This window comes from Bos taurus, chromosome 23 (genome assembly GCF_002263795.3).
Source record: "Bos taurus isolate L1 Dominette 01449 registration number 42190680 breed Hereford chromosome 23, ARS-UCD2.0, whole genome shotgun sequence".
Lineage (NCBI taxonomy): Eukaryota > Metazoa > Chordata > Mammalia > Artiodactyla > Bovidae > Bos > Bos taurus.
The window spans coordinates 40,838,312-41,126,669 of NC_037350.1; the positions used below are offsets into that span (position 1 = coordinate 40,838,312).

At 43.5% G+C, this 288,358-nt stretch overlaps 2 protein-coding genes and 2 long non-coding RNA genes across 9 annotated transcripts in view; 2 read left to right on the forward strand and 2 right to left on the reverse strand.

Annotated features, from left to right (window-relative positions):
- Positions 1 to 241: 241 nt before the first annotated feature.
- Positions 242 to 61,071, reverse strand: GMPR (guanosine monophosphate reductase). Of its 4 annotated transcripts, XR_009492475.1 has the most exons (10): positions 60,906 to 61,071; positions 51,969 to 52,088; positions 48,101 to 48,184; positions 42,699 to 42,872; positions 27,603 to 27,684; positions 24,017 to 24,123; positions 9,391 to 9,433; positions 6,732 to 6,891; positions 6,106 to 6,255; positions 633 to 722 (listed from the first exon to the last, which is right to left on the reverse strand). XR_009492475.1 is itself a non-coding variant. In XM_010818484.4 (9 exons), the coding sequence occupies exons 1-9, from the start codon at positions 60,950 to 60,952 to the stop codon at positions 542 to 544; spliced, it is 1,023 nt and encodes a 340-aa protein (XP_010816786.1). In that variant the 5' UTR covers positions 60,953 to 61,071; the 3' UTR covers positions 242 to 541. The 4 variants fall into 4 exon arrangements, 3 of the variants coding, with proteins under 3 accessions (XP_010816786.1, NP_001069445.1, XP_010816787.1); XM_010818484.4 differs by lacking the exon at positions 6,106 to 6,255 and having other exon boundaries at positions 242 to 722; positions 60,881 to 61,071; NM_001075977.1 differs by lacking the exon at positions 6,106 to 6,255 and having other exon boundaries at positions 242 to 722; positions 60,906 to 61,061.
- LOC132343646 (uncharacterized) lies at positions 60,463 to 113,740 on the forward strand. The gene is made up of 4 exons (XR_009492578.1): positions 60,463 to 61,452; positions 83,397 to 83,494; positions 112,966 to 113,004; positions 113,577 to 113,740. It is a non-coding gene; the product is annotated as an uncharacterized lncRNA (long non-coding RNA).
- A 40,029-nt stretch (positions 113,741 to 153,769) lies between these two features.
- MYLIP (myosin regulatory light chain interacting protein) lies at positions 153,770 to 174,541 on the reverse strand. 2 transcript variants are annotated; one of them, XM_005223783.4, is made up of 7 exons: positions 174,227 to 174,541; positions 172,979 to 173,169; positions 161,277 to 161,462; positions 159,798 to 159,995; positions 159,163 to 159,327; positions 157,815 to 158,235; positions 153,770 to 155,353 (listed from the first exon to the last, which is right to left on the reverse strand). In XM_005223783.4, exons 1-7 carry the CDS (start codon positions 174,311 to 174,313, stop codon positions 155,264 to 155,266), a joined length of 1,338 nt encoding a protein of 445 aa, XP_005223840.1. In that variant the 5' UTR covers positions 174,314 to 174,541; the 3' UTR covers positions 153,770 to 155,263. The 2 variants fall into 2 exon arrangements, with proteins under 2 accessions (XP_005223840.1, NP_001095723.1); NM_001102253.1 differs by having other exon boundaries at positions 172,979 to 173,161; positions 174,227 to 174,430.
- Positions 174,542 to 225,610: 51,069 nt separating this feature from the next.
- LOC132343647 (uncharacterized) overlaps positions 225,611 to 288,358 on the forward strand; it is a 241,506-nt gene continuing 178,758 nt past the window's right edge. Inside the window, exons 1-4 of one of the 2 annotated variants that reach the window (XR_009492580.1) lie at positions 225,613 to 225,817; positions 230,734 to 230,884; positions 231,249 to 231,364; positions 231,623 to 232,106. This is a non-coding gene — a long non-coding RNA (uncharacterized lncRNA). Of the gene's footprint in view, positions 225,818 to 230,733; positions 230,885 to 231,248; positions 231,365 to 231,622; positions 232,107 to 288,358 lie in introns of those variants that run through there. The other variant, XR_009492579.1, reaches the window with a different exon arrangement.

Genomic DNA, 288,358 nt, shown 5'->3' on the forward strand with positions numbered 1-288,358 from the left:
TGTGTCCCCGCACCTTGGGGACACCTAGAGGAAACCAAGTTCAGCTGTCCGGTTGATTGCTCTCATTCTTCTGCAGCATCTGTGAGCTGGATGGAGCGGGGGCTGGCTCCCCTGGCTGCGGCCCCACCCTTCCCACCCAGGTACCTTGACCACCAACAGCCAATCATGGGAAGGAAGCAGAAAACCCCCAGCTCCCCCAACAATGTGGTCCTGTAAATGCAAACTCCAGCACGCAAGCAAGTCTTCATAGCATTATATTAAAGTCAAACTTTTCTTTAAAAAAAAAAAAGGCATGAGTACTCGTTTTAACAATGAGGTTACACATTTCGGGCAGGTAAGCTCTAACCGCTGACCCACTGAGTGCCTGACTTCTGGGCCCCTCAACCTAGGGGAGCCCCGCAGCCTCCAGGTGACGGGAGAAGAGGGGGCGGCCCCCACACCCCAGGACCTGCTGGAACCTCTGCCCTAACACGAGGAGGGAGATGGAAAAGCAGGCGTGTGTGGATGCCTCCGCTGGCCGGAGGTGGCCTCGTCCTCAGGGTTAGCTGAACACGGTGTTGTGTTGCTGGGTCACTCGGATGAACGTCGCCCTCCTGCTGAGCTCTTTGAGTTTGGCGGCCCCCACGTAGGTGCAGGTAGACCTCAGTCCCCCGAGAATATCCAGAATCGTGTTCTCGACATCCCCTTTGTAAGGCACTTCCACAGTCTTGCCCTCAGGGGCTCTGGAAGAAAAAGGAAGCGTTTCTTTCAGTCTGGTTCTTTTCCCTGAACTACCCAGCCAGGATCCCCAGCTTTGGCACTTGAACCCACCCCAAGGCACTCGGGCAGCTGCATGCCACTCTCTGTTCCAACCCACCCTGGGAGGACCTCAGCCTTGCTGCACACGCCACGTGGGTCAGGCCAGCATCGCGGGTGAACGCACTCCTCCCACCCAAGACGCACAACCTGGCTGCTGACTGCCCAGAGTGCTGGGAACACAAAGTCTCCATCAGCACTCCTGGAAGAGTTGCAGACCTGGCCCGCACCCCACCACCTCCTACAGGTACGCCACACCTTCCATCGGAAACCAGCCCCCTCTTTCCATCCTCTGCTAATCTGTACACGGGCCTCCAGCTGACCCAGAGTCCAGAACACCGATGGGGTGGGGGAACAGACCTCACGGCCACCTCCCACCAAGGCCTCTCCTGCTGGCCCACCCTAACCAATAACAGAACAAGCCCAGAGTGTGCCCTTCCCCCGTACCCCTGCCAGCCCTCCAAATGGCATCAGACAGAGCATCTTCACAAGAGACGATCAAGAGAGGAAGAAGGGACAGAGAAAATGGACAAGTGGGCACTGTGAGGTTGCATGGAGACCTCCACGAGTGAGGTAAGTGATTCCACTCACACGGCCTCTGTTGGGCACCCCTCAGCTTACCTCCCTGCATCTGCACAAATCACCATGCCTGGACGTGGTGTGGGGCCTCTGCAAGGTGGACCCAGAGCAGAACTAAGGACCTCCTCAACACCCAAGGCTTTGGTAAGCATCCTTCATGTTTTCTGGGTGACACTTAGAAATTCAGGTCTGGCTCATGGCACAAACGTTAAACCACATCTGACTGTCCTGCTGAGTGCCTGTCCCACTCTTCCCAAGGCCACCAAGCAACACTGCCGGATTCCGCGTCACACCCCTTACTGCAGGTTCTGAAGATACCATCTAGACTTGTGTTAGAAGGGACATTACAAGAAGGGAATCTCCAGTCCACACAAAACTAGCCCCCATCCAAGGGTCAGGAAATCTGGAAATTCTAACAATTTACCAAATACCGGAACTTTAGCTGGTCTCTTCACATGAAAAAACAGCATCTCTTGATCAAAAAGTCATTACCTAGAATTTCAAAAGGGTATTAACTCTTGTGCATTGAAATCTACACATGTAAGACTACCCTCAGGTAAGATCTAGTAGTTTAAACCATTGACCAGAACAAGACAAGGATGTCCATTCTCACCACTGTTATTCAACATAGTTTTTGAAGTCCTAGCCTCTGCAATCAGAGAAGAAATAAAAGGAATCCAAACTGGAAAAGAAGTAAAACTGTTTGCAGATGATGAGACTATACACAGAAAATCCTAAAGAGGCCACCAGAAAACTACCGGTGCTAATCAAGGAATTTGGTAGAGCTGCAGGATACAAAATTAATGCACAGAAATCTCTTGCATTCCTATACACTAACAATGAAAGATCAGAAAGAGAAATTAAGGAAATACCATTTTACCATTGCAACAAAAAATAAAAATACCTTGGAATAAGCCTACCTGAAGCAAAGACCTTTCCTTGGTTAAAGAAGAACAGTATGGAGGTTCCTTAAAGAACTAAAAATAGAGCTACCCTATGACCCAGCAATCCCACTCCTGGGCATATACCAGAGAAAACCCTGAATTCAAAAAAGATACAGGCACCTCAATGTTTACTGCAGCACTATTTACAATAGCCCAGACATGGAAGCAACCTAAATGTCCATCAACAGGAATGGCTACTGATGTGGTACACATACAGAATGGACTACTACTCAGCCATAAAAAGGAATGAAATTGTACCATATGCAAAAACATGGATAGACCTACAGACAGTCATACACAGTGAAGTCAAGTCAGAGAAAAACAAATATGCAATAACACGTATATGTGGAATCTAGAAAAATGGTAGAAAGGAACTTATCTACAAAGCAGAAATGGGAGGGAAATGCAAATAAAGAGGGGATATAGGTATACATATGGCTGATTTACTTTGCTGTAAAGCAGAAACTAACACAACATTGTAAACAAACAACTAGAGTCCAAAAAAAATTAAGGAAAAACAAAAACACAACCATTGACCAGACCAAGGGCTGGCCTAGTGGCTAGTTTACAGCAAGTTTATGAAGCCAGTCACTGGTCACACCCAAGATGACTGGTATTGCTGTATTCTCTGACCACAGACCAACAAGTGCCAGAAATGATAACCATTTCATTTTTTAACAAACATTTCCATGGCCTCCCCAGGCTTACAGACACCCTCCAGATCCTCAGCATCACTTCTTCTCTAAGTGGCGATGGTACCTTTTGCAAGTCATTTATCATCGATGCCCAAGTCTTCTCATCTGTAAAATGAAGGGCTTTGATGTGTCTCCCAAGGACAGTGTGAGAACTAAATGGGTAATGACTGGGAAGGAACTAGCAAAGCATAAATAACTCTGCCTTAATTAAATACAACGTCAAAGTAAGAGAACCAGTCTTAGGAGGAGATTAGATGATGGGGGGGCGGGGGTGGTGCAGAGACAGAACACAGATGCAGCCTAGAGGGCTCACGCTGCCTCTGGATTACGCTTCTCACTCCTTCAGCACTTTCCTTCCGTGTCTAAGATTTGATTGAATCCACTTCCGGAACTGAGTCTTGGTACTCCCAAATCTTCTATTTTCTGTTTTGTCTAAACCCTGCTGGAATCACAGAAGATGGTTTTTTGTTCAGCTCCTTGGTTTCTGTTCGTGCTCTAGCCTGGTCCGGCCTTCCCTACCTGCTTTTCTTAGAAACCCAAAACAGATGCAGTGGCTAGAGGGCAAAAAAAGTCCTCCAGGCAAAGCATCTGGCTGTCATGCAATCGCCATGGCTCCTCTCCCAGACCAGCACAGGCCCTTGAACAGTGGTACTGGTAAAGCATTAAGCTGCTTGGCAGAGGTTCAGGTTGAAGGGGAGGCAGTAAACCCCTTTCTCTCTCTCCCCCGACACTATCCAGCCTCCTCCACCAGTCATCACACAGGAGAAAGAGGCCTTTGGAGGCCGCGTGGGACGGGGGTGTCCCTCTTGTCCTAAACTGTCTGCAGCTTCCAGGATGAAGGTATGAATGTAGCCCCCAGCTCCTTGTTCCCACCCCGCTGTCCCCATAACTACAACATCTTTTTCTTATTGCGATTCCCCCCAAGAGAGAAAAAGACTGCAGAGAAAGAGGAGTGAAGTTAGACTACCAGTACCGAGGAACAGAGCTCTGGGGGGGGGACCCCACCCCTCCCACCAGCCTGCCCACCTGAAATATCTCAGTGACTGAACTGTGTACCTTGAGCTTGGCTCAGAAATTACATAATGCATCCAAATCCCACGTCCTCATGGTAAGCTTTTGGGTGTGGAATAAGTGGTAGGAAATGGAGGGTATCGGCCCATGGCAGGGGGCCAGAATTCCCGAGCTCCTGTCCCATCCACATGGTGCAGCCTGTCATCACTGCCAACTCTGATGAGACGCAACGGCAGGCTCTACAGAGCAGGGCGAGGTGGTGAGTAAATTCTGCCACAGCGTTCTTCAAACACACGTACACACAATTAAAACGGAAGTGGAGCAGATAAGCAGATGTGAGCATCCCTTCCACAGACTGATAGGATTAGATGCCTACAAATGCTGCCTGTGTCAGCTGTCTAAACTTGCAGGCGGGGCGAGTCCGGTGGGAGCTGCTGCAGGTGACACCGGGCATTCTTCCCAAAGGTCTGACCTCCGGGAGGGGGTCTCACCCACCCCATCTCACATGCGGTGGGAGACCCTTCAGCCTGACTCACGCCAGGCTCCACAGGGGCTCTCTCAGGACGAGGCTGGGATATTCTGCCCTAGCCCCCTGGAAGCCTAATGGGTCCCCTCCAGGGCTGGCAACAAAAGTCATAACTACTCACGCATACCCCTAATTCCATTTCCAACTCGACCCCAAACACTGCCAGTGCTAGTTGGATAAAAATTATGGCTGTTTTGAGAGAGGCCAGGATGGGTTTTCTAATCAAAGATGACATAAATAGATGGAAAGAAACCGTGTTCTTGGATTGGAGGAATCAATATTGTCAACTTGCTTATACTACCCAATGCAATCTACACATTCAACGCAATCTCTATCAAATTAGCAATGACATTTTTCACAGAACAACAACAAAAAATTCTTACAATTTGTATGTAGACACAAAAGACCCCAAATAGCCAAAGTGATCTTGAGAAAGAAAAATGAAGCTAGAGGAATCAGGCCCCCCTGACTTCAGACTATACTATATACAAAGCTACAGTTATCTAAAGAATATGGTACTGGCACAAACACAGATGTAGGTAAATGGAACAGGACAGCAAGCTCAGAAATAAATCCACTCACCTATGGTCAATTACATAACGTCATACACAAAAAGAAACTCCAAATGGATTTAAGACCTAAATGTAAGACCTGATACTATGAAACTCAGAGGAAAACATAAGTAAAACTCTTTGACATAAATCACAACAATATCTTTTGACCCATTTCCTAGAGTAACAGGAATAAAAATAAACTGCTGGATGGCATCACTGACTCGACGGACCTGAGTCTGAGTGAACTCCGGGAGCTGGTGATGGACAGGGAGGCCTGGCATGCTGCGATTTATGGGGTCACAAAGAGTCGGACACGACTGAGTGACTGAATTGAACCGAACTGAATTAAACTCAAAAAAGTTTCTGCACAGCAAAGGAAACCATAATCAAAATGAAAAGACAACCCACAGAATGGAAGAAAATATTTGCAAATGATGGCAACTAGCAAGGGATTACTTTCCAAAATTTACAAATAGCTCATGTGGCTCAATATTAGAGATCACCTCTCACACCAGTCACAATGGCCATGATCACAAAGTCTACAAAGAGTAAATGCTAGAAAGGGTGTGGAGAAAAGAGAACCCTCCTACACCGTTGGTGGGAATGCAAACTGGTACACCCACTATGGAAACAGTATGGAGACTCCTTAGGAGACTAAAAGTGGAGCTGCCATATGATCCAGCCCCACTCCTGGACATGTATCTGGGGAAAACATGGTTCTAAAGGATACATGTACCCCAGCATTCACTGCAGCTCTGTCTACAATAGACGGGACATGGAAGCATCCTAAATGTCCATCGACAGATAAATGGATAAAGAATATGTGGTACATATAACATGTACACGATGGAATATTACTCAGCAATTAAAAATGAAATAATGCCATTTGCAGCAACATGAATAGACCTACTAAGAAGTCAGAAAAAGACAAATATCATATGACACGGCTTCTATGCACAATCTGAAAAGAATGATACAAATGAATTTATGAATAAACTTACGGTTACCAGGAAGGAAGATGGGGACAGACTCAGAGTCTGGCACTGACATGTACACACTGCTGTGTTTACAGCAGATAACCAACAAGGACCTACTGTATAGCACAGGGAACTCTATTCAGTATTTTGCAGTAACCTATAAGGAAAAAGAATCTGAAAAAAAAATGTATACGTATGTACAACTGAATCACTTTGCCACACACCTGAAACTAACAATGCTGTAAATCAACTATACTTCAATTAAAAAAAGGTAAGCCATACAGTTATTTAAATATCTTAATTTTAAAAGTGTTTCCCAGGTCTTTCCCCTGGTACCATAATATAGAGAGACTCGTATTCTTTGAGACCTACTTCCATCCCCCAGGTCTCCCACATTGCAGGTGGATTCTTTTACCAGCTGAGCCACCAGGGAAGCCCAAGAATCCTGGGGGATCTTCCCAACCCAGGGATTGAACCAGGGTCTCCTGCATTGCAGGCGGACTCTTTACCAGCTGAGCTACAAGGGAAGTCACCATAATATAAACTTGTACTCTCTGAGACCTATTTCCATCCCATTCCTGTAAGAAGCAAGGGAATGTAACCTCACCAGTGATGGCGCTGTGCCCACTCCCCTTCCCACCCCTACATACCTATACTCCGCGACCCCTCCGGAGTGTTTCTTCATCGCCGTCTCTGAGCTCATCCCATAGAAGAGCTTGAGCTTCTGTCCGTTCCTCTCGATCACCTCTCCGGCACACTCAGTATGGCCCGAAAACATTCCTCCCAGCATAACAAAATCTGCTCCAGCCCCTGTACCCCAAAGTGGGGACAAAAAGAAGCAGCAGAGAAAAGAGTCAGGGAAAAATCAGCTCCAGAAAGATGCAAGGACTACCAACTCCCACTCCCTCTCCTGGCTATAGTGAGAAAAAGCTCGACTTCCCTACTCAGGGAAAAAAGTTAAGGGCAGACGGGCACCAGACAGTCCGAGCAACACAGCCTACTGAAGCTTGGTGACTGGTACACGTGGCAATCCTCAATGGTTATTGTTGACTTCCTATGACCATCTTCCACAGGTCTCTCTTAAAATCAGAGCAGCTTTAGAAGTGAGCAGCATCTCAGCATGTTGTCCCATCTCATACTTAATACAATAAATCCTCTGCCATGTCCCCATTGGGCATCTGGTCAACCTAAAGGTCTCTGCACTCTCACACTCTGTAGAGATGGGAAGGGACCTCAGAACAGACAGAACTTCCTGCCCTAGAGCTTGGGCATGAAGGAGAGATATCTGTACATATGTATATAGGTGTGTGTTTGTGTGTACACATGTGTATGTCTGTGTACATCAAACATATACACACATCTGTCTAAAGATATCTCCTGTAAAACTCGACTCACACCTCTGTTGTGATAAACATTTGACTTCCAGTGTAAACAACACCCCATATAAACCACCAAATGACATGAAACTTCCAGGACAGGTACAGAGGAGACTGGATTGTTGCAGTGGCCTTTGGAGGTTATGTTGGATCCGAACCAGGAGTGGTAGGACCAGGGCCGGCTCACTGCTCTGTCCTCAGTGTTTATCACAGCACATGGCAGAGGTGGCATGACTAGCTGTCAGGAAAGTAGAAGGCATACACGGAAGAAAGAGAAACAGTCACCGTTCACCATCCTGACCATCCTACTGAGGGTTTACGTTCAGAATTGGGGGATACCAGGGTACAGAAGTGTTACACAGTCAGGATGAAGGGTCAGAAGGAGCAAGCACAGACTCCCCTAAAAACTGGCCTTGACCACTTCCAGCTGGTCGCTTAAATATTTGTAAGAGGACTTCGAGGTGTGCCTCGGGTGTCCCAGGCCCTTCCGTCCAGCATCACAGAAGGCCGGCTCTGCAGGGCTGGACCCTGGGCCTGGGAATCAGGCAAGCAAGGGCCTCTCGACTTGGCAGCAAGCTTTGACGACTTCCCCGCAGGGTCCCCAACACAAATGCCAGCTCCTCGGTCCCCCGGCCATGATGATACGGGGGCAGGGACAACTGGTGTCCGGTCAGGCCTCCTGAAGACCACAACTCAGGAAGCAGTGCTTTTAAGAGGCTTCCAATCACTTCCCTTTCCGAACGCTCTTGTGTCCTTTCCCAACCAGCATTTTTTCCCAAAGTGGTTCCTCTCCATCCGAAGGCATGGCTACACTTCCTGGAATGGGGGTGGAGACAAGCCTTCAGAGCCCGAGTCCAGAGACCACTCTGCACAGGGTGCCTGTGTGCCCTATTAGAGGGGAGCCCGAGACAGACACCCCTCAGTGTTCAGTACTTCCAGCTGAAAACCCCACAGTGTTCAGTACATCCAGCTGAAAACCCCACAGGAGAAACGTCCCTGGCGGCTGATCGTTATTATAAGAGGTGAGTGAAAGACCAGTGGAGCAGGAATCCCGACTCTGCCCTCGAGTGCGGGACCCTTACTTTGTCACTCGCCTCTGGGGGCCTCTGTCCCCTGCACGTTCTCCAGGGTTGCTACGAAACCTAGCTGCTAAGAACACTGCCCTGCATAATGAACCTAAGACGATTTACGGACTGAACCAAAACAGTGATAAAGAAGGACAAGAGGGGATATCACCTCTTAAGGTGAGAGGAGGGGCCAGCGGCATCTCTGAGGGGTGCCCAAGGCAGAAAATTCCCTCCAGCGAAAAAGAAAAAAATAAACCAGCAGCAAACCCGGTCCTGGCATCAGGAAAGGAAGGAAGGGCTGCCTCCGGCTGGTACACCTCACAGCTGTGGACTGCAGCTGGCAAAGGTTCAGTGGCGGGCACGGGGCACAGCCTGCAGAGATGCTGCATGGCCCAGTGCCTTCCCAAGGAAACACCTGGCCAGCCGGCCCGTGGTCCAGCCCCACCAGACCACAGCCGGACGCTGCTGCCCCCAGTGGGAAACAGGCTCCTCAGCATCTGGTAAGTGAAACTGCGGCTGGGATCTCAGTCCCTCCCTGGGGATATTAACCCCAGGTTAGGCTCCAAACACCCCCTCGCTGAAGTTTCGGGGGGCATCAGACCTGGTACAGTCCCCTTCCAACGGGTCCCCTGAGCCCTCTCAGTGGTGACTTCTGGACTCTGCCCACTATCTATCCCTGGGCACTGGGCTAGAACCAAAGGATGCCAGGATGTGGCCCAATCAGAGGCTGAGATCCAAGGAGAGGAAACTCAGGATTGGCCCCGATCCTCTCCGAACGTGTCTGCCCCCTCCCTCCAGCAACCCCACACGGAGCTCACCCTTCCCCCCCAACCCCTGCACGCTCCCGCCCCTCCACGGCCTCTTACCAAAGGCTTTGGCGACATCTCCTGGACACGTGCAGCCTCCGTCCTTCAAAAAGGGGAAGAGCAGAGAGAGGAGGTCAGTGGGAGCTGGGCCAGGCCATTGCCTGCCCCCTCCATCTCCCCCCAGGGGAATGAGATGGTATCTGCTGGCCTGGCCCCCTCCGGCCACACCCAGCAGAGTCCAGGCCCAGCACTCCCCTTGTGACCAAGCCGGACCGTGTGGGTAGCTCTGTCAAGTTTACGATTAACCTCCTTCTCTGAACTTTTATTCCTTTTCTTGTTCAAAACCTTGTTCTCCTCAAGAATGAGGAGTATCAGGAAAAAAGAGAGGAACTGCAACCCAGCAGGACCCCATGGGGCCCTTCCTGGGAGACAGGCCAGCCCCCGTATTGTCTGCTCAAGCTCCTCTCTGAAGTACCTAGATAATAGTATTTGATGCACAGTTCCTGAGTTGCTTTGCAGATATGAAAGTGAAAAGTGAAAGTGTTAGTTGCTCAGTCGTGTCCAACTCTTTGTGACCCTGTGGACTGTAGCCTGCCAGGCTCCTCTTGGCCATGGAATTCTCCAGGCAAGAATACTGGAGTGGGCTGCCATTCCCTTCTTCAGGGGATCTTCCTGACCCAGGGATTGACCCTAGGTCCCTTGCATTGCAGGCAGATTCTTTACCATCTGAGCCACCAGAGAAGCCCCTATTTGATGCACAGTTCTTGAGTCGCTTTGCAGGTATGAAAACCCACCACCAAACAGAAGATGTTAACTACTCTACTAATATTTGATGACCATGAGCACATAGCCCCAGGCCTCCTGGAACCTAAGGACCAATAACATGAACCCCTGTGACATCACCCTGTTCCCTCACCGTCAACCAATCAGATAATTGTGCACAAGCTGATCACGTGACCCTGCAATCTGCCCCCCACACTCCAACCTGGCTTTTAAAAGTGCTTTGCCAAAACCCTTCCAGGAGCTTAGGGTTTTTTAGGGCACGAGCCACTGTCTCTTGCATGGCCCTGCAATTAACCTTTCTCTGCTCCAAACTCCAATGTTTCCGTTTGTTTGGCCTCGCTGCATCGGGCACTCCAACTTGTGCTAATACCCTCCCTCACCACTGCACCTGCTATTCCCAGGCCCCGTCAGTCATGTTTCAGGCCAGTACACCCCCGCCCCCCAACCCCGCCGCCCCCACCACCCGCCCACGCTCCCCCACTGGGCATCAGTACTCCACTTAGGATGCAGGAACCACTGAGCAGGCAGGATCGGGGGGCTGGACCTCATCTCCACCAGCCCTCGTACAACATGCCTGGCCACTGGCCATCCCCACATAACTAGCATTCAGTCATCCCCTCTCCCCGCTGCTCGACATGAAGTGAAACTTATTTAGCACAAGAGCACTAGTATTTTATGAGCCTCAAAGGACACTGAGTTTGCTCCTTTGTATTTCAAGCCTTGTGTCTCCTTGTCACTGTCTTGTAAGGTCCCCAGTTTCCTTCAAGTCAAACACAGGCTCCCGGCACCCCCTTGACCCACAGAGCGCCCTGCACTGGCTCACTGCCCATCACTGTGGGCTGCTGGCACAGTTTGGCCACGGGGGTTATGTTTCAACACCAGGGACCCAGTACAAAACCACAGGACACAGACCTACTGGGTTTTCTTACAAGCACGAGAAGCACAAAATAACCAGGCTGCTACCTGCTGTTGGCAGTGTGGCCTGTGTGAGGTCCGAGGAGGAAAAGGCCAGCCACGTGGCCTGGGGTAGCTGCCCACCCAACAGAGAAAAGCAAGGAAGCAGAGGCCCTGGGAAGCCAGGTCAGTGCTCAGGTGCTGCCTGTCCCCAGGAGAGGGGACACACTTTGGGAAGGATGCAGAAGACCCAGGCCACCCGAGCTACCCATGTGGTGATGGCAGGAAGGTAGAGGGCATCTCCGTGGAACTGAGAGGAACCACCTTACAAACAGCATCTCTGACTGAGGACGTGGGTCCCTACGACTCAATCCTCCTTTTCTGGTCTGCTTTTAAGCCTGTCCTTCCAGGAGCTAGACCTCAAACACTCAGTTCAGTTGCTCAGTCGTGTCCAGCTCTTTGCAACCCCATGGACTGCAGCACGCCAGGCCTCCCTGTTCATCACCAACTCCCAGAGCCTACTCAAACTCATGTCCACCACGTCAGTGATGCCATCCAACCATCTCATCCTCTGTCATCCACTTCTCCTCCCGCCTTCCATCTTTCCCAGCATCAGGGTTTTTTCCAATGAGTCAGTTACACATCAGATGGCCAAAGTATTGAAGTTTCAGCTTCAGCATCAGTCCTTCCAATGAATATTCAGGACTGATTTTCTTTAGGATTGGCTGGTTGAATCTCAAACACTGCTTCATTGCAATTCTGATCAAAAGGCAGGGGTGGGGGTTCAATTTCTTGTTTTTATGAATATTTACTGACTGCAATTACCTCCTCCATCAAGTGCATCATTCATGTCTGGCTTTCCTGACCCGGGAGGACCATGGGGTCACAGGCAAGGATTTATTTCAGAAGCAGGCTCTCCATAAAGGGCACGTGGCCAAAGCTCTTCATGTGAATACAGTCACACACATGGCCGTGTGTCTTGTTGGTGCTTCAAATTTACCGCATATTTTTACTTTCTCTTTCAAAGGTGCAACCCCTCTATGCCCTTCACTTGACTTGCCAATTATTTTTAAATTGCTTTATCTTTTTATCAAAACCAGTTCTCCACAATAGGGTTTCAAACTTATAACCTCAAAAGAGTAAATAGGGACTGGCCCTGGCAGTCTGTGGTTAAGATGCCCAAGCGTCCACTGCAGGGAGCATGGGTTCGATCCCTGGCAGGGAACTAATATCCCATACGCCATGCAGTATGGCCAGAAACAAAGAAGATTAAATACACTCATGCTCCCAATAAGAAGGTCCCTAGCATGGCCTGACTTAAAATATGTGTGCACACCTACACACACACACACACACACAAGCGTGTTCTTAAGTCTTGATCTCACTTGTGAATAGTTCGTGACTGCTCGTGCGGGCTTCTGCAAATGTCACACCTGTGTGGTCAGTGATGAGGCCTGACTCAGAAAGCCTGCGCTCTAGGGACCCCCAGAAAACAAGCTCTTCTCCTCCCAGGATGTCCACAGATGTCAAGATGTCCACAGTTAACAGGACTGCATGATGTGCTTGGGAGAGGAAACCATACATAGCACCCCATCTACTCACTGTGCCAGGGTGGGATTTATGAAACAGACAACGCGTGGCCAGCAGGCAGGGCTACAGTGCAACCAGTGCAACCCAACGTCACACAACACCTTAGGGCAAAGGAGTGTGCCCCCGACTACATTTACAGGTAATCTCCAAAGGAGGTTCAAAGCATCCTTTCATGTTCTCAGGAGGCAGAGACATGCATGTAACTTTCATTCATGAACAGGCACAGCTGCAGGGAGGTTGTTTTTTTTTTTTTTTTTAAACATGCAAATATTTCAAGGGTTCCTTGTTTTGTTTTCCAAGAGTGTTGAAGTCTTTTAGTAGAAGAGGTATCACATGACATGAGTGATGATTCGATCTGTGAACTGTCAGCATGACCTCTTCTTAAAAACAGCTGCCCAGCCCTAAAGGAAGGGGCAGTGAAAACAAGCATGTAGTGGACAGAGGGGACTAATCGAGCACCAACTATGAACAAGGGGTTCTTACAAATTTCATTTTTCTATTCAAGCACCACAAGTACCAGAAGTTGATACTTTGTAGGTGGGGAAAAACAAAGAGGGAGGCTCAGAAAGGTGGAATGACTTGTTCAAGGTCACACAGCTGTAATAATGGATGAATGAGATTAGAACCCTAGTTAAGAGTCAACTCTAAAAATGTCTAGAAGCATACATATCAAAACATTAGCAGTGGTTATCTTAAGATGGCATTTCTATAGAAGCAAAAACAGAAATGGGACCTAATCAAGCTTCTAAGCTTTTGCTCAGCAAAGGAAACATAATCATAACAAAAAGACAACCTATGGACTGGGAGAAACTATTTGCAAATGATACAACTGACAAGACCTTAATTTTCTAAATATACAAACAGTTCATACGACTCAAAAACAAACAAACAACCCCATCAAAAAATAGGCCAAAGGCCTAAATAGACATTTCTCCAAAGAAGACATACTGATAGTCAATAGGGACATGAAAAGATGCTCATCATCCCTAGTTATTAGAGAAATGCAATCAAAATTACAATGAGGTACCCCTCACACCAGTCAGAATGGACATCATTAAAAAGTCTACAAATGACAAATGATAGGGTGTGAAGAAAAGAACTCTCCCACACTGTTGGTGAGAATCTAAATTGGTGCAGCCACTATGGAAGAGGATGGGGTATGGAGGTTCCTCAAAAAACTAAAAATAGAGTTGCCATGTGATCCAGCTATCCCACTCCTGGGCATACATCCAGACCAAACTCTAATTTAAAGAGAAACACGCACCCTTCTGTTCATAGTGGCACTATTCACAATACCCAAGACACGGAGAGAACCTAGCCTGTCCGTCGACATATGAATGGATAAAGCTCTCTCCACACACACAGAGCAATAGTACACAGCCTTAAAAAGAAGGAAATCATGCCATCTCAGCAACATGGACGGACCTACAGATGATCATACCAAATGACGCAAGTCAAAACGAGAAAGACAGGGGCTTCCCTGGTGGCTCAGTGGTAAAGAAGCCACTTGCCACTGCAGGTGCGTAGGGTCAATCCCAGATCCAGGAAGATCCCACGTGCTGTGGAGCAACTAAGCCCATGCACCACAAGTATTGCGCCTGCGTGCCAGAGCCCAGGAGCCACAACCACTGAGCCTGCACACCCTGGAGCCCACGCTCGGCAACAAGAGAAGTCACTGCAATGAGAAGCCTGCGCACCGCAGCTGGAGACTAGCCCCTGCTCGCCACAGCCAGAGAAAAGCCCACGCAGCACCAAAGACCCAGCACAGCCAAAAATAGATTATTTTTTCAAAGACAAATACAGTACCACTTATATATGGAATCTAAAATATGACACAAATGACCTTATCTACAAACAGAGACAGACCCACAGACCCAGAGAACCAGGCATCTTGTGCCTGCCAAGAGGGAGGGGTTGGAGGGAGGCTAGACTGGGAGTTTGGGATTAGCAGATGCTAACTATTACACATAAAATGGGTAAACAACAGTGTCCTACTATATGGCACAGGGAACTATATTCAATATTCTACAATACATCATAATGGAAAAGTATATATATGTGTGTGTAACTGAATCACTTTGCAGCGCAGCAGAAATTAACACACTGTAAATCACCATGCTTTAATAATTTTTTTAAAAGATGGCATTTCTTGTAATCTTTATTTCCTCTATATTTCTACCTTTTACTAGGCTAAATGTATTTGGTGGAGGGATTTTTCAAGCCTCAAAAAAGTGCAATTTTTTGAATGACTTTGTTTAGGTCTTTTCAAATAATGGTCTGACCATTCCTAAACTAACCATTCCTAAGCTAATGCATTAAAGCAACAAAATAAATCTGCGGATCAATGGATCCCTCTTTGCGGAGGGTCAGTGAAGTGGATGAGAGCTCTACTGACTGGGTGGAGACAAACAGGGGGTTGGGGGTTACTCTGAATCAGCCCCACCTCTATCATTCTCTCCTCAAACTGGAGAAGTATGCTCTCTTGGTCTTTATCAATTACAACGGTTAAAACTTTGGCCCTGAGTAAAGAGATAACAGTGATTCCAGCCAACCTCACCACAGGACTTTTTTGTTTTTAGGTCCTGCCTGGGAAGCACTACAGAGTCCAGACTATTTTGGGTATGGACAGTGAACTCATCTGGTTCTTCAAATCCCTCCCCTTCCTCAGGGTTCATCAGGTACTGACTCTGATCTCTTCACTGGAACACAAGCTTGGGAGCCCTGAGGGAAAGGCCAAGCTATAAGCACAGATTAAGCTGAAGCTCCCCCCAAGGCACTGGGGTGGGAAAGGGGCGGACCAGGAATGCTGGGCCAACCCTGCATTCTTGGTGACTTCAGCGAGCCCTCACCCTCTGAGTCTCCACATTTTCTAAATGAGGGTGATCAAGGGAAGGCGTGGAACACAGGAGGTCAACAGGCCTTGGTTTCAGAGCTGGCTTTGCCCGCCACCAGCAGTGTGATGCTGAGCAAATCACTAAGGTCTCAAAGCTTCAGTCTCCTCACAGGTGTGATAATGTTATATGTCAACTTGACTGGGCTGTGGAGTGGCCTTTGGTCAAAAATTGTCCTGGGTGTTTCTGAGAGGGTATTTTGGTTATAAGAGTGTGTGTGTGTTAAATCACTTCAGACGTGTCCAACTCTAGGCAATCCTATGGACTGTAGCCCACCAGGCTCCTCTGTCCATGGGGTTCTCCAGGTAAGAATACTAGAGTGGGTTGCCATACGCTCCTCCAGGGGAGCTTCCCAATCCAGGGACTGAACCCATGTCTCTTAAACTGGCAGGCAGATTCTTTACCACTGGTACTACCTGGGAAGCCCTTTGTGGATGAGATTAATATGCAAATCAGAGTAAAGCAGATTGCTCTCCCACATGTGGATGGGCCTCACCTAATCACTTGAAGGCTTGAGTAGCACAAAAAGGCTGAGACTTCCCCAAGGGAGAGGATTCTTCCTCAGTGACTGCCTTAGAACTGTGATACTGACTCCAACTGAAACACTGGCTCTCCCTGGCTCTCAGGTCTTCGAACTCAAGCCTGGAACCACACAATCAGCTCTCCTAGGCCTCCAGCTTGCCAATTCACCCGACACATCTTGCAATTTTTTTCAGTCCCATCATCACATGAACCAATTTATTTCCTTATAATAAATCTGCTGCTGCTGCTGCTAAGTCGCTTCAGACGTGTCCGACTCTGTGTGACCCTATAGACGGCAGCCCACCAGGCTCCCCCGTCCTTGGGATTCTCCAGGCAAGAACACTGGAGTGGGTTGCCATTTCCCTCTCCAATGCATGAAAGTGAAAAGTGAAAGTGAAGTCGCTCAGTCGTGTCTGACTCCTAGCGACCCATGGACTGCTGCCTACCAGGCTCCTCCGTCCATGGGATTTGCCAGGCAAGAGTACTGGAGTGGGGTGCCATTGCCTTCTCCGTATAATAAATCTACTTCTATCTAAACACACATGTGCACACACACACACACACACACACCCTACTGGTTCTGTTTCTCTGGAGAATTCTGACTAACACACCTGTCCAAAGAAGATAACAGCTACTTAATACCTAGACCATTCCAGGGATTAGATATTACAGATATACCATGCCCAGAAGATAAATGTTCAATACCTGACAGCCTCTAAAGCTGTTTCTACCTTTAAAATGCTTTGTGTCACGTCCCCAGCAGATGACAAGACAAAATGAACTGGTCACACCTTACTCTTCACCTATCCCAGGGAGTGTCTTGGATTTCTCAGCCCTCTGCCTCTCGGAAGCCCACATGGATCACAATAAATAGAAACCCAGCTCAAGTCCAGCCTCTTGGCGGTGGCCAACACCCTGCTGTGGCTTCTTTCCGAACTTCAGTAGCAAAGATGTGCAAATTCAGCGATTAAACCGTAAAATGAGGCAGCTGGAAGGAAACCAGACAAAGTGGCAGGATCCAAACAACTGACAGGTTTCCACTGGGTTTAGGACTCTAGGCAAGCGGGAAAAACCTGTTTGTGAAACTCCATTAGACAGATAGCAAAGAAAACAGCTGCTCTGAACCACAAGATGCTTAGCTGATCAGAGGAATGAGCTGAAGTCAGGGGTGCAGAACCTATGTAAGTCTGTGAACTTCATGGGGTCTCTGCTGGCTATAAATTGAACTTCTAGCCTTACCTACAAAAGCTCTGGCCATCAATGGAAAAATAAGAACCTCAGAGCATCAGGACCACCAGCCTGGGCTGTCACTGTCCCTGACAAACTCAGAGAAGCTGTTTTGTGGGTGTCAAAAGATGGCTCTGGCACATGGACCCAGCCTGTGTGTGCTGAGCCTCGACTCTAGAAGCCAGTGCCTCTCAAGCTTGAGAACAGACCCAGGTTACTCGGAGGGCTTGTTAATTTCACCTTCAGGGCTTCCCATTCACTAGGTCCGAGATGAGGCCTGAGAACTTCTCACAAGTTCTCAGCTGATACTGGCACTGCTGGTCTGGACACACACTTAGAGAATGGCTGACAGAAGCTATACATTAGAGGGTGCTGGGTAAGGAGATCCCAGGTTGATGTTCAGAGTGACTTGTGGTGTAAGTCACCACAAGCCTACCACCCCTACTCCCCCCAAAGTCCTATAAACTAAGCAAGTATGAAATTTCCAGAAAGACACAAGTATGCAATCTCAGAGTAAGTCCACAGTAAAACGTCATTAATTTGAAGTTTAGAAATGGTAGCCATTGAAGGAATATATATAAGGTCTAAACTGTTATTAAGACTCCTGATGGTGAATGGAGACTTATGACTAATTACATATGGTGCTCTAGGGGCCAAACTGTGAAGAGTCTAATTCGACAGGATTGTGGGAATGTAAATTGATACATGCATTATGGAGAACAGTATGGGAATTGCTCAAAAATCTAAAAATAGAACTACCATATGACCCAGCAATCCCATTCCGGACATATAACCAGAGAAAACCATAATTCAAAAAGATACATGCACCCCAGTGTTCATTTCAGCACTATTTACAATACCAGGACATGGAAGCAACCTAAATGTCCATTGACACATGAACGGATAAAGAAGACGTGGTACACACGCACAATCACACACAATGGAACATTACTCAGCCATAAAATGGACTGAAACTGAGCCATTTGCAGAGACACAGATGGACCTGTGTCAGAAGGGAAAATCAAATATCATATCTTAACACATATACGTGGAATCAAGAAAAATGGTACAGACGAACTTATTTGCAAAGCAGAAATAGTCACAGACGTAGAGAACAAATGTAGGGATACCAAGGGGGAAAGGAGAGGATGGAATGGATTGGGAGATTGGGATTGACGTTTATACACTATTATGCATAAAACAAATAACTAGTGAGAACCGACTGCATAGCACAGGAACCCCACTCAATGCTCTGTGTGACCTATGTGGGAAAGAAGAGGGGATATGTGTATCCATGTGGCTATGCTGTACAATAGAAACACAGCACTGTAAAGCAACTATACTTCAATAAAAACTTTTTTTTAATTAAACAGAATGGGGGCCAGGAATGTGTATGGTGAAAAGCTTCCCTGCTGTCATACAACCAGCCCAAGAGGCGGCTATGGTGAGCATTCAAGAACCACCCTGGAGGACAGCCCTGTTTGGTAACTCCAATGATGTCACTCCATAAATCAACTCACTCCGTAAATGTAGGATGCTGGCTCTATGTCAGCCTTTTATGCACAAATTGTTCAACAAATGGGTCTTAATTTGTTCACTGAGGCAAAAGATAAAAGAATGATATTGAGTGGAAGAACTTAGAACTGTCGTGCATGCACGTTAAGTCACTTCAGTCATGTCTGACTCTGCGTGACCCTGTGGACGATAGCCCACCAGGCAAGAATACTGGAGTGGGTTGCCATGCCCTTCTCCAAGGGATCTTCCCAACCGAGGGATCGAAGCTGCATCTCATGCCTCCTGCACTGGCAGGCAGGTTCTTTACCACTAGCACCACCTGGGAAAGGACTCTATCAGCACCCGATAAATCTTCGGTCATTTATTCCAGCCCCGAGCACACAGTAGATGCTCAATGAGTACGAACTAACTGAATGGATGGATGGACGGAAAGCCTGGATGAGAAACCAGAAGGAGCACAGGAAGTGAGCGTGGGACCACGAATCAAAGACCTAGATCTTCATTTCGGTTTATCAAGTCATGTGGGGGAAGCACTGGCGGCAAGGCTCAGATGCTGTAGTAAAATCTGAAAGAGACTGTGTGCTCATAGGGATTTTTAAAGTATATTATATACCCTCAATACTGAAATCAGGTTGATTATATTCTTTGCAGCCGAAAATGGAGAGGCTCTATACAGTCAGCAAAAACAAGACTGGGAGCTGACTGTGGCTCATATCACAAATTTCCTATTGCAAAATTCAGACTTAAATTGAAGACAGTAGAGAAAACCACTATTCTGGTATGACCTAAATCAAATCCCTTATGATTATACAGTGGAAGTGACAAAGAGATTCAAGGGATTAGATCTGATAGAGTGCCTGAAGAACTACGGATGGAAGTTCCTAACACTGTATGGGAGGCGGTGATCAAAAATATCCCTAAGAAAAAGAAATGCAAAAAGGCAAAATGGTTGTCTGAGGAGGCCTTACAAATAGCTGAGAAAAGAAGAGAAGGGAAAGGCAAAGGAGAAAAGGGAAGATACACCCATTTGAATGAAGAGTTCCAAAGAATAGCAAGGAGAGATAAGAAAGCCTTAAGTGAACAATGCAAAGAAATAGAGGGAAACAACAGAACGGGAAAGACTAGAGATCTCTTCAGGAAAATTAGAGATACCAAGGGAACATTCCATGCAAAGATGGGCTCAATAAAGGACAAAAACAGTATGCACCTAACAGAAGCAGAAGATATTAAGAAGAGGTGGCAAGAATACACAGAAGAACTATACAAAAAAGGTCTTCATGACACAGATAACCATGGTGGTGTGATCACTCACCTAGAGCCAGACATCCTGGAGTGCGAAGTCAAGTGGGTCTTTGGGGGCATTACTATGAACAAAGCTAACAGAGATGACGGAATTCCAGCTGAACTATTTCAAAGCCTAAAAGACGATGCTGTGAAAGGGCTTCACTCAATATGCCAGCAAATTTGGAAAACTCAGCAGTGGCCACAGGACTGGAAAAGGTCAGTTTTCATTCCAATCCCAAAGAAAGGCAATGCCAAAGAATGCTCAAACTTCCACACAATTGCATTCATCTCACACTCTAGCAAAGTAATGCTCAAAATTCTCCAAGCTAGGCTCCTTCAACAGTCTGTGACTTGAGAACTTCCAGATGTGCAAGCTGGATTTAGAAAAGGCAGAGGAACCAGAAATCAAATTGCTAACATCCGCTGGACCATGGAAAAACCAAGAGAATTACAGAAAAACACCTGCTTCATTGACTACACTAAAGTCTTTGACTGTGTGGATCACAACAAACTGTAGAAAATTCTTCAAGAGATGGGACTACCAGGTCACCTTACCTACCTCCTGAGAAATCTGTATGCAGGTCAAGAAGCAACAGTTAGAACCAGACATGCAACAACAGACTGTTCCAAATGGGGAAAGGAGTACGTCAAGAGTGTACATTGTCACCCTGCTTATTTAACTTATATGTAGAGTAAGTCATGCAAAATGCCAGGCTGGATGAAGCACTAGCTTGAATCAAGATTGCTGACAGAAATATCAATAACCTCAGATATGCAGATGACACCACGCATACGGCAGAAATCGAAGAGGGACTCAAGAACCTCTTGTTGAAAGTGAAAGAGGAGAGTAAAAAAGCTGGTTTAAAAATCAACATTCAAAAGACAAAGATTATGGCATCCAGTCCCATCACTTCATGGCAAATAGTTGGGGAAACAATGGAAACAGTGACAGACTTTATTTTTGGGGCTCCAAAATCACTGCAGATGGTGATTCCAGCCATGAAATTAAAAGACACTTGCTCCTTGGAAGAAAAGTTATGACCAACCTAGACAGTGTATTAAAAAGCAGAGACATTACTTTGCCAACAAAGGTCCATCTAGTCAAAGCTACAGTTTTTCCAGTAGTCATGTGTGGATGTGAGAGTTGGACTATAAAGAAAGCTGAGTGCCAAAGAATTGATGCTTTTGAACTGTGGTGTTGGAGAAGACTCTTGAAAATCTCTTGGACTGCAAGGAGATCCAACCAGTCCATCCTAAAGGAAATCAGTCCTGAATATTCATTGGAAGGACTGAAGCTGAAACTCCAATACTTTGGCCACCTGATGCAAAGAGCCAACTCACTGGAAAAGTCCCTGATGCTGGGAAAGATTGAGGGCAGGAAGAGAAAGAGGCAACAGAGGATGAGATGAATGGATGGCATCATTGGCTCAATGAACATGAGTTTCCGCAACGCCAGGGGACAGTGAAGGACAGGGAAGCCTGGCGTGCTGTAGCCCATGGGGTAGCAAAGAGTCGGACATGACTAAGCGATTGAACAACAACAAATTATGTCCTCAAAGCAGGTCCAGAAATCAAATCTCACTAGTTTCAATGCTGAACCAAAACCAATAACAGATCATTCCACCAGAATATGTTAATTTACTATACCCACTTTTTTTTTTAACCAAAATATCCTGTCAATTATTTAATGTGAGAGCTTGGCTTAGCAACTGAACAAGTGAAAAGTACTGAAGATTTAATTTACTATATTTGAGTCCATTGTTATAGCACTGCTAAAAACATGCCAAAAGTTCAGAATTTAGATATATATTATTAAATATATATAATTCAAATGTTTATAGGATATATATACGGGCTTCCTTTATGGCTCAGCTGGTAAAGAATCTGCCTGCAATGTGGGAGACCTGGGTTCAATCCCTGAGTTGGGAAGATACCCTGGAGAAGGCAAAGGCTACCCACTCCACTATTCTGGCCTGGAGAATTCCATGGACTGTACAGACCATGGGGTTGCGAAGAGTAGGACATGACTGAGAGACTTTCACTTTCAGGATATACATGTATAACTCACATAAACTGAAGCCATAGCTCTGTCCAAGTCCATCCAACTGTATCTGACAAGTTCTGCCCTGTTCTGAGCATCTCACCTAGAAGGAGACAGATGTGATGACTACTTGAATGATGGACATGTCAATAAAGGTAGAGGAGAATGATGGATAAAATGAGGGTTAAATTGACACAGATTCAATCTGTAACATGTAGTCGCTGAGTACTGGGGTGTTTTCCCTCGAGGAGCTCCATAACAGTGTTGTTAGATCACTGATTCTCTTCACCTCCATCCATATACCCCTCCACCTGCATAATCTAACTTCTGCCCCCAGCATCGCACCAAATCGCGCTCACTACAGAAACCGGTGACCGGCCGGAGCACTGACAGCACTGCAGATGTGAATAGCTAAGATGAGGTCACCTTGGAGGAAGGTGGGCTCTAGTCCCATACGACTGATGTTCTTATAAAAAGGAGAAATCTGGACACAAAGGCAGCCGTGCATGCGGGGAGGATGCCCTGTGAAAACCAGAGCTCTGGTGCCCTTAGCTGAGCAACTACCAGAAACTCTGGAGGCTGGAACGGGGGTTTCCCTGGAGGCTTCATGGCCCTGCTGACACCTTGATCTTGGACCTCTGACCTCCAGAAGAGTGAGACAATATACTTCTCTTATTTGTTCAGTTCAGTCACTCAGTCATGTCCAACTCTTTGCGACCCCCTGGACTGCAGCACACCAGGCCTCCCTGTCCATCAGCAACTCCCAGAGTTTACTCAAACTCATGTCCATTGCGTCGGTGATGCCATCCAACCATCTCATCCTCTGCCTTCTCCTCCTCCCGCCTTCAGTCTTTCCCAGCATCAGGGTTTTGTCCAATGAGTCAGTTCTTTGCCTCAGGTGGCCAAACTATTGGAGTTTCAGCTTCAGCAACAGTCCTTCCAATGAATATTCAGGACTGATTTCCTTTAGGATGGACTGATTGGATCTCCTTGCAGTCCAAGGGACTCTCAGGAGTCTTCTCCAACACCACAGTTCAAAAGCATCAATTCTTCAGTGCTCAGCTTTCTTTATAGTCCAACTCTCACATCCATACATGACTAGTAGAAATGTATACCTGTGATGGATTCATTTTGATATTTGGCAAAACTAATACAATTATGTAAAGTTTAAAAATAAAATAAAAAAAATAATAATACACTTTACTTTTAGAGAAAAAAAAAAAAACATAGCTTTGACTAGACAGACCTTTGTTGGCAAAGTAAGTCTCTGCTTTTTAATATGCTGTCTAGGTTTGTCATAACTCTTCTTCCAAGGAGCAAGCATCTTTTAATTTATGGCTGCAGTCACCACCTGTAGTGATTTTGGAGCCCCAAAAAATAAAGTCTGTCACTGTTTCCCCATCTATTTGCCATGAAGTGATGGAACCAGATGCCATGATCTCTTGTTTTCTGAATGTTGAGTTTTAAGCCAACTTTTTCACTCTTCTCTTTCACCTTCATCAAGAGGCTCTTTGGTTCTTCTTCACTTCCGGCCATAAAGGTGGTGTCATCTGCATATCTGAGGTTATTGATACTTCCACCGGCAGTCTTGATTCCAGCTTGTGCTTCCTCTGGTAAGGGGCACTTTGTTACAGCGAGCCCTAGCAAGCAAATACGTGACCCTCTCATTTTCTCAAAGCTCCCCATGTATCCCGTCATGATACGCACCACCTCCAGCTATTACTGACTACAGAGTAGTTGCTGACCAAGGAGCCACCCCCGTCTCCACAGTCCCTAGGCAGTAGGGCCTGTACCTCTGTTGAGTGTCACCATCACCGAACACTGCGAGCATGGTCCCCAGCTGGCTCCCGAGACTGCAGGGTCACCAACGAGGTGAAGGGTGGCCGGGGAGCAAGGGCCTCCCGGAAACGTCCCCTCCCAGCCCCGCCGGGACACTTACCGAGATGATGTGCCCCTTCAGGCCGTGGGCCGAATCTGCGCACTCGATCACAGCACTCAGCTGGGGGTAGCCCACCCCTGTCTTGGTGCGGGTGGTGCACACGGAACCTGGATGGAGGAGGAGGGGGACCCCAGAGAGAGATGGTTAGGGCTGAGCAGGACTCGAGACAATGAGCCTCCTCTGCCATCACACAGCCCTACCCCCATTTCCTGGGGGCGGAGTAGGGGGGAGGTGGGGCGCGGGGCAGAGCAGCCCCCCGCAGCTCAGCAGAGGTGGGTATAACCGCTGTCCTGGCCACTCATCCCTTCTGGGCCATATCACCCTCATCTGCTCAAGTCCAGGACACACCCCACTACACCGGTCACAATCACTCTCCACGACATCAGCTCCCTCTTACTGACTTCCCAGCCTCCAACTCCACTCCTTCCCACCTTCCCTCACTTCCCACACAACCACAAGGGACCTTCAGATGCCTCCCATGGCCTTGAGCCTCCTTGACCTTCAACTTCTGTCAAATGACTCACTTCTCTAAGCCTCAGTGTGTTGCTTAAAAGGTTGAAATGAAAGCATTGACCTCATGGGGCTGTGATGGAGATGAAATGGCATGAGTAATGAAGACTGCCCAGCCTCCAGTAATCCGCTGAGCAAAGGAGGCCAATGCTCAGGGCATGCTAGCAGCCACCCTCTGCCTCGGCTCTGGCCTCTACACACGCCAGCCTCCCAGTCCAGCCTCCCTCTGACCTGGCTCTGGCCTCTACACACACCAGCCTCCCGGTCCAGCCTCCCTCTGACCTGGCTCTGGCCTCTACACACACCAGCCTCCCGGTCCAGCCTCCCTCTGACCCGGCTCTGGCCTCTACACATGCCAGCCTCCCGGTCCAGCCTCCCTCTGCCTCGGCTCTGGCCTCTACACACGGCAGCCTCCCGGTCCTCACCCTCTCCTGGTCCATCTCTCACCCTGTCCAGCCCGGCCTCTGAGGTGAGCTTCCACTGCAGAACTCAAACCAGCCACCTTGATGCCTTCATCCCCCCTGACCTCTGCCCTCCCCATGGTCAACTCCAGTTCTAGTTCACTGTCTGCAGTGCATTAGCCCAGTTAGGTCCAGGCCAAATTAGACGGGCCTCTCCAGCACATCTCCGTGCTCAAACCTCCCCTTCCCTCCCAGCAGACCAGCGCCCGCTCCGAGGCCACCCAGCTCACACTCTGTACTGTCTACCCGCCTGTCCCCTCTTCTCTCTGCGCGCCCCGCTCGGCACCCCCCAGCCTTGCAGACCTTTCCATTCCTCCCACCTCAGGGATCCCCTGTACGTGATGTTCTGTCCCCCGAGCGCTCCCCTCTGCACCAACCCCCTGGTCTGGCCAACCCTTTCTCATCTTCCAGGCTTCAACTTCAATGTCACTGCCTCAGGCACGTTGTTCGTCACAGCGTCATTTCAAAAAGAGCATTTAAGTCATTATTTGTGTAAGAACTGAGGATCTGTTTTCTCCGCTGGAGGGTAAGCTCCGTGGATATTCATTGTTGTGGATCCAGCACTGAGAACATAGCTTTGTGTATAATAAGGCCTCTATAAATAGTCACTGAAAGAATGCGTGAACTCAAGAATGAATGAGTCACGTCCCTGTCTCCACCGCTTCACCACTCACTCACTCACTCCGTCCCTCCTGCCTGTCTGGGGGTGTTGCCTTTGGGCCCGTGTAAAAGCTGGGCATGAACTCCTCCACTCCCACCAGACTCGTGCAAAGCCTCTGCCTCCTCTCCTTTTCCCCCACCATCACCAGTGGCTTCCCAGCTGCCCACAAACCTCTCCCGACAGGTCAAGAGCCAAGGCTATATATATATACTCTGAGGCCTGGCTCCAGCAGAGACACCGGGACCAGGGGAGCCGCCTTCCCCCACATCCAGTTGCAGGGAGGAGCCGTCTCCTTCTGTCCATCCTTACAACACAGCCACTCGCTCCCTGGGGGCTGTGGCACTTCCCTCCCGACCAAGGCACCCCTGCCCCAGACACGCACTGTGCGAGGCACAACTGGAGCTTTACAACCTCTGGTTCTGGTTCAGAATCGGCCTTTCTCCTTTCCCACTCCACTGCGAGATCCTGGCGGGCAGGGACTCAGCTGCAGTGGCCTGGAGCTCTGCATGGGTGGGGGACAAGGCGGGGGAGTGGTCCTGATGAACCCCCAGGTTAAAAGGAGAAACTGGGTGCCCACTTCCTCCCAGCCCCGGTGGCCGTGGGGCACATTTTTAATGCTTTTCTCCCCCAGGTCCCAGGAGTTGTTCTATGATGAACCTTATTTAATGCTGTCACATGCGCTTCCCTGGTGGAGCTCAGTAGTAAGGAGCTGAGCCAAGGCAGGAGACACAAGTTTGACCCCCGGTCCAGGAAGATCCCACGTGCCGGGGAGCAACTAGGCCCGTGTGGCACAACTACTGAGCCTGTGCTCTACAGCCCGGGAGCCCTTACTACTGAGCCCACGTGCCTGGAGCCTGCGCTCCGAAACAAAAGCCCCCACAATGAGAAGCCCCTGCAGCACGACTAGAGAGTAGCCTCCGTCTACCAAAACTTGAGAAGAGCCTGCACAGCAACAAACACCCAGCACAGCCAAAAATAAAGATAAAATTATTTAAAGAAAAAAAAAATGCTTAGGGCCTTTTACAAGCCTACAGGGCTCTCCTTCCCGAAGAGTCTCTTCCTGCCCATCCAGGTCCCTCAAGGCTGACGACTGTGCCAGGTCACAACACAACCAAGTTTTCTGCCTCCCTCGCAGATTATGGTTTGCTTCCTTTTTTGGTAGTGTCTTCTGAGAGCATGGTATTTGTTAAAAAAAAAAAAAAACTTTGCTGTTTTTTTTTATTCCCAAGTGAAAATGTATATCTCTTTTCCTTCTCTCCCATTTTAGTGTTTGGTTAGTCATGGATGTGCGAGGAGGAATTTTTAATATGAAGAAATTAAAAATAAGGAAGTTCATGCACCTGTCTGGCCGAAAGGGAAGGTCAGCATCAAGTGGCCCTGAGAGAAACATATCTACCCAGAAGAGGGTAGAAAGGCGTCACCTTACTCCTCCACTCAGAATGCCACTGCTGGCCCTGGGAGAGAAGGCCTGGGAGGATGCAGCAAAATCTGAGCTGGATATGTATCAGCTGAAGAGCCAAAGGTGATAACTGCCTGGGCCATGAGTCAAGTTCAAATGTGGCCTCAGCTGCATGCTTATTTGTAATGTTTGGGGTCCCTCAAACATTCACATAAACTGGAGTCATTCACATCCATTAACTGTCCCTGTGAGCTCTTCATCCCTCACCTTCCTCTTCGAGGTGAATGGGATCATTCATGACTCTCATTCTTTTCTTCCACAGGAATGTTCTGAAACCAAGACCTTATTTGAATCGAACCACATTCAAGTTCATTCAGAAATTCCCAGAGGCATCAGAAAGCAGCTCAGTGATATTTCTATTCAGGAGCCTCTTCCGATCAGAAGCTCAACAATACTTCCAAAAGAAATGTGCTTTAAACCTGTGGCTGGATCATTCCTGAGGTCCCTTCTGGGCATCTCCCAGTGTTAGACCCCAATCCTCCCAGCAAGTCTTACCTGGTCCAACTCCCACTTTGATGATATCTGCTCCAGAAAGAATAAGCTCTTCTACCATCTCTCCCGTCACCACGTTCCCTGCCTGGGATAGAAAGAATATAGCTCATGATCATGAACTACTCCAGAAGGAACAAAGGTGAGTGATGGAGGAGCCCCACACCTGAACACGAGGAGGAGCGGGTTCTGAGGCCACCAGGCAGCCAAGGGGACAAAAGTAAAAAACAGGAGAAGACAAGGGCCCAACCCCTGAATCAACTTTCAGCCAGTTGGTGGCTTAGGGTTTTCTCCAGGTTTCCTTTCTTCTCAATTAACTGTGATGGTGTGATCACTCACAGAGAGCCAGACGTCCTGGAGTGTGACGTCAGCTGGGCCTTAGGAAGCATCACCACCAACCAAGCAAGTGGAGGTGATGGAATTCCAGCTGAGCTATTTTAAATCCTAAAAGATGCTGCTGCTAAAGTGCTGCACTCAGTATACCAGCAAATTTGGAAACAACCCTAAATAACAACAATTATCAAGAACACAGAATTGGACACCCCAGGCTACCTCTGGGTGAGCTGACAGCATGAGGAATTTACAGAACTACATGACTTTGGAACTCCAAGAGACCTTGGTCTTTCCAGGTCAGGCAAGACAAACTCTTACGGAGAACCCAAACATATAAAATAAGCAATGAAACGCTCTCTCAGCTGATTAAAATGTTAATTGTGGTTCACAGTTTGTAAAACCCCTGAAGAACTTCTATGGAACCAATAGAACCCAGAATTAGGGACTACTGGTCACCTCACAGTTGGGAAAATGCCTAGGTATCCCAACCTAAAGGAAATCAGTCCTGAATATTCATTGGAAGGACTGATGCTGAAGCTGAAACTCCAATACTTTGGCTACCTGATGCCAAGAACTGACTCTTTCGAAAAAACCCTGATGCTGGGAAAGACTGAAGGCAGGAGAAGAAGGGACAACAGAGGATGAGATGCTTGGATGGCATCACTGACTTGATGGACATGAGTCTGAGCAAGCTCCAGGAGTTGGTGATGGACAGGGAAGCCTGGCATGCTGCAGTCCACGGGGTTGCAAAGAGTCGGACACGACTGAGCAACTGGGGTGAACTAAACCCATCCTAGGGTCAGTGGTTCCCACTGAGATATGAAAAGGCAGATGAACCCCAAACCCCAAAGGCACCTTGGGGACTGGTACATACTTCATTTTCAGAACAACATGAAACTGTGGTCCTAAGAATAAACCCATAAGCCAGGAAGTGGTAGAAACTAAAAACCAGACGGATGCATCTGGTTTGAAAACAGTGCATGTTCTTTCACTGCAGGAGCCTGGGAACATGAAAATAGCCCTTTTTATTACAACTCACTGGCCTGTGGATTCTTCAGTTGGTGCATAGAATACTTGGCAGGATGCCTGTCTGAATGTTCACAACTGTGCACAGTCTTATTTTGGGCAGTGCATCCCTAACTCATACAACTTGTTTTTTGTCACTGAAGCCCCAAAAGTGTCTTTTCACTGAATTGATTCCAAGGGGAATTTTTCTTTCTCCACCTGGAAAACATGACTTTTAACTTTGTATAGAAGCATCTTCAAAAGGGGTGATGAGGATGGCTCAAAGTTACTTTAATCCCAACAGCATTTGACAATGGAAAATGCTAGCCCAGAGAAAGGATAGGAACATATGAGAATACAGTATATGATACAGATGGCATTTCATGTCACAGAGGAAAGGAACAATATTTCAATAGAAATATTGAAATTTGGGGGGAAAGGGATCTTTTGGAAACAGATATGGATTATCACTCATACCTTGCACCAAAATAAGCTTCAGATAAATTAAAAGTTGTCTCCTCCCAGATTTAGAGGAAAACTGAATACTCGTAATACACATACAAGTGAAAAAACATAAAGACAGATCTGTCTACATGAAAGTTAAAAACCTGCATAAACACACACTCATACATATAATCAACAAAATTAATAACCTGCTGGAGAAAAAGATTTACAATTACGAAGACGACTAACATTATGAGAGCTTTTCCAAATCTACAAGAAAAATGCAAGCACCGCACAGAATAACTTCCGAAGAACATGAACTAACGAGAGAAATAACAGTGGCCAGTAAACACAGGGAATATGTTTAACCTTCACAGCAATCAAATCTCAATGAAGACATCAGCAAGCTACCACTTTTCACTTAACAAATTGTCAGTGATTATAAAAACTAAATGCTGAAAACAGACACTCATTCTCTGCCAGTGGAATGCCTACTCCAGTACAAGTTTTCCTAGAAAATAATTTGCCCATATACAGAAATGAAAAGTATGTATATCCTTTGATCCAATAACTTCCAGGATTTTCTCTCCAGGCAATCATTATGGATGAGGTCAAAGATTTAACTACAAACATGTATTACTGTTAACAGTGCAAAACTGCAAATATATTCCCCCAAAGGGGAATGGTTCAACAATCTCTGGCCAACCCGTGTGATGTTTATAAGACTGGTTTGATGCCATGGGAAAATGCTTAAATGCTTTCAGTATAATGTTAGGAGAAACAGAAGGAAATAGTAAGATCTCAGTTTTGTTAAACAAGTATACGTATGCTACTGCTGCTGCTGCTAAGTCGCTTCAGTCGTGTCCGACTCTGTGCGACCCCAGAGACGGCAGCCCACCAGGCTCCTCCGTCCGTGGGATTCTCCAGGCAAGAACACTGGGGTGGGCTGCCATTGCCTTCTCCAAAGTATACGTATAGATGGAAATATACACCAAAATGCTGATAAAACATGTCCTGGTGAGGGAATATTCTGACTTTTATCAATAATTCCTTACAATTTCTTGGGTTTGACAGTAGAAACTGCATTACTTTTACAATTGAAAGTTATAGTTTCTGTTTTCTTAGGGTTTTTTTTTTTTCTCCTAAGCATACAACTCTGAACCTAGAAAAAAACTTAGTAGGAATCCAAGAAGGGCTTCCCTGGTGGCTCAGCATAAAGAATCTGCGGGCAGTGAAGGAGCTGCAGAAGACACAGGTTCGATCCCTCGGTCGGGAAGATTGCCCTGGAAGAGGGCAGAGGAACCCATTGCAGTACTCTTCCCTGGAGAATCCCATGGACAAAGGAGCCTGGCAGATACAGTGCATAGGGTCGCAGAGAGTCAGACACAACTGAAGTGACTTAGCACGCATACAGGAACCCAAGAAACAGCAGGCCAAGCTCTCATTCTTCCTCCCTGGTTGACTTGCTAAAAATTCAAAATAAATTTTACCAATAAAATCAATTAGAAGTTAAAAATAAAACACCTAAAGAAGCCACTCGAAGCTCCCTACAGGGTTTCACTTTCACTGTGGATTTTTCTCTCCATTCTGATGCTGCCTACAGGCCAGTTTAAAAGGGTTTACTTTATACCAAAGAAGTCAATTCAAATCACCTCAGATGGACATAGCAAGTATAACCATGTGAGGTCAAGGTAGGTTTAAAAGTGTGGAGGGAGCTGATGCCATTAAGAGCCCAGGGGCTTCTCAAGGTGTCCCCATGTCCCCTGAGCTGCCTTCAGGGCTCCTGAACCAGAGGCGGGCACCACAAAGAGGATTGAGCATGGAAAAACCCAGAGTGATGACAAAAAGCCTCCAGCCCGAGGACCACACGACAAGAATGCCGATGACCAGGAGAGGACGGTGAGTGTCCCCTTGCAGAACAAAAACCTATCCAAGTTTGAAACCAAGATGGGCAAACACAAAAGCTGAAAGGAGAAGTCACGTTCAGAAACACGAGAGGCCCCGGGAGTGTGGTTAGGCTCTGGGGGAAGCCCAGCCCACAGCACAGGCAGCCGGCGGGCTGGGGTGGGATGCGCTGGGGTGGGGGTGGGTAGTTGGCCGGGGATGATTAGCGAGCAGTCGGCTTATCTTGGCCAGAAACAGCTTCTGTGGGGAGTGGATACCAGAGGCTCAGAAGGTAGCAGCACGTCCAGCTCGGTCATGACAGGGGCAGCCAGGACAAATAGAAGCCGCAGACCCTAGCTGGGTCCCAGTGCAGACAGGCGGAGATTTCTGTTAGGGCCCCTCTCCCCAGGGAGGCCAAGCACTGTCCGGACACCACCTCCTGCGCCTGTGTCCAGGGCAGGTGGGAGGGCCCAAAGAACACATAAAAGGAACAAAACGAACATTTCACGTACTTCTGTACCATTTAAAAAAGGCCTCTAGGGGCCTCCCTGGTGGCTCAGTGGTTAAGAATCCCCCTGCCAAGGCAGGAGACGTGGCTTCCAATCCTGGTCCAGGAAGATCCCACAGGCCGAGAAGTGACTAAGCCTCTGTGCCACAAGTACTGAAGCCTGAGCACCCTAGAGCTCAGCTCTGCAACGAGAGAAGCCACCATATGAGATGTCCGCCAGCCGCAACTAGAGAAAAGCCCGCGCAGCAACGAAGACCCAGCACAGCCAAAAATTAAATAAATTTTTTTTTTAATTAAAACTTTTAAAAATAAACTAAAAAGTCTTCTGGGAAAAATCCAACCCCAATTCTTCCAGTTCTCCTTTGGACCCAGACATCCATGGCAAGATAACTTCAGAAAGCTGGGGCTGACTGAACGCCCTCCCACTCACTGGGTAATTTTAAGAAAATCATATCCACTCCAAGTCTCCATTTATCCTGCTATAAAGCAGGGCTGATCTGACCCACCTGTCCTTGTCACTGGAGGGTTTACAAAGGAGTTTCACCAATATCCATCTCCAGAACTTTTTCATCATCCCAAACTGAAATTTTATACCCATTAAACAATAAGTTTTCTACCCACTTTTTACTGCCTCTTCAGAAGTCTTTTGCCAAGAAAAATCCTTTCTGTAGAATGAGAAAATTTGGAAAACTCAGCAGCAGCCACAGGACTGGGAAAGGTCAGTTTTCATTCCAATCCCAAAGAAGGGCAATGCCAAGGAATGTTCAAACTACTGTACAACTGCACTCATCTCACATGCTAGCAAGGTAATGCTTAAAATCCTTCAAGTTAGGTTTCAACAGCATGTGAACTGAAAACTTCCAGATGTACGAGCTGGATTTAGAAAAGGCAGAGGAACCAGAGATCAAATTGCCAACATCCGCTGGACAGAAAAAGCAAGAGAATTCTAGAAAAAGATCTACTTCTGCTTCATCAACTATGCTAAAGCCTTTGTGTGGATCACAACAAACTGTGGAAAATTCTTAAAAGAGATGGGAATACCAGACCACCTTACCTGTCTCCTGTGAAACCTGCATGCAGGTCAAGAAGCAACAGTTAGAACCAGACATGGAACAACAGACTGGTTCCAAACTGGGGAAGGAGTAGGTCAAGGCTATATGTTGTCACCCTGCTTATTTAACTCACATGCAGAGTACATCATGAGAAACACTGGGCTGGATGAAGCACAAGCTGGAATCAAGATTGCCAGGAGAAATATCAATAACCTCAGATATGCAGATGACACCACACTAATGGTAGAAAGTGAAGAGGAACTAAAGAGTCTCTTGATGAAAGTGAAAGAGAGTGAAAAAGTTGGCTTAAAGCTCAACATTCAGAAAACTAAGATCATGGCATCTGGTTCCATCACTTCATGGCAAATAGATGGGGAAACAATGGAAACAGTGACAGACTTTATTTTCTTGGGCTCCAAAATCACTGCAGATGGTGACTGCAGTCTTGCAATTAAAAGACGCTCACTCCTGGGAAGAAAAGCTATGGCAAACCCAGACAGCACATTAAAAAGCAGAGACATCATTTTGCCTACAAAGGTCCATATAGTCAAAGCTACGGTTTTTCCAGTAGTCATGTACGGATGTGAGAGTTGGACCATAAAGAAGACTGAGTGCAGAAGAAATGATGCTTTTGAACTGTGGTGCTGGAGAAGACTCTTGAGAGTCCCTTGGACTGCAAGGAGATCAGACAAGTCAATTCTAAAGGAAATCAACCCTGAATATTCATTGGAAGGACTGATGCTGATACTGAAGCTTCAATACTTTGGCCACCTGATGCAAACAGCTGACTCATTGGAAAAGACCCTGATGCTGGGAAAGGCTGAGGGCAGGAGGAGAAGGCGATGACAGAGGATGAGATGGTTGGATGGCATCACCAACTCGATGAACATGAGTTTGAGTAAACTCCAAGAGACAGCAAAGGACAGGGAAGCCTGGCATGCTGCAGTCCATGGGGTCACAAAGAGTCAGACAGGACTGAGCAACTGAGCAAGCAGCCAACAGCAGCAGACTGAATCCGGCCTGAGGGCCAACTCCTGACAGAAAGTGCTGGAACATCAATGCCAGAGTCTTCCCCCATGCACCCGAGGATCTCTCTCTATTTACCTGGGCATCCCAGGGAGTAGGAGATGCCACCAAGGCAATAACCACCTTTCACATGAAAAACACAAGCAACCAAATTTACTGCGTGACTCTCGAAGACACACATGAGCTGAATCTTGGGGGCCCTTCCTAGCTCCTACCGCAGTTTCAGTTTACATCAGTTCCAGAGAGGATGAGCCAGAAAATCTAGGCTAACTTGGCCTGAGAGGGCATCTGGGAGGTAAATTCCGGCGCCCACGGCCGCCACCTTTGAGAACACTGAAGAGCATCACCCGCCCCACCCTCCTGCCTCCCCAGGAAGAGGCATAGAGCAGGCAGGGCCCCCGTGTGACTCAGAACCTTGTGTGACCATGAAATGCTGGAGAAAAGGATCCAGACAGGTGTCTGAGCCACTGGCCACACAGAGAAAGGCCAAGGACGTGCCCACAGCTTCCCAGGGGTCTGCCAACCGTGGCTGACTTGACATTACCCAGCGGAGCAGAGCTAGTCTCCTCTGAACAGATTAGGTGTCACAAGCCTGTGTCCTCAGGGCCAGATCAGAAAGAGCCACCAGCACAAAAGCACCTCCCAGACCCAACCTGGGTTTTGCAGGTGGCTCTCGTGGTAAAGAATCTGCCTGCCAACGCAGGAGACACAGGACACCGTGGGTTTAATCTCTAGGTTGGAAAGAGCCCCTGGAGGAGAAAACGGCAACCCACTCCAGTATTCTTGCCTGGAAAATTGAATGGACAGAGAAGCCTGGTGGGCTACAGTCCATAGGGTCGGACACGATTGAACCCACAAAAGAGACCCAACATAGGAACCTCTCCGTCACAAGGAGCCTGAGCTGGGAGGGGGTCTGGCTGCAGCAGGGTGCAATGGGGGGGCCTGGAAAGGGGGATTCCAGACCCTGGGGACACACCATCTAGCTCAGTCCCACCTCTCACTGGCTGTGTGAACATCGAAAAGTTTCTTGACCCCTCTAAGCTGAAGCCTCCCACCAACTAAAGTAGGTGCTCTTAGCCCTACTCGAGCACGAGTTATCACAAAAGACAAGTGCCTGGTCCTTGCTAGTGCCTCTTTCCACAGTCCCTGGAATCCACCCAAGAACACACCATTCCCATTCCTCTCGGAAAGCCACCAGGCAGAGGCCCAGAGGACTTGTCACACTCTAACACTCAGCACCTTCACAAGCCCCTTTTCTGCCAGTGACATTCTCTAAACATCCCCGCTTCCTCCCTCCTGACCTGCAGCGGTGCTTTCCTTAGGTGAAAGGTAAGAAGCAAAGGGTCCACGTGAATCCCAGATGTGCTGGGCAATGGGAGCAGCAAGCCTGGAACTGGGGCTCTGCCAAGACGCTTCTGAGCCGCCCTTCCGTTCACTGCAGAGTAACCATCAGGACAGCACTCAGCATCCCCTAAGTTATCTACCTTTCATTTCCTCATCAGTGGACAAGTGCATCCTCACAACACCTCCAAATGCCACGAGAAAAATTATCTTCCTAAAGACCAAGGGTGTTAAGAGTATTGGAGGTTTCCACGTGAACCTGAGGGGTCAGTGTAGGTAAAGCAGCCAGGGGAGAAAGGCTAGAGCCTCCTGCTCATCACTGGGGAGACCAATCCCAACACTGGGAACATGCCCCCTGGGCAGTCGGCAGGTGCTGCAGAGGAACACTGGAAAATGTCACCCCGAACCCCCCTGACACTGCCTCGCCAGGGAAGAGGCACAGAGCAGGCGGGGCCTCCGTGTGGCTCAGCACCCCTGGGTGCCCAGGGGGCGTGGGAACTCAGTGTCACTCTCCCCCTCCCCACCTCACCCCCACCCCAGCAGCCCCCAGGCACTGCACTAGGCCCTTTCCCTGCCCTGCCAGCCCACCTCCTTCCTGCATCGCCCGTCTCCCCTGCTCCTCTCCCTGGAGCTGGAAGCCAGGCTCCACAACAGGCAGCCTGCTCAGCCCTGGGTACAGCCAGCTGTGAGCTAAACTCACCAGCAACCGTGTGCAGGGTGCACTGGGAGCTCTGGGGCGCTGGGGCATTTCTGCTCTCACTGTCCTTATTTCAAAAAGTGGCTCATGTTTTCTCCTTCTTCTTAAAACTAATATACACCCCCTCATCCCACCCCCATTTCTCTTCTCCATCAGCCTCCCGCCTCTGGTTCAGATCCCAGAGCACGTGCCCTCAATGGTACTTGCCCACTTGCCACTGGGTGACTACTGCACCCTTACCATCAGCCCATCTGATCCCCATGATGACGCTCCAACCATTTTTATCTCGACCAGCTTTTCACAAGGAGAAGAATGAGCTTCGGGAGGTAGGCAATGTCCCCAACGTGGTTCAGCTGAACCATGGTGCTCATATGGCCACACCGACATCAGGGACCCTCAGCGATGTTAATGCTGGTACAACCAGCATGCAGGTAGAGCAAGAGGTCAAGGGCAAGGGAGGCACCTTGGAAACAGGCTTAAGATTCACCCCAGGAACAGTATATGACCCCACAGCTTCCACAAAACGATGTGGGCCATCGCAATGGACGACAGAGGCAAAGGCCCAGAAGATATGCAGTAGAATCACCATTTATACGAGGTTCAAAAATAGGCAAATTAAGTGCTGTCCTTTAGGAACGCATTGGTAGATGGCAAAACCAGGGACACTCGAGGAAGGAAAAGAGCACCAAGAAGGGTGGGGCTTTTGTCCAAGGTGGGAGGAGGGGCTGCAGAGTACAGGTGCGCTGAAGGGCCCCTGCTTTTATGACTGTTTATTAAACACCCGTGGATGTTTAACGGCTTTGGATGGAGGCAACGCAAAAACAATACCCAGTTGTGGATGTGACTGGTGATAGAAGCAAGGTCCGATGCTGTAAAGAGCAATATTGTATAGGAACCTGGAATGTCAAGTCCATGAATCAAGGCAAACTGGAAGTGGTCAAACAGGAGATGGCAAGAGTGAACGTCGACATTCTAGGAATCAGCGAACTAAAATGGACTGGAATGGGTGAATTTAACTCAGATGACCATTATATCTACTACTGCAGGCAGGAATCCCTTAGAAGAAATGGAGTAGCCATCATGGTCAACAAAAGAGTCCGAAATGCAGTACTTGGATGCAATCTCAAAAATGACAGAATGATCTCTGTTCGTTTCCAAGGCAAACCATTCAATATTACCGTAATCCAAGTCTATGCCCCAACCAGTAACACTGAAGAAGCTGAAGTTGAATGGTGCTATGAAGATCTACAAGACCTTTTAGAACTAACACCCAAAAAAGATGTCCTTTTCATTATAGAGGACTGGAATGCGAAAGTAGGAAGTCAAGAAGCACCTGGGGTAACAGGCAAATTTGGCCTTGGAATACAGAATGAAGCAGGGCAAAGGCTAATAGAGTTTTGCCGAGAGAACGCACTGGTCATAGCAAGTACCCTCTTCTAAAAACACAGGAGAAGACTCTACACATGGACATCACTAGATGGTCAACACCGAAATCAGATTGATTATATTCTTTGCAGCCAAAGATGGAGAAGCTCTATACAGTCAGCAAAAACAAGACTGGGAACTGACTGGCTCAGATCATGAACTCCTTATTGCTAAATTCAGACTGAAATTGAAGAAAGTAGGGAAAACCACTAGACCATTCAGGTACGACCTAAACCAAATTCCTTATGATTATACAGTGGAAGTGAGAAATAGATTTAAGGGACCAGATCTGATAGAGTGCCTGATGAACTATGGAATGAGGTTCGTGACATTGTACAGGAGACAGGGAGCAAGACCATCCCCATGGAAAAGAAATGCAAAAAAGCAAAATGGCTGTCTGGGGAGGTCTTACAAATATCTGTGAAAAGAAGAGAAGCGAAAAGCAAAGGAGAAAAGGAAAGATATAAGCCTCCAAATGCAGAATTCCAAAGAATAGCAAGAAGAGATAAGAAAGCCTTCCTCAGCAATCAATGAAAAGAAATAGAGGAAAACAACAGAATGGGAAAGACTAGAGATCTCTTCAAGAAAATTAGAGATACCAAGGGAACATTTCATGCAAAGATGGGCTCGATAAAGGACAGAAATGGTATGGACTTAACAGAAGCAGAAGATATTAAGAAGAGGTGGCAAGAATACACAGAAGAACTGTACAAAAAAGATCTTCACAACCAAGATAATCACGATGGTGTGATCACTCACCTAGAGCCAGACATCTGGAATGTGAAGTCAGGTGGGCCTTAGAAAGCACCACTACGAACAGAGCTAGTGGAGGTGATGGAATTCCAGTAGAGCTATTCCAAATCCTGAAAGATGATGCAGTGAAAGTGCTGCACTCAATACGCCAGCAAATTTGGAAAAGTCAGCAGCGGCCACAGGACTGGAAAAGGTCCGTTTTCATTCCAATCCCAAAGAAAGGCAATGCCAAAGAATGCTCAAACTACCGCACAATTGCACTCATCTCACATGCTAGTAAAGTCATGCTCAAAATTCTCCAAGCCAGGCTTCAGCAATACGTGAACCATGAACTTCCAGATGTTCAAGCTGGTTTTAGAAAAGGCAGAGGAACCAGAGATCAAATTGCCAACATCCTCTGGATCATGGAAAAAGCAAGAGAGTTCCAGAAAAACATCTATTTCTGCTTTATTGACTATGCCAAAGCCTTTGACTGTGTGGATCACAACAAACTGTGGAAAATTCTGAAAAAGATGGGAATACCAGACCACCTGACCTGCCTCTTGAGAAACCTATATGCAGGTCAGAAAGCAACAGTTAGAACTGGACATGGAACAACAGACTGGTTCCAAATAGGAAAAGGAGTATGTCAAGGCTGTATACTGTCACCCTGCTTATTTAACTTCTATGCAGAGTACATCATGAGAAACACTGGGCTGGATGAAGCACAAGCTGGAATCAAGATTGCTGGGAGAAATCTCAATAACCTCAGATATGCAGATGACACCACCCTTATGGCAGAAAGTGAAGAGGAACTCAAAAGCCTCTTGATGAAAGTGAAAGAGGAGAGTGAAAAAGTTGGCTTAAAGCTCAACATTCAGAAAACAAAGATCATGGCATCTAGTCCCATCACTTCATGGGAAATAGATAGGGAAACAGTGGAAACAGTGTCAGAGTTTATATTTTTGGGCTCCAAAATCACTGCAGATGGTGACTGCAGCCATGAAATTAAAAGATGCTTACTCCTTGGAAGGAAAGTTATGACCAACCTAGATAGCATATTCAAAAGCAGAGACATTACTTTGCCAAGAAAGGTCCATCTAGTCAAGGCTATGGTTTTTCCAGTGGTTGTGTATGGATGTGAGAGTTGGACTGTGAAGAAAGCTGTGCGCTGAAGAATTGATGCTTTTGAACTGTGGTGTTGGAGAAGACTCTTGAGAGTCCCTTGGACTGCAAGGAGATCCAACCAGTCCATTCTAAAGGAGATCAGCCCTGGGATTTCTTTGGAAGGAATGATGCTGAAGCTGAAACTCCAGTACTTTGGCCACCTCATGCGAAGAGTTGATTCATTGGAAAAGACTCTGATGCTAGGAGGGATTGGGGGCAGGAGGAGAAGAGGACAACAGAAGATGAGATGGCTGGATGGCATCACCAACTCGATGGACATGAGTTTGAGTGAACTCCAGGAGTTGGTGATGGACAGGGAGGCCTGGCATGCTGCGATTCATGGGGTCACAAAGAGTCAGACACAACTGAGCGACTGAACTGATTAAACACCTCTGTTTTATGCCCTTGTTTGTATGTATGTCATATTTCACAACTGAATACTTCAATTATCTAAGACAAAAAAGTAGAGCCACTAGATTGCTTCGTTCAAAGAGCGTAATTTCTGGTCACTAACTACTGGAGGTTCACTGGAATGATCTGGAAAGATCTAGATCCCACTACCAGAGAGCAGGGGTAATGTCAACAGCAACCCAGAAGTACTCACCAGAAGGAATCAACAAAGGACCTCTCCTGCTCAAATATTTGTCCTACTTCTACCATCCCAGTCATCACTGCACAGAGTTTGTGTTTAACACCAAATGTTTGCAGGGCTCCCAGGTCCCAGCAGAGGGGAGGGGGTGTCTGCCCTCCCGGGAGGCCAGCTTTCTCATTCCTCCGTTGCCACAGATGACTAGGGGCAGAGGAGCCAGCTGGGGCCTCAGGACTAGATACATATCCTTGCTGGGTCATGACAGGAGCCTGAGGAAGCTGCCCAGATCAGGACTGAGAAACAGGAGACTGGTCACGTGTATGGCCCAGTGGAAGGAGGGAGCTTCAGCATTAAAGTTAACAAGGATGGGGCATGTTTACAGGTCTCCAGGGGCAGAGTCTGGACTCTGAATTCTGACCACCCTGACCTCAAACCCCAGCTCTGCCACTCCACAAGGTGTGCCACACTCACAAGGGTGTGCCCTTGTGAAAATCCCAAAGTCAAAGGATCAGGAATAAGGCTTTCTCGTCTGCAGTAAACTTGGGACAACAGTTCCTACTCTTTACAGAGATGCTGTAAAGAGAAAGTACAGAAGGAAGCCTCCTGAAATGGAGGAGTGAAGAGTGTCAGTCACTCAGTCGTGTCTGACTCTTTGCAACCCCATGGCCCATGGTCTGCCGGGCTTCTCTGCCCATGGGATTCTCCAGGCAAGGATGCTGGAGTTCACTGCCCTTCCCTTCTCCAGGGTACGTTCCCAACCCAGGGGTCGAACTTCGGTCTCCTGCATTGCAGGTGAATTCTCTACCTTCTGAGAAACATGCTGGTAAGTCTGGTAAGTCGCTTCAGTCGTGTCCGACTCTGCGACCCCATAGACGGCAGCGTACCAGGCTCCCCTGTCCCTGGGATTCTCCAGGCAAGAACACTGGAGTGGGTTGCCATTTCCTTCTCCAATGTATGAAAGTGAAAAGTGAAAGTGAAGTCGCTCAGTCGTGTCCGACTCTGCGACCCCATAGACGGCAGCGTACCAGGCTCCCCTGTCCCTGGGATTCTCCAGGCAAGAACACTGGAGTGGGTTGCCATTTCCTTCTCCAATGTATGAAAGTGAAAAGTGAAAGTGAAGTCGCTCAGTCGTGTCCGACTCTTCGCGACCCCATGGACTGCAGCCCACCAGGCTCCTCCATCCATGGGATTTTCCAGGCAAGAGTACTGGAGTGGGGTGCCATCACCTTCTCCAGGAACTCAATAAATGGTGTTTCTTTATCAAAACCCAACAATGCTGGCAGCACTCTTATGGAGGTGAAATGAATCTTGCTGTTTCCCCCCCAACTTCAAACATGGTACAGCTGGTTGACCTCAGGACAATACTTGATGCTTTCTTCTCACTTGATTGGAAAGCATAAAAATACTTATCTCAAAAATTTGGGGGGGAGGGGCTGCCCTGGTGGCTCAGTGGTAAAGAATCCACCTGGCAGTACAGGAGACAAGGGTTCAATCCCTGGTCCAGGAAGATCCCACATGCTATGGAGCGACTAAGCCCGAGCACCACAACTACTGAGCCTGTGCTCTAGAGCCCGGGAGCTGCGACCACTGAGCCCACGTTCCCTAGAGCCCTCGCTCCACAAGAAAAGAAGCCTCTGAAAGGAGAAGCTCGTGCAACGCAATGAGAGAGTAGCTCCCGCTGGCCGCAACCCTACAGAAAAGTTTGAGCAGCAACAAAGACCCAGCACACCCAGAAATAAATAAAAATATATTTTTAAAATGTTCTGGAAATCCTTCACAGGTGATTTAACTTTGTCAACAGAAATACCAATTCCTGTCTCCCAACTTCCTTAAAATGATGAAATGTGAAGATAAATTAAAAATTTGTAAAAGGAAGACACAGAGAACAGACTTGTGCTTGTCAGGGTGGAAGGGGGACTGGGGAAAGGATGGTTTGGGAGTTTGGGATTAGCAGATGCAAACTATTATGTACAGAGTGGATAAACAACAAGCTCCCATGGTATAGTGCAGGGAACTATATTCAACATCTTGTGATATACCATAACAAGAAAGACTATGAAAAAACGTATCTGTGCACATATGTATAACTAAAGCACTTTGCTGTACAGCAGAAATTAACACGACATTGTAAATCCACTAAACAATAAAATAAATTGTAAAAAAGAAAAGAACTGGGTTCGAAAAAACTTATAAAAAGAGAGGTAAATTATCTAGTGGTCAGTCAGTAAGCACCATGTTAATTAAGACCAATAAAGACACATAATTACCATATAGATTTTCCAAAAGCCCAAATTTAACCCTAAAGCTTCTAGTTCTTTTTTCTATACATCTATGTTTCCCAACGATAACAGACACACATTCTCATCAGTAAAGGTGTAAAAAATTAGTAAAATACCCTCCTCAAAAGGTAGGGAAGTTCAAAAATAAAGATCCTAGATAAAGCAATACACCAACTGATTTGCAAATAATAGCTGACTATGGCGAAATGTTCATATTGTGGATTTCAACTCTCACAGCAGTTTTCTCCTAGCAAGGAGAGTAGGGCAGAGATGACAAATATGATAAAGAGAAAACCAACTGTGTTGTTTTTATTTTTTTTAAATAGACTCTGTTAAGCAGTGACATACACCTTGGTTTAAAGGTCTCATATGGTATGAGACACTTGATGATATTTAGCAGAGACAAGGAGCCGACACCCTATGGCGTTGATCTGGATTTTACTTTGTATAGCGGAGCCACTTCTCAGAACTTCGCAGCTGCTGCTGTGCTTTTCCCACTGATTCTCAACTATTCTTCTAGAAAGAAGGCACCAAAAGCTCCCAAGAGAACACAGCTCTCCCAACACACCATGTAACTCTTTTCTGCTTCCCCATCTAGAGGGTCATCCCATTACACTTACCATAATGGTGTGTTCTGGAAATCTGGACCGGACCAGCTTCACGAACTCCACAAAATGCTCCGAGTACCCATTGGCCACATCCAGGCAAATAAACTTAACCTGTGGCACAGCTTCCAGGATGTTGCTCATCTTTTCCAGATCATCCTTCCCACTGCCCGAACTCACGGCTACATGCTGTACCGAATAAACCAAGAGGTATAAGACAGGAATGGTAAGTGGCGTTCAGAGGCCAGACCCTGCCTCCATCCACCCTCCAGTTCTGGGGACAGTACCGTGCCCGTCTGAGGTTCACCCTGATCACACACACAGCGGACCGGCTCAAGAAACGTGCAGCAGCAGAGGCAAAGGAGATTCTCACGGTCAGTTATCTAAACTGACCATTGTCTTTTCCAACACTAAACGGCATATAAATGCTAAACTGAGCCCTGCACCTCAGCCACACAATCTCATCCATGGCTTTTGTTTAATTTCCTCAAGCTTTCCACGTGGCCATCAAACCAGTCAATCTTAAAGGAAATCAACCTTGAATACTCATTGGAAGGACTGATGCTGAAGCTTCACTACTTTGGCCACCTGATACGAAGAGCCAGTCTTAGAAAACACCCTGATGCTGGGAAAGACTGAAGGCAGAAGAAGGGGATGGCAGAGGATGAGATAGTTGGATAGCATCATCAATTCAATGGGGAGATGGTGAGGGACAGGGATGGCTGGCATGCTGTAGTCCATGGGGTTGCAAAGAGTCGGACACGATTTGGCAACTGAACAACATCGCCACGTGGAAAGCAGAACCACGTGGAGTGGCTGGTGCAAATTCTCCGCTTGGAGCAGAGGAGAGGCAAGGAGAACCAGGTGACCAGTCTGCTCGGGTTCCTCACGCCCAAGCCGTGGCCTTACCCTGAGCATCCCACTGAGATGGGGGTGGGGGAAGAGAGAGGGAAAGATGTCTAAAACCTCTCTGATAAAACTCCTTCCTGTTTTCATTTTTACTCCCAATACCACATTATCACAACATGCAAACTGTGCTCTCCCAGTGCAGGAGGTCCAAGTTCAACCCCTGGTCAGGGGAACTAGATCCCACGTGATACAACTAAGATCCAGTGCAGCCAAATAAGTATTTTTTAAAAAGAGAGAAGAAAAATGACATACAAGTCTTAATGTCTCCAATAAAAAAGACAAAATGTCCCAAAGCACAAGAATGAACGAGACTGAAAGGATCCTTCCTGTCTGTGCTGGGACGTGTTTCCATCTGATGCCGCCACCTCCTCCTCCGTGATACCCTCTCCCCCAACCTTCCTCAGCATCGGTGCCTCAACCCACCCCTGTGCGGCTCTCAAAATCTGCTCTGTGGGTTTTAGTAGTTTATGCCTCATTAAAACTAGCCTGTGGGACTGTGCCCAGAGTTCGCGTCTCACGTTCTATGATGTATTTATTTTTTATAAATTTAAAATTTGTAAATTCAATATTTTTGCTCACACCTCTAAACTATAAACTGCCAGTGAGCAGCACATCTTACTCTCCTTTGTTAGTCCCCCCAAACCACAAATCACAACTCAACCCCACAGGCTGAGTGTAAAGCGACTGATAATGTGACACACACCGACGCCCACCTTCCCTCCCATGACAGTCTGACCGGTCCCCAAGTCCACAGGTTCTGTCCCTCCCACTCAGCTCTGCTCTCTTTTTAATCTTTCATTTCTGTTACAGTTTGGCAGCTGGGACTGGAGACTGGTTACTTTCTCTCAGTGCCACTGGGTTTGCCATGCGTTCCCTTTTTAATGAGCTTTGACTTCGGCGGCAGTGGGGTAGTAAGTGGAATGATCGCCCTTGGTAATGAAAGCCCCGGTTCTGATTCTCAGTGCGCTGCTGGAAACTCACGCTCCCCAAACTTCCTCCAGAGAAGACGGGGAGAAGGTGAAACAGAGATAATCCATTAGAATAAAGTATGCCAAAAAGAAAAGACGCGAGTGTGAGCCAGAACTATTTTATCTCTGAAACCACCTCCTCACCATTCAAAATCCACACACGGTCATGGCACAGCAAAGAAAAATAGCCAGAAACTAGTGTAACTTCAAAAGCAGTACAATACGAAGTCCTTTTCCAATCCAGATGATCTGACCATGGAGGAAACCATTGCCAGTGTAGAGATGTCTCTTCGGTATGGATGCAGGACCACCCAAGCGTGCCAGGATCAAGATGCAGGACCACCCAAAGGTGCCAGGATCAAAGACTGGCATGTTCTACTGGGGCCTTTATTATTTTCAAATCGCCTTTATTTTTTCTCAGTAACAGCTTTATTGAGATCTAGTCACACACACTTCATCTATTTAAAGTGCACAGTTTAGTGGGTTTTAGTATATTCAGAGTTGTGCAACCGTCACCACAATCAATTCTAGAACATTTCATCGACCTGCAAGAGAAATCTCCACACCCTTTAGCCCTCACTCTCAACTAATCCACTTCTGTCTCTACAGGTTTCCCTTGTCTCAACATTTCATGTAAATAGAATCATATATGGGGCTTTTTGTGTCTGGCTTTTTCACTTAGCAAAATGTTTTTGAAACAAGAGTGAAGCGGACCTTTAAAAGAATGACACAGACCAAGGACACAACACAAACAGTTGTTGTTGTTGCTCAGTCACTAACTCGACTTAGCACGCCGCGGCGACGGTGAGTAAAAGGACGTGTGCTTATCTTCTCCTGCGAGAGCATCAACATCACAACTAGCTGCTAAGCCGCCATGGGCAGGAGGACGTTGGAACCCTCAACAAAAGCTGATCAGAACCAAATACGCTCAAGATGGAGAACAAGCAGACTTCCACTAGAAACTGAGCCTGAGCACATGCTCACTGTAACACATCAGCAAGCTAAACGACACACCACAGGCACCGTGACAGTTCCAAGGCCGCCCGTCAAGGACCAAAGAGTTGGCAGTGGCCCAGTTCCTGGAAATCTCCACCCCCTCACTAAAATAGATGGAATAATCCTCCTACTCATTATCCTATGAAATTACCCAGGCCATAGAAGCTAGTGAAAGTGACAAGTTGAAAGTATTAAGTCACTCAGCTCGTTGTGTATAATTCTTTGCGACCCCATGGACTGTAGCCCGCCAGGATCCTCTGCCCATGGAATTCTCCAGGGAAGAATACGGGAGTGGGTTGCCATGCCCCTCTCCAGGGGATCTTCCCAACCCAGAGATCAAACTTGGGTCTCCCACACTGCAGGCAGATTCTTTACTGACTGAGACACCAGGAAAGCACCCCATAAAAGCTGCTGCTGCTACTGCTAAGTCGCTTCAGTCGTGTCCAACTCTGTGCGACCCTACAGACGGCAGCCCACCAGGCTCCCCCGTCTCTGGGATTCTCAAGGCAAGAATACTGGAGTGGGTTGCCATTTCCTTCTCCAATGCATGAAAATGAAAAGTGAAAGTGAAGTCGTTCAGTTGTGTCCGACTCTTCGAGACCCCATGGACTGCAGCCTACCAGCCTCCTCCGTCCATGGGATTTTCCAGGCAAGAGTACTGGAGTGGGCTGCCATTGCCTTCTCCACCATAAAAGCTAACCACACATTTCAAACTTCCCAGGTGACACTAGTGGTAAAAGAAACTGCCTGCCAGTGCAGGAGATGTAAGAGGTGTGGGTTCAATGTCTACATCGGGAAGATCCCCTTGAGAAAGGCATGACAACCCACTCCCGAGTCCTTCCCTGGAGAATCCTATGGACACAGGAGCCTGTCAGGCTACAGTCCAGAGACTCGCAAAGAGTCAGACAAAACTGAGGCAACTGAGCACTAGCACCACATTTCAAGGCCACTGCTGCCTTCTGAGATGGCCCACACTCTGTGGTATGTGTTCCTTCCAGATAAATCTGCTTCTTACCTATCTCTTTGGGCTTCCCAGGTGGCATGAGTGGTAAAGGACCTGCCTGCCTGCCAATGCAGGAGACATAAAAAATGTGGGTTTGATCCCTGGATCAGGAAGATCCCCTGGAGGAGGGCATGGCAACTCACTTCAGTATTCTTGCCTGGAGAATCCCTATGGACAGAAGAGCCTGGTGGGCTACAGTCCATGGGGTCAAAGAGTTGGACACGACTGAAGCCACTTAGCATGCAGCACACCCATCACTTTGTCTCTCATGAATTCTTTCTGCGATGAAACATCAAGAACTCGAGCTTCATTAGGTCCTGAAACCCCAGGGTGTGAGATCAGTTGAAAGACCGTGGGTTTGGTTGGGTTTGAGTCCCAGCTATGTGGGTCCAAGTCCCAGTCTGAGGTGAACAGTTTCATTTCCAAGGTTCCTTCATGTTGTAGCATGAATCAATACTGTATTGCCCTTCTTAGCTGAATATTCCGCCCTATGGGTATACTAGGTTTTGTTTGTTTGGTCATCAGCTGATGGGCACTTGGGTTGTCTCCACCATTTGGCTACTGTGAATAGTGCTACTGTGAACATCTGTGTGGGCTTCTCTGGTGGTTCAGATGGTAAAGAATCTGCCTGCAATGCGGGAGACATGAGAGACCTGGGTTCAAGCCTTGGGTTGGGATGATCCCCTGGAGGAGGGCACGGCAATCCACTCCAGTATTCTTGCCTGGAGAATACCCAGGGACAGAGGACCCTGGTGGTCTGTAGTCCATGGGGTTGTAAAGAGTCAGACATGACTGAGTGACTAAGCATGCCTCAATATCTGTGTATAAGGTTTTGTGTGAACATGTATTTTTACACCTGTTGGGTCTATTCTAGGAATAGAATTGTTAGGTGACATGGTAACTCCTATGCTGAACCTTCTGAGAAATGGCCGGACTGTTTTCCAAAGCAGTTGCACCATGATACAATCCCACCAGCCATGTCGAGGGTTCCCATTGCTGCACACCTACACCAATACTTTGTGCTATCTGCCTTTCTCACTGAAGTCATCCTGGAGAGCATATTGTTTATTCTGCTCCATCATATTTAGCTGCAATTATAACTTATTATAATTAGATGTGTTTTTTTTTTCTAGATAAAAGGCATGTTTGGAATAGACTCAATCCCTGGCAGGATTGACCTTGCTGGTACCTCCACAAGCTCTCATGACAAAACACTTCACTTTCCAAGGGAAAAAAATATGCTCCTTATAGGTAAATCATCATATTTTTTAAAAGGAGTACAGAACAGGTTTCCTTGGCAAATTCCTAGCACCAATCAAGGGCTGGGGACTCACTATCGCCTTCCCCAGTTTCTCTTTGGGACTGTGTCTGTTATTATTGCTCAGTTGCTAAGTTGACTACAGAGCACCAGGCTTCCCTGTCTTTCACTATCTCCTGGGAGTCTGTGTGTCTATCTGCTGCCAACTCAAATCCTTTTGACTACCCTGATGATTTCCTTTCCAGGGCAACAAAGGCCATTTATAACCAGCGTAGAGTCTTACCTGCAGGCATTCTGGGTGATTAGCTGCAAAGAGCTTCCAGTCATCCAGGGTATAATGCTTGTGAATCGCTGTAAACATGGAGTGCTAGGAAACAAAACGGAAAGGCACCGTTAGGACGAGAAGTCAAGGAAGCCCTGCCCCGCCTTCCTCCATATGGCGAGGTTAAACCAGCAACACAAAACCATCCAGTGTTCCAGCCATTCACGCTTCGCTTGCTTTGAATATGCTCCGAGGAGCCCCTAACAGAGGAAGGTGTAACCACGGAAATCACAGGACCGTGTTCCATTCTAATCTCATCAGCCAACACAGCATTCAAGATGTAGGAGGCAATGCCAAGAAGCAGGGGTGGGAGAGGATGGGGGAGGGTTCTGAGAGCCCTGGTCCAGCCCAAACGTGACAGGCCAAGAACAGCACAGAGGGCTGGTCTCCTGCTGGTCAGCAGCACAGCCCGAAGGCAAAGTGATGCTGCTTCTTCTTGTTCAGTGGCTATGTCACGTCTGACTCTTTGCAACCCCATGGACTGCATCATGCCAGGCATTCCTGTCCACTCTCTCCCAAAGTTCACTCAAACTCACGTCCATTGAGTTGGTGATGCCATCCAACCATCTCATCCTCCTCTGTTGCCCACTTCTGCCCTCAATCTTTTCCAGCATCAGGGTCTTTTCCAATGAGTCAGCTCTTCACATCAGGTAGCCAAAGTATTGGAGCTTAGTGATCCTTGCTGCTGCTGCTGCTAAGTCGCTTCAGTCATGTCCAACTCTGTGTGACCCTATAGACGGCAGCCCACTAGGCTCCTCTGTCCCTGGGATTCTCCAGGCAAGAACACTGGAGTGGGCTGCCATTTCCTTCTCCAATGCATGAAAGTGAAAAGTGAAAGTAAAGTCGCTCAGTCGTGCCCGACTCTTTGCGACCCCATGGACCGCAGCCTACCAGGCTCCTCCGTCCATGTGATTTTCCAGGCAAGAGTACTGGAGTGATGCTTAGTCAACCCAAAAGAACCTCAGCTTCTATGCGAAAGCTTCTCTTTGTGTTCACGATCTAAACATTTCCTGATAAAAGCTAAACCCATCCATCAGGCAGCTGGTATTCTTGAGGGAAGGAAGTACATAAATCCTAATTCTAAAACTATGACCATCAACCCAGTAAGGGTTTACTGAACATCTATTTTGCGCAAGAACTTCACATATGTTATTTCATGTACTTCTCAGAACAACTTTGTACAACAGCAGTAACTTCGTGGGCAAAGACAGGACTTAAGAAACTGACATTTAAGAAACTTAACAACTGCTTGGCCAAAAGTGGGGCAAAGGACAGAATCAAACTCAAATCTGAATCCAGAACCCAGGCTCCTCCACCTCCTCCTGTATAGGGGCCTCACTCCTAACTTCTCTCAGTCTATCTCCCCCATTAAAAAATTCTCTGACTTTACTGATGCACGGAACTAACTCAGCATTCTAGAAATGGAAAATTCATAGGACCCACACATGATTAGCTATTTCAATGAACACTGTTTCATTTATGGAAAGTCTTTCCTGTGCAAATGGGAAGAGCCTACCAAGTTCTCTGTTTCTCATGAAACAGTAATCTGATATGTGAATTAATCAGGGCCATTAACCGCTCCCTGATTCCATGCACTTTTACACAAATACAGAATTCATGAAGAGCAATGGCTGATCACAGCAGAGTGAGGGAAAGATAGGGAGAAAAAAAACCACAAATTCCTTTTCCAATTAATTTGTTAGCCTCCGGCCCAAAGCTCAATGGGGGCTGAGGGCGGACAGATGCAACTGATCCTGGACTCAGACCTCAGGCAGACCACCCCCTACACTATTTGGTGAGTTCATAATTTGTTTGAAAATCTTCCTTCTAATCACTGGCTAATAATGAATCCCAGTACCTCCTGAGGTTAGTCATGCTGCCCACAGCAAGAAGCTCTTTCAACTAATTGGATTTATCTTTTCACTTGGCAGGCATTGTCTACGGAAATAGATGCACAGACTCTGAGCATCAGAAGCGCACATTTCACATCGATGATGAGTTAAGATGCACTGAACCTTGAATCCAATGCAGAGGCAGATGCATGAGATGAAGGTTCTGCCCACAGTAACTTTGCCTTTATTTTCCCAAGCCCAGGATACTAGTCCCTTTACAGGCAGAAAGACAGCAGCCGGCTCCAGGGACCTTGAGCTTATATCAGTACTATTATCTGCCAGTGTAAGTTGGGAGGCAGGTCCCTGATGCTGGAGCCAGTCTGGGTTTGCATCTCGGCTCTATGAGATTTCGGCTTTGCTGAAATGCCTTGGGCCAAGTGACCTCTCCTCTCTGTCTCTGGTGGAGTTGCGACCACCTCCTCCACATTCCATCCAGTTCTTGGCACCTAAGGTTTCTATATTGTGATATAATAAATGCTACAGAGCAAAGTGATTCTGTCTTTTTAAAGGTGCCGTCACTCTTCTACTAAATACGACACTTATCTAACATTATAATATGGCATGACATCCGACTTCGTTTTGTATCTCTAATTTCCAAAACTATCACAGGCATTTTCAAGGAAGAAATGGATGCCGGTCTGAAACTGAGCGAGGTCTTGTGAGGCTTCTGGGCACAGCTTTTCAGTGTCCCCCATTGCTTTGATTATAGCAAACAGCCTTCCTCAGCCTCCATGACCTTCCCTGAGCTCCAATGGGCAGATTCAGTTACTGATCAGGCAAGAGAGGGGAGACCAGGGAGCAACAAACAGGGAAGAGCAGCCTGGGAGCAAGGTCCTGTTTCCCCATCAAAGGATACACATGACTATATCTTTGAGCTATTTTTCGGATACTGAAACACCTACCAGGTGGGAGAAGTTAATGATTAAGGATGGTATGCTGCCCACACTCCTGGTGGCTCAAACAGTAAAGAATCCGCCTGCCAGTGCAGGAGACACAGGTTCGATCCCTGGGTCAGGAAGACCCCTAGAGAAGGGAATGGCAACCCACTCCAGTATTCTTGCCTTGAGAATTTCATGGACAGAGGAGCCTGGTGGCCTACCGCCCAGGGGCCGCAAGAGTCAGACACGACTGAGTGACTAACACTACTTCTCACGCTGCCCACAAGCCTGTAGACCGCAGACAATTGGACCTGAAGGTTGAAAACATTGACTCCTATGTACCTCGCCACCAACCCATCAGAAGAATGTCTGAGCGCTGATCACATCCTCTTTGAACAATTACTACAAAACCTGTCACTATCTTCCCCAAGTGCAGACACACAGTTTTGAAGACATTAGTCCACTGTGTCCCCCTTTGCCTGGCAAAGCAACAAGTGTGTTAGTTGCTCAGTCAGTGACACCATGAACTATAGCCCCCAGGCTCCTCTGTCCATGGAATTCTCCAGGCAAAAATACTGGAGTGGGTTGCCATTTCCTTCTCCAGGGGATCTTCCTGACCCAGGGATCGAACCCAAGTCTCCTGCACTGCAGGTAGATTCAATGGCAAAGCAATAAAGCTATCCTTTTCTACTTCACCCAAAACTCCCCATCATGGGATACATACGACAATATCTTTGAGCTATTTTGCAGATACTTGAAACACCCTCCAGGTGGGAGAAGTTAATGATTAAGAACGGTCTCCAAGATTTGATTGGCACCAATGTAAAAAGAAGCTGAGCTTTGGGCATCAGATCTAGACCATCTCAATGAATACAAAGTCCAGACTCCACCTACCTTCTGATGGAAGAGAGAAAAAGAAGGGCCTCCAGCAACAATCAGACTCAGAACCAATTAGTTTGGCCAAAGTGAATGACCTGAAATGTCTCGCTTTTCTCCTCTCCCCTATGTATGACAACCTGTCCAGTGTGAGCGCCAGAGGGAAAAAGCCCACCTTCCTACCTGTGACATCACCACTGCCATCTCAAACGTCCCCACGGTGTCCATGTTGGCCACAATGATGGGAATCCCCGAGTAGGTCTGCTTCGAGTTCCGAAATGTGAAGGTTCGCTCAAGGTCCACCTATTGCAAGAGGAAAAAGAAGTCTTTGGTTCTTTATGTGATTGGGGCAGAATTTCTAGAGTTTGGAGCGAATGAAAAGACACAAAGGAAGTGTATGTCCCTGGGTCCTCTTAGGGGTTGGGCCAGGGGCTCCAAACACAAGCGAGTCCCTAAGGAAATGGAATCATGGGTTGTTATCCAGGTGCAAAAACTGAACCCAGCTCCTTACAATCCTCAAGAAACCAGGACAAGGCACCGCATGTTCTGCCATCAAGCCCAGCCTCCAAACTGGAAGCTCTCTCCTTCAATAGCCTCTCCCATCCCCCGCCACCTTCTGTCCCCAGCCTGCTTCATGCCAGCCCCAAACATCCACACACAAGTCACTGTTCTCCACTTCTGGAGGGACGGTTCCCCTTCTGGGAAAATCCACTCCAGTCTCCCCTGCCATTCAAGACCCTCCCTTTAATTCCCACCTTCAGAGAGAACTAGGCCTTCACCCTGCAGTCAGCTGCAACCCCCATTAATCCCTTTGCCCTTCAACCTTCTCCACTGTTTCATGACTACCAGCATCTTTCAAAGATAGCCATGTCTGTGCACATAACCACTGGTTTCTGATTTGCAAATACAGCTCCAATTCTACCCTAATTCCAGCTTCAGGGTATTTATGACTAACTCAAGTGATCGGGAATCCAGAATGAGAGCTAAGCCAGGAAGGCGGGCTCAGCAAAAGCAGTGAGTAGGGCCAGGTGTTCGCCAAGAGCTGCTGCTGCTAAGTCACTTCAGTTGTGTCCGACTCTGTGCGACCCCATAGACAGCAGCCCACCAGGCTCTGCCGTCCCTGGGATTCTCCAGGCAAGAACACTGGAGTGGGTTGCCATTTCCTTCTCCAATGCATGAAAGTGAAAAATGAAAGGGAAGTCACTCAGTTGTGTCCGACTCTTCGTGACCCCATGGACTGCAGCCTACCAGGCTCCTCCGTCCACGGGATTTTCCAGGCAAGAGTACTGGAGTGGGGTGCCATTGCCTTCTCCACGCCAAGAGCTAGCAGAATTGAAATCATGGCCTCAACCTGGGCCAGATCTCCGGCTGCCATACAAAAGCAGCCATGTATGTGCCCAGATGCAGTGCTCATCCTACGCCTGCTCTTATCTAAGTGCTCTGCTCTTATCTAAGGACCGCCCCCCCACCCCCCACCACACACACCACCCCCCCCACACACACACACCACCATAGGCTCCACTTCCCAGGCTGGTTTCTGGCTGGGTTTGGCCAACGGGGTCACTGGTGGGGCAAGGGAGGAGACAGGCCTGGGTCCAAGAAGAGTAGTTCTGCAGACCCCCTCGGCCCTGGCCTGCCGGGTCATGGTTCTAGCTCACAGAGTGATCCCAGGCCTTGGGACCCTCCCCTTTGGAAGTGGTTTCTCTGCAGCCAATCTCTGGGGTCCCTCGTATCCCCTCTGGCATCTCCACTGAGCCATGCTGCCTCGCATTAAATTTCCTGTTTTAAATATTCACTCCTGTCTGTTTCTTTAGTCAGACCCTGCGGGACACGGCCTGCACAGAAGCAAGGGGACGCTTTCCCAAGGAGAACTGGCAGCACAAACCCAGGTGTGAATCCTAAGCTGCCGCAAGAATCTGGACCTACATTAATCCCAGCTGACTAAAGACCACGGCAATAATCATTTCCTACCAGTGTTTATCTAGAGCCTTTTATTTTTCGTTGGAAGTAACTTTCACTTCTTTTAAATTTATTTTTTAATAAAAATTGCTTTACCCTGTTGTGTTGGCTTCGGCCATACACCGTGAATTGGTCATAATTATATTCTCCCACCCCTCGTCCATCCCATCCTTCTAGGTCATCACAGAGCCAGGCTTAGCTCCATGTAATATAGCAATTTCCCATTAGCTATCTGTTTTACACATGACAGTGTACACATGGCTTCCTTGATGGCTCAGTTGGTAAAGAATCCGCCTGCAGTGCAGGAGACTCTGGTTTGATTCCTGGGTTGGGGAAATCTGCTGGAGAAGGGATAGGCTACCCACTCCAGTATTCTTGGGCTTCTCTTGTGGCTCAGCTGGTAGAGAATCTACCTGCAATGCAGGAGACCTGGGTTCAATCCCTGGGTTGGGAAGATCCCCTGGAGAAGGAAATGGCAACCTGCTCCAGTATTCTTGCCTGGAGAATCCCATGGGCAGAGGAGCCCAGTGGGCTACAATCTATGGGGTCGCAAGAGTTGGACATGACTTAGTGACTAAACCACCACTACCACCACCAGTGCATACACGTCAATGCTACTTTCTCAGTTTGCCCCACCCTCTCCTTCAGCCGCTATGTCCACAAGTCCCTTCTCTACATCTGTGTCTCCATTCCTGTCCTGCAAATAGGTTCCTCAGTACCTGAGTCAGTTGTAGTGAGGTGGATAAACCTAGAGCCTGTTACAGAGTTAAGTGAGTCAGAAAGAGAAAAACAAATACCGCATAGTAACACGCATACACAGAATCTGGAAAAAACAGTACCGATGAACCTATATGTAGGAAGTAACTCTCGCTTTGCCATCAGCGTGTCAAGACACCAGGAGACACCTATTTGTAGGAAGTAACCCTCACTTTGCCATCAGCATGTCAAGACACCAGGGGACACCTAGGTCTTTTGGCCTTTTCGCATCTCCTGTTCCTCCACACACAGAAGGCTTCCTGAGCCAATGAGGTCATCAACATGACGACATCGGCCTTAAACAGCATCAGCGAGGGGAAAAGAGATGCTTGACTGTGGGGGCACTGGTGGGAGGCGGCACATCCCTTTCCCCCACTTCCTTTATTACCATGCTTGGTTCTACTTCAGTAAAGCAAGTTCGATCTGCATCCTGAAAGATAACTGATGGGAACTATTAATGGCACCCTTCTGGGCTGCTAATGGCCCTCTAACATTTTGGCTTCGCAGGCTCACGACAATCAGGATTTCTTGGTCTCGAATTACTAATACTCCTTCCAAGAAGCATGGGAATAGCAGCTACACTCTGCACCTGGCTGAGCTCACAATGGTATTTTTTTCTCCTTGGCACTCCAAAAACCTATAGGCAGTAGGCAAAAAGCTGTTCTCCGTGGAAGAGGTCAGCCTTGACAATGAACCCTTCCCCTCATGTCTAGTCTCTTCCACATTGCAGAGTCTATGCAATCCTTAATTCTGGGAATGAGAAATAAAATATCTGCTCCGACCTTATGTACACAGACAGAAAGACACACACACACACCCTAAAACAGACCAGTTGTTTGCTGAGAGAAATATTTTAAATATCCTAGCCACTAGAAACTAAACTTGGCATTTAATCTGCCACAGCTGGTCAAGGCACCAAATATAGCACCTCCAAACCCCCTCTCTGCCAAGCCTGATTTGAAAGGGCACATAAAGTAATAAGCCACCCCTCCTCCACCTCAAAAATACATGTTTCTACTGCCCTTGCTTCCCTGGTGTCTCAGACGGTAAAGAATCTGCCTGCAAGGCAGGAGACCCAGGTTCAATCCCTGGGTCAGGAAGATCCCCTGGAGAAGGGAATGGCAACCCACTCCAGTATTCTGGAGAAGCCCACAGACAGTGGGCTATAGCCCATGCAGTTGCAAAGAGTCAGACACGACTGGGCAAACACACTTTCACTTTTATCACAGTCAGCCCTACAGCCCATTGTTTGAGGACCCAAAAGTACAACCAGAAAGCCCATCTACCACATTTCTAAATATCTCAATGCCAGGAGCAATGTGTAAGAAGCTGCTGCACAAATTTTTCTCTGTCCTCCTTCCTGGACAACAGTTTCATTCAGGGCCTAGAAAGTACTAGAACATGGCATCATGGGAGCCAGTCCTGGCCATCTCCTCTCGCACACATCCTTTTGTGCACGCAGGGACACTTCAGTCTACATGCTAACCTCCACGTCCACACGCCTATCCCTCAAACAGCAGTGACCTGGCCACTCTCTGAGATAGAGAGGCGAGCATCTGAGCAGCATGGCTGGCCCTTAGAAAGCACACCCCGGGAAGACTCCCCACCCCCACCCCCCTGCCCTCTTGCCCTGTGCAGGCCCTGGAATCAGTTCAAAGTCATCTGGGCAGGAAATCCAGGGTTCTGAGTATCTAGAGCACGGCCCAGAGGGAAAGGCCCAGCCTTCAGCTCTGTCCAGTGAGGAGGGGACAAAAATGGGGTCTGGGGCAGGGGCCTCTCTGGCCTAAATCTATGGATGGTGCCAATTAAAGCAATTCTCTGACTGCGTTACTTGGTACCTATAAGGTTACTTGCTTACCTTGGACTATAAGCGCAGGGCAATGCCTTTCCCCTCTGTGGTCCGAGTGGCTCAAAAGGGTGCAAATAATTCATGTCTGGCTAAGGGTAAGGATGGGATTGTGTTTTGGCTCCCAGTCTCTCAGGGCACTGTGTGGTGGGCCCCAGCCCGGCCCTCTGAACGTGCCTGGCCCCCTGGATGTTTCACCATCACGTGTCAGGATTCAGGGAAGCACGTGTAGTCGCATACCACCACCAAACCACAGTGCTCCACTGTGGAAAGGCTCCAGCGGCCAGCCCCGGCGCCTGTGTGCGCATCAGAATCACGCACGATGATTCCCAAAATACACATGCTCAATCCGCCCCAACCTCCTAAATCAGAACCTTTGTGATGGAGACACTGTGTGTACCTAGGAATGTCTTCCTAGGTGATTCTGATGCATTCATGAAAAGCAAGCCTAGTCAAACCCTCCAATGTTACACAGCCACATTTACAGAGGCTGTTACAGCTGGACTCTCTCTTCCAAAAGGCACTGAAATACCAACCAGTTCAGTACCTGTGAACATGACCTTTTTGGAGATAAGCTCTTTGTGGGTAATCAAGGTAAGATGAGATCATTAAGGTAGGTCCCACTCCAGTATGACTGGTGTTCTTATAAAAAGGGGGAATTTGGACAGAGACACAGCAAGGGAGAATGTTGATTGACGGGGAAGGCAGAGACTGAACAATGCTTGCAGCCAAGGAATAACCAGGCTGTGCGGCAACAACATGAAGGCAGGGGAGAGGCAAGGAAGATTCTCCATCACAGCTCTCAGCAGGAACCCACCCTGCTGACATCTTGACCTGGGGCTTCCAGAACTGAGAGACAATAAACCCCTGTTGTATGAGTCAGCCAGTCTGTGGTTCTTTGTTACAGCAGCCCCAGAAAAAACAGAGCCCAGGTAATAACACAATTGGCTCAGAGCCTGGAAGAACCCAGGTCTCCTTTCTTCCAGCCAATATCCTCTCTACTCTGCCATGGTCTTGTTCCTCTCAGGCCAGCCTGCTGTCCATGGAAGCTGGACCAGAACTCACCAGAGCTGGTTCATTTCTCACTGGACCTCTGGTGAGAAAAAGACTATGGAGCATTTAGGAGACTGATCACTCATTGGGTTATGTCTTGTCTGTCCCAGCCCAAGTGACCGGTTTTCCACTGCAAACTCCTCACTGTCCGACTTCCAACATTATGGTTGTGCTGTTAGGTTTGTGGTTTTCTTTAAACATCTTACTAGCTTAAGGACAAGGATGGGACACTGGAGCAAGGAATGGGTCCCAAAGAAGAAAATTCTCAGGCAGTCAGGGAGGAGGTCACCCCCTCAGTGTGGCAGAGGTCCTGCTCAACCAACATGTCACTTCCTCTGAAAACACTACCTAAATGCAGCCCCATGGCCCTCTATTCCTGTGGCCCAAGGACTTATGAAGACAGGAGAATGGACAATGGAGGGACAGCTGACGATGACTGTTGATGTGGTACAACCACAGGAAGGCCACCTAGGCTGTCTCCACCTTTACCTTAGCCTCCAGGAGCTGATCTCAAGTTCATTTCATGTGACACTTGTGGCAATGCCCTGGAAGGAGCACTAAACTTGAGTGGGAGGGCACCCTGCCTTTCTCCCCATTTCCTGCTCACTTGTCTGGTGGATCCAGCAGCTGGTCCAGCTCTGAGCAAAACTGCTGCAGAGATGAATCTTGTCAACAGTCACCAGGCTCCCTTCCCAGCCAGACTGCTATCATGGGGGCTGTTTGCTCTCCTGGCTCCACTCACATCTGCTCTCGTGAGCCCGGCCATTTACCATTTAGTTTCAAATTTACATTCAGGTATCCCTGTGCCTGCGGGCATGCACTTCAGGATTATACCTGGTCGTACAATGCAAAGTTTTCATCTGCCTATGGGAAACTTCAGGCATCCACAGCCGACTGAGCACAACTTGAGAGGAGGTTAGAGGTCCTCCTAGATCCCTCAATATCAATGAAGCAGGCAGTCAGGTGATGGGGGTGGCCAACAGGTAGCTAAACCATGATGGTATCCAAATGGGCTTCCCAGGTGGCTCAGATGGTAAAGAGTCTGCCTGCAATGCAGAAAACCCGGGTTTGATCCCTGGGTTAGGAAGATCCCTTGGAGAAAAAAATGGTAACCCACCCCAGTATTCTTGCCTGGAGAATCCCATGGACAGAGGAGCCTGGCAGGCTACAGTCCATGGGATTGCAAAGAGTAAGGCACAACTGAGCAAATTTACTTCCTGCTACTGCTAAGTCACTTCAGTCGTGTCCAACTCTGTATGACCCCATAGACGGCAACCCACCAGGCTTCACCGTCCCTGGGATTCTCCAGGCAAGAACACTGGAGTGGGTTGCCATTTTCTTCTCCAATGCGTGAAAGTGAAAAGTGAAAGTGAAGTCACTCAGTTGTGTCCTTCTCTGACTGCAGCCTACCAGGCTCCTCCGTCCATGGAGTTTTCCAGGCAAGAGTACTGGAGTGGGGTGCCATTCACTTCCTAGATCCCACAATATCAATGAAACAGGCAGTCAGGTGATGGGGGTGGCCAGCAGGCAGCTAAGCCATGATAGGAACCAAATGGAAAGGCAACACCAGTTAATTCAGGTTTCCAGGAAGGGAGCTGGTAAACTCCCACAAACATGGAAATATGAAAACACTTCTCAAGGGCACCGAGATCACACTGCTGTGTGTGCATGTAGATTGCAGTGTATCATGGGAAGCTGGGACATTCACAGCTTCAGTCAGCCCAAATTACGAAACCAAATGACTCAAGACAACATCATACTATTCCCTGGAAAAGAGTAATTCATTCTAGTGCAGAAGAAGAAGGGGGTGACAGAGGATGAGATGGTTGGATGGCATCACCGACTCAAGGGACATGAGTTTGAGCAAACTCTGGGAGATAGTGAAGGACAGAGAAGCTTGGTGTATTGCAGTCCATGGGGTTGCAAAGAGTCAGACACGACTAAGCGACTGAACAACAACAACAAACATAAAATCTGAATGTTTTACCTTTACAAGAGGTTTCCTGCTTCAGAAAATACACATAATACATCCTTGCTTTAAATATATGATTTTTCTCAAAATAACTTTTTCTTTACTAAGTGAATTGTGACCCAATATTTAGATTATTGCGGCCACCAAATCATTAGTCTGCCCCAAATCCCCACATCTCGTCTCAGTGTGGACTCAGGTACCAGCTACTGCTGGGACTTCAGGAGTCTGGGCCTGCCATCCAAGCTGTTCATTGTTCTTCTAAGTGAAGGGGCAGGAAGAGAGCTGACCAATCCAGAGTGAAAAGTGTTACTCATTCCCCACCTCTTCCAGTCTGGGCTCCAGCTGCCAGCCCTCCAGCTTGAGAAGGTGAGTTGATTAGTTCTGATTATTGGCTAAAGCAGGAGGCTTCCAGTTAATTCAAACAAGCCCTCAGCTGGCAGCACCAGGCACTGCAGTTAGGAGTCCCAGCCGGCGCAGGCAGGCAGGCAGCCCAGATCCTCGCAAGGGGATTTATTTATGGTCCTGGAAGGGGGGGTGGGGGGAGAAACCTATGCTGGCTCAGCCTCCCCCTGTTTACTTGTGCAACCCCTGCCTCCGGACACAGCAGTTTCCTCACCTTCCTCTCCAGCTCGAAGCCCCAAGCAAAGCCATCATCACCCATATACACATCTCCAGGGGATTCTGCCTATCTGTGCAACTAGTTTATCCTTCAAGACTTGACCTTCCTCCTGCCCCCACCCTCTAGCTCTTTCCAGTCTGGTCTCCACATGTTCCTCGGGCTTTGCTCTCATTATTAAGGCAGAATGGGCAAAACTGCCCCCACCCCTGCCCCTCAGCGGTCCCATTAGCCCCCACACCCGCACCCCAGTGTTTCCAGCTTCTGGAAGACTGGGTTGGACTCCAGCTGTCCAGTAAGGGGGTGCCGCCAGGCACAGGTCCCCAGCCTCTCTCCCAGAAGTCACTGGAACGAAGAAGGTATACCCTGAACTTTTGCCCCGGAGTTTCCCTGAGTTTCAGACCTCCTAAAATAAATTCCATGGCTGGACCTGATACTAAAGCAGTCAGAGTTCTCCGCAGAGAGACGCTGCCCAAAAAATCCCCGTCCCTGTACACCTGGGCTCCGCTGCGTCCTTTTCACCCTATATACACCCCTCAACCGGCCCCTGCCCTCGCCGTCACTCTTTCTGAATCAGCTGACCACTTGGTCTTCGCTCCTCTGGGGTTTAGTTCCGTGGTGCCTTTCCCCTCGCCGCCCCAACCGGACGCCTTGAGGATTTTAGGCCGGAGTCGGACCCCTTAAGGACAACTCGGACCTCTTACAGACACCTCCTGTCCTGGCAGGGGACCAGCTGGCTTTCCCTCTCTACGGTGGTGAGAAGAGCAGAAGGGGTCGGCGTCCCACCCACCCCCAGACACACAAAAAAGCAGGTGAGGTGGGCGCACAGTACAGCGCCTCTCACCCACCTCCCCCGCGCCACCCCGGAAAAAAAAAAAAAAACAATCCCGCACCAATGCGGCTTTCGAAGGGCCCCACCTCGGCTCTACTCTTGAGGCTGCTTCGTTTGGGTCGGAGCAGGACATCCTTGAAGTCTAGCTTGAGGTCCGCATCTATGCGGGGCATGGTGCGGGCAGCGCGCTCGGGCCAGCGCGGCTGGAGCCCGCAGCTCCTTCCTGCAGTACAGGCGGCGCGGGACGCTAGCAGCTGGGTTTGCGGGGAGCCGGGAAGGTTAGGACGGGCGGGGCGGGGCTCCGGCGGGTAGGGCGGGGCCTCCGTTGGGAGGGGCGGGGCTCCGGCGGGCGGGGGCGGTGCCGCGGGAGCGTGAGGGTGGGAGACTGTGCCGCGGCGGGTGCTCTGCCCGCGCGCACGCGGCCCCCTTAAGGCCTCGGGCCGCCCCCAGCCGCTCTCGGCCTTGCCCCGCGCTCCGGAGGCTCCGCCCCCAACGGCGGCGGCCGAGGTAAAGAGCGGATCCGGGGACTGACGCGGTGCGGACAGACCAGATGGACGCTAGGAAGTCCGCTCGTGTGACACTTCTAGCCGCTGCCCGCCCCTGTTTACGGGCGTGCTCACTGCGGTGACCAAAGTATGTGTGTGGGGGGAGGAGGAGTGCACACCGTCTCGTCTGTCACCGAGGTCCCCTGTAGGGAGGAGACTTGGCCTGTGACCCCCTCACCCACGGAAAAGTCCACTCCTTGAAAGGCTTCCCTTCTTTCCTTTCAAGCCCCGTGTGCCCGTCAGGTGCTGAGTCACACCTCTCACATGCCAAAACCGAAGAAACCCCTGGGAAGGTGGAGAGAATTGGGAAAAGAGAGTGGGCAGGTGACTCTGGCCGTGGTGGGCTTGTTGAGGCAATCTTTGTGTTCCCTTTGGATTTCACGAGTTTGTATTAATCTAAAAGCGTGACGTCTGTAGTCGGCGGAGATCCTGAGATTCTAGGGACCTTAGTCCTCCTGAGAATGAGTGATGTCAGTTTATTTTTAGTCCACTTGTTGACCACGCTGAGCTGTCATTATGCATTAGGAATGTGCTTAAGTGCCCGCCCTGCACCTGCTCATTCGCTTGCACAACAGCCCAAGGAAGAAGGAGCCGGTTTGCAGATACGGAACTTGAGGACATATAAAGGAAATGACTTGCCCAAGGTTATAGTAAAGTTAAATAGAAATCTCTCAGTCCTTAAAACTTATTACAACCTTAGCTAAAGCTGCTTTTGTCTTGGAACCTCTCTCTGCCTGGGTTCAAAACCTGACCCCGCCACATGCTAGCTGGATGACCATGGGGAAGCCACTTAATTTATCTAAACCTGTTTTCTCATAAGTTAGATGAAAAACATTTAACACTATCCTCTCCCACGTTTGGGAGAGAATTAAATTGTTTGTTCTTGTGGGTTTCCCATAATTAATACATGGGAACTGTTTATTTAGGGTCACATGTAGCATTATGTGCTTTTTGCTTTGCATCCTCAAACTAGATTGCTAACTGCGCAAAAGCAACTTTCATTTTCTTTCACTTGTCTGCAGGCTTGACCTGTTCTCAGGGAACTCATATTTGGTACAACTGACCATAAAGAAACATCACAATGTTCATTTAACACAAATGTCTGCAAATGATAAAGTTCTCAGCCCATCACATTTGCAGCATAGGAAGTTCCTGAACTTTCATGAAAGGAAATGAAAGTTACCAGGGAGAGAGTGAAAATCACCACAATTAGCTGGACAGGCTAAATATTTATGACCCTTATGGAATCATTTGTTGGGAGCCAGCCAGATGGGCTGCTTATTTTCAAAGTCTTAAGTTAATTCTGATCTTAATTCTGATCTTAAGTTCCTAACTAAAAACAAGGTAAAATGTAATTATTTATGGTATGGTTATTTGAAAATGATACTCCCAGCAGGGAAGAGAAACTAAGCTTATGAAGGATCTGCCTGGGGTTACAGTAACAGGGGTGAATGTGTGCTTTATAGTTGTTATTACCTACCACATCTTACTCAGACGGTAAAGCGTCTGCCTACAATGCAGGAGGCCTGGGTTTGATCCCTGGGTTTGATCCCTGGGTCGGGATGATCCCAGGGAGAAGGAAATGGCAGCCCACTCCAATATTCTTGCCTGGAAAATCCTATGGACGGAGGAGCCTGGTAGGCTACAGTCCATGGGGTCGCAAAGAGTAGGGCACAAATGAGCAACTTTACTTTGACATCTTAAAGGAAAAGCCTCCTTTGGATGACCTTGCTGATTAACTAGGAAGGTACCTCTCCTCTTGGTCTCTTGCCCACTCCCTTTCTATAGGATAGAGACAGAAGCCCACTTTGTGCATTCCATTTCCTTTCCTTCTGGAATGTTCCATCATACCTTTCCTCTTCCCAGGCACAAAATCATATTCCAGGGGTCTTAGCTAAGAACTCAGAAGGGCAGAGGAACAATTGTTTCTTCTCTAAAATTTGTTATTTTAAGTTACAGTCTAACCAAGTCTGTATGCAGAGTTGAAATAGGAGAACATAAGGTTCAATCTATTTATGATTTAAATGTAATAGATTTACAAGGTATTTAAATACAGGGGAAGATTTGACTTAATTGAAGCACTAAAAGGAAAAGGAATATATTAAATATTCGGTATAACATGTTTATAGAAATTTAATTACATTTATGAAAAGGACTAAATACTTTCAAAGGCTTCTTGATGGTAAAATCTCCTAACTTTATAAAAAGATGATTAGGAACCTAACTTTGAAAAGTTAAAGAATTTGAGGTTTTAAAAGTGCAATTTCGGGGGGCGGGGGTAGGTTTAGCAGTTGTCTTCATTTCTATTGGTGTATAACAAATTATCAAAAAAAAATATAGCAGTTTTAAAAACACGATTTCTATAGGTCAGAAGTTTGTGTCTGGCTTAGTCAGTTCCTTTACTTCAAGCTTTTATCAGACTACAATCCAGGTGTTAGCCAGAACTGTGATCTTATAAGAACCTCAACTGGGGAAAGACCTGCTTTCAAACTTTCTCAGATTGTTGTGAGAATGCATTTCCTGCAGCTCCGAAACTGAGGATTTCTGTCTTTCAGAGGTCTTTCTCTGTTCCTGCTCATACTCATTCACTCAGTCATGTCCAACTCTTTGTGACCCCATGGACTGTAGCCTGCCAGGCTCCTGTCCGTGGGATTCTCCAGGCAAGAATACTGGAGTAGAGTGCCATTTCCTCTTCCATGGGATTTTCCCTACCCAGGGATGGAACCCACATCTCTTGTGTCTCTTGCACTGGCAAGTGGATTCTTTACCAGTAGCTCCACTTGGGAAGCCCCTCTGCTCCTAGCGGCTGCTTGCAGATCCTTGCCATATAGGTTTCTCCAACATGCCCGCGTATTTCCTAAAAGCGTGCTTCCTCAAAGCTGGCAATAGAATTTGAGTTTACTAGCCAGATGAGTCCTGTCTGTGTGTGTGTGCGTGTGTGCTAAGCTGCTTCAGTTGTGTCCAACTCTTTGCAACCCTATGGACTATAGACCACCGTGAGAGCTCCTCTGTCCATGGGATTCTCCAGGCAAGAATACTGGAATGGGTTGCCATGCCCTCCTCCAGGGGATCTTCCTGACCAAGGGATTGAACCCATGTCTCTTATGTCTCCTGCATTGGCAGGTTGGTTCTTTACCGCTAGAGCCACCTGGGAAGACCAGAGTCCTCTTCAACAAAGTGTAATCACTAATGTCTCATTACTTTGCTATATTCTGTTAGAAAGAAGCTCAGGTCCTGTCCACACTCAACAAAGAGAATATTAAAAGGGCATGAGCTCCGGGAGGTGGGGAGCATGGAGGAAACTCTAGGGCCTGTCATAGCTGTTTTTCTACTTTTTTTTCCCCCATCCCGGGATTCAAACCAGAATTTTGAACTGTATTTCATTTAGTTCTCGGCACCAAGAGCATCCTTAGTCTCCTCCAATCTGAGACAGTTTCTCAGGTTTTCCTTATCATTCATGACCTTGACACTTCTGAAGACAATTGGTCATAGATTTTCTCCCTCAGTTTGGGTTTACCTGATGTTTTCTTAATATAAGACTTGGGTTAGGATGTGTATGCGTGTGTGAAGAATACCACAGACGTGAAGCACTCATCTCATTGTATTATGTCGGGGGCTCATGGTATTAATGTGATTTGTTACTGGTGATGTGGAAGTCGATGACTTTGATAAGGTCGTGTCTGCCAGGTTTCTGTTCTGTAAAGTGATCCTTTTCCATTCTCCACGTTCTTTTCGAAGCGAGTTACTAAGCCAGTCTACGCTCAGGCAGAGGGGATTTAGCTCCACCTCTTGGAGGGAAGGGTTACCCTGGGTCGGGAAGATCCCTTGGAGAAGGAAATGGTAACCCACTCCAGTATTCTTGCCTGGAGAATCCCATGGACAGAGGAAGCCTGGTAGGCTACAGTCCACGGGGTTGCAAAGAGTCAGACACGACTGAGCGACTTCACTTCACTTGGAGGGAACAGTGTCAAAAAATTCATGATGTATGTTAATGTGCTATGCTCACTCATGTCTGACTCTTTGCGACCCCATGGACTGGGACCCATCAGGCTCCTCTGTCCATGGGATTTCCCAGGTGTGAATACTGGAATGAGTTGCCATTTCCTTCTCCAGAGAATCTTCCTGACCCAGGGATCAAACTCGTGTCTCTTGCATCTCCTGCGTTCTTTACCACTAGTACCACCTGGGAAGTCCTTAATACTGCTCAGTAATTAGTAAATAAATTTGGGGAGATATTTTGAGGCTGTACAACTATCCTATTTCTCATTGAAGCTTCTATTAATTTTAGCATTCATGATTGAAAATTTTTTACTATTTGCTTTTCTTCTGCTCTACTAATATGAAAGTTATATTCTCTATTTCTGTTATGTTTTTAAAAAGTCTTTATTAAATGTGTTTGGAACCCACACCCCCTGCACTGGAAGTCAAAGTCTTAACCACGGGACCACCAGGAAGTCTCTGTTTCTATTTTTTTATTCAGTTCCTAGAAACTATAACATGTGTCATATCTTTTTGCCTTTTCATACTGTCTTAAAACTCAACATTCAAAAAACTAAGACATGGCATCCAGTCCCATCACTTCATGGCAAATAGATGGGGAAACAATGGAAACAGTAACAGGCATTATTTTCTTGGGCTCCAAAATCACTGCAAATGATGAATGTAGTCATGAAATCAAAAGACGTTTGCTCCTTGAAGGAAAAGGTATGACCAACCTAGACAGCATATTAAAAAGCAGAGACTTTACTTTGCTGACAAAGGTCTGTCTAGTCAAAGCTATGGTTTTTCCAGTAGTCATGATGTGAGAGTTGGACTGTACACAAAGCTGAGTGCCTAAGAACTGATGCTTTTGAACTGTGGTGTTGGAGAAGACGCTTCACAGTCCCTTGGACTGCAAGGAGCTCAAACCATTTAATCCTAAAGGAAATCAGTCCTGAATATTCATTGGAAGGACTGATGTTGAAGCTGAAACTCCAATATTTTGGCCATCTGTTGCGAAGAACTGACTCATTGGAAAAGACCTTGACGCTGAAAAAGAGGGCAGGAAGAGAAGGGGATGACAGAGGATGAGATGGTTGGATGGCACTACTGACTCGACAGACATGAGTTTGACAAGCTCTGAGAGTTGGTGATGGACAGAGAATCCTGTCGTGCTGCAGTCCATGGGGTCACAAAAAGTCGGACACGACTGAGTGACTGAACTGAACTGAATAACGTGTATTTGGCTTATTAAGTTCTTAAATTATTAAAATCTTTACCCCATCCCCAAATAGTACAAAGATTGCAAAACACTCCAAGTCCATTCATCACATTCCTGACTTACATGCTATTTTTAGCACAATATTTTGAGTCTCTTTGTTATTAATATTTATTTATTTTACCCCAGTAGATAATGTCATTTTTAAATCACTAATTAGTTTCACCCATGTTACCACTTTAATCTTTTTGATCTCAGGTCTGCTAGCTGGGATGGATGTCTAATTCTGAAGACTATTCTTTAGGATTCTTTTATTTTTTTAGTGAAGTTTTCCTTGTGATGAACTCTCAGTTTTTGTTTGTCTGCACATGTCTTTATTTTGTCCTCATTTTTGAATAATATTTTTTGCAGCTATAGAATTCCAGATTGCTAGTTACTTTCATCAGCACACTGATAATCTTTCTCTGAGAAGTGCCTTTTGGTGTCCATTATTGCTGTGAAGGAGTCAGTTGTAAATCTACCTGTACATCCTTTAACGGAGGCGGTACTGTATTGAAGCTATAATGGCTCAGGCATTTCCCCCCTTTGCTTTGTTGTTTTTTCTATTCTGCTCAACAGTCAAACAGCCCTCTTTTCACTCAGCTGGGCAGTGGGGAGAAGCTGGGAGCTGAATGTAGATCCCCTTCATCCTAACACTGAAGATTTAGGGTTCCCCTTTGGGGGGTCCCCATTTTGTGTGGGCAGGGTCTACTATCAGACCCTCTTCCTTGCATGAGACCTGAGCTCTGACAGTTCACTTTCCCCTGACACAGATACTGAACCGAAGCAGAGGTGAGGGGTGTCAGCAGATGCTCCAATAATGTGTTTACCTCTACAGATACTGATGTCTGGCTGAACACTAGCCCGTGAGCTTCCCAGTGTCTTCAGTTCTACAATGCTGAACAGGCTTCAAGTTGTTGTGAAGTCTGATATTTTCCACTATTTTTAGAGGGAGGGTTGATCTGTATGACCTAGTCCATCGTTAACCAGCAATTAGAACCTGACAATGGTCGCTCAATCACTAAAGTTTAGGGTTTCCCTCATGGCTCAGTGGTAAAGAATCTGCCTGCCAATACAGGAGACACAGGTTCAATCCCTGGTCTGGGAAGATCCCACATACTGCCACAACTTCTGAGCTGGTGCTCTAGCGCCTGGGAGCCGCGACTTCTGAAGCTGCATGCCCTGTAGCCTGTGCTCGTCGATAAGAGAAGGCCCTGCAAGGAGAAGCCTGCACACTACAAACAGCAGCCCCCGCTGCAGCTAGAAGAAGCCCACTGCAGCGACAAAGACTCAGCACATCCAAAAATAAATCATTTTTAAAAAGCACTAAGGCTTATGGATTAACAGTGACTGGGCCAGCTGTCATTTGTCAGACACAAGTTTGAAGGAATCACGTTTGGTAAAGTATGGCCACAGTCCTTTCCATTTCTAAAGTGATTACTTTCCACCTGCCCTTCTGCTAAACCCTTGCGGTGCATTGTCTCCGTGGATTATGGAAACAAAGATATGAAATACAGTCTGTTTTTATTCCCATTTAAAGGTTGAAGAAACAGGGCAAAATAGAGCTGTTTAAACTAGGACCTGCCTGACTTCAGACTTCTGCTAGGCAAACAGTCTTACCTATAAAAAAACAAAAATCCTTGTTGAATTGGATAGAGTTCAGTTCAGTTCAGTCACTCAGTCGTGTCTGACTCTTTGCGGCCCCATGAACCACAGCACGCCAGGCCTCCCTGTCTATCACCAACTTCCGGAGCCCACCCAAACTCATGTTCATTGAGTTGGTGATGCCATCTAACCATCTCATCCTCTGTTGTCCCCTTCTCCTCCTGCCCTCAATCTTTCCCAGCATCAGGGTCTTTTCCAGTGAGTCAGCTCTTCACATCAGGTGGCCAAAGTATTGGAGTTTCAGCTTCAACATCAGTCCTTCTAATGAACACCCAGGACTGATCTCCTTTAGGATGGACTGGTTGGATCTCTTTGCAGTCCAAGGGACTCTCAAGAGTCTTCTCCAACACCACAGTTCAAAAGCATCAATTCTTCGGTGCTCAGCTTTCTTCACAGTCCAACTCTTACAGCCATACATGACCACTGGAAAAACCATAGCCTTGACTAGACGGACCTTTGTTGGCAAAGTAATATCTCTGCTTTTGAATATGCTGTCTAGGTTGGTCATAACTTTCCTTCCAAGGAGTAAGCGTCTTTTAATTTCATGGCTGCAGTCACCATCTGCTGTGATTTTGGAGCCCCAAAAAGTAAAGTCTGACACTGTTTCCACTGTTTCCCCATCTATTTCCCATGAAGTGATGGGACCGGGTGCCATGATCTTCGTTTTCTGAATGTTGAGCTTTAAGCCAACTTTTTCACTCTCCACTTTCACTTTCATCAAGAGGGTCTTTAGTTCTTCTTCACTTTCTGCCATAAGGGTGGTGTCATCTGCATATCTGAGGTTATTGATATTTCTCCCAGCAATATTGATTCCAGCTTGTGCTTCATCCAGCGTTTCTCATGATGTACTCTGCATATAAGTTAAATAAGCAGGGTGGCAATATACAGCCTTGACATACTCCTTTTCCTATTTGGAACCAGTCTGTTGTTCCATGTCCAGTTCTAACTGTTGCTTTCTGATCTGAATACAGGTTTCTCAAGAGAGACTCCATTAATTAAAAATATATCTTAGAGACATTCAGTTGAGTTCAGTTCAGTTCAGTCGCTCAGTCATGTCCAACTCTTTTCGACCCCATGAATCGCAGCACGCCAGGCCTCCCTGTCCATCATCAACTCCCAGAGTTCACTCAGACTCACGTCCATCAAATCAGTGATGCCATCCAGCCATCTCATCCTCTGTCGTCCCCTTCTCCTCCTGTTCCCAATCCCTCCCAGCATCAGTCTTTTCCAGCGAGTCAACTCTTTGCATGAGGTGGCCAAAGTACTGGAGTTTCAGCTTTAGCATCATTCCTTCCAAAGAAATCCCAGGGCTGATCTCCTTCAGAATGGACTGGTTGGATCTCTTTGCAGTCCAAGGGACTCTCAAGAGTCTTCTCCAACACCACAGTTCAAAAGCATCAATTCTTTGACGCTCAGCCTTCTTCACAGTCCAACATTCACATCCATACATGACCACAGGAAAAACCATAGCTTTGACTAGACGGACCTTTGTTGGCAAAGTAATGTCTCTGCTTTTGAATATGCTATCTAGGTTGGTCATAACTTTCCTTCCAAGGAGTAAGCGTCTTTTAATTTCATGGCTGCAGTCACCATCTGCAGTGATTTTGGAGCCCAAAAAAATAAAGTCTGACGCTGTTTCCACTGTTTCCCCATCTATTTCCCATGAAGTGATGGGACCGGATGCCGTGATCTTCGTTTTCTGAATGTTGAGCTTTAAGCCAACTTTTTCACTCTCCACTTTCACTTTCATCAAGAGGCCTTTTAGTTCCTCTTCACTTTCTGCCATAATGGTGGTGTCATCTGCATATCTGAGATTACTGATATTTCTCCCGGCAATCTTGATTCCAGCTTGTGTTTCTTCCAGTCCAGCATTTCTCATGATGTACTCTGCATATAAGTTAAATAAACAGAGTGACAATATACAGCCTTGACATACTCCTTTTCCTATTTGGAAGCAGTCTGTTGTTCCTTCCCACCTATTAGGATGGATATTATTTTAAAAATATAAAGTGTTGACAAAGGTGTAGAGAAATTGGAACACTTAGTTCTTGCTGGTGGGAATGTAAAATGGTGAGGGTGCAGTGGGAAACAATTGGGCAGTTCCTCAAAAAGCTAAACACAGAATTACCATACGATCCAGCAATTCCAGCTCTGGGTATATACACCAAGCACTGAAAGTAGGGACTCAAACAGACACTTGAACATCAGTGTTCATAGTAGCATTATTCACAGTAGCCAAAAGATGAAAATATGTAACTTGTCCATGGATGAGTGAATAAACAAAATGTGGTATATTCATACAATGAAATAGTATCCAACGTTTAAAAAAGAATGGAATTCTGATACATTCTTTAACATAAATGAACCTTGACTATATTATGCTAAGTGAAATAAGCCCATCTCAAAAGGAAAAATCTTGTAAGATTCCACTTATAGGAGGAATCTACACAAACTCACAGACACAGAAAGTAGAAGGGAGGTTACCAGGGGCTGGGAGGAGGGGAATTAGGGTTTGATGGGTACATACAGAGTTTCTGCTTGGGTGATGAAAATTTCCTGGAGATAGTAGTGATGGTTGCATGACATTATAAATGTTCATAATGTTACCAAACTGCACATTTTAACATGGTTAAAATGGTAAATTTTGTGTTATGTGTATTTTACCACAGTAAAAAGTCACCAAAATGTAAATGCAGTAAATCATGTTTTATTTTTTTTAAGTAGTTTGTTGATATAAAATATTTCATTCCCCCCACCCCACCATATTTTACCTTAATTCAGTACTTCTAAAGCAATGTCATTTGGGGTTATGGAAAAACATGGTCCCAATCCTAAAACCATTTACTGAGAAATGGTCTATGTAGGTTTTCCAAATTCCGATTGGAACTCAAAGTATACTCAATTCTCAGTGGATTTGAAATGGCACACCAAAAAAAAAAAAAAATCTACTCAAAAGGATATATAGATCAGGGTATTAAGGAGAGAGGAAAATTGTATTAAGAGAATAATAAAAGCCAGTGTAAATTCATCACACAGAAATGCATTACATGGTCCTAAAGCTAAAAAAAGTTCTCCAAATATGGCATTCCGATTTCTAGGATCAAAATGTAGCTACAGTATTCAATGTCCATAAATATGAAAACAAAGTCCCAGATTCTTCCTGTTCCTGAACTGAGATTTAAAAGGCATTTTTCTCATGGGTCTCTGCTAAGAGAACTTTGCGTGATGGAAATGTGAGAATGTCCCATGATTTTTTTCTTATGACATTTGCCTGTATAGGTAAACCCATAGCAATAATTCAAGGGAAGAAATTCTGTAGGTAAAAGATTATATTATATAGCTCAACAAATATTTCTTGACTCACTAAGCTGTTTGCATAAATATGACAAATTCTCAACCTATCCTCAAAGATTTCATCCAGGAACCAGGGTAGAATCCAGTGACTAAGAAAGAGCCAGTGCTATTTACAGGGCTTGCAAACTTCTGCCTCACCTAAACTTCACCTGTCTGGTTTAACCAGCACAGTGTTTTGGGGTTTTTTTGTTTGTTTGTTTTGCTTTTATTTATTTTCTTTCTTTCAATTGAAAGTGCCTGTTGTTAGCAGATGATACATTTTCTGACTCAGAGCAGATCCCACCAATTTCCACCATATGACCCCCAGCCTGATTTATGTATTTATTTTACTTGCCTGACCTTTGCAGACATTTATTTGCAATGTTCGAATGACTTCACACCTGTTAATTATTGCTGTAAAAAAAATACACCCTGGCTTTTACTGTTATTACTCAGCTGATTAGGGTTATTCTGCTTCATCACGTTGAGGATCTCACTGGGGTTTGTGTGATACAAAGCGAACGGTCAGTGACCTTTCAGCATCACGTTTGGCTTGAGATTTTTTTTATTTCAGTGTTCCAGACCTTAGGGTCTTCTCATAGGAGATAATGCTTTTCTCTTTCTCATTGACCATTACTATAAGAAGCTGGGCTTAAATAAAAGTGTCCAACTTCCCCCCTCTCCCATGGCCTTTGTCCTCATTAGCTACGCGTTTGTGATGATAATGACAATCTCATTCCACAGCTACTGATTCATTGAATTTACAGGACACCATTCTCCAATGCTGCTAAGAAACTTTAAACAAAAGGCTATCTAATTTGATTTCTACTTCTAGAATGTGTCTCTGGGGTTTGTAACAGAACCCAGGAGCACCAGAGAGCTATTTTAGGCAGAACCGTGCCTTGGAGGGAGAGCAAACAGAATGACAAAGGTTCTAAGTGTGTAACACAAGTATGTGACACATCTTTGGTACACCGTGTAAAACATTTTAGGATCTCTTCAAATAAAAGGTGCTGTTAAGTCTCTTGGTGAGGAGGACTTTCAGCTGAGTTGCATGGAGACTGGATGATTGTATTAGCTCAGTTTTTTTCAATGCTGTGTCCTAGGTGAATACCCAGGCTCTCCTCATTTTTAAAACGTTGTTTAGTGTTCTTCCCAGCTTTGACGAAAGGAGAACATCACCTAATTTCTAACATCTGCTATCAGCTGGCTACCAAGATGGCTACATTCTTGTCTCCAGGACTAGGTGACCTGGGACATCAGTAAGAAGAATTAAGCTTCTCCTACAGCTGAGAAGCTGGTAACTAATTTGCTTTTTTTTTCCCTTTTGTTGTTGTTCAGACACTCAATCGTGTCCAACTTTTTGCACCTCTGTGGACTGCATCATGCCAGACTTCCCTGTCCTTTACTATCTCCTGGAGATTGCTCAAGCTCATGTCCATGGAGTTGATGATGCCATCCAACCATCTCATCCTCTGTTGCCCCCTTCTCCTCCTGTTCTCAATCTTTCTAAGCATCAGGGTCTTTTCCAATGAGTCAGTTCTTCGCATTCAGTTCAGTTCAGTTCAATCGCTCAGTCGTGTCTGACCCGGTGACCCCATGAATCGCAGCACGCCAGGCCTCCCTGTCCATCACCAACTCCCGGAGTTCACTCAAACTCATGTCCATCGAGTCAGTGATGCCATCCAGCCATCTCATCCTCTGTCGTCCCCTTCTCCTCCTGCCCCCAATCCCTCCCAGCATCAGAGTCTTTTCCAATGAGTCAACTCTTCGCATGAGGTGGCCAAAGTACTGGAGTTTCAGCTTCAGCATCATCCCTTCCAAAGAAATCCCAGGGCTGATCTCCTTCAGAATGGACTGGTTGGATCTCCTTGCAGTCCAAGGGACTCTCAAGAGTCTTCTCCAACACCACAGTTCAAAAACATCAATTCTTCAGCACTCAGCTTTCTTCACAGTCCAACTCTCACATCCATACGTGACCACTGGAAAACCATAGCCTTGAGCAGATGGACCTTTGTTGGCAAAGGAATGTCTCTGCTTTTGAATATGCTATCTAGGTTGGTCATAACTTTCCTTCCAAGGAGTAAGCGTCTTTTAATTTCATGGCTGCAGTCACCATCTGCCGTGATTTTGGAGCCCCCCAAAATAAAGTCTGACACTGTTTCCACTGTTTCCCCATGTCAGCAGTGGCCACAGGACTAGAATGAGAGAGTCATTTCCTAGGCAGGTTGATAGGGAGTCTAGGGGTCCCCAAGAAGAGAGGGGTCTGGAATTCTCAAGGAGGAAGAAAGGACAAACTTTTTTTCTTTCTCCACATTCCTTAGGATTATATACCAATAATGTATCCTGCCTAAGGACAGTCTTTGGATTCAACCTTCTGTTATCTTAAAATGTTAATTATGGGAGTAGACCTGGTCTTTACAAGGATGTATCTTGCCTGAGGACAGTGTTATCTTAAAATGTAAATTATGGGAGTAGGTCTGATGAGGTCTTTACAACCTCCAGATATTCTTTGGATTATATAACTTCATTGTTAACACTAGCAAGCGGGTACTCTTTCTGCCCCCTTCTGATGCCTATGTCAGAAGCTTTCTCTATCTCCTTTATACTTTAATAAAACTTTATTACACAAAAGCTCCGAGCGATCAAGCCTCGTCTCTGGCCCCGGATTGAATTCTTCTCCTCCGGGGGCCAAGAATCCTGGTGTGTATGCGTGATTCAACTACAACCTTTCAAGAAAAGGTCAGTTTTCATTCCAATCCCAAAGAGAGGCAATGCCAAAGAATGCTCAAACTACCACACAATTGAACACATCTCACACGCTAGTAAAGTAATGCTCAAAATGCTCCAAGCCAGGCTTCAGTAATATGTGAACCGTGAACTTCCAGATGTTCAAGCTGGTTTTAGAAAAGGCAGAGGAATCAGAGATCAAATTGCCAACATCCGCTGGATCATCGAAAAAGCAAGAGAGTTCCAGAAAAACATCTATTTCTGCTTTATTGACTATGCCAAAGCCTTTGATTTGTGGATCACAATAAACTGTGGAAAATTCTGAAAGAGATGGGAATACCAGACCACCTGACCTGCCTCTTGAGAAACCTATATGCAGGTCAGGAAGCAACAGTTAGAACTGGACATGGACAACAGACTGGTTCCAAATAGGAAAAGGAGTACGTCAAGGCTGTATACTGTCACCCTGCTTATTTAACTTCTATGCAGAGTACATCATGAGAAACGCTGGGCTGGAAGAAGCACAAGCTGGAATCAAGATTGCTGGGAGAAATTTCAATAACCTCAGATATGCAGATGATACCACCCTTATGGCAGAAAGTGAAGAGGAACTCAAAAGCCTCTTGATGAAAGTGAAAGAGGAGAGTGAAAAAGTTGGCTGAAAGCTCAACGTTCAAAAAACTCAGTTCTTCACATTAGGTGGTCAAAATATTGGAGCTTCAGCTTCAGCATCATCTTTCCGATGAATATTCAGGGTTGATTTCCTTTAGGATTAACTGGTTTGATCTCCTTGCTGTCCTAGGGATTTTTTTATTCCCTTGAAGTTATGAAAATTTGTAGAAAAACAATGGAGGGAAAGCAATCAAGGGGGAGCATTTCAGCACTCTTCTCATAGCACCCCCCCATCATACTTTTGATTTATTATAATTTTTATCTTTTTTTTTTTGGTCATGCCAAGTGGCATGTGGGATCTCAGCTCCCTGACCAGGAATTGAACCTGTACCTCCTGCATTAGATGCACTGAATTTTCACCACTGAACCACTATGGGAGTCCCATTATACTTTTTAAAGGGAAGGGGTCCTCTTTGAGAACAGAGAGCAGTAAGAAACCAAGCACTGAACTATTCTGGGCACCCTAAGCAGCAAAATTTTGTTTCTTCCAGTACCAGAGGGAGCAAACTCAAATCAAATCTGTTCTTCTGGCTCTTCCCATAACCTTTTTGGGTATCTAAATAATTAGGTTCTCTGGACTTTCCAAAACCAAGAGCTGACTTTCTTCCCTGTGTTTCTCTTGTCCTTGCAGGGCAGCAAGTTAAATAGGGTGGCAAGAAAAACAACCCCACACTCAGACCACAAAAAGCTAACTATCCACACAGCATCTGGCTTCTGCAGACGTTTAATGAGACCACGATGTTCCCTCCTCCTGTGTTAATGAATGAAGACCTCAGCTCTCAGCTTCAGGCTGGTTTACATGCAGAATATACAAAATGAGGTGACGGCCACTCTTTTCTTCTACTTGGCTTCTGACCCTTAGCCCATTTTCTTCCTGAACTGAGCTGCCTTTATTTTGCTTCTACTGATTCATAAAATCTCTTTCCCCCTACCTATTATTCCTCAAGAGCTAAAAAGATCCCATTTTCAAGAATCAGTAAGATCTCCAAAAAATCAGAGTCTCTCTTCTCCTGTGTGTGTTCATATAGCTAACATAATATTGGACATAATGTAGTTTGGCATGGAACAGCCCAGAGCAGTGCTAACTCAAGTTTCTCATTCTTCATCCAAACTGAATTCAGTTTATACCAGGGGTCACACACACGTGTGTGGCAGGGGCAGGCAGGAAATATAAATAAGTTACTGGTCCTGGTGTAACTCGTCATTTCCCGGCCACTTCTCATAAGCCTGGACAAGAATATAAATAAGGTTGAGGGGATTCTAGGGTGACTGTCAGTGTTTTTGGAAAACCGCTGGTAAAGAATCCGCCTGCAATGTGGGAGACCTGGGTTCGATCCCTGGGTTGGGAAGATCCCCTGGAGAAGGGAAAGGCTACCCACTTCAGTATTCTGGCCTGAAGAATTCCATGGACTATACATGGGGTTGCAGAGTCGGACACGACTGAGCAACTTTCACTTTCACTTTTCAATGCTTTTGAAGAGAGTGGAAATGAGAAGACAAAAGAGCGTTTATCCACAGATCAAGTGGTTCTCCTGTGGGAACAATTTTACTTTCCCAGGGGATATTTGGCAATGTCTAGAGACCTTTGAAAGTGAAGTCGCTCAGTCGCGACCGACTTGTAGCGACCCCATGGAATGCAACCCACCAGGCTTCTCCAGAATCCCAGGGATGGCGGAGCCAGGTGGGCTGCTGTCTATGGGGTCGCACAGAGGCGGACACGACTGAAGCGACTTAGCAGCAGCAGCAGCAGCAGCAGCAGCAGCAGAGACCTTTGTGGTTGTCACAGCTGGGAAGGTGGGATGCTAGTGGCATGTAGTAGGTAGAGGCCCAGGGTGCTGCTTAATACTCTTCAACGTATAGGACAACCCCCATCACAGAGAATCCCCCGACCTAAAATTTCATTAGTGCTGAGGTTTAGACACCCTGCCCTACATGGATACAGATTGTGGCCTTCAATTTCTTTTCCCACGTGTCCCTCCAAAACTATTCTCTATCATGTGTTTTAAATATTTATCTATTTGGCTGAACCAGGTCTTATTTGCAGCTCGTGGGATCTTCAGTCTTCATTGCAGTACATGGAATCTTTAGTTGTGGCGTGTAGTATCTAATCCCCTGACCAGAGATTGAACCTGGCCCTCCCCTGCCTGTATTAGGAACTCGGAGTCTTAGCAACTGGACCACCAGGGAAGTCCCTCTCTTGCATATTTTAACTGAAATCTAAAACTTTTCATCGTAAGTTTAGTTGAAAAAGATGTAGCTCCTAGCGTATTTCAAGTGTAAACATTATATTATTTTAAAACATATCAAATGAAAACAACACCGGGACTACTCAGGGTTTATCCTTATTCACTTGCAAAATACATGAAAAAACTCTGCTTTTAGAGTTGAAAATTCATATCGTTCCTTTTTGTCCTTGACTTCCTATTTCCATTCCATGTTCCCGACAGGAATTTATCCTAGTATAACCCATTTCAAGCTTCATGAAATGAATCGAATTGGGATAAAAGGCTTCTCTCGATCACCCCATTATGCTTCTCCATCAGAAAAATCTATATCTGCCACCACAATTTATATTTTATTCTTTCCTGTGATTGTAATGATTTAATCACCTGTGTTTTCTTATGGGTTGAGTTATAACCTTTATTTGACACCACTGATCAGTTCAGTTCAGTTCAGTCGCTCAGTCATGTCCGACTCTTTTCCACCCCATGAACCACAGCACACCAGGCCTCCCTGTCCATTACCAACTCCGGGGTGGATTCCATGTCCATTGAGTCGATGATGCCACCCAACCATCTCATCCTCTGTCGTCCCCTTCTCCTCCTGCCCTCAATCTTTCCCAGCATCAGGGTCTTTTCCAGTGAGTCAGCTCTTCACATCAGGTGGCCAGAGTATTGGAGTTTCACCTTCAGCATCAGTCCTTCCAATGAACACCCAGGACTGATCTCCTTTAGGATGGACTGGTTGGATCTTCTTGCAGTCCAAGGGACCCCCAAGAGTCTTCTCCAACACCACAGTTCAAAAGCAACAATTCTTCGGCGCTCAGCTTTAGAGTCCAACTCTCGCATCCACACATGACCACTGGAAAAACCATAGCCTTGACTAGACGAACCTTTGTTGGCAAAATAATATCTCTGCTTTTGAATATGCTGTCTAGGTTGGTCATAACTTTCCTCCCAAGGAGTAAGCGTCTTTTAATTTCATGGCTGCAATCACCATCTGCAGTGATTTTGGAACCCAGAAAAATAAAGTCAGCCACTGTTTCCACTGTTTCCCCATCTATTTCCCATGAAGTGATGGGACCGGATGCCATGATCTTAGTTTTCTGAATGTTGAACTTTCAGCCAACTTTTTCACTCTCCTCTTTTACTTTCATCAAGAGGCTCTTTAGTTCTTCTTCACTTTCTGCCATAAGAGTGGTGTCATCTGCATATCTGAGGTTATCGATATTTCTCCCAGCAATCATGATTCCAGCTTGTGCTTCCTCCAGCCCAGCGTTTCTCATGATGTACTCACCACTGATCAAAACTACCTAAATAAATTATGTATATAAGTAATTTTAAGCATCAAAAGTAAAATAACATTAAGATGTACTTTTTATTAAAACCATCAGTCTGGACATTTCTCCAAAGGAGATATATAGATGGTGAACAGGCACAGGAAAAAATGTTCAACATTGCTGATTATTAGAGACATGTAAATCAAAACTACAACAAGATACCACCTCACACCAGTCAGAATGGCCGTCATCAAAAAACCAGCAAACAAATGACTTCCCTAGTGATCTAGTAGTTAAGACTCTGCACTTCCAGTTGAGAGGCTTGATCCCTGGGTCAGGAACTAAGATCCTCCCAAAAGACACATTGAAGTCCCAACTCCCAGAATTTATGACTGTGACCTTTATTCCCTTGGTTATAGGACCATTGCTGATATAATCAGGTTAAACTGAGGTCATTAGGCCCTAATCCATTGGAGTTGGTGAACTTAGAAGAAGAGAGACAGGGAAAATGCAGGGTGAGGATGGCTGCAGAGACTTTAGTGATACATCTCCAAGCCCAAGAATGCTGAGCGCTGATGCTGTCCTCAGACACGGAGAGTGAAGCTTGAGACACTGGAGGAGGCCAAGGCAACCCACTCCAGTATTCTTGCCTGGAGAATCCCATGGACAGAGGAGCCTGGAAGGCTATAGTCCAGAGAGTTTCGAAGAGTTGGACAGGACTGAAGCAACTTAGCACCAGCCTCCAGGACTCTGAGAGAATACATTCCTGCTGTGTTTAGCCACCCTGTGTGTGGCACTTTGCCACGGCAACCCTAGCAAATGAATACAGAGAGTCTTGAAGACAACACACATGGAGAGGAGGGGGGAAGGAGGATGGGGTCAGCATACGGGGCCCTGAGCCCAAGAGCCTCCTTCACGTCTGCACTGGAGGTGGCTTGCTGGCCTCACCCTGGCCCCAGGAACACATTATGAAGTGAAGATGATAAGAATCCTAGCTCACATTAGCTCCTGGCAGGAGTAACTGTGTCGGGGCACCCACAGCACTCTTTAAAATCCCTGGAGGACAAGTGACCTATGGTCATGACCACAGGGTGTCCTCCAAGTGCTAGAGGAACCGGTGGACTATGGCTCCTCTCATGTTATCTCCATGCATTTTGAGTCATTTGAGCAGTTGAATTGTGGCTCCCTGTTCAACAGGATCATTGGAAGGGTGATTGAAAACAAATTTACTTAACCTTTGCTTTCAGGTTTCAGTTTTTTCCTTTCTTCCTTGCCAGGGCTCTGAGGGTGGTACAGGTTACATGGTTGACATTTGCATGCATGTTGGAAAACCTGTCTATTTAGAATGAGAACCTTGGGCTGAGCCTACGTTAAGAGAAATTCCCTAGCAAGGAAATTGCCTAGTGAGACTATTTCTGGAGCAATTTTTTGCTATAATAATAGCATTTCCTTCCTGCAGGGGAGAGCCTCGGGCCATGCAGACTGAAGTGTTGTATTACAACTAAGACATGGGAATATCACATTGACCAAGGAAGTTTAAAAAAGTCAGTTGCCAGGTTGGGTGGGCAGGTATGATAATGTCACAGTTGGGTGCTATGCTGGGTGGGACTGGGTTCCCTGAATGACACTGGGCACAAATAGGCCAAAGCACATGATAAGTAATAACTGGAAAAATCAGACACAAACAAGTGTTTTTAGTCTGTTCCTTTGCCCTCTCTGTGCCCAAACATGCTGCTGAGTGTTATGCATTGTCTCAGGCAGGGAGGAGGACCTGGGGCTATGGAAAATCCATCTGGTCATAGTCAGAATTTATGACCAGATGTAGGAAGACGCCCACTGAAGCGGAGGCACCCTTCTAGGGCCTGGAGGTAGGCAAAGGTAGGCAAAGGTGGCAAGGTGGAGGGCTGATCCTTTGTGGGGGAAGTGCCTTTAGCAGCTGCATCAACCCAAGTTTTTCCTTCTTAAGTCATCAGTGATCCATACACAGCTTTCCTGAACACTAAGGAATTGTTATTCACAAAAATCCTTTAACTAAAGTAAACAAAGTTCTCTTCCCTAGGAAATCCCATGGACAGAAGCAGCCTGGTGGGCTACAGTCTGCGTGTGCCAAAGGCGCTCGTGTGCTTAGTCACTCAGTCGTGTCCAGCTCTTGTCAACCCCGTGGACTGCCGTCTGCCAAGTTCTTCTGCCCGTGGAATTCTCCAGGCAAGAATACTGCAGTGGGTGCCATTCCCTTCCCCAGGGGATCTTCCCAGGGATCGAGCCCTTGTTTCCTGCATTGCAGGCAATTCTTTACTATCTGAGCCACCAGGGAAGTCTGGGCCACAGTCCCTGGGGTGGCAAAAGAGTCAGACACAACTTAGCAACTGAATAACAACAACAAAGTTATCTTAGATGTTTCACTACTGAAGATGACTTTGGAAGATTTCACCTTAAAACCACATATTGAAATCAGTTGCACAAACACACATTTCAAATTACAGTCAAAAGGCAAAATACCAAATACGCAGACACCTTCTTAACATAAGGGTGTTGACACTAGCGTTCCAATTCCTTAAGCATTTCCATATTTAACTCTGAATCTCCCCAGGTTGCAAAACACTTATTTGTTCAAGGAAGATGGTTTTGCTACCAGTTAACTCAAGTTCTATACTTCGAGACATACAGCTGAAGGTCCCGGATTCTCATCTGGGACCCTGACAAAATGGGCATGGTTCTTGCTATTCCTATATGATTCCATAACAAGACAGCAGTGGTCACTCACCTGCTTCCTTGGGTTTAAATTATGCACCTGACCTAATTCTTTTGAGGAGTAGGCAGGAGGCCCCAGCTCCACCTCACGGGTAAACTTTTAGATAAGTGAACTTTTTTTTTTTTCCTATAACCCTGGAAACCTTGAACATGATGGGACCCTACCATGTTTAAAGATCTCCAGGCCTCACAGAACCTTCTAGTCTTCCGTATTTAAAAACGAGATGATATAACCCTTTCAGACATTGAAACATTATCAATTAAATTTTGTATTTTTAGGTGTTTTTCACTCACTGGAAGTTATTACTTATGAAGCTAACTAACTGATATTCTCAGCAGTGGCCACAGGACTAGAAAAGGTCAGTTTTCATTCCAATCCCAAAGAAAGGCAATGCCAAAGAATGCTCAAACTACCGCACAATTGCACTCATCTCACATGCTAGTAAAGTCATGCTCAAAATTATCCAAGCCAGGCTTCAGCAATACGTGAACCATGAACTTCCAGATGTTCAAGCTGGTTTTAGAAAAGGCAGAGGAACCAGAGATCAAATTGCCAACAACCGCTGTATCATGGAAAAAGCAAGAGAGTTCCAGAAAAACATCTATTTCTGCTGTATTGACTATGCCAAAGCCTTTGACTGTGTGGATCACAATTAAATGGAAAATTCTGAAAGAGATGGGAATACCAGACCACCTGATCTGCCTCTTGAGAAATTTGTATGCAGGTCAGGAAGCAACAGTTAGAACTGGACATGGAACAACAGACTGGTTCCAAATAGGAAAAGGAGTACATCAAGGCTGTATATTGTCACCCTGCTTATTTAACTTCTATGCAGAGTACATCATGAGAAATGCTGGGCTGGAAGAAGCACAAGCTGGAATCAAGATTGCTGGGAGAAATATCAATAACCTCAGATATGCAGATGACACCACCCTTATGGCAGAAAGTGAAGAGGAACTCAAAAGCCTCTTGATGAAAGTGAAAGTGGAGAGTGAAAAAGTTGGCTTAAAGCTCAACATTCAGAAAACGAAGATCATGGCATCCGGTCCCATCACTTCATGGGAAATAGATGGGGAAACAGTGGAAACAGTGTCAGACTTTATTTTTTGGGGCTCCAAAATCACTGCAGATGGTGACTGCAGCCATGAAATTAAAAGACGCTTACTCCTTGGAAGGAAAGTTATGACTAACCTAGATAGCATATTGAAAAGCATAGACATTACTTTGCCAACAAAGGTCCGTCTAGTCAAGGCTATGGTTTTTCCAGTGGCCATGTATGGATGTGAGAGTTGGACTATGAAGAAAGCTGAGTGCTGAAGAATTGATGCTTTTGAACTGTGGTGTTGGAGAAGACTCTTGAGAGTCCCTTGGACTGCAAGGAGATCCAACCAGTCCATTCTGAAGGAGATCAGCCCTGGGATTTCTGTGGAAGGAAAGATGCTAAAGCTGAAACTCCAGTACTTTGGCCACCTCATGGGAAGAGTTGACTCATTGGAAAAGACTCTGATGCTGGGAGGGATTGGGGGCAGGAGGGGAAGGGGACAACAGAGGATGAGATGGCTGGATGGCATCACTGACTCGATGGATGTGAGTCTGAGTGAACTCCAGGAGTTGGTGATGGACAGAGAGGCCTGGTGTGCTGCGATTCATGGAGTCGCAAAGAGTGGGACACGACTGAGCGACTGAACTGAACTGAACTGATATTCTCTATTAGCCAGACGATGCTTTTTAATGTTCAATTTTCCACATTCTGTATTCTTCATTGATTTAATAAATGAGCCAATAACAGCAACAAGGCTTAATAAAAATGCATCTATTCACCTGCTTATACAAATTTTTAAAATCCTGTTAATTCTCACTTTTTGCATCTCACTCTGGACCCCATGGCTTTCCAAATTTTAATGTATATCAGAGGGCACAGTCATTATTCTCTTTTTGAAGCTTAAATCATGTCAGCTTTGGCAAGTGAGGCCTTTTCAACATGTTTTGTTGTCTAACAAATGATCTCTATTCTGGCCAACTTTTAAAATCTTTGAACTTGATGGAATCCTGAAATGTTTTTATAAACTTCCTGCCTCTTAAGGTCAGGCCACTCTTACAGATATTACCAATGGTAGCAAGCTGACTTTTGGATTTCTCTCACAGCTTTATCTGATTGATGAATTCCAGCTTTCAAGGTCACTCTGCTGACAGGACACACCTAGGTTTGAAACCCAGCATTGCCACTTGTTAACTGTTCCTGGGTAAGTTTTTCATGTTCTGAGCCTGTTTGCTCATGTAAATGCTCAGATAATACTGATACCCAGTTCAATGAGAGAATTAAGTAAGATAATGTATATATATTCTTTATCACTGTGCTTGGAACATATGATTTAATAAATAGTAGCCGTAATAATGTTATTTTTAATATTATTTTATGTAGACGTGAACTCAGACTAATTAATGAGTAATGTGGATTTGTGTGTACATGTTAAAGACTAAACATATGTTGCAACCTAAGAGTCCATCAACAGATGAATGGATAAAGAAGATGTGGTATACATATGTACAATGGAATACTACTCAGCCATTAAAAATAATGAAATAATGCCATCTGCAGCAAAATGGATGGATCAAGAGATTATCATACTAAGTAAGCCAGACAAAGACGAATGTGGATTCTAAAAAAATGACACAGATGACTTCTTTACAAAACAGAAGTAGACTCAGAAACGTAGAAAACAAACTTATGGTTACCTCAGGGCAGGAGGGGAGGGATGAATTAGGAATTCGGAATTAAAATATACATACTACTATATATATAATAGATAACCATCAAAGACCTACTATATACGTACAGCACAGGAACTATACTCAATATCTTATAATAACGTATAATGGAACAGAATATAAAAAAAGAATACACATACACACACACACATATATATATAGGAATCACTTGGCTGTACACCTGAAACTAACACATTGCCAATCAACTATATATCAATAACATTTTTTAAAATAAATTGGAATAAAAAAATGACTGACCAGAGACTTTCACGTACATTTCACTCTTCCCTAGTCTTGGGTGTTGCCACCCCGGCTCCTGAGAACTGATTGCCATCCTTGAAGAAACTCTAGCAGGAGATCTTACCTCACGTTGAAACTCCACAGCCTCTGCAAGAAGTTGAGAGTTTCCGTGTGTCTGGTCTCTTTCTGTAGTGAAGTTTCCCCGGAGGGAGAAGAGCCACGGAAGCCTGAGAGGCCTGTGGGCTGGGAGGGGAGCTGGGCGCTGGGAGCTGGGGGAGGGCGGTTTGGGGCGCTCAACAGAGAAGCGGCAGAGGCTCGAGTCACGGTCTCTTATTCTCCGTTTGGCCCCGAGTCTGATCTCTGTTTTCTCTCACTTCTTTCTTTGCATTAGTCAAATGCTGTCTCCTTCAAATCCATAACATATCATCCTCCCTTGTTGCCCTGGAAACAGCTCCTCTTTTCCAGCCAAGAGGGTTTTATTGATCTCTCTGCCTTATTTCAACCTCTTTTTAAAAATAAAAATGGTATCAAATGAAAATCCTGCGTCCTAAGAAGTCTTCCTTGAAAAATGCAAACACATACAAATATGCCCATTTACTTTCTCTTTAGGAATGAATCAAACTCTCCCTTTTTTATCTTTTTTGTTGGTGCATTGTTTTCTCTGTTTCTGATCAAATTCAAGGCCACCTGTAATTTCTGTTTGTGGTACCTAGTGTATTGATAGAATGTATTTTTTCAGGTGTTATGTTGTTGGTGTTGTTTAGTCGCTAAGTCGTGTCCAACTCCTTACAACCCCATGGACTGTAGCCCACCAGGCTCCTCTGTCCATGGGATTTCCCAGGCAAGAGTACTGGAGTGGGTTGCCATTTCCTTCTCCAGAGGATCTTCCCAACCCAGGGATCGAACCCATGTCTCCCTTATTGGCAGGTGGGTTTTTTTTTTTTTTTTTAAATAACCACTGAGCCACCTGGGAAACCCATTCTTTAGTACATTTATACTAATGTTTAAATTAATTTGGGGCATGTGCTCCATCTCTTACCAACAACTTCATATAGATACTTAATACATAAACCAGACCACACACAACTCTGCCATATAATATAAAGAATTCCACATTTCAGGTGGTGAGTGACCCATCTTAAGTAATATCTCATATAGTAAAATTCTGGTACGAGTAAGCCTATTTTAAAGCCCAACATATAACAACCTAAGCTTTGAGAAGACCTAGAACACTTCTATTTCACATGTGAAAGTGTTATCAGAGATCACCAAAGCCTTAGTTTCTTACGGGACAATTCATTCAATTGGGAAAGGAAATCAACTCTATAGCCAAAGCTGCTTCCCATTTTAAAAAGGAAAAAGAAAATTCCTCTCAAACAGGACAGATGGTAAAAACTGATAAGCACACGTCTCCACGTCCCTCACTGGTGTTGCCAAGGACACCTGCACAAACCTGTGGGCTCTGTCGTGGGCTCTGTCGTGGGTCAGCGGCAGTGGACCGGGGTCCCTCTCGTGGACATCTGCCCGACTTGTCCTCTTCAGCGTTTCTGCGGGGGGGGAGGGGGGAAGGAAGTGCTCCCTTTATGCCGTGACCCCACATGTAGCATCCGCACCCCACCTCTGTTCAGGAACAACCGAGTCCAGGATGGGGTTCTCTGCGGGTGGTGAGTCTGTGGGTTCACACACCGGAGGCTGATCCTTCCTGCTGTCCCTTTCTGCTGGGTCCTGACCCTAATGCTGAAAAGTTCCAGCTCTTCTTTCCTATCTCCTAGCTCCACCCATCCCGGCTTTTTGTTCTCACTTGACTAACTCATCACGGTCTTTCTTCCTTCCCCTTTCCCCAGCCCTTGTGTTTTCTAGGTTCAGGAATAGGAAAGCTCTGGCATCCTACTCTTTGTCTCCCTCTTAGTTCAGCTGCTTCTTTGAATCTTGGTTTCTGCTGAGGAGCAAGCTAGGAGAGGGCTCCTGAAATCAATGAAGGAAAAATACACACCCAAGACAAACACAGTACTTCAAAATGTGTGTGTACTTGCTCAGTCGCTTCAGTCGTGTCCATCTTTGCGACTTTATGGACTGTAGCCCGCCAGGCTCCTCTGTCCATGTAATTTTCCAGGCAAGAATACTGGAGTGGGTTGTCATGCCCTCCTCCAGGGGATCTTTCCAACCCAGGGATTGAACCAGTGTCTCCTGCACTGCAGGAAGATCCTTTACTGTCTGAGCCACCGGGGAAGTTCTCATGCTTCAAAATACCACCTGCCAAATGATTTTTATAAATTCTACTACTTTAGAGCTGAAAAGGGTAACCAATTATTAGTCTAGTTCTCGCATTTATTTATGGGAAAACTGAGGCCCTGAGATGTTAAAGGATTTGCTCAAAGTCACCTCGTTAGTGGTAGAGGCAATGCCATGGTCCATATCTCCTTGTCTTCAGGCCAGTATTGCTTCCAGAAGACTGTCTTGCCCCTTAGGTAAGAACTCAATTACTATATTAAACCCTAGATTAGGATTTCTAATCAACCCTAGATCATTTGTACTGGATTTAAGTTTTAATGAAAATGGTACAATCTTGTTACCTGTACCAGAAGAACTTGAATAACTGAAATTAAGGATTCTTCTCAAAGAATTCAGAAAGGAATACTTCTTGGTTCAGTTCAGTTCAGTTCAGTCACTCAGTCGTGTCCGACTCTTTGTGACCCCATGAATCGCAGCACGCCAGGCCTCTCTGTCCATCACCAACTCCCGGAGTTCACTCAGACTCACGTCCATTGAGTCAGTGATGCCATCCAGCCATCTCATCCTCTGTCGTCCCCTTCCCCTCCTGCCCCCAATCCCTCCCAGCATCAGAGTCTTTTCCAATGAGTCAACTCTTCCCATGAGGTGGCCAAAGTACTGGAGTTTCAGCTTTAGCATCATTCCTTCCAAAGAAATCCCAGGGCTGATCTCCTTCAGAATGGACTAGTTGGATCTCCTTGCAGTCCAAGGGACTCTCAAGAGTCTTCTCCAACACCACAGTTCAAAAGCATCAATTCTTCGGTGCTCAGCTTTCTTCACAGTCCAACTCTCACATCCATACATGACCACTGGAAAAACCATAGCCTTGACTAGACGGACCTTTGTTGGCAAAGTAATGTCTCTGCTTTTCAATATGCTATCTAGGTTGGTCATAACTTTCCTTCCAAGGAGTAAGCGTCTTTAATTTCATGGCTACAGTCACCATCTGCAGTGATTTTGGTTATTTATCATCAAACTGAAAAAATGGCCTAGAGGAGGTGCTCCCTCTAAGTCAACGTGTAATGAAGCAATGCATCATTAACCAATCAAAGAGTGTCGCTCCTGGATGAAAAACTGCTAACCAGAACTCAATTTTTCTGAAAAGACTGCAAGAGATACTGAGAAGGCTTATCCTTAGGGTGCAATGAGTGTTTTCTGCCGCGTTTCGGTATTCATTATTTCTTCCTGGTCTTGGGTACTGGAAGTCTCTTCCAGTTAACTTAAATCTTTGTGTGTCACATCTTGTCTGAACCTCAGGGTTTCTGGAAGAAAATAGGATTCAAGAAGCCAGGCATCCAATCGTCCTGTATCATTTACAACCTATGTCTCTGCTCTGGAGAGAAAGGCATTGTGTCAGTACGCTGTATTTACCACTAGAGGGCACTTTGACACTTGTTTTTGACTACAGTTTTTCAGACTCCCGAATTGCAAACACCGGTACCTGTTGTGTTTACACATAGTAGTATTTCGTAGCAGCTCTAAAGAAATGCTCTCCCTGTCCAAGATAACAGTCTGTGATTCTTAACAAATATTGGTTGATGATGGGGACAGTTGCAAGGGATTCTAGTTAATTAAGAGGAAATTGATAAGCGTTACCCTCTAGTGTGGGCAGAATTCTAAATGCAGGAATTAGGGGGGAAAAGCTCAGAAGAGATGGTGCCTGTGCTTTGGTTGTCTGCCTTAGTAGGAAAGCACCCGGAATAATACTATGATTTACCAAACAGTGCAGACTGAAGTGTAAGCTCTGTCTGACACAGGCATACAGCTGGCAGTCATCAGAGTTCAATTTTCTCATATTGTTCTCCCAAGGTCTTTTAAGCTCAGTATATTATACTATCCCATGATATATTAAATCTTCATTTGCCCTTCTTTTGTGTTTCCTGGGAGATTTAATCATTATGCCATTAACATGTTTTCTAGTTCCGACTTTATACTGTATCTACTTACCCCCACATGATTTCTGCTTGGATGGGGAGAAACAAAAGACAGTTCCTGAGAATGTATCGCTATTCCCCTTCAACGGAAAGGTCAACCAACTGTACTTTTTATGAGATGGTAACTGTTTTGGCAGGAACCGGCTTTTGAATGTAAGAAAGTCCAGGAACTTCCAAATGAAGACAGTCAAAGAGCTGAAAACCCCTGATAGAAAGATACCCTTTGGCCAGAAGCATGGGTTTTATTCACTAAAGATGTTTCTTATGACATTAAAATGCAAATTCAAACACTGCCTGTAAAATCTGACACCAGCATATGTTTTCAGAATTCTTCATCATTCCATTTGCAAGCTCATGTCCCATAAAAGATTGTTTAGTCTTGGAAATTGGCTCCATTGGCATGCACAGCAGTGTTAGAACTTGTTCAAATGTTAATGCAAGTGATTGCTGTTAATTTCCTGTTTACTCTAATACAAAAATGTGAAACTATTCATTCAGCCAGCATTTATTCTCCTTCCAGATTGGTCTCCCACCCAGCTCTCTCATTCCTACAGAAATGCCTTCCATTCCCTTCATTTCTCCCATGCTTCCACTATTTTTGTTTAATTATTTACCACTGGGTTTTAAAAATTAAAACAAATATCATAAAACTTTATATTGATTATCTAACATCAACATTCAATCTAAACAGAATAATAATTATTCTGTACTTCAACCTGTTTCTTAGTTGCATTTTTATAGGAAAGATTTTTTTAAATTACTTATTTATTTGGCTGTGTTCAGTTCAGTTCAGTCACTCAGTCGTGTCCGACTCTTTGCGACCCTATGAATTGCAGCACGCCAGGCCTCCCTGTCCATCCTCCCTGTCTAACTCCCGGAGTTCACGAAAACCCACATCCATTGAGTCGGTGATGCCATCCAGCCATCTCATCCTCTGGCGTCCCCTTTTCCTCCTGCCCCCAATCCCTTCCAGCATCAGAGTCTTTTCCAATGAGTCAACTCTTCGCATGAGGTGGCCAAAGTACTGGAGTTTCAGCTTTAGCATCATTCCTTCCAAAGAAATCCCAGGGCTGATCTCCTTCAGAATGGACTGGTTGGATCTCCTTGCAGTCCAAGGGACTCTCAAGAGTCTTCTCCAACTCCACAGGTCAAAAGCATCAGTTCTTCGGCGCTCAGCTTTCTTCACAGTCGTTATAGTATACGGAATCTTTAGTTGTGGCATGTGGGATCTAGTTCCCTAACCAGCAATCAAACCCTGGCTCCCTGCATTGGAAGCAAGGAGTCTCAGTCACTGTGGCTCCTGCATTGGCAGGTGGTTTCTTTACCACTGAGCCACCTGGGAAGCCTATAGTCTAACTTTAATATGCCATAAAATGCACCATTTTGAAGTGCACAATTCAATGGTCTTTAGTATACTCACAGGTGGTGTGAAGTCCATGAAGGTACTCAGGGGGTGATGGATGAAGGGCATGCAGGGTGGAGTTTGGGAGAGTGGGCAGCCATATGATGCTGTCCTAAAGGATAAGAAATAAAGGAGAGTGTGCAAAGGTGAAAAGGAAAGCTGTGGGAGTGTGTGATCCCTCCATACTAAGACGGACATGCAGACAGCAGAAGGTCCAGCAGGTGGAAGAAGTCAGTCAAGGGCTCTTTAGCCTCATAAGAGTTTAAATCCAATTGCAGAGCAAAGCACATTCATGCACAAAGCAACTGGGGGTCCTTCTGCGTAAATGTGTTGGTGAATCTCAGGGTAGAGACAGCCCACCACTTAGCTGATCAGGTTTACCTTATGCCTACTCACAGTTGGCACAGTCATGGCCTCTCCTCCTTGGAGCCATGGGTCATGCTCTCCTTCCATCCTAAATGCCACCCCTAGAACTCTCCCACCTTTCGTTGCTCACCTCCATCCTCTATGAAATATTCCGCAGTGATCCTGCCCACAGTGAGTGCTCTCTTCTTATCGCATCTTTAAGGAAATCTCCCCATACAGAAGTCATTGCATATCTGCTGGCAGTCTGATCACCAGCTGCCAGGGTCATCTTGGTCTTGCAGCCTACCTCATAACCCTGCCTCACCTGTAACTGTTGCCAGCTTGCATTATCAACGTATCTTTCCAAGTGATCATTTAAAGGATCATCACCATGTCTATTGGTTTGCTAGGGCTACTAAGACCAAATACCACAGACTGAGTGGCTTAAACAATAGATATGTATTTTTCTCCCAGTTCTGGAGGCTGAATGTCCTAGATCGAGGTGCTGTCGGAGTTGGGTTTTGGTAAGGTCTCTCTTCCGGCCTTGCAGGTGGCTGCCTTATGGCCGTGTTCTCACATGGCCTTTCCTCTGAATGTGTGTGGGGAGAGACAGAGAAAGCAGAAAGATCTCTGGTATCTCTTTCTCATCTTACAAGGACATTAATCCAATCAGGTTAGGACTCCATCCTTGTGACCTCATTTAAGCTTAACTGCCTCCCTAAAAGCCCTGTCTCCAAATACTATCACACTGGGGTGTAGGGCTTCAACATACACATTTGTTGAGGATACAATTCATTCATAACACCAGGAGAAGACTGGGGAGCCCTGAAACAGGAGAAAAAAGATCTAGAAAGTAATACTTGACTTCTATGCAGAGTATATCATGTTAAATTTCAGGCTGGATGAAATACAAGCTGGAATGAAGATTGCCGGGAGAAATATCAATAACTTCAGATACGCAGATGACACCACACTAATGGCAGAAAGTGAAGAAGAACTAAAGAGCCTCTTGATGAAAGTGGAAGAGGAGAGTGAGAAAGTTGGCTGAAAGTGCAACATTCAGAAAACTAAGATCATGGCATCCGGTCTCATCACTTCATGGCAAATAGATGGGGAAACAGTGGAAACAGTGGCTGATTTTATTTTTAGGGACTCCAAAATCACTGCAGATGGTGATTGCAGCCATGAAATTAAAAGACTCTTGCTCCTTGGAAGGAAGGTTATGACCAACTTAGACAGCATATTAAAAAGCAGAGAGATTACTTTGTCAACAAAGGTCCATTTAGTCAAAGCAATGGTTTTTCCAGTAGTCATGTATGGATGTGAGAGTTGAACTATAAAGAAAGCTGAGCACCGAAGAATTTTCGGTGATGCTTTTGAACTGTGGTGTTGGAGAAGACTCTTGAGAATCCCTTGGACTGCAAGGAGATCCAACCAGTCCATCCTGAAGGAGATCGATCAGTCCTAGGTGTTCATTGGAAGGATTGATGTTGAAGCTGAAACTCCAATACTTTGGCCACCTGATGCAAAGAGCTGACTCATTAGAAAAGACCCTGATGTTGGGAAAGATTGAAGGCAGGAGAAAAAGGGGGCGACAGAGGATGGAATGGTTGGATGGCATCACTGACTTGATGGACATGAGTTTGAGCAAGCTCTGGGAGTTGGTGATGGACAGGGAGTCCTGGCTTGCTGCAGTCCATGGGGTCACAAAGAGTCAGACATGGCTGAGTGACTCAACTGAACTGTTATTTCCATGGACAGTGGTAAATAATCGCCTGCAATGAAGGAGACATAAGAGACGTAGGTTCAATCCCTGGGTCAGGAAGATCCCCTCGAGGAGGAAGTGGCAACCCACTCCAGCATTCTTGCCTGGAGAATAACAGACATAGGAGCCTGGTAGGTTACAGTACATAGCATCGCAAAGAGTCAGACATGACTGAAGTGACTGTGAACGCAAGGAAGGTAAAAACTGTCTCAAGGAAATAATTACATGCACATGCACACATAGAATAGGTCTTCTTCAGACATTTTTCACACATACCATAGTAATTTTGATAGTAATAGTAATGCTATCCAATTCCTTGCATTTTTAGACTGTCATTTAAAAGGTTTTAAGTTGTTGCCAAAGATTAAACGTCTGGTGTGATGTATTGGGAACACTGAAATTTTAAAGTAAAAGTAAGAACATTGCTCATTTACTATTTAAAAAATACAAGTTCTTTTTTAATGAACACAAATTGTAAATCGCTCCTTTTTCTCCTTGACATTGTATCTCAATTTCACTTCCCCAAATAATTACATCCTATTGTAATAATACATTTTATACTTCAGAGTCATTTACTGATCACCCTATTATATTTTTCTTCAACAAAACAAATGAAATTAGTTTTTAAAAAATTTCTGTGAATAATGGTTAAAGTGTTAAACAGTAATCTGGATTGAGTTATTATTAATTTATTGTTCTTACACAACTGATCAAAACAATCTACAAATTTAGTACATTTTGAAAAGGATAACTACATGTAGAAAGTAAAATTTTATTAGAAATTCATCTATTAATGAGATGTGTGTTTCCTCCACTTAGTTCATATATCAACGAACGAATATTACTTACTTTTAGAGCTCTCAGACACAGTTAAACATTAATTCTATTCCTATTCTTTTATAACTAAGTGTAAATACTGAATAACTAGCTCATAAAAATAGTTGAATGAGAATTGGTATACTTCTGTTACAGCAAATGGCTTGTTCTTTGAAAACAGAATTATATGCTAAGAATCATATGACGTTCTCTTTCCTTCCTCCTCCTCCTCCTCCTCTCTCTCTCTCTCATATGCTAGGTTCTCTCCAAAGCATGTTACATGAGTTATTTTATGTAGTCTCCTAGCAACTCTATGAAGTATGGCCCTTTATTATTCCCATTTTACAAATGAAGAAATTGAGGAGATTGACTCTCTAAGTCACAAGGTTAATAGGTGGCAGAACATGAATTCAAAGCCAGGCAGCATGACCCTGGAGCCTGCCCTCCCAGCCACGACCCCTCACAGCAGGTGGCACCGTGAAGTCCAGTTCTGTCCCAGCACTTGAAGCACGGATTTGCCGGCTGGTTCTCTAATGAAGGCAAAAACCCCAGAAAAAGGAAAGCTCCATAAACGTTGTTTAAAAGTTCATTCAACCCATCTTCAATTTCCTGGAGATCTGCTACCCAGCAGCTCCTGAACAAAAGACCTAGCTGCCTGGCCAGTGATCTTCAGACTGCTAGCTAGCTGGAGGGATTGCCGTGATGTAAGAGCCTTTCACAGTATTTTCAGGGATTGTCAGGCAGTGTTTTTCACCCTTTCTGTCCCAGCAAAGTACAGACTTGCTCTGACTCTCCATCCTGTACAGCCTTCTTCCTAAGTCCAGGGCTTCAAATGCCCAAAGAGTTGGTCTAACGCAGCCTTGTTTCCTCCTGCTGAGGTCGCCAGGTTTCAGTTTCTCTGCCAGGCCCCATTGAATGCTGTCGATTAAGTCAACCTTGTGTTAGGATCTCGAGGTATTGGATGGAGGTCAGCTGCATATTTCTCTATTTATTTTCACTGGATTCTAGTAGTTACCCCATGGGCAGTGTGGATGTACTGGGGCTGCAGTTGCCTACTGTTCAAGAAAATGGGGATTGGAGCTGTTGGCAGAGGTCCTGTGGGCATTAGGGAGGGAGAGGATGAAGGGTGGGCGGAGTCATGTTTGGAAGGAAGAAGAACCAATGGAAAAGCTGTTTTTTTATTTTTTTGTTTTTTACTGTGCCCAACTGGCCAATGAAATGATCCCAACTGGGTAGCTGGCTATGTAGGCCTGGAGTCTGGCTAGCAACAGCCCTGGACATCTGGCCACACTGCAGCCTGTCTCTAGGGCAGCTGATTTTGGGCTTCACGGCTATTACCCAGAGTCAGGAGTAATGTCTTTCATTCTGAGACGTCTAAACCCCACAACCACAGGCCTGTGTTCCTCCAGGGCAGAGGGCAAATGCAATTACATCTGTGACCAATTTACACAGCTGGGAGCTCAGTCTCCTGACAGAAACATTTATTTGAGATTCAAGTCTCCAGGGAGCTGGGGAACCAGACAGGAAGTGAGGTCCAGCAAGCCTTTGTTGCTTGCTAGTCTGAGCCTTGAAAACAAAACACAACAGAAAGCATCAACTTTGCCTTTTACAAGCCAAAAGTGAGACCACTCTCTCTACAAACCAGGAGGATTTTTGAGACATAGCGGGGAAAAAGAAGAATCAAATAAGGCCTGGCTTCCATTGAGTAAAGAAGGCTTATCCACACGAGTGCGGGCAGGCATCGTTGAATCCACTGAAGGGCCAAACAGAACAAAGAGTCAAAGGAAGGACACAATTTTTTTTCTTTCTTCTGGGCTAAGATGTACATCCTCTCCTGCCCTTGACCTCAAGCTTTGGGTTCTCAAGCCTTCAGGCTCTGGGAGTTATGCCAGTGGCCCCCTTGTTTTCAGGGCTTCCTGGCCCCAGGGTGAATTAACTACCAGCTTTCCTGTTTCTCCAGCCTGCAGATGGCAGATTCTAGGACTTGTGGCCTCCATAACTAAGTGAGCCAATTCCTATAATAAATTTCATCTTACATATATGCTGCTGCTAAGTCGCGTCAGTCGTGTCCAACTCTGTGCGACCCCATAGACAGCAGCCCACCAGGCTCCCCCGTCCCTGGGATTCTCCAGGCAAGAACACTGGAGTGGGTTGCCATTTCTGTCTCCAATGCATGAAAGTGAAAAGTGAAAGTGAAGTCGCTCAGTCGTGTCCGACTCTTAGCGACCCCATGGACTGCAGCCCACCAGGCTCCTCCGTCCCTGGGATTTTCCAGCAAGAGTACTGGAGTGGGACCTTTATATATTCCATTGTTTCTGTTCTCTTCAGAACCTTTCCTAATACATCTAGCAATGGACGTTTGGGTTGTTTTCACTTTTAATTGTTATGAACAATGTAGCTTTGAATATTAGTGTATAAATGTTTATGTGGACTTACCTTTTTTTTTTGCATACACTGTGTCTACCTGACGTTCTTCTTACTCCTCAAGCTGCTCTTTCTAAGGTCTTGGGAGAGTTGAGCCTCCTGTATTTGGCTATTTTATTTATTTTTTAAAAAAATATTAATTTTTTATGTATTTATGTATGTATTTGGCTGCACAGGGAAATGGCAACCTACTCCAGTGTTCTTGCGTGGAGAATCCTAGGGACGGGGAAGCCTGGTGGGCGGCTGTCTATGGGGTCGCACAGAGTCAGACACGACTGAAGCGACTAAGCAGCAGCAGCAGCACAGGGCCTCAGTTTGCGGCATGCAGGCTCTTTAGTTGTGGAATGTGGAATCTAGTTTCCTGACCAGGGATTGAACCTGTGCCCCCTGCATTGGGAGCCCACAGAGTCTTATCCACTGGACCACCAGGGAAGTCCCTGGACATATATTCTCATTTTTCCTGAGGATATATATGGGAGTGGAGTTGCTGGGTCATGTGATAACTCTGTTTAACTATTTGAGGACCTGACTGTTTCCCAAAGCAGGTGTCCCATTTTATGTTCCGATGACCAGTAGTATATGAGGGTTCCAATTTTTTCTACATTCTCAACAACACTTGTTATTTTCTGTTTTTTTTTTTTTTTCTTAAATTGCAGCCATCTTAGTGGGTGCTAATTGGTATCTAACTATAGTTTTGATTTGCATTTCCTGATTGCTAATTATGTAGAGCATCATCTGCTTGTTGGATATTTTTATATCTTCTTTGGAGAAATGTCTATTCAGATATTTTGTCCATTTTTCAAATGAGTTGTCATTTTGTTGTTGAGTTGCAATGGTTCTTTGTATATTATAGATACGAGTCCCTTATCATATATACTATCTGCAAAAACTTTCTCTCATTCTGTGGGTTTGTTTTCACCTTCTTGATGATATCCTCTGGAATACAAAAGTTTCAAAATTTAATTATGCCCTGTTAATCTTTTCTTTAATGGCTTATGCTTTTAGTATCATATCCAAGAATCCACTGCCTACACCAAGACCACAAAAATTTACACCCGTGTTTTCCTCTAAAAGTTTTAGTTTTAGCTATTGCATAGGTTCTGATCCATTCTGGTGCGTATATGGTGTTTGAAAGAGTCCAAATTCTGGTTTTAAATTTATTTTCGTGTATGTCTATCCACTATCCCCACAGCATATGTTGACAAATTCTTCTTTCCCCATTAAATGGTCTTGTATGTTGGTTGAAAGTCAGCCGACTGTAAATGTGAGAGTCATCATTCATTTCTTGTACCTGTTTTATTGATCTATGCATCTGTCCTAATACCAGTGCCACACTGTACTGATTACTGCAGCTTTGTGATAAGTCTTGAATTGGGAAGTATGATTCCTTCAACTTTGTTCTATTTTTCAGGACGATTTTGGTTGCTCTGGATACCTACAATTTCGATTTAAATATGAATTTTCTGGTTAGCTTGTCAATTTCTGAAAACAAGTCAGCTGGGATTTTGGTAGAAATTGCACTGAATCTACAGATCAATTTGGGTAGTATGACCATCTTGACAACACTAAGGCTTTTGACCCACAAACATAGGGTATCTTTTTACATCTTATTTGTTTCAACTATGTTTGTAGTTTTCAGAGTATACTGGTTCTATCCTTTTTGGCAGGTTAAATTTACTCCTAAGTATTTTACTACTTTAAGGCTATAAATGAAATCAATTTCTTCATTTTATTTTTGGTTTACTCATTGCTCCTGCATAAAGATACAAATGATTTTTGCATAACCTTGATGTACTCATTTATTCATCCTAATGGTTCTTTAGCAGATTCCTTAGGATTTTCTATCACCAGGATTAGGTCATCTGAAAATATAGTTTAACATCGTCCTCTCCAATCTGGATTTCTTTGTTTCATTCTTACCTAATTGCCCTGGCCAACGTCTTTTGTATCTCAGCTGTCCAAGGAGCTGGATTTCTGTTATCAGCCATCACAGAGGATGAATTAAATGCTCCAGCTCCTTCAACCAGGCAGTTAATGCTTAATATTTAGCCTACCACCCAAATCGAAAGATACACACTCCTCAGGGTATATTTCAGTAGAGAAAAACCAGCCTCTTGCACTAATCAGACACATGCTTGGTCAGTTCACTCCGTGTTCCTAGGTGGGATGTTGAGACACCAGAAAAGAAAGAGAAGAGGGACAGCTTTAGACACGGAGCCCTCTTTGGAGGGCCGGTTGGACCAAAAGGAAGGCTGAGTGCCAAAGAACTGATGCTTTCAAAATGTGGTGCTGGAGAATAAGACTCTTAAAGAGTTCCTTGGATAGCAGGGAGATCAAACCAGTCCATCCTGAAGGAAATCAACCCTGAATATTCATTGGAAGGACTGATGCTGAAGCTGAAGCTCCAGTATTTTGGTCACCTGATGGGAAGAGCTGACTCACTGGAAAAGACCCTGATGCTGGGACAGATTGAGGGCAGGAGGAGAAGGGGACGACAGAGGATGAGATGGTTGGATGGCATCACTGACTCAATGGACATTAGTTTGAGCAAACTTTTGGAGATAGTGAAGGACAGGGAATCCTAGCGTGCTGCGGTCCACGAAGTAGCAAAGAGTCTCAGACATGACTGAGTGGCTGAACAATAACATGTGGAGCTCACAGAGGAAGAGACTGGGATTCACACACATACAAAGAACTGCAGCCATGGCCTGGACAAACCTCCCAGCTTTAGCCATCTGTACTGCCCACTGCAGGTCAAAACAGAAAATAAAATCACTGCTTTTTCAGGCTACTAACCAAGTAGGCTCTTTTCTTCTCAGACTTGGAGTCAACAAACTCTGTAAGCCATCCTAATTAATGAAGAAAGCGCCAAGCCAGGCATGTTTTTCTATTGCTTTCAAGCATTCTGTGCTCCTAACACTTCCCTGATTGGCTGGGCTCAGGAAAATAGCCAAAGAGAGCTGAGATTGTATATCTTTGCCGGGGGGCTGTTTGCTATGAGGTGGTCACAGATCCTTCTCCCTCACTGGAGGCAACATCTTGTCCCCCACAACTTCAGCAACAAGATGAAATCAGCGTTCCGTGGGCAGACTGTGCAGAGCAGGCTCTGTGGGGGAGCCTGCAAAGGTGGAAGAGCTATTCAAAGGTTGCCAGAGCCCGAGAATAAACTGGCTTTGATGCAGCTTATGGACACAATCCAGTTTTTAGCAAAATCCATGCCCAACCTCCCTGAAGTGCCCCATTGAGAAAACGGCTTGAAAATAGGTTGAATGACATGGGGAGCAACATCGGTAGAATAGCTTTAATGAGCCAAAAAATGTGGTTTCAAATGCCCCTCTGAGTACCGCTGCCCGGCTTTGCCAGCAGATGTAAAATCTGTGCACTGGGGCGAACTCAGAGAGCCACGACGCGGTGCTTATGCAAACTCTAAGCCAGTCAATTGCATTCCTGTTCAAGTCCAGAAAATTTACTCATGTGGAGAAAGATATGTCTGAGCTGAAGGGGAATTGTTTATGGTCCTGAATGCACTGTAGGGGTGGGGGCAGGGTGCACGCCGAAGGAAATCTCTTGGATCTCCTGCAGAGAGAGTTTTTGGCTGTGCTTTGCCTTTGGCTCCCAGAAAGGGGGGCGAGGAGTTGTTTACGGTACAGTCAGATCCTGATTATTCAGGGGCTGATTATCCATTTCATGGATTCACTGGCCTTGGGCTTCTCCTCCTTTTAAAGGGTTTTCTGACTTTTAGGGATGTTGCTGTTCAGCTGAGGCCAAAGAGTAGAAAGAATGAAAAAGAGACTAAAAATATTTTTACCATATGTGAGCAATTCCTGTAAGCGATCTGATCAGGAAAAGGGAGCAAACTGTGTGGCTAAAATAGAATCTGGGGCTTGCTGGTGGGGGATTTCCTTTCCTGTTCTCTGTATGTGGCGTCTTGGGCCCCTACCGCTGTTGAGACTCCATAGCAGATTTGCTGGGGAAAGCTCTGGTAGGCAGTGCTCATGAAGTGAGGATGGGAGAGAGCAGCCAGCCAGGCTCAGAGTAAGGAATGTTGACTGCAGAGTCAAGCAAGGCAACGGACCCTGATGAAACATCTGGGTTCTGACCATGCTTGGCCGACGGCTGCTTATGTGTCTTCAAGTACGCGTGTGCTCAGTCGTGTCTGACTCTCTGCGATGCTGTGGACTGTAGCCCGCCAGGCTCCTCTGTTGATGAGATTTTCCAGGCAAGAATCCTGGAGTGGGTTGCCATTCCCTCCTCCAGGGGATCTTCTTGACCCAGGATTGAACGCGTGTCTCCTGTATCTCCTGCACTGCTGTAGGATCCAGGCTCCATCCAATTCCTTGACACCAAATGATGAGACACTTGGTAACGATGACTTGAGGGGGGTCAGTAACCAAGGCCCAGAGGCCAGAAGTAGAATTACAGATCTGTGAGGATATCTGGTGAACCCAAACACCAAGAAAGTCAAGGAAATGGAAAATGAAGATATTACTCCACAGGAGCCTTAACCACTGGGGAGGAAAGTAGGTTGACCTTTCAATAGAATTAATAGCAGAAGAGTCTTATGACTTAAGAAATACCTTCCTTTAATAAAGGTTTCTTAGAAGGAACTTTTATGTTAATATACTGAAGGCTTATTACATTGGACTGTAATCTCTTCATTAACCTCTCTCACTTTCCTTTATGAGTGACCATTTATATTTTTAATGTATACGATACATGTAATGAAATGATTGCAATTATACTTTAAATTTGTAATTAGGATTTTTAAATAATTCAAACTGAGCTTTTCAAAGACTTCTTCCCTGCTCTGTCACTCTTGCCCCTTCTAATCTCACCACTTAATTCAAAACACAAGAGTTTTTATTGCAATTGAAACAGAACAGGGATTATCTTTCAGTCTTAAGTCTTTGACATTGATCTTGGTTTTTTTCCCCTTGTTAAGCAAACTTAACTTCCCCAAACTTAAGCAAGCTCAAGACTTTTGGTTCAAATGTCTATTATTTTTACTGGTGAGGTTGACAGAAGAACCCACCAAAGACAAGGTGTATTGTAAACTAGAATAACTGGTCCTAAGAGCTTTCTCCACCTCTCACTACTAGGATGCGGCAGGAAAAAGCTAGTTTGACAACAATAATAGTCCTTAAGTTTCTTTAGTCCTAGTTGACTTTGAAATTCTAATAAAATTTATGGACCTTCTTCCCAGAAAATTCTACATGAACACAAAAACACAGATTCCCTAAAGCTATTCTACGGAAATAGAACAGATTGGTTGAAGTCTCCTGATGCAAAACCGTTGTACAGCTGCATCTTTGAGATGAGCTTTAATTTAAGTGGGTGCATACTCAGTTGCTCAGTCATGTCTGACTATTTGTGAACCCATGGACTGAAGCCCGCCAGGCTCCTCTGTCAATGGGATTGTCCGGGCAAGAATACTGGAGCAGGTTGCCATGTCCTACTCCAGGGAATCTTCCTGACCCAAGGATCAGACCCACATCTTCTGCATCTCCGGCATTGGCAGGTGGATTCTTGACTGCTAAGCCACCAAGGAAGCTCTGAACTTTGAGGAGGATTTAGAAATTTTTTTTCTTTATAATTGAAATAAAGAAATGAAGGCTTGCCAAAAAAATTAGGAAAGGAAGATAGTTGGGGAACTCAAAGGAAACCAAGGTGCCAAAGATGAAAATAAGCAAACATAGGAAAAAATGCAAAGAGAAGATTATGGGAAACCTCCTGTGGCAACATTACCTGGGAGTTCATTCTGTCCTGACCTCAACAGTACCCAGGGAAGGGAAGACCCCGGGTAAAATGATCTGCAAAATCGCTTTTTGGAAGCTGACAATTTGAAGCAAGCATGTGAGAGGGCAGCTGGGAGAGAAAAGTCTGAATTCAAAAGACCCCAGCAGGAGATGCCCTGTGACAGAATCAGACTTGACAGGCAGAGGCATTTACTTCTGCTGTCATCTCTAAACAGAAATCTCAGACGACATATTTAGTATGCTCTTGAGATGCCACCGTTTGTCAAAGGAAGAGAAGGCATATGGTCAAGCCACAAGGGAGAACCTGCCATGAGTGGTCGAGATGACTCAGACTTCTTTGCTATTCCTAATGAAACAAGGGCAGCTCTCTCCTGCCATGGTTGATTGAAGATGCATTGCGAGTGCCTACTGCCTTCAGACAAACTGTACTTTGAGGTCTTTGCACAGAGCTAGCCAATGGTCTTGCAATAACCTATATTAAAGGGGTTTGGCAAAAACATGTCTAGTCAAGCAGTTTAAAACTGATAGGTTTGTGTTGAGGAGTCTGTTACTGGATGCTTCCTCAAATAGCAGCAAATGAATCAAGAGCTCCTAACAGTTATGCTTTGCTTCAAGTACTGCTGCTGCTGCTGCTAAGTCGCTTCAGTCATGTCCGACGCTGTGCGACCCCATAGACGGCAGCCCACCAGGCTCTGCCATCCCTGGGATTCTCCAGCAAGAACACTGGAGTGGGTTGCCATTTCCTTCTCCAAGTACAGTGTGTTGCTATAGTGGTAGAGATAAAATTCACAGAAACAATGTTATGAGTTTTCAATGACAATACCATTTCATATTTCTATGCAGTTAATACTTGTTTTGATCAGGAATAGAAAATGTTATGCCTGGAATACTCAGAGAGATAAGGAAATTATATCCATGAACTAGAACAGGAGATCATATTTCTAAAAATTAGCCAAATATAAACTGGGAAGGTATGAAAAAGAATCAATTAAAAATTTTATATAAATAGATATTAATTTAAACAAAATTATCAGTGAACATTTTTAAATACTGGGAGTTTTTTAAAAAGTGAAATGACTGCATCTTAAGGACTGAGGATGTAATTTAAGTGGTAGGCACAAATATACTAAGTAAAAACAAGAAAGACTGAAAATAAGATTTAACTCTCGAGGCTAGGAAAACAATAATAGGATAAACCTGAAGTTGGTTATTGCTTTCCTAGTAGAATAAAGAAATAATGAAGGGGAGTATATGAAGGGAAATGTTTTTACCACCATGTGATGCCATTTAAACAAAAGGAGTGTATTTCATTCTTTTTGCTGGCTAGAATGTTGAGGTGAACAATGAGACCTGGATACAGTATCTGGCTAATGAAAGTGAAAGTCGCTCAGTCATGTTTGACTCTTTGCAACCCCTTGGATACATGGCCAGAATACTGGAGTGGGTAGCCTTTCTCTTCTCTAGGGAATCTTCCCAACCTAGGACTTGAACCTGGATCTCCTGCATTGCAGGTGGATTCTTTATCAACTGAGCTATCAGGCAAACCCTGGATACAGTATCTGAGAGCCTGGGATAGAAGCCACAAATTAAGGATGGTAGAAAGCACAGAGTCCATCTTATCCTGACACCATGAAGCCTTGAGGTTTAGCTGGAATGCTGAAACTGTTAGGAGAGAGAAAATACATTTCTATCACTGTTAAACCACTGTTCTTTTAGGCTTTGTACATTTCATATGCATAAAGGTATATACAAAATAATAAAAATATGAAGATTCAAGTCAACAATACATAAATCTTAGGAAAAACGGGTGCACTGTTTTTTTCCTTTTTAAAATTTTATTTTTTGGCACTGCAGCATGCTGGATCTTAATTCCCCAACCAGGAATTGAGAGGAATTCCCTGTGCCCTCTGCAGTGGAAGCATGGAATTGTAACCACTGGACCACCAGGGAAGTCCCCATTTTATTTTTATTCTTTAAACTGTACCATTGATGTGAATTTTTAGTGTCCTCAAGGATGGCTTTTGTATGCCAGCAGAATGGCTTTGACAGATACTCAAATGTATATAGAAAAGTAAGAGATCAAGATACAGATGCTCAGTGTGAAAGTGAAAGTTGCTCAGTCGTGTCCAAATCTTTGAATACTGGAGTGGGTGGCCTTTCCCTTCTCCAGGGTAACTTCCCAACCCAGGGATCAAACCCAGGTTTCTCGCATTGCAGGCAGATTCTTTACCAGCTGAGCCACAAGGGAAGCCCAAGAATAGTGGAGTGGTTAGCCTATCCCTGCTCTAGCGGATCTTCCCAACCCAGGAATCAAACCAGGATCTCCGACATTGCAGGTGGATTCTTTACCAACTGAGCTATCAGGGAAGCCATGATATTTAATTATGATTGTGTAACACAGGTATAGGTATACACAAATAGTTCAATGAAACAGAATAGAAACCTAGAAACGAAAGACAACCCTATGTGGAAAATGTATTTGTCAGAGTTAATGTTACATACATGGGGAAAATGATTGCCTATTGAATAAACAGCTGAAGCTGAAGCTCCAATTCTTTGGCCACCTGATGCAGAGGACAGATGGTTGGATAGCATCACCGACTCAATGGACATGACTTTGAGCAAACTCTGGGACTCAGTGAAGGACAGGGAAGCTTGGCATGTGTGCTGCAGTCCAATGGGTCTCGAAGAGTCAGACATGACTTAGCAACTGAACAACAAATTAAATAAATGGTTGTGGAAAAATGGGTAATCTATGTAGAAAAAAACTTGGGACTCCATCCAACATTAAATATAAAATAGATCCCTGGTACAATAAATATATAATGGTAAACAAGCAAAAGTTTATTTTTATTAAGAAAATAGGGAATTCCCTGGCAGTCCAGTGGTTAGGACTCCAAGCTTTCATTGCTAGGGTTCAATCCCTGGTTGAGGAGCTAAGATCCTGTAAGCCTCAAGGTACAGCCAAAAGGGAAAAAAAAAGAAAGAAAAAGAGCATCTTTATGTTCTGTAAATACAAAGTGATTTCTTAAAGCAATGTATCAGACAAGCACAAACTACAGAGAAAAAGATATGTTCAAATACATTAAAATTAAAAATTTCTACACAGTAAAAGACCAAGAGCAAAGGTCAAAACAAACTTAGAATGGGAGAGGGTATTTGCAATAAATACAAATAAATAACAAGAATTATATAAATAACATATAACTTTAAAATCAACATGGGAAAGAAGAATTATCCAGTGGAAACATAGGCAAAGGATATAATTAAGCAGCTCACTGAAGAGGAAATCCAATTGGCTAATACACATACAGAAAGGAATTTCAGCCTCCCTAGTAATCAGGGAAATGTAAATTAGAGGAGATGGGAAAAAAATGAAAACTTCTTATAATTCTATGTGATGGCGAGGATATAATTCCTTCACCTAATTATCAAGAGTATCTCAGAAGAAGAATAGTTTGCCAACTGCAGTTTGCAAACTCAACTCTTATCTTTCACCACTTTAAAGTATGAGGAGGCTTTTGGATCCATCTGACAAACAATTGGTGTTTAAAAGGATCTTATTACCGGCCTCTGTTCTTAACGCTGTTCGAGAGTCAGCTTTGCCCTATGGCTGGGCACCTTTCGAGGAGGGCTGTCAGCAGTATTTGAGGCTCAAGGTTCATAATTCACATTCATAGGGGGAAAAGGAGGCTCTTTGTCATCATGGAATAAAGGGTCTTCCTTGAAATCTGATAAAGCCAACGTGGATCACTTGCCATCACTGGATCCTGTAACCATCCCAGACTTGAAGATAGGAAATGGGTTTCCTAAAATTAACTTAGATGTCTGGAAAATGAAAGTGTTAGTCATTCAGTCGTGTCTGACTCTTTTGCGACCCCCTGGATGGTAGTCTGCCAGGCTCCTCTGTCCATGGAATTCTTAAGGCAAGAATACTGGAGTGGGTAGCCATTTCTTTCTTCAGGGGATCTTTCTGACCTGGAGATCAAACCCATGTCTCCTGCACTGCGGGCAGATTCTTTACTGTCTGAGTCATCAGGGAAGCCCTAGATGTTTGGAGTTGGGTCAGTTCCCAAGAACGTTGCTGTGGATGAGGAGTGGATGGGGTTATATGAAATCCATTGCACCTCCTGTGAGTACAGGACTCCCAAATACTAAAGATACAGACCCACCAACCCTCAGAAACCGCCACAAAAGGTGACATCAATTTCAAATACAATTACATGACACTTTACATGAGGTTTCATTAAACTGTTTTAGTCATTCCTGAAGGCAGTACAGTGAGGAATCTCTGAGGAGAGTGAGAAGTTGAGCTTTGCAAGCATCTCGCCTTGAGAGGCAAAACCTTGGCGTGGTCAAAGTTCCCAGCGCCAAACAGCACTCAGGGCTGCCATTTTTCCTTTCACAGGTGATATTGACAGGAGAAACAAAGCTTGTACTGCAAGCTTTGTTCATTTTTATGCACTGCTGGAATTTAAGATCCTTAAATTGCCTGGAGTGGGACCACAACCATAATTGCCAGCAAAAATATCATTGCAGTAATTGGAAGCTCATAACTACTCTGACTCTAAACTTGACCTCTGTCTTATGCTCATTCCAGAACTCTTGTGCTCAGTCTATACCTAACAGCTCAACTTCAGAGTTCTGAATGATTCCTCATCCATGGCTCAATCCACCACACTAGAGTTTACTAAAATATGTTGTGTGGAACACAATCCTATAAAAGGATATAAAAAGCGTATATGGACCAAGTTAAGTTAGGAAACTTTACATATTATATCCTCTTGAAGAATTACATTCACATCTTTAAGATTCTGAGCAGTGAAGAAATCTGTGTAATTTGGTATTTTCTAATCTAATTGCTCACTTGGTAAAGAATCTGACTGCAATGCAAGAGACCTGGGTTTGATCCCTGGGTCGAGAAGATCCCCTGGAGTAGGCAATGACAACCCACTCCAAAATTCTTGCCTGGTGAATCCCATGCACAGAGGAGCCTGCTGGGCTATAGTCCACGGGGTCACAAAGAGTTGGACATGACTGAGTGACTAACACACATGCACACAATCTAACAGCAGAATCTATTACATGAAGGACATTTATTAACATCTTCAGAACTAATGTTACAAAGAATGTACTCTAAGAATCATGGCATCATATCATGCTCGTGGTGTTACTGTTCAGTTGCTAAGTTTTGTCCAACTCTTTGTGACCCCAGGGACTGCAGCATGCCAAGCTCCTCTGTCTTCCACTGCTGCTGCTGCTGTAAGTCGCTTCAGTCATGCCCGACTCTGTGCGACCCCATAGATGGAAGTCCACCAGGCTCCCCCGTCCCTGGGATTCTCCAGGCAAGAACACTGGAGTGGGTTGCCATTTCCTTCTCCAATGCATGAAAGTGAAAAGTGAAAGTGAAGTTGCTCAGTTGTGTCCGACTCTTAGCGACCTCATGGACTGCAGCCTACCAGGCTCCTTTGCCCATGGGATTTTCCAGGCAAGAGTACTGGAGTGGGGTGCCATTGCCTTCTCCTACCTCCTGGAATTTGCTCAAATTCATGTCCATTAGGTTGGTGATGCTATCCAACCATCTCATCTTCTGCCGCCCCTTTCTCCTTTTGCCTTCAATCTTTCCCAGCATCTGGGTCTTCTTCTTCAGTGAGTCAGCTCTTTGAATCAAGTGGCCAAAGTATTGAAGTTTCAGCCTCAGTATCAGTCCTTCCAGTGAATATTCAGGGTTGATTCTTTTAGAATTGACTGGTTTGATCACCTTGCAGTCCACGGAACTCTTAAGAATCTTCTCCATCACTACAGTTTGAAAGCACAAATTCTTTAGCGCTCGGCCTTCTTTATGGTCCAGCTTTCACACCTGGACATGACTACTGGAAAAACCACACCTTTGACTATACAGACCTTTGTCAGCAAAGTAATGTCTCTGCTTTTTAATACGTTGTCTAGGTTTGTCATAACTTTCCTTCCAAGGAGCAAGCATCTCTCAATTTCATGGCTGCATTTTATCATATAACAAAATAAACAACAAACTTTAAATTTTAGATGTATGAGGCAACTCAGAAACATGTTTTTGACATGGAGTTGCCCAACTGTATGCAAAAGCAGAGAGGCTAGTATAATAAATTCCATGTGCATATCACCTAACTCAGCACTTGTCATTAGCTTCTTCATACCACCACTCATTTCCCCAACCACTCATGATTATTTTGAAGCAAATCCTAGACACATGATTTCATCTGAGAACACTTCAGTATGTATCTCTGAAGACAAGGAATCTCTTTTTTAAACACAATTTCAATTATTAGCACACCCTGAAAACGGCAAGTCTAATCCTTAATTTCACTGCTATCTTCCTGACTGTCTATAAATGTTCTAACACTTCTGTGTTTAGCATGTTTTGTTGTGTTTTGTTTTACAGTTTGTTTGAAATAAGATCCAAAAAGGTCCATATGTTACTATTGGTTAATAATTGTTTAAGTCTATTTTAGTAAAGATTCTCCCTCTTTACACTTCATGCGTGCGTGCTAAGTCACTTCAGTCATGTCCCACTCTTTGTGACCACATGGACTGTAGTCGCCAGGCTCCTCTGTTCATGGGACCCTCCAGACAAGAGTACTGGAGTGGGTAGCCGTGCCCTCCTCCAGATGATCTTCCCAACCCAGGGATCGAATCCAAGTCTCTTACATCCCCTGCATTGGGAGACAGGTTCTTTACCACTAGAACCCTCTCCAGTGTTCTTGCCTGGAGAATCCCAGGGATGGGGAGCCTGGTGGGCTGCCGTCTATGGGGTCGCACGGAGTCGGACACGACTGAGCGACTCAGCAGCAGCAGTGCCACCTTTATACTTCTTCTTTTGTTATTGTTTAAAAAACAGAAACAAAACTGGCCCCTGTGTCTTCAGCTTTCCCTAGTCCAGATGACATCCTCATGGTGTCTCTTGGTATATTCCTCTGTCCTCTGTATTTCCTATAAGGCACAGCAGCTCACACAGATTCTGGTTTGATTTCTTTGGCAACACTCTTATACAGGTGAGTGGAATACTCCCGCTGAGAGACACGCAATGTTCCTTTTTTGATGTTCTCAGCCATGGTTGATGATTGACTAAAAACACTAACTCATTAGGTGTTTCAATTCGTGATGTTTCTATCATCTCTTCTTCATTTATTATCTAGATTACTTCTGCAAAAATAAACACCCTCTTGTTAAATGGTTACATTGGGATACAACTTCTATAGACAGGGCAAGAAAAAAAATCCGATTCTTTCTACTTTAAAATTTTCAAAATATAGTATTGGCTCCCATGAGCCATTAAAGAATTATCAGTGTGTTACCATTTTCTTATTATTGTGGGCCACTATATACCCTGGAGAAGGGAATGGCTACCCACTCCAGTATTCTTACCTGGAGAATTCCATGGACAGAGGAGCCTGGTGGGCTATAGTCTGTGGGATCATAGAGTTGGATACAGCTGAGTGACTAACACTTATGTATTTATATAAACATATTCTATGTGTTAAATTTTTTTAAATTATCACACTTACTGATGCTAAAATTTGTCCCTTTTTGCACAAAGTTCCCGAGTCTTTTTCACACAATCCACATAGCTTTTGATCTGTTTCTGGTATTTTGGTATGACAAGATATACCAGGTTCTTGCATTTCCAGCACCAGGCCCGGAATGAATCATTTTTTTCAAGGTGCCCTGGTTTTGTTTTGTTTCTGTTTTTTTAACTGGGAAATGTATTTACAAAACAGTATAAATATGATTTTTTTTAGCTTAATATAGATAAAATTATATCAATAGTATCAATTTTAAAAACATAGGGCTTCCCAGGTGGCACTAGTGGTAAAGAACCCGCCTGCCAAAGCAGGAGACGTAAGAGAATTCGATTCCCGGGCGAGGAAAATCCCCTGGAGGAGGGCATGGCAACCCACTCCAGTATTCTTGCCTGGAGAATCCCGGAGAGGACGTGGTGGGCTACAGTCCATAGGGTTGGAGTTGGAGACAGCTGAAGCCACTTAGCACACGTGCACATACGTCTCTTGGTCCTTCAATGGAGTATTTCATATGACAAAAGAGAAAAGCATTTATTTTGAACTTGACCGATGTACTCTCCAAATCTGTTTTTTTCATTTGTCAAATGCAGACTATGATAATCCTTACTCATAGGTTTACAGATTAAACAAGTCAGTACACGTGTAGTTGTTAGAGCGGTGCCAGTGGTAGTGAGTGCTTAATAAACATTAATTATGATCTGACACTTAGCCTTAGTTTTGTACTCAGATCTCAACATAGAGTGATTTAAGTTCAAATTATTATTCTTTGACAACTCACAGTTCCCTTTGACTATCCAACACCCCAAATTCCCCTGACCTACTTTGAGGAGTTACATTCCCAGGCAGCAGGGTTCAATTAAGGAAGCCGGGAGAAAAAGCAACCAACTCCAAAGTTATTTTTTGCTTCTTCGAAGGCCATCTGCTGCTATGACCCATTTCACAACATGGAAATTCATCAGCTGAGTGCAATTTCCCTTCAATCAGTGGCCCACTAAATGGAATTATGTTGCTATCTTTAAATTTGAAATGATCAGACATGGGTTAAAAAATGCCCATTCATCAGTCAAGATTCTGCAGTTAATTGTGAAAACAGAGGGTTCACCACATACCAGGATTTTGGCAGAGAAGTGGAAAACGGGTTTGTTTTCTTTCACCCCTTGGCCCTCGGGCAAATAGCAAACAGATAGTTTGAAATCTTTCCCTCTGAATTTTTTATTTATTTATTTTTGCCTTGATGCTTCAGTGAATGGGTAAACGAATTTATCTTCACAAACCTGGTCCTTTCGAGACTGGACTGATCTCTTTAAGGGGAATCGGTCAGTTGATCTTTGAAGAAACTTTATGGAAATCCGACATTAAAAATAAATTCACGACAACAAAATGTTTTCAAAATAATGTACAGATGTCTTAGTTATTCTAAAAAGTATCAGTGTGTTATTGGACAGGATAATGTACCCAAAATTGCTTTGCAGGATATTATTAGGACAATGGATGAAATTCACATAACATGGTAGATTAAAGTATTATATCAGTATTAAATTTCCTGAATTCGATAGCTGCTTTGGTCTCAGAAAATACACAATGAACTAGTAAAGGGGCATGATGTCTGCAGAGTTCTCTCAAATGGTTCAGAGAAGATTAATGTATGTCTGTGTGCAGAGAGGGAGGGAGGGAGCGTGCAGGACACAGAGCACTCAGATGTGGCGCACGCTGAAAACCGGTAAAAACTCAAGAAACTGGATGAAGGGTATAGGAGAGCTCTTGATACGATTCTTGACACTCTTCTGTAAATTTAAAATTATTTCAGAATAAAATATTTAAAATTAATTCATTAAAAAGTGAGATAATGTATATCAAGTACATAGCTCAATGTCTACTACACAGTAGTATTAATATCAAATCTGCAGAACTTGGATATGCATCTTTGTGCTGCAAAGTTATACTACAATAGGTTTCAAAATTAAACAAAATGGTACTTTTTCCATCAAGATGAACTTTAAAACAAAAAAATAGAGCTACCATATGATCCAGCAATCCCACTCCTGGCATATATCTAGAGAAAACCATGGTTCAAAAGGATACATGCACCCAAGTGTTCATTGTAATGCTGTTTACAATAGCCAAGCCATGGAAGCAACCTAAATGTCCATCGACAGATGAATGGATAAAGAAGATGTGGTGTGTGTGTGTATATACATACATATATATATATATATATATATATATATATATATACACAATGGAATATTACTCAGCCATTAACAAGAATGAAATAATGCCATTTACAGCAACATGGATGTACCTGGAGATTTTCACACTAAGTGAAGTAGGTCAGATAGAGAAAGACAAATATCATATATCACTTATATGCAGAATGAAAAAGTGATAAATGAACTTATTTACTAAATAGAAATAGAGTCAGAGGTATAGAAAACAAATTTATGTTTACCTAAGGGGAAAGGTAAGAGACACCTGTATGAGAGTCATGAAGCGACAGTGAGAACCTGGTATGGAACAACTGATTGGTTCAAGATGGAGAAAGGAGTTGTATGCTGTCACCATGCTTGTTTAACCTATATGCTGAGCACATCATTAGAAATGCCAGACTGGATGAGTTACAAGTCAGAATCAAGATAGGCGGGAGAAACATCAACAACCTCAGATGTGCAGATGATACCACTCTAATGGCAGAAAGTGAAGAGGAGCTAAAGAACCTCTTGATGAGGGTGAAGGAGGAGAGTGAAAGAGCCAGCTTAAGACTAAATATTAAAAAAAAATAAGATCATGGCATCCGGCCCCATTACTGCATGGCAAACAGAAGGGAAAAATGAGAAAGTAGCAACAGATTTCCTCTTTTTGAGCTCCAAAATCACTGTGGACAGTGACTGCAGCCATGAAATCAGAAGACAATTGCTTCTTGGCAGGAAAGCAATGACAAACCTAGACAGTGTGATGAAAAGCAGAGACATTACTCTGCTGACAAAGTCTGTGGTCAAGGCTGTGGTCTTCCCAGTGGTCAATAATGGTTGTGAGAACCGGACCATAAACAAGGCAGAATGCCAAAGAATTGATGCCTTCAAACTATGGTGCTGGAGAAGACTCCTGAGAGTCCCTTGGACAGCAAGGAGATCAAACCAGTCAATCTAAATGGAGGTCAACCCTGAATATTCACTGGAAGGACTGATGCTGAAGCTCCAGTATTTTGGTCATCTGGTGTACACAGATGACTCATTGGAAAAGTTTCTGATGCTGGGAAAAATTGAGGGCAGAAGGAGAAGAGGGCGTCAGAGGATGAGATAGCTAGACAGCATCACTGATGCAATGAACACAAACTTGGGCAAACTTCAGGAGAAGGTGAAGAACAGGGAGGCTTGGAGTGCTGCAGTCCATGGGGTCACAAAGAGTCAGACACGACTGGGTGACTGAACAACAAGTGGAATGGTGTGTGCATGCTCAGTCGCTCAGTTGTGTCTGACTCTTTGTGAGTCTCTTCATGGACTGTAGCCTGCCAGGCTCCTCTGTCCTTGGAATTTTCCAGGCAAGAATACTGGGGTGGGTTGCCATTTCTTACTCCAAGGGGAAAGGTGGGGGGAAAAAACAGGAGCTTAGGATTAACAAACTATTGTATATAAAATAGATAATCAACAAGGACCTACTATATAGCACAGGGAACTCACTCAGTATTCTGTAATAACTAAACGGGAAAAGAATTTGATAAAGAATACATATGTGTATAGCCGAATCTCTTTTCTGTACACCTGAAACTAACACAACATTGTAAATCAACTACAGTCTAATATAAAACAGTTTTTTAAAAATCGGGGGTGGAGTGTGGCAATGGAAGGGTATTCCATGTTCCAAATGACATCAGCTTTTAGAGAGCCTTCTTCAGTGTGCCAGCTGGTGAGCTCCTAATTCTTACTCCTCAGCTTATCAGTTCCTAACAGCTCCATGAAGGTCTTGTTATAGAATTTTACATGGAAGCTGAATAACGTGTTCAAGGTCCCACAGCTAGTAAAAACCTGGGACTTCACCCAGACCCAGATCACCAACTTCAGAGCATATGAGATTTCCATGAAGTCACAGGAAAGAGCATGCGCTAGAGAAGACAAGGCCCGGAATTTGTTGCTGATCGGCAGGACGCAGACGATCAGCAGTACTTGCTCGTGTGTGGTTGGGTTGCTTAATGAAAAGGTAGGTAAAGGGCTCAGACCTGTGGCTGACTCCTGGTCAGTTAGCGCTCCACAAATATTAACTTATTATTAGTCTTGTGAAAAGACATTTAAACACTGGATGGTAACATTGTCAGATGGCTTTGCGCCTTATAGAACATTCATTTCCAAAGAGTTTGGGTTTGTGACTAAATATCGATAGAGAGTTCTCTGTGTGGTTCTCACTACTGTCCCTGAAATTTTCTATTTTGCTTTTTCTAGCTTCAGAAGTTCCACCATATGCCAGCATTGTGACTTTGGGTGAGTCACTTAATCTTTCTTGCCTCCGTTTCTTCATCTGTAAATGGGAATAATAACCCTACGATATCACAGGGTTTTTATGACTCTCTCATACCTAGCTTCCTTTGTGAGATTCACCCACACTGATGTTTGGTGTTATAATGTGTTCATTCTTATTCCTGTACCGTGTATCAGTACATGGATATGACAATTCATTTGTCCATCCTACTCTTCGTGACTGTTTGTGTAGCTTCCAGTATGCACAGTGCTGTGGTCAACATTCCTCTACACTTCTTCCGATGAACATATGTAAACATTTCCGGTGGGCATATAGCAAGGGTGGTACGAATGCATCACAAGGCATACATATGTTCAGATTTAGAAGACAGGGACAAACAGGTATTCAGGCGGCGGTATCAGTTTACACTTCTACCAGGAGTGTACCATAGTTTTGCTTGTTCCCTGCTTTTGCCAAAACTTGACATTTTTCTTGTACATAAGTTTTTGGGTTTTTTTTCTTTAATTTCTGTGGGATAGGTTGTCAGAAGTGAGATTACTAAGTCAAAGTGTGTATGTGTTTTTAACTTTAACAGATGTGGCCAGACGGTTTTCCAAAAGGTCTGCATAACTGCACATTTTCACCAAGAATACAAAAGAATACTCTTCTCCCTACATCTCTACCAACAATAAACACTATTCCTCTTTTTAATTTTTGCCATTCTGATGGGTATAAAATAAAATGTTATTTTAACTTATACTCCATACTATTAATGTTTATATATTTGTGGCCTCTGGATTTGTCCTTCTATTGAAGGATAGAAGGATATTGGGAAGGATATTGAATTTGTGACTGGTCAGAAAGATTAAGGGCTTCCCAGGTGGAGCTAGTGGTAAAGAATTTGTCTGCCAATGCAGGAGACATAAGAGATTCAGGTTCGATTCCTAGGTGGGAAAGATCTCCTGAAAGAGGACGTGGCAACCCACTCCAGCATTCTTGCCTAGAGAATTCCATGGACAGAGGAGCCTGTCCTGCCCCTGGGGTTGCACAGAGTTGGACACAACTGAAGCAACTTAGCATGCAAGAAACTAATAGTGTTATCCCATTAAAAAAACAAAAACCCACGCACAAAAAAATCCTCTCTGTGAAGTTGTAAATTCTCTATCTCTGCATGTGTCCAGGATGAGGCTGCTTGTTTACATCTCAGAAATGTGTTGGGTGGATTCTTCTGTTGAGTTGGAGACAGCCTTGGAAATGTGGTTCCAAAAGCAGGCCATGAGGAGAATCAAATTAGAAATTTTAACATGCAGATTCCCAGTATCCTGCCTTGAAGACTTTGCTGAAGAAGACCTGGGAGAGGCCCAGGAATCTTTATTTTGCAACATGGACCAAGTGATTCTGATTAACCTGTGTACAGACCACTTTTGAGAAATACTGGACTAGAAGATGTCTGTCTTTGAATTTCAAAATGATCGATTTTACCAGCTGCTATTGGCAGCTCAGTGGTAAAGAATCCACCTGCCAATGCAGGGGATGCAGTTTTGAACCTTGATCTGGGAAGATACCCTGGAGATGGAAATGGCAACTCACTCCAGTGTTCTTGCCCAGAGAGCCCCACGGCACATAGTAGAGTCTCAGTAAATCTATCTCAGATAGATAAATGAATGAAAGAAATCAGAACTAGGAGCTAAGAATTGGAAATAAGGAATACTGAAGTGAAAGAGAAAAAAAGCACACAAGACTGACTGATCTGGTTCTTAGAGTATGGAAAACCGGAAGACCTCAAACAGGCTCCTTATATCATAGTTCTATGGTTAGATGGCATCACCGACTCAATGGACATGAGTCTGGGTAAACTCTGGGAGTTGGTGATGGACAGGGAGGCCTGGCGTCACGGGATCACAAATAGTCGGACCTGAACTGAAACAATGGCATATAGGTAGGCAATGAATGGAGAGAATATTCTCCAGAATTCTTCATATAAAACCACTGTATAGGTCTGGAAAAAATACTTTAATAAGCCCTTTGAGATAGTAGGTGAGAGCCCCAAGGAATCTGGGATGGGCCTGGTGGCCAGTGTAGGAGGAGGGATTTATTGATAACTCCAGGATGGTGAGGGGAGGAGAAAAGGAAGTGTGGAGAGTGTAGAGGAGCCCAGACTTGCCTGAATGCCCCTGTGCTGCGACTGAAGGAGGTCTGCAAAACAACCAGGGCTGCTTGCTGTGGTTGAACTTCTTGCTGAAATGAGAAGAGAGAGCTGGGCAAGCTGTTTAGGAGTCAGCAGGCCTGGAGGTAGCTCTAGTGGTAAAGAATCCACCTACCAATGTAGGATATACAGGAGACACAGGTTCCATCCCTGGGTCGGGAAGATTCCTTGGAGAAAGGCATGGCAACTCACCCCAGTATTCTTGCCTGGAGAATCCCATAGCCAGGGAAGCCTAGGGGGCTACGGTCCATGGGGTGGCAGAGAGTCAGACATGACTGAAGCAACTTAGCACGCACACACAGGCCTGGAGGTGGTGAGACTGTTGAGGCTGAGAGACAGAAGGGAACAGGATGCAAGTATTTGCAGACATTATGAGGTGGGTTTTGTGTTATATCGGGCCATAAAAGTAGGCGTTTGATGAGGTTATCAGACCTCAGGGGGCAGGGAGACTGCTGACATCTTGATTACACGAGTGGGTCTAAGAAATTACATTCTTAGAGGAAAGTTGAACGAGCCTGTCGATAGCTGGGTCTTTCCCTGTGCCAGGCATGGGGCTTATTTCTTTTTTTTTTTTTTTAGGGTTTTGTCTTTATCTTTTTAACTTTTTATTTTCTATTATTTAAATGAATTTTAAGAATTAGGGTATAATTGCTTTACAGTCTTGGGTTAATTTCTTCCATATAACAAAGTGAATCAGCTTTGCATATACACATACCAAAAAAAAGCATGAGTAGAATTTCAACAGGTAGAGGGTTTAAGTGAGGGCATTTCAAGTCTGGAACGGTGAGAGTAAAGAGATGGGGATGGGAAGTGGCATGTGGTCTGAGGAGCAAGCAGAGCAGATCTGTTGGGTGGAGCAGAGGACCATAACTTCCTTCCTTCTTCTGTGTCTTGACTCTAGGAGTCTAACCATCAACTTATCCCTACTTCTCAGAAGAGCCCAACCACAATGGTTGCCAAGCTCTGGCCAACACATATCGGTGGCTGCACTGATTATTCACTTTGTGCCTGACCTAGACCTGTGCCTTTATTTTCAGTTCATTTCACCCGTGTCCTTCAAGCTAAGCTTAAGTTCTTGGATTTGTTACCTCTGGAGCTTCAGGAGGAGAATGGATCAAAACACTCCCTGGAACACCCACCGAGGACTTATAATAATTGACTGGCTTCTACCACATAAACTTCACCATTCCTTCATTCATCAAATATTTACTGACCTTATTTATTGAGTCTGAATATTCTTAATTTATATAGAGGGCAGTGTATTAACTGTGGCTCACGGTTTACATGAAGAGCCAGAGAGATTGCCATACCCTAACTAAATGCCCCAGGCCTTTGAGGCTTCACTGGTTTCTGTTCTTGAGTTTCCTGATATTCTAAGACTATTAGTTCAGGGACACCCTTCCCTCTTCTCATATTGTACAAGTATCTCAAGCCCGCAGACTCTGACATTGCTTCTACCAAGCAAAGGGAAAGCACGTTGTCTTAAGTGCTGTGGAAATTCTACTGGAGACAATGAGCAAAGTATCAGAGTGGGTCTCCTATCTGAGCTTTGAGCTTTCTTTCTGCCATCTGCACTAAATAAGCAATTATTCCTTTGGGCTTCTTGATGATGCCAGGATCCAGTAAGTGCTGCCAAAGTCCCAAATCAAGCTGGCGGGTTGAGGTTAAAGGAATAGCTCATTCCTCTGCAGGGAGAGGTCACAGCATGCTTCATACTTCAGGCTGGAGAACTCCATTTCCCTATCCTAGATCTCTGAGCACCACTGGCTGTCTTTGGAAAGCTTGAAGTTGGGCCTTGAGCCTTGCTTGTTTGCTTGCAATTTTATGTGAACTGAGTAGTGAAATCTGCTCAAAGTCCATACTGCTGGAACACAAGATTTTGTTTTATGAACTCAGATGGTCCATGTTTCTGAAAATGATTTCACCCAAAAGCAAAACGAATAGCTGATTCTGTAACACGTACTTTGCTTTCAAAAGCCTCATTATTTTAAAGCATTTCCCCAAGATTTCTCTGATGCAGCTCTATTTTGAAATTCTTTGGTTGTGTAGAAATATGCATAAATAAAATTGAAAAAATTTTCAAATTACTAAATTTTAGATGTAATTTTTCATTTTTTCCAATATAGTTCCCTCTCCATTGCTATAATAAGGAAGACTGTCATTCTTACTTGGAAGTTTGGGCTCTACATTTTTGGATTTTTCAGTGCTTTCTCCATCCTCATTGTAACCTTGGGCATATTTTTTTCTGAGAGACATTTGCTTGGCTGTGAGCTTCACAATGGCAGAATTTTGTTGCATGAATAAATGAATGAATACATGTTTTTCCCCCAAGTATGAATCTGCCATCATTCTAAACATTTCAATTCATTTCTATTCAACTCAGTTCCAATTTAATTTTTATAAACCAGTTAAAGAATGGGAAACTGGACAGAGTGACCATACTTTAACACCACAGGTATCCAGACCTGGTTTGGGAAGATTTTGCCAGAAGAGCAGCCTAGGGGTCACTATTACTAGTCAAGCATGTAGACTTTGAGCTACAGGAAGAATGGGACAGGCTTCAAGTTGAGAATGTTTGTTGTTGTTGTTCAGTCACTCTGTCGTGTCCAACTTTTTATGATCCCATGGACTGCAGCACACCAGTCTTCCCTGTTCTTCACCATCTTCCAAAACTTGCTCAAACTCCTGTCCATTGAGTCAGTGATGCCATCCAACCATCTCACCATCTATCATCCCCTTCTCCTCCTAACTTCACCCTGTCCCAGCATCAGGGTATTTTCTAATGAGTCAGCTTTTCAAATTCAGGTGGCCAAAGTATTGGAGTTTCAGCTTCTGCATCAGTCCTTCCAATGACTATTCAGGATTGATTTCCTTTAGGATTGACTGGTTTGATCTCTTTGCAGTGCAAGGGACTCTCAAGAGTCTTCTCCAACACCACAGTCCAAAAGCATCAATTCTTCAGCGCTCAGCCTTCTTTTTGGTCCAACTCTCACATCCATACTTGACTACTGGAAAAACCAATTGTCCTTTTGTGCCGGGAGCCAGCGTGAGGAACTCCACCCCTGGCAAAGGTCATGAGGAAGGAGGCTCGGCATACGCAAAGGCAGGATCGAGCCTCAGGAGTTCCCCCTGGAAATTCTCAAGCATCTACCCCCAAAACCAGAGTCTGCCTACTTTACTGCTTTGGGCTCTCACCTACACCTCTGACTTTATGGGGGGCTGTCCTGGGTGTGACAAGAGTGTTTTAGTTCACAATTGTGAGAGGCATGAGATGTTCTAAACTGTCTGAATACAGATTCCTTTGAGCAGTTAAAAGATTGATTAGAAATTGTATTGGTGAAGGGTTTTTCACTTGTTGGGCCAATGTTTACTGCTAAGTTTCCATATCCCTTACCTGCTGTGTCCCTGGCAGTGTATTGATTAATATAATTGGTGTAAGAAGTAGCTTTAATGTTTGTAACCTTGGACCCTTGAGTTAATTCTTTTTCTTGTTATAGCCACCACACCTTTGCCCTATAGGAATGCAACTTTATCTAATGCTTTTGGAGGGTGGCGCCTGACTAATCACCTTTAGAGAAAAATAAGTTTTCTGAAGAAAGGGTCTTAAAATGTTAACAGGCCTCTGGGCCAGAAGATGATGCAAATCACCTAAACTTTTGCATATGATAAGTTTGCAGGAAGAAAGCCTGGCTTACTGCATGACTCTACCCCTTCCCCCATTATCCTCTATGCATAACTTAAGGTATAAAAACTATTTTGGAAAATAAAGTGTGGGCCTTGTTCACCGAAGCTTGGTCTCCCCATGTTGTTCTTTCTCTCACCTTCTGGCTGAATTATTCAGCCTCTTTTCTCCACTAAATTGTCTCACTGAGCTATCCTTATTCTATTACTCTTTATATCCTTAATTAACGTTTAATTAAGCAATTGTTTCCTGATCCTCGCTTCGAATTCCCTGGATCCACCGGGGCTGGACCCTGGCACTTTTGTATCAATTTTTTAACTTAAAGAATTTATAACTCATGGTATCTGTGGTGTGGAAGTGAAAAGAGAGACTGGTCTTCTAGAAAGGACAGTTAGATGCTAAAATGGAAAACCCATCAGCGAATCCACTCTTTCAGTGGTGCAGGAACATGTGAGCATAGCACATCCAAGCACACCCCCCACCAAGTGGCATTAGCCTTTTATATGTTCAAGACCAGGCCATCGCACAAACAGGAGGTTAGCATAGGCTCAAATAAGCATAATTAAAATTCCACAGGAAAGCTAGACCTCACTGACCCAGAACCATAGGCAGGGAGAGGATCGGGAGAGAGCTGTATTCTGCAGTCGGTATAACAGGACAAGAGTCAGGGCAATGTCCACAGAAAGAGGACACCCTGGATTCCCCTGAATCTCTGCATTAACAATGCGCATCTTTGTCTCTGCATGTGTAAACAGTGTTTCTGATTGCACATTCTCAAGGGATGTCTGGGGACTGGTTCAGTTTAAAGTGCTAGGAAAGCAAAAGATGAAAACACCAAATTCCTTAAGCTGGGTGTACCACAGAGCCCATGAACCCAATACTTCAAGTCATACCTAGCAATCCCCCAAAATGTTATAATTAGCTATAATAATCCTGACCACCAATCACCATCAAGATAGAAGAGCAAACACTCCATTTGAAACCCTAGAGGAATGTGAGAGCTCCGTATAGTAAAGTCCCGGGTACTTTTAATTTAAGAGTTCTTATTTCTGCTTCCTCCTACTCTCAAGCCTTCCAAAAAAAAAATAATCAAAATTTTCAGGCATTTCTGTTTGGAACCACTTTACTAGACGTAAGCCTCTGTAAGTTTTAGTTCAAGGGCCTCAACTTTCACAGTGTAATTTAAATAGATTCTGAGTCATACTTTTCTTACCGTAAAACAGAGCCTGGAGAGCTCTTAGAGGGTGAAAAGGAGTTATTCTAGTCAGGGTGTATCCACCAGGACAGTGGATGCTTTGGGCCCCAACTCTCTCCTAGTTTTCCCCTTCTAACTTCCCCTAAAGGTTGCAAAGTTTCCCTTCCAACAAAACAACCTACCCTCGGTCCAGCTCCTTGACTTATTCATGGTTGAGGAGACCTCTCTGAGAATCTCTCTTTGCATAACACTGGTCTTTCTGTCATTGCTCTGCTGCTGCTGCTGCTAAGTCGCTTCAGTCATGTCCAACTCTGTGCGACCCCATAGACGGCCTCCCACCAGGCTCCCCGATCCCTGGGATTCTCCAGGCAAGAACACCGGAGTGGGTTGCCATTTCCTTCTCCAATGCATGAAAGTGAGAAGTGAAAGTGAAGTCGCTCAGTCATGTCCAACTCTTAGCGACCCCATGGAGTGCAGCCTACCAGGCTCCTCCATCCATGGGATTTTCCAGGCGAGAGTACTGGAGTGGGGTGCCGTTGCATTGCTCTAGTCTGCACATAAGTGAAGTTGCTCAGTCACGTCCGACTCTTTGTGACCCCATGGACTGTAGCCTACCAGGCTCCTCCATCCATGGGATTTTCCAGGCAACAGTGGGTTGCCATTTCCTTCTCCAGGGGATCTTCCCGACCCAGGGATCGAATCCAGGTCTCCCGCATTGTAGGCAGACGCTTTACCGTCTGAGCCACCAGGAACGTTCTACACTTAGAACCACCACATTCTAACTCAAGAGACTCCCACCTTCGCAGGATTCCAACTTAGTCCAACGCCATTCTCACCCAACTGAGATTTCACTGACACCATCTGACATCTATGTGACACTTTTTTTCCCCCCTGTTGCCCTGTATTTGTCACAAATATATAACATGCCCAAACTCTTCCCATGGCATTTTCCTTACCATTCCCATTTGAATTACTTTTAAAGGGATGCCTCAAACCTGCTGTCTTTTGTTTTTCTAAATTGCTTATTTCTAAAGTACACTAATTGTTTTCATGGCCAACTCTGGTTGCTTTCATCTAAGGAGGTCTGAATGGTTTCCCTGTAAATGAAAGAAGGATGCTGAGCTCCCATCTGAGAATCCTGGGCCCCAAGGCAGTTAATTACTAGCAGAGCATCTCAGGGAACTGTATTGTTCTTGTGTTTCGAAGGAGCACATTGGGTGGAAGGCAATTTCTTGAGTGGAGAGATGAAGGCTTTGAGAGCCCTGGAGCCAAGTGTGCCTCCAGCATGACCATAAAAGGAGAGGGCGTCTAACCACAGAGGACCGTTCATCCCCCACTACAGTCCCAGATGCGAACTGGGCAAACCTGGCAAAAGCACGCACTTTCCAGCTACGTGCAATGAAAACCGTCTGCAGGCAGTTCATTTTGACGTCATCCAATTGGGAAGTAAACTCCTTTTTGAAGTCTAACTTATTAATTTTGCTCACTGACCTCATGGCATCCGGTCCCATCACTTCACGGCAAATAGATGGGGAAAGAGTGGAAACAGTGTCAGACTTTATTTTTTTGGGCTCCAAAATCACTGCAGATGGTGATTACAGCCATGAAATTAAAAAATGCTTACTCCTTGGAAGGAAAGTTTTGACCAACCTAGACAGCATATTAAAAAGCAGAGACAACAAAGGTCTTCGTCAACAAAGGTCTGTCTAGCCAAGGCTATGGTTTTTCCAGTGGTCATCTATGGATGTGAGAGTTGGACTATAAAGAAAGCTGAACACAGAAAAATTGATGCTTTTGAACTGTGGTGTTGGAGAAGACTCTTGAGAGTCCCTTGGACTGCAAGGAGATCCAACCAGTCCATCCTAAAGAAGATCAGTCCTGGGTGTTCATTGGAAGGACTGATATTGAAGCTGAAACTCCAATGTTTTGGCCACCTGATGCCAAGAGCTGATTCATTGGAAAGGACCCTGATGCTGGGAAAGGTTGAGGGCAGGCGGAGAAGGGGACGACAGAAGAGATGGTTGGATGGTATCACCGACTCAATAGACGTGAATTCAGGTGGACTCTGGGAGTTGGTGATGGACAGGGAGGCCTGGCGTGCTGCAGTTGATGGGGTTGCAAAGAGTCGGACACGACTGAGGGACTGAACTAAACTGAACCTCAAGTCACTTTGGATGTTGAACAGTTATTCATTATACCACACACGGCACCCAGAAGACATGAGGGATTCTGTGTGCTCTCCCCTACTTCACACTCTAAGTAGCCTATCCATAGGCATAGATTCAATCAGCTCCACTTACAGTAGGATGCTCTGGGCAAGAGGCTGGACCACTAGGTGGTACTCTAATGATGTGGCCTGCTGATGGGCATGTTTTTTTATTGTATTTTTAAAATAAAACATCTTATATTAATAAGTCTATTTAAGCGGATAACAACCTAATTTTGAACAAAATTTGACATTTAGACACTAACCCCCATTTTATGATTTTGATGTCACAATTTACAACTTTAAAAAATTGTATTTCCATTAACCAATTGTATTATAGTTTAGGTTATTTTTAATACTTTTGTCCTTTAACTTTCATTCTAGTGTTATAAATGATCTATTCACCACCATTATGACATTAGCATATTCAGGACTTTATATATTTACCTTTACAAATGAGTTATAACTTTGTTTTGTTTTCCTGCTAGTAACTAGTATCTTTGTTTCAGCTTGAAGAACTCCCTTTAACAATTTCTTGAAGGCTAGTCGAAGGGTGATGAACTTGTCTTCACCTTTTGTTTGTCTAGAAAACTCTTTATCTCTCCTTCAGTTATGAAGCAAAACCTTGTCTGATAATGTATTCTTGATTGGCAAGTTTATTTCTTTCTTTCAGGATTTTGAATATATCATACCACTCCATTCTGGCCTGTAAAATTGCTGATGAAAAATCTGCTGATAGTCTTAAGAGGATTCCCACGTATGTGAATAAGTGGCTTTTTTCTTGCTACTTTTAAAAGGCTTTCCCTGGCTTTAGCTTTTGACAATTTAATTATAAAATGTATAGGTGTGAGGCTGCTGCTGCTGCTGCTAAGTCACTTCAGTCGTGTCCGACTCTGTGTGACCCCAGAGACGGCAGCCCACCGGGCTCCCCCGTCCCTGGGATTCTCCAGGCAAGAACACTGGAGTGGGTTGCCATTTCCTTCTCCAATGCATGAAAGTGAAAAGTGAAAGTGAAGTCGCTCAGTCGTGTCTGACTCTTAGCGACCCCATGGACTGCAGCCCACCAGGCTCCTCCGTCCATGGGATTTTCCAGGCAAGAGTACTGGAGTGGGGTGCCCTTGCCTTCTCCAGAAGGAGTCAATTCCATAACCTCCACCAGAAGGTCTGTTTGGTTGTGTGAAGGGTCTTGGTATGCAATGACTCATAACCAAACTTTCCGCTCATGTGCCATAGAGAAGAAGTCAACCCAAACCCAGAGTATCAGATCTAAGGTGGTTTCACAGTCACCAGCACACTGGCTGTGTAAATACAAAATGGACTGAGACCCTTCAGTTCAGTCGATCAGTCGTGTCCAACCCTTTGCGACCCCATGAATCACAACTCGCCAGGCCTCCCTGTCCATCACCAACTCCCAGAGTTCACTCAGACTCACGTCCATCGAGTCAGTGATGCCATCCAGCCATCTCATCCTCTGTCATCTCCTTCTCCTCCTGCCCCCAATCCCTCCCAGCATCAGAGTCTTTTCCAATGAGTCAACTCTTCGCATGAGGTGGCCAAAGTACTGGAGTTTCAGCTTTAGCATCATTCCTTCCAAAGAAATCCCAGGGCTGATTTCCTTCAGAATGGACTGGTTGGATCTCTTTGCAGTCCAAGGGACTCTCAAGAGTCTTCTCCAACACCACAGTTCAAAAGCATCAATTCTTTGACGCTCAGCCTTCTTCACAGTCCAACTCTCACATCCGTACATGACCACTGGAAAAACCATAGCCTTGACTAGACAAACCTTTGTTGGCAAAGTAATGTCTCTGCTTTGAGAGGCAAAGTCTGAATCATAGAAGACATATTTCTTTTAAAGCAGTATGAGACCCTTCCTTTTCCTTTTCCTTTTCTTTCTCTCGAGTGTCTCAGATGGGAGATTTGTGATCTGTTCCACAAATATTAAAATAAAAATGATTATTTTTTCAAGGAAATAAAATCATGGACTACATATTAAATTTGCTTCTTCTGATCTTGCCCAAATACATCAAGAATGAACCAGGAGTCCAGGTTCAAGAATGTGAAAGGTTGGATTCTTACGTATTCCTTTCTCGTTGCCCCTTACATCATCCTTCCCAGGAAGAAGATGATGGTATTAATGGCTGCCTCTCTGGAGCACGTGTGGAACATATGTTCTTCAAAATGTAGTTGCTGGTACAGGAAGTGGCAACTTAACTAAGGCAGGAATATTCTTGGAACAACCTCTTTCTCCAGATGGTCTTCCCCACTCCTTGACCTACTTGATGTTCAGGAGGCTGGAAACTCTCTCTTTTCTGAGGATCATCTGTTTCTCCCAGGGATCTAATATTATGTCAGTTCAACATGGTAATGAAAAAACCATAATATGTACAGCCACTTCAATAACATTTTCCCTTTTTTTTTTTGCAGTTCAGCCCAATGACCTCTAGGTGGTGGTAAAGGTTCCAACCAGTTTTTATGACCAGATTGAATGGCTGTCCTCATATTGCTCTACAGGGTCTTAAAAAGTTAATTGACAGCACTTGGGGGAAGTGGACTGCTCTCTCGTGGTTTCAGTATGACCTTTATTCCCCCTGATTCTCAGTGGGATGTGTTTTTACTGCATATTTACATTTACTAAATGCCTACTAACAGTTTTCTGGTGTGTTATTCATTTGTGTCACTGCAACAAAACGAGCATGGACTTTGGAACTGGCATGCTGGGGTTGGACTCCTGGTTAAGCTGCCTACTAACCTACTGACCTCAGGCAAGTTGCTCTTGGACATAGGATTCCTTGGCTGAAAAATGGGATTCTTAACCACAGTCTAATTCCATACTGTTGTATGAAGAATCGAGTGCTTAACAGGCATTCAATTTTGTTTTATTTCCTTTTGCTGAAGAGGAAATAGAGGATGTGTTATAGGTTCCATATGTATGTTTTATACAACCAATCTACAGCTCTAATGAGACGACATAAACTACATGGTAGATTGCAACCATTACAGTAAACTCGATCCCAACATATTTCTACTTTCATGGAAATAAACTTGGGTTAGTTCCCTTCTCCCCTATTTGCTTGAAGGGTGCAACTCTACATATCCTCAGGTTTGGACTGGCTCCTTCTCAAAATGGGTCCTTTGGAGAGTTAACTTCCCCGCTCCCCCCACCCCTCACCCCCCACCGGAGAAAACCAGGTATAGCTATTCCAATTCAAGCCATAAGATTTTGCTATTGCCATTTGTTATATGAAAGATTCATTTGCCTAGGAAACTTAGCTGAAAGCTTTAAACATCTATTTTAAGTTGTTTTTATGGCAATATGTCAATTAGAGTATTTTTTCTTTCTGGCTCATGTATAATTTTTAAAGACTCCAAAAAGTAGGCATGAGGTATGAATTCAACTTTTGAGAGGTAAAGGTGCCCAAAGTAGGAAGGGTCATACATAGCAGAGGTAGAATTTGATCTCAGGTTTTTAAGATTCCAGATCACATACAGCATTCACCGTTAAAAGTAGTCAGGGCTTTGATCACAAAGGTCTTGGAATCCCCAGCACAACAGCGCAAGCTAGAGTGGGGATCACACCCCTCACTGAATCAATTGCCCTGAACTAGCAGATCTTAGCAGAAACCCGTTTCTTTTATCTCCCCTATTCTAATTCAAGAGATGCTGTTTTAGAAGAAACACCATGAGGGCAGATTCTTTGACCAGCTACTATTTTCCTTCAACTAACCAAGAATCTTTCAACCCAAGTGCGGCCCAGTGGGGAGGGAGAGAAGAGACAATGGGTGTTGAGAAAGGTGGGGAGGAAGAGTAAAGTCCCCTGGGGTGGGGGGGGGGGGGGTGGGCACAGAAGCCCCAGGTGGGGCTCCTTGGAGAGGATGTAGTTAAGCCTGCTTTGCAGTGAGCATAACTAAAGGCTATGCCAAGTGCTCTAGAAAAGCTCCTCTTCCAGCCAGACTCTGCTTTAGAAGGAAGTTTTAGAGAACTGAACTGATGATAATCAATCTGTAATGGAAGGGAAACCTCGGGTGTTTGGACAGACATCCTAATTTTTTGAGGTCAGTGTTCTATCAGGTCAGGGAGTGTAGACCAGGTATCTGAATCAAACCTCAAGTTGGGAAAGAGCTCGGCATTTCCTTCTCAACAGTGCTGGTCCACAGCTTTTCCATGAAACCATTTGCGGATTGGGGTCAGATGGGACAGGAAGGGAAAGGAAGAGAGAGGCATGAAGTCTTGAAGGAGCCTGTTGTGCTGTTTTAAGACCAAGATCGTAGGTTGTTTGTGTTAAGTTTGTGTGATGTAACTAAAATGGACTCAGGTGGCAACATATTAAATATTTCAACTTTTCTTCTTTTTTTTCCCCTTGTGGCTGGATGGACGGCAAGCAGGAGAGGGGTGGAGTGAGTTAAAACAGATTATTTTAAAAAACCAAATGCTGCCATAAATAAGAGTACACTTTGTCTATACAAATGCTGATTGCTTAAAACTCAGGACCTGGGTGCTTCTATTTAAACCTCTGGAAAATAAGTAGATTTGCTTGTGTTCTGGGATTTACTGCTCTCCTTTCAACCCTCCAGACAAATTACAGGGTGACCTGGTAGACCAGTGGGGTCTGTGGGAAAAAAGTGAAACACCTTTTCAAAACTGAAAGTGGCTCAGTTGTGTCTCTTTGCGACCCCATGGACTGTATACTACATGGAATTCTCCAGGGCAGAACACTGGAGTGGGTAGCCTTTCCCTTCTCCAGGGGATCTTCCCAACCCAGGAATCAAACTGGGGTCTTCTGCATTGTAGGCAGATTTTTCACCAGCTGAGCTACCAAGGAAGTCCTGCCTTTTTCAAAAGGAGAACGTATTCAGTGCAATCTGTTGTCCTTGAGTTTAAGCTCAAAACCTTTACTTTACTGAATCCAAGTTAAAAAAGAAAACAGGTATGGGGGGTGAGGGTGGGGGGTAAGGGTGGGGAGTCTACAAAGGGAAGGAGTAAAACATTAAACAATGTCAGGATGTAGACAGCAAAATCTAGACTGTAGAAAAATTCCAGCTAGTCCAGACTGTGAAGAAATGATCAGGTTTCTCTTAGGAAAAAAAAAAAGTTGTGCCCAATGCAAGAGAGGTACAAAGAGAGAATTTTGTACATCAAAGGGACTGGAGACATGTCAAACAATTGCAAAGTATAGATCTTATTCTGATCCGGATTAAAATAAATGAGTTAAATAACTCAAAAAATACTTATGAGGCAATGGGCAAAAGTGAGCACTGACTGGATATGAGATCGTATTAAGGAATTACTGTCCATGTGTGAGATGTGATAGCAGAATAGTGGTTATGCTTTGAAAAAGAGCCCTGCTCTTTCTAGAGGAGATTACAGTCTTGGATTTGCTTCAGAATACTGGGGCAGGTGGAGACGCAGGGAGGCATCCAGGGAGTGATTGAAAGTATATGTTCAATGCAATTGGCCTTAAGGGCATAACTGTTGAGGTTGGGGGTTCTTTATAGGTACGACTTCCAAAAGGACAAGAAAGCTTTATCTCTATGTTGGGCAGGATAACAGCACAATCAAAACATACATATTTTTGTATGTATTTGAAATATTCCGTAATAAAATGTTAATGGCAAAAACTCGTTATATCATGCTGTGATCTTTTGAACACTAGAGCCATCCTCTCTAAAAGCCTGATGGTATTGGGTAGGTATCCCCAAAGACTAAGAGAACATTCCCCTTCTAATGTCATTTTTGTGTTAACTCAAACAAATTCCCTGTCTCGCTCTGGATCCAAACCACAAACAGTCCTTTTTAAAATTCTACTCACAGAAAATATGATAAAAAAGGAACTGAATGGAATCTGAATGCAAAGGAAAGGGAACCAAACTACAGTAGGGACATTCTAGGGCCAAGGTTAAGATCCCCAGGGGACTGAAATGTACGGCTGGCCTGGGCAGCTGGCTATGCCCCAGGCCCCGCAGCTGTCTGGACAACAGCCGTCATGGGTGATGTCTAGGCCCAGCTTGTATTTGTATCTTTTCCCTTGTGTACTTTGACATGTCACAAAACTCAGGATAGTTTTGCTTCCTAGTTAAAATAATGAACTTCGCAATGGATTTTTTCCCAGGTTTCCTGACCAAGCACCATATACTTAAATGGCTCTTAGGGCTAAAGTGGCTTGAGTGTCTTTGAAATGCTTTTGAGAAACTGAGCCTGGTTCCTCTTTATGGACATCTTGAGGAAGACGCAGTTACATCCTCTGGGTAGTGACTCCAGCTGCTTCCAAAAGAACAAGAGAGCTTTATCTCTATGTTGGGCAGGATAGAAGGACAATCAAAACTAAGGGTCTTGGAAAATACTAACTCAGAGATCACGGTTAAGGACTGACTGTTTTCTAGGACAGACTGTGGAAAACAAGAGCCAATGATAAACAGAAACGCGAAAAGTGTGTCATGACCTGAAGCCACCAGACTGGCCTCAAGGCAGGCTCCCACATTCTCATGACCATGAGCTAGCAAGGCCTGGAGGGGGACTGTTTCTGTTTCACTTTGCAGGTTTGACCCAACAAGTTCCCAGAATGAAAAAAGACAGGAGCAGCAGAAAAGGATCAGAGGAAAGAAAAGAGGGCTGTTGATCAGCAAATTCTTGTAAAAGGAAGGCAGTGAATCTGTCCCTCCTGAGACTCTGATTCTGCATCTTGATTTTCTTCCAAACAAACCACTTCCCCATTTCACTCCACCCACCATTTGTCTTCACCATAACAAGCCTAAATATACTTCTGAGTGAAAAAGCAAACTGCAAATTGAGCTGACACTAGTAGGTACTTTGAAAAGTCTGATAGAGAGTTGGAGAATATGATTCTACATTTTTCCAGGTTTTTTTGAGATATAATGTACATATAAAATTGTATCTGTTTAAGGCATACCACTAATGATTTGATACCTGTGTATATTGCAAAGTAATCACCACAGGAAGGCTAGTTAACATCCATTGCTTCACATGGTGGCCAATTTTCTTTTCTTGTGATGAGAACTTTTAAGATGTATCCTCTAAATAACTTTCAAAAATACAAAACAGTGTTATTAATTGTAGTCAACAAACTGTACTTTACATCCCTAGAACTTATTTACTTTATGATTGGAAGTTTGTACCTTGTGACAATCTGCATCCATTTCTCTCACCCCAGTCTCCTGCCTCTGCAATCACTAACCTGTTATCTGCTTTGATTAGTTTTTTGCCTTTTTTTTTTTTTTAAGATTCCATATGCAATCAATGCCATTTATTTTGCTTTTCTCTGTCTGGCTTATTTCACTTAGCACATTGCTCTCAAAGTCCATCCATGTTTGTTGCAAATGGTAGCAGTTCTTTCTCTGTCATGGCTGAATAATAGTCCACACACACACACACACGCACACACACGCACGCACACACATGCACACACACACACAATGGAATATTGCTGCAATGAATATGGAAGTGCAGATACTGCTTTGAGATTTTGTTTTAATTTCCTTTAAATATATAACCAGAAGTGGAATTGCTGTATCATATGGTAGTTCTGTCTTGTCTTTAATTTTTAGAGGAACTTCCTACTGTTACCCATAGTAGCTACACTAATTTGCATTCCTTTTCTCTACATCCTTATCAACATTATCATTTGTCTTTCTAGTGATAGCTATTCCAAGAGGTGTCAGGTGACATCTCATTGTGGCCTTGATTTGCATTTCCCCGATGATTAGTGATGAGTACCTCTGCATGTACCTGTTGATCTAATTCTGTATTTTTTTTGGCAGCAGGAGAAAAGGCACACCTATATTATATTTTCAGAGAAGGCAATGGCAACCCACTCCAGTACTCTCGCCTGGAAAATCCCATGGATGGAGAAGCCTGGTAGGCTGCAGTCCATGGGGTCGCTAAGAGTCGGACACAACTGAGCAACTTCACTTTCACTTTTCACTTTCATGCATTGGAGAAGGAAATGGCAACCCACTCCAGTGTTCTTGCCTGGAGAATCCCAGGGACAGGGGAGCCTAGTGGACTGCTGTCTATGGGGTCGCACAGAGTCAGACACAACTGAAGCGACTTAGCAGCAGCATATTATATTTTAAGCTCCTTTAACCTTAAAAAAATACACTTTTAACTTTAGAATAGTTTTAGCTTTACAGAAAAATTGTGATGATGGTACAGAAAGTTGCCTTGTACATCACACTCATTTTCTTCTATTATTAACACCTTACATTTTTATAGCACATTTGCCACAATTAGTGAAGCAATAATATTGTTATTGAATAGAGCCCATAATTTACATGTTTTCTCAGTTTTTACCTAATGTCTTTTTTCTGTTCCAATAACCCATCTAGGTCACATTTAGTCTTCAGTACTCCTTAAGTATCTCTTTCTATGTTTCTGATGACTTTGACAGTTTTGAGGAGTGTTGGTCAGGAATTTTGTAGACTGTCCCACAATTAGGATTCAACTGATGCTTTACTTATGTTTAGACTGGGGTTATGGGTTTGGGGGAGGCAGCTCTTTAACTTTCTCATCTTAACTTCTGAACATCAGATGGTTGTTTCTTTAACTCTCTTCAAAACCAAACTGTTTTACACAGCAAGAAACTTACCCTGAGCAGCTGCTGATCTGTGTCCTGAACATTTATTATTATTTGCCTTCCAGCACTTTTTGCTATTTACTCAGCTAAAGAATAAAAGCATTTTTAGAAATTGGGGATGTGCTTGGCGGTAGCTGCTAAAAAAAAAAAGGGTGTGTATAGAACTCATTTCTAATTATAGTTGCTGTGCAGGGAGAGTTAAAAACTTAAAGTAGCACTGGATTATTTTAGTCACAAACATGAATGGTATATAAATTCTCTTTCCTTGTCAAATATCGGATGTGGATTTTTTCTGAAATAATTTGTGTCATTTTCCATTTTTAATTTTAATTGCTACAGGAATCAGGTTTTATCTTTAACACTGTTTCCCAGTGCTGTTTTTGTATCTTCCAGATTTGGAAAGACTATACTAATAAGTACACTAGATTGCATCAAAAAGAAAACTCCAGACCAATATCATTTATGAATATCATAGGAAATAATCTTAAATGAAATATTAAAACACACAATATATCAGCTCATTAAAAATATATAACAAGCACCTGGGATTTATTCTGAGAAGCAGGGGTGATTCATTATTAGAAAATTCAATAATATAATTCTTTATCTTAAGAGACCTAAAAAGAAAGATTATATATAATCATCTCCACAGAGGTAGATAAGGCATCTGATTATGTGAAATTTCACTCCTGTTAAAAGTATTCAATAGAATAGAAATTGATGACTACTTCCTTTTTATGATCGAAAGCCAAAATTTTAGTAGCATGGTAACACTAAAAACTTTTCAATAACATGATTAACAAGACAAGGATGCATTATCTTTACTACTATTTTACACTGGGATGGAGGTACTAGCCTATACAATCAGATAAGAAAAAGCAATTAGAAAGGTTAAAAAATGGAAAGGAAGGGGCAAAACTCTCTGCAGGTGATAGGGTTTTACATATGTGCAAATTCCAAAGATCCAGTGAAAAACTACCCTAAGCAATAAAAATAGAGTTTCAGGTTATAAAATTAACATATAAAACCAATAACCACCTCATATGGTAATTGAAATCCAATACAAGACACAATGGAAGACAGAACACTAGTTTTGACAGTAAAAAGACAAAAAGAGCTAGGGATGAACCTACACTTTGGACTTATGTGAGGTCATCTCTAAAACACTGCTCAGTATATAAAAGAAGACCTGAAAAAGTGGAAAGGCACGCTGTGGTCGTGGGTGGGAAGACCCAACAGCATAAACATGCTAGTTTTCACTAAGTTAGTTTATAAGTTTAATGTAATCCCAATAAAGTTAACATTAGGGCTTTCCCCTAGAATAAGACAACTTGATTATAAATTCATCTAGAAGGGGAAAAAAAAAAACAAAAACAAGAATAGTAGGCAAACCTCATAATGCAGAGCATGAGGCTAGCCCTTCCAGAAATAACATATTATGAAGCTTCTGTCTTAAAGCAATGTGATATTGCACAAGAATGGACAGATAGACCAGTGGAAGAGAATAGAAAATATAGAAATAGACATCATTACATACACAAATGTAGGATGTAATGAGGGTGGCCTCTCAAATCAGAGAAAAGTTGGATTTTTTATTGGTGGTACTGGGATAATTGAATGACTATTTAGAAAAAGTTAATGACTTTTTCACACCACATATCTGGATATATTCCAACTGAATCAAAGATCCAAATGTAAAAAGTGAAACCATACAGATACTAGAAGCAAAAATGAATAAATTCCTTTATAGCTTCAGTTCAGTTCAGTTCAGTTCAGTCGCTCAGTCATGTCCAACTCTTTGCGACTCCATGAACCGCACCATGCCAGGCCTCCCTGTCCATCACCAACTCCCAGAGTTTACCCAAACTCATGTCCATTGAGTTGGTGATGCCATCTAACTATCTCACCCTCTGTCGTCCCCTTCTCCTCCTGCCCTCAATCTTTCCCAACATCAGGGTCTTTTCAAATGAGTCAGCTCTTCGTATCAGGTGGCCAAAATATTGGAGTTTCAGCTTTAACATCAGTCCTTCCAATGAACACTCAGGACTGATTTCCTTTAGGATGGACTGGTTGGATCTCTCTGCAGTCCAAGGGACTCTCAACAGTCTTTTCCAACACCACAGTTCAAAAGCATCGATTCTTCTGTGCTCAGCTTTCTTTTTGGTCCATCTCTCACATCCATACATGACCACTGGAAAAACCATAGCCTTGACTAGATGGACCTTTGTTGACAAAGTAATGTCTTTGCTTTTTAATATGCTGTCTAGGTTGGTCATAACTTTCCTTCTAAGGAGTAAGCGTCTTTTAATTTCATGGCTGCAATCACCATCTGCAGTGATTTTGGAGCCCAGAAAAATAAAGTCTGACACTGTTTCCACTGTTTCCCCATCTATTTGCCATGAAATGATGGGACCACATGCCATGATCTTAGTTTTCTGAATGTTGAGCTCTCAGCCAACTTTTTCACTCTCCTCTTTCACTTTCATCAAGAGGCTCTTTAGTTCTTCACTTTCTGCCATAAGGGTGCTGTCATCTGCATATCTGTTATTGATATTTTTCCCGGCAATCTTGAGTCCAGCTTGTGCTTCTTCCAGCCCAGCGTTTCTCATGATGTACTCTGCATATAAGTTAAATAAGCACGGTGATAATATACAGCCTTGATGTACTCCTTTTCCTATTTGGAACCAGTCTATTGTTCCATATCCAGTTCTAACTGTTGCTTCCTGACCTGCATACAGGTTTCTCAAGAGGCAGGTCAGGTGGTCTGGTATTCCCATCTCTTTCAGAATTTTCCACAGTTTATTGTGATCCACACAGTCAAAGGCTTTGGCATAGTCAATAAAGCAGAAATAGATGTTTTTCTGGAACTCTCTTGCTTTTTCCATGATCCAGTGGATGTTGGCAATTTGATATCTGATTCCTTTGCCTTTTCTAAAACCAGCTTGAACATCTGGAAGTTCACAGTTCACGTATTGCTGAAGCCTGGCTTGGAGAATGATGAGCATTACTTTACTAGTGTGTGAGATGAGTGCAATTGTGTGGTAGTTTGAGCATTCTTTGGCATTGCCTTTCTTTGGGATTGGAATGAAAACTGACCTTTTCCAGTCCTGTGGCCACTGCTGAGTTTTCCTAATTTGCTGACATTGGGGATTGGGGAAATTTTCCTTTGCTATGATTCAGAATCCAGAGCAATTAAAATTATTTTTTACTTCTTAAAAAATACAAACTTGCATAGTGAAAAAGATGACTTTGGTAAAGTAAAATGGAAAATGACAAACTGGGGAAAATATCAGCAACTGAAATCACAAAATGTAATCAATACCTTCCAGCCAGAGACCACCAAGCACACACCTGCGGATGAATGAGTTAGGATTTAAGCCCCTTATAACAATGGAGACTGTATGCCAGGGGCCACCACAGTGGGATTCAGGAAGACTGTCTTGAAAGTGACTTTTTGTAGGAGTTGGGCTTTGGTTAGGCATCATTGGCAAACATTCAAGAAAGTGGAGCTTTGCTCTGCATTGGATCCTGTCAGGAAACAGTAGCAAATCTATTATTGAATACCTTATTAAACTTTATCTCTAGGGCAGGAGAAATTAATCAAGGCTAAAGCCATAATTGGTAGAGAAGCAGCAGTTACTCATGTTAGCTAGTATAGGAAGATGACCATGTTTGTTTTGTTTTCTGTGGTTTACACAGGAATCGTGTTTTTGTCTGTGCTTAGACAAGATTCTCAAATGGTGTTTGTTTTGGTTTGCTTTGTCTATCATGGTTGCAAAGTGACCCTATCTGATGCTAGTGTTCTTTGTGATTTTTATATCCAATGGGGGGACGCCCATCTAGCCATCAGTACCAGGCAAACTCCTGGTAGCTCTGAGGTCCAGCTGTGGCAGGCCACTTCTCAAATGTCAGGGACTGCTTCTCTTTCTTACAGAACTTATACCCCCAAAGTCTTCTCTGTATTGTTACAATTTTAGTATATGTGCTGCCTAGGCGAGCACGCTTGCCTCTTGGAAGAAAAGCTATGACAAATCTAGATAGCATATTAAAAAGCAGAGACATCACTTTGCCGACAAAGGTCTGTATAGTCAAAGCTATAGCTTTTCTAGTAGTCATGTACGGATGTTAGAGTTGGACCATAAAGAAGGCTGAGCACTGAAGAATTGATGCTTTCAAAATGTGATGCTGGTATTATTGGTATATTGGTATACCAATACCAATAATACCAAGACTCTCAATTTCAAATTGAGAGTCCCTTGGACAGCAAGGAGATCAAGCCAGTCAATTCTAAAGGAAGTCAACCCTGAATATTCATTGGAAGGACTGATGCTGAAGCTGATGCTCCAATACCTTGGCCATCTGATGCAAACAGCTGACTCATTGGAAAAGACCCTGATGCTGGGCAAGATTGAGGGCAAGGGAAGAAGGGGGCGATAGAAGATGAGATGGTTGGAAGGCATCACTGACTCAAATGGACATGAGTTTGAGCAAACTCCGGGAGACAGTAAAGGACAGGGAAGCCTGGTTTGGTGCAGTCCAAGGGGTCAGAAACAGTTGGACACAACTGAGCAACTGAACAACAAAAATCTCTGGAGAGTCATATCACATGAATTTATGTGGAAGGGTGCAGCAAGCAGCATTAAAGAAGGCATACTGTATGTTACTTTCAGTTGTTAATTATTCTTCAATATTCATATGCTTTTGAGGTAAACACTTAAAAAAGTGATGACTAAAAGGCCAAATTTCTAAAGGGAAGATAAGGGTGTTTTAGAATCAGACCAGGCACATTTATTAAGCATTCATTCATATATTCATTTAAAAAAAAAATATATATATATGTATTTAAAGCACCTACTATGTTTCTAATTGTGCTACCAGGTTCTATCCTAAGGTTACCCAAAGGACAAGGTAGCCACTTACATGGAGAGGCATTGTGTTAGAGTGTGCTCAGTTTTGCCTTCATTAAATTAAATTAAAAACCCATTGTCATTTAAACATTTATATAATTACAGGCAGTCATTATCCTGGTTGTTTTCCAAAGGCCAAGTCTGACTCAGTGTGCCTTTGATTACTGACAGAAGGCACTGCAGCAATATGAAACATCTCTGCAGAACAAAGCACACTGAAGAAGCTATTACACAGGAGGTTTAGCTCAGGAGAAAGGAACAGAGAAGCAGCTCGCAGTACAAAGCTCTTTATCTCGGTTTCCAAAGTGCAGTGGTTTAACATTTAAAAAGGCTGCTTTGGGGAACATCTTCTCCTGAAGGTTTCTTTCACATATTTACAGTCAGGAAGTACAATAGAACCATGAACCTCTTCCACTCTCTGGCGAGGATTTTCCTGCTTTTACTTATGTGTTAGATTAAAATAGGGTTTTACTTCCCTTCAAGCCTGAAGACAGAATTACATTTGAGTCTAGGTCGTCTGTTTCAAAATGTGAATTGTTAACCAGGAGATAATGAGACCTGACTTTTAACCAGGCAGTCATGACTGTCGTTGAGTATTGGCATCTGCTGTCCATCAAGTTCCCCGCGGTAAAATGAGCACGAGAGGTCTGTAAATCGCAACACTGTTCCCTCCTCCCCACACCCCCGCGGACCCCTGCACTGACAGTCATTTAGTGCTGGTTTTTCCTGGTCAGAAACAGCTGCCTTAAGAGATTTGAATATTTATTTCTTCACTTATTTTTCTCCTGAGTGTTCTGAACTTTTTATCCCTTAAAAGAATAGAGCGAGCAGAAGTAGACAAGTTCAGAACCCCTTTAGACATGTTTCTGGTTTAGTTAGTTGACAATCCAAACCCCAAAGGAAGACATGTCCCCAGTATTGGGTATCTTGCCAACATGTCTGAATCCTGCTTCCTATTTCATGAAAATGCTAGGGTTGTACCAACTTGTCGTTACACGGTTTACAAAACAAAGTGATCCCAGAGATAAAGTCATTAAAAGAGTATTGGCCTCGATTTCTGATACTGAAAAAGTAATGAGATGGATTTCTTGCGTGTGTTCTGTGGGAACAAAGTGTTATTATTTCAGAGCTGCAAAGAGGCTCTGGATGATCCAGGCGCCTTATTTTGCTGTCATGGGACCAGAGAATATCACATCACTAGACTTCAGTCTTTCTATTCCTTGATGCAAGATACTTCTAATAGAGACAAAAGAAGGGATTATCGAAAGTGTCCGAAAAACAAGAAATCTCTTAAAATCAGGCCTTAGTTCAAATGGCACCTCTTTAGAGAGGCCATGGCTCCATCCCTTACTCAGCCCTCATTTACCTGAAAAGAACTGGGTTCATGAGCTTATGGTTGTGTTACATTCTACTGTCTCCAAAACTAGAATGTAAGCTCCAGTGGCGCTGGGGTTCTGTCTGTTCTCTTCATTGTTATATACTCAGCACCCAGGACTGTGGTTGGTCCCCCAGGTGATGCACAAAAATAATTGTTGAATGAATGGAAAAAAATGAATTAATGAAATGAAATCCAGCTGCCATCAGAGGTAAGAAGGAATAAAAACCAAGAGATGAAAAGGCTGTAAGATATCATACTGCAATAACAAAATATAATAAACTGAGTCGACATTTTGAGAATCTTCATACAAATTTCATCCTGTCTCCTTCCACATGAAGGCTAAGATCCTAGGTATTGTAATTCCAACATTCCCAAATCTTTACATTAGGGTCAGACTCCTGGCATCTAACTAATTAATCTATACATTCTAGATATTTTATAATAATTTTAAAAAGTAATAATTTTTATTACTTTTTGACTGTACCACATGGCATGTGGGATCTTCGTTTTCCGACCAGGGCTCAAACCTGTGACCCCTGTAGTGGAAGCACGAAGTCTTAACCAGTGGACCACCAGGGAAGCCTGGATGACATTTTAAATATTGGAATAAAATGTGCTAGAGGTGTCAGCAAGCAGACGGTGAAGTAACTAGATAATTCACATCATAAACATTCAGACCCTGATGGTCCTGAATTGCTTGAATTATACTGGGGTCTCAAGATGCTGCCAGTGTTGAGGTCCTTTACTATGTGTTCCAAAACAGCCAAAATTCACACGTGTCATTTGTCATCTAGTAGTGACTATAAACATTCAACTTTGTTTTATTAAAAAAATGTGTTATTGAACCTCTACTCAACAAATTATTACACTAGGCATTTTATGGAGAGATATATGAAATAGTTCTGATGAAATAGTTCTGAGTTCTGATGAAAAATGTTGGCTGCCTGATGTATTGTTTGCTTGGCACACTGCCTGAAAGATGTCAGCAGCAGATAATTTTTTATCTTGCAATTGTGGAAGGATAGGGGAGGAGCCTTTTCTGTCGGATTAATAAGGCAATCATCAAATCTGAGTTAATAAAGGACAAAGGTGTCGAATCTGGAAGAGTTCAATAGGGATAAAAAGGCTTCCTGGATGATAAACATTTTCAACCAAGAGAAGAATATGAAAAACAAAAATAATAAGGCGATGAATAAAGTGGTTTAAAAAAAAAGACATCAAAGATTTAAAGATTGCTTTCTTCACATTATTTCTTAAACATTACTTTCAGTGGACCACTTTGATTTTATGTAAAGTTGAGAAAAGAGGGAAAGGAAGAATATAGAATTTTTAGATAAAAATAAATGCTAAAGAATGATGAAGCTTTAGACAGAAGACAACAAAAAGTCCTCAGAAAGCCTAAGAGCAGACTCAGTCAGAAACTGTGCATGTGAAGGGCTGAAAATGCTCTATCCAGCAGGAAAGAGCCTAGAAAAAGAAGAAAAAGATCATCATAGAAATAAAGACAAATTTCGACAGCTTTGAAGGCACGATTGGCTTTAGTTTCTAGCATTTGTCATTGGTTGAATTAGGTTACAAGTGGCTCCCAGGTAACAAAAGCCAACTTGTAATCAAAGAGACAATTCTGCAACAAAACAAACAAGGTATCTTGGCGATGGTGTAACAGACACCTGACGTGTGTTTATTGTTGGATACAATGCACAGGAGAACTCCTGACCCATTTCTAGCAGCATGGCACCAGTGTGTTAATCATGATGTATTTGGCTGTAGGTAATTGGAAAACTGAATAAAGCAGCTTTAACAATAAGAAAAAAAAATGTATTACTTTCCATAGTGGTTAAGTCAGGGGGTGGTAGGGGTGGGCTGGGTCTTCAGGAGCAGTGAACTCAGCTGCTCGGTGCTGTCAGGTTGACCGAGGTTCTTTCCATCTGTCTGATTTGCCATCCTTTGCCCGTGTGCTAGTCCTCCTCATCTTCACGAGCTTGCAGTAGCAGCTCCAGGCATCATATCCGCACACAACTGAAAGTCACAAAAGAAGAGGGTACAGGAGCACCCTAAACCCCTTTTTAAAGAAAAGGCAGAACTCAAGCAGAAGCTTACAGAGCTTCACATAGTAGATTGCTAAGAGTTATGTCAAATGCCACAGTATTCTCCTTTCTCTATCTGGTTTATTTCACTTAGCATATTGCTCTCAAGGTCCATCCATGGTGTCACAAATAGCAGGATATTCTTCTTTTTTATGGCCAAACTCATCTTCTTCATCCATTCATCTGTTGCTGGACACTTAGGCTGCTCCCATGTCTAGGCCATCGTAAATAATGCAGTGAATGTGGAGATTCAAATATCTCTTTGACATAGCGTTTTCATTCTCAAAGGTCATTCTTAAACCAACCAATGACAAGAGGAATTAGATTACCAGTTGTTTTAGATTAATCAAAATTTATCTCCAAGAGAGGTTGGGCGGGTCCAGCCACCTCTAAATCCAATAGATACCTGAACAAAATCAGGGTTTATTAGTAAGGGAAGCCTGGCGTGCTGCAGTCTGTGGGGCCTCAAAGAGTCAGACACGACTGAGCGACTGAACAACAAAATTAGTAAGGAAGCAGGGCGTGGGAGAAAGGTCACTGGGTAGGCAGCAACGGTGTCTGTCATCACCTCTCCTCATTTACACACAGTAACAGTCATTCTTTGTGATGTCATGTTCAGTGGGTTTTCACAAATGCATCGAGTTGTGTAACCAGCACCATGACAATCAAGGTAGAGAAAAGCGTATTACAAAAGTGGGTTGATCAACCAGCATGTACTTGCTATCATGACAGCAGCAAGGAGAGGAAGCAGTTATGGTTCTTCCCACCTTTGTCCTTTATGAACACACTTCCAAGAAGATGACCAGGCAATGTACAAGTCTAACGTGAAGTGAAGTGAAGTCGCTTAGCTGTGTCCGACTCTTTGCAACCCCATGGACTGTAGCCTACCAGGTTCCTCCATCCCTGGGATTCTCCAGGCAGGAATACAGGAGTGGGTTGCCATTTCCTTCTCCAGGAGATCTTCTCAACCCAGGGATTGAACGTGGGTCTCCCATATTGCAGGCAGACGCTTTACCATCTGAGCCACCAGGAAGTCAAATAGCATGTTATGGGGGCTTAAAGAAGGGAGACTCCTGGTTCTGGAGCTATAGCCTGTTCTGTCCTTGTGACTATTTCTGATTCCCAGGACACCTTGCTCAGGTAGCCACTCAGAAGGCCATCTCTGGTTGCTGCCCTGTGCTTGTCCTGATGGTTAACTTTGCTTCCCAGAACTCACAACCCTTGCTTAATTTTGCCCATCCTTCTTGTCATGTATGGATGTGAGAGTTGGACTATAAAGAAAGCTGAACACAGAAAAATTGATGCTTTTGAACTGTGGTGTTGGAGAAGACTCTTGGGAGTCCCTTGGACTGCAAGGAGATCCAACCAGTCCATCCTAAAGGAAATCAGTCCTGGGTGTTCATTGGAAGGACTGATGTTGAAGCTGAAACTCCAATACTCTGACCACCTGATGCAAAGAGCTGACTCACTTGAAAAGACCCTGATGCTGGGAAAGATTGAGGGCAGGAGGAGAAGGGGACGACAGAGGATGAGATGGTTGGATGGCATCACCGACTCAATGGACATGGGTTTGGGCGGACTCCGGGAGTTGGTGATGGACAGGGAGGCCTGGCATGCTGCGGTCCACGGGGTTGCAAAGAGTCGGACACGACTGAGTGACTAAACTGAACTTGTCGTCAACCAGTTAGGCAGCTGGGGGTAGTTCAAGTACTCTGTCCAGACTCAGGACCTGTTTTCAGTTCAAAGAGGGAAGTGGATCTGCAGAGGGTCTAATTCCAGGGAGGAATGGCTGGTTTCAGGACAATATGATGCTGACTTGGGTTTGCCTTTGAACTTCAATATGGCAGATAGATGATGCTGGCAGACTATTTTAGAAGAGAAGCATAGCCTCTGTGATGAATTTGAACATAATAAATCATACAGTAAGATGAAATGATGATTATAATAAGGACAGCAAACACATTAGCTAACATTTACAAACCAAATGACTGTCCAGCAAGAGCAGCTTTTCAGCTCTACTCAACAATACTTACAGTGTTTAGAGTCCTGTGAATGAGCCCAACTGTGGCTAAAACCAGTCATCCAACCCGGCTTGCTTTCATCCCGGGAGCTGGCGCCACTGCTTGTCTCACTATCCGGGGCCAGCCCTTGTCCATATAGTGCTTTGTGCAAAGTAGAAAAGGTCTCCTCTTCCTCACAATACTTTCCCATCTATTAGAAAAGCACTGTAATATTCAGTAAATGTCAACAGTCAATATACAAATCCTTGGGATATGAACTTTGAGTGGTGTCCCTTAAGTTACAAGTAGCACAGCTGTAAAGAGAAGCCTTGGGATCTACTTGTTTGGGGCATGAGAATAAGTCTTCTTTCAGAAACATAGCCGGTCTGGATCAGTGGTTTGAAGGATATCTAGAGGTTTATTAATTTATTCATTCAGCTCTAATGGACTGGTTACTATATTCCAGGTGTGCTGCTCAGTGCCATATGAGTGTCATCTCATTTAATCTTTGCAGAACTGTGAACAGGATTATTTTTATCCCTGCTTTACATATGACAAACGTCAGGGTTATTGCTTGCCCTAATTCACACCATTAGTGATAAAGGTGATATTTTGATGGAGCCGATACTAAGGTTATCACTCTGCTTCTGATTACATATATTTATATAAAATAATTCTGTTGGAATTGATGTTGGTAATTCTTATATTCATCTTATGTCTCTTTATTTTAATATATTTCCATTGGATTTATTAGGAAAAAAAGGAATAGACTCTGTGATTCTTAAGGTGCTGCAGAAGATGAGGATATAAACACTTTATACTTGCAAATATTAAGGGGGAAAAAAAGCTGTCTTTTCAGACCAATGACTGAAGAAGACAAGTAACTGTTTCAGCAATAGAGGTGAATTGCATGGGGCCTCTGTGTTGCTTGCTTCACTGGGGATGGGTGTGATTGTGACCAATTAGGAGGATTAGTTCTTCAAATTGGAAGCATGCTGGCAGAGACTCAAGCATGAGAGCCTGGGCTTTCACAGTGATAATCCTTTCGATCTTAAGCGAGGCGACATGGCAGCTTCCTCCTGACACATGCCAAAGAGGAATCTGGTGACCAAAGGCCAGGTTTTCTTTTCTTCTTGGTTTCTGTAGTCATGAGAGTCTAGTTTTTGGGCCAATAAAATCCTCTTACGGAAGTCCTGCTGTCTTGCCATCTTCTCTGAGGAAGCTGATTGAAGTGAATGAGGAATGAAAAATTTTGCCCAACAGCTTATTTGGTTCTCTTACATGAAGGATTCTTAATTTAACTGATTTCCTCTTCCTAATTAGATTTTGCAATTAGGGTTGCCCATTAACCTAGAATTTTCCTATAAAAGACTCATCCTCCATCGTGTTTGCCTGCTTCATGGCACCACAGCTGTATAATTGCAGTTAAATCCACATCCTCTCTTCAAAGCAGAAGAGATATACATAGCCAGATCCAGGTGGCTGGCTCTTGAATGCAGTTGGATTTGAGAAGCATGTGCAAAGCAGTTTGCCAGCTACTCTGAGGTGATGGAAAGATGGGGGCAATCTGGGACCTCTAGGCTCCTATGATTCATTCACTTATTAACTTAATAAATGTTTATTGAGCACCTACTATCTGTTAGGCACTGTTCAGGCAATGGGGATACAGCATTTTAAAAAGCCAATAAAAAAGATGATAAAGTCCCAGGACTTTCTGGTGGTACAGACAGTGAAGAAATAAATAAGTAAACATCTAGCATGCTAGATAATGATAAGTACAAAGGAGGAACTATTATAACGCAGGCATTTATACTGGAAAGCAACGAAAACCCCCTGATGCTGTGTGCTGGTGCATAGTGCTCTCAATTACAATGGAAGAAGACATTCACTTTAACAGAGGAGGGGAGATTTGTGGAAGATTTTGTGCAAGTGAGGAGATCTAAGCTGGACCCGGAAGAAAGTTTAGGTCAAGTGAATACAGCCACAATGCAAAGAGGCAAGAAGAAAACACTTTCAGACATTATGAAACATTTCAGCAAAGGTCCAGGTGTGAGAAGACAGGGGATGCAAACCACATTCAGAAGAGCTGAATAGTTTAGTCTAGTCTCAGCACCAGTGGGATAACAGGTGGGACAGGAACGCAGCCTGGAAAAGTGTGTAGAGGCCAAGTGATGAAGCATTTTGACTTTCAGGGAGTGTAGGTTGAGCTCTGCTGGCAGGGGAGAGAACCCTGAGCTAATGCGTTTACAGACAGCAATGTGTCAGACGGTGATATATCAGCTAGATGCACTGACCAGGTGCAGGAGATATCTGGGCTGGTGCCTGCCGGGTGGCTGATACCCAGTAACATTGAGATGGTGTCTGATTCTTTGTAGCTCCATGGACTGTAGACCACCAGGCTCCTCTGATAGGATTTCCCAGGCAAGAATACTGGAGTGGGTTGATATTTTCTTCTCCAGGGTATCTTCCCCACCCAGGGATCGAACCCATGTCTCCTGCATTGGCAAGCAGATTCTTTACCACTGAACCACTAGGGAAGCACAAGCTGTCTTTGGTTTTCCTTAAAAAACAGGCGACATTATCTTATGACTCAGATGGTTCAAGATAACAAGTTGACATTTACATTCAAACATGATCTCTCCTTCACTCCTAAGCCATTGATATTCAAGTTTAAGGGCAGTACACCGAGGCCCTGACAGATTCACAGCTTCTTCCTTTTACAGTGTAGTTGAGCAACTAGGGAGCTGAAAAGCTGAGATCAACTGATAACATAATGATTTCTTACACCAAGCCTCTGAGATGGCCTGCAACAAAGGGTGTGGCTTGTACCTTCTCTTGACAAACTGCATATACAGTCAGTTCTCCATATCTGTGGGTTCCATATTCGTAAGATTCAACCAACTGTGAATCAAAAATATTTATGTGGCAGCCTGGATGGGAAGGGAGTGTGGGGGAAAATGGATATATGTATATGAATGGCTGAGTCCCTTTGCTGTCCACCTGAAACTAACATTGTTAATTGGCTATACTCCAATATAAAATAGAAAGTTTAAAATTTTTGAAAAAAAAATTCCAGAAAACTCCAAAAAGTAAAATTGAAATTTGTTGTATGCTGACAACTATTTACATGGCATTTACATCATATTAGGTACCATAAGTATCTAGAGAGGATTTAAAGCACACAGGAAGGTGTGCTTAAAAGTGAAGGTGGCTCAGTTGCATCCGACTCTTTGCAACCCCATGGACTGTAGCCTGCCGGGCTCCTCTGTCCATGGAATTCTCCAGGCAAGAGTACTGGGATGAGTAGCCATTCCCTCCTCCAGGGGATCTTCCCTACCCAGGGATCGAACCTGGGTCTCCTGCAGTGCAGGCAGATTCTTTACCATCTGAGTCACCATAACAAACATGAGTTCATGTGCAGATTTTGGAATCTGTGGAGGGTCCTGGAACCAATTCCTGTGGATACTGAGGGATGGCTGTCGATGGTCACAGACATATGATGAGGAATGAATTCTACCATCTTCACTCTCCTGACATTGCCCTTGACCCTCATGGTTCATAAGTAATAGGGGGCCTTAAGAGAAGAGAGGGCTTCCCAGGTGGCGCTAGTGGTAAAGGACCTGCCTGCCAATGCAGGAGCCGTACCAGAGGCAGACGTGACTGAAGTGACTTAGCACGCGCGCAAACAGAAGGAACCCGTACTTCTATCTCATCAGCTTATGTCTCTATCACCCACCCCCCAGCTGACTCTTCTTTGCTAACTCAGACAAACATATTTGGTTCACCTGAGTTTAAAGAAAAATATTTTTCACATCTTTGTTCTTCTTCCACAGTTTCCTTCCCTACGTTTATGAGGACCATTTACTTGCCTCCTCTCTTTGTTGCTGTTTATGGTGTAACGAACGCATGAGGGTTTGTAGACGTTTTTCCCACACTGTGTATGTGATGAGAGTCTTTTTCCACTTTTCCTCAGTCTTGAGGGACGCATCCATCTCTCAGGAATGCTTTGTGGAGCTGACTCTAGTATGCTGGCTTTTTTCCCCTGGTGGGTGTGGATTTGGAATAGGGGTGACCCTCCGGGGGTCCACTGTGCTGGTTACAGAAAGAGGATGCAATGCACACATTCTCCCCTCCAACTGGAAGGGCTAATATGCCCAGGCTCTTGTTCTTTCCTCGGGATTAGTGGTGGTAACATGAAGCCAGTAGAGAGGAGGGCTGGCAAAGAAATGGGTATTAACACTGATATTTTGAAAGGGAAAAAGCGAGTCAAGATTTAAGTCCTTCAGTTGTTTTCAACAATCCTTTCGGTTGGTCAAAAAACACAGTGCTGGAAATCCCAGACTCCTAATCCCATTTAATTCTACCTGTATACTTTCAAAAAGTTTTTTATTTCCTAGAAAACACAGGATTGTTAAAAAAAAAAAAAAAAAAAAACCGTTTCTGTTATGTGGCAGCGTAGATGGGAGTGGGGTTTGGGGGAGAATGGATACATGTATATGTATGGTTGAGTCCCTTCACTATTCACCTCAAAGTATTACAACATTGCTAATTGGCTATACCCCAATACAAAATAAGTTCAAAAGAAAAAAACCATTGCTTCATGGGGTGGAACTAGGCTGCTTCAAAGCATAAGAACCGTTAATAGTGAGGATTCTTGGAATCAACAGCTGTACCCTCAAACTTAAGGGGGCGGGCAGAATTTGGACTGTTAGTCATGCTCATTAAAAAACAAAAACAGAGACACGAAACCATTTATTTGCCCATTAAGCCCCTTCAGATGTTCTGGGAGAGAGCATCCGAGGCCCTGTGTGCCTTTGCAGCAGTGTTGGGTGGCGCTTCAGACCTCCCCTGGCCTGCATCTGTGCACGAATTCCAGTGTGGGTGTTGGGGATGGAGGAAAGCTTCCCACACCGCATCAAGAAATTCTCAGATACCAGCAAGAGTGTCCAAGAATCCAACTCAGTTCTCACATTATCTACCCTGAGACAGCGTCAGATCCCACAAGGTAAGGCTTCAGTCCCACGAGACTGCTCTCCCCAACTTGAGATGCAAATTGAAAGCCCAGGTTGGGCTCCCATAACCTCCTCCTCAGGTTTGGTTAATTTGCTAGAGCAGCTCATACACCACTGAGAAACACTTCACTTATTGGAGAAGGCAATGGCACCCCACTCCAGTACTCTTGCCTGGAAAATCCCATGGACGGAGGAGCCTGGTAGGCGGCAGTCCATGGGGTCGCACAGAGTCGGACACGACTGAGCGACTTCACTTTCACTTTACCAGATCACCAGTTTATTATAAAAAAAGAATACATAGCTCAGGAAAAAGACAATGGAAGGGGTGCATAGGGCCAGGTGTGTGCGAAGGGGTGCCAAGCTTCCATGCCCTCTCTAGGCACTGTGAATCTCTCTTATCTCCACATTCACCACCAGAAGCTCTCCTTTTGGCATTACATCAGCAAGATTGATCAATTCATTGGCTACTGGTAATTGATACCAGCTCCAGTCTCTCTCCCCTCCCCAGAGGCTGGAGGATGGGACTGAAAGTTCTGACCCTCTAATCTCAAGGTTGGGGCCCCTGGCAAGGTGCGGTTCCAATGTTACCTCATTAACATAACCAAAGACATCTTTATTGCTTTCATCACTGAAGAAATCCCAAGCAAGGGCTTTGGGGGCTTTGTGTCAGAAATGGTGACAAAGACCAAATATATACTTTTATTATGAATCACAACATCACACTTTGACTCCTGGCTCTCTGTCTTTCTAGCTCTGTGAACTTGAGAAGTCACTTCCTTTTTCTGGGCCTAAGGTTCTCATCTATAAATTAGGCCAAAACCAGTACCTACTCACAGGCACGTTGTGAGGATGAAACAAGTCGATTCCCCTAAAGCCGTTAGTATGTCTAGCACTGGACACTGGACTGCTGCTGACACCTGTGCTAAGACCCTCCGAACAGTCTTAGGTGATACTGTACATAAAGTGAGGTTAAACACCAGCAGGGAGACGGGAAGCTTGGTGGTTGCTCCAAAGGATAAACACCTTTCAAACATCAGGGTGATATGAAGAGGGAAAAGCTTTCCCACAGACTGGAGTGCAGGGTGTACCTTACACTTACCCCTGCGAAGATGCAGAGGGCAGAAGCGGGGCGAGGGCACTGAGAAACATCTGTAACGCTGCTTTAAGTTTCCTTTTCCAGCATAATGGATTATTTGTATACACTTACTCCTGACGTGCTGCGATTCACGGGGTCACAAAGAGTCAGACACGACTGAGCGACTGAACTGACTCTTGGCAGAACTTACATAATATCTAAACCCAGGAAAGTCATGGTTATACCTTAGTAGAGATTTGGGCTTGAACAGATAGCCTGAGGGTCATTCAGAAGACACTGCCTGACCCTAGAGGTGTCATACACGCCCCCCTATAAGCATCTTAGAAATGCTGACTCCCCTAACTAGAACTAGGTAGTACCCTCAACTCTCTCCCACATGCTCCCTCCTGGCCCGTATCAGCGGCAGCATCCGGTTTTGAACACAAAGGACATTTGTTCCATGCAATCATCGTATAAAGCTGGTCTCTTTCTATTATGAATAATCATGAAATTGAGGGTGAAGGAGAAAGGCAACTCCACATTTGAAGCTACAAAAAAGGCTGTGATTCGTTTTTAGTCTCTTTATTAAGCAGCCTAGTCTCAGTTAGATAATTTGCAGCAAGGTTCTACCCTGGAGCAAGTTTCCTCAGTCATGTTAAATTCATGGAGGAAATCCTCCCAGGATTTAGAACTGAAATATAGACAGCTTTAGTAACAGGAACGTTGATGTAAAGAGCGGGTTAAGGCAGTATGTTCTAACCATTTAGGGAAAAAATGGGTAAGATGTTACTAATAAGCTCTGCTATATTTTTATCCTACCATTTTCTTCATCTGAAGGAATATTGAGATGAGCTTTTAAATTCTGAATGATTATCTGACAGATTCCATCTTTAGGGCAAATTATTAGCAAGGGTTTTACTTCTCTATTACTTTTACTCAAAACTCAGAGGACACACGCTTACCGGAGCCCAGATGAGGAAATAAAATCTGCAGACAAGAGTGCCGTGGAGAGAACCGTGGAACCCAGCACCTTCTAGGCTACCTTACGTGGCCTTGGTGGACGCGGGGGAGAGAGGCGTAGGGCCTGGAGCACCCTCCTGCATGCGGTCCCAACCTCACTGCCCAGCCCCATCCCTCACCATCACCTCCAACTACACACCTTGTATTCCAGTTACGCCACACCAGCCACTGGTCCCAGATGTGCCGCGTGTTTGAACACTCTCCTTCCACCCCCGCTTCCTACCTTCCAAACTTCCTGGTAAGTTTCAACTTATCTTTTAAGACTGATCTCCAATGTGACTCTCTTCCAGAAATCGTTTCAACCCCAAGCACAGTCAGTGACATCTGATTCTGCTCTTCCATAGCACCCAGCACCCACTTCACTGTGGCGCTTAGGACAGCAGGATTATCATGAATATTTTACAGTGTCGGCTCTCCCTGTGATCCTGAAAGGGCGAGGACTTGCCCTGGGATATCTGAACTCTCCAGCCCAGTGTTTCCCAACAGCAGCGATACTGACATTTCAGGCCAGAAAACGCCTTGGAGTGGGGGCTGTCCTGCGCACTGCAGGATGTGTAGCATCATCCCTGGTCTCCACCCACTAAATGCCAGTAGCACGTCATCCTCAGTGTGGTGACAAAAACCATCTCTAGACTTCTCAACACCCCCTGGGGGAGAAGGTCAGCCTGGATGAGAACCACAGCTCTGGCCCTAACAGAGAGCCTGATGTCTACCAAGTGCTTAATACATATTTGTCGAGTTAATAAATCAATGTCCAAATTAATGAATAGAAACCGAGTGAACCACAGATAAGGAAGAATCTTACAGTATCTTTGACACACTCACCAAATCAAACTTAAGATCTTTGTTCCCAAAGTCTCTGTATGAACTGGTTCTACGTTCTTCCTATTTCGTCTCTCACATCCTCTGTCCCTCACCTGCAGGCACTTCCAGATCCTCACGCTTTGCTTTCCTTCCCGCCAGTACAAATTCTGTACTGACTGCAAGACAGAGAACAACTTACCTACTTCAAAAAGCCTCCCCAAATGCACCCAATCCACAGTGACTCATTTCACCCATGAAAAATTACACGCATATGCACATATGTGCATACGTATACATACATACTTCTGCGTGCAGTATTTTTGGTCTTAGAACGATTATCAACTTTTTGTTTCACACACACGTACAGGAATATTTCTCTCAACTAGAAGAATGGCTCGCTTGCTTCTGCCTTTGAGATTTTCCTTCCCCTTAGCATTAGTACAAGTTTATGAGCAACAGATGCTTAGCTTGTGCTTGAAGTGAATTTTTTTTTCATAAACCTCTGGCAGGTGTGTTAACTCTGTGTAATGGGTGTGGTCTTGACATAGCTTTGCTTTTAAAAGGCATAGGGCTCCGTCTTTAACATCTTGTTTTAAAACTCATTTCAAGGAGATTCTGCAAATATGAATAAAAGTAATTTGCAATGCTGTAGGATTTCTGTGAGAAGGCACTAAATACGATAAAGCAATGAGAAAGGCAACAATGGCTGCATTTGGACTTAAATTCTGACTGTGCTCAGACTCCATCTGGGCTTCGTTTCCCATTGCTTGATAAAACTACCTTTAAAATGTTGACTTCCTGGTTTATTCTGGGCTCTCTCAACACCCGAGTATCTTCTGCACCATCCTGCTTTAGGCATACTTGCAGCAACTTATATACACACTTTCCCCATGCTTGAGTTTGGAAATTGCTCCAACTTCCGGTCTATGGGGCATTTCCTTCTCACATTTTTCTTGAAATATAGTTCATGCCTTGCCCAGCAGTAGGAACCTGTGGGGCTTCTGACCCTTAGTGTCCAATGGCAGGGTTAAGGGGACAACCCCAGAATGTACCCGCCTTGCATCTGAGCTCCACATCTGCAACAGGATCTGTGCAGACCCACCGGAATGGGGTCAGGCGGGGTCTAGCTTCTTTGTAGCCCTTAATAAAAAGATGAAAGAATGCTTTTTTCCCAATGCCTCATAAACCATGACTTTTGGCAGAACAGCCACAGCTTCTCCAGAGTTCCAAAGTTGATTCCGCTCTGTTGCACCTTCTGACTCACCCTATCCAGGGCCCCCTCCTCTATGCCTTCCACACCCTCCCATTTAAAATGCAAAACCCAAATGCTTCTCTTGAGCCTGCCTCCTCCTATGGTAACATCTTTTTCTTTTTTTAATGTCAAGAACTGCACAGTTCATTATTTTGGGAAAACTGTTCTAGACATAAATATTTAAAATTTTCTAAGAAGGTGTTTTAACAATAAAAAAATTTACAGTTGGAAAGAGCCAGTAACTTTGTTCTTAGCTCACACAGAATTCCAAATTAAAGTGGACCCTTCCTAGATTTTGTAAAAAGTGCTTTCTATATGCGTTATAACACTAAAGGAAATAGCATGCTGAAACTTTTTTTAAAGCACACAACCCAGTGAAGCGTGAATGGTATGCTGCTTTTACGTTACTGGGAGTGTCAAATAGCAGTGAAAGGGTAGTGAAGTAAGCCAGAAAGAAAAACACCAGTACAGTATAGTAACGCATATATATGGAATTTAGAAAGATGGTAACAATAACCCTGAGTACGAGACAGCAAAAGAGACACTGATGTATAGATCAGTCTTATGGACTCTGTGGGAGAGGGAGAGGGTGGGGAGATTTGGGAGAATGGCATTGAAACATGTATAATATCATGTATGAAACGAGTCGCCAGTCCAGGTTCGATGCACGATACTGGATGCTTGGGGCTGGTGCACTGGGACGACCCAGAGGGAGAGTATGGGGAGGGAGGAGGGAGGAGGGTTCAGGATGGGGAACACAGGTATACCTGTGGTGGATTCATTTCGGTATTTGGCAAAACTAATACAATATTGCAAAGTTTAAAAAAAAAAAAAAGAAACCTATGGAACAACCATCCTCTCATGTGGCATCGCTGAATCACGCTCCCTTATAAAGTTCTGTTTATGTCCTATGGCACCACCTTGACTGACTCCACCTCTCCACCAATGCATGTCGGCCCCGCTGTATTGCTGCCATGTCTCTATCTCACATTTGTACTCAGCTCACCACAATTTGGCAACCTTGGAGTATCCCCTCAGTCTCACAATGCACCAATTCTTTCTTGGATCCTGGGACCACCTAACATTGCCACATCTGTATGGACCTTTCTCGGTCCCCCAGCTCCTTGACTCTGCTGGCCTGTTTGGATGTAGCAGTCTTGACTGTTTGAAGTTGTCTCCAGGTGTGGCTTTCAATCTCTTGATTTTTCCTCATCCCTTTGTCTTTCTCAGACTCCTTCCTAGTCTCACCGTCCACCTTAGATCTGGGTCATTTCAGGGTCCTCTTCAGCTTTATTCTTTCCTCCTTTTAAGGCTCTCCTATGCATGACTTCTAAAACTGTCACATCTTCAAATATCAATTAAATGCAATGGCCATCAAATGCTTCTCTTTACCATTTCCATCCTCTGGAAGTTCCAACCCAGGTTTTTACACAAATTAGAATTGGTGTATGACTTGTCTGTCCCACTAAATACTGATCATAGTTCTGAAGTCTCTTGATCTGTCTCATTTTCATGTCAACTGTTGTTCAGCCGCTAGTCATGTCCAACTCTTTGTGACCCCATGGACTGCACCATGTCAGGCTTCCCTGTCTTTCACCATCTCCTGGAGCTTGTTTAAACTCATGTCCATCAAGTTGGTGATGCCATCCAACCATCTCGTCCTCTGTCATCCCCTTCTCCTCCTGCCTTTAATCTAATGAGTCGGCTCTTCGCATCAGGTGGCCAAAGTATTGGAGTTTCAGCTTCAGCATGAGTCCTTCCAATGAATATTCAGGACTGATTTCCTTTAGGATTGACCGGTTGATCTTGCAGTCCAAGGGACTCTCAAGAGTCTTCTCTACCACCACAGTTCAAAAGCATCAATTCTTCAATGCTCAGTCTTCTATACGGTCCAACTCTCACATCCATACATGACTACTGAAAAAACCTTAGCTTTGACTATAGGGACCTTTGTCAGCAAAGTAATGTCAACAGGTGATCAAAACTGAGTTTTCTGTTCTCTTCCTGCTCTTGTGCATCCTTTCCTCTGAGGCAGGAGTTCCCTGTGCAAGAACCAGATCTGACTGCCACCCTCTCATCCCCAAAAGTTCTTGGTTCTGAACGCAGTGGAGAACCAAGTCCAAGTGAAGCCTAGAATTCAAGGTCGTCCACTACTGTAACTCTAACCACATGCCCTTCTGAGCTTCATTTCTTACCACGTCACTGACAACAGCGGATGGTCCAGACCCCCAAACTGCACTCTAACCCTGTGTGCACCATATACTTTCTTTACCACCTAGTAAACTTCCACTATAATGTTGAGGCTCAGCTTACAGGGTTTTTGGCTCCTAAGGAGAATTAACCATCAACTTCTGTGCCTCCATGGCACTTTTCTTAAAGCTCTATTAAGTCACCTTGTAATATTGTAGTTTTTATGTTAGTCATTAAACTTTAGGAGTCCATGGTCTAGAAGAATGAACAGTATCTCATCATTTGTTGGCCTGTCATCCATCCATCCATTATTCTGGCCAGCATTTTGAGACCATCACTCTTAGGATTCCCTCCAGTGTTAATATTCTATGATTCTGAATATTATTTAATTTCTATATATAGAGAAAACAGTGTAAATTACAGGTTAAGTCCTATATCATTCATGTCATGGTCATTCTTAAATTTCCAGTGCTGCAAAATAACCTAGCAGGTGCTCCATAAATGTACTGATTGGACAAATGAGTTAATTCCTAGAAATTGATGGTGGGCTGACTTGTGGAAAACAAATCTTGCTTTTCTTGACTTTTAGAAAATTATTTACTTAAAGTCACTGCACTTGTACTGAACTTCTGCAGCAGCTGAAAGTACTCAACTGCCACACAGAGTTCTGAGTTCTTTCTATTACGTGTGCTGTTCTCTGCTCCACAACGTACTTCGTGAGCACACACTGGCACACGCAGGGCAGCGAGGTACTGGCAGAAGCAGGCAAGCCGTCCTACGGAAGCCGTCGTGTCTGCAGCCTGGGGCTGTCTGTGCTGGGACCCAGGACGACACTCACCTGTCCTGACTAGGCCACGTACTAGTGGTACCACCCGGGTTTACATTTTTAACTTCCAACTTTGCCACTTCCTTCCTTCTCCAATACTTCATAGTCCTTTTCCCAACTTCTCTTCTGCCTGTGCATATGACCCCGCTGTCACCTACATTCCAATCCTATAAACCAGAAAACACAGATGAACGAGTAACTGGTAAACAGTCTCCTCAGTTAGAGCCAATACCCTGAACATTTTCAAACTTTCCATGAAGGACCACAGTAGATACCAACCAGGATGTTATCCATGTTCTTTTTAAATGATTAAAAACCAGCTTAAATGACAATCACTATGACAATACTATAAACACCCATGTTTGCTTTAAAGTCTTTATTATCCTGAATATAAAAGACAGAAGTCCTCTAGGATATAACAGAGTTCTTTATGTGGAAACATTATTTTTTTACAAGTGAAAAAATAAATACCTCTTGGAATAAAGGCTTATATGCTAATATGTGCCATAAAAAAGTAGAGTTTTAATATTTGACAAAATGTCTGTGCAAAGAAACAAATGCATAAACACATTACTGCTACATTAAGGCAATATGGAAAGTATACTCAGAAATCTCAGTAAAGTGACAGTGTAGGTTTCTAGCTTTAACATAGCTAGTATTGCACCCAGTAAGGTCATCTAGGTTTCCCAACATCCTAGAAAACCCACAAGCTGACCAGCGTCCAAAATTCCCAAGTGGGAGTGGAAAAACATGATTAAGAATACAGAAACAAACAAACAAACAAACCCGAAACCCCTCTATAACATAGAGGGACAACAAAAAGTTAATACTTAAGCATTTACTACCAAAAAAGAAGAAAAGCATCCAATATCTAGGACATCTATGACAAGGCTGTAAAAGGCTGGATGGATCAAGCAAAAGCAGCCCCACTGGGTGAAGCTGGAGCAGGGTGCATGGGAGAACTCACGAACCGCCCCCTTTGTATGCCACGAAGCTTCGTCTCGGCGAGCAATGCTCTCCCTTCCAAGGAACATGCGCTCCCTTTTCAATCTTAAAATAAAACGTTCCCCCAACTCAAGAGGCCCAAGGAGTGCCAACTACTACATAGAAATCGTCTAACTAAACTGGTAGCATTTTATCACTGAAAGGCTCGGGGACGTGGTAAGAAGAAGGAGGAGGAAGGGATAGGAAACCATCCATGTGGAGTGATCTCTTTTCCACTGGCCAGACTGGTTTAAATCTGACAACTTTGTTGCCCACTTTAAAAAAAAAAAGTCCCCGAATCAATTTTTAAATCTGCTTGCCTCCCAATCATTTTGAACAAGTTAGAAAAAACAGAAATGACATTAAAACGATGACTATCTCTTTAAGAAAAATTTCCCTATTAAAAATGTCCGGAGTTCCGTGACCCGTACAAAAAGAACCAAGTAAATCCTTAAAACAAATTCTTACAAAATTGGCTGCAGGTAGGAAACTTACCTTGGGATACGTTAAGGAGATTTAAAACATCATTTTCTAAAAGGTACCCACTTTAGGGTTAGGCTGCCACTTAACAGATGTCAAAGATTTTTCCTGATTCCTTACTTGACCATAAAAAGAAGGAAGTCCAAGGAATGTGTCTGGGTCCCAGAGCTCCTCCTGGTCGCCACCCAGCAGGTGCTGATTCTACACATGGTACATTTTGGCGGTGAGGAGTAGTTATATTCTTTCTATTCTTCCTTGTTGGTTTTTTTTTCCCTATACATTGCATGGCAGATGGGTGTTGGAGTATTTTTTCTCTCCACAATCTATCTTTTTTTAGCTTATACTAGTGCAGTTCATGGAGACACGGCATGTCCTGTAAGTGCACAGCAGATCAGATCACAGTCAGGTTGAGAAGACTGGTGTGCGTTGGCAGGTAGACGTGCTGGATGTGGTCCACCCGTGATCTGCAGACGGGACACGACTGGAAAAGAAGCCGGCACTACAGGTTAGGACACCTTCACGGATCTGTGTCTTCAGTGTTTACCTGTGGTACCTGTTACAGTGCGTTTTCTAAATACGCTGTGGTTACAATTATTTCTAGCTCTTCCCTGGGAGAGATCTTTGCTTTCTGACCAGTTTGTAAGTTTGCACTTGACAAAGGATTAAAAATAAAGATGATAATACACATATACATGGAATATTACCCAGCCATTAAAAAGAATGAAATAATGCCATATGCAGCAACACGCTGGAGAAGGCAATGGCACCCGACTCCAGTACTCTTGCCTGGAAAATCCCATGGACAGAGGAGCCTGGTGGGCTGCAGTCCACGGGGTCGCTAAGAGTCAGACATGACTGAGCGATTTCCCTTTCACTTTTCACTTTCATGCATTGGAGAAGGAAATGGCAACCCACTCCAGTGTTCTTGCCTGGAGAATCCCAGGGATGGGGGAGCCTGGTGGGCTTCCGTCTATGGGGTCGCACAGAGTCGGACATGACTGAAGCGACTTAGCAGCAGCAGGAGCAGCAGCAGCAACATGCATGGGCCTAGAGACTGTTATATAAAGTAAGTCAAGCAGAGAAGGAGAAATATTGTATGACACCACCTATGAAAGTGAAAGTGTGGTTGCTCAGTCATGTCCGACTCTTTGCAACCCATGGACTGTAGCTCACCAGGGCTCTTCTGTCCATGGAATTCTCTAGGCAAGAATACTGGAGTGGGTTGCCATTCCCTTCTCCAGGGGATCTTCCTGGCTCAGGGATCGAACCTGGGTCTCCTGCATTGCAGATGGATTCTTTACCATCTGAGCCACAAGGGAAGCCTGACATCTTTTACAGGTAAAATCTTAAAAGAAATGATACAAATGAACTTACTTATAAAACAGAAAGAGACAGACTTAGACAATGAACTTATGACTGCCAGGGGGAAAAATGGGGAGCAGGGATAGTCAGGGAATTTCAGACGGACATGTACACACTGTTATATTTTAAATGGATAGCCAACAAGGACCTCCTGTATAGCACAGCGAACTCAGTTCAATGTTGTGCAGCAGCCTGCATGGGAGGCGAGTTTGGGGGAAAAGGATACATGTCTATGTATAGCTGAGTCCCTACACTGTTCACCTCAAACGATCACATTATTAATTAGCTATACCCCAACACAAAATAAAAAGTTTTAAAAGTAAATAAAACTAAAGATTATGAAAAAGTATAAACTGAAGGAAATTAATCAGGTTTTCAGTCAGACCCTAAACATGGCACAGTGAGTAAAGTGATTACTCACAGTCTTTTGCTGTGAGATGAGGCTGTAGTCCCCATGTGGGGTGACTATGAAGCCTCGGGCAGGGATGCAGGAGACCCAGACACCATTCCAGAGACTGTGTCCTTGGCTAGTTGGCTTGGGCCACATCACTGGGCAGATGCCACGTGGCCAGGGAGCATGGTTGCTCCAGTCACAGGACAGTCACACCCCCCCACCCCTGCCCCCACCCCGGGGCTGGCCTTTCAGCAAGCAGATCCCTTGCTCAATCACAGGGGGAGCCTTGGGTGTGAGGGTCAGACTATGTGGACAGCAAAAGGCAAATTCATGACCACTCCTGGGGAAAGAGTGTGTTGTACAGTCTAAGGAAGAATGCAGGCATCCTCTTGGCTCATGTGTAGCCCTAAAAGCAGCTTCTTAAGGACCAGAAGTTATTTAGGACTAATTTTACATAAAACCACAGCAACATGTAGCTAACAGTTCTGGGGGATGAAAACAAACTGAAAAAATTATTGTAAAAGGAAATGCAAGGTGCAAGAAAGGAAAACCTACTATGTAAGCGGTACTTTTATTTTGAGTACAAACTTTAAAAGTAGTTTGACTTGGTAACTGAGAGCCAATCCAAGGGGACCTGACAGGCACAGTTGGTAATAAAAGGAAATGAATCATAAATAATCAGGCAACAGCCTACTGTGAGTTAACTATCACCCAAAACTCTAAGAATTCTTCCACAAATAAGAAGTAAAAGACACAATCCTCCTAAGTGTCAGGAAGCAGAGAAAACATGAAACAGAAAAGGAGGAGTTCAGTCTTATTTTGGGAGATCTTGTTGGGAGATCCAGCCCAGCAGGCCTGGATCCCAGTACCCAGCTCAGCCAACCAACTAGATGTCTTACCATGTAAATCTGATCCTCATTTCCAGGACTGGAAAGAAGCCTGTGGTTCAGTAATTACATTGTCGAGAAGAGTGTGCTGATCTATACTGTTTCCTAAGGGCCACACCTTCCTAGTCACCAAGCACCAAGACCTTCCCCAGGTAGACATGGACATTCTCCATCAGTGCCTCCACAAGTCAGCACCTGGGCTGTGGCAGCCAGCTAAGCAGCAGCCCCTCACCCGGAGCCATGTGGACCCTCACCTGGAACCAGGCAGCCCCCTCACCTGTAACCAGGTAGACCCTCACCTGGAGCTGGGCGGCGCAGCCCTCGCAGCACACAGTGTGGCCACAGGGGCAGAAGGCCGAGTTGATCTCGCCCTCACAGCAGAGCACGCACAGCATGGCCTCCTTGAGTTTACGCAGCTTCTCCTGGAGGGCGCGGGTCTGCTGGCAGCCGAGGCCCTCACAGCTGCTGCAGCTGGTGCTGCTCTCTGAGGACTTCAGGGGAGAGTTCGGGGGGCTGGGGTCGCTTCTGGGCAGGAGGTCCACCACACCCGCGTTATATAGAGCCCGCCTGGCGTGGTCATACGCCTCCTTGGAGGTTCTTTTAATATCGAAGACATACTTCTTGCCCAGGTTGATGTTTTCATTCAGAAAGAGAGAAGCCAAGTGGCCCTTCAGGTCTCGGCTGTACTGCATCATGACGGCACTGGTCACCGTGTCACACCTACGGACAGAGACGCACACCCACCTCAGTGCTGACAGGCCTGGGTGGCCCCATGAGCCGGACCTTAAATGCTGCAGTGAACAGGGAGGCTCATGTTGGCAGATATTTAACATTCTTGTCTGCATGCTTGAAAATAAATCCTTCCAGTCTCATATGTGTTAAGCATCTCAATGATGCCACCTCTATGCTTCTCAAATGTCTCCTGAGTAAGGATCTCTGGTCGGGCAGCGGTGAAAACAGAGGGTACCTCTACCTCCAGGGACAGTAGCTACAGTGGAAAGCAGCTTATGGCGAGAAAAGGGACGTTTTTCTTTGTAACCTTGGATTTATGCTAAAAATTTCTACAAATGTTCCATTCTGCTTCACAATGTGTCTATTTTAACAAAAAATAGTTCGGTTGCCCGCCAATTACATTTTGTAGCTTTTGATTTTCCAAATATTTGAGTCAAATCACAATGCTAAAGCACCCTCAGAAATGAGGGAATCAATATGGTTACCCAGGGATCCTCATTACACACTGAGGACTCAGGGCAGCTACTCTCCCAGGGAGGAAAAACAACTTGGGTCATCCTGCAGGGTAAGGGCAAAAACAGTGGCTGAACAAGCCCTCACTCAGTTACCCCGGTCGGGGGGTGGGGGTGGTGGGGGTGGTGAGGAAATGGGCTAAGAGATGAGCAGTGGAGCGAGTCCGTGCAAATCACACTCACACCCTCCACGCCACATGCACACGTGCTGAAGGAAAAGCAGGACAACGTTGAGAAGGACTCCTGCTAGGGCAGAAATGAAGGGCTCACAAATAGCCAATTTCTTAAACTCTGTACATGGTTCACTGACACAATGATCCCAGGAACTGTAGGAGGCTTGCTGTCACCTGGAAACCTCAACCCTGAGGCAGACACGGGGGTCATGGAGCAGGGGGGTACATGCCTGTAAAACGCGTGTGTCTCTGTGATGGCCCGGTAGAGCCCACTGGCTGCCCTGGTGCTGATCATCTTGAACAAGAGCACGATGCTGTTCCCAGACTCCTTGGTGACGGTCAGGTACACGTTCTTCCCTGACTGGGTGGCCATCTGCACCACGGGGTAAGCAATCCTGAAAGGGGGAGGAAAAGCGTGGGCTCAGGGGAGCTCCACCACTGCGCAGGCACCTAGTCAGGTTCCCATGTGCCGTGGCCCAGCTGCAAAACCAGATGCTCAAATAAGACCATCAGATAAGCACTCTGCTCGCAAGTTATAAAGGTCCGTTGAAAAGCGCTTGGGGTACGTGAAGAGGAGCACTGGAGTGAGTTTTGGGGAACTGTGTGTAGGTGAAATGAGATTTTTATAGCCGTGAGTGACATTTGAGAAATATTAACTCTGCCACATGAGTACACTTAAGCCTGCATTTAAAAAAATGGAATGCTTATCAAGGCCTGAATAAAATTAACGTACCTACCCCAAATGAAACATGTTATCCTTAAAGGATGACTGTCTAGTAAAGCCCTCTCCACTTCCTATTTTCATGATCAGAGCTACAAGAGTATATACACACTTAGGTCTAAACAAATTTAAGACTTGGGATACCTATTAATTGGGCTGAAGTCATCTTTACAAATGGAGATTCCTTCAGGTCCAACCCCGATGAGGAGCTTCTGCCCCTCGCTGTCCCTCACAGAATGCCATTCAATGCCGTAGTTTTCCATTGCCGACACAATCTGCAACACTTGGTATTCGGCCGAAGCCTGGCTGGTCCCCTCCAACTCCTTATGCTTTGCCACAATGCTGTAAGACACCAAAAGGCCAGAGTGTACAAAGAGGTTAACTGATGCAGTTTTCAGAGAGAAATCTATTATTTCCACTAGTGAATTAGACTGACACTGTCATTTATGAATCATAAAAACTTAAAGCTATATATTATTGATGTTTCATCTATTTAGCAAACTTATTGTAAAATACTTTTAAGACACTGTTCAAGATCTCAACTATTAAATATTTAGTAGAAAAAAACTACTGGGGATGCCAGATGAGAATGAATTAAAAAAACAACAGAAAATCTCTAAAAATATATGTAAGAAATTTATACCTAGGAATGTCTCATGCGTTTGTCTAGGTTTACTTTCTACGTTTCATTATAATATAGCATTATATGGGATTGATTAGGTCATTTGTAACTGAAATATGCAAGATTTATTTTATCTATTGAGGTGGAACAGCCTCCAATATAGTCCTTAAAGAACCCCACCCCCTGGTATCCATGCCCCTGTATAACTTCCTTGAGTATAGGCTGGATTAATGACCTGCTTCTAATGAACAGATTATGGCAGAAGGGATGGGCTGTCACTCAATATTGAGATTAATTTATAAAGACTCCATCTTGGGTGTTCGCTCTTGCTCTGGCCAGATTGCCTGTCCTGGGGGAAGCTAGTCACCATGTTATCAAACAGCCTCTGGAAAGAGGCCTATGTGGTGAGGGCACAGGCCAGGCAACAACAAGCCACCTGAGCCCAGCTGGAAGCGGATCCTTCCCTCAGCTGAGCCCTCAGATGAGGCTGAACCCCACGGGCAGCTTGACTGCAGCCTCCTGAGAGATCTGAAGCCAGAGAACCCAGGCAGGCCATGGCCGGTACTCCTGACCCAGAGAACTGTGAGATGTTTCCTGTTTGAAGCCACTAAGTTTTGGAGGTCAACTCATTAGCCATGAATAGATAATTAAAACACCTATGTTAGGTCTCTTGATTTAATCCTTTCTGGAATGAAGGAAAGGTCAACATATCTGATAGACTTTCTAAGAGACTTACATTCTTAAAAGGCCAGAGACTTTATAATTTCCGTTATACAGCATTTTGTATAAGGGCATTTATTTGTGTGGATTATATCTTATGTTTATAAATTTCTCAAAGAAAAGGATAAGAATCTTTTGAAAACAGTTGGTTAGAGTGGGCAATGGTTTAGTCTCAACCTCACAAATTACCTGTATCTATCATAGTTTGATGTTTCTCCTGGAGATGCTTATAAATCTGCTAGATCCATGACAACACACAGGAGCCTGAAGTGAGGCCTCACCTGTTCAAGGTGGCACTAGAGAGCTCCTTGGCACACAGCTCCTCATAGCTGTACTTGGCTGTGTTCTGGTTGTAGTCCCCAAACTTGGTCTGGGCCAGGAGGGCACTGAGTTCCACTGCCTGCTCTGGGGAACACTGGAGGTGGCCTGCCAGGAGGGCTTCCTTGATATGCAAGAAAAAGATATGTCTGCAAAGCAATGGGAGAATGAGGTTATGCCGGGGGACTAACATGGTTATCAGACCCACTGCATGGCAATTCCATAATCCCTTTTAAGTAAGGAAAACAGAGCAGGGTAGAAAGCTACCTGGGAAATGCTTACACTTACAGACCTTTTATTAAAATCATGAGGAGTAAGAAAAAATAAGTCTAAGGATTACATACACACATAATAATTATATACACGTTTCTGCATTATACATTTCAAAAGAAATGATCTTAATCAGAAAAACTTTATCTTGATGTGTAATTGATATCTGATTCAAATGACACTCAAATCTCTCGTTTTCACCCTAACTTCTCTGCTAAGGATCATACTCAAATGTGCAAGAGCTTAGAGATTTCTCCGCTAGATGTTCTTCAGTATCCCAATTTCACCTTGTTTGGAGCCAAACTATCTTCCTCCCCAAACCCACTTTTCTCCCAGTGGAAACCAGCGACTGATTTGCTATTTTTACGGCACACTCAATTTTGATTCTTCATTTTCTTTCTGTCTAATTTCTGTCCCTGAAAGTTCTTTTAAATCCAGTTCCGTTTTCCCTGCTTTCACTTCCTCTGTCCTGCTGTAGCTCTCAGCCGTCAGAGAATTCACAATGTCCCCTAAGATGATCTCTCTTCTAGACTCTGCGTGAATCCACCTTCCAAGCTGCTTGCTTCTGATACAGACTTGCCATTCCTCTGCTCAGAATCCTTCAAGACATCCCCATTGTTTGCCAAGGAAGCACACTGTCAGCATGAACCCAGACTTCTCAACGTCTTGCCCCAGATTTCCAGCCATATCAGGTGGCACTAGTGATAAAGAACACACTTGCCAACGCAGGAGACATCAAAGACGTGGGTTCGATTCCTGGGTCGGGAAGATCCCATGGAGGAGGGCATGGCAATCCACTCCCGTATTCTTGCCTGGGGAGTCCACGGACAGAGGAGCCTGGCAGGCTACAGTCCGTAGGGTCGCAGAGAGTCAGACAGAATTGAAGCGACTGAGCAAACACACGTGCACTCCTGTCATTCCCTCCAGCCACTCTGCCCCAGGAAAGAGACAAGTTTTTTTTTCTGGAAAAACCAAGCACATTCACACTCCCACGTCTCTGGTCTTGCTGTTCCCTCTGTCCTGAAGGCCACTCTTCCTATCCCCTCATCGGATACCCTTTTGTCTAATTCACACACAGACCATTTAGCTGCATGTGAACTGACTCTCTAAGTGTGTCTAACATCAGAGAGTTCTGTAAATGTACATAAAACTACACACTGCCTGCCCATCCTAGTTTCATTCCATCTGACCCTGTCCTAATTGTACACAACACTGCATTCCACATTTACCAAAAAGTAAGTGAAATTTAGAATCCTTGAAAACTTCAGATGTTGTTACCTGATAATTTGTATTGCCTAAGACTCTGAACAGAGTGCTTAAACTGTCACAGACAGATTGGCCAGGGTTATGAAATTTGCCTCTGGCAAATGCAGAAGTATAACTTTCCCTGATGATTCAATACATCCTCTCAAACATGCTGAAATGCCACACTACTCCCTCAATTAACAAATGAATTGTGATCATCATTGTAAAGCTCTGAACAGGGCTCCTAAACTCAGTTTCCCCCTTCAGCTGGATACCCTTATTCGAGTCCTCAAGTCACTTTTATTTATGTTAGTCTTGTGTCTGACATCCAGGTAGAAGGGATAATGAGAACAATGCAAGAAAAGGAGGTAGGAGAACCTGAGGCTAGAAAAAACAAGAAGGGGCACTGCTAAGTGTCTCAAAACTTTGGGCTGACAAGAGCCATTAATCCTCCTTTAAAAAAAATGCTTAAATTCAACATTTTGTGCCTTCTGACAACGATAAAGAAATGTTTAAAATTATCAGACTCTGCCAAACACTGCAGTGTTTTTTTTTTTTTTTTCATTCAAAGCCCCTTACTGTGATGAAGAAATCACAATAAGAATGCATAATAATAGCACTGAGAGACGATAAGCATGGTTTTTATTAAACCAAACATCTGCTTGTCTTTAAAGTATTTCTGACATACTGCTAAACTGAGAAGGGGGTCCCTACTGGGGGAAAGAAATGACTACAAAAATAACTTGTTCTAAAATATCCAAAGACTGAGATCTAGCAGCCCCATAAAACCTTGGTGTTGCAACACTGCTTCAGTCCCCAGAAGGCTTTTTAGACAACCATTCGGTAAACTTCATCTTGGTTTATGTACCCCTGTCTCTGCAGTCATCAGAGGACATGCTAGCAGCAAACAAAAATCTCAGTATATGCTTACATTAAACAAGAAAGCATGTGCTGAAAGATTTTCAAGGGTATCACCCAAACTAAGTCTTCTCGATTTAATCACTGCTTATGGAGAAGGCAATGGCACCCCACTCCAGTACTCTTGCCTGGAAAATCCCATGGACAGAGGAGCCTGGTAGGACACAGTCCATGGGTTCGAGAGGAGTCGGCCACGACTGAGCGACTTCACTTTCACTTTTCACTTTCATGCATTGGAGAAGGAAATGGCAACCCACTCCAGTGTTCTTGCCTGGAGAATCCCAGGGACGGCAGAGCCTGGTGGGCTGCCATCTATGGGGTTGCACAGAGTTGGACACGACTGAAGTGACTTAGCAGTATGTGAAAGTGTCTTTTAACTGATTTCCTAGGTATTAAGTTAGAGACTAGTATAGCTGGCAAAAGAGGTTCAAAATCAATCCAATTTCTTTTTCTAAACTATCCATGCCAACTCCTAGACAGACAGCTGCCAAAATCAAAGGCAGAGAAGCAATAACAAAATATTAACAGGTGGCCAGCGGCCTGAGAGTAACGCTGATCCTTTCTCGGCATGTGAGTTGGAATTTTTAAAAAGGGGGTGCAGGCCAATAGCCTTTTCTATATACTCCACATTCTAGGCTGTACTGCGACTGCTACCCTCTTAAGTACAAAAATCCCCCTCTTTACAGAAACTTTCTGGTAGGGCGCTTCCTGCATTTTGCCATTTCATGGCTATCAAGCAACCTTTTCAAGTCAACAAGTCTGTCATGCATTGTCTCTGTGCCAAGCCCTATGCTGGAGTTCTGGGGTTCCAGGGTGAACATATGTGATAGTTCCTCTTTTGATGGAACTTACAGCCTTTTGGTGTGAAGGAAAGTATCCTATCAAAATAACCGGCTGCAAATTGGCACTTAGGTGACAAGTTTATGCCTTCCAGAAGAGCACGTGAAGCAGTGATAGCAAAGGTCACAGCGGCGGCAGGCTGTCAGCAGACTTTCTTTAATGTGCTCTTCCCAGACGGAGGATGACAGGGCGTGCAGAACCATTGCCAGCAAGGAATCCAGGGATGGCTCAATAGTTAGGGGTGGTTCTGAGTCAAGTATTTTCTTCTATTTTCCCTTGAACTATTTGGCCTGTAACTGACTGGCTCATGGATTTCACCCTCTCCCTTTTTGTAGGCTGGGTTAACTGTTACCAATAGTATCAAAATAAGTAGATGTGTTCAAAGAAGTCAGACCTGCAGTGAATTGCTTTTTTTTTTTTTAACTAAAGATCAAAAGTGATTGGCATATCTAATTCAATTTAGGCTACATGCTAGAAGCATAAACAGAAAGAAAGCCTTTGAAAAAACTCATGTCTTAAGCAAATGTCTATGAATATATCTTAACAGACAAGCTCATTTTCTAAACATTCCTTTGGCTGCACCTTGAAATTCTTGATTTTTCCAGTTTTACTCAGTTACTAAGAAATTGGATACTTTCAGCATAGGATGGGGCTTGGAAGCCCAAAGTGAAAAGTTACTAGCTAACTCATATCTCTGTATTCATGAATTCACACTTACTGCAGCATTAGAGAAGATTAAAAAAAAAAAAAGAAAATAGGAATAAATATGAGGATATATATTTTAATTTAAAAAAAGAGCCACACATCCTTAATACGTTTTGTTTAGAAATATGTACTTGGAATTTCCTCTATTTTTAAAATGAATTCCTTTCCACAATTTTAAGCCATAAAATTAGGTCTTTTATCTTTTAAGAACTGTAATCAGAATGCTCTCCTCTAAACCCTGCCTTGTCTCATAAAGAAATCATCTAATAATCAAAGCAGAATTTTCTGCAAACCAATCGGGAGTTGTGGATCTGCTCATCACGGACAGTTACTCTCTATTACTGCCCTCCAGTTATCTTGCCAGTTATGTAATTTTGAAAAGCTTTTCACGACACAAATATAAGACAACTATATCCACACTCACTATTAAACTCCAAATGAAGTAACCAACTAAAACATCTCTCAAATGGCTCAAAGTGAAAGTGTTAGTTGCTCAGTCATATCCGACTCTCTGCAGATATGGACTGTAGCCCACCAGGCTCCTCTGTCCATAGAATTCTCCAGGCAAGAATACTGGAGTGGGTTGCCATTCCCTTCTCCAGTGGATATTCCAGACCCAGAGACCGAACTCAGGTCTCCTGCACTGCATGCAAATTACTAAATAGTTATTTTTTAAAACTCTCCGGTCCCAATAACTGAAGTGAATTTCTCCCCAAGAGACTGACTGAACCTGGCTCTCCATTTTAACAGCTGGTTAGTCCCTCGCAGAGTGAGACACCCACTGAGGTCACCTGAACGCGTGCCTCAGTTCAATGAGTCATTAAACCACAAGCTCTAACTGCCAGGTTATATTTAAAAATTATCAAACCACAACAGAACTGCTATACGTTTGTTTTGTATCTTAAACTCCAGAGCAACAAAAATCAGTTCAAGATGGATCCAGGCCTAAATATAAAAGCCAAAACGGTAATAGTTTTAGAACAAAACACAGGAGAGTATCTTCATGACTTGGAGACAGGCAAAGGTTTTTCAGGATGCAGTCAGCAAAAATCATAAAAGAAAAAAGTGCGTAAGTGAAACTTAACCAAAATTAAAAACTTCTTCCAGTCAAAATGCATTAAAAAAAAAAAAAGACCAGGCAAATCACAGGAAAAAAGTACACTTATAAAACAAATATCTGACAAAAAACTGGTATATACAAAGAATGTGTGCAGCTCAAAATAAAGGCAACAACTAAAGTAAAAATGGGCAAATGACCCGAACAGGTATTTCACAAAAGATGTTTGAAAGGCCAATAAGCCGATGAGAAAGCGTTATTAATCAATAGAGATGTAGAAATTAAAACCACAATGTGCTAGCACTGCAAACCCAGCAGAAGGCTGGCAGGAATGTGGAGGAACTGGCCCCCTGTACACTGCTGACAGGAGCACAGAATGGTACAAGCATTTCTGGAAAAGGTCTGGCAGTTACTTATAAGTTAAACAATTACCTCCTCTATGACCCAGCTATTTCAATCTTATTTACTCAAGAGAAATGAAAACACATGTCTACAAAAAAAGACTTGTGCTTGAATGTTTATAGCAGCTTTCTTCATGACAGCTGGAAAACAGATATTCATCAATGGAGCATGGATAAACAAACAGCAGTACATAATACAATGGAATACTATTCAGCAATAAACAGCAACAAGTCACTAATGTATACAACAAGACGATGGGTCTCAAAAAATTTATGATGAACAAAAGGAGCCAGACACAAAAGAATACCTGTGTGATTCCACCGACAAGAGGTAGAACAGGTTGTAACTAATTTATGTTGGAAAAACATACAACCTGGTTGTGGAGTGGGGTGGGTGGAGGTAGGGAAGGAGAGTAGAGAATGACTGCAGAAGGTCATGAGGGAACTTTCTGGAGTGATGGTAATAGTCTAAATCTTAATAAGGGTTTTAAACAGGTACATCTATTTGCCAAAACTAAGTGAAATATTACAATTTATGCATTTCATCATATGTAAATTTTATATCAAAAGAAAAAAAGAACTGTAGGCAAAGACTGAGTTCTAGTTAATGATATGCATAGTGAAGTATTTAGGGGGATATGTACTTACAACTTACTTTGAAAGGCATAAAAAAAGATACACTGATAGATGGGTAGAGGGGCCAATAAGTGGATAAATATGCAATCAAACAAGAATGTTAAACTGTTAATAGCAGAATCTAGGTGTTTTTGGTGTTCAATCTAAAAATCTTCAACTTATCTGTACATTTGAAAATCTTTATAGTAAGAGATTGAGAACATAATACTAGTAAAAACCCCTTAGGGTCAAGGTTCAGAATTCAAATGAGGAGCCATAACTAAAATGAACCATCAAATCTAACACATTTCATGGAAAGTTTGCAACTGAGAAACCTGTCACAGCCAGTAATTACCAAGTCAGGTCTCTATTCAGGCTTAAGGAAATCTTTCTCAAAGCCCAAAATGTAAAATGGGAATCCCTGATAAATTTGTTTCCTCCTCAGGCTCCAAAGCAGTTAAATGGTAAGGAGGGTACAGGTGTGAGAAATTCGTAACTTCAAATTGATTACAACTCACTCCAGAAAAATACTTGAAAGCATAAAATCTCACTTCTAAAAGGTATGATTACTCACTCACTGGAGATAGCTGTCCCTGGGCAAATAACAATCCAGGCAATCGCAGAGTTTAAGAGTGTCAACTACAATCTCTTTCTCAGCAATCTAGATTAGAGGCCTGGAATCAGGGACACAACTCAGAATAAATATACCTGGAACCTAATCCCACACTGGTCACCCTGGTCTCACTCTCAATGCCCTCTAAATAGTCAGAGTTTATTTATAATGACATTCAAAATGAAAAGTTCATTTGGGCTACAAATCAATTTCTCAATGTTCTCTGATATTTTATATGTATATATAAATATCAGAAGTTCAAAAAAGACTGAAGGTGCCCGGGTGGGCATCCTGTGGCTAAAATAAACATAAAACCACACAAACATCCCATATTCTGAGCAGAAAGACTTAATAAATTAGAATTCAGAAATGTAATTAATACTTTCTTTGAAATAATATACATGTCTGTTTTTAACCTTTTTTACTTTCCTGGGGCCTATGTTATATTTGGGCATATCAAAAAAAAAAAAAAAGAATGTGTTGTTCCACTCTTAGACATGTAGTTGATATAAAAAACATAATATTCCTGCAATGCATCCTATGGAATTTACCCATCCTGAATCACACAAAGGTAAGTTCTGTAATCAACATTTACCCTCGTGACAATGTTTTATAAGATTCTCAACATGATTACAGGCATGGGCTAGGGTCAACCTGATTCAGCTGTGGACTGATTTGAGATTATCACCTCATCTCTGCCTCTAGTTTACATGTGGTATTTGCTTTGTGGGTTTCAGTGATGCCATCGTTCCTGAACTTTCACATGTCTAAATGATTTTTGTTGGGAGACGGGGAAAAACTGAATTTAATAAGTACCAAGGACCTACAAATTGGCTGAAATTAGATAAAGCCGGCCTGCAGCTTGAAAACTATCTGAACGTCATAAAAGGCCCAGGTGGGCGGTAGTTCATCCTTGATAAGAACAAATAGCCACAATGAACAAACGGCTCTGAATGGAGTAGAGGGGGCGAAGGAAGGCAGCCAGCAAACAGAAGAATGCCAAGCACCGAGCAAACTATTAACCAAGAAGAACCGCTAGAAAACGTTTTTTTAATGGTGAGATTTCTTTTAGATTATCTCAAACGTTTCAGGTTATAGAAGCAAACTGGCAAAACATGTCAACATCTACAAGAAAATCTGTATTATCAGTATCAGTTAACCCCATTTTTACTGACTTCCAAGTTCTTAATTCATTGATTCAGCAAATATTTACACACCAGGTACTTGTTAGACTCTGGGGATACATGGTTGATCAGCTCCTTCTTAATGGAATTTAGATAATTAGAGTAGCTGATGATAAGCAAACGGTCACAAAAGTAAATGAGTGCTACACATTCGTTAAATGTTGTAAAGGAAAGCGGCATGATACATTCGGAGAGTTCAGTCTCCTAAGTGGGCCTGCTGCTGCTAAGTCACTTCAGTCGTGTCCGACTCTCTGCGACCCCATAGACAGCAGCCCACCAGGCTTCCCGTCCCTGGGATTCTCCAGGCAAGAACACTGGAGTGGGTTGCCATTTCCTTCTCCAATGCATGAAAGTGAAAAGTGAAAGTGAAGTCGCTCAGTTGTGTCCGACTCTGTGCGACCCCATGGACTGTGTCCTACCAGGCTCCTCCGTCCATGGGATTTTCCAGGCAAGAGTACTGGAGTGGGGTGCCATTGCCTTCTCCAAAGCGGGCCTAGAGAAGGCTTTTCCAAGGAGTGATGAATGAGCTGGGGCCTGCAATCACACTCATCACTGCTCACAACTTTAAGACCCTAATGGGATGCGACATTCAGGATTACAGCATTTCCAGGAACATGTACTTCAGTACTCACAGAGTGCTTGTATTAGGATTGTTCTCTGGGATAAAGGATTCAGGTGTTGGTGAATCCTAACTAATAAAGGGTGCCCTCTAGCAAAGAACACAGAGCTCTGCTAAAATGTGGCAAAATCAGGAGAAACAGAAAGCTTTTATTGGCAGTAGATGGTATAAATACCTACGATCCCTGAAGATGTAGCATATAATTCTCTAACCTCTGGTTTTGAAAATGTTGACAAAATCTGGTCTGAATTGCTGTGAATAACCAAGAGCCTCTGAAACGTAAGAATTTCAAAGATCACTGGGATTTCAGATCCACTTTCAGAATATATTAGTCTCACGTTTTGTTTTAATCCACAGCATGGCAAACATCTGCTGAAAATACCTGCTGTCTTCCTCTCTGAAATGTTCCAGCTGAATCTAAACAAACCTCTCCGGTTACTTTCCAGAATTCCTCATTCAAGAGCAAACAAAATAGTCTGGGTAAAGAATCAAATCTAAAATTAGGCCACATCAGAAACCAGACTAACTCTATCTCCCTATCTAAGCAGACACTGGAAATGTTTTTTCTATCTTCAGAGAAATGTTATCTAGAAAAAAAGCATTAGAAAAGTGATATGAAGAGAAACAGAAGCCAAGAAAAAAAAAAATCGGCTAGAAGGGATCTTAAAGAAACTCTTTTCAGGGTTTTCAGCAGGGCTCAAGTCTTAGAAGGCTGTTTACACTGGTGGTTGGTGGCTGAGCTGAACCTAGAACGCAGGGCTTCCGTGTGGCCCCTAGGACTCTGCTATTAGACAGGCCTTCCCGCCTGTCATTCTCTAGCAGCCTCCCTAATTTGATGCAAACTAATGTATGAAGTGCCCCCAGTTAGGCCAGCTCTACTGTAAGCAGGCTGCTTTAATTGTCCACGGAGGACAGCTTGGCCAGGATATTTCAGCACCATTTAATAAACTGTCCAGACACTTTCAGTATACTAAGTGTACCCTCATGACTTGACTGGGAGATGCTAAAATATCACCTCTCATAACTGGACTGGCAGAGCTGAGCTTACTCACTATGTAAATAGATCTATTTTACTTCCATGGCATTTTATATCAATATTTTATAACAAATGATTGAACATCAAAAACATTAATCACCAGCTTTATCATGTTAACATTAAGGGAAATAAGTGTTCCTGTTCTGTAGTATCTGGCATATAAACACAATGCTAATTGTAGCAAAACTGGGCCCAGCACAACTTATGTTCCTAATGAAAAGATATAAAGCTAATTATAAATCACTTTATCTATTTATTAAAGCTGAATGCTATATACACTTTAGGTGGCATTTTCTTAAAATTCTGTTACTTCAGACAACCCCACAGAAAAGTAAAACACCAATATTTTAAAAATCAAAAGTTTAGATCACCTGAATTTTTTGGTATGATTTCAAATGGAATGAAAATCAATTAAAATTACCGAGTCTAACCAGGTATGTGCATTCTTTGAGTGCTGTTAGGCTTGAATCTCAAGAGTCAAAGTCACTGAGTCAATAAAGTAGGAAATTTGATTCCAATTCTAACTCATAAAATGTATTTCTTGCATGAATAAAATGGATTTGATAACAGTTATTAACTGTATTATAAGAAAGCACAGGTAAAGAATGTCTGGTAGCAAACTGTAAAATCTGTAAGCATTTATAATACAAATGCACATGTTATACTGTTATGACTGCTACCATTTAATGATGTATTTAGTCCTCCAAGCTTCTGCAGATTAAAAAAATTAATTTGTCATCAAAATAGATTTGTAAATGGAGACCCTGAAATAACTGCAAAATCAGGATAAAACTAAACAATGAAAATTCCAAGAGGTTGTGTTTTATATATACACACATATTTTTTTCTTACTCAATTGCAAGTTATCAAACTGAACTGCAAAGTAGAAGCATTCACAAATCAGCTTTAAGTTAAAAAAGCAATAACGCAACCTATCCTGATGTCATACAGACATCTAAGACATTCTTAAACATGGAATTACTTGAATATTTTGCAAGACATTTTTAGAAGCACTAAGAATTCAATATACTAGCTTCTCTCAGATACAAAATTGAACATTTCCCTCACCCTTTAAAGCTCCATAACAAGGCAAAGCAGAGATTACAAACTCAAATAAACAGTATTTCAAAATATGTGTCTAGCCATCCTCTGGTAAACGACCAAAAAAATAAAATGACATGCTAAAAAATGCTGAAGAATATGGCTCACTCATCATTACTCAAAACTGTCACACTCACATTTTTTATGGTCGTGGCAAATTTCTAAGCCAAAGTAGGAAAACACTAAAACTAAGATCCAAAGATCCAAAGTTTGCTGTGTTTAAAAGTAGTCATTTTCCTTTTTTTTAAATAAATACACCACTATATAAGATTTAGGTCTCTTGCATTTCAGCAATAAATATTAAACACCAGTTTCCTAGCTTAGTTCATCCTTGAGAAAAGTATTACGTCTAGTCCAGGGGAGAATCCATTTTCTGTTTGAAAAAGGAAACCGCACACTCTGATTGTCTCGCACTACTGGTAGCTTTCTAGAAGTAGAGAGAGAAATTTAGCAGTCTAAACTCAACAATCACGTGTAATGTATTTGTGGGGTAGCATGTTACTACTGGCGTTAGACGAGTTTTCTTAACTGCATTTGTAAGAAACTGAACTACTCAAAAAATTCGGAAAGAGCTCTTTGCTACAGACTGTAATCTGACACTAGGCTGAAGAAGTTGACCAAGTTTAAGTAACCCAAGAGGAACTGTTTCCTGCTTTCTGTTAGAACAGTCTGCAATGACCTATAGTAACACTGCTGAGGCAGAGGTTACTATCGGGCAGTAGATGCTGTTATCAGGAAGTCAGTTGGGTCTTTCTTCTTTCTTTTTAAAAGTTTTTTGAGCTGTGGTGCTGATCTCAAATGTTTGTAAGAATTCATCCCTGCTCTCCCACTGTTTACAATGACAAGAAAAATACCGCAAGCGCTGGAAAATGTACCCCTGGCCAACTATGCTGCTCTCTTTTCACCTCAACAAAATAACTGTGCTATGGAAAACTTGTAAGTTATGAACCACCTCTGTATCAAAACAAACGTGCCTTGAGCATCTCCAGGAATGTGCAGTGGTTCTCCCTAAAGGGAATCAAAGGTCTATTTGACACTGGTTTATTTTAGCATCATTTTACCTAGTCTGCTCCTGTAAGATGAGGTGAGGCTCCACGAAGAACTTGACTCTCAGTTTAAGCCGGTAAGGGGCAAGCCCATCCATCTGCTGGGAGATCCGGTTTCTCAGATTTAGCCATAAACTTTCACCTTTGCTACCCGTAAACTGCAGTCCAAAATAATCAACTTCTATAATTCCCAATCTCCTGCACACCTAAAACAAAAATGAATGCAGCATAGATAAGCAAGCGGTCCATGTGGTCAAAGCAAACCAAGACTCCATCTAAGATTCTTGCATATGTTTTTTTAAAAAAACACAAAGTTCAACAACGGTCTTACAATTCCCGTTGTAGGCTATAAGAACAAAGTTCTAAGGCTCCAGTGATGCTAAACCACTAGTCGTGGTATAGAGGCAGGCACAAAAGGAGTTCTCAAAATGCAGCCTTCCAGAAAGCCTGAGGAGGGGAATCCACGGGGTATTTTCCTTCTTATTCCAATCACTGGAATTCCCTCCACCAGCACAATCTGCACAGCTGATTTGGCAGCTTATTATCTGGACAATTTTAACCATCTGGGTTCCAAAAAAATAAACACACTGAGGAAACACGCCACAAGTGTCTACTAAGCTTTACAGAAGGCTTTCCAAACATCTCAGGTCGAGGGGGGTTGAAGGCACAGCGTTTCACTTGAGAGCAAATCCTGCCGTCTGCCACACCACTAGGCGCTGTTTGGAACGGTTTTTCACTCCCGAGGAAACGCGCGTGCTGACAGACAACCAAGGAGTTTATGACCCAAACCCACCGTCCCCAGCGAATCGGGAGAGGCAGGGCGGTGAACCGTCCGCTTGAGAAGCTGTGAGAGGCAAGGGGCCCGGCTTGTCTGCCCAGCAACCTGAGGGACCTGCGACCGCCTCCGGCCACCTCATCCCGGGACGCAGGTGGCGCCGCCGGGCCCCGCGGGGACGACAGGCAGCCTCGTGCACACACCACCTGCAGCAGGTGTGCCGGGCCGCTTTCTTCCGGCAAAGTGCCGGGCTGGGGGACCGGGTGGCAGGCCCGGGCCCGTCTTCCGCGCCCCCGCCCCACCCCCACCAACGGGCCACCCCCGCGCGCGCCAGGAAGGGGGCCGCGCGCCCCTACGGCCTCGGGAAGGAGGGGGCGCAGGCCGGGCGCCCGAGGCGCACTCCCCACCGCCGCCGTCGCCGCCCGCACCACCGCGAGGCACCCCCTGACCCCGGCCTCAGGGGGCCGGCAGGGGCCCCCGGTCCTCACCTGGTTGAGGCAGTCCTCGCCGTTGGCTTTTGCCTCCACCTCCACCTCCATCAGCACTGCGTCCGGCCTCGTCACATAGCACAGCATGGCTGGGGCCGCCGCTGCTGCCACAGCCGCCTCGTCTTTGGTGTGCGCGGGGTTCAGACCCAGCTCCGGGATCGGCGAGGCTGGCTCCCGGGAGACGGCAGCCCTGCAGACCCCTGCCCTACGCCCCGCAGCCGCCGCGCCCCGCGCACCAACCCCCCCCGCCGCCTCGCCAGCCCGCGCGTCAGCCGGGTTCCCGGGTCCCGCGGCGGCGCCGCACTCCAGCAGCCCGACTGCCTGCGCCGCGACCGGGACTCCTCAGATATAACGGCCCCGCCCCACTCAGCTGGGCCCCCCCCGCCAATCACGGCGGCCCCGCCCCTCCGCCGCCGCCCGGCCAGCCAATAGCGGCGCCCGCTCGACCGCCGCCCGCCCTCCCAGCGCCGGCGGAGTGTCCCCCCGGCCCCGACGCCGGCCGCCCCGGAGGTGGCAGCTCACAGGCGCCGGAACGCTGTGGAGAGGAGGGAGGCCTCGGAGCGCAGCCGCTGCGTCTGCCCGCTGGGCGACGCTGCTCCGAGTCCGCGACCGTCTGCAGCTCCTAAGCCTTTCTGACGGGCTTGAATTTACAGTGATTAATCGTCTGCAGGCTGCTGCTATTCTTTAGAAGCCTTGGGTCGCTCCAATAGCACGTTTCTGGGGTGAAGGCAGAGCAGCTCCAAAGCTTGAAAAAACTCTTGTCTCTGGGGTTTGCCACAGTGACTGGTTGGAAGGCAGAATTCTTGTTCATTATTTTAGATCTCGTCGTTGAAAAAAAAAACAAACCCAAAATCTGAGTATAAAAGTTTGTGCAGTTGTTCTTCAATAGGCAGGGAGTTTCTCCTCTAGTGCTTTCTCTATGAACCCTCTCCGAAGGCTTCTGTTTACCCGTTGTGCTGAATCAAAACACTGGTAGGGCACTAAGGCCCTCTCTCAGGTTGCCCATCCTTGTCTCATGCCCTGTCTCATTTGTTGAGCACCTGCTCCAGTGCCAGCCTTTTCTCTCAGACAACCAGGTGTTATCCTCAACTTCAGGGTAAGGGACTCATCTCAGAACCTCCATGGAAGCTATTAATAATTAAAAGTCTCCAACTCTTCCCTCATTTGCCACTTGTTTCTCTTAGCCAACACATTACTCAGCCTGTATCTTTGGTTTCTTTATAGGAGAAGCCAGAGATGTGGCTTTCAGCTTTGGACCCTTGAAAACTGACTTCTCTCTGCGGTTCAGTGTTTCATCAGGCAAATGGAGACTATAGTGTCTGTCCTGCCTTTCCCCAGGGTTGCTGGGAAGAGCAGCAGAGGTAGTTTTCAAGAAAGCATTTGGATGACCTGGTTTATGGTATATGTAAGGAGATCTATATAGCCAGCTCTGTCACCACCTGCTGATGACTTCCGTCATTATCCCTTTCCCAGAATTCGGATTGTTTCTGTCCCGCTAACATTTATTTACAAAGAAGTAAGAATATCAGAGGAAAAGACTACTAGTCAGGATCCTACCACAGTCTTTCACTAAAGCCCACGATGGCTAAAACTAAACCACGTCCCAACCTCCAGTGCTGCAGAAGGGCATGCACACACATATCTTTCCTTGTGTCTTTTAAGAATACACCTCACAAGACTTCCCTGGTGGTCCAATGGTTAAGAATCTGCTTTGCAATGCAGGGGACATGGGTTCCATCCCTGGTGGGGGAACTAAGATCCCACATGCTGGGGAGCTAAGAAGCCAGTGCACCTCAACTGCCTAGCCCTGTAAGTACTGAGCCCTAGCACTAAAACTAGAGAGTCCCTGCTCCACAAGGAAAGATCCCACATGATGCAAGGAAGATTCCCTGTGCCGTGACTAAGACCAAACACAGCCATGTGTGTATATATATATATATATATATATATATATATATATAAAATACATCTCAAGATATGCTGCTGAAACAGTCCTGTCTTGTATCAACTCTTGTTCCTGATTCACTTAATTTCAGTTACTGATCTAGGAAATTTATCTAGGAGATAACATTTGTGTAATTGTCATCTAATCTGTGCTTAATCTATAGAAATTTTAGAACTGGGAGAAGAGGTGAGGGGCAAGACAGAGGCCAAGTGTATCAGTAAACATTTTTGCTTATTGAGTGACCACGCTGGCTAAACCAGTGCCAGTGAACCAAAAGTTGTCTAATTAAAGCAAAAGAGAATTTGGTGCACAAAATTTGGGGGTGCTCACAGAATCAGTGGGGACGAGGCTTGAAAATGAATGGAAAGGGAGACATATCAATTGGCCAAGAACAAAAATTAAAAAATGAAACGTAAACCCAAAACAACCAAACACCGAAACCAAAAACTCATGCTCTGGAGAAACTACTTTAAAAATAGCATATTTTTGGCTTGCCAGGGATATTTCTTAATACAAACCCAGACCATGCTTTGACTGTGGGACGGTTGGTAAAGATGTCAGTGGGTTTTGAAATTGAATCATCAGATAAGACTGAAAAGGAGAAGGGTTTCTTAAAACAAAGCTAAAAATAGGAAAAGCAGCACTTGGGGTGAGGGTAGAAATCATGATGACCAAGAAGAAAAAGAATACTGGCTTCTATTAGCATGTCCAGGAAATAGGAGACCTTAATCTTTCCCTCTCTTCCTCTCTCTCTCCCTGGTTTTTCTCTTTCCTCATTTCTTCCTTGGGTAGAGATATAGAGAGCAGATTAGTTAGGAATGAGAAGGCTGAGTTTGCTGGTGCCTGGGTGAGAAAGCAGATTATGTTCAAAGACCTGGTTAGGGAGTAAAAATCCCACAGTAGAACTGCTTCCTAGAGGATCCCACCATCTGGCAATGCTATGAAACGTCTGGAGCCGGTTTCAAGCCCCAGCTGGGTCTAACTCCAAAATAAGCCTGCACACCCAGGCCTGGGGGTGGTAACTGTATTGGATTGAGCTGTGACTGGCAGTTCCGGATTAGCCAGAGAAGTGCTACATTTTACTTGTGTCTGCTCTCTTATGCTCTCCATTAGCTATAACCTCCTAAAGATGGTGTTAAAATTAACCAGCAAAGTAAAAGGATTGGTTGCAGGAAGGTAGATTTTAAAAATATTAATAGAAACCATAGCTTAAATGGCTATTCAAGTACACCCACATCCACACCTTTTTTTTCTGTCACAGGTATGAAGGCTAAAGACGGACCACTAGATAAGATTTGTAAGATGCGATACGATGGTAGTCTGGCTTCAAAATGTTGCTTCTGGCTGAGCACGAGGTTTGATCTGGCTAGCTGGCTACCTCTCTGTGTGCATTCCTTTCTAAACACTGCACACTGCTGCAGAGATCCTGTGCTGGGTCAAAGGAAAGGCACTTCTCTCTCTTTACCTCTTACACATTCGTTTGTAAGGGCACAGAGGGAAGGACGGTGAGCAACTGCCTAAAAAGCTGTCTTTACCCTCTCACACATTATTCAAGCTAATTATTCTATCAGCAATGCTTCATCAAGCACAAGTGTGTTAAACTGTGTGGAGTGAGCTGAAATCTCTCATTTGAAATGTTAGACTTGTGAAATTCAGGAGTAGTTTAATTTGGTGTTGGCCTGCCATCAAAGTAAAGCATCTCATCTCCAAATCTGGCTGTCTGAAGAGTGGAAGAAGGAGAGGAGAAGCAACACCTGTATTAGACTCTGGAACATATAAAATGGCATTGTCTTAACTAGCAGGCGGTTTAAATGGTTTTTTCCCCTAGTTGTAGTTTATGGTGTTCTCCTTAGAAAAGACTGAAAAGTACAAGGGAAGAACGAAGTACCTGTATTTTATCAGGTGTTTCCAGTTAGTGTTGATGTTTTACTTTTGTACTTTGCATGCAATGCGCTCTAAATTTTGATTGTTGTATAATCAAATACTGCATATGAAATTCTGGAGAAGGATCAAGAGACACTTGCGGTGGGGAATTCCAAATCTAAACCTAGTATTATGAATATTAGGAAAATTATAAACAATTATAAGTGGCTCGAATGGTAAAGAATCTGCCTGAAATGTGGGAGACCTGGGTTTGATCCCTGGGTGGGAAAGATCCCCTGGAGAAGGGCATGGCTACCCACTCCAGTATTCTTGCCTGGGAAATCCCATGGACAGAGGAGCCCGGCGGGCTATAGTCCATGGGGTCGCAAAGAGTTAGATACAGTTGAGCAACTGATACTTTCATTTTCATAAACAGAAAGAATAACCTCCATGAAAAATTCCAATTATTACTCTTTCTCAGCTTTCTCCTTTTAAAAAATCTTCTGAAATATTACCCTTTCTTCTGTTTCCCTTCTTAGTATACCCTGAAATGCATGTATCATTTAGTTGAGAGATGCTTAGAACTGGGAGATAGTTTCTAATTTGGCAAGTGTTGTGTAACAACAAAAATAATTTTTTCATTCTTTGGATACATGTCTTTTATTTATGGAGATGATAGATGATTAGGCAACTACTTCTCAAGTCTGGTGATATGCAAAGGCTGATCCACCCACAACAAGGTATATAGTCGTTCTGATCTTGATTGAATTTGTGTAGGTAGATGCCAGGGATGTAGTTGGGAGCCGTGGAACAGAGAACAGATCCATTGTGCCTGAGGCTCATACTCACAAACCTGCCCTAACTGGTAGGTGTTCCAACCAACTGATCTGTAATGACACCCCTCTTCCCAGCCCTTCATACCGTGTCTGGACATGCCCTTCTGTGAAAAAAAAAAAGGAGCTAACATGATATATTGTATGGATGGGTGTGACACAGAACTTGGTGAGGGTGAAGGTGAAAGTTTAAGTCGCTCAGTCGTGCCCAACTCTTTGCAACCCAATGGACTATAGCCCACCAGGCTCCTCTGTCCATGGGGATTTTCCAGGCAAGAATACCGGAGAGGGTCGCCATGCCCTCCTCCAGGGGATCTTCCCACCCCAGGGAGCGAACCCAGGTCTCCCACTTTGCAAGCAGATTCTTTACTGTCTGAGCCACCAGGGAAGCCCATTCTTTTCATGACTAAAAATTATTTATCATAGACAGACTGCCCAGAGCAAGTGCTGGATTTCAGCATTGTGATATAGACTGACAATAAGCAACATCAAATTTCCAGGAGTTTTGAGAATAATAAAATCCCCTTCTTCCTTTTCTAGCTCCAGTCAATAAGAGGTCTTTCTCAGATTATAGATGTTTTTAACCAGCTTCAAATATACATAGATTTTTTAAAAATCCCATCTAGCTGTGAAAATGGCCACTTGAAAAACGGCAAGTTTTAAATATAAGGCAGGGTATACAATGAGATAATATGGGCAAAAATACTTATAAAAAAAAAGAAAAGTGATATTCAAATGTACAGTGGTAAAAATGATAGTATTCCTTTAAACTGCTCACCAATATTCTGTGCCTTTATCATCTATTTGATGTCCTGCTGTGTAAATCAGCTCTCTTAGGGGACAATTCTTGCTGTTGGATGACGGGCAGGATTTGCTGCTCCTGGTGATATATATATATATATATATATATATATATAATAGTAAGACTAGTTAGCTCATTTCTTACTATAAATGCAAAATCAGGTTTCATCATTAGGATTTTAGTGTATGTCATGAAAAGGAAAACACATATTATCAGTAATTAAATGAATGATTTACAAAACAGAAACAGACTGACAGAGAATGAACTTCTGGTTGCTGAGGCGGGGATGGTGGTGGGGAAGATGGAGGGAAGGGATAGTGAGGGGGTTTGGGATGGACATGTACACACTGTTATATTTAAAATGGTTAACCGCCAAGGACCTACTGTATAGCACATGGAACTCGGCTCAATGCTATATGGCAGCCTGTATGGGAGGGGTGTTTGAGGGAGAATGCAGACATGACTGTGTATGCTAAGTCCCTTCACTGTTTACCTGAAACTATGACAACATTGTTAATTAGATTTACCCCAATACAAAATAAAAAGCTTTGGGAAAAGCACTATCCTAAGTGTTTATGGTGGTGCCTTGCAATATTTATATAATGTTAATAAGACCATGTTAAACATGTTTTAAGATTTAAAAGCTATCTTTCATTACTTCAGTTTTGTACTTGACATAATTTTCAACTTACAGGAAAGAATAATACAATGATTTCCAAACAGCTTCACACCAGATCCTCAGATATGGATCACACTGCTTTATTCTTCTCTCTCTTTGTATGTGTAATCTTTTCCTGAACTATCGGAGGGTGAGTTGCATACACAATGCTACCTTTAACCCTAAATACTTCAAGGATAAGTATTAATTGAAATGAATATCTACATAGTCCCAAATTAGGATATTATCTTACAGAATCACACACAATTATCATAATTAGCAAATTAATATTGATGTGAGACTGTTATCTAATATCCAGGCCTTATTCATATCTCACCACTTTTTCCATTAGTGTCTTTTATAGCGAAAAAAAAAAACCCGGGGTTGTTTTTTGCATTTATTTGTCACTCTACCCATTTTTGACCTGAAACACTTCATCAGCTTTTATTTGTCTTTCATGACATTGATATTTTGAAGAGCATAGATCTTGTAGATTATGCCTCAAGTTGAGAATAATCATTTTAAAAGTAAAAGCAAAGATAACACGAAGTAACACACTTATTCCAAAGAAGGGTAAAAGGTTTACTGAAGGCCAGACCTTCTTTTTAATGCCCCTCACACAATTTTCTGTTTTCTAAACCAATTGTCTGTATATCTGAGGTTATTGATATTTCTCCCGGCAACCTTGATTCCAGCTTGTGCTTCTTCCAGCCCAGCGTTTCTCATGATGTACTCTGCATATAAGTTCAATAAGCAGGTTGACAATATACAGTCTTGACGTACTCCTTTTCCTATTTGGAACCAGTCCATGTCCAGTTCTAACTGTTGCTTCCTGACCTGCATATAGGTTTCTCAAGAGTCAGGTCAGGTGGTCTGGTATTCCTATCTCTTTCAGAATTTTCCACAATTTATTGTGATCCACACAGTCAAAGGCTTTGGAATAGTCAATAAAGCAGAAATAGATGTTTTTCTGGAACTCTCTTGCTTTTTCGATGATCCAGCAGATGTTGGCAATTTGATCTTTGGTTCCTCTGCCTTTTCTAAAACCAGCTTGAACATCTGGAAGTTCACGGTTCACGTATTGCTAAAGCCTGGCTTGGAGAATTTTGAGCATTACTTTACTAGTGTGTGAGATGAGTGCAATTGTGTGGTAGTTTGAGCATTCTTTGGCATTGCCTTGGCAGAAAGTGAAGAGGAACTAAAAAGCCTCTTGATGAAAGTGAAAGAGGAGAGTGAAAAAATTGGCTTAAAGCTCAACATTCAGAAAACGAAGATCATGGCATCTGGCCCCATCACTTCATGGGAAATAGATGGGGAAACAGTGGAAACAGTGTCAGACTTATTTTTTTTTTGGGCTCCAAAATCACTGCAGATGGTGACTGCAGCCATGAAATTAAAAGACGCTTACTCCTGGGAAGGAAAGTTATGACCAACCTAGATAACATATTCAAAAGCAGAGACATTACTTTGCCAACAAAGGTCCGTCTAGTCAAGGCTATGGTTTCTCCAGTGGTCATGTATGGATGTGAGAGTTGGACTGTGAAGAAAGCTGAGCACCGAAGAAGTGATGCTTTTAAACTGTGGTGTTGGAGAAGACTCTTGAGAGTCCATGGACTGCAAGGAGATCCAACCAGTCCATTCTGAAGGAAATTAGTCCTGGGATTTCTTTGGAAGGAATGATGCTAAAGCTGGAACTCCAGTACTTTGGCCACCTCATGGGAAGAGTTGACTCATTGGAAAAGACCCTTATGCTGGGAGGGGTTGGGGGCAGAAGGAGAAGGGGGCGACAGAGGATGAGATGGCTGGATGGCATCACCGACTCAATGGACATGAGTCTGAGTGAACTCTGGGAACTGGTGATGGACAGTGAGGCCTGGCATGCTGCGATTCATGGGGTCACAAAGAGTCGGACACGACTGAGCGACTGAAATGAACTGAAATCAATTGTCGTCATAGACAGGGCTTTCAGACGTAGATCTTATTTGAAGGTCATAAAAAGAAAAGACTGACATGTGCCTTTAATTGTCATGATCAAATTCCAATTAGATGGGTTAATAGCTTTGTGAGGGGTTGGCCATCCCTTGCCAGACTAACCTTCATTTTGAGGTTTTTAAAAACTATAAAGCCTTCACTGGATGCTGTCATCAAAAGAAATCAAACTATGAAAAAGGGTTCAGTGTTCACCAATGCCTCCCTCATCCCTGGGAGTATTCAGTTCCTGTGGCCTGCTTACCAGTTTCAGTAACCTTTCCACATTTCCTAATAACGAGACTCCAGTCACTTGATGGCATTGCGTCCTGCCCTGCAGCTCTCCCGCCGGCACTCCTGGTTTCAGCTTTCCTTCCTGTCGCTGTGGCAATGGAAAATGAACATCAGGTCCACCTGGGAGAAGGAAAAGTATGCAAGCATCAACTGGCACATAGCAGGCAAGTCCTGTGTGAATGGCTTGTCACATACCTCAGTCCAGTCTCGCCCTTAGGTGCTTAACCTTCAAGGTACTCTCAACTTCTGTCTGCATATTTCACCCCAGGGGAAGATTCTCCTGCAGGCCTCTGAGGATGACCAAAAACTGGGGGCTCAGCATCCACCATACCCAGCAAAAATTAATAGAAGAACAAAGGGCAGACAGAATCTGTCCGGGTAGCAGAGCCTTTACCCTCCCTCCTTACTTCACTGCTGAGTGAAGTGAAAGAAGCACTAGGGAGGGACTTCCCTGGTGGTCCAGTGGTTAAGAATCTGCATGCCAATGTAGGGGACATGGGTTCGATCCCTGGTCCGGGAGGATTCATGTGCCTCAAGGCAACTCAGCCCATAAGTCACAACCACTGAGGCCTGAATTCTCCAGAGCCCATTCCCCGCAAGAGAAGCCATCTCAATGAGAAGCCGCTGCTCTCTGCAACTAGAGAAAAGCCCCCGTGCAGCCATGAAGACCTAGCACTGCCCAAAACATAAATACATAAATAAAGAACCCAGGGGGTAATATAACTAGAATGTAAAACACACACCAAATCTATGAATTGAAATAACCTGGAAGGAAATATACCAAAGTGTTGGCTGCGATTGTTTCAGTTAGCAAGAATTTTATAAAAAGAGATGTAAAAGAACCAATTTTCTTTAGTTTAGAACTTTATATAAGTGAGTCGCCACTGTTTTTGTTATCTAAAAATAGTATTAGAAATAGTCTTGTAGTTCCTCAGCATTACTCAAAATATTAATGAGGTATTTTAAACTAACCAAAGAAATGGAACTTTGATATGGAGCTCCACTATGAATACACTGAAGCTCCATTAGTTACACTTCAAAGGATAAATATTTATATTATTCTACCCACTCTGTCAATTCAAGGTACTCATTAACTATTCAGGCTATTTCCCCAAATACTGTTTAGCGGATATGTATGCTTGGACAAGTAGGTTACTGGAAAAGAAGTAGGGAGTTTTTGCAGTCTTTAAATTCTATTAAGCCCATGTTTCTTATTTTTAAAAACACTGTACATTCTCATTACCTGAAAGTCCTTTGAACCTTGTTAATTATAATAATATTATCTCATTGCTCCACGACAACTATTAAGGCAGACCTTTTTGATGGTGCTTCCTGTAACACCAACATGTAGCTTCAGATACAAAGGAAGCAGCCAATTTAACTTGAGAAACAAGCTGTACCACACCAAAGAGATTTTCACATGGAAGGAAGTGTCTTTATGTGTATATATATACCAAGTACATATTTTAATATGATAATGTCTGAGATACTTCCAGAGAGAAATAAAGCGATGCCGTCTCTAAAAACTTATGAGCTAAGTTAAACAGTAGGTCATTCGTTACCAACTTCTAATATTTCCTCTTCCTCCCTGTAAGATCATTCTGCTCTAAGTTCTCATTCAGAGTCCTTTATGCAATATCCACACAGGCAAAATGGAAACATGGTCAGTGAAGATCGCCAGCCTTCAGACTGATAGGCTAGAAAATGAAACTCATGCGAATTTTAATGCTGACCTTGTAAATCACATCAAAGCCATGTCCCGAGGCTCAGTGTTCAGAGCGGTAAAGTTGGGGTAAGACCTGTAATTGGCCACAGTGGGTTGTTATATGATTTAAATGAGATCAGTTACATAAAAGTATTATCAAAATATGAGGCAAGATATATTTTCCTTTACGCACAATCGGAGAGATACTTAATTTTCTGTTTCTTAAAGTTCAAAGGATTAAAGTACATAACATAATGTAAGTAAAATTATAAAAACACTGTGCTATGCAATGATATCACAAGCCACATGTGTTTTCTTTTAAGAGTCATGTAGAATATGGGATCCTGCCAGATCTCTGTGTGATGACCATCGAAGCAGCGGTGGCTTTTGAAGGAAGCTCTGCCATCTCCCTTGCTGGTCTGCACAAAAGAGAAATGAAAATTTCCTTTTGGAGGAGAGAATTACATCTCTGATTTGGATCTACAACTACATTTGCCAAACCCGCTCCTTCCTCGGTTTTCCCACCTCAATACACAGTAACTTCACCAACTGAAGCCCGAGAATCATGGTTTCCTCTTTTTCACACACTCTGCATCTAAGTCATCCACAAATTCTGGCAGTAATCTACAGTGTATCCTCCATAAAGAGCCACAGTGATGTTTTAAAATCAAATCATTCCTCTGCTCATAACCCTCTGATGGGTTCCTGTCTGACTCAGAATAAAAGCCAGAAAGCTGGTAATGGCCCACCTGGTCTGGTCTCCACGTTCCCCAGCCCATCTCCTACCACTCCTGGGGGTTGCTCACTGCCCTGCCGCCACACTGCCCTTCTTGCTATTCCTGAACTGAACATGCTCGTGCCTCAGGGCCTTTGCACCAGCGGTTCCCTCTGCTTAGGAAGCTCTGTCCCTGGATATTTCCATGACTCACTCCATACCTCCTTCCACTCTTAACTCAAAGCCCTCCATGACTAAACTCCATACCTTCTTTCTTGTTTGCTTTCTTTTACTAAATTTTCTTTTGGCTACATTGGGTCTTCCTTGCTGCTCAGGGGTTTCTCTAGTTGCAGCGAGCTAGGGCTACTCTCTCTTTCCAGTTTGCAGACTTCCCATTATGGTGGGCTTTCTTGTTGAAGAACACAGATCTAGGGTGTGTGGGATTCAGCAGTTGTGGCACTTGGGCTTAGTTGCCTTGCAGTGGGTGGGGTCCTCCTGAACCCAGGAGTGAACTCATGTACCCTGTATCGGCAGGCAGATTCTGTGTCACTGGACCCCCTGGGAAGCCCTTTCTTGCTTTCTTGTTTGGCATAGCACCTCTTGCCATCAAGCATATTTTCTTAATATAATTTGCTTGTTTGTTTTTTCAGTTGCCTGACTCCTCCCTCCTCTCCCTGTCTTCCCTCTAACTGCTCCAAATGGAATGTAAGCTCCCTGGAGCAGGGGCCTTTGTTTTGCTCACTGAAATATGCTCAGCTGTTAGAAAGTGCTTGGCGGAGAGGAGATACTCATTAATTACATGTGTGTTGGGGGCCCTCAAGACCACGCCCAGGTCTGTGATTTTCTAGAAGGACTGGCAGCAGTCACAGCTGAGACTGCTTACGGAGAAAGGCTACTTGGTGCATTCAGTACGAGAAAAAACACAGGGCGTGAAGTTTAGGGAAAACAGATATGAGCTTCCCAGGGTTTGCTCCTAGTGGAGTCACACAGAACACAATTCAACCAGCAGTGAGTCATGACAGCACATGCACACTGCTGTCTACCAGGAAACTTCATTAGAGACTCGGGGCCAGGGGGTTTTTATTGTAAGTTGGTCACATAAGCACAGGCTGTCCTGGTGGTGCAGTGATAAAGAATCTACCTGCCGATCGAGGAGACACAGGTTTGATCCCTGAGTTGGGAAGATCTCCTGGAGAAAGAGATGGCAGTCCATGCCAGTATTCTTGCCTGGGAAATTCCATTGAGAGAGGAGCCTGGTAGGCTACAGTCCATGGGATCGCAAAAGAGTTGGACATGACTTAGTGACTAAACAACAGCAACACATAAGCACTCTCTGCCTGGCAGGTGCCAAAGACTCAGAACTTCCATTGTGGTCCAGTGGTTAAGACTCCATCCTTCCCATGTAGGGGAGTGGGTTTGATCCCTGGTTGGGGAACTAAGATCCCACATGCTGTGCGGCATGGCAAAAGAATTTAAAATCTCGGACTCCCCAAAGCAAAGCAGGGGTGCGGCATAAGCCATGTTGTTTGTGTAGACAGCCTGGGCACCGTGAATCATTCTTGTCAGTTCTAGTACTCGTGAGTAGTTGTTTAGTCGCTGTTGTGTTTGACTCTTTGTGGCCCTATGGACTGTAGCCCACCAGGGTCCTCTGTCCATGTCATTTTTGCCTGTCCATTTCACAGGCAAGAATACTAGAGTGGGTTGCCATTTCCTCCTTCAGGGGATCTTCCTGACGCGGGGATTGAACCCGGGTCTCCTGCACTGGCAAGCGGATTCTATAGCTTTTCATTTCTGTGTGTAAACTTGTCTATATTATATATGCTGCTGTTGTGCTGTGCTCAGTTATGTCCAACTCTTTTCAACCCCATGGACTATAGCCCGCCAGGCTCCTCTGTCCATGGGATTTTCCAAGCAAGAATACTGGAGTGGGTTGCCATTTCCTTCTCCAGGGGATCTTCCCCACCCAGGGATCGAACCTGCGTCTCCTGCATTGGCAGGCAGATTCTTCACTGCTGAGCCACTGGGCAAACCCAGGACTGGTGGGAACCCTCCTGAAATCCAAATTCCCAGACCCAAGCCAAGGGCTAGCCTTGCAAGTTGTCCTTTCTAAAGAGCAGTCTCAGGTATGTTACAATGATCTATTACTTTTTAATTGACCAAACATGGAGCACTTTCGAGCTCAAGAGCAAGATAAGATCCATTAAAGAAAGTAAAGTTTCTAGTTTTGCAAATTGGAATCCCCTTGAATAGATTGTGAGCTTATTTATATTTCTCAACACAGTTTGCATATTTTTAAAGTAACCTGGCATGGAAAGAAGATATGGTTAGAACTTCAAGCATTGCTTGGATTCTATACACTTAAAGATCTGTTTCTGAAGGGGATGAGAAGAAAGCTCTAGATGAAGTCAGCATCTATGAGATGATGCCTTTAGTGTGTGTATGCTTAGTCACTCAGTCATGTCTGACTCTTTGCGACCCCATAGACTGTAGCCTGCCAGGCTCCTCTGTCCATGGGATTCTCCAGTCAAGAATACTGGAGTGGGTTGCCATTCCCTTCCCCAGAGGATCTTCCTGAGCCAGGGATCCAGGGTCAGGAAGTGTAATAGCTTTAGTGTAATATCTTTATTTGATTTGATTTTTGCTTTTTGAGTGTTCAATCCTTAGCAAAGTACCTAGCATAAACAAAGAGCTACATAAATATTTGCATAGTGCATAAATATACTACCATAAATATTTAAAATGGTTCTGTTTTATGGGCATGTAAGTAAAATTAAACTTCTATTTGAGATAATTTGTGACAGATGCTGAATACAATTTGACGACTGGTTATTATAGCTATTGTGATGAAACAGGTTAAAATATTTTTATTGAATCTTATTTAGGTATGTTGGAATTATAAATAAATAGTTGGCATGTATTGCTTTTGTTTCCTTGAGCTAAAAGGAGAGGGGAAACACATGTGCGTGTACACAAACACCCTTAAAAACTGTCTGGAGTTGTATAAGTTTGGGGTAAGGAGACTTGCTTGCAGCAGCCTTCTAAAATGTGAGACTTTCACAGTAATGGTGAGATCGTGGAGAGATTTCTCAGGACAGAATCCCCAAGGAAACTTAAGCCAAATCATTTTGCAAGTTGTAAAGACCAGTGAGAGTAAGGCTGGTTTACTGTGATCTGAAATAAGACAAGTAGAGATTTAAATGTACTTATAGTCTTTATTTGAATGTGATATCTTATAGTTTATGAACTTTGTTCAATAAAGCTTCTTTTTATAAATATTTTATGTTTTGCCTGATAGATATTTCTAGAGCATTATTTAAGTGAAACCTGGTAATTAGCTTTTAAATTCTGATGAAAATTAGCATGGTTTTATACATACATAGACATTTTGGTTTGGCCAAAACATTCATTTGGGTTTTTCTGTAAGATGTTACCAAAAAACTTGAACAACAGTTTTGGCTAACCCAATATATACTTATGTGCCTACATACATACATGTGTGTGTATTTTAACATCCCATATGTTTACTTAATCCTACCTTGTCGAAAAATCCAAATATTATGACAGCAGAGAGTAAAACACTCTCTCCTGAGGGGTAACATTAACCTCTTCTCATGAAGGTAAACTCCACTCTGGTTCACAGTTGTGGCCTTGTGGCTGATACAGTTATTAATATTTTAATCTTCAAGAGTGAAAAGAAGAAACAGTCTTACGAAAAATGTAATACAAACACACAAAAATGAAATGTGAAGAAACAAGAGTTCTGCAATTTTTCATAGGGTGACTATCTCTGAAATATTATTGTGGAAGTTCTCCTATGCAAATATTGATTCAGCAAGTAAAGGAAACTTGGAAAGTGTATTTCTAGATATAAGACTTGAAAATGAATGCTGAACGGTTTTTCTAGGCTATAGCACAACCAGACATTCCTAGTTTTAGCACTAAGTCTGATCTTAGAGGCCCAGACATAATTTTCACCGTGCAGACTGGGTCCAGAGATTTAAAGCCATTTGCCTAAGATCACACGACAAATTTGGGGGCCAGCAGAAGAACTCTTGGCTTCTACTCCTAGAATTTTCTCCAGGATATTCTACGGCTTCCTTTAGTCTCTATGGAAAGGAATTCAAACATTAATTATCTACTGTGTATACAATAGCATAGGAAGTTCTAAAGTACTGTAGCTTTCATCAGAAGGTGAACTTATGCCTCTTACATAAGTGGGTCAGGCTTTCTTCTGTACTGCCATTTTTAGGTTGTACTCAAAGAGTAAACAGTTGGGGAAACTATATGTTCCTTGGGTTTGCCATGGAAACGGGCACTCTCCAAATGTCCACTGAAACTCAGACGACGCGGATGTAAAGGCTGCATTTTGGCAGAAGACTCCTGGAACTCTGGTGGGGGAAATCTGTATTTTTCTCAAATACCAATTTGCAACAGACTTCCTTCCCTCCTTTAGTTGGCTGACTTTCCTGAGATAGCTGAAGCCTGTGACCCTAACATAAACAGCTGGTCCAGGCCACTTGAATTTAGAATGGTAGTTTTAATTTACTTGCAAATGCTATGTTAAAGCCTAAGGGATGTTAGTGGCATATTGCAATATATTCTTAAAAACTGGTTGCTTGTGCTTGGGGATGCTCAATGACTCCATAAACAGAAACTGGTGGCCCCCTCTCTCTGGGGAAGACCAATGTGACACAGCAGTTACCCAGTCAGAGCCACAGCTAGGGTCTGTTGCAGGAGAGCTGTGTGTCCCCTGAGATGTGCCTGCAGTGATATTTCCCTCTCTCACCCCCTTGCATGCTCAGTGCCCCCCTACAAGCAGTGGGAAACAGAATCTCTAGTCCACTCCTTGCTGGGGACCTAATGGCTGGTGGCATTCGAAGTTTGCTTGTGTTTCCCTTGTACCTGGTGAGTACAAGCCCCCTCTTTGAGCACAACCTTAGCAGTGTAGCAGAATGTGAACCTATTTCTAGCTTCACCTGTAAATGAGAAAATGAGTCTTCTTTAAAAAAAAAAAATCTATTTACTTATGTATTTGACTGTGCTGGATCTTAGCTGTGGCTCGCAGGATCCTCCATCTTCACTGAAGCATGTGGGATCTTCGGTTCTGGCATGTGAAATCCATCTCCCTGACCAGAGATTGAACCCATGCCCCTGCATTGGGAGTGCAGTGTGTTAGCCACTGGATCACCAGAGAAATCCCAGAAAATGAGCCTTTTATTACAAAGGTTCAGTGTGTTTTGAAACAAACCTCTGGTTTCATGTTAGGATCAATCCCATTTCTCCTCCTATCCTATCAGCTCAGGCTAGTATCTTTCCAACAAAAAATTGTTATAATCCAATCATGGAGAAGGAAATGGCAACCCACTCCAGAATTCTTGCCTGGAAAACCCATGGACAGAGGAGCCCGGTGGGCTATAGTCCGTGGGGTCGAAAAGAGTCGGACACGACTAAGCAACTAAGCAACAACAAAAAATACCTAATCAACTTGATGTTCATCTAGGAGCAGCAATAAGGCAGAAATTAGCATGAATTTTTTTGCTTCTTTAGGAAGAACGAGCACTGATTAAGGGCACAATAGGAGTTTTCTCTCATTGGATTTCCTTAAGGGATCCAAAGGAGTCAACAAAGTTCTTCTATCATTACTGCTGCCGCCCATAACCAGTAATTCCCAGTCTGCTGAAGGAAATGAATGCTTACAGATGCTGGAATAAACAGTGGCTGGAATGAGGAGGAAGTTCCTTGTCAGTGATTATCTCATTGATCTCTGTTTTCAATTTGCCAGCGATAAACTCAGTCCCTGTTGGGGAAGACTGAGCCATTTACCATCTGCTGTGGCAATTCACAAAACCTCTAGTTGGGACACTCCCAGCATCCACCGGTTGGAATAGGATCACAGTGTCATCAGATTCAGAGACCCAGGGCCATGGCAAAGGGAAATACTGAACACCAGAAAGATGCTAACCCCTAGGTAACATATTTGATGCTTTCAAATTGTCTTCCGGGGAAGACTCTTGAGAGTCCCTTGGACAGCAAGGAGATCAAACCAGTCAATCCTAAAGGAAATCAACCCTGAATATTCATTGGAAGGACTGTTGCTGAGCCTGAAGCTCCAATACTTTATTTAGCCACCTGATGTGAAGAGCCGACTCATTGGAAAAGCCTCTGATACTGGGGAAGATTGAAGGTGAAAGGAGAAGGGGGCGGAAGGATGAGATGGTTAGACAGTAACACCAACTCAATGGTCATGAATCTGAACAAACTCCAGGAAATAGGGGAGGACAGAGGAACCAGGCATGCTGCAGTCCTTGGGATCACAGAGTCAGAGATGACTTAGTGACCGAACAACAACATAGGTAACAAATCTACCATGCGTTTCTCAGCCATCTATAGCAGAGCATCTGTGGGGGTAAAGGCCAGACCGTCTAGTCTGTTATTTTCCATTTACAACACAAAATAAAAATAGAAGAGACCACACACTGTGTGTCTATGATCTGTGTACTTGTACCACAACAAGTTTTGACTGTAGATACTATTTGGCATTTTAGGCCTGCCAAAATAAGACATTCTTCCACCCTTCCCTGCACTATAATGGAAAATATTACCATGATGAAAACAAATGAATGGAAAAAACTCGTCCTTATGCATCACATGTTTGCTTAAAACCAATGAGGAAATAAGATATCACCTAGAACTTACCTTGGAATGTTTTCCCTTCATTGCCTACTGTTTAACTCCCTAACCGTAGTGAAATATCTGACTCAGAAACTTCTCAGCGCCTAGATTTTTAAATGCTTATTTTAAAAATCTTTATACTTTTTCTACACGTTAAATTTTAATCAGTCCTACTTTAGGATAAAGCTGTACATTTCAATAATATGTTAGACTAAAAGAAGGAGCAGTTCAGTTTTGACAAAACAGCATCAAGTCTCCTAACTTAGAAGGATGTTTATAAAAGGCAAGATAGTCTGTGCTTTTAGTGTATATGTGTTAAGTTGTTTCAGTCATGTTCAACTCTTTGCAACCCCATGGACTATATAGCCTGACAGGCTCCTCTGTCTATGGTTTCTCCAGGCAAGACCACTGAAGTGGGTTGCCATGCCATCCTCCATTGGATCTTCCCAACCCAAGGATCAAACCTGTGCCTCCTGCATTTGCCGCTGAGCCAGCGGGGAAGTTCTGTGCTTTTAGATGTTGTATCATTTGTTCTTATCAAAGTCCTGCTTTCATTGTTTGAGTAAATTTTATTATACAAAACAACAGCATGGTTTCCAGTATATTATTCCTGATATGAAAATGCCCTTTCTTGATCTAATCTATATAGATACGTCACTTTATGTGTCAGCCAAACTGATATTCTCTTAAAGATCTCTGAGCATTAGAAAAAACAAAGTGACTTCTTAGAATATGCTTGGGACATGTTATGGACTGACTGTTTATGTGCCTTCAAAATTCTTATTTTGAGATCTTAATCCCCATGGTATTAGGAGATGGTGATGGTAGTAGGAGATGGGGCCTCTGGAAGGTGCTTAGGTCATGAGGTTGGAACCCTCATGAATGGGATTAGTGTCTGTAAGAGATGCCAGAGATGTTCCTGTGCCTTCTGCCATGTGAGGTTGCAGTGAAAAGATGCCTAAGACAGTACAACAACATCAAAAATCAACTCTTACTTCTTATTGTCTTAATTAACAAGTCTGAACCACAGCTTTGGCTATGACTTTTCCAGCACTATATTTACTGTAAAATCTGTAACCTACCAGGCTTTAAAAACCTGTTGGTCTTTGGTTGGACATGGTCTCATGTGTGAAGCAAGATTGTATATTGGCTTTAATCCTTTGTAGGCTGACCTCATATTCATACTTTAGACCAGATACTATTGTCAAACTGGGCTGAAAGATTAGTATTCATTACACTTTCATTTGGTCAAACTGATTTGATGTGGATGTTGCCCCTCTTAGGACTTCCCTGGTGGCTCAGATGGTAAAGAATCTGCCTGCAATGCAGGAGACCTGGGGTCCATCCCTGTGCTGGGGAAGATCCCCTGGAGAAGGGAATGGCTACCCATACCAGCATTCTTGCCTGGAGAGTTCCATGGACAGAGGAGCCTGGCTGGCTACAGTCCATGGGGTCACAAACAGTCAGACATGACTGAGGGATTTTCACTTTCACTTTCACTTTGCCCCTGAGAGTTCTGAACAATTTAAAAGAATCCAGAAAGCTACATGGGGCTTCCCTGGTGGCTCTGTCAGTAAAAAATTTATCTGCAATAAAGCAGGAGACTGCCTGCAATGCAGGAGACCTGGGTTTGATCCCTGTCTTGGGAAGACTCCCTGGAGAAGTCAATGGCAACTGACTCCAGTATTCTTGCCTGGGAAATCCTATGGACAGAGGAGCCTGGTGGGCTACAGGTCATGGGGGCGTAAGAGTAAGACACTAAAAAGATACATATGGGAAATAGAAGCGACTAAACCACCACCAACAGAGAAGGCAATGGCACCCCACTCCAGTACTCTTGCTTGGAAAATCCCATGGATGGAGGAGCCTGGTAGGCTGCAGTCCATGGGGTCGCTAAGAGTCGGACACGACTGAGCGACTTCGCTTTCACCTTTCACTTTCATGCATTGGAGAAGGAAATGGCAACCCACTCTGGTGTTCTTGCCTGGAGAATCCCAGGGATGGCAGAGCCTGGCGGGCTGCCATCTATGGGGTCGCACAGAGTCGGACACGACTGAAGCAACTTAGGGGCAAACCACCACCAATAAGATACATATGGGAAATAGAAGTGCACTGCTGCTTCCAGAGAATTCTGTGCTGTATGCCTTTCATTCTTCTTTCATAATTACAAAGAAAAGTTGGACAATTACATTCAACAAGCCAGTAATGGTCTACTTTCTTTGATTATCTGTAATGTAAGATCAGCTTGCTGCTAAGTCACTTCAGTCATGTCCAAGTCTGTGCAACCCCATAGACGGCAGCCCACCAGGTTCCCCCGTCCCTGGGATTCTCCAGGCAAGAACACTGGAGTGGGTTGCCATTTCCTTCTCCAATGCATGAAAGTGAAAAGTGAAAGTGAAGTCGTTCAGTTGTGTCTGACTCTTAGTGACCCCATGGACTGCAGCCTACCAGGCTCCTCCATCCATGGGATTTTCCAGGCAAGAGTACTGGAGTGGGGTGCCACTGCCTTCTCCTAAGATCAGCTTAACTACAATTAAAATAGTGCCCAAGATGAACTTGGGGAGGTAAAGTCCCTTAAATGTCATATATTTTAAGACATGTCAGCAAGGGTTACTACCACAGGCTTTGGGGTCATTGCTGATCACAACAAAATTCAGACAGCTGCTACACGCACCAGTCTTCATCCTCAGGGATGCTGAGGATTGCCGGCCACTTCCAGAAGGTAGGAGAGAAGCATGGAACAGATTCTCTCTCAGAGACTCTAGAAGCAGGCAACCTGTCAATACCTCAGACTCAGACTTCTAGCTTCCAGAATGGCAGAGAATAAATTCTTCTTATTTCAAGCCACCCAGTTTGTGGCATTTTGTTACAATCCAGTTGTTGTTTAGTTGCTCAGTTGTGTCCAACTCTTTGCAACCCCATGGACTGCGGCCCATCAAGCTCCTCTGTCCATAGATTTCCCAGGCAAGAATACTGGAGTGGGTTGCCATTTCCTCCTTCAGAGTATCTTCCTGACCCAGGGATCGAACCTGCATCTCCTGCATTGCAGGCGATTTCTTTAGCACTGAGTGTAGCTGCAGGAAATGAATATTCCCTGCCATACAGCAAGGGAGTAACCACGTTCAGCTTGCTCCCTTTCTTCCATGGGAGCAGCCATATTGCTTTGTTACTTAAAGATTGCAGAGCGGGGCTTGGGTTGTCAAGCCCAAGTTTGTATTGCCTTGTATTCCTACCCCAAGGCTACAGCCACAGTGCTTGCTCCATGCTTGGCTCTGTCTGAGGGTTCCATGTGTTATTTAAGACAACAACCCTGTGAGCCTGCCCAGATCTCACCGAACAGGAAACTGGGGTTCAGATTCAGTAACTTAGTAACCTGGTCACAGAGTTCATAGATGGAGAAGCCGGGACAGGGACTCTGACTCAGCTCTTCCGAAGAAGACTGCCATCACCTTAGCAGTCCTACTGGAACATTTGACTGTGTGTTACATAGAGACACAAGGGGGTGGTTTCTGAGGGTAGTGGGTGGCAACGTTTTCCTTGCGTGTCTGAAATTTAACCCAGTGATCCTTAAAAACATTTTCTTTGACTTCACTTTTTAGGCAATTGCAGAGAAAATGAAAGGTAATAAAGGAAACTAGTTGTTAAATTCAGTTAAAAAAAAAAAAAAAAGAATAAAGAGAGAGCAGTGGTGATATTTTTGCATATCTTTTTTCTGGTGACATTTTAAATGACACATTACATTTTCTGTGAAATGTAAATGATTTAGCTGGAGCACTTAAAACTAATGAGCCAAGAGGCTCCCTTGTCAGTGAATGCATGTAAAACAAGTAAGTCTAAAACTACATTGAACATTTTGGGGGGCTCTGGGCTTTTGCTGTAGTGAAATGGTCTGGTACCTCTCACGGAACTCCTAGTTTGGCCTTAAAGAGCCATCAACTTGACCCATGCTAAAACACAGGCTTTTGACCCTCGCAGGATGGCCAGTGAAGCCAAGAAATAGGAGCCATGTGTATAGATATACAGATTGTACACCTATGGGCTTCTCTAAGAAGCAGCCAGCCCTGAACAGTGAGAAGCAGAACAGAGTGTCTCTGAGTGGCCCTGCACATGCTGGGAGACCCCCTGCATATTTAATCAGGCATGCACTTATGCATGGATGTGCATAAGTAGATCCTGAACTCTCCAGGCAAGAACACTGGAGTGGGTTGCCATTTCCTTCTCCAATGCATGAAAGTGAAAAGTGAAAGTGAAGTCGCTCAGTCATGTCTGACTCCTAGCGACCCTATGGACTGCAGCCCACCAGGCTCCTCCATCCATGGGATTCTCCAGGCAAGAGTACCAGAGTGGGTTGCCAGTGCCTTCTCCGAGATCCTCCACGTAGGGAGGAGCAAACCACAGCGGTAAGCAAGACTTGTGCACCCACCACTGGTATCAGCTTGCTGATTTTCCTGTTCATGCTAACAGCCCTGAGATCATGCCTTCTGCCTTCTTACCCAGTCCTTCAAAGTTTGGTTGTGGTCTTTGTTCAGCCACTTTGCCTCTTATCTGAAGCTGCCACAAAGCTGTGGAAGATCCTCTAGGACTTTTCTGAGGTCTTAAATGATCTTCAAAATTTGTATAAATCAGCCTCATCTTTTTTTCCCTACAGGAATAATGAAAAAAAAAGCCTTAATGAAATTATTTCTCATCTATTTCAAAATCAATAGCTGATGTGCAGGACATTCTAGATCCAGTTGGTATGGACCTCATAGATTACTGAGAAATGTTCTAAGCACATATTACAAATTTAGGAGGGTTTGTTAACCCCTTAATGGTAGCATGTGTGTCAGTTTATCTTCTCAACTGAAATAAAATAAATAAGCCTATTTATACCAAAGTCCAGATTGTTCTTTTTTTTTTTTTGAATATTTTGGAATACTAGCCTCATCTAGTTTTGATGGTAAATTGGATGTGGTTGGGGCTTGTCATTCAAGTGTCTCTGAAAGTGGCATAGAAAGAGCTCACAATGACATGCTTGTTGTCTTTGAGGATGGTCAATATAATTTCACCGGTCTCAGCTCACTGGGGCCAAGACAATCTTTCCCCAGAATCTTTGTGGTCATAGCTCCTGGCTGGTTGGTGGGCTTCCCAGGTGCCTCAGTGGTAGAGAATCTGACTGCCAAAGCAGGAGACGCAGGTTCAATTCCTGGCTCAGGAAGATCCCCTGGAGTAGGAAATTGGAACCTGCTCCAATATTCTTGCCTGGAAAATTCCATGGACAGAAGAGCCTGGCAAATTAGTTGGGCTAGTCCATGGGGTTGCAAAGAGTTGGAGAAGACTTCGCACACATGCACTCCTGGCCCATAAGGCTATGTTGCTGAGAGTCCATTGTTGGCCTGGCAGTCCACACTTTTGCATAAAAAATACTTGGAATAGAAGTGATGCCGATGATAATAACGTGTGCCCTCCAGGCATTGGAAGGCAACAGCTGAAAGAGAATCGAAACCTTCTGGGGTGAGCTCCAGAGTTCTTTGAAAGGTAGCCCTCTTGGTCAGCATACATGAAAGGGCCTCAGGCTGCTAGCAGCTGGTTTTGTTGCAACTGATGATATCTGCTAATAGAGATTTAGGTGGAAGGCTGACTAGTTCTCTTGTGACACCAAGGTAAGGTGCCTAAACCTGTTTACAGTTGTTTTGTCAATAGTACCTTAAATTTAAGAGGGGTGGGGGTGATCACCTGCCCCTCCCCTGGATTCAAGTTAAGCACATGACCTGTTCTTCTGTCAACCCTAAGAGCCTGCAGCTCCCACTCAAGTTGGTAAGTCCTTAAGACAAATAAGGGTCATTCTCCTTCTAACTCTACACCTTAAATTTAATGCGATCACAAGAAATGTCATTTTAAAGATCTTGGAAATTGATGAAGTCTTTCAGTCTTTTATGTTTTAGGACCATATAACATTAGACTGAACAGATTCTTTGTATGGCTTTGTCTGACTTTAAAATTACAACTTATAAGGTCATTCTACTAATAATTCCCTTGAGTCAGAAACATCCTCTAACTCAGGGGTCCCCAACCTCTGGGATCCAGTGCCTGGTGATCTGAGGTGGAGCTGATGTAATAATAATAAATGTAATGTGCTTGAATTATCCTGAAAACATCCCCACCACCCTGCTCCGTGAAAAAATTGTCTTTCCAGAGACCAGTTCCTGGTGTCCAAAAGACTGGGGACCATTGCACCTGATGTGTTTACATTTACTAGTTCCTGTTTCTTTCATTGATGCAGTAAGTAATACCAATATGATTAAACAATACTCAATAGGAATATTGACTTCCCTGGTGGCTCAGATGGTAAAGAAACCACCTGCAATGCAGGAGACCTGGGTTCGATCCCTGGGTTGGGAAGATCCCCTGGGGGAGGGCATAGCAACCCACTCCAGTATTCTTGCCTGGAGAATCCCATGGACAGAGGAGCCTTGTGGGCTACAGTCCATGGGGTCGCAAAGAGTCAAACATGACTGACTAAGCATGATGATGAATAGGAATATTAGTTTGAGTAACATGAATCTGTTAAGGTCACAGATGATAATTTCATGTGGTTTAATCAAATTCATTTATTCTACAAGGTGAAAAAAAATGTAATTGTATGGTTAGGGTCAGTTTTTTCCCAGCCTCAGAATACATATAAAGGTGTCTACCTTTACCTGAAAGCAAAGGAAATGCAAGTGTTTTTTTTAGGGCCATCCACACCCAGACCCTTAGATCCAAAGTCAAGTTGTGAAATGGACAAAAATGATCCTTCCTGAGGGCCATGGTCCCTTAAAGTCCAGCACTCCTCTGACCTTGTGTTGAGCACCTGACCTCGCCTCGCCTGGACACACAGACCTTTGGCCTACCCTGGACTGGTGTTGTCAGTATCCACTAGGCAACACTGTGGGTGATTTTCCATTCACATCAGCTGCTTCTCACATCTGCCCTGTTGAGGGACTTTGCTCTGTGTTAATGAAATTGATTGCGACACAAATTCAGAAAATCCTGGAAGGAAAACCTTATTTCTATTGAACAAAGTTCTGGTCCCAGGTTCTAGTCAGCTGTATAAAGTGAACAATTCCTATAATAATCTGGACAATTGCTTCTGTTTGCCCAACGTATCTGGCCACAGTTCATCTGGTACCTGTGAATTGCCTCACCGTGGAAGCCTCTGCCCGAGCATGTAGCCACAGAAGTCAGTTAAAATGGCCACAGAAGGTTCTGCTAAGTCCGCACAGGCCTCTGTATGCCAGGTCGTTGCTCCCTCTTCCGGTTCCTCCTCCTGGGCTGTGGTCCCTCCAAAGGCTTTGGTAGGGCCCCTGGAGGCTGCCTTGCCCGATCAGTCATGGCTACTAGGCTTCTGCTCATGATGTGGCCATGGTTGCAGGTGACCTTGGGTCCTAGTGACCGAGCCAGCAGACCCAGAACTGGCCTCTGCCTATTCCCAGGGTGCCAAGATCTGATATGGTTACAAAGTTGTGACATCTCTGTCACACTACTGTCACTTAGATTACTTCAGTAGTGTCTCACTCCTCAGTCCATGTTGCAAATGTAGAAAGAAACTCAGGGTAGGGAATATAGTATAGTAAGTACTTCAGAAATAACAATGACACAATGAGAACAGCAGTAACCCTCCCCTTCCCCCATCATAAAGGGATTGAACAGTTTCCAAAATCAATGGACCTAGTTTATTCATGAGAACTACACTCCCCCTCCCCCAATGTGCAGAGTTGGTTTTGTTTCTTTAGTTTAGAAAGAATTTTAAATAAACCAAAACTTTATTGTAATAGTCTACACTTGCCCCTGGAACTTTCCATTTCTTATTTTAGAAAATTTGCCATTTCCGAAAATAAGTGCAACGGAGACTAACATTAATTTCCTAATAACTTTCCATTTAAGGTAGTTTTGAGCTCTCTATCAGCAACAAGTTATTATGTATAATAAGAAGACACATTGTTTATAATGTATTTTCCACTGAAAAGCTCAAAACAGTGTACAGACATGATCTCATTTGGTTTTGTAACAGTCTACAAGATAAGACAGAAACAGACTCTATTTTCTTTTGAGATATTTAGGTAACAGATAACGAAGTAATCAAATTGACACCCCCACACCGAATCACTCTATTGCCTACATATTGGAAACAAGAATCTTCATTTTAACTCCAAACTTCTTAGTTTACATTGGCTAACCAAATTTGCAAGTGGCTGAACATCAAACTACCAGGGCCGCCAACTTAAATTACAATAATTCAGTGTAAATAAAGGGGCCATGAGTAATATGTGTGGAGCAGCAAACATTTGTACTCAGTTTGAAAACATCGCCATATTATGTTGAGTACAGGATATATAGAAAAGCTACATTGACATTATAAATTAATTCTTTATCACTTAAGAGGGAGGTCTACGAGCCACTGCCATGAGGGTTGAAGCTCTCTCCCTTTTGTATCTAATAATGGCTTTGTGTTTTGCTTAGTACTTTCTGAGCACCCACTACAGACTATGGGGCTTCCCTGGTGGCTCAGCAGTAAAGAATCTGCCTGCCATGCAGAAGATGCAGGGGATGCAGGTTCAGTCTTTGGGCTGGGAAGATCCCCTGGAGAAGGAAATGACAATCCACTCCAGTACACTTGCCTGAAAAATGCCATAGACAGAGGAGCCTCGTGGGCTACAGTCTGTGGGGTCGCAAAGAGTTAGCCACGACTGAGCACTCACCATCAGAGGTCCGCTACCCACTCTAGTCCTATCTTGGGCTGCTCCTGAATACAGTGCTGATACTAAGCATCACAGTCGTACAACAGAAGGGAGGACTCCCTCTAGGTTTACAGATTAACTAGATGACACCGCAGAGTCACGGGGGTGTTCAAAGGGCTTCTCCACCTGCATGTGCAGCCCCTGTCTGTGTATAGATAAAGCTCTGAATGTAGCTGACCTGCAGTGTTCATTGGACCCTATGATAGCAGAGCCTGGTGGGGATAGGCACCGATTCTGATAGGCTGCCTGGGCTCAGATTCCAGCTCCACTGCTTCCCAGATACAGGGCTTTGAGCAAGTTAATTTCAGGTTTCTCGTCTGCAAAATGGGGAGAGTAATACCTACCTGAGAGGATGAAGGTGAGTTATTAAGTATAAGCAATTAGAATGACACCCTGTACAGAGTAAGTGCTGTGTATGTGTTAGCCATACTCTTGTGATTGTTAATATTACTACTACTGTTTATCGTTTGGGACCAAGGGCAGTTTCACTAGCAAGTGAGTTATTCTCTCAGATGACACAATGCAAGGACGGTCTGGAGTGAACAGGTTGAGAGAGACCAGGCAAGACTGCAAAGCAGACAGTAAAGGTATGTGGCAAATGGAGTGACGAAAATAGCAGAGGAGTGTTCCGAGTTCCCCAAGGCAAAGAAAATGAAGGACAAGTTCTTCAAAACAGTGCAGATTTCAACCAAAGCTGACTGGGGCTTCTACATGAGAGGATCCTGGTTTAAAAAAATAAAAGGTACATATATAGATAGATGGGTTTTAAAGGTGGCTCAGTGGTAAAGAACCCGCCTGCTAATGCAGGAGACGCAGAAGACTTGGGTTCAATCCCTGGGTTGGGAAGATCCCCTGAAGGAGTACATGGCAACCCACTCCAGTATTCTTACTGAGATAATCTCATGGACAGAGGAGCCTGACGGGCTACAGTCCATGGGGTCACAGAGTCGGACACGACTGAAGCGCACACGCGCACGCGCACACGTACACACACACTCACAGTGTAGATAGTAGTGTTTTGCACTAAGAAGGCCTTCAAATAGCTGAATTACCTTAGATAAGTCATTTAAAATGCTATATTTCCTCATGGGCACAATGGAAGGTTTCTATATACTTGAAGCATTACAGCTGATAAGAGAAGCTTGGAGATATTTCACATAAAAAACACTTAATACAATTTGAGGCATGCATGAATACATATATTCGTCTATACTCAGATTTGAGGAGAAACAACCTTCTGGAAGGTTCTATGTCTACTTATATTTCATTTTAGCATACCCATGTGAAACAACTACATGTTGTAAGACAGTGGCCAAAGATGACACTGACAAAGTCCACACCTTAAGGAATTCACAGTCAAGAGAGGGAGAGAAAGGGCGTCTGTCCAACCAAAAGCTCACTTCTGTTTAACTCTCCTTGAGGCAAGGTGTGGAGGACTGGTTGGAACAGAGGGAACAGGATATAGATAAGCCCTATCAAGTTAGCACTTGACTGTGCACCTTAGGTTAATAAATACTCTGATTTGATTCAGTCCATCAACTCGGCTCACAACAAACTGTGGAAAATTCTTAAAGAGATGGGAATACCAGAACACCTTACCTGCCTCCTGAGAAATCTGTATGTCGGTCAAGAAGCAACAGTTAGAACTGGACATGGAACAACAGATTGGTTCCAAATTGGGAAAGGAGTACATCAAGGCTGTGTATTGTCACCCTGCTTATTTAACTTACATGCAGAGTAAGTACATCATGCGAAATGCTGGGCTGGATGAAGCACAAGCTGGAATCAAGATTGACGGGAGAAATATCAATAACCTCAGATATGCAGATGACACTACCCTTATGGCAGAAAGTGAAGAAGAATTAAAGAGCCTCTTGATGAAAGTGAAAGAAGAGAGTGAAAAAGCTGGCTTAAACCTCAACATTCAGAAAACTAAGATAATGGCATCTGGTCCCATCACTTCATGGCAAATAGATGGGGAAACAATGGAAATAGTGACAGACTATATTTTGGGGGGCTCCAAAATCACTGCAGATGGTGACTGCAGCCATGAAATTAAAAGATGCTTGCTCCTTGGAAGAAAAGCTATGACCAAAATAGATAGCATATTAAAAAGCAGAGACATTACTTCGCCAACAAAGGTCCATCTAGTCAAAGCTATGGTTTTTCTAGTAGTCATGTATGGTTGTAAAAGTTGGACTATAAAGAAAGCTGAGTGCCAAAGAATTGATGCTTTTGAACTGTGGTGTTGGAGGACACTCTTGAGAGTCCCTTGGACTGCAAGGAGATCCAACCAGTCCATCCTAAAGGAGATCAGTCCTGAATATTCACTGGAAGGACTGATGCGGAAGCTGAAACTCCAATACTTTGGCTACCTGATGTGACGAACTGACTCCTTGGAAAAGACCCTGATGCTGGGAAAGATTGAAGGCAGGAGGAGAAGGGGATGACAGAGGATGAGATGGTTGGATGGCATCACCGAGTCAAGGGACTTGAGTTTGAGCAAGCTCCGGGAGTTGGCGATGGACAGGGAAGCCTGGCATGCTGCAGTCCATGGGGTTGCAAAGAGTCAGACATGACTGAAGGACTAAACTGAACTGTCCTGATCAACTTGGCAATCACCGGGCTTATCACTGACTACATTTTAGAGTGGGGAGACTGACAGTTCTGAAAGGGTAGATCTATTGGCCTTGATCAGGTAGCTAGCAATGGGCAAACCATTGCAACTCCTTTTTGTTCCTCCCAGAGCCTTTTGGCATCCTCCCCTCTGTCCCCTTACTGTCATATCAATGCTTTCAGGATATAATCCTACCCAGCCATGCCAGGTCATCTGGATAGCCTAGATTCAATACACTTGCACTAACAAAACCATAAAAACATCACCTGACTAGTAATTCAGAAAGTGTTTTTGGGTGGGAGTAAGAAGATGGGGCTTCCCAGGTAGCTCAGTGATAAAGAATCTGCCTGTCAAGGCAGGAGCCGGAAGAGATGTGGGTTTGATCCCTGGGTCGAGAAAATTCTCTGGAGTAGGGAATGGCAATCCACTCCAGTATTCTTGCCAGGATAATCCATGGACAGAGGAGCCTAGAGGGTTACAGTCCATGGGGTGGCAAAGAGTTGGACATGACTGAGCATGCACGCAAGCAAGGAAAGACAGTCAAAGGCTGGGGATTGACTATGGTGCCCCAGTGAACATTCATTTGTACTGAATGGTTTTCATAAACACATGCGAGCAAATAGGTAAAACCCAGCCACCTGTTTTGGTAATATAAAATTCTTGGTAAAAAAGTAGATAGGATGTTTGGAGTATGCAAATGTCAAGGTGATGCCTTAATATTTTTGTCTTTGATACTCAGAAATAATCCTTGAAGTAAATACAATATTCACATTTTTAAATAGGAGGAGATGAAATCAATGAATTAGTAGGCAGTTTTTCCTGCCAAAAAATAGCCTAGTCACTCTAAACAGAAAAAGAGAATTCCTGTTTTCTGGATCAGGCATACTCTCAATACCAGGATGGTACAATGTCCTTCTTAACCCTCCTCTCAACTGCTAGCTCTAGTTTTTAAGTTACATTCATTTGCTTCTTGGTTTTATTGCATGCACACATATGTGTGTGTTATCAGTCATGTCCAACTCTTTGTGACCCCATGGACTGCAGCCCACCAGGCTCCTCTGTCCATGGAATTCTCCAGGCAAGAATACTGGCGTGGGTTGCCGTTTCCTCCTCCAGGGGATCTTCCTGACCCAGGGATCGAAGCTGCATCTCCTTCGCTGGCAGGTGTTTTTTTATCCCTTGTGTCACTTGGGAAGTAAGCACCAAGCAATGAAGAAAGTCAACCATCCTAACATAGCCTGCTGCTTGCAGCTCAGTCGTGTCCGACTCTTTGTGACTCTATGTACTGTGTCCACCAGGCTCCTCTGTCCATGGGATTCTTCAGGCAAGAATACTGGAGTGGGTTGCCATTTCCTCCTCCAACATAGCCTGAATTGTAAGTAAAGAGATTTAATAAAAAAAGAAATTTACTTTTTTTAGAATAGATATTTATTTATAATAAAAATTATATTATAAGCATACAAAGTCAGGTCATAAAGAAAGTACAGAAGAAAGGGAGCCTACATCGATGCAAAATTCGAATTTGTGTCTACATAGCACTAAAATCATATAAGCTAAGTGAAATTGGTAATTTGATAATGATCACTATACAGTTAATTGATGTATTGGGCTGTTAAGGTAGATTATTCAGGTTAGAAATCCCTTCCAGAGTTAGAATACTTTTGACTGGCTCTCTTCATTGACTCAAGAAACTGATTAATCAACCAGACCTTTATTTCACATGGGGTTGTTGAAACATAAATTTAAACTCTCCAAAGGCATGCCTTCCAGTCTCCATCCTAGTTGGCAGAATAGGCCTGCTGTAAAGCTGTTTTCTGATGCATCATCCAGTCTGGGAGGAATTGAGAAGAGGTACTTCTATCTGCAGCGCATCATTGCTGTGCTGCCTGAAACAAAGGAGCAAGAGAAGGCCACTATTGACTCAGATTTCTCTAACCCCCTTCTTCTTAGGAGTGCAAACCAATGTATGTTAATTAAACTAGAGATTATCCCAGTATTTAAGCCATGCTTTTAGAGTACTACAAGGCACGTTCAGCTTTTAAAATACCCAGCAACCAGAACAGTGGCAGACACACAGTTGGCATCGGGTAAATAGTTACTGAACAAACAGTTAAATGAATTAATGAATGTACAAATATTTAAACCCACAGTATTAAATATTTCATTAGAAACACCTTGTATGCTGTGCTAAATCACTGCAGTCATGTCCGATTCTTTGCAACGCTGTGGACTGTAGACCCCCAGGTTTCTCTGTCCACGGGACTTTCCGGGCAAGAATACTGGAGTGGGTTGCCGTTTCCTCCTCAAACACCTTAGAATATTTTACTTTCTAGAGCTTTTGTACAAAATGAGTCCATTATATCTGCTGTCTTTTGGTTCAGATGTTGTTCATATGCCTGCAATGCAACAGATCCAGGTTCAATCCCTGGGTTGGGAAGATCTGCTGGAGAAGGGAATGGCTACCCACTCCAGTATTCTTGCCTGGAGAAATTCCATGGGGTTGCAAAGTCAGACACAACTGAGCAACCAACACTTTTACTTTTTTTCAAAAATGCAATACACAGAAAATAAATATAACCATTCTTTTCATTTTTTTAAACTTTCTACAGTGAAGTGAAGTGACTGTCAGAGTAAATCCAGAGTAAACAGTCCAAAATAGAATCTGTCTCTTAGGTCAGTATTTCACAATCCACTTCTCCATGGCTCATTAATTTTCAGTTTGCTAAACTAGCAATGTAAAAGCCTAAAGAAAAGGCAGAAAGAAAATTCAGGATCTATTTGACCTACCTCTGTGTTCTCTACTGCAGGAATATCATTGATTCTTGATTAGCTGAGTTAAATTAGGCAATAAATAAATAAATCTCAGGTAATAGTATTTTCATTGTAGTCACCTAATGAAGCTCTTCGTCAATATTTGACCAGAGCTGATAATTGTTAAATTGACTTCTTTGTGCCTCATCTCCCAACTCCTAGGGTAATGGGGCAGAAAAAAAGAGAAATGGAGAAGAAAAGCAAAAGCCCAAATAATCTACACACTAGATAATCATCCCATTAATATTAATAATAGAGGGTCTCTGGGGTTGGTCATAAGAACCTCTGCATGATAGGCTGAAAAGTGGTCCCTAGAAGATATTCATGTTTTAATCAATGGGACCTGTGAACATTATCCTATATGGAAAAAACGTTTTGCAAATGTGATTTAAATTAAGCATCTCTAGATTGGGAGACTATTCTGGATTATCCAGATAAGCCCTAAATGCAGTCACATACCCTCGTAAGAGGGAGACAGAAGAAGTTTTAACACACAGAGGAGAAGGTGGTATGAAGACGAAGCAGGGAGATTTGAGGCTGTTGACCCTGAGGACTGGAGGGAGGCAGCCACAAGCCAGGAAAAGTCAGAGCCACTAAAACCCAAAGAGGCCAGGAAGGCGTCTCAGAACCCACAGCCTCTGGGAGGAGCGAGAGCCCGATTGATCCTTGATCCTAGCCCAGCGATACTAATCTCAGACTTTTGGCTTCCAAAATCATGAGAGAATACAGTTCTATTTTTACAGGCCACCAAGTTTGTGGTAATTTCCTATAGCAGCCCGAGGAAGCTCATAGAGCCTCTATTTAGTGTTCTAGTCCACTTCCTAACCTCTTCCCCAGATCCCAAACATTTTAAAAGATGTGGCTAGAATCCCGTCTCCTCTTGGAAGCCAGTCTAGACATTCCCAGTCCTAATCGATCTCTCCTTTGTATACACATTTTATATCTGTATTTTGCATTTACCCCTACTTGCCTGATAGGGTGTGAATGTCCAACAAGTGTCCATCTGCAGACCGTGAATTCCTGAGGACCAGGCCGGTGGACTGCAGGCTCTGCCCTTGAGCCCTCTCTCCATCTCAGATCTCACCACCCTCACCCCCTACCCCGGCACCCAGCAAAGTGACCTTTTCCCCACAAAGTTATTGTTGAATTGAATCTAGTGGCAGGCTCTAGTCATTCTGAGGCAGAGAGAGAACTGAGATGAAGTTATCCCAGGAGGTTTTTGGAGGAGACAGACCTTAATCTGGCCACCCCAGGACAGGCGAGTTTGTTTTTCTGAACACCCCGCTCCTTGATAACACTTTGCAAACAGGGTAGCCCTCTGGACTCCTGGAAATGGTAGAGGAGTTCCTGATAAGCTTCCATACTCACAGGGAGCTCTTCACCCTTGTAAACAAGTTCTTTCCATGCATGAAAAAAAATAAAATAAAACCCATCTTATTAAATTGAACTTCAGCAATCCAGATTTTGAAATAGGGATGATACCCAATATTTGAATAGTGCTTTTCTGTATAAAGAGCAATTTCACAAACCTATTTCATCCTAACACAATCTCTGGAGGTATGGATCGGTCCCAAACAGATGAACACATACAGTCAGAGAGGGTTCATAATTTGTTTCCCACCCAGATCTTTTAATTTTTCCCTCTACTAAATCACACTTGGCTGAAGGGCACCATCAAAGCAGAGGCAAAGATTATTTAGCCTCAGATCCCTCTTATGCATAGATTCCCTCTGAACTAGGGATCCCCAAGTTTCAGGATCTGATGATCTGAGATGGACCTGATGTAGTAAAAGTAGAAATAAATACACACTAAGTGTAATGTGCTTGAATCATCCTGAAACCACCCCACCCCATCTGTGGAAAAATTGTCTTCCATGAAACTGGTCCCTCATGCCACAAGGGTTGAGGACCCCTGCTCTAAACCTTGACTATAAAGTGGTAAGGTTGAAATTATGCTGTGTTAAGCACATTAACAGTGTAAAAAAGAATTATATAGAGACTAGTCAAATTACTTAAGTAAATAAACCTGAGAAGTTTGCTCCTACACAAGCAGGATGGTTGTGCAATAAAAATAAACCAGGGCTATTGAAGAATACTAATTAGTCAATGAATTGTGGTAATTGCACTTCATCCTTGTTCATTTGCTAAAGCAAGTCCTCAAAGAACCTTTATCAGACACCATTTGATTAACCTAACATGAGTTTATATGTGCTTGAAAGCAAATAAAATTGTATTTCTTTTAAGTGGCGTCAATAACTCAAACTTTTTATTGATTTAGTTTGCTTTCTCATCTAGTTAAGTTTAAAAACTGTGACACTGGATTATATTTTTTTGTTAGACTTTGCTCTGAAACAGCAGCATATTGGTACCTTACTTTGTCAGGAAAAGTCTAAATCCTGAGGTTTCATAGAAAAATAAAGACTCTCTGCTCTAATAAAACTGAACTGTATAATCGCTTTCCTTGTCTAAAGAAAATTCAAGGGCCAAAAACATCACATGCCATGAATTATAAAAGAACGAAATCTTGGTTTTATAAGATTTCAGGACAAAGCAAAGAAGGGCGTAGAGTATTGTAAAAGCTGAAATAACAGCTTTGCTTATGTGAAAGAGGTTTTGTTTTTTTTTTAAATGAAGGAAGAGATTTTGGTTTTTTAGAAATCTGTCTTTTCTGGAAGTTTTTGTGAAGCATAAAAATGAAACATAATTCATTGTGTGAATTCACAAAAGGTAGGTGAGCAGAAATGATAGCTTCTCTAGCCTTTGGTTCTCCAGTGTATAGCAGCCCCTCCCTGACCACAGATTGCTCTGCCGGTGTTACAACAGGGCAATGATTAAAATCCAGTTTTCTTTAAAGACTTCATTTCTATGTAAGCATTAAGCTTTACACACTTTGCACGCTGGGAAAACTTTTGTTTTCTTGGAAAGAGACATAAAATGTACTCGTCTTGCTTTGGGAAATGGTGAAGCCAGGTCTTAATGGTTATCATTTCTGTGGAAGGAAATACTCTCGCTTCTCCTTTTACATAAGAGATGAAAGAGAAAATGGAAAAGAAAAATCTCCTTAGCAATTACCTGGAGTTTGCCCTTGCAGTTTGCAAAAGTTTTTCCAATCACAGTAACAAGCTTTGCATGAGCAAAGGTACAAACAGGTCATTCTGAGTAAGTGACAAGCCATTCTTGCACCAACAAAAATATGTCAAGAGCCATCTCCCATGGATGCTTTGTTAGTGTAGACAATGCAAGTGTCCTGGACACTGAGGTGTGTGTATGTGTATGTATGTGTGTGTGACCACATGAACTGTAGCCCACCAGGCTCCTCTGTTTGTGGAATTCTGCAGAGCATACGGACACAGAGGTAGATGCTAACATATGAGATCTCAGTCTGGGCTGTGACACTATCTCCCATCGCTGACTCCCTGGTCTCCCTGCACATTATCCTTGCAGTACACTCTGGCCCTGAGTTTCCTGTGTACCTGGCTCAGATCTAAGTATTAAGGATACAACAACAAATCATACATGATTCTTTAGCCCAAGGAATTCTGAGCTCATATTTTAGCAGAATAGATCAAAGTGTAAATAGGTAATTGCCATCCATTGAGGTAAATATAAGCAGAGGATACAAGAAGAGCATGTCAGCTCTGGCTGAACTATTGTGACTGAGCATGTATGCATGCTAAGTCGCTTCAGTTGTGTCTGACTCTTTTCCATCCTGTGGACTGTAGCCTTCCAGGCTCCTCTGTCCATGGGATTCTCCAGGCAAGAATACTGGAGCGGGTTACCTTGCCCTCCTCTAGGGGGAATCTTTCCGATCTAGAGAGAGATCTCACGTCTCTTATGTCTCCTGCAATGGGAGGCAGGTTCTTTACTGCTAGTGCCACCTGGGAAGCTTGAGCAGATAGGCCTTAACTGAGGGTGGGTGTTGGATGCTGGGTATTAGAAGCCTGAGCAGATAGACCTTAATTGAGGGTGGGTGTTTGGGGCTTCACAGGTATCAGACGAAGAATAATTGATTCAGTAGTGCCTAGGGCAATGGCACCCCACTCCAGTACTCTTGCCTGGAAAATCCCATGGACGGAGGAGCCTGGTAGGCTGCAGACCATGGGGTCTTGAAGAGTCAGACACGACTGAGTGACTTCACTTTCACTTTTCCCTTTCATGCATTGGAGAAGGAAATGGCAACCCACTCCAGTATTCTTGCCTGGAGAATCCCAGGGACGGGGGAGCCTGGTGGACTTCCATCTATGGGGTCGCACAGAGTCTGACAAAGACTGAAGCGACTTAGCAGCAGCAGCAGCAGCAGCAGTGCCTAGGGAAGGTTTGCTCACTGTAACACAATCAATCCCCATTTCTCTCCAACTTATTGCAATGAGGGGAGGAGGCAGCGGCCGGTGGAAAATCTGCTGGACTCCAATATATGCAGTCAGTCCCTCAGCCCTTGTGCTGTCCCATCACTCTCTCCTGAGTCATACTTCAGTCCTAAATTCTGCAGTGGAATCCAAGAACCTATCACTTCTCACGGTCTCGTGTGCACGTGTGCTCAGTCTCGCAGTTCTGTCCGACTCTTGGAACTCATAGACCGTTAACTGCCAGGCTCTTCTGTCCAGGGGATTTCCCAGGCAAGAGTGCTGGAGCGGGTTGCCATTTCCTCCTCCAGGGGATCTTCCCGACCAGGGATTGAACCTTGGCAGGCGGATTCTTTACCACTGAGCCACATCATTTCACACTGAAGTTCTTTAATTCCTCCTAAGGAAACCTCTTAAGGGGGAAATATATATATATATATAGCCATGTGCAGACAGAAAAACAAGCTTTGAACTCCTAAAAAGCTTCATAAACATAAAGAATGTTTCTTTTCTCTAGCACTTATTAATAGTGTTATCTTATTAAAAATTCTTGATCATGCCACACATGAGAAATATTAGAAATCAAACTACTGGAAAAACATAGACTTAGGCGCCTGGATACATGTACAGTGATTACAAGGAGAACATTAGTCACATTGAATGTTTTTGAAAAAACACTTAATATGTTGTAATAAGGAGAGGCTTATGACCAAATTATTTTGCCAACGTCATGAAGACATGGAAAATAATTTCTAGCTCTCTCTTCCTCTTTAGGAATCCAGAGGATTTCCATAATTCCTGGGTTGCTCTCAATGCGTGAGTCCTTAGGTGACAAGAGCTTTATTATCTGATCGCTTATCACCCTACTCCCTGTAACTTCTCACAGCTTTGAGGCTAGAAGTAAGTAGAACAAAGCTTCTTGCAATAAATATTTTTGGTTCTGAAGAGACTTGCTCCAGAATTGCTATTTTTACTGACTTGAATTCTGACTTCTGAGAGATTTCATAATGATGTGAATCTTATCTGCTTCAAAATATTTTCATGTTCTAACTTTCCAAATACTCAGGAATCATGGAAGATGAATAGAAAAAAATCTTAAAGCCCATTTTCCCAGTTATAACTGATTGTTCAGCCTAAAACATTTGCCTTGTTTAGACACAGCTGGAATTATCTACCATCATTCTTTGCCTCAAGTAAATCAGAATATATATAAGAATGTGAATTGTAAAAATATCTTTGATTCACAGCTGAATTCACATCATTGTTGATTAGAGCCTGACAATCTGAGATGACTGTCAAAGGAATAAGAATCTGTAACATTACTTTTAATGTGACTACATAGCTTTATCCCTTCTAATCTTTATTTATACATCCACATTTTATGTTATATTTTTCACACAGAGCATCAGGAACACTTACTGTCAGAAGAGAGGTGTTGACAGAGGTTCTGTTTTAAGAGTTAAGCTTTTGCCATTAGGTCAAGATTAACTTATGAATCTTTTAACAATATGGTTAAATTTTTTCTTCTTTTAGTTCACTGCATATACAACTAGAAGATTCTGGTGAGTAATGCTTTTTGTGCTCCTCATATACTTAAGGGTTGTTTAAGGTGAAAAGGAAGGAAGACAGAATGTTTTTTCCCGGCTGGCCGTTGAATTCATTTTCTTCTCCAGCTACAGACTTCAGAAGCCCTTTGAGCTACACATGGAGTTCTGTGTAGTTTAAAGGTACCAGATGTTCACTCACTTAGGAAACACAGGGCATGGTGACAGGGAGGCTGGTGTGACAGCTCTGGACGTGCTGGTGCTGAGCATCAGCTGCCTGGTTCCTGTGCGTCCTTGGCTAAGTTACACATGTTGTCTGTATCTTTGTACCAACTTCTTTGCTTTTAAGTTAAAATGGATCTTAATACTGGGACAAAGCAGACACCAAAGCAGGTGTGAACGCAAGTAGCTTATACTCCCTCCCAGAGATAAGGACTCTCTCTCAGCTGAAGGGGAGGTGAGCATTGGAGGAGAAATCAAGACAGCTTAGATGGGTCTCCAGGTCCTACCAAGAGAAAGTCTGAAAGCACAGGAAAAGAGCTCCTATTTGAAGTTTGGGGGATGTGAGAGCAGGAAAAAACCCCTCCCAAGTCCCCCAGAAGCCCCAGAGACCTTTGGCTGAAGGACAGTGAGGGACAGGATGAGCGGTTACTGACCATCCCAAAATGCCAGCGTCTTCCAGATGAGCAGTGGGGCTGCAGCTCATTTCAAAGGTCCCAGGGTCCCCAAGTGGGAGGAAAACATTATTTGGTGCAAGAGTGAGAGCAAACAGCAATGACGGGCTGCTTTAGAGTGGGAACAAGGATGAGGTGGGGCAGGCTGAGCAGGTGCTGAGCAGACCCTCAGCACCAGCGCCTGGGGAACAGTCCACGTCAGCAGGTTGCTAGGTGAGTTACTCAGAGTTCTCCGGAGAAACAAACCAGGATGTGTATTTATATGTAGAAAGAGATTTATTATAAGATGTTGGTTCATGTGATTATGGAGGCTGAGGAGCCCCATGGTCTACCATCTGCAAGCTGGAGACCCAAGGAGGCTGGCAGTGTAGTTCAAAAGCCAGAGAACCGGAGAGCCAATGGCAGAGACTCCAGCCAGAGATGGAAGCCCTGAGAACCAGGAGTGGGTAGGCAGGACACAATTGAAGTCCCAGCTGCACAGTCAGGCAGAGGGCGAGCCCATCCTCCCATCCTCCCAGTTTTTGTTCTATACAAGCCCCCAAAGGATTGGAAGAGGCCCACATACACTGGGTGGAGTGGGTCATTGTGCTTTATTCATTCTAGCAATTCAAATGCTAATCTCTTCTGAAACATCCCCACGGGCACATTCAGAAACATTTAACCAGATATCTGGGCATCCTGCAATCCAGCCAATTTAACACAAAATTTACCATCACCCTAGGTTATTATTGGGCTTCCCTGGTGGCTCAGCTGGTAAAGAACCCGCCCGCAATGCGGGAGACCTGGGTTCAGTCCCAGCGTTGGGAAGATCCCCTGGAGAAGGGAACAGGCTACACACTCCAGTATTCTGTCCTGGAGAATGCCACGGTCTGAATAGTCCATGGGGTCACAAAGAGTCGGACACAGCTGAATGATTTTCACTTTCACATAGGTCATTATTTGGGGCTTGCCAGGTGGCACTTGGAGGAGGGCGTGGCAACCCACTCCAGTATTCTTGCCTGGAGAATCCCCATGGACAGAGGAGCCTGGCTGGCTACAGTCTGTGGGGCTGCAAAAAGTCGAACACGACTGAGCGACTAAGCACAGCACCAAGCACGGCACAGCAGGTGGCACTAGGGATAAAGAACCCACCCACAAAGAATCAGACACAACTGAAGATGACCTAACAGGCACACTCTCAATCTTGGGGGCTTCTAAACTTCCCAATGCCTGGACCGCATCCAGTACAATTAATCGCAATCTTGAACACATAATGATATCCAGGCATGACTAGGTTTTAAAGTTTCCTGTGTAATTTCCACTTGGAATCAAGGTTAGGAAGCATTGATTCAGTTTGTTCTGTACTTACTCTAAATGGGGTTCACAGACCAGCCGCATCAACATCACCTGGGTGTGTGTTAGAAATATGGAGTCTCAGGCCCCAGACCTTCTGTACTGTAATCTACAACTAAAAAAACAATCTCAGGGATCACATATACACATTGAATTTAGAGAAGGCTGCTGTTTGGAGAAGGCAATGGCAACTCACTGCAGTACTCTTGCCTGGAAAATCCCATGGATGGAGGAGCCTGGTGGGCTGCAGTCCATGGGGTCGCTAAGAGTCGGACACAACTTGGCGACTTCACTTTGACTTTTCACTTTCATGCATTGGAGAAGGAAATGGCAACCCACTCCAGTGTTCTTGCCTGGAGAATCCCAGGGACGGGGGAGCCTAGTGGGCTGCCATCTATGGGGTTGCACAGAGTCAGACACGACTGAAGCAACTTAGCAGCAGCAGCCATGTGGATGACAGACTTGGGCTTTGCCATATTTCAAAAGCACATTGGTAGATGGTAACGAGCCACCAGGGTTAAGAACTGCTGACTTCAATCAAAAAGCTGACAGCTCCCACCCTACAGGCAGATACATCCCATAGAGCAAGGGCAGGGGAACAGTGAGAAGAGGATTTCAAAAAGTCACTTAAACAGACTGAGTTTATGTAGAAGCCACTGGATTAGATGTCTGTATCACACAGAATAGGGTTTAGAGATGCAATACAGCATCGAGTTTTACAAAGATAAAGATACATTTTTGGAAGCCTGAGTCTGTGACTGTAAAATTACTCCATAATAAAATGTTATTACAGTGCTTACACTCAATGGTAATTATGTTAAAAGAAGCTAATATATAACCACTAACCCTAACCTAGACAGCATATTAAAAAGCAGAGACATTACTTTGTCAACAAAGGTTTGTCTAGTCAAGGCTATGGTTTTTCCAGTAGGCTTGTATGGATGTGAGAGTTGTACTACAAAGAAAGCTGAGCCCAGAAGAATGGATGCTTTTGAACTGTGGTGTTGGAGAAGACTCTTGAGAGTCCCTTGGACTGCAAGGAGATCCAACCAGTCCATCCTAAAGGAGATCAGTCCTGGGTGTTCATTGGAAGGACTGATATTGAAGCTGAAACTCCAATATTTTGGCCCCCTGATGCAAAGAGCTGCCTTATTTGAAAAGACCCTGATGCTGGGAAAGATTGAAGGCAGGAGGAGAAGGGGATGACAGAGGATGAGATGGTTAGATGGCATCACTGACTCAATGGACATGAGTTTGGGTAAACTCTAGGAGTTGGTGATAGACAGGGAGGCCTGGCATGCTGTGGTTCATGGGGTTGCAAAGAGTTGGACACGACTGAGTGACTGAACTGAACTGAACTGATACGTCCTTTGGATTTCTGAATATGAAGATTGGTATTTTGCAACAATTGTAGAAACTCTATCTCTTTGACTATCCCCTCTGTCTCATTCTCTCTTATAAATAAACTGCCAGTCAATGTATATCTGATCTCATTCTGTTCTTTATCTTATTAATCTTTCATATGTTCCCTCTTTTTGTGCTGCATTTTGAGCAATTTCTTCAAATCCATTTTCTTCTTCACTTTTTCTTGAATTGGGCCTCTTTTGCCATCAGTAAGTCCTTTAAACTTTCCTTTTTAACTGTTATATTTTTACTAATAAAATGAATAGTTTTTCTTTCCCTACCTCTATAATTTTTATCATCTCTTAGTTATACTTTTACTCTCTCTTTTATAGTTTCAAACAATTAAATCATACTTAATTTTTACCCTCTGTCCAATACCTAAAATTTTTGCAGCTTTAATTTTGCTATGTGTTATTTCTGCTGACTCTTGCATGCGGTGACTTATAATTTGCATGTGTGTGTGTGTATGTGTGTGTGTGTATTTGTGCACATGTATTGACTCACCATCATCTCATACTTCATTTGTATAAATTCTTTGAGGATTGATATATAATTCCTTTTGGCTTATCCAACAAGGATTTGTGTTGGCTTTATCTAGGCTACTGCAGGCATTACTGACCCATGACACTTGAACTTACTTCATCGAGGTTTGTAGGACAAAGTGTGTGTGCTGAGTTGCTTCAGTTATGTCCAACTCTTTGCGACCCTATGGACTGTAGCCCACCAGCCTCTTCAGTCCATGGGATTCTCCAGGCAAGAATACTAGAGTGGGTTACCATGCCCTCCTCCAGGGGATCTTCCCGACCCAGGGACTGAACCCATGTCTCCTGCATCTCCTGCATTGCAGGCAGATTCTTCACCATTGAGCTACCGGGGAAGCCCACAGGACAACATAAGTAGGGTGAATTTGGACAGGAGACCTTCAGAAGAGACAGCTGTTGGCTGTGAATGTTTGGAATTGAATTGTTCTCCTTTCTACCTAGAGTCATGCTGGAAGCTGCCTTTTTCCTTGCTGTCTCCATCTGTGAGGCGGGTGTATTTCTGGTAGACCTTCACAGTGAGCATCATACTTTGGTGTCCCGGCTTTCTGCAGGGTCTCTTAGTAGATGTCCACCTTGCATGGGCTCTTGTCTTTGTCTCTCTGTCCCAGCACCCCCCACAGCTGTCAAAGCAGAAATTTCAAGGGGCCAGAGACAACCCCTGCCCCCAGGGTGAAAGCCAGTTTCCGAGCCTCCATCCATCTCCACGTTCCTGCTCTCACCGGATGTCTGCTCTCTATGGATGCCTTTCTTTATCACTGGTTCAGTGATGCATCGTCAATGACTTTTAAAAACCTTATCCAGCATGTTCAGTCATTTCAGAGGGAAGGTTGCCTGGAGTAACTTAGCTTCAATAATGCCGGAAACAGAAGAAACTCTTAGTAATTTCTATCCCCGCAGATTTTCTGCAGGTTTTCAAGGCTCAAGAAGGGAAGCTGCAAAATGAAGGCATCTTTCAGAACAGGGAACTCTGTTCAGAGAACTGACATTTAAACTTACATTCCTTGTCACCATTATTGGAAGTGTTAGCGAGACTGAAATAGACAACATTTTGTGACGTTCTTGGCTTTTCGAGGAGTGTGGGTCATTTAAATTTCTACAAAACTGCAAATATCTCCTTGAGCCAGAGGGCCAGATGAAAGTAGAAGCAGTTATCCTATCTCAATGTTGATTTAGATGTTGACAGAAAGCTGAGTGCATATCACAGGGATGAGAAATCACTTAACTTTGCTGAGGCCTATAATGAAAATTTGAAAAGCCGCCTAATAGAAGACAGTCATATCACTCACCCAAAATAATTGCTTCGGTAGGGATGATCTCATGAGACTGCTGTCAAGCAAATGTGTTTCTTTTTCTTTTGGCTGTGCTTCACGGAATGTTGGACCTGGGCTCCTCGACCAGGAACCGAACCTGCACCCCTTGCTTTGGAAGTGCAGGGTCTTAACCACTGGATGGCCAGGGAAGTCCACACAAATGTATTCTTTCAGTCTCTTCATTTCTTGGCCCCAAAGATGACAGGTTATAGACTTCCCAGCTCAGTTACGCAAATAGCCACAGGGAGGTCTGTGGCCGTGTGTGAAACAGTCGTGTAGCTGGATCAAGAGATGATAACGATAGGTCCCTCAAACAAGGTAAAACGCACTCTAGACCTGCGTTAGGTAAGAAGCTACAGGTGTCTGCGTGAAATAAATGAGTCATCCTGCTTGAAAGCATTCACTTTTTGACTCACACAACTGTGGAGATTTTCAGGGACTGGAGTTTTTGACAAGAGTTGTTACCCAGGTTTAACATTTTTCCCCCAGTTTTAAAAAGTATTCGTTATATTTAGGAAATAAGGGTAAGGGATACATATGCTTTCAACCTGATTTGACAAACACCACCTGGACTGGCCTCTTCAAAGCAAGCAGAAGGCAAAGAAGCAGGAAGCAACTGGTTAGAAATAACAGACCCATTCCCGGGGTGTCGGCCTGATGAGTCTGGACCATGGCCCAGGTACACACTAACCCTGCCCTGGCTCTCTTCCACTCACCTGCTCTTGGCATCCTTGATGATGTGTTCGATGCTGGCCCATCCTCTGTGTGGTGCCTCTAGAGGTGGCTCTACCCTACTTGGCATATGATGGGGTCCCCTTCCCAAGCGTTCCATTACTGCACTGTCCTCAGGGGAGACAGTTGCTGTGGGCTCGGCCAATAAAACAGGCAAAAAAATTTATCTAGGTTAGCCATGAAATTATATCATTTCCTTTGATGTTCTGAATTCCTGAACATTCTTATCTGATTTTATGATAAGATTTGATACCACAAATACTTTCTCTGAAGACTTTTCAGCCAGTAGAAACAAAGGACAAGCTAAGTTTTGACTTAAGGAACAAACAAAACAATTTTCAGTGTAGTTTTCCTCTTTGCAAAAGGAATGAATCCTACTGAAGCCCACTCTGCCTCTTCGGTCACATTTGCTCTTTTTAAAAAATTGCAGTAAAATATGCACAACTCACATGTCTGATTTTAACCATTTTTAACAGTACAATTCGCTGCAAGAAGTACGTTATCATGGTTGAGCAATCATCGTATCTACGCAGCTCCAGAGCCCTTCCATCCTCCCAAACTGAAGCTCTGTTCCCATTAAACCATAGCCTCCCATTACCACTTCCCAGTCCCTGGTAACCATCACTGTGCTTTCTGTCTCTGTGAGTTTGACTATTCCAGGTACCTCATGTAAATGGAATCATATAATGTTTGTCATTTACTGCTTGGCTTCTTTCCCTGAAGCACGTTTTCAGTGTTCATCCATATTGCAGCATGTGTCTGACTTTTACTTCAAGACTGAATAATATTCCATTGTATATATGTACCACATTTGTTTATCCATTCATCTGTTGATGCATGTTGGGTTGTTTCTACATCTGGGGCTAATGAAAATAACACTGTTAAAAACACTGATCCAAATATCTGAGTCCCTCCTTTCGGTTCTTTTGGGTAAATGCTCAAAGGTGGCATTGGGTCATAAAGTAGTTTCATTTTCTGAGAAAACTCCATATGATTTTGCACAACACCTGCACCATTTTATATTCCCACCAGCAATGCATAAGGGTTCCAGTTTCTCCACATCCTCACCATACTTACGATTCTCTCTTTTTTATTCAATTGTCACTGTAATGAGTGTAAAATGATACTTCATTATGGCTTAGATTTGCATTTTCCTGATGATTAGTGATGCGTGGGCCCTGTATGTTTTTGTTTATGATGTGTCTCTCTGTATCAGTTTGTCTTTTTTTTTTTTAAGAGCTCCTTCTACAATGATTTTGTTATAAATATGTTCTTTTGGAATAAACAAATATTGTCTTCAAGACTATCAGCAAACTTGTTCTAAAGTATCAAAAGAGTATAAAATAGATAACTAAGGAGAACCTACTGTTTGGCACAGGGAACTCTACTCAATGCTCTGTGATAACCTAAACGGGAGGGAAATCCCAAAAAGAGGGGCTATAGGTATATGTGCAGCTGATCCACTTTGTTGTACAGTAGACACTAACATTGTAAAGCAATTATATTCCAATAAAATTAATTAAAAAAAATAAAGTATCAACAGAGGAAAAGATAGAACCGAGAACCACTCAGAGGTAGAGATAAATAGCAAAGACACCTGCATGGCATACTGAGTGCCTTTCCCTAAAAAAGAGGAAGAGTTAACAGGAGGTTAACAGTGAATATGATATTTCTCATTAGCCTATTAATTACAATAAGTTTTGATTTTTGCTAATTTGCACTTGTTCTGTAAACTGAACTGCTCCTGTCCTCAGTACTAAGGAGTAGAAGACGCTCAGTCTCAGCATGGTCCCAGCACAAACAAGAAAGATCTTGACTCTTAACTCTCTGTTCTAGGACAAAACCGTTCACCACTCTTAGTGTAGTCCACTCACCAGGGGGTGCTTTTGACTTGGTGGGCAGGTATAGCTCCCCTGTTTCTTTCCAGGAGGATTTCATGCACCTCAGTTATTTTTTGACAGTTTCGAGGAGGCAATTCAGCTATAGGCACATCATTCCATCCCTTTATTTATTTATTTAAATTTAATTTTCATTTTATATTGGGGTATAGTTGGTTTACAGGGGCTTACCAGGTGGCTCAGTGGTAAAGAATCTGCCTGCCAAGCAGGAGATGCAGATTCAATTCCTGGGTTGGGAAGATCCCCTGGAGGAGGGCATAGCAACCCTCTTCAGGATTCTTGCCTGGAGAATCCCATGGACAGAGGAGCCTGGCAGTTTATAGTTCATGGGGTCTCAAGGAGTCGGACATAACTTAGTAACGAAGGGACGACGATGAGTTGGCTTACGAAGCGTTAGTTTCAGGCTACAGCAAAGTGATTCAGTTATAAATAAACATATATCCACTCTTTTTCATATTCTTCTCCTATGTGGTTACAACAGAATATTGAGTAGAGTTCCCTATGCTATATGGTAATTCCCAAAGAAAACATATACCACCCATTTCCTGCCCTTTGCTCTTTCTCTTTAAGTACGATCATTAGGGTAGGCCTCTACCTGGTTCGGCAGCAGCAGCCACCTGCTTCAGCCAGCAGGAAAGACGATGAGATGGGCTGACCAGCTTCTGACAGGTAGACAATTAACCCCCAAGCTCAGCTCCGAGATGCACCTGTGTATCACTGCAAAGCGAAGAAGCTCAAATGTGTGTCTGGGCAACATCGCACAGAGGAGACCGAACCACACAGCAAATTTATGACAAGGACAAACGCCTGCATTTAGGCCGTGCTCGGGAAAACTGAGGAGTTGCAGTACGATGGTGGAGCTGCAGAAATCACGTATTAGTGGAAGAGGGCAGAGTTGGTTAAAAATAGTTTTAGATGTCCAGGGAGCCAGAATTCGGGTGGGAGCTTGACAGTTGCCACATGTCAGCTCTTTAGAAGCTGCTTTCAAAGATGTGTTGCAGAACAGAGATTTCTTTCCTATGGCAAGTTAGCTCGAGGAGAAATTTCTGGACAGAACTGTGATTTGTATTAACCTGAAGACAACCCTTACTAACAATAAGATTCTGTTTTGTGGGAGCCTCAGCCAGAACTAGAATCTGCCTGACACAATATACAGTTCATTATTTTAAAATAAAATATGATCTGAATTACTCAACACTGTGTTTTGAAATAAGTGACGTTTCTAAATGGATTAAAAACCTAAATGTAAGTCCGGATACTACAAAACTCTTAGAGGAAAACATAGGCAGAACACTCTTTGACATAAACTGCAGTAATATCTTTTTGGATCCACCTCCTAAAGTAATGAAAATAAAAATAAACAAATGGGGCCTAATTAAACTTAGAGCTTTTGCACAAAAAAGGAAGCCATAAACAAAATGAAAAGAACTCACAGAATGGGAGAAAATATTCACAAACGATACAACTAACAAGGGATTAATCTTCAAATTATACAAACAACTCATGCAGTTCAATATCAAAGAAAACAAACAACCCAATCAAAAAAATGGGCAGATGATCTAAACAGATGTTTCTCCAAAGAAGGCAAACAGATAACCAAAAAGTTCATGGAGAATGCTCAACACTGTTAACTGTTATAGAACTGCAAATCAAAACTACAACGAGGTATCACCTCACACCGGTAAGAATGATTATCATCAAAAAGTCTATAAATAGTAAATACTGGAGAGGGTGTGGAGAAAAGGGAAGCTTCCCACGCTGTTGGTGGGAATGTAAACCCGTGCAGCTACTATGGAGCACAGTATGGAGGTTTCCTTAAAATCTAAAAATAGAGCTACCATGTGAACCAGCAATCCCACTCCTGGGTATATATCTGGAAAAAAACATAGTTCAAAAAGATACATGCACCCCAGTGTTCATTGTAGCACTATTTACAAGACATGAAAGCAACCTGAATGTCCACCAACAAAGGGATGGCACACACATACAAAGGTACGTACAGGATGTGGTACATACACACAATGGAATATTACTCAGCCATAAAAAACCAAAATAGTGTTGTTTGCAACAACATGTGTGGACCTGCAGATTATCATCCTACGTGAAGTCAGAGAAAAACAAATATCATATGCTATCACTTATATGTGGAATCGAAAAAATGACACAAATTAAAGTATTTACAAAACAGAAATAGACTCACAGACTTAGAAAACACATTTAAGGTTGCCAAAGGGGAAAGGTTAGGGGGAGGGGTAAATTAGGAGGTTGGGATTAACATACACACCACTATAAACAAAACAGATAATTAACAAGGACTTGCTATACAGCACAGGGAACTCTACTCAATAGTCTGTAATAATCCGTATGGGAAAAGGATACATGTAAATGTACATCTGAAACTAACACAACATTGTGAATCAACTATGAACCTTTGTGTTAGTTGCTCAGTCATGTCGGACTCTTTGAGATTCCACGGACTACAGCCCACCAGGCTCCTCTGTCCATGGAATTCTCCAGGCAAGAATACTGGAGTGGGTTGCCATTGCCTTCTCCAGGAGACTTTCCCAGCCCAAGGATCGAACCTGGGTCTCCTGCACTGCAGGCAGATTCTTTACCCTCTGAGCCACCAGGGAAGACCTATACTCTAATATAAAATAAAAATTAAAAAAAAAAAATAGGTGAAGTTTAAGCCAGTAATATACACTAACACCATTTTCAATTTTTACTGTAATTAGTACATTGAAGGCAAATAGTGCTGCTAAGGAGTGTTTGGCTGTCTTGATAAATTAAGTAGCCCATCTAAACCCTTATTCATATTTAATTTGGCTAAGCAATCTGTTTCCTCATAGACGGTACCAAGGTAAAGTTCAGTTCAGTTCTTGTGTGTCTTAGCAGGATTTAAATTACTGAGATTTTACTGTGGAGACTGAATCAGCATGCTGGGTTGAAATTTCTGTTGTGAACATCTAATTATCCCAGTTACAAGGATATTGCCTTTAGAATGTTAAATAACATTCACTTCATGGTTTCTTTTACTTTTGTTCAGCAAAAGATTCAAAATCGACTTCATTATATTGGGGATTTGAAGTTATATTTTAAACAATTCATGATTGACAATTTGCCCACGGGCATCTCTTTTATCTTAAAGTTAGACGTTTCCCTGAGGCCACACAAAAGTGTCAAGTGGTGTAAATAGTATTTCATCACTGTATGTGTCTCTTTTCTTTCTTTTTTTCTCTCCCCTTCCTTTCTCCCTCCCTCCTCCCCACTTTTCTTTCTTGCCACTTGGCCTTCTGGAATAGGAATTGTAGCTTGTTTTGGATACATTCTATAAATGCTGCTTTATAGAACATCCAGCCTAGATACCAGAATTGGGGTGGTAATTGCCAGTTTGGGTCATCTGGTTCAGATTTTAACTATACCTTGATCGGAGCAGATTCCCTAAATAAAGTCACAGAAATTCCTGAATTGTTTACAATGCAAAACCCACCATATCCACATAGGATAGACACAGTGCGGCCCTGATCATTATAAACCACCCTCAACAAGGTGAAAGCTTTTCCCAGGTGTGGCTGAGAAGAACACCTCAGTCCAGGTTCTTATCTTGGTCCTCTCTCCTTGGCTGCTCTTCTACAATCCATCCTGGCTCAATTAATTGGACTGTTTGATTCACAAGAAACTGTTCTCTTGGTTATCTGAATAATATCTGTAAGAATTTTTCTGTCTCTGTCTTTACGCCTCAAAGTGAAACTTTAAGAAAATGAGAGATTTCACTAACTGGGTGTTATCAGATAAATTCATGCAAATACTTGGGAGTTGCAACCCCCAACCATGTAAAAACGTTTTAGCAATTACAGATTATACAGTATTTCCTCACTGCTGTGGAGGAGTACTGCTGGTAGATAGTTCTAGACTTCTCTTGTCTTTTGCTGGGATGGACCTAACTTTAGCACAGGCTCTGCCTTTAAGGCTAATACTTTGGCCACCTGGCGGGAAGAGCCAATTCATTGGAAAAGACCTTGATGAAAGATTGAAGGCAGGAGGAGAAGGGGATGACAGAGGATGAGATGGTTGGATGGCATCACTGACTTGATGGACATGAGTTTGAGCAAGCTTCAGGACATGGTGAAGGACAGGGAAGCCTGGCGGGCTACAGTCCATGGGGTCAGAACGAGCTGGACACGACTGAGCAACTGAACAACTGCCTTTAAGCACGCCCCTTCCCCTCATTAATTGGGAAACACCACCTAGAATATTTTCCCCTAGATATCCACTTAGTGCACTCTTTTAGCTCCTTCAAGTCTGTTCAAACCTTGTCTTTTCACTGGAACTTCCCACTTAATGCTACAACCCTCCCTAACTTCCCTGGCCTGTTTATCCTGCTGTGTTTTTTCTTATATCCATAGCTCTTCCCTCCTTCTGACCTACTATGTGTGCGCATGGGCTCACTCAGTTATGTCCAACTCTTTGAGACCCCATGGACTGTAGCCCCCTAGATGCCTCTGTCCATGGGATTTTTCCTAGCAAAATACTGAAGTTGGTGAAGTGAAGTCGCTCAGTCATGTCTGACTCTTTGCGACCCCATGGACTGTAGCCTACCAGGGTCCTCCGTTCATGGAATTTTCCAGGCAAGAGTACTGGAGTGGGTTGCCATTTCCTTTTCCAGGGGATCTTTCTGACTCAGGGATTGAACCCAGGTCTCCTGCATTGCAGGCAGATGCTTTACATCTGAGCCACTAGGGAGGGAATAACTGGAGTTGGTAGCTATTCCCTTCTCCAGGGGATCTTCCCCACCCAGGGATTGAACCTATGTCTCCGGTGTCTCCTGCATTGACAGGCGGGTTCTTTACCACTGAACCACTGGAAGCCTGTAACTTACTATAGCATCGGTTATACTCATTGTGAAACTCCTCCCTTACCCTGAAAAACATAAGCTCTAGGAAGATGAGACTCTTTTTCTATTTTATTTTCAGGCATAGCTCAAGTGCCCAGGATAGTCTGGGACATAGTAGGTCCTCAATAAATATTTTGTTGAATGAATTTAACAAATGAAACATAGCAAATCACAATTGCTAATATTTGTGTGTATTTCCTGGTATTTTGAGTGTTGCACTAAGTCTTTTTTAATGCATTACCTTATTGGATTCTTCCAACTACTCTGTGATGTTGGTATCACTTTTTGCTGTTTAGTCATTCAGTCATGTCCAACTCTTTTGCAACCCCATGGACTGTGGCCTGCCAGGCTCCTCTGTCCATGGAACTTTCCAGTTAAGAATACTAGAGCAGTTTGCCATTTCCTCCTCCAGATGATCTTCCTGACAGAAGAATGGAATCTGCATCTCCTGCATTGGCAGGTGGATTTTTTTTTTTTTAACCGCTGAGTCACCTGGGAAGGCCTTGGTATCACTTTACCCGTGGTAAAACTGAAGTTTAGATATAGAATCATGTATGAAAAATTACTCAGCTAGTCAACAATAGACCAGGGATTGGGGCCAGACGTGTTTACTCTGCATCTGGGTCCTTTATCACTCTTCTATAACAACCTATAGCAGGACCAGCTGTGTAATTTGTGGGGCTCAATGCAAAAGGAAAATTCAGGGTCCTTTGTTCAAAAACTGTTAGGATTTTAAGACTGCAGCAGTGGAGCATTGAGCCAAATGTGAGGCCCGGTGTGGCTGCAGACGCTATATGCTCCTGAAGCTAGCAGGAGTCTAACAGGTGTACACACCCTAGCAGCCAAGGGGCAGGCACTGCTTTTTTAACCCCTCTGGGCCCATTTCAGGGCGGGTGACATTCATTCTGTTACTGACCCTTTCTAGTCGGGTCCCAGCTAGGGTCCTCCTGCCCAGTGTCATTTGTGCCAACAGAATGAGACCGGGTTTAGTTCAGAAGCAAAGGTCTTTGATCTTTATTCTTTCATCAAAGATCGGAGACGTGCGAGCTCAGAGCAAATGCTCTTCCCGTAGGCGGTGGGCGGGGCTGTTTTGTTGGGATCTCTTTAGTGGGGAGGGGGCTGCAGCTGTGCTGCTCCTGCCCTAGGTCCAGGTCAGGGTGCAGGGCGTCTCTGCACACGGCCCGCTGCCACCATCTTGTACTGAGGTGTGTGCAGCGTGTCTGCACACGGCCCGCTGCCACCATCTTGAGTCCCAGTGTCGTGCGCGGCTCTTGAGGTGAGGTTTCCGTTGCTGACAGTCGGCACGAGGAATTCAGGTCCCAAGTGCCGGATGTGGGACCTCTGCCCATGGTACCCTGTGAGCCAGTGAAACTCACTAAGCACAAGGGAAATGAGAAGAAAAAAAAAAAAAAAATTAGACTCTTACCCAGGTTCTATTTTAATTTCCTAGGAATTGTTAATGGGCTTTGCCATGACAATTCCAGTTTTAAATTTAGAACCCGCAGAACATCAGAGCTTGGTTCACTGCTATCATTTGACAGGTGAGGAAACTGAGTCTCACAGAAGTGCTGTTTATAAAGGCGAGACTTTGAAGGTAAAGCAGGTGCCCCAAGCAGCCCACGTGGTATTTAAAGAGACCAGAGCAACTGAAAGGAGGCTTTTAAAATTTTTTTTACTGTAATCAACAGAGAGTCATTGGTAAGATTTCAATTACTGATATTTGTCAGTGACTTATTAAAAAAAAAAAAACTAAAGAGAATTTGACAGGGAGGCCTGGCATGCTGCGATTCATGGGGTTGCAAAGAGTCGGACACGACTGAGCGACTGAACTGAACTGAACTTATGACGATGTTGCTCTCAGTTTTCTGAAGGAAAAAAGTGGAGTGCCTCACATTTATAAATATTATTTGTCTGGTGTATTTGGTGGGACAAAAAATTGAGCATACAGATTCAGATGGTTGTCCCAGGTTGAAATATCTGCCCCTCCCCCTACCATATGCTTCCCTACGGAGTCCTTCTCAGGTTTCAGGGTCTGCTTGAAATTAGACCTCCTCTCTCAGACCTTCATTTCAACTCAATCTTCATTAAATGGTACTTTGCCCAAGGCACAATCTACAGATGTGATGCTTAAACTTTTTGGTCTCAGGACGTTAAAAATTATAGAGGAGCCTTAAAAGCCTTCATTGCGGCACCCAGCATCTTTTGCTGGGGCTTGCAGGATCTAGTTCCCTGACTGTTACCTAAAGGAGTGTGGGGTCTGGCTGGTTTCCGCTCACAAGCCAATAAATAAGCCAGTTTTGTGGAAAGGAAAGTTTGCTTTATTTCAGAAACCCGCAACTGTTGGGGGAGGGTGCAGACATCTGTCCAAAGGCTGACTTCCCCCCACCACCACCCCGCCCCTGACAACCAGTGGGGCAAGAGTTTTTATAGACAGAAGGACAGGGCTACCTGCAGAAACAGTATAGTCAACTCTGACAGTCATCTTCAAATTGGTCAATGGTGGTTGACCAGAGTCATCTTGGTTGTTTCAGGTACAGTTAATCTTCAGTTTCAGGGTCCATTTGTCCCCATTTCTTTGAGGCCAGTTCTCAGAATTATAGCAGCTTATGTCATGGTACAGTCTGGTCATCATGTAGTTAACGACTCCCACCCGAAGAAAGTGAATGTGTTTATTAGTTGCTCAGTCGTGTCTGACTCTTTGCAACCCCACGGACTGTAGCCTGCTAGGCTCCTATATCCATGGGATTCTCCAGGCAAGAATACTGGTGTGGTAGCCATTCCCTTCTCCAGGGGATTTTTCCTGATCCAGGGATTGATCCTAGGTCTCCCACATTGCAGGCAGATTCACAGATTCTTTACCGTCTGAGCCATCAGGGAATCTTTAGTATCTATAAGACCGCTCACAGTATATGCCTCAGATTATTATCTATAGTTCTTGAGAGAGAACTAAAGAACTATGCTTAATGACTACATTATTATCATTTGGTCTTTGTCTGTTTTCCTTTGCTTTTGTATGTTCTCATCTCTCTGATTAAACTTCTTCTTTGACTCAAGTTTTCCACAGGCAAAGGCAGGCAGAGGACGTGTTGCTGGGGTGGGGGGTAGTGTCAAGGACTTGTTTCATGACCAAGGATCAAACCCAGCCCCCAGCCCCCATGGGAACTGCAGCCCCTGGCTCACCAGGGAAGTCCCAAACTTTTACATTTTTTCTTTTCTTTACAAAAAATTTCTTGGCTGTGCCACATGTGGGGTCTCTGACCAGGGATCAATTCCCACTGCAGTGGAAGCACAGATTTAACCACTGGCCCACCAGGGAAGTCCCTTATTGTGGTTTTGATTTGCATTTCCCTAGTGACAGTGGTGACCTGCCTCTTGAGAAATTTGTATGCAGGTCAGGAAGCAACAGTTAGAACTGGACATGGAACAACAGACTGGTTCCAAATAGAAAATGGAGTATGTCAAGGCTGTATACTGTCACCCTGCTTGTTTGACTTATATGCAGAGTACATCATGAGAAATGCTGGGCTGGAAGAAGCACAAGCTGGAATCAAGATTTCCAGGAGAAATATCAATAACCTCAGATATGCAGATGACACCACCCTTATGCCTGAAACTGAAGAGGAACTAAAAAGCCTCTTGATGAAGGTGAAAGAGGAGAGTGAAAAAGTTGGCTTAAAACTCAACATTCAGAAAACGAAGATCATGGCATCTGGTCCCATCACTTCATGGGAAATGGATGGGGTAACAGTGGAAACAGTGTCAGACTTTATTTTTTTGGGCTCCAAAATCACTGCAGATGGTGACTGCAGCCATGAAATTAAAAGACGCTTAATCTTGGAAGAAAAGTTATGACCAACCTAGATAGCATATTGAAAAGCAGAGACATTACTTTGCCAACAAAGTTCCGTCTAGTCAAGGCTATGGTTTTTCCAGTGGTCATGTATGGATGTGAGAGTTGGACTGTGAAGAAGGCTGAGCGCCAAAGAATTGATGTTTTTGAACTGTGGTGTTGGAGAAGACTCTTGAGAGTCCCTTGGACTGCAAGGAGATCCAACCAGTCCATTCTGAAGGAGATCAGCCCTGGGATTTCTTTGGAAGGAATGATGCTAAAGCTGAAACTCCAGTATTTGGCCACTTCATGTGAAGAGTTGACTCACTGGAAAAGACTCTGATGCTGAGAGGGATTGGGGGCAGGAGGAGAAGGGGATGACAGAGGATGAGATGGCTGGATGGCATCACTGACTCAATGGACGTGAGTCTGAGTGAACTCTGGGAGTTGGTGATGGACAGCGAGGCCTGGCGTGCTGCGATTCATGGGGTCGCAAAGAGTCGGACACGACTGAGCGACTGAACTGAACTGAGTGACAATGGTGTCAAACATCTTTTCATGTGGAAAATAGTTTTGATCTTGCAGACTCCTACTGTAAATAGTGTCAGGTCTTAGGATATCCCTGACCCTTACCGAGCTTCCCATTGTGTTTATACAGTAAGTAATGTGATGGTCTTAACCTCTGTTTGGTGCAACACCTTGTATATTCTTGATTAATTACTTGCTTGCCCAAATTCATTCCTTCTTTTCTACAAAGAGAAATGTAAATTTATTTAGAAGGATAATGTGCCTCATTAAAAATCGTCACCTCTTTAGGGGTCTCTTCAGCTAAGAGTGACCATGTGACCCAGGCTTGGTGGTGTAATCAAAGTCTACAGGGAAGGACCTCGAGGGAAGTTTTTGTTTAATCTGATAAGAAAGGTAGTTTCAGCTGGGCTATGCCCTTTCCCTTCTTCCCTTCCATTTTCTTCCAGCTTGGGATGTAGATACATTTCTGTATGTGGGGTATGCATCCTGCAACCCTTGGGATGAGAACCCACAGTAAGGACAGAGGAGCAAAAAACCAGAAGGAGCCTGGGCCCTTGATGACTTTAAGTTTCTGCCCTAGTCTGCTGATACTTAGACTTTCAGTTCAGCTTATAAAGCTGATTTGGTTAAGCCAATATAGTTGGCTTTTGTTACATATGACCCAGAGGGATACTGACATGTTGTAGAAGTGTAAAAAGCCCTGACAAATGAGATTCTAGAACCAAGTCAACCTAAGGAGAGAAAAGGAGACAGAGAAGAATAGAAGCTGGATGTGTCACAGACCCTACAGCATGGGGAAACATCTCTAGATAAACTCAGATCAGAGGCTAAGCTGCCTTTCACGTCTCATCTCATTTACTGCCTGCTCCTGATCACGCAGCCTCCGCCTGCGCCAATGGGCAGCTCTTAGGTGCCCATTAGCTATGAGGGACTTCCCTAGTTCGATTCCTGAGTTGGGAAGATCTGCTGGAGAAGGGATAGGCTACCCACTCCAGTATTCTTGGGCTTCCCTTGTGGCTCAGCTGGTAAAGAATCCGCCTGCAATGCAGGAGACCTGGGTTTAATCCCTGGGTCGGGAAGATCCCCTGGAGAAGGAAATGGCAACCCACTCCAGTACTCTTGCTTGGAAAATTCCATCAACAGAGGAGTATGGTGGGCTACAGTCTATGGGGTCGCAAAGAGCTGGATATGACTGAGTGACTTCACTTCGTTTCTTCTCTTAGAAGTTTGGGGCATGGTGCTTGGATAGTCAGGCTTCCTTGGGGAATTGTTTTAAACATCGTGAATTTGAGGCTAATTGACAAAACACAGTCCCTGAATCATTAGTCTAAGCATCTGTCCTTGCAGAATGTGGCTGCCCTAGCAGTGAGAAATGACCTTGACTGTCCTTAAAGGGTAAGAGCAGAATATTGGGAATAAAATCTTTTTGATACTGTTTTGAATGATGAGGTTCTCAAACTATCTAGCTCCTTTAAATTTCTTGATTTATTGTGTAATAAGACAAATAGGAAATAGAAGGAATTTACTTTGATGAAAACTCTAATCATATAAATCCTTAGGTCCATGTAGCAAACTTGGGCTGCTTTGTTCATTAATTCTATGCTGTGGATGAATGTTGTCATGCATTTGCTTTCTTTTCAGGTCATTTAAGCTTATTGATTCTTCCTTCTTTAGTGTAGAACTCAACTCTCTAAGGACTGGTTAGAAAAACATTTCCCACTCACACAGTGCCATTTAAAAATGATTATGCTCAGTGTCTTCAGCTTAAAGTTTCCCTTCTTGGCTTCCATATGCTAGCAGTTTGTACACCTCTCTTTTATGCTTTATTTTTTTAGGGCCCACTCCAAGATGTTCAGCCCTTTCGGTAACATTCCTTCTGCCTTCTCTTGGTGGCAAAACAACAAGAGAGACAAGGGCTACACCAGATGAGCTGCAGAGAGGTTTTTTTTCAGCAACTGAAAGTTTCTGGGGGACATATATTCAACTGTAAGTAATCATGTGTTGTCTTTTGGCTCAAAAGTAAAATGCTAAGTTACGCATTAGTTGTTGCATAAATTTGCATATTGATCTATACAATCCTGATGACTTTAATAGCATCACAGATTAGCAGAGACAGATGCTCACACACACACACACAGGCTGACATTCAGAGACTCCCACCCAGAGACAAACCAAGCTTGGGAACGAGCTGGGGATGGTTCCATGAGATCAAGGAGGATTGGGAGGGCTCTAAAGGAAAAACAGAGGGCCTTCGAGGACAGAACTTGCCCACTGGTTCTCCCTCCTTGGCCAGCAGATCACTATAAGTTACCATCCCGAGTTTCCAACTCTTGTCATCTTTGACCTTTAGACATGGCCCTGAGCGGAGTGTGGAGAGGGCAGGAGAGATGGCTTATAAAGGCTTGGCGTGAATCAGAAGGCCCAGAAGTACTCTGAGATCCAAAGGAGCATTTGAACTTGTAAGAGGTGGGCTCTCACAGGATGTTTCTTGGTTTGCTTTAGTTCTTTCTTCTAAGGCCTTGAGTGGGGCATCCAAAGACAGGACCAGACCTTAGCTGCTTGGACATCTAGAGCCCTTTGCCACTTCAGCAATGATCAGGCCTTGAATTAAGATTCCACACTGCATTAATTTGTAAACAGAAGCACTGACCTATTAATTTTCTATGGAAAATGTATGTCATGAAGATCTAGGTGTTTACCACTGAAAAGTCTATTCTCTCCTAGGAACCCAGACACCTGAAACACCTCATTAAACATTAGGACAAAGGGCAAGAATTCCTTAAGGAATATCTTCTATGTGCTTCAAGAGGCTGGATGGTGCCACCTCCACAATAATTATATATTTGCCAAGTGACCTCTGTTCAGTGATGGAAATATATTTTCAAATTTTTAGTCTCAGCTTCTCATGGTTAGTTATTCCAATCATCTCTTTGTGTGTGTATATTTATATTGGTCATTGCAAAATCAACAACTTTCAATTGCAATGCACATCTTTTATTTCATAAACATTTAGTGAGCTCTCAATACAGGCTGCTACTGCTGCTGCTGCTAAGTCGCTTCAGTCGTATCTGACTCTGTGCGACCCCACAGATGGCAGCCCACCAGGCTCCGCCGTCCCTGGGATTCTCCAGGCAAGAACACTGGAGTGGGTTGCCATTTCCTTATCCAATGCATGAAAGTGAAAGTGAAGTCGCTCAGTAAGTGTCCGACTCTTCGTGATCCCATGGACTACAGCCTACCAGGCCCCTCCGTCCATGGGATTTTCCAGGCAAGAGTACTGGAGTGGAGTGCCATTGCCTTCTCCACAATACAGGCTAGGTGCTACCAAAGAGGTTAGGTACTGCAGTGGAGACAAAGTAAGACATGGGCCAGGCCCTGAACAAGCTCACAATGACAAAAGGAGGATTACACATGACTGTGCCCCAGGAGGGAAGGGGGATTACTTTAGAGAAATATTCAGAAAGTGCTACAAGGATTCAAGGATGAGCTATTAAATCTGTTTGCTGAGATGGAGGGAGGCTGGTTCATCGATGAGGTGGCATATAAGCTCACACATGAAGATTGGGTATGATGTTAACAAGCAGAGACATTCAGATGGGGTGGGAGGGAGTAGGGGAGAGAGAAGAGGAAGGGAGCTGAGATGCAGCCCAGGCTGAACACAGGAGGCGGTACAGGGCACACCCAGTGTTTTGCTCAGATGAGCGCCTCATTCGTAAGCTTGCCGTATAGTGGGGAGACCTGCTGGGGGCCACAGGCTGCACAGCCTTAGCTCCTGGAGCTTCATTCTGTGGGACAGGGCACACCCGGCTGTTTGCACAGTAGAGGCCCGTGATCCATGGTTCTGACGGTTACTTTGGTCTCAGTGTACACAAGGGACCAGAGAGAAAGTTGAGGGTGAGGAGGTCAATGTGGAGTTTTACTGCAGGATTTCAGATCAGAAATAATGAGGTCCTGCCTGAACAGGAAAGCAACAGTGGAAATAAAAAAGGTGGAGGCAATGCAAGAGGTATTGTGAAGATAAAACCTTTAAGTCTTGGTAATGAACTGGATGCAGTAGGTAGGATGAGTCAAAGATGACTAATAGGGGCTAACATTTATTGAAAGCTGTGCTAAGCCCTTTACATGTGTTAACTTATTTGATCCTTCTAATAGTAGATAGTATTAGTATCCCCATTTAACAGATAAGAAAATTGAGGCATTTCTGGAGATTTTATGTCTTCTCCAGAATTCTAACCCATGTCTCACCAGTAGTCATTCAATATCCTGCCTTCTGTGGTGCTCTGCTCATTCCTACCCCACGTGTGTGTGCCATGTGGCTTCAATCGTGTTCAACTCTGTGCATCGGCAGGCAGGTTCTTCACTACTAACACCACCTGGGAAGCCCTCCCACCCACCTTTCACCAGGTAATTCCCAGCTGGATGGTTTCTCCTCTGCCCATTCAATAAACACATGCCAATTGAATCCCCTCTTGTCCCGACTCACAGAAGCAAAGGGAAAGTAACCACAGTCCCTGGAAACAAGTTTGTTTTTGTTACTGAAACAAAATAGGTAGTGGTTTTAAAAGGCAACACAAAACTCTGCCATTGTATTCAATTAAAAAAATTCCATAACAGCAGTTGGTATCATGATTAAGGTTTCCATTTTATTTATTACTTTGTTATGGTAAAACAAAACAAAATAAGTCCTGCCTGAATTATCTTCCATGTGTCAGTAGAAAGGCATTTTTCATATCAGTACTCTTCCTGCAACGTGGATAGTTTTTTAATCAATCTGATCTTATTTCAGTGGCTTTAGTCTCTTGGACTTTGGGCTCAGTTCAAACTGTTCTAGGATAATTAAAGATCATCTTCCTTTCTCTAGAATGGCTTATGGGCTCTTTCTAGCTCTGTTTAGTTCTCAGGATTAGGCTTTTGCTTCAACTGTTCTTTCTGTTTTCTTTTTCATGCTGAAACTACAGCACTGAAAATTCTTGATTAGAATTCAGGTACTCTGAGGGTAATCATAGTGTCACGTTCTTAAACACGTGGTATGCCAGCAGCTTTCAGAGTGACAAAATGCAGGTTTATCGTGTAATTACAGTTTGTCCTCTATAAGTAAGGAACTAATTTTGCCAAAAAACAAAATGCTGGCCTTGTTTTTGAAAACTAAAGAGTCTTTATGACTTGCAGGAAACCTATTTCATTGCCCTAATAATTGCAATAGTCACTGTAGTTATCAGTTAACTGCTTCTGTATATTACAAACAAGAGCAGAACTTGCAGAATCAGCTAAACCATGTGAGTGCATGTGTGCACACGTGTGTGAGCATGCTCATGCATATATCTAAGATATCATGTGTGTATGTGTATAAATCTGTATGTGCTGTGCTTAGTTGCTCAGTCATGTCTGACTCTTTGTGACCCCATGGATTATAGCCCACCAGGCTCCTCTGTCCATAGGATTCTCCAGGCAAGAATACTGGAGTGGGTTGCCATGCCCTCCTCTAGGGGATCTTCCCAACACAGGGATCAAACCCAGGTCTCCCTCATTGCGGACAGATTCTCTACCATCTGAGCCACCAGGGAAGCCCAAGAATACTGGAGTAGGTAGCCTATCCCTTCTCCAGGAAATCTTCCTGACTCAGGAATCAAACCAGGGTCTCCTGCATTGCAGGTGGATTCCTAACCAGCTGAGCTGCCAGGGAAGCCCATAAATCTGTGTAATTCTGTAAAAATCTGAGCTCCAAATATCTATATTGTGACAGTGGTAAATGCCTCCTGCTACCATGAGGTGAGTTATTTGGAAGCTATTTTGCTGCGAAACAAAAGCCTTCATGATATTACCACGTACCAGTGTGGAAAGGGCTCAGCTCTTCTAAAGGTGGTCTTTTTTTTATTTTACCCCATATCACTGTAAACCAGAGTTCCTGTCATTTGCTTACCGCCTGGAATTCTTTTTTTAATAAGAAGCCAATCTGAAAGGGCTAATTATTTAAACAAAACAGGGTTTGTGTTGGATATTTTCTTTCAATCCAAACATCTTGCTCTTTTTTCATCCAGAGGATAGTTTCAGTGTCTATTAGGTTCTTACTATTTTTTTCCCACTCATTTGGCATAGAAATAAAATGTTGATAGTTTTTGAGGATGAGACACCAAGGGCAGGGAACTAGTTGCATGCTCAGTTGCTCAGTCGTATCCGACTCCCTGTGACCCCATGGACTGTGGCCACCAGTTTCCTCTATCCATAGGATTCTCCAGGCAGGAATACTGGAAAGGGCTGCCATTTCCTCCTCCAGGGGATCTTTGCCATGCAAGGATCAAACCCCCATCTCCCATGTTAGCAGGCAGATTCTTTGCTACTGTGCCACCTGGGAAGCCAGGGAACTAGTTATTTAGTTAGTGCCAATAATAGGCAGTATATATAGCTTCTTAATGGATTCATCTTGCCTAAATCCTACCTAAATAGATTCATTTAGGCTCTAGTATATAATTTTCTTCTATAGTCAGTGGCTCTGCAGCTTCATGTTGCATCAGAATCATCTGGAATTTAAAAGAAAAGTGTAATGCCCAGAGAGTCAAACCTAATGGGTGTGAGGGGGCCTGGTGCATCCATCTTGCTTAAAAGCTCACCAGATAATTCTGATGACTGGCATATTGAAAACCACAATTCCAGACCCTAGACTACTGGTTTCAAAATCACATAGATCACCTTGAGAACTTCTAAAAAAATGCTGATGCTGAGGCCCCACTTTGAGACCAAATATATCAGACTATCTGGGATGGGGCTATAACAGGCTGGGTATTTATTAGAAGTTCTTCAGGTGATTAGAATGTATTGGCAAGATTGAAAACTGTTCGTCTACACTGGATTATGCCAATCTTCATGATGTAGATTTTACTAAAGCATCAGTAAGAAAGTACTGTAAAGCCTTCTGTTGCATGCCGTGCAGTGTAGCTTCTAAAATATTCCTTTTTATTTAACATCTTTGTTTTCTCCAAAGTTACTTTTGCTAAAGATTCATCTCTCTCTTCTTTCTTTCTCCCTCTCCCAGAAGTCCTTTTCCCCCAGTAGCATTTCAAACCACTTTCTCCCAGCCATGCCTTTTTTTCTCTACACTGCTTCTCAAACCCAAGAAAACATCTTTTATTCCTCACTCATACATCAGGAGCCTCAAGTTATCCTCCCAAAATTAGGACTAAATTATTTATGTATTATAGTTCAGAAAGCTATAAGGCTAGAAGGAAAATGGAACTCTTACACCAGGAGAGATAACTTGTAGATAATGTTAAAAATACCCAGGGATGGAAGAGGATCCCTCATCCATGAAAACCCATCCAGGAGAAAGCGCAGGAGGGTGGGACTGACTGTCTAAAAGATGCCTTTTGCATTTACTCTTTCCTTTCTGTTTTCACTGTCATCCTCAGATCAGGCCCTCTTAATGCTTCCTTCGACAACTCTTAATACCTTTTTAGCTAGATTCCTATTCCTACACACCGTTGGGCCCTATTCCTGTCATTGCATTAAATAAGTACAAATCCAGTGGGTTTCCCAGGTGCAATTAAACTTTAATAGTAATTCTTAAATGTTTGTGGTCATTAATCTGAGGGTTTGCAAACTGCAATCTCTCTTCTTGAATGCATATTCATATAATTTTGCATAGACTTCCAGAGACTCTTGGAACCTCCGGTATCCCATGGCCCGTTGATGGACCTGTGATCCATGGACTCCACACTAAGGATCTCTGCAATAAAGGCCAGTTAGGTTAATTGATTTGAAATGAACTTTGTTTTCAAAAACTTGTATTAAAAAATTCACAGAAAAGGAAAGGTGGATGATATCAATATCACATTGTGATACAAATGTGATATACTGTCTGTGACTGTCTATACTTTAGTTCATAAATGTCTGCAAATGTTAAAAACTCAAAGTGGTGGACATAGTTATTTGAGCTATCTATATCTGGATTGATAGATTTTCCACTTTCTTCTTGATTGTCATAATGATAATATGACAATATTATTGTCATATAATGAACAATAATGACTGATATAAAATTTGACATTGCAATTCACTTACCAGTTTACAAAGCACACACGCATACATATTCCATTTGATTTACATAAGAAAAATGAGCATCAAAGAAATTAAATGACTTTACTAGAGCTGACACAGTGAGGAGGTGGTTGAACAGGGGCTGGAACTCTGGAATCCTGGCACCTAGACCAGTGCTGATCATTCTCATCCTGTTGTTTAGAATGTTCTCGCTTCACAGTGTCTGAAGTTTATTCTTTCTGATGCAAACTTTCATCACTATTATTCATTCACTTATCCATTCAATAACCTTTATATGAGTGACTTGCACAGGACAAGGAGTGTACATCATGGCCGATATCAGTGTAAGGAACTAAGTTAAAGTGTGATAATAAGGTGCCACGGGGCTTTAAGGCAGGCCTGATCACATCCAGTAAAAAGTCTCAGGGAAAACTTTATGGAGGTGGTGACATTTGGTCTTAGATGCAAATAGTGGAGAGATATTGACAAATAAATCGAGGAGGAGCACAGCAATCCAGACAACGGGGAAACCATGGGAAAGGCTCAGAAGTGGCAATCCCAGGGGAAAAAATCACACCTGTTGCGACAGAGGTCTTTGGAAACCCTAGGCAATAAGGTAGGAGAGTAGACAAAATCCTGCAGCTCATACTGAGCAGTGTGCCCTCAATTCAAGGGCACTGGGGGCTGCAGAGGATCGGAACAGGGAGAAATGTATCCTGCCTTTGCTGTAAGACTTGTTTGGTAATATTCTAAAATATGGCTTAAGTTGAGGAAGATTCTTTTTTTATAGTCTTGTTTTATATTCATTCATTATCTTGTTTACATTTTCATTCTTAAGGATGGAATCTGAAAGTTAACATTTAGTCCAGGGTTTAAAAAAACTGGAGCCTATGCCCCTTTACAAAGTCCATTGACAGGCTTCAGAAGGAAGCCTTGAAGAATCTTCTAAAATCTTAATGAATTTAGATTTGAATAATGAATCTTCTAAAATCGTATGTAATATGTTGTATATTTGTGTATAGATTCCTCTTTTTACCCAAAACTGAGATGTTTCATATCTACCAGCTTCTCAAAAGGATCTGTGACCCCCAAAAGGACCACTTAATGGAAGTAGAAGAGCAATATTGAATTTGTCCAACATAAGAATAGCACAGAGGCCTGAAGGTGCCTGAGTTATTCACTGAAACAGACTGTATTGCTAGTCCTACTGAAAAAAATTTTTTTTGTCAAAAGGGTCATAAAGCAATGGAGAGATCTAGATATAGTAACTCCTTCATTTGACAGCCATTAAAACCAGGGACCCTACTGGATAGTATGTTCCTCAGTATACAGAGATAGTCCTGGAGCTAAGGAAAACCCTTACAGAAATATTTAAGCCATATCTTTTCTTGTATCGACATCATCAATACATCATATCGGTAAAACTTTGTAATTGGTTCATTCCCTGTTAAAATGGCCATCAATCCACTACCCTTATGTCTCTCTGCTCATAGCTAGATGATTGTTGAATGACTATTTAAAAGCTTTTTTTCCTTTAGAAATAAGCATGCCTATCCAGCCTGTTTCCTGGTGACATAAGTCTCTGTTCTGCAATTGGTATATCCAGTTTTGGCACATGTAAAGTCTTACATTTTGAATTCAAAAACTGAAAACATACTTTCTTCAGGGCTACCTTCAATAGAAAGTGCTAATTATTGTCAAGGACAAGCAGAGCCTGTTGCCTTGTCTAAGAGATTTAACAAGAAACCAACCTAATTTTACAAGAAACATCTAGGGCACCAGGGGCTACTAAGTATTATCATAAAAATCCACTACCAGAACGCTCAGCGACATATGGGTTCTGGTTCCAATTTTTAAAAAATATATTTTAGGGTTAATGAGAAAAATATCTTCCCACTCCCTCCTTTTTCTCCCCACTACACTGGCCTTCCTTGTAATAAACAACATGCATTGGCAAGGTTGCTAGCAGGAGGGAGGAGAAAGAACTGCCACCTGGGACCAGCACAAAGCTAACTAGTACTCAGGAGGATTTAACCCCAGGCCAGCCTCATTAACACCTGATTGCAACTGACAGCTGCCCTCGCAAGAGGAAAGGAGTTAAAAATACCGCTGTGGTCAGACTGTGGCTAATATTAAAGCAATTTCACTAGAGCCAAGTAACGATATGGCACAGAGAGAGAAAAATCGTTGGTTTAAGAGCTGGTAGCAGAATTTTTTTCTTGAAGGAGAAACATCTCTGTATTTAAAATCCACTGATGGTTCATTCTAGCTTGGATGGGGTGGGAGGCGGTGGCAGGGCTGGGAGAGTGTTGCTCGTCAAGTGTGGTTGGGATGAGCTTGGCTGAGATGAAGGAACAGCTCCAACGCTTTGCAGGAACGATGCCCACGAAGTGGAAGTCTCAGAGGGTGAACAGGGAGGAGAGGGAAGAAAGCTCAAACAAAGTCGGATCCACATGGGGGGAGGTGGGGAGCGGGTTGACTGAAGGGCTTTTTAGAATAAAGCTACTCAGTATTTAGCTTTAAGAAATCAGTTGTATAATCCCCTTGCTCACTGTTCTTACTCATGTCCCTCAATTGACTACCTAATTGCTTTTGATACATAGTGTTTTGGGGAATTCACATGGGCATAAATAGTAAAAGTGTCAGTCAGTCACATCCAGCTCTTCGCAACCTCATGGACTGTAGCCCAAAGGCTCCTCTGTCTGTGGAATTCTCTAGGCGAGAATACTGGAGTGAGTTGCCATTCTCTTCAACAGGGGATCTTCCTGACCCAGGGATGGAACCCAGGTCTCCTGCACTGCAGGCAGATTCTTTACCGTCTGAGCCACCATATTCATATATGAATAAATAGTCATATATTTATTCTCATATTTTCTCCTTCCCTCCATCAAAACAGGTAGCAGCCTTTTCAGTGATTGGACTCAGAGATTTAGGGACAGTAGATGATCATAAGGCCTCCCTAGTGGCTCGGACAGTAAAGAATCTGCCTGCAATGCAAAGTCAGTGGCTCTTCCTATCTTTAGGTGAGCTAAAGCCATTAGAAATGAGTGAGAGAGAAGACCAGAGGCCAGCCGTGGACTCATGGTTGTAGAGGACCTGGGCCCAGCTGGCAGCAGGACCACAGGTGGCATGTAGGAAAATGCACAGTAGATTTGGGAGTGAGCAGATCAGAGCATGATGATTTTAAGGTGGCAGAATTTGTCCAAATCAATCAGGCAGTTGATATTTCAGGCCTTAAACCCCAGAAAAAGATCTGGGCTGGAGACTGAGACTCATGACCATATTCTTCAGTTTTTCTCAAGTTGTGACTCAAGAGCCATCTGTGTACAGTTGTACCTCCCTTCCCCAAGTCCTCTGGGATTGGAACCTCAAATCCCATTTTAATTCTCAGATAATTATCAAGCACACTGAAGTTTGATCATCATGGGGTGGTGGTTTAGTCACTCAGCCGTGTTTGACTCTTTGCGACCCCATGGACTGTAGCCTGCCAGTCTCCTGTGTCCGTGGGATTTCCAAGGCAAGAATACAGGAGTGGGTTGCCATTTCCTTCTCCAGGGGATCTTCCCAACCCAGGAATCGAACCTGGGTCTCCTGCAATGCAGGTGGATTCTTTACCAACTGAGCTACGAAATGATCACATAGTAAGATGCTAATTGATGCAGTCGGATAGGGCAGTAGAATTCCGAGAGGGTGGCCGAAGGAAAGGACTAAAAAGAAACCAAGTAGGAAAATGGATGAAGTTTTCCATTAGATTGGCAATAAGCTTGTCTCTGAGGACCTGGGTAAATGCTGTTCGAGTAAGGTGAATACGGGAGCTACCAAGTTTATGTGGATTACTTATAGGCAGGCGTGCGTGCGTGCATGCGTGTGTGTGTGTGTGTGTGTATTAGCCAGGCCATCCTGCTGAGTTGAGATACCTGGTTTTTAAGTCCCAAGGGTCATGTAATCATCAGCAAGCTATTACTTGTCTGCCCCTTTCGGACTCTTTAAACCAACCTACAATACTTCTTTAAGCCATCACTGAAGCCTCAGAAAAGCACCAGCTGATCTTTGCATTCTCTCCCTGCCTTCTGACCCCTCAAGGCACCAGTGTAGTTTTGACCCTTGGCTTTGCCCTCTCACAGTCCTCTGGGACATGTTTTCCTTTTGTACCTTTGACTTCATACCCTGAATAGTGATAAGAGGCCCCTGGCCACAGCCTCCTGAGTGTGTCATGGGGACCTTCTCTTATCTGACCTTTGGTTATAAGCAATCAGCCCCTCCCCTTTGCAGATCTCTTTATCTGGAAAATGATGGCTTTCAAGTAGATTTCTATACAATTAAGCATCTTGCTAGAGAGTTTGTTTTCAAATGAAGCATGTTTCTCCTAGATATTAGAGTTCATCTATGTTTTTATTTAAAAACATTGGAAGGATTTATTGCTACAATCAAACATGAAATCAGGCTAAATGTCCAGAATTTAGCTTTTATTTCCAGGATTCTGAGATCAAGCCCACACTAAGGATTTTAGAAACACATTTTTATCTCCCAATCCTGGGCTTAGTTCTTAAAGTACTCTTTTTTTATACTATGTTAGAAAACAAACTCTAGGGTTGTAGAATAATAACACTAGACTATTTTAGACTTGTTTGGAATGTATTTAGACAAAACACATTCATTAGCTATTCCATTTTCTTGTATAATATTTTTATAAAGTAATGCTAACTTTTAAAATGACATAGTCCAATTTTTGGAAAAATAAAAGAAAAAATATTGTCATTTGTAGTTCTAATTCACTTTTAGCAGTTTGATATGCTTCCTTTCAGTATATGAGTGTGTACACATATGTGTGCACATGTGTGCATATACATACATACCCACCCACTAGTTGAAAATGCATATATGCTCTTGTATAACCCCCTTTTCACTCAATGTAACAGTCAGCACATCCTCACACCATTCAGTATTCTTTGCAAACACAGTTTTTATTGACTGCAAAGGTCTGTGTTTGGCGGTCTTTGTGGGATGATATGTGTCCTCTTACACTTATTTTTGAGGAGATTGAAAGGCCATTTTTACAAAAGGACATGTTTCCTACCCCTTCAGACTCAAAAGCTTTTTTGTACACCCCATGTACAATCCTAATCCATTCATCTATCTTATTCATGAGCATAAGCTCAGCCTTTTCTCCAGATTCACCGAAAACGTTCTTTCCTCTCGTGAGGTTCTCACCTATTAGACTTGGCATCCATTCCAACCTCTTCTTGTTATCACAGGACATAGAAAACTAAACATGACATTTCCCAGATTTGCTTGCAGCTAGTGTTCTAGATAGGAAACTGGCTCTGACAGTGAACCTGGGGTGAAGGTGGGAAGTCCTGCTGTTGGAATGGGATTCCTGAATGTAGTGAGGTTGGTTAGATCCCAGAGCAACAGAGGCCAGCTTTACCACAAGAGCCTAGCTGGCTGTGGTCACGGCAATAGGAAGCAGAGCCAGGGACGTGATCAAAATGGTTTTTCTTTCAGAGATCTTTGGTAGTAGATAACAGATCCTTTATCTCTAGTGTTGAAATATATGGGCAACTTTCTAAAGCCTGATTTGTATACTTGATGAAACTTTAGGTAGGCCTGGTGACTGTTCATCAGAGGATGCTCAAATCCCCACCAAAATTTTCCCTATCTGAGCCACTTCACATTCTCTAAACCCCTAACTGTAGGAGAGACTGCATTCCTTTAAAAAAGTTTCCACATGGGAATTCCCTGGTTGTCCAATGGTTAGGGCTCCACACTTCCATTGCCTGGGCCTGGGTTAAATCCCTGGTTGGGGAACTAAGATCCCACAGACTGCACAGCATGGCTGAAAATAAATAAATATATGTTTTAAAAATAATCTCCCACAACATTACCACCTATATGTATCATAAATTTTCTTAGCCACCCTTAAAGAGTTCTGCCATGACCTACCAAGGTGCTTGTGCAACAGGCAAAGTGGGATACCAGATTTGAAAATAATTTTAGATATTGTCTTTGAGTAGAATCCCATGAGTGTGAGCTCATTACTTTTCTTCTTGCGGTAAGAGGAGTTTCTTGGTTGGAAGCAATGTTGTAGGGCACCACAAGCATCTCAGTGTACAGAGTTTCCTGGAGACCCTGGCAACAGGCCCACTGGTCAGACTGGGAGATGTGGGATTTTAGTGACATAAGAGAGTTTTCATTAGAGATCCTGAGTTTATTTTTCTAGTTCCTGAATGCTTAATCTGGCAATTGAAAACAATTCCATATTCATTCTTTGGCTTCTGGGATGAGGGCTACTAGGGTAAGGAGGGCTACTAGGGAAAGAAGGGCTACGTGGGAGCCCCACTCCAAAACAATACCACATCCTAGGAGGAGTTATAGAATTAATGACCCTATCAAGGACCTGGAAAATACGTGGGAATTGATTGCAGTCATTTCCCTATTTAGCCTCCTCTACTATTTGGCCTGAGCAGATGTGCTGGAGGTCAAGGAGGAGAGCTGGATTTTAGGAAACTTAACTGGTAGTGGCTCTAATTGCAGTTGCTGTTACAGATGTGATCTGTTTTTATGGAGCAAATCTACATAATCCCTGGAGCTTCATATGTAGATGTCAATCTGGCAAACACTTTTTTCCCAACCAATAAGCAGACACCACTCAACACAGTTTGCTTTAATCCAGCAGCTATATACCCTCACAACATCCCATTGGCTGCCTTAATCTAATATGTAGAGATCTTGATAATTTCATCATCCCATAGGACACTCTGTTCCACTATACTGATTAGACCATGCTGATTGAGCCAAAAGTACCAAGTACCCCAAATATCTTGACAAAATACATGTGTACCAGAGAATGAGTGATAAATCTCATGAAAATTCAGAGACCTCAGTGAATATCAGTGAAGGTTCTGGGGATTTGTGAGACATTCAAGGTATCTCCTTCAAGGTGAAAAATAATCTGCAGCATGTTACATTCTCTAACATTAAGAAAGAGGCACAACGCTCCAACCTCCTGCCAAGTAACCCTTAAAGTTTCTGGTCTTGAGTGTGACTCAAAGCCAGAGAGGTTCTGTAACTGGTACTGGTTCAAGTTGAAATGCAAGCAGCTCTTCTACCTGGACATCATGGCCTAATGACCCAAAGGTGGTCTTGCTTCTGAACAGGGAACTCATTTTACTGAGAAGGTAGGCAATAAGCACATACGTGTGGGGTTCACTGATCCTACTGTGAACCCTTTCACCCACGAAAAACTGACCTTAAAAATGGTAGGATGGCCTTTAGAAGATCCAGCTATGATGGAAGCTGCAAACCAACACTTTTACAGTTTGGAGGGCTGTCTTCCAAGATGTTCTATATACTTTGAAAGAGCAATTAATATTTGGTGCTGTCCACTCATAACCAGACTTCATGAGTGCAGAACCAAGGCAAGGAAGTAGGAGAGTTCTCTCTCACTATTCACCTAATGAATGAAACACACAACATTAAAAAAATTTTTTTCAATTGAAGGATTTATGTTTAATTGAAGGATCATTGCTTTACAATATTGTGCTGGTTTCTGCCATACATCAACATGAATCAGCTATAGGTATACATATGTCCCCTCCCTCTTGAACCTCCCTCCCACCTCCCACCCCATCCCAGCCCTCTAGGTTGTTACAGAGCCATGGTCTGAGTTCCCTGAGTCATACAGCAAATTCCCACTGGCCATCTATTTTACATATGGCAGTGTATATGTTTCCATGCTACTCTTTCCATTCATCCCACACTCCCCTTCCTCCTGCCATACACAAAGATAAACTCAAAATGGATTAAAGACCTAAATGTAAGACCAGAATCTGTAAAACTCTTAGAGGAAAACATAGGCAGAACACTGTATGACATAAATCACAGCAAGATCCTCTATGACCCACCTCCTAGAATAATGGAAATAAAAACACAGAGACAACATTTTTTTATTTCCCATATTTTTTCAGACACCATCAGTGCCCTCACATCCCCTTGGCCTGCTGTGGAGGTTGCTGGCAATAACCATAAGTGCCAGAAATTAATGCCCCAGGAGCTCTGGATAAACAACTTGGCCTCCTCGCTCCTCAGTGGGATAATTCTGAGATATGTTCCACAGTTCCTCCACTGGCTTGCAGTGGGATTTGGGTTTTATGTCAAACCTAAGAAATCTTTTTTCACTTTGCATATATTTAAAACATACGCTTGTGTTTTGTTCACATGCTATTACTGTTTCATTTCACTTTTACATCTTTGATAGGTGTGAAATTTTTATAGTATAAGATGTTGGAGAAATATAATAAAATTTTCAGATGACTATCCAGTTATCACAGCACCATTTACTAAGTAATCCATCATTTCCTCACTGACCTGAATCACTACGTTTATCATAGTCTAAATTCCTGTGTGGATTCTGGCCTGTTTCTGTGCTTTCTGGTCTGTCTGATTTGTCTGTCAATTCATATGATAGTACTTTTAAAAATTATTGTAACTTTTAAATGTGTTGCAATGTCTGCAAAGACAAAAGACTTTCCAGTTCTCTCACTTTTCAAAATGTTCTTGGCTATTGTTATTTATTAGTTTTCCATATTTTTTTTTTTAGTCATTTTGATTGGTTGCCTCCCAAAAATCTAGTAGGTGTTCTCTTTGGGTGTCAATTAACTCAGTAAGATTCTTTTTCTTTTCTTTTGTATTCTATTTGGATATAACTTACATATACTAAATCCATTCCTTTTGGAAAGGATTCATTCATGAGAATGAAATAAGACAACTAGGTTTTTTGGTTCCTAATTTTGCCAAATATCTCTCTGCCATAATTTTCATATTTTTGGTAAATAATAAAGGTCCAAGAAACTTAGAAATGTGTGGAGCCAGAAGATCACATATTAGAACAGAAGGAGTTAGTAGCTGTGTCAATTTCCAGCTAGTTAGCCTTTCCCTCTCTTGTTGCTGTTTAGTCGTTAAGTCATGTCCAGCTCTTTGTGACCCCATGGACTGTAGCCCACCAAGCTCCTCCTTCCATGGGATTTTCCAGGCAAGAATACTGGAGTGGGCTGCCATTTCCTTCTCTAGGGGATCTTCCTAACTCAGGGGTAAAACCTGTGTCTCCTGCATTGTCAGGTGGATTCTTTACCACTAAGCCATGGGGGAAGCCTCTCTTATCCTTAGTATTCACATTTATTAAATGGGGATAATAGTAATAACTTCTTAGAGTTATTATGAAGTTAAATGAGATAAAGTCAATTAAATTAGTACAGGGCCTCTGGGGAAACAGCATTTATGGCTCCAGTTCTTTATTTCTTCACATAGTCAGATTCTTACCTCTGAGTGCCCTCCCTCCTGCTCTGCACTGGATTCAGCCATACTACTTACTTTGGCCAATAGGATGTTCGCAGACATGATGAAAGCAGAGGCTTGTAAAGTACATGGACATTGGGATTTGCTCCTGACACACAGGAGGTGCTTAAAGGTGGTTTACATAGTAGCCCTTTCGTTATCAAAATTTATTTTTATTTAAATCACAGAGGTAGTTAGTTTTCCATCTATCTACTCTTCCCTGCCTTTATAGCTTACTCTTTAAAGTGCCTGTCAAATGTAATGTGCTTATTTAGCAATTTAACATATTTCAAATTGCTTCTATACTGTATCTTGTCCTTTTAATGGCATAGTATTTTAGTTATATTTAGTATACAGGTTGTTTGCATTTCATCTGGGCTTCTGATGGCAGGTGTAGAAGAGAAACAAAGCACAGAGCCCTCCTCTCAATAACACAAATTCAAAGGATAAGAACAAATTTAATGATATGTGGTATATATAGAGGTGTTGAGAGGAAACGGGATTCAAGGAGTTGCGGTCAAGTAGGTTAAGTCTGTGATATTTTAAATATGCTGTTAAGACTTTCCTACGGAAAAAAATAGGATAGAAAAAATAAGTCATAATCTATTTGCTTCACTTCTAAAGTGGCCTCACAGATGGTGTTTGGGCTGTGAAATGAATATTGTACCTTGACCTCTTTGTTTGCCTCTTTGGCAAACAGTTTCATGATTTCTTACCTTGTGATGCAGTTGGTGGTGTCTTGAGTCACAGAGTTTTTGTTGTGTGTCTTGAAATAATGGGTTGGGTGGAGCAGTAGAGTAACATCTGCTCTAACTTTGCTCTCTCTGATTCCTTTTAGAACTCTCTCAGTTCAGTTCAGTCAGTTCAGCCGCTCAGTCATGTCCAACTCCTTGCGACCCCATGAATCGCAGCACGCCAGGCCTCCCTGTCCATCACCAACTCCCAGAGTTTACCCAAACTCATGTCCATCGAGTCGGCAGTGCCATCCAGCCATCTCATCCTCTGTCATCCCCTTCTCCTCCTGCCCCAATCCCTCCCAGCATCTAGAAGTTCTCAATTTTATTTTTTCACCTGAGCCAAAGAAAAGGCCACCCAATTGTCAAAGTTTACCCAGCTTACAGAATGGATGGAGCTGACCCTGAACACAGGCCCTCAGTTTCATTGGCATTGAGAGTGAAAATCAGGCCCTGACTCCTCCAGCAGCTGCTGATTAACAGCTGGTGCTGGTTTCTGGTTTGACTTTTAACTGGGAAGCCTGAATTACAGCTCCCTGATTAATGCATTCTCAGGGCTCTCTGCCAACTATTATTTCTGAACAGAGCATGTTCATAAGCAAAAGCAAAACCATCGTGCTAGGAGCAACACCAACTGACCTAGTGGCCGTTTGAAGAAACAGGGGAGGAAGAATCCCGCTTTCCGCCAGCCATCCACGTTGCCCCTTGTTTCCTGACACACATGTGTTGGTCTTTCTCATTTACCTCCATCACAGCCTGTACAGTTCAACTTTATGTTCTGGAAAAAAATAAAGAAGGTCTGTGTTTCTGGCCTAATGTACAGAGAGAGAGGCAGCTCCAGGCTGAGATAATTTAAGGATTGACTAACAGGTCTGCATTCCTGACCAGAGCCTGCATTTCATCGATTCAAGAAGTCTTAGTTCTGGAAGGAACCTTAAAAGAATCTCTTCTGGATATTTTCAAATGATTTTTTGCTCAGAAATCAGACCAAATCTTAGGTGAATCAACAAATAATTAAAACAAAGAGAAATAGAATTGCTTTAGTTGAAAAGCAGAGTGGTGAACTGTAGATGAGTGCGGAGAAGAGCCACGGGTCAGCGGGAAGCAGAGTTAGAAAGCAACAAATGGGGCCCCGATTTTGTTTTTCAGAGAAAGATAGAGATGAATGACTGGTCTGCAAAGAGATAACATATTTCCCCACCATCTGAAAGTTGGGCACCCCCATTAAACCTTTTAACAGAAACCGAAGTGGTGTAAAGTGAAGAAGCGGTTACCTTAGGACACGTCTTGCTAACAGATGCCAAAAGTAAGAGGAGATAAAGCACAGATGCCCACAGACACAGTTCAAAGCTCTCATGGCTAGATGCTGAGATGCTGAGCCTGGAGAAGGAGCTTGGCGGGTACTGTTTCTGCTCGGGAGGTCGAGGGTGGGGTGCACACTACCTCTCTAACAGCTGCAGCAAAACCAAAGCTGGAACTATTTTCCCTTTTCACCTGTTTGCCTGAAAATGAAAATCCTCTTTGGATTTCTTTCCCTTAGCAAAAACAGGTGCTAATGCAGGCCTTTTGTAAAAGTAAAGTGATGTATAGTGAACTTTGAAAAGCGGGGATACCTGTAGCGAGGAGGGAGGGATAGAACGGCAACTAGAACTTGAATATCCTGACTTTCAGTGCAGTGCATTTTCAAGAATTCTAAAGAATCAGTGGGAAATTTGGTGCCCAGTGTTATCAAAACGAGCATTACCAATGGGAGCATGTAAAGAGATAATATATGAATTCTGGAACGTAACAGCACTATAGTGGGATCTGAGTCATTTGGCACACTATTTTACAAGAAAATTCTAGAACTTTTCTTTGATGCGTTAATAATATAAGTAAAATTTTAAATACAAGTTAGAAATCAATTAAAAAAAAATCCCTTGCCCCAATCCCAAGCTCCTCACTGGGGATCACTGCCAACAGTTGGATCATCCAGGCATTTTTTTTTATGACCGCACATCCACATTTATACCCACATATATGACTATGGTGTTTGTTGTTATTTACATAGAAATAGTGTATATATTGCTCTAGAACTTTAGAAAATAAAGCAGGTAACATCCTTCCACGTGAGCACACGCTCACTTATTTTTCAGCTGCTTTGCATGTGTGGTGTGACTGTCGTGGTTTAGTGGCTCAGTCATGTCTCTTTGCTGCCCGTGAACTGTAACCCACCACCTCTTCTGTCCATGGGATTTCCCAGGCAAGAATACTGGAGAGAGTCACCATTTCCTTCCCCAGGGGATCTTCCCAACCCAGGGATGGAACTCGTGTCTCCAGCTTGGCAGGCAGATTCTTTACCACTGAACCATTTGGGAAGCCCTGTGGTGTGGCTGTAATTTGATGCATTTATCCATTCTTCTGCTGGTGAACATTGAGATTGTTTCTAAAACTTCATCATTAGAAAGCTACAATTAAGATTTTTTAACATAACAGGCTCCACTTTTGTACATTTTTGTGCCAGATAGATCCTTGGGAGAATTGCTATGTCAAAAAGACACTTAAATTTTTGATAAATGTTGCCAAATAACTCTACAGAGAACTGAGGCCAGTTGACTCTCCCAATTTTTACTGACAACTGGCAGTACCCTTTGCCAGCAATAACACTAAATATTAATCTTATTAACCTTGCCAATCTGACAAAGAGAACATCCGCACATCTCTGACTTGTGAGGTTAAGCTTCCTCTGTGCTTATTTGTCATTTGTACTTTTCTCTGAGGGTTGTTTTTTTTCCCCATACAAATTAGGTTGTTTGCCATTTGCTATTCAGTGCCAGGAGCTTCTCATGCAGTCTTAATACTGACCCTTTGATTATGTATGTTGCAAGTATTTTCTCCAGGTCTGCTGTTTGTCACATAATTGCGTTTAGGCAGTCTCTTGTCATATAGAGGTTTTAAAATATGAAGTCAAGGGTGCCAATCTTTTCCTTTAGAGGGAAGCTCACATTTCTAATAGTCTTTCAATATAAATTATTTGTCCCCTAGTCACTCCTAGAATAACTGCAGCAGTGATACACTTTTCATTGGAAATAAATCATTCTAAATTTAAAATGCAAATTTAAACTTGCTGCTGATGTCTTTGACTAACAAAATCAATCTTTACAGCGGAAAATAAAATTCTCCTCTTAAATTATATACAGATCAGAGAAATCTCTAGAAGGCTCAGATAAATGGTGAGTATTTCAAATTGGAAACTGTGACATGATTGGAAATCTCATGTTAAAAAGCCCAAGCAGACAGTTTTAAAAATTTCAGCCTCTTAACAGGATGTTCACGTCTCTCAGTACCTATTGTTTTTGTCAGCTCAAGTCTTGCTCCTAGGATTCAAGATATCATAGGTGATTGCTAACATATAAATGGTTGTTAAGACTTAATAAGCAATTAACACCTTTGGATGAGCCTATCTGTCATTTGAGGAAGTAGGACTCAGGAAGATTAAATTTTGTTATATGTGGTAAAGCTGGTACAGGTTTATCTTTGCTGCTATGGAAAAATTGAGGTCTTCATGGGCTTTCCTATGCCCTGAAAGCCAGCATTGACACTAAAGATTCAGGGCACACAAAGGAGATGTATGTTTGTGTGGAGGAGGAAGCGGGTAGTGGGCGGAGGGGGAAAGAGAAGGGAAATAGAGATGAGGACTGAGAAGAAGTCTTGAGAAATCATTTTGCAGTTGTAGATGATGTTGCATGGTTACTTTTTTATTTCTCTGCTGCACCGTGAGGGTCAGTATCGCATCTCTAGTGACACATGAGAAGTATTCAGAGATTATTTGCTGCTTATTTTCATGTAAATTTTGCTTCTGTATTCCTTGTACTACCAGTAATAGTGATGAACTTGGTTCTTTGTGGCTGGAACAATGATACTCACTAGGGTGATCAACATTAACAATTATCTTTGAATTTGAGCATTACTGTGCTCGGGTACTATCCAACGGTTTGGCCTAAAAATGGAATTGGAAGGAAGGTTTGCTATTTGTGCTTGGACCCCAGTGCCCTTTTTAAAACTTAATTCAGAGATTTTGAGAACAGTGAGGGCTTTCTGTCCCCGTGGAGCTTATCAGTTATGACAGGGATCAGCAGGAACTCTCTCTCCATCTTGTTGCCTCAAGACAGATGGAAATGAAGACTGTATCAGGACTAAAAGTGTTGTCTAAAACCAGGTGAAATAAATAGGCAGACAAATAAGTAGCGTGCTTGTCACCTTTCCTTTGCGGTGTATCCTAGAAGGATGCAAGGATGCATACATAAAGATACAAATGTATATAATTAGCAGGCCTGGGCATTTAGAGTCTTTATGTAAAAAGGATCCAGAAAGCTGAAAAGGGATTCAGTAGGAAATAATAGCTTAATGCTAAGCTGAAATTGATGTGGCAACACCAGTGAGGTCATAATATTTCAGAGTATTTACTCAGGAGCCAGACCCCCTCGCTAACTCTGCCTCTTGCCAGCTTTGACTGTGGCCATGTGTTGGTATCACTTTTTGCTGTTATTTAGTCACTAAGTCCTGTCTGACTCATTGCAACCCCATGGACAGTAGTCCACCAGGCTCCTCCGTCCGTAAGATTTTCCAGGCAAGAATACTGGAGTGGATTGCCATTTCCTTCTGATTATAGGTATATGCTTTAGAGCCAAAAATGTCTTGAGTGTCAAAGAATCCCTTCTCTCCAGTAGAGCTCCCAGTGAAGAAACATCCTTGGTTCCTAACTTGCAGCTCTGAAGTAGACACCTCAAAAGTCAGATGTCAGGGACTTCCCTGGCTATCTAGTGGTTAAGACTCCAAGTTTCCAATTCAGTAGTTGCAGGTTTGATCCCTCGTCTGGGGAACTAAGATCCCACATGCAGCACAAGGCCAAAAACAAAGGTCAGGTGTCTACAGGACACAGGAGAAGACAAAACGATGATTGGTGCTCAGATGGTTTTTGTTTCGTGCCTCCTCATTGCATAGGGCACTGCTGTGGTATAATCGTGCCTCATACTGTGCTGTACTCAGTTGTATTTGACTCTTTGCAACCCCGTGGATTGTAGCCTGTCAGGCTCCTCTGTCCATGGGATTTTCCAGGCAAGACTACTGGAGTGGTTGCCACTTCCTACTCCAAGGGCTCTTCCCAACCCAGGGATAGAACTCACATCTCTTGCCACATCAATCTCACACTGGCAGGCAAATTCTTTACCACTGCACCCCCTGGGTTGCACCCTCTCCACACTATTAGAGCTAAGTATAAGAAAAACATTCCCTAATTTGCAGTCATTCAGGTCTGCCATCATGGCTTAAATATCCCAGAGAAGCAAGAATAAGGAGCAATAACCACAATCCAAAATTTAACAGCTTTTATCTAACAGTAATAAACTCCTTGGTATATACAACTTTCAGAAAAATCAAAATTATAAAACAGTTTAGAATGCAGAGAGACCTATAGAAGATTTTCTTGTGTTACAAAAATACTCATTACAGAATTCCTTTAAGTAGCAAGTTATTCCAGCATATCAAAAAAGTATTAACTTACCCAAATTTATTATTATAGCTTTTGTTAATATTCCTGAGCTTATGTGAAATTGTTCTTCATTTTTATTACTAAAGAATAACTCAAATTTCAGATATTTTAATCTAGAATAAATAATGGCAATGTTCATATATAGTGTATATTTACAGTGTTTTATATCCTCCTTCCCATGCCTGTGGACCAATTTCCAAATAGATACGTGACATAAAGACAAGGCTTCTGGTTACCTCTGACCCAGCCCATTTGTGCTCTCTGCATGACTGACAGATTCATTGCCAAGTATCTGCAGCCCCTCGCAGACATGTCAGGAGGGGTGGCTGTGATCACCTAATTAGAGTAGGATCAAGGAGGGGGAGCCCATGCTGGTCACCCAGGAGTCCTGTGATCAGCTATTATCAAAGTCCCCAGGCTTTCTCTTCTGATGAAAATGTCAACCTCAGGAAGAAGTGTCTGCTATAGCTTCTCAAAACACAGAGGACAGAGAAATTTAGAGGAAGGCTTTTAAAAAATTTAAACAAGGATGATCCATTATGAGCATCACTAAGGATCTTGCATGGGTCTGTGAACTTTATATCTGTTCCTCTTCACGTCTCTCACCCCTTTACTCCCAGAGGTCATCCCAATCAGTTCTATTACCACTCCTGCCACATCTCCCCTATCAAAAGTGTGAACAGAATTCAGAAAATAGTTGCATAGATTTCAGAGTATGGCCACCTTTTCTTTTCCTACTAGCCTTCCTCAATAGATACTATTAAACTCATTTCTATTCTTCCTTATCTAAACCATTCTCCATTGGTATATGCAGTCAGATAAACCTCATATTGGCATATAAATGACTCACATTATGATGGAGGATGCATCATGAAACTGTAGCATCCTATTTTCCTGGGAAGGAAAGTGTTCTGGACATACCACAGCAGGTGAGAAGAAGCAGGAAGTCTGACTGCTTGACAAACAATTTGATGAGAAAATTTGTCTTGAAGTGTCTCTTTGGAACTAAGTAAGAAAAGAGGTACCCAAGATCTGAAAGGAATTTATTAAATTTTATTATATCTGATCATATATGTTCAATATTTTCCCAAGCAGAGCTCATCTTAGGCTTTATAGTTTACAGTAAATGCATCTCAGTACAGATTCATTCATTCTACACTGAAAGATAGACATCATATGTGTTGGATGGCCATTTCATTTCATTGTTTATTGCATTCATGTCATTCACCTATTCATTCATTCATTCAAAGAATGTCCTATCCATGGGCCAGGTTTGTTACAGCAACAATACAGAGCAAAAGCAACAGGAGAAAGGTTTGCATCGTTGGTGTCTAGAAAGCTCAGATACAAGCTTTTGTGTCATTTCCCTTCTGGGGCTACATTGGCATACTCTCTCATACATTGGCAGTGAAACACAGGGACACGTGTGTGGTAGCCCAAGGTCAAGGTCAAGGCACTGGTCAATTAGGTTTCTGGTGAGAATTTCCTGATTCAGAAACAACCATCTTCTTTCTGTGTCCTCACATGGCAAAGGGGCAAGAGAGCTCTCTTAGGTCTCCTTTTTAAGGGCACTAATCCAGATCATTAGGGCTCCACCCACATGACCTAATCACCTCCCAAAGGCTCTACTCTTTGTTACCATTCCATTAGTGGTTAGGATTTCAGCATGTGGATTTGTGGTAGGTGACACAAACATTCAGTCCATAGCCCTGATTCAAGTGTCTGGCCATTAGTATTAAAAAATTCTCTCCAAGTGACTATAACATGCTGTTAGAGCTAAGAACCATTGTACAGGGACTGAGGGGCCATTGGCAGTTTGAAACATGTTAGTGGAGAAACATGTTAGAACTGATGCTCAGGGAGCTGATGCCCAGGAGCCTGGGTGGCCTGGAAGGAGGAGTCTGTCGGGAGTCTCTCTCAATAGTACAGTCATGAGGATGTGATGACAGTCTGCACTGACATCTGTGTTCAATTTGAGCCGAAACTGTGGCAAAGAACACAATTCTCTGCATTTGTGCTCACCATGTGCCCCAGGGGACGTCCCGCACCCTGCTTCCTGAACAGTGACCTGCTCCCTAACCTAAATAGCACAGAAAACCGGGAGTGGGGAAACAACAAGCCTTGAAAATGATCCTTTCTCTACTTAGCAATGCTGATGTTATTTTTAGCAACTACTAGTGCTCATTCTGGAGAAGGTGATGGCACCCCACTCCAGTACTCTTGCCTAGAAAATCCCATGGACAGAGGAGCCTGGTAGGCTGCAGTCCATGGGGTCGCTAAGAGTTGGACAGGACTGAGCAACTTCACTTTCACTTTTCACTTTCATGCATTGGAGAAGGAAATGGCAATCCACTCCAGTGTTCTTGCCTGGAGAATCCCAGGGATGGAGGAGCCTGGTGGGCTGCCTCTATGGGATCACAGAGAGTCGGACACGACTGAAGTGACGCAGCAGCAGTGCTCATTCGGGAAGAATAACTCGACCAATGCCCTGAACTTTTCCAGTACAGATCCAACCTAATCATTAGTTTCCTCCCTCCAAATTCACTCTCAACCTGAGTGAAAATTCAGGAAAAAAAAAAAAAGGAAAATTCCAAGCCAAGTGAAACAGAGTTAATTCCAAAGCCACATTGGCCACTACCCACTGGTTCTTTGTACTGTTCATCAGCTCAGAGGGTGCCCCTTCATCAAGCAACTTTCCAATGACAGCCCCAGAGGACTCCTGTAGGATGGACATGGAACAGTCACCAATTCACAGAACTCATCCTGTGATTCTGTTCCTCTGAAGCCAGCTGTGATATTAGAACTGTACGTGCCGAAAAACTGTCAGTGTTTTTCTACCTATTACATAGATAAACCCAAAGTCTTTATCTCAGCTTTGTTGTTGCTTAGTCACTAAGTCTTGTCTGACTCTTATGTGACCTCATGGACTGTAGCCCACGAGGCTTTTCTGTCCATGGGATTTCCCAGGCAAGAATACCCGAGCACGTTGCCATTTCCTTCTCCAAGAGATCTTCCTTAACCCAGGGATTGAATCCACATCTCCTGCATTGGTAGGTGGATTCTTTACCAGTGATCCACCAGGGAAGCCCTTTATCTCAGCATACAAGGTCCTTAAAAAAACTGGCCTTCCAATTCTTGCATTCTCTCTGGCCTCATCTTGGCACACTGCCCTCACCTCCAATCCACACTCCCCTAAAATCCACACTCCAAGTGAAATAACTAATATTCTCCTTTGGGTTTATTTTTTGCCTGCCTGATTTCTATTCATTGTTTATGTCTCTGTTTAGCTATCATTTCTTTCAGGCAGTCTTCTCTGATTCCTTAAAATTTGATCAAGTAACCCTCCAATATTACCTTGTGCTTTTGTAATACTTGGGACATGAACTTTTCTGGGTTGACATGAGCTCATGTCTCCTATGAGGGCAGGGTGTCTCTTCCATATTGTATCCTTGGTCCCTAGCCTAGTGCCTGGCTAATGGGGTGCTGTGCTTAGTCGCTCAGTCGTGTCTGACTCTGTGCAACTCCATAGACTGTAGGCCGCCAGGCTCCTCTGTCCTTGGGGATTCTCCAGGCAAGAATGCTGGAGTGGGTTGCCATGCCCTCCTCCAGGGGATCTTCCCAACCCAGGGATCCAACCCAGGTCTCCCACACTGCAGGCAGATTATTTACCATCTGAGCCACCACAGAAGCCTGGATACTGGTAGAAAATGATAAATATTTGTAGAATAAATTAATACAATATAGTCTTACTAGTTTTGTTACAGCATTCCTACGTACTCTCTAGGGATCACTATCTGAATTTAGGAAAACAATACCTAAGTGGCACTATACAAATTCATCTCAAAACTGTTCTTCATTCCAGTGGAAATGGATTGTAGAAATGGTGAAATTGTTGCTTACCAGTGAAATTACTGTTTTCCAAAATAAATGGGTTGGGGAGACCTTTTTCTCTTTCATGATTAAGGCCTGTGGTGGTCATCGAAAGAGATGTAGGCAGTACAGAGTTCCTCATTTAAAAAATTCAAGAGCAATATTGTAAAGTAATTAGCCTCCAATTAAAATAAATAAATTTATATTTTAAAAAATTCAAGAGCAAAAGAACATTAAGCAAAATTTCATTATTTTTTGCGATAGCAATAGCCTAGAAATCTTGAGGGGGCAAAAAGTCACACACAGTAACATGAAAAGGCAATCTGCTGGGCTTTTTAAAGAAATGACAGAAAAATAATAGTGATGAAAAATGACCACACTATATCAAATCCTTGGAGAATGACTTTTATCGTTCATTACAACTGCTATGGGGCTTGTGCTCATACTTTTTAAACCTAACTAAAATATTTAGCTTTCCAAGGAGAAAGATTCTCTCATTTTCTTCCCAGTACTATACATTTTCTGCCCTTACTATACCAGAAGAGTATGTGTCCACTGAAAACTGGATTAAAATGAAACATCAAACAGTGAGTTATACTTGCATACAACACTGTGGTCATTTATTAAACCATGGACATTAACTATTTTGGAACTTTTAAATTCCTGTTAGGAAATGTCATTCTTCCCATGCAGAGGGAGTACATTTTGATATGGAAAAATAAAAGAATACCTTTTTTATTTATAGGAAAATGCAAAGATTTCTAACAAAATGAACTAAAAACTGATATGCAGTATTTAAGATGATTTATATAGACTTTTATTATAGCACACCCATTTTCAGATAAAGTTATCGCTTATACTACATTTTCTTGACTCTTTCAGAATCTAAATAATATTAGACCATATACTTAATAATCACTAAATTATGCATTCAACTAATAGAAATGGGAATCAATTTCTAAAATGCTCCAACAATGTGACTTGATTGTGAGTCCTTTACTTAAATAAAATATTTTGCTTTTTTTTCGGTAACTTCATGAGCTAATAGTTTTAAAGGACCCCTAGTCAAGATCAAGATATCTAAGCCATTAGATCAGAATACTTGCATCCTAAGCATGATTCATATGTCATGTTAGGACCTGCATGTGAAGCATGTCTGTGGTACATGGTTTCAGTTACACTGGACAGAACTTCTGCACCTCCCTTTGGTGGGTGGTGTAAACGTTCCCATCTGATCATAATGTCCTCCAAGTCATCTGTATTTTCACAATTGGCTGTATTTCCTTCTGTTTTTAAGGCTGAGCAGTGTTCCATTGTATGTATATACCACATTTTCTTTATCCAGTCAAAAAACTAGACTTTATTAACACATTTACCTATTCTTTTAAAGCTTTATATAAATGGAAATCTTCATTGTGCTTTATTTTGTGTCTGGCTTTTGGATTGTTTTGTTCAATGTTTTGTTTCTTCATTTTATATTTGTTAATTATATATTTGTTTCTTAATAGTATATTTTGGATGAGTTAGTTGTCAGTCATATGTATTTCAAATACTTTTCTCACTCTATAGCTTGTTTTTTACTCTGTTAATAGTCACTGTTGGAAAGCACATATTCTAATTTTTAAGTATTAAAATTTATTTGTATTCTTTTATGTCTCATTTTAAAAATTGGAGGGATGTTGATTTGACTTTGTAATACACAATTTAAAAAGAATTCCGTGGACAGAGGAGCATGGCGGGCTACAGTCCATGGGGTCACAACGAGTCGGACACAACTGAATGACTAACACACATGTGCACACACACAATTTTTTACAATAATTGTCTTTCAATCCTTCAACAAGAGACACCCCCTGCTTATCTATATCCTTAATATCTCCCAATAACATTTTATAGTTTTTTGAGTAGAAGTCTTACACATCTTTGGAGTCCAAGGCATCAGAATATGAGAGCATTTGACACCTGGGTAGGCATCTATAACACTTTGGAAGCAGTTAACATAATTATCAGGAAAAATAATTTTCCTGATTTATTCTTAGTTTTAACATAAAGTAACAATTAAAAATAGTAAACTTAAATCTTAAAAATATTATTTAAACTCTATGAAATATTTCACGCATGAGGTAAAACTTTTCATCGCCAAACAAAATTACACCTTGCAGTCTGCACTGTTTCATTGTTTTTTAAATTTTAAACACAGATTAAAAACTCTGAAAGGTTACACAAAATAACAGATTCAAAGCAACTCAAGTTCTATTTCTTTGTCTTTACTATCACGGGGCTCTCATATTCTTTATTTTGAATCTACTGCTTAAATCAAGGAGTGGGTGGTTTCCTAAGGGTAGGATACTCTATGCCCAAAGAGAGCTCAAAAGATTCTGAGAAGGAACGGACTTATTCCCAAAATGAACTATGTCTAGCTGAATATTCATGTAGAATTCTTATCTTTTTCTCATTCAGTTGTAGAAATTCTGTTTATATGCTGAATATAGCACAGATCTTCTACTTTTTCAGCTGCCTTTAACTCTTTTAACTGTATCTTTCAAAGGACATATGCTCCTATTTTTGATGAAGCCCAACTTAGTCCCCTTTTTACAGTTATACTATTGGCATTTAGTTTAAGAAATCTCTATCTAGCATCTTCTAAAAATTTTATTGTTGTACTTTTACCTTCAGTTTAGTTCAGTCGCTCAGTCATGTCTGACTTTTTGTGAGCCCATGGACTGCAGCATGCCAGGCCACCCTGTCCATCACCAACTCCTGGAGCTTGCTCAAATTCATGTTCATTGAGTCAGTGATGCCATCCAACCATTATCCTCTGTTTTCCCCTTCTCCTCCTGCCTTCAATCTTTCCCAGCTTCAGGGTCTTTTCTAATGAGTCAGTTCTTTGCATCAAGTGGCCAAAGTGTTGGAGTTTCAGCTTCAGCTGAAAAAAAAACAAACAAAACCTTTTACTTTAGTTAACAATCTGTCTGGAATGGGTTTTTGTTTGCGACATGAGATAGAGGTCACATTTTTTTTCTGTGTGGACCTCAACTGACCCAGCATTATTTATTGACAAGATCATCCTTTTTCCTCTCTTTTGTGGTGTCAGCATGGTAAAAAATCAAGTGACCATATGCACATGAACTATTCTAGGTCTCTTCTGTTCCGTTGGGTTGTCTACCATTGTAACAATTCCACGCCGTCTCATCATTTTACATTATTTTTTTATGTCTGGTAGAGCCAGTTCTTCCACTTTGTACTTCTTTAGGCTTTCCTTGATTGTTTGTGGCCCTCAGCATTCATGAGTGATAGTCGATCTGTCATGCCTGACTCTTTGCAACCCCATGGACTGTAGCCTGCCAGGCTCCTCTGTCCATGGAATTTTCCAGGCAAGATTACTGGAGTGGGTTGCCATTTCCTTCTCCGTCAACATTCATAAATAAACTTTAGAATCAGTGAGTTAGTTTTTTTTTTAATAAAAACAAAAGGAAATGAAACAAGCCTTACAAGGCTTTTGATTGGAATTGCTTTGAATCTTTTTTCTTTTCATGAATTTTCTTTCATGAAGAGAACAAGTGAATTTTACCTCTGGGTTTGGGAAGAAAGACATTTATTTTATTTTTCCAAAATCCTGAGAGCTGTACAGCAATGATAAATAGTAATCCAGTGATCTCTTATTTTAAATATTTATTTTTTAAGCAAAACAGTTTATTCACACAGATAATATCTCAGATTTGAAAGGTTTCTGGTAAACTTCTTAAATGAATTGTTTTCCTAAAACAAATAAGAGGCTTTATTATCTAAGCAGCTGGGTATTTCCTATTGCTTTGAATGTGAAGGGAAACGAACTACTCAGGATCTATTAGAACAAGTCTGATTCCTGGGCAGAGGAAAGAAGATTTGTGTAATAATACATTTTTAAGTGTATATCCTTGATGAAGATTATAAGACAAATCACATAATTTTATAAGTATTAATTATAATGTTTATTTAAATGTTTTAAAAATAATGTTTATATAATCACTTAAGTGATATAATGACAGTGCATAAGAATTACTGAATTGTCAAGAGAACTGAATGTGATTTTGGCGAGTCATGAACACTCTCCAGGCTTCAGTTTCTGACCTGTAAAATAGGACGGTTGAGATGATCTCTGAGGTTCCTTCTAGAACAAACACCTATTTTTCTACCTATCTTAAATCTCCCTTCATAGTGCTAAAAACCACAGCCTCATTATTATATTATGGATATATTTTATGATTTGACTTCCAGCCTTTTATTATTTCAAGAAAAATTTAATGTTTTCTATTTTAAAATGTCTTTAAGGGAATCATCAAAAAGATCTTCACCAGTATTGAAAAATTCATATGCTATTAAAAAAATCACAAAAATGTAGCATAGTACAAAATCCCAGTTACAAGAATTAATAAGACCCAGTACTCTTGCCTGGCAAATCCCATGGACGGAGGAGCCTGGTAGGCTATAGTCCATGGGGTCGCTAGGAGTTGGACACAGCTGAGCGACTTCACTTTCACTTTTCACTTTCATGCACTGGAGAAGGAAATGGCAACCCACTCCAGTGTTCTTGCCTGGAGAATCCCAGGGACGGGGGAGCCTGGTGGGCTGCCGTCTATGGGGTCGCACAGAGTCGGACACGACTGAAGCGACTGAGCAGCAGCAGCATGATCTAAAAGTACAGCATGATGACTATAATTAACAGTACTGTATTGTATACTTGAAATTTACTAAAAGAATAGGTCTTAAAACTTCTCATCACAAAAAAAGTTAACTTTGTGAGGTGATGGATGTGTTAACTAACCTAATTGTGCATATCACTGAAATTATATCTATATCTATATCAAATCAAATCATCACATTGTACACCTTAAACTTACACAATGGTATATGTTAATTATATCTCAGTAAAGCTGGCAGAGGAATAAGGTAACATAATGTTGAAACTGAACAGATGACTTTTCTATAGTAAGACATACATATACATAGTCTTGGGGGTCACTAGAGTAGAAACAATGATGTGTGAAAATAAGAGGCATCCATGCTTAGACACTCATGGAATTAAGTACACATCAGTGAGATGGAAGTATCCCTAAAACCTTGACCTTCAACTCACTTTCCCAGCAGCCATTTTCTTCCAACTGGGAAACATCACATATATTTAATATGACCCAGTCCATCTCCCCAAATTATTTTTATTTCTATCCTTCTCTAGGTACCTGGACATGGATCCTGTATTCTTTTACCTTCTCATGTCAAAGTCTGCTAATTTATTAGTTATAAATATGACAAAAGGCTATACTCTCAACTGAATTAACCACCCCCCCCCCATTGTTTAGGTTTCTGAGTACAAGGTCAAGAGCAAGATCTAATTCAACTGAAATGAAAATATTAGCTGAGTTACAGTTCTGCACTTGGCATAGAAAGATAGAATAAGGCCAATCAACCACCCCTAAATGTAGTGAAAACCAGGTTTTTATTACAACCAAAACACTCTGACTTCATGGAAATGTCAGCTTACTGATTAAAAGACCCACCCACCACCAACCTTCCTGACAGCAGTGAGGCTCATCTCTTAACTGGCCAGGGACCTGGTGGTGGTTTGCTCCTAGGAAAACCGTGAGGACTGCAATCAAAGAGGGAGCCACAGAGCATAGTTTTCTTCCCCCAAATTTTAAAACCAAATCACCATTCTGAGTTGAGATGTTTCCTCTAGAAGTCTAATTAAATATTTATAATTGATTTCTGGCTATAGGAGTTCAATATTTTTGGAACTGAGAAAAGAAATGTATGTCTTGTTTATCAGATTATAACATAAAACCAGAGGTGGCAGAAAGGGTGAATTTATATCACTTTGATTTCACTTCCATGGGATACTCAAGAAGAAAAAATAAAAACAAAAGAAAATAGATGTTTGTGCTCACATGTAAACTTGGGAGAAAAAACTAATTATGATTAAATGAAATTCAACTAATAATCTGATTATAAAAACCAAGACAAGAGGTGTGTTGATCTTTTTACACATTTTATTTATTCAGATTTCCTCTATTTTAATATAATCTGGTAGTGGACATGATTAGAAAAGCTTTTAGAAGCAGGACTTACTTTTAATTGTACATTTTTTCTAGTTGCATTACTTATTTTTTTTTTCTTTAAAGAAGGGTTTTATTACATGTAAGAATTGAATGGGCCTAGCAGCATATCCCCAAATGTCTCATTTCAAGGCCATTTAGTTTTCAGTTATGAACAGCAAAATTTTAGTTGAAACAAAATGCTGTTATTTATTTTTTGCCTTACAATGTGAACAATTATGAGACTGTGGATTTAGAGCCTTATAGAAATCAGGGTGTGTAAAAAAATGAGTCATATATAAACCTCATTTCATATGTATTATAGTTATAATATTAAAACTAATTTATACAACTAATATGTATAAAGTGAAAATGTTAGTTGTTCAGTCGTGTCCGACTCTTTGTGACCCCATGGACTGTAGCCCACGAGACTCCTCTGTCCATGGAATTCTCCAGGCAAGAATACTGGAGTGGTAGCCATTCTCTTCTCCAGAGGATCTTTCCCCACCAAGGGACTGAACCGGCATTGAAGGTGGATTCTGTACTGTCTGAGCCACCAGGGAAGCCCAATATTTATAAAGCTAATTTTAAAAACTATATAGTGGCTTAGAGATGACAAAAGACTTTCACATAAATAATATATTATCTGTGTCAGGCAACATTCAAGAACTTCAAGTACTTTTATAAGTTTTTCACCTTTTTCCTCTACAAAAACCCTGTCAGTAGGCATTTTTATCCTTCTCTGCTGGATGGGTAACCTGAGGCTCAGAGAGATGAAGCAAAATTTCCAAATCTCCCAGCTGGTGCATAGCAGATCTGGATCTCAAACCAAGGCGTCAAACTCCAGGAGCGTATCTTAAACTCTGCATTTTCTTCCTCATTTTTTCTGCCTTTCTTTAGAGGATGTGATGGAAGAACTTGAAACAAAGTTTCTACGGACAGATCATCGTTTTCTCTGCCCTAAGACAGAGCAAAATGAAGGCAGGGTGTAAGTGAAGAGACACTTCTCTGGTGGTTCAGTGGTTGAGACTGTGCTTCCACTGCATGGTGCAGGAATGTGATTCCTGACTGGGAACTAAGGTCCTGCATGCCACGTGGCATGGCCAGAAAAAAAAGACAGAGGAGGTGGGAGAGGTGGGGAGAGTAGAGCAGGAAATGTAGAAGGAAGATACTCTGTGGTGTAATATTGTTCTGGATGCACTCAGATCTTTTCTAGCTTCGAGCTAGTCTTTTTCAGTAAACACATTTTTTAAAATATTTGATCATGAGATTGGTTTTCTTTAAAGTTCTGATGTGAAATTTGGAAATTAGCATTTGAAACCAGGAGAAAATGACATTAATGTTATTTACGAGCTTTCTGAAACATTCCGTTCAAATTTCTACTGATTAGCTGGTAAGAATAAAAGAGAGGTCAATTGCATTGCTGGAAAGCAATTCTGTGTGTGCATGTGTTCATGTGTGTGTATTGTGTGTGTGAGTGTGATGCATGCATGTGTGTGATGTGTGTATATGAAAAGGTATGTGTAGTACATACATAAGCATATCTGGTGTGTTGGGGTTACTTGGGTCAGAGGGAAGGAAGTGGTCACTAATGCCTATAGGAAGTGGATAGTGGTGACACCAGATTGCAAAAGCTGGGCCATGAAGTTGAGGAGGACAGAAGACATGCAGGGGAGAGAACCCAGTAAGGTCAGGAGTGGGCAGCCTCCTCTTCCCAGGGAGGAATGGTCTCATACAGGCCTGAGAGGGAAGCCAGCTGGAGGAGCCCCACTGATCTGGTGATCACCGGGGGAGACAGAGGTCACAGCTTGTCCTCACAGCTTATGTCCACTAGCCTGTCAGAAATTCACATGCTCTTGGTAGTTAGAGGGCCCTGGGGCTGTGTGTTAGAGTCTAGTCAAGTACAAGCTATTTGTAGTAGAAAGCACGGCCACAGGGGCCATTCTGTGCCAGTCCTTCGGTTATCCATTCCGTATATCCGCTCTGCAAGGCAGCTTCACTATTTTTTATGATAAATGAGAAAGCAAGTCTCAAAGAAGCTGAATGATGTGGCCATGGCCATGAAGCTGTTCTTAGCAGGGCAGGAGTGAGAGGGCCCCCAGTTCATTTTCTTTCTCTCCCCACTCACTCAGAACTCACTGCAGAAGTTTGCAAATGAGAATCCTATCGAAATTGGGCCTCCCCCAAAGCACAGTTTGTGAGAGCACCTGTCAGTATAAACAGAAGAGAGACTTAAATATCCCATTTCTGGAAAGGCATTTTGCTGGATCAGAGCTGAGTGCTCTACCTGGTTCTTCTATGACCTGGGTGAGACATCAGCAAGCAGGTGGGGAAAGGAAGGGGGAAGGTGGAGAGAGAGATGAAGTGAGGGCTCTTGCAGCCCTCAAATCAAATTGTGCTGGTGGTTGGTTCTGAAGAGAAGTACATCAGAAAGGATGCTGGCTCTCAGGAGGGCTCTGGCTACCCACAGGAGGGTAAGGCAGGGCTGCATATGCTAAGGACTCCGGCCTGGGGCAGCCCATCCAAGCTGGACTACAGGAGCCAGTTTATAAGAGAGGCCACTGAGCCAGTGGCCCTCTTTGAGGCTCACACTGCAAATGTTGGCCACAGCTCTGTCTGACCTCCCACGTAAGTTTTTTAAGGTATCTCTTCTAAACAGTCACTGGGGTATAGTGGAGAACTATCCAGAGGAAAGAATGAGGAGCAGTAGCGACACTTGAAGGTGCCAAATGCTCCTTTGAGACAAAGAGAACATCTGTAATTCTGACTCAGTTGTATCTCCGGGTGAGGTTCTATAATATAAACCTTTTGCAGGCATGTCTTCCATGACCAGCACTGACCAAACTGTATTCTAGCCCTCCTATTCAAAGTGTGGTCCTCAGAGCTTATTAAAGTGCAGTATCTCAGCCCCATCCCAGAACCTTCATTTTAACTGAACCAGAATCTTCGTTTTAACAAACTCCCAGGTTTCATGTCTGCATCTTAAAGTTTGAGACGCCCTCTTGGTTTGATGTGTTCACTTGTGTCCGACTCTGTGCGAGCCCACAGACTGTAGCCCCCAGATTCCTGTGTCCATGGGATTGTCCCAGCAAGAGTATTGGAGTGGGTTGCCATTCCTGTCTCCAGGGATCTTCCCAACCCAGGGATCAAACCTGGTTTTCTGCATTGCAGGCAGATTATTTACCATCTGAGTCACCAGGGAAGCCCCTAAAGTTTGAGAAGCATGGGTTTATTTGTCACTGGGGTTAGTTAGGATTCAGGAAAGAAAAAAAAATGGTTTTGGTGAATATATACATATACATATATACCTATGTTGTCTCAGAAAAGTAATCTCTCAAATTTTGTCTAACCCAGTGCTTTCCAAATGTATTAACACAGAACTCCTGTTTTTAAATGAAACAGGTATCAACATCTCATAAGACACCATTGTTGGTTCCTAATAGAGATCCCCAACTAGCTATTGATGGGGGTGGGAGCAGTTGGTGAAGAACCTTACTGAATATAACTCTGTTAAACAGAAGCAAGGAAAGTTTATTGGAGGTTCTAGATGCCATTTCAGAAATGAACTAAAAGATAGAATATAGAAAAGAATTATACGACGAAGGTGAAAACCATGACCGTGAATCTGCCAGTGTGATGCTACCTAAGGGTTTTAATTTCTGTGAATGTCAGTTTCTCCTTTGTGAAATAGGGATAATCACAGAGCCTACTTCAACTGTGATGTTTGGAAAATGCTTATGAGAGATTAGCACGCAGTAATTGCCCAATAAATCTCGGTTATTTTTGATGTTAACTATTCTTAATATCCACAGAGTAAAATGGAAAGAACATTGTAAGATTATATAATTTAGAACTTCCCTATGTTTTTAGTTTCTGTTTTCCCAGGTCTGCTTCCTAAAGGGATTAGCAACAAAACCAAATGTACACGGCTTGTGTGTTAGTCTTCAGGTACAGCAGGAGCCTGGGCTATTTGTGCAAGCTGCTACCCTGGAGGCAGTCAGTCTTGGGAGAAACAGAACACAAAGGGACAGATAGGCTGCTCATCACACCAACAGGAGAGGAAAGCAGGCCAAGGCCCCGAGTCCACTGCAGGGAGGAGAGAGGGGCCCTAAAGAGAAGACGTGAATGTGAGAGGCGGTCCTGATACAGTAGCACTGGAAACTCTTTGAAATACCCTGATGCCATAAAAAAAAATACTGCATCTTAAAAATACTTCAGTAAAGAGAACTGAAGCATAATGAAGCATGAATTCTCCTCTAATATAGTTTATGGGTAGTGGGAGTCCCAGCTTCAACTTCAACTTTTTAGAATCTCTTAGATTAAGAAGTAGCTGAGTATTTAGGATGGATTGGTGGGGAGGCCTCATCAGAAGTCTATTAGCATGTAGGGATAAGGAAAGAACTCAATCCAACTCAATAAATTTGATGGGGGAGGACACATTAAGGGCAGGGGGTTAACAGATACAAACTACTATGCATAAAATAGATAAGCAACGAAAACTTACTGTATACCTAATATCTTGTAATAAACTAATGGAATATAATCTGCAAAAAAAAAGCCACCCCGAGTCACTAGGCTGTATACGTGAAACTAACAAAATATTGTAAATCAACTAAACCTCAATAGAAAAAAAATCTGGGATTTCCACAGGCCAGGTCCAATGGAGGATTCAGAGAGATTTGGGGTAAAAACTGAAAGTTCTGTCATGTATCAGGGTGAGAGTTTTTGGTACCTCTCCAAGCATGTGCCCTCTTCACCTCGCTGCCCACCCTTGAGGGCTTCAGCTCTCTACAGTGGTGGTAGAAGGGTCCAGTCAGCATGGGCCACGGCCCTCCAAACCCAGCAGAACCAAACAGAAGTGGTACCCGTGTTCAGCATCAGCAACTCTCCCTAGTAAAGGCGGATCCACCCAGAAAAGGCCAAGGAGTCCTACAGACGCCACACGGTAACAGCTTGGGAGTTAGTTGCTCAGTTGTGTCCAACTCTTTTGACCCCTTGGACCGTAGCCTGCCAGGCTCCTCTGTCCATGGGATTGTCCAGGCAAGAACACTAGAGTGGGTTGTCATTTCCTCCTCCAGGGGATCTTCCTGACCCAGGGATCAAACCCGGGTCTTCTGCACTGCAGGCAGATTTTTTTACCATCTGAGCCACCAGTCCAGCACAACAGCTTGAGAACATGTGTGCAATTCCTTTGGGAACGTCTCCCAAATAGTTGTGGGGAAAACATTGTGGAGAGCCTTGGTTTCCCTGGTGGCTCAGATAGTAAAGAATCTGCCTGCAATGCAGGAGACATGAGTTCGATCCCTGGGTTGGGAAGATCCCCTGGAGAAGGGAATGGCAACCCACTCCAGTATTCTTGCCTGGAGAATTCCATGGACAAAGAGCTTAGCGGACTACAGTCCAAGAGATCATAGAGTTGGACACGACTGAGTGGCTAACACTACTACTATTATTACTTGGTCCTGCAGCAGCAGGGAGCAGTGAAAGCCAGCAACGTATGTGTTCTAACTAATATTTTTAAACAAAGTTACGACTTCACTTTCACTTTTCACTTTCATGCACTGGAGAAGGAAATGGCAACCCACTCCAGTGTTCTTGCCTGGAGAATCCCAGGGATAGGGGAGCCTGGTGGGCTGCTGTCTATGGGGTTGCACAGAGTTGGACACGACTGAAGTGACTTAGAAAAAAAAACAAAACCCTTAGAAAAGAGCTTTCCTGGTAGCTCAGTGGTAAAGAATCTGCCTGTCAATGCAGGAGACGTGGGTTCAATCCCTGGGTCAGGAAGATCCCCTGGAGAAGGAAATGACAACCCACTCTAGTATTCTTGCCTGGGAAATCCCATGGACAGAGAAGCCTGGTGGGCTACAGTCCATGGGGTTGCAAAAGAATCAGATGCAACTTAGCAACTAAACAATAACAACAACATACCCTTAGAAAACTTGAAAGATGTCTTCATGCCTTATAATAACATAAAATAGCACACACATAGGCAACACATTTCTACAAGAGGCTGATTACAAATGAAAAAGAGCCTGGAGGAATAGAACAAAACATCACTTACCCTGCTGACTCACCTCCCATTTCATTCAGAGTCTGCCTTAGTGTGCTCCTAGGAGGCCCTAACATCCCTCTCCCTTCATTTTCCCCTCTCTACTCCACTTTCCCAGCATCCTGGATCCATCCAACAGGTGACCCTTGTCATGAACATTGTGAAGATTGCATTCCTGGCTCTGCTCTGCTGGATGATGGTGGCTTCTTAGAGTCCCATAAGGTGCTTCAGATTCTTTAGGGTGGCTCATCCACAGCACTGAAACCACCTGGCTTCTTGTTAAAATACAGATTCTGATTCGGTAGGTCTGGGGTTTAGGGCCCAAGATTCTGCATTTCTAACTGGTGCCCAAGTGATACTTGTAGTGTTGGTCTGTAGTTCATACTTTGAGCAAAAATGATCAAAAAGAGAAGAAAATTTGTTTCTTGCTGACCTCATGAGCAGGTCAGTGATGGAACCTGTAACTAAGAGTGGTGGGAGAAAGACTCTCCTGGTTTTGGCCTGGGCCCTGGCTTCTGCGGTTCTTCTGGGGCTAGTTCATCTGAAGCTTGTCTCATTTGTAGCTTCCATCAGCCTAATCAAGTTCGTTCTAGTCAATATGCAAATTACAAAGATTTATCTTTCTGTGCTTGCAGTTTTTGAGATGGCAATCTTTGAAGTAAAGCCTTTGCCAACTGTATTTCCATTGATTTATTGTTTTTGTTCATAATTGTTATGAGCTGCACAATTTATTTCATTGCTAAAGGTACAACTCCCCTTAGTGTAAAAACACTCACAAAAAGAGAACAGAAAGCCTGATATAAAATGACAGCAACCAAAACCCTTTAAATAACCATATAAGCCCTCTTGTTTTCACGAATCCAGATATTCTCTGGCCTTTCCTTAGGAGGCTTTTACTCTGTGGTTCTTTTCATGTCTCACCATAAAAATGTAGAGGTTTTCCTGGTGGCTCAGACAGTAAAGAATCTGCCTGCAACACAGGAGACAGGGGTTCAATCCCTGGGTCAAGAAGATCCCCTGGAGGGGGACATGGCAATCCACTGCAGTATCCTTGCCTGGAGAATTCCATGAACAGAGGAGCCTGGTGGGTTACAGTCCATGGGTCACAAAGAGTCGGACATGACTGAGTGACAAAGCACGCGTGCTTGCATAAAAATGCTCCTCCCCAAAGTAATTAGTGTTTCAAAATCTACTCGCTGCCTTATTAGGCTGCTGTTGTTTAACTACACAATAATACACTTGTTTGATTTATTCACACATAAATTATTTCAACATGGAGCGTGTGAAGTGATGGGAAGAACCCCAGATCCTGGGAAATAATATATAGGATTTTTGTTTTTAACTTGTATATAATCTGCCAGTGAGCTGTGAGCTGAGGAACAGTTAATGACATTTCACTGATAATAGATATTTAGAAGCTAACAGAGTGAAAAAAGAAAATTGGCTTAACTCGTTAAAGCGCTATTGATTAGAGTTATTTAAGCTCAGTTTCTGTGCAGCTCAATAGTAAATAGGCCTACACTTATATACATGTGGACATGTCATTAAACGTTAGTTTTTAGTATGCATTTTCTTTGGTTCACACAGTCAGCCATGTAATACAAGTGCAAGTTATGAGTCTAAAGTAGTGGGTTTCATGCCGCAGATCTCATGAGACATACTTCGTGTGTCTAATGTCCTAGTCTTTTCAATTACTGACACCACTTGGATGAATGGTTTTTGTCCTGTCGCCCTTGGGAACATGGCCTGAGTGCCCACATCAACACCTTATTTCACCATGTGACTCCACTACTGTTTTTGTGTCTTCCTGTCTACAGCCAGTATCTCGGGGCTTTGTTTAATGGTGGTTCTTTCCCTTTCCCTGGAATGTTCCTGTTCCTGCTTCTGGTTCCCTGCTAAGTTATTCTTCAGGACTTTGCTTTAGACGCCCTCCTCGTCTCTCCCTTTCCTCCCTAAGACTAGATTTGATGCTCCCCTTTAGGTTCCTTACACTTGATCATTCCCCCATTAAGATTTTTTCACATTCTATAAACACTAATTGTTTATGTATTTGTGTTCCTTTCTAGACATGAGCTCCTTGGGAGGAAGAAATTAGTTTTAGTCATTATGTATCCTCTGTGCTTAGCACAGCCCATGGCACTTAATAAAAGTCAACAAAAATTTTTTGAATAAATAAATGAATGAGCAAGCCCTTCTCCCCTGTTCAGCCCCCAGAACACTGTTTTCTTCCTGTTTCAGAGGAGAATGGCAGGCTGGTTGCAATAGATTATTTTCAAGACTATTGTGATTAATGTCCAAAGCCATGTTAAAATTTGGCCCATCAATTTTTTTTCTTTATAAATCAACATCAGTCTGGCTGTACCCACAGCCTACATTTCATTGACATAATGAATCCTTTATTGTTTTATCGTGAGTTTTCTAGTATAAAAGCAAACTAAAATGCTTTGCTTTATTTTAAAATGCCCAGGTATATTGAAATACTATGAAGACACATTAGAAATTAATTTCATAATTAAGGAACAGAGTTAGTTCAAAGCTAATAGGTCCAGAGTTTCATTTTATTCCCCCAATGCCATGGTAAGTCATCATCATAATATTCGTTCTATAGTAAGTTCCCTATAAATGTGAGATATTTTCTTTATAACCTCTTCTTTTATCTTCTTCTGCTACACACTCAGCTTCTCCTTTAAGCATCGACCTTAGGAAAATAGACTTCAAACTCTAAAGAGGATAATAGAACACTGAAATTTAATTCATTTCTGAAAAAGGATTAGATGCTCCTCCCCTCTTACATGCACTAAGCCTCAGTCCTTCTTAAGCTTCAGCTCAATGCAACAAGTGGTTACTGTACATCTTTTATGTGTCCAGAACTATATTAGGCTAATCTAGTGCAGCTACTAGGGTGATTATACAAATCTATGATGCTGCCAGTTTTTAAGTAGCTTCAAAGTCTATCTGTAATTACTCCCTTAGGAATTGGTACAAGTATTTCCATAAGCTCATTCATACTACTGGTCTCTGTGCCTTTAAATCTGCTCTAACACCCCATCCCTGATCAGCTCATTTTTTGTATCCAGGACAGAAAGCATGTTCCATTGGGAATAGACATTCACAGCCTATACAGTACTTTCCACAGTGGAGTAAAAAAGATCCTACAAGGTATGTGTAATATATATGTGTGTGTGTGTGTATTTATATATATGTATGTGTATATATATATATATAATACATACATATAAACACTATTAATGACAATTTGCAAAATATAACCCAACCTTCCCTTATGGCTCAGACAGTAAAGAATCTACCTGAAATGCAGAAGACCTGGGTTCTATCCCTCGGTCAGGAAGATCCCCTGGAGAAGAGAATGGCAACCCACTCCAGTATTCTTGCCTGGAGAATCGCATGGACAGAGGATCCTGGTGGGCTACAGTCCATGGGGTTGCAAATAGTCGGACATGACTGAGCGACTAACACTTTTACTATGAATCAATAAAAACCAGAGCAGACTCCAAGAAGCCTGAGATGGTGTGTCACACCTCAGTGGAACAGTTACATTCACTTTTATTCTTCTGAAGCCTATTTTGAAAATCAAATATATATTGAAAGTTAAGGCTTTCGCTTAAACTCACACAGCAAATAAATCATCAGGCAAGCCTGCAATTCATTTCTCTAAGTTCTCCTGCTGCGGTTAGCTATTGTGGAGGTGGCCAGATGGGAATTAACTTCACCAAATATTTTGCAATACTTTTGCACACTGAGGTGAACTAAGGATACAGTTTTAATATGGAAAACAGATTCCTTTGTGGACTTTATAAGCCCTTTAAAGTTATGTAAATACCAGCATCCATTTCCATGGATACAAAATGGGATCAGCTGTAGAAGGGAAAAGAACTTTAGGTTTCTACTTGGAAGACTTCTCCAAGCGTTTGCTGAGTTTACACATTTCAGTTCCTAGTTTAATATGTCCTGAAGGAGGTGATGGAGAGTAGGGGTGTGGGGATGGTGTACATACAAATTGTCCATTTGTATGAGATGCTTGAATATCTGGGACTGCCTCTTTTGTGTTTGTAGACACATAGGTTATCTTTTGCATGTTGACGGAAATGTGAGCTTGATGATGTTCCTTTCGAATAGATAGATGATGATTGGCAAAAACTGAGCAGCAGGGATTATGGGTCTCAGGACAGGAGTTGACTGATGGGGGAAGCAGGAAATGCAAACCTAAGAAAAGAAGGTATAAGAGGAACTGATAAATTTAACTGAAAGCAAAACCATAGCGGTAAAACAACAAGAGATATTAAACCCATCTGTAGACTGTTCATTGGTTAAAGATAAAGGAGAGAAGTGTCTTCTGGAACTTGACACTGATAAGGAGAATGGAGATCAGTTCAGTTCAGTTCAGTTCAGTCGCTCAGTTGTGTCCGACTCTTTGCGACCCCATGGACTGCAGCAGGCCAGGCCTCTCTGTCCATCACCGACTCCTGGAGTTTACTCAAACTCATGTCCATTGAGTCGGTGATGCCATCCAACCATCTCATCCTCTGTCATCCCCTTCTCCTCCTGCCTTCAATCTTTCCCAGCATCAGGGTCTTTTCAAATGAGTCATTTCTTTGCATCAGGTGGCCAAAGTATTGCAGTTTCAGCTTCAGCATCAGTCCTTCCAATGAATATTCAGGACTGATCTCCTTTAGGATGGACTGGTTGGATCTCCTTGCAGTCCAAGGGACTCTCAAGAGTCTTCTCCAACACCACAGTTCAAAAGCATCAATTCTTTGGCGCTCAGCTTTATTCACAGTCCAACTCTCACATCCATACATGACCACTGGAAAAACCATAGCTTTGACTAGACGGACCTTTGTTGGCAAAGTAATGTCTCTGCTTTTTAACATGCTGTCTAATGGAGATGCTATAATTAAATATACAGGAGAAAATCAATAGCTCAGGTTTAAGGGGCAGGTGTATATGTGCTTACTAGATTTGGATAAATTCACTCAAAAAAGATGCTGTCAAGAACTGGGACCAAGACTAGGTACCCAAGCAGCCTGGGGGTGGAATCATTTAGACCAGAATCAGCCAGACTTCTTTGGGATGCATGACTGGACTGAGTGTGTCTCATCATGGTTCCCCACAAGATGGGGACATGGGACGCTTGGGAAGACAGGAAATAAGTGTCTGTGCTCCTTGCTACAGACACAAGGAATTGTAGTCTCTTCACCATAATGGGCACAGAGAGTGGAAGCCCATCACTCCAAAATCACTGCAGATGGTGACCGCAGCCATGAAATTAAAGGATACTTGCTCCTTGAAAGAAAATCTATGACATACCTACACAGTGTATTAAAAAGCAGAGACACCACTATGCTGACAAAGGTCCATAATAGTCAAAACTATGTTTTTTCCAAGTCATTTGTGGATGTGAGAGTTAGACCATAAAGAAAGCTGAGCGCCAAAGAAATGATGCTTTTGAACTGTGGTGTTAGAGAAGAATCTTAAGAGTCCCTTGGACTGCAAGGAGATCAAACCAGTCAATCCTAAAGGAAATCAACCCTAAATATTCATTGGAAGGACTGATGCTGAAGCTGAAGCTTCAGTACTTTGGCCACCTGATGCGAAGAACTGAGTCATTTGAAAAGACCCTGATGTTGGGACAGATTGAAGGCAGGAGAAGGGGATGACAGAGGATGAGATGGCTGGATGGCATCACTGACTCAATGGACGTGAGTTCAAGCAAGCTCTGGGAGATGACGCAGGACAGGGAAGCCTGGCGTGCTGCAGTCCATGGGGTCGCAAAGAGTCGGACACGACTGAGCAACTGAACAACAACATCCAACTCCTGTATTTTCCAGTCACATTCATATTTTGTGCTTTTCATTTGAATTTGTGGATTAAAAGCCTTGGGACAAATGAAAAGGTTTTAACCACCTTCAGATAAGTAGGAAAGGCTGCAGGAAGTAAGAGTATCAGGTGCATGCTCAGTTGTGTCTGACAATTTTGCAACCCTGTGGACTGTAGCCTGCCAGACTCCTCTGTCTGTGGGATTTCCCAGGCAAGAATACTAGAGCGGGTTCCTTTTCCTACTCCAGGGGGTCTTCCAGACCCAGGGATCGAACCCGTGTCTCTTGCATTGGCAGGAAGGTTCTTTACCCCCTAGTATCAGTTAGGCCTTCATGATATCTCTGGATTCCTAATATCAGTTGTCAGGTAACATTCCATCCACCTGCTTCCTTTTTGGCAGAGCTCAAAATTTGGTTTAGAATCTATTTCTACCTCAAGTGACGTGGGGAAGGTTGATCCCGGCCCTAGCCCAGCTCCAGGGGCAAATCCTGACGCATTTAAGCTGACCTCAGTGCTCCTATTTCTCTTGCCCATGGATCATTTAGGACTGAGCTGTGGCCCATTGTGACCAATAAGTTGAGAGAGAAGATGTTCTGGGGGGCTCCTGGGAAAGGTTTCCTCACTCTGAAAAGAGACATTTAGGAATACGCACTCTCTTCTTCATTTTGATGTGGTTGTGTCTGCCCAAAGAGGCAGCAGCCATCTTAATCCATGGGGAGAGTGAGCCCAAGCATGACGATGATACACCCAGGGTGGCAGAATCGAATCAGCATCTTTGATGACCTTTTTTCAAACCGATGAATTTAGTCATCTTGGACATTTTCTTTTGTGGAACACTAAATTTCCTGGTAGTTTAAGCCACTTCCAGTTGGTTTTGTTTCTTTCTTGCAAGCAAAAGCATTTTGATGGAGACACACACTATTGTCTAGAAATGCCTGTGAAGATCGTATTAGTAACTCGGGCGCCTGGCAAGGTTAAGTAGGAGGCACGGCTGTTTCCTCCTCTTTCCATTCTAGGTCATTCCTCCAGCCTCTGGAAGTAGTCAGAGGCTTATTTGTACAGCTTCTATCCATGCCAGAGATTGTTGCTCAGGGTTTTGCTGATGAATCCTGGAAACAAGAACCAGCTTGTATGAGCTCTGTCTTTTCAGACGGTGAACCATCCAACCTTCTGGACTTCACCGTCCAACCATCTGGACTCTTAGATGCTAAAGCTCCAGGATCTCCTCAGTCAGTGATCCCTGACCGAGGATCAGTCCCAACATGGTAACAAGGTTGTGGCCCCCTCCCCAGTCAGAGGCCACCAGCAGCCAGAATACTCAGGAAAAGGAGATATGCCTTAAAACCCCATGGGAATGTGAGCTCCATGGAAAAGTGAGCTCCATGGATGGGAGCAGTTGGGAGAGACCTTTGCAGTAAAAATGAGTGGAATTCAAAGTCAGGAAGTTTGTAAATCATGGAATCCCACACTACATGGGATACAATTCAGGGCCCTCATCCTTGAACACAGTTGGTTGTGATGATTCAACCATATTAGGATAAACGGCCAATATCTTCCTAATTTTGGATCCTGCAGGACTAACAGTGTGAGGAGAGTAATACTATTATTTGGTTGTATTATGTAAAAGTAATACAAATTATAGTAGTTCATATAATCAGCGTATTATTTGTGCCTAATTACCATGCCCCCATAAAAACTCTGTACACACTAAATACAGTGTAAGCTTTACCTGACAGCCTGTGTCCTCAGCTTTCCTAGAGTTACTCTACATCACTGCCATCAGCTAATGCAGTACTTAGTGCTAACTCACAGCCTTATCAAGTGTGAATGGCCACTGCCTATAATTTGCCTACATGCTTCCCAACATTTCTGTTCATCATGGATTTTATTTTTGCATCAATTATTTATTTTTGATCACATCTATGGCATGTGAGATCCTAGTTCCCCGACCAGGGATTGAATCCATGCCCCTTGCAGTGGGAGCACTGGACTCCCTGGGAAGTCCCCCAGGCACTTCTCTAAAGTGCTTTACAAATCTTATTTCACAGTAATATTTCATAAATATCATCTTTATCATAACCCCACGACATAGTGTAGAAAAGGGAATGGCTACCCACTCCAATCTTGCCTGGAGAATTCCATGGACAGAGGAGCCTGGCAGGTTACAGTCCATGGGGTCGCAAAGAGGCGGACACGCCTGAAGCAACTAACACTTTCACAACACAGTGTGGCAGAGACTCTTGCCCTGCTCCTAGGTCCCCGTTCCAGTCCGATTACTCCTGCAGTACCCACGGACGGTCGTGAGGATGGGCAGTGAAGACTACGTGTCAGTTGTAAACATCCTGGTTGCCCCACCCTACCCAGAGCCTCCGAAGGTCCCAGCATGGTTATGCCCCATTGCCCTCAGGAACAACCTCCTCTTTGATGGCTCTTCATGACCTTCTCTCCATTTCACTTGCCTTCCTTCTTCACTTGTGCCTCCTGGGATCTCATCTGAAATTATCACGTGCACCCTAGTTCTTTCCCCAGGGTCTGCTATAGGACCACCCAAGCTACAACACTGACTTCTAGTATTGTGTTTAGTCACTAGATTGTGTCCGACTCTTTTGTGACCCCATGGACTGTAGCCTGCCAGGCTCCTCTGTCCATGGAATTCTCCAGGCCAGAATAACTGGAGTGGGTTGCCATTTCCTTCTCCAGGGGCTCTTTCCAACCCAGGGCTCAAATCCGTGTCTTTTGCATCTCCTGCACTGCAGGCTGATTCTTTTCCTTTGTACCACCTGGGAAGCCCCGAGTTCTATTATTATCCTCATTTTATCGACAGATAAACTGAGGCACACAGTGGTTTAGTAATTTGCTTAATCAAGGTCATCCAGCAAGGAAGTGCTGGAGCTGGCATCTAAATTCAGGCTTTAGAGTCCGTGTTCATAATCACCATGCTAGTCTGCCTCTATAAATCATACTCTGTAACTGGTGAACATGTCCACCTTTCACTCATCCATAATAAAATGTCTACTATCTGGTCCTTCATCTAAAAGTTTGCCAACTCATATTATTTCTCCTTAAGGCATGATCTTGCCCAGCTAGAATCTATTTAGCAGCTATCACTGGAACTCCCAGAACATGGCTTGACTTTGGGTTGGGTAGCTTCGGGGAGTCTGAACGTCTGGTCAATTAGCATGTTTCTTTCCAGGATCTTCTGAATGAGCCCAGAGGTCAGTGACAGACTCAACTGCTGAGCCTGTGGCTTACTTTTCTCCCAGCTGCCAATCGAATGACTTGCGACTGTTTCTCCTTTTCCCAACCTTTTCATGGTTTTTAAGAGGTACATGATACTCCTTTCCCATTAACCAGTACACAACATTGGCCATGCTTAAAAAAGTGGGTTAGGCCCAAAGGAACTTCTGCCAGAGATGTAACCATGCAGAAGGGAAGCATGACTAGTTTTGTGCAGACAAAAGAGATCTCCTCCTGTTTCAGATGAGTCAATGGGAACAGCGTGATTAGTTCGGTAGAGTTGTTACGCTAAATGTTTGTTTGGGAATTTTTTGTGTCTATGGCAATTTCTGCTGAGCCTGGCATCACAATATTTGCTTTATGCATTTGCACACAGGTGTCAAAAGCACGTTTACACACATTCACATCAAAGGTACCCATTTGCTAAGCTAGGCAATCAAAAGGATATCTCATTATGCATCATTTATGCCAGTCTGCCAATTTGGAACTTTTTTCCCCCTTTCTTTAGGAAACCATAGTAACTCTGTGAATCACTGAAGGTGTTGATATCTGTTTAACCACACTTTGATAATAGTATCTGCCTTTCCAGTCAATGCTTTTAGAACATTCTAGAATATACCTGTCTTAGTTCAAGCTGCTATAACAAAGTCAATAGACTGGTTGGCTTATAAACAACAAATAAATTTCTCACAGACCTGGAGCCCTGTAGTCTGATTAGGGTGCCAGACTGCTTGGACTCAGCTGAGGCTCCTCTTCTGGAGTGCTGACTTGTTTCATCCTCACATGGCAGAGAGCAGAGAGAGGAAGCCAGTTCTCTCATGACCCTTCTAAGGATGCTAATCCCATTCATGACAGTTAACCTCAGGACGGACTCTAATCCTAATTGCTTCCCAAAGGCCCCACCTCCTAATACCATCCCATTTGGGGGCAGGGTTTCAACATATGCATCTGTGGGGGATGTGAACATTCAAGTCCATAACAATACCACATTACAAAGCAGAGAAAGATGCCACTTGACACTGAATGAAAATATACCAAGAAGGTAGAAAAATCTTCCATGTAGACTTTTCCTTTTCAGCCAGATTCATGTAGGAACTGTTTACATATTCTAGACTTAGAGATAAGGGATAACTCTTTATATATTCTAGACTTGGGGACAAGGTCTTCTGCTAGCATAATGAGTACTTCTTAATCTAAACTCTATCTTCTCAAGAAGGTTTTCTGCAGGTCACAGAGGTTGAAGTAGGGAACCACACAAAACACACATTAATTCTTGCAATGCCTGAGAACAAAGTTGATCCAAATACGCAGCTAATTGTCTTGCCCCAGCTCAACAATTTCATCAAGGTCATTTACAAAACTCAGTGACTTTCAATTATCCCCAAATACCTGGCAAATGCATGCATCGTCTCAACTTTCAACCATAATTAATTGCTGATGAATCACCAATCCAGACAAGTGAATCTTACATTGGGAAACCCTCTCTTCATTGCACTTTGACTAAGAGAGAAAGGATTATCCTGAAACCATAAAGCAAATAAATGACTACCATTTCATAAAAATACCTGGAATTTACGAAACTCTACAGCCTGAGCTTGCTGGGAATCTGTCAGAAGCAAATCTGCTCAGAGAATTTATTGTTTCTTGATCAAAGAACAGTGACTAATGTTCCTCCGCTTGGGAGGTTTTGTTGGAACCATGACGGAGACTAAAAGTTGTTTCTTGAGTAACAGTGACTTGAAATCATTATCTGCCACCCTGTAGGCTTGGTCATCCAGGGAGCCACCCGGAAAGTGCAAACACGGTGCTAATCACAAAGCTCCTGAATGTTGGGGCTTCCAGGGGAGCTTTCCGGGGACAGTGATCCTCAGTGGAGGGACAGAGAAGAGAAGAGCAGAGCGGGAGGAGGGTGTCAAATCACTGAGCTCTTCAAGCTGTCAAGGCCCCTGACCCCTCTTCCTCCCCTAAGGATTCTGACACACTTCGCCCGGCCCGCACCTCCACCTCCGAGCTGAGCAAAGGCTGAAGCTAGTGTCACTGTGTTTCCACTGCTCTTTACAGCTCCCCTGCTTGTCAATCATCTGCAAGGGCTGAGCTCCCTCAGGTATCCAAGGTGCTTATGGCTCCGAAGTTTCAAAAGGCAGGACCCGCTTGCTAGCTTTCCTCCTTCCATTGGTATTCAGACCCACAGAGCTTCCCCAAGTGACCTCTCCCTATTATCTCTTCTTGGCTTTGCTTCCTGCCCTAGTTCTTCCAGCTCCTCTCCTTCTTACATTATTCATGGCTTTTATTTCTCACTTAGTAATTTATTTCAAATTTCATTCCTGCTTTTACACCCACTTAACCCAGGTTTTTATCTTGAAAAATGACTGCTCTGAATTGACCAGAAAACGAAAAAGGAGCAAATTATCAGTTTGTTGTTGTTGTTTTTTAAGAGAGTTCCTAAATTATTGCATTTTTAATTTTAACAGCTGTCTCTGAATTTGCCATTAGACGGTGCTTCTCAACCTTGGCGACACATGGGCGCCATCTGGGATGCTTTAAAAAATACTCATGGCTGGACTCCGCCCCAGAGGTTCTGTTTTAAGTGGCCTGGGGGTAAGACTCGGGCACCGGGAGTTTTAAAAGCTCCCCTGGTGATCCTCGTGGGCAGTCAGTCTCCCACCACGGGAGCACTGTCTTTGGATGTTTAAGATCCTTCTACCTCTTCTTTCAGTTTACCTCTCTTCCCTTAAGATTCCCTTGTATATCAGGAAAGCTCTGCTCTAGGTTTTGTGCAGCTACTGCATAACTGGGCAAGTCCCTGCCTCAGCCTGAGCCTCAGTTCTTGTCAGTGGAAGCTCCAGGCTCCACCCCATGAGGCCGTGACGTGGTATCGCCCACCAAAGCTGCAGACCAGGCTCCTGGGTTAGAACTCCTGGTCTGCACCGCAGTGCGTAGTCAGGGTTCAGGGGGAAACCCAGTGAAACCGAACCAGCTAATGGTGCCTGTAGTCTTGAAGGGATTCCCTTGCCTGTCACCAATATGCCCCTGCTGTATTGCACTGATAAGTCACCTCTTGGGACCCCAGATTGACTGTTTCCAGCTTCTACCTCAGCACTTCTGTGCCTTTCCCTGGGGACCAGTCAAGTGTCCATTTGTCCTTTGCTGATCACCACCATGTACTTTAGCAAAGTTTTTGACTCTATGGCACAGGCCTTGAGGCAGTCCAACAGAATTCTCCCCTCCCTGATCAATATAGCCATGGAACTTGGGAGGATCCAGGAGGTGTGGAGGAAGCCAGCCAGGCAGGGGGCAGAAAGTTCCCTTCCTTCCCTCTTAAGAACATTCATTGGTGCCTCTCTTATTAGAAAGGGTGGAAGCATGTGAACAAGAGACTGGAACACATGGATTCCAACCCTGATTGTGCAGATGAGAAAGCAAAGGCAGGAAACACACACACAAAGGCAGGTTTACTAGCTAAACCCCAGTGTTTTTTTCCCAGATGTCACACTGTCTCCTCGCTGGTAGTAAGAGGATGCCCTGATTTATGCAGGTCTTTACTGAGAAGCAGGGCTTCCCTGGTGGCTCAGATGATAAAGAATCTGCCTACAATGCAGCAGACCCAGGTTTGATCCCTGGGTTAGGAAGATTCCCTGGAAAAGGAAATGGCTACCCACTCCAGTCTTCTTGCCTGGAGAATTCCATAGACAGAGGAGTTACTGTCCATGGGGTCTCAAAGAGTCAGACATGACTGGCGACTAACACTTATGGAGAAGTAGAGTGTGTTTAAAAGAGAAGGAAAAGAAGCCAAGGGGAGATGAGAGCAAAAATGTCATAACCCATGAACTTAGATTCATGACACTCAAAACTCAGTCTGTCCTGAGCCTGTGCCCTTGCTTTCCTCTCCTCTGGAATACTTTTCACCCATCAGTGAATGGTTCGTCCTTTCTCTGTTAGTCATCTCCTCACTGCCCCCATCACTTTTTACCCCATTGCTCTGCTATTTTTCTCATCACACTGAGTGACACTTACAATTATATTATTTCTTTATCTGCTGCATGTTTACTAGACCATGAGCTCCTGAAGGGATGGATTTTGCTTGTCTTTTGTATAGCTCTGCTTCAGTGCCTAGAACAATATCTGGCAAAAAAAAAAAAAAGCACAGGGAATGAATAAATGATGAATGAATGAATGAGTAAGTAAATCTTTGGGAAGGAGATATGTCTGCTCTTCCAGGCATGAGATACAGTGGTCCCCATGCCACTGACTCTACTCAGCGCCTCCTTTGCTCTGTTCTGCTCTGTAGTTCTTACCACCTTCTGACTTACTCTGTTATTTGTTTACTATCTATGTTTCCCACTAGAATGCAAAGTTCCTGGAGAAAGGGACTTTTGTTATTGTCTCTAACAACCCTTGCCTTCTTCTCCCCAAAGCTAGGATAGTACCTGGCAACATAGTAGGAATTCAATAAGAATCAGTTGGTAAATACATGATTACCTTGCTCAGAAGATGTAAAACCCACAAATCTTTGGCAAAGGCAATGTTTTTCAAGCGTGTCTCCTTTTTTCACTCAGCCTCTATTTTTTCACTCTTTTCTTTCCTGAAATCTCTCCATCCCTCCATGGTGGGCAGTGGCCTGTGGACCTCTTCCTCTCCTCCCATCGAAACACAGCAGATCTCCACATCAGCCTCTAGCCCTTACATTGATTTCTGTCGCTTCTTCCTCTGTATTTCTGCTCTCGCTGTTTTAGCCCCCCTCCCCCAATGCCTTTCTATCTACCAAAGGTCTGTGTGTGCCTCAAAGCCAGCTCTTTCCTGAAGCCTTTCTGGCCCACAAGCAGAGGTGCACTTTTCCTTCTCTGGAGCTCTGTGGTACCTGCTGCCCCATAAGTGGTACTTAGGGCATATTAGAAGAGATGGCAACTCTTTGAAGATTATGTTGGTAAGATTTTAATCCAAAAATGTGTTTTCAAGACCTGGGGATGGGTCTCAGTAGCAGGGAGTCAGTTTCCCGCTTACTCTTAGGTTGACACAAGAACCTTTAAGCATCACCAACATCTTTCTTTCTACACAATTAAGGCCACTTTCAGCTCGGGGCCACAAAGCTTCTCCTATTCTTATGCCCTGGAGAATTTCAATAGCTTTGCCGCAAATGAGGTTAGAAGTACAGATTCCAGAACGTTCCCATCTGCAGCCCTTGTTTGTTCCTTCTAACCCCCTACCTGCACTCCAGCCTCTGAGTCTCTGCGGGGGGCGGGTCTCAGGACTAGAGGACTTTGTTTTCCCCTTTCAAACTCCTCCAGTCTTTTCTCCCTCCTCCAGAAACCTATATTCTCTCACAGCCTGCAGACAACTCTGGTCTGCTCAGAATAAATACCCTCCTTCCTCCAGCCATCAAATTAGCATTTTATGTGTTTACTTCATTTCCTAGTAGACAACGTTAACTAAGTCAGCTAGTTAACTATGTCAGCTGTAGCTTTCTACAGATTCAAAAGCCTAAGGCAGGAATTTCTACCTTAAACAGACCGTGGAATTAGGGGGTCTTAAAGGAGGGTTTTTAAGACCTCCCCAATGCACTTTCTCTCCTGCTTGTCCACCCCCAGTTTTTATGGGAAGCATGAAGCAATCAGGAATGTGGGTGGACATTGCTATTTTCTCAGGAGAAGTTGTATCAGGAGTGGGAAACAGTGATGAGTGACGAGATTTTGATAGATGGAATATTTTCAGATCTGCTTAGAGATTATTCAAGGCAAACAGACGTTCCTTGTACTTCTTCAGAGGCAAATTTAATATCTCCATAGTGTTATTCTTACTTTTTATGCCCTAAAAAGTATGTTTTCATCCTTATACATAATCTATTGATTAGTTACAAGTTGTATGCTCGGTGCAAGCATCTTTCAGAGAAACAACAATATAGATGTAGGATGGCTTATGTGATGTCTCATAATTCCCCATCTTGTTAAAATAGCTAAATTCAATGTTATTCATTTACTTACTGATTAATTTACTCATTCATTCATTCTTTCATTCACTCAGTATACATGGAGTAATGACTCTGTGGGCTTCCTGGTGGCTCAGCGGTAGAGAATCTGCCAGCCAATGCAGGAGATGCAAGTTTGATACCTGTGTCAGGAAGATCCTCTGGAGAAGGAAATGGCAACCCATTCCAGTATTCTTGCCTGGAGAATCCTATAGACGGAGGAGCCTGGTGGGCTACAGTTATGGGGTTGCAAAGAGTCGGTCACAACTGAACAACTAAACAGCAAAAAACAATGACTGTGCTGAGCACCACTGGGCAGTGAGGATGCAGCCATGAACGTGACCCAGGCCCTGCTGTCGTGGATCTTATGTGGAGATGAAAGGAGTCAGATGGTAAATGAGTAAATATACAAGATAATTAAAGATTAGAATAAATGCCTTCACTTGGCCTTAGATAAGGGAGTCAAGGAAAGCATCTTGGTTTTTGAGCTAAGACCTAGAGAATGATAATAATCAGGCTTTAAAAGAGCTGGGGTACCTTCTTCTAGGTGGAAAGGGCAGCAGGTACAAAGGCCCTGAGGCCTGAGAAGGCTCAGTGTATGATCTGAAGGAGGCTGGTGGGACTGGAGCCCGGTGAGCTGGCTGCCCTGGGAGGAGGAAAGGCAGAGCCGAGCAATTGCTTTCTGGTCTCCAGGCCCCTGAGGAGACTTCCTGTTTTCAACAAAACCCTTTAATTGCTTGAATTTGGAATATTCATTAACCCAGGAACGCCTGTACTTCAGATGTTCCAGACATCTGAAACTTTCCTGGCAAACAGGAACCTTTACAGGAAAAAAAATAATCACAAAATTCTGCTTGGGATGTCTACAAATCTTTGCCTCAAGAAACCTGCTTGCAGCCAAAGTAACATTTTTCTCAATATGGGAGACCTGGATTCATTGCTGGTACATTATGGAGTTCAGTAAAGTACAAAGAAGGAATTCAAATTTATAACAAACACAGCTTCTGTCCTTGGATCACATGAGCTCTTCAAAATATACCTGGTCTTGAAGGAGTGACGATCTTATTCGCACAAGTAATCTTGAGCTTCAGATAATCACCAAGACAACAGAGCTACCACACATGTGTTAAGAGATTGCCCATTTTTCTTTCTCTTGTATCCCTTGAATTTTTTATCATGCAATAAAATGTTTGCAAGAAACACTAAAGCAATATAAAATGTGACTCACTGAAAAATGTCCTATATTTCAGATTAACAAGAGATAATTCTTATAAACTATTGGCATAGTCCCCAGCAAATTCTTAATTACCATTAGTTGTCCTTATTATTGGACAGAAAGGATAAACCCCAGCTTCAGTCAAAAGAGTTTAGGTATTCATAGGAACAAAGCCCTCGGGTTTTAACCGGACAAAAATCTCAAATCATTTTGTTTAAGAAGGAAACTACAACCTTCAAATTGTACTTAATACTTTTATTTCTGAAGCTGAAAATATTCCTGGATTTGTAAAATGAGGCACTGAGAATGCCATCATTGGACTGACTTTGTTTACTTATTTGGTTTACTTATCCTTGTAGGTCAAAATTTATTATCCTAATGGTTGACTAAAATTATTTTTTCAAGTTCAGTTGGATCAAACTGTCCCACTCCAAATTGTTCTCAACAACAAAAAAATCTCAGCTTAATTCAGAATGCAGTTTTCAGGTTTAACAAACTCTTTGTGGTGGTGTTTGGCTCAGAGGAAAACTGCGGTGCTGTGTCCTGCTTCCTCCCTGACTTTACGACTGCCACTGTGGTGTGGCAGGAACCAACCTTAAACCTGCTCTCATGCTCTGTGGTCCGACGTGTTGGATGCCCTGAGGGCCATCAGAGACTGGAATTAGAGGCCTGCAGGTAGGATGGCCTGATTAGCAACTTCATGAACCCGTAATTCTTCAGTGGCATAACAAACAGTTACGTGCTTGTCACGTGCTTAGTTGCTCAGTCGAGTCCAACTCTTTGCGACCCCATGGACTATAGCCAGCCAGGCTCCTCTGTCCATGGGATTCTCCAGGCAAGAATACTGGAGTGGGTAGCCATCCCCTTCTCCTGGGGATCTTCCTAACCCAGGGATCGAAGCTGGGTCTCCTGTACTGCAGGCAGATTCTTTAACCACCTGAACCACCAGGAAAGTTCCAATAAGCAGTTATACAACCCAGGAATTCAAACTTGCCATGGGGTTTGTTGCTGTTACGTTCATCTCCTATTTGGGTTGGGAGATAAAGGAAGGACAGGTGACCCCTTATGAAGGCCAGAACTGTGGTAGGCTTTCCTCCATCATGTCACCATACACCTATCTCCCTCTCAGGTTCATCGGGGTAGGGCCCCTATGCCCCCACCTTTGTGTCTCCAGACCTTTTCACAGCGTCTGTAGTCAATAAATACACGTTGAATGAATGAGCTTCATTTTAAACAATTCCCGCATTTTCAGACCAGCTTGGTTGTCTCACAGAGGGCTGGGTCTTAGCCCTCTTAGTGACTTAGTGACAGTGTCCTCTTGGATCACCCAATTACATTGATGTCCCCATTACTGTGACGAGGACAAAGCATTGCCAGGAGGTAGCAGGTCGGGGAAAGCATGAGCCATCCATACCCGTGAACCTGGCCCCTTGCAATCTAGGATAGCTACCTAACACCAGCCCTGCTTGACATTTTTTTTTTTTCACACCAGGACACACAGAGAAAGGGATGATATTCGCATAGCAAACTGAGATAAACCCTGAGTCTGCTCGAGGCAAAAGAGGCTGGCCTGCAGGTCCCAGTGCCCCCGTTCCCACAGCCTGCAGAGGCCACAGAGCTCTGCCTGGCAGCACATCTCACCCATCCCACAGGACCCGTAACCCTGACAGCCTGGTGGCCGAGGTGCCCTGATGTACTTGATGCGCAAGTAGTCATCAGCCAACTAGGGGCCCGAAGTATAAGATCTGCTCCCGGCGCCATCTCTCTGTATTTGCTCAGTCACATCATAATAACTTGACCACTGGTATACAGACAAGCATGATCAATTCAGGGTCTTAAAGGACTGGGCATGGCTATGGGCCAGGTTGTACAAAAGACTCTAAAGATATCCACACTACCTTCTGTTTGTACAGTATAGTTTATAAAAAGTTTTAGTGTATCACACATCAACTAATAACCAGATATAGTTGAGGACCAGCAAACTATAAATGGACTTCCCTGATAGCTCAATTGGTAAAGAATCCGCCCCAATGTGGGAGACCTGGGTTTGATCCCTGGGTTGGGAAGATTCCCCTGGAGAAGGGAAAGGCTACTCACTCCAGTATTCTGGCCTGGAGAATTCCGTGGACTGTATAGTCCATGGGGTTGCAAAGAGCCGGACACAACTGAGCGACTTTCACTTTCATAAAGTATAAATAAACAAATCTCTGAATAAAATACATCTGCTTGTTTTTGGTTGTGCTGGGTCTTCTTGCTGTGCAGGCTTTCTCTAGTTGCAGGGGGCGGGGCTACTGTCTAGCTGTGCTCAGGCTTCGCATTGCCGGGCTTCTCCTGTCGCAGAACACAGGCTCTAGATGCTCGGGCTCAGTAGGCATGGCACACGGGCTTAGTTGCTGCACAGCATGTGAAATCTTCCCAGACCAGGGATTGAACCCATGTCCCCTGCATTGGCAGGCAGATTCTTATCCACTGTACCAGCAGGGAAGTCCCTAAAATGTATCCATAAAGTTCCATCACTAAGGCTCATATCTTTTCCTCTCAAACCCTCAAATGTTGATTCAGTATCAATTTACTCCTAGTTTACAAATAGCTTTAACAAACTTGAATTGGATTTACCAATCACTGAAAGCAGTAAGGAGGGAGGAAGTGTCATGTCCACCTAAGATGGACATAGGACAGCAGTGAGAAGTGACAGCAGCTAGTGAGATAAAATATTGACAAACACAGAGATCTGGGACTGATACAGATGTAAACAGTCCCCTGTGTCTAAGCTGATTTTGAGGGCATCATAGACTTCCCAGGTGGAGCTAGTGGTGAAGAACCCGCCTGCCAACACAGGAGATGTAAGAGATGTGGGTTTGATCCCTGGATGGGGAAGATCCCTTGGAGGACGGCATGGCAACCCACTCCAGTATTCTTGCCTGGAGAAGCCCTTGGACACAGGAACCTGGTGGGCTACAGTCTACAGGGCCACAGAGTCGGACACGACTGAGCATTGTCTTATGCTATGCTATGCTATGCTAAGTCGCTTCAGTCGTGTCCGACTCTGTGCGACCCCATAGACGGCAGCCCACTAGGCTCCGTTGTCCCTGGGATTCTCCATGCAAGAATACTGGAGTGGGTTGCCATTTCCTTCTCCAGTGCGTGAAAGAGAAAAGTGAAAGTGAAGTCACTCAGTCGTGTCTGACTCTTAGCGACCCCATGGACTGCAGCCTACCAGGCTCCTCCGTCCATGGGATTTTCCAGGCAAGAGTACTGGAGTGGGGTGCCATTGCCTTCTCCAGAAGCATTGTCTTAACACAGGACCAAATAATAGTTGGTATTAAAAACACTTAATTGAAATCCCAAGTCAGGAAGAACAATACGTTCTTCACACTCTGTTTAAGAATGCATAAAACAGTGTGATCTATTTTCGAGAGATTTCCATTTAAAGTCTTAAAAATTCATTGCTTGAAAATATAGATCCCGAGCTATATAGAAAACTCAGCCATCAGCTGCTTTCTAAAGGGCTCCAGATAATCAAAATCTTACAGTATATGGTTTCATATTTTGCTCTATTTCTTGACTAGAGTTTTATGTGCAGTGTCTT

What these genes read in the sequence shown, in the direction of transcription:
- GMPR (NM_001075977.1), bottom strand. Translation starts at nt 60,992, where the DNA reads ATGCCCCGCATAGATGCGGACCTCAAGCTAGACTTCAAGGATGTCCTG. An exon ending in GCCTCAAGAGTAGAGCCGAG is followed by an intron (nt 52,089 to 60,905) that starts GTGGGGCCCTTC and finishes CTCTTGCAATAG; the next exon opens with GTGGACCTTGAGCGAACCTT. An exon ending in TGGCAGTGGTGATGTCACAG is followed by an intron (nt 48,185 to 51,968) that starts GTAGGAAGGTGG and finishes TTTGTTTCCTAG; the next exon opens with CACTCCATGTTTACAGCGAT.
- MYLIP (XM_005223783.4), bottom strand. Translation starts at nt 174,313, where the DNA reads ATGCTGTGCTATGTGACGAGGCCGGACGCAGTGCTGATGGAGGTGGAG. An exon ending in GCGAGGACTGCCTCAACCAG is followed by an intron (nt 173,170 to 174,226) that starts GTGAGGACCGGG and finishes TTTTTGTTTTAG; the next exon opens with GTGTGCAGGAGATTGGGAAT. An exon ending in GAGACACACGCGTTTTACAG is followed by an intron (nt 158,236 to 159,162) that starts GCATGTACCCCC and finishes CTCTGTCCGTAG; the next exon opens with GTGTGACACGGTGACCAGTG.